General features: G+C 44.1%; 5 protein-coding genes and 1 pseudogene across 5 annotated transcripts; 3 read left to right on the top strand and 3 right to left on the bottom strand.

The window, feature by feature from the left end:
* Positions 1-1,610: 1,610 nt before the first annotated feature.
* On the bottom strand, positions 1,611-56,729 carry PANX1 (pannexin 1). Its single transcript, XM_070425850.1, has 5 exons — positions 56,422-56,729; positions 26,849-26,988; positions 9,154-9,377; positions 7,449-8,107; positions 1,611-6,272 (listed from the first exon to the last, which is right to left on the bottom strand). The coding sequence occupies exons 1-5, from the start codon at positions 56,600-56,602 to the stop codon at positions 6,193-6,195; spliced, it is 1,284 nt and encodes a 427-aa protein (XP_070281951.1). The 5' UTR covers positions 56,603-56,729; the 3' UTR covers positions 1,611-6,192.
* Positions 34,564-37,810, top strand: LOC139017631 (small ribosomal subunit protein uS5 pseudogene; annotated as a pseudogene).
* A 9,703-nt stretch (positions 56,730-66,432) lies between the features above and the next one.
* On the bottom strand, positions 66,433-129,147 carry HEPHL1 (hephaestin like 1). Its single transcript, XM_070426892.1, has 20 exons — positions 128,978-129,147; positions 116,860-117,104; positions 107,128-107,340; positions 106,261-106,440; positions 105,017-105,271; positions 100,571-100,739; positions 98,110-98,249; positions 97,833-97,964; positions 95,642-95,853; positions 92,640-92,790; positions 89,489-89,701; positions 85,757-85,970; positions 80,895-81,034; positions 78,410-78,550; positions 73,715-73,821; positions 71,687-71,909; positions 70,286-70,425; positions 67,268-67,430; positions 66,729-66,803; positions 66,433-66,635 (listed from the first exon to the last, which is right to left on the bottom strand). The coding sequence occupies exons 1-20, from the start codon at positions 129,145-129,147 to the stop codon at positions 66,433-66,435; spliced, it is 3,486 nt and encodes a 1,161-aa protein (XP_070282993.1).
* A 45,414-nt stretch (positions 129,148-174,561) lies between these two features.
* Positions 174,562-188,524, top strand: LOC139017442 (transmembrane 4 L6 family member 1-like). Its single transcript, XM_070425870.1, has 5 exons — positions 174,562-174,732; positions 183,924-183,989; positions 185,142-185,287; positions 188,008-188,194; positions 188,363-188,524. The coding sequence occupies exons 1-5, from the start codon at positions 174,562-174,564 to the stop codon at positions 188,381-188,383; spliced, it is 591 nt and encodes a 196-aa protein (XP_070281971.1). The 3' UTR covers positions 188,384-188,524.
* A 38,981-nt stretch (positions 188,525-227,505) lies between these two features.
* VSTM5 (V-set and transmembrane domain containing 5) lies at positions 227,506-251,216 on the top strand. The gene is made up of 4 exons (XM_070425853.1): positions 227,506-227,923; positions 247,732-248,058; positions 248,157-248,297; positions 248,427-251,216. The coding sequence occupies exons 1-4, from the start codon at positions 227,833-227,835 to the stop codon at positions 248,468-248,470; spliced, it is 603 nt and encodes a 200-aa protein (XP_070281954.1). The 5' UTR covers positions 227,506-227,832; the 3' UTR covers positions 248,471-251,216.
* Positions 251,217-253,108: 1,892 nt separating this feature from the next.
* Positions 253,109-270,802, bottom strand: MED17 (mediator complex subunit 17). Its single transcript, XM_070425852.1, has 12 exons — positions 270,381-270,802; positions 266,224-266,390; positions 264,089-264,308; positions 262,083-262,219; positions 261,906-261,990; positions 261,395-261,547; positions 260,380-260,510; positions 259,328-259,512; positions 258,120-258,257; positions 256,711-256,828; positions 254,873-255,032; positions 253,109-253,691 (listed from the first exon to the last, which is right to left on the bottom strand). The coding sequence occupies exons 1-12, from the start codon at positions 270,628-270,630 to the stop codon at positions 253,480-253,482; spliced, it is 1,956 nt and encodes a 651-aa protein (XP_070281953.1). The 5' UTR covers positions 270,631-270,802; the 3' UTR covers positions 253,109-253,479.
* Positions 270,803-283,562: the final 12,760 nt, after the last annotated feature.

Consider the following 283,562-nt stretch of genomic DNA (forward strand, 5'->3'; position numbering starts at 1 on the left):
TATTTGAATGATGATTCCATTGACTCAACAGATGATGCCGAAAGGAAAATTTTCCCATCGAATTTCTTAGTAGTATTACTCCTTTGGGAATGCCATGTCATAAATTAAAATTGAAAGTGGGTGCAATCATCATGCTATTGAGAAATCTTAATAGTAAATGGGGTCTTTGTAATGGTACCAGATTTATTATCAAAAGATTATGACCTAATATTATCGAAGCTGAAGTATTAACAGTATCTGCAGAGGGAGAGGTTGTTCTGATTCCAAGAATTGATTTGTCCCCATCTGACACTGGCCTCCCATTTAAATTAATTTGACAACAGTTTCCCGTGATGCCAGCATTTGTGATGTCTATTAATAAATCACAAGGACAAACTCTAGACAGAGTAGGAATATTCCTATCTGAACCCGTTTTCACACATGGTCAGTTATATGTTGCTTTCTCTCGAGTTCGAAGAGCATGTGATGTTAAAGTTCTACATACTTCATCACAAGGGAAATTAGTCAAGCACTCTGAAAGTGTTTTCACTCTTAATGTGGTGTACAGGGAGATATTAGAATAAGCTTAATCATTTTATCAGTCATTGTTTGCATCACTTGTTTTTATATCATGTTTTTGTTGTTCTTATATCATGTTTTTATTTTCATAACATGTTTTTATATCATGCCTCTGTTGTTATAGCCTTTTGTTACTGTTTATTAATAAATTTATATATTATTTTCATATACATTTTACTAATTTCCTTTCATCTCTCACACTTCTATTATAGAGAAAGGGCAAATAGCAACATTAAAATATTTCCTCTAATTCCCTTTTAATGTGCACAAATTTCGTGCACTGGGCCACTAGTTCAGTAAAAAGAAGTCATACCATCAGAAGGAAATGAATTCTGCCAACAACCTGTGGGAGCTTGGGAGCTACTCCTTCTCCAGTCAGGCCTCTGAGGAGAATGTAATCCATCCACACCACACTGTAGCCTTGTCAGATCCTGAGCGGAGGGCTCAGCTCAGCCATGCCCAGGCTCTTGACCCAGGGAAACTTGAGACAATAAATGTGTTGCTCTAAGCTGCTAGGGTAGCGGTAATTTGTTTCGGAATGATAGAAAACGAATACAGCTTCCAAGGTTCCTGGGATGCCATCCGAGGAAACAGCCAAGAGCAGGAGGAATATCACCTCAGCTACCATGTATGGAGCACTCACTCGATGGCAGGCACTGTGCTAAGATTTTGAATGGCTCTGATTTATTACCCACAACCGTCAATTGTGTTAATTGACCATTGTACAAAGGAGTCGCCCTCTTGGGAGAAGTGGGCAGGCCAATCAGTTTAGCAGCACAGAATCTGTACTCCTTCCTCTCCAAGCCCAGGCAAACAATCCCCAATCAGAAAGCCTGTGATTTCTGCTTTAGAAATTCCAGAATCCGTGGGCCCTTAATCAAGCCTTTCTTCCTACCATTATCACCAGCTGGATTTTAGTAAGTACCATGGAGCCCACTGAAATTTATGCATCCAGTGGAGAAGAATGAGCCTCAGGACATTTCAGGACTCATCTTCTGTTACATCTTCCCTGAAGAGGAGGCAAGGAATATTCAGACATTTTTTCTTACTCACAGAAGTTTTATTTAGGTGGACACAATAGTGCAGAACCAAAACAGCATTTCACCTTTGTCTATGGATACTACAGCCTTGATTTTAGCTTGTCATCCCTCCTTAAAAGAAGTCAGCATGACCAGAAGGAAGACCTTGGACAATTGACATATGTGGGAATGAATACAAAATCAAGAGTGATAACCACCCAAACACAGAGCTTTCAAGGTGCTCGTACTGGTTTTAAGGATCATTTTCTAAACCATGGTATGTTCTCATCCTTTGTGGAGTAGAAGCCACCATTCTTTCCAAATGACACAGCAAAAAGAACACATTTTCCTTTAAAAGTTGTGAAGAAATTTAGTCATTAAAAAGAATTTAAATTACACCTAGAAGCACCACTTACAGAATACCATTACATGTACTTAGGATGCTTTTAAAAAGCCAACTTGTTACAGAGAAGCTGATGGCTTCAGTTCTGTAGGGACATTTGTGGCGCTGTAGAACTCTACAGGATTTCCTCTTCTGGTGGGCAGCGGGGAAGCACTCAAGTCAACGGAAGCTTTTATAACTTTCAGGAACTTGAAGAACAATTACTGATCAAGTCACATGCTTTAAGTGACAACACATTTTCACTGCTCAAAAGAGAACCCAGAACACAAAACATTTCATTTCAAGCAGGCAAAACCAATCACAGATGAACATTGATGATATTCCACAAATAACACAGTATCATCTTTCTTTAAAGGTTTCACTTTACTTGTGAAAAAACAGAGCCCAAAGGCCAGTGATTGCCCAGAAGCTAGTTCATTCTATGCCCTGAGATGAAACCTCAATTACCGACAACTTCACATTTCAATCAACAACCCTTTTCATGAGGTTCTGCTGGGAAATTACGGAGACCAGGACCTCTAAAACGTTAGTTGCCCTAATCATTGCAGGGCAGCATTGACCTTGTACTGAACTTGGAAAGTGGTCATAACTAACTCCACAATAAAAGGCTAAGAATGGTCACTACTTATCTGTAGAAACCTATTCATCTGCAGAAATAGTTCCCCCCCTACCAAGAAGCTAAGTGAGCTCCCTTCCCCTCTCCTGCCGAGAACCATCTTCGGTTTAAAATCAAATCACAGTTGCCAACAAACAAGGAGTTATCACGCTGGTGTGTTTATGGATTCAACAAACATTTAAGAATGCCTATTACACGACAATCATTGTTTTAGGAGCTTCGGGTACAGCAGTGGATAAAAACTCCCACCCTTATGGATTTTCAAATTACCCTGGACCGACAATAGCAAAATAAACCAAACATGCATGCATTTAAAAAAAAGTGTGTGCCTGCCTCTAAGAGCTGAGCTAATTCTCCCAGGAGCGAGGCCCAGTGCCCTGCGGTCCTACCCTGGCTCGTTCTTGGATAGGAGAGGATACCCAGTCAACAGGCTGCTTCCACAAATGAAGCATGAACACGCCACAGGACCCACCACACACCTGGAAGTTCCCAGCTTCCTCACAGGACCACTATGAAGCAGGACAAATCGTTTTACAAGTGTTGGTCCACCCTCCTCACATTCCAGTGAGGCTGCATGGGGACAATGATGGATCTGGAATAAGTAACACCTGGTGGCCAGAGAGAGAACAGCAGTCAATGCCAACGGCCTGACCAATCCAGGCTACCCACGCCAACTCTTGTAACTTTCCCATCTGACTTTAGAAAATGAAGTCGGCTACTCAATAGGGACACTTCGCTCAAAAGCGAGCCTTCCGCTGAGGCTCACTGTGGAAACACAAGGGCAGTGGGGGCCTCCACGCTGCTGTGCGGTGGCCTCTGGCCATTAAAGCACAGCTTAACCCTGGGAGCGTGGGCTGTGACCCCGGAAGGTTTGCTTAGTGTTTGTGTAGATCTGAAAAGGAGGTATATAGCTTTTAAAAAATATTTCCAAGGGAGTTTGTAACCTCCCAGAAGTTTAAGGACCTCTGTATTGGAGGGTCTCTGCGGTCCCTTGGTAAAACTATACATGCAACTGGTCACTGCATTCAGAATGAAGGGCCCAGGCCCAGCTGCAACATGGGAGCTATGAGCCTGGTTCAGAGGCTGCCTGGTGGTTTACTAGGCAGACCTGGGTCAGAGGGTCAGAGACAAGGTCAAGTGCTACTTGGCAGGGGAATGGGGGGGACACACAAGGAGTTCATTTAGGAAGTTTGTCTCCTTTTATAGAGCAATGAATGTCTCCTCACCCTCAGAAATCTGGCTGTTCAAATTACTGCTAAGCCAGTAACTCACAGTGGATGGGATGGGTTAACTTTCCTAGTATCACTTTTTTCCAAGCAAAAATGTATGCCATCCACCTCAGCTTCCTGACATCATGACTGTTGTTCTCAGGCAACCAGCCCATGGGCTTGTCCTCCCCACCCCATGCCAGGTCAGGGATGAAAGGTGATTGGAGTGATTGGAGCTCTTGAAAATCACAGTCTATGTCACGGTTTGGTCCAGGCTTCAACCTGAGAGGGGGAGGGGCGGGGGGGGGGCGGGGCACGTGGCTATAGAGCCTCTGGGGAAAACTGTAACTAGACTCTCAAAACCATCAGCCACAGACACTATGAAAAAGAGAAAAATGACAGGGTGTTTCCCAGGAGCTTAGAGCACCCGCTGTGTGTTTTCTGGAAGGGCCTTTATTGTGGCTCCTCTTCTTCTTGCACCTGCCTCTGTTTTCCCTGCCTTCAACTAGACTCTGCACTCCTCAAAGATGGGGACCTGTCTTTTTCATGCCCACGTAGTCGGTGACTTGACTAGTGTCACAGACCCTCTCAGAGCTCAGAGAGTGGGAACGGGGACATGAACAGAAGCCAATTATGACTCTGATGGAAGGATGACACATGGCGGGACTTAGAGAGTTCCTGTCTCCTAAATAATGTATCCACTTTACTGCTTCAAAACACTGCAAATCAGGGACAGTCTACAGAAAAGATGAGGCTTTTTGAAAGAAAAGCATAGCGTAGAAAAGCATATATTTTCAAATTATAAAAAGCAATGAATGTAGAATATAGTGATTGAACATCTCAGATACAATGACATGAACATGTAGCAAAATTGGTTACTTAGACAGATCACTGCCATTTCCACTATAATTTAATGGTAATAAATATCACATAATAAGAATAATTTAAAGCATTAATTGCATCCTTAATTATTATTAGCTCTTCCTTGCAGAAACCATCACAGAAGCACAAATGAAACCTGCCTTTGTGAATATTCTGAAAGACATTATGTAACTTTTGTTCTTCACAAAACCGTCATTACATCAGGTCAACACTGTCCCTAAGAGCCACATGTAAACTTTGAGGTTCCTGAGGATTGCTCGTGTTAGCAATGTGTTCGCTTTCTAAGAATGAAGATGGAGAGGTCCACAGATGTCATTTTTCAAAAGTTTGTATAAAATGTAAACATACTTAGGATGTCTTTACATGGTCAGAATTGGTTAGAGTTTTTACATATTCTTGGCTTGAAAATGTTTACAAAATAATGCTTGGATTTATAATATGTACCCTTTTGTCACATTTATTCTGTAATTCTCCATCAGTGTTAGAATGTTCTTCCCCAATGACCTCAATTCTGACACCATATGACACTAAATTAAAATAAATGTATAAAAGATGTACTTAAATATAAATAAAATACACTGCTAAGCTGTGCTGGCTCCAGGCACATGGTATGGCAGCTGTCATGCGTTCTGATCACAGTAGGCAAAATGTCCCTCACTTTAGGCATTCGGCATTCAGTTAATTTGTTTAAGTAACACTGTTTCAAATGCTTCTGCTAACAGGGGCTACGCTGTGAACGCCCCTTGGACAGTGCCTGGAATAAACCTGGGCTGGAAGTTCAGATTTCCCTACGGGCTCTTTCCGAAGCATTCTTTCCGGGACAGAAGTCACAATTCAATACCCTTTAGACTCTGTCTTATAAACTAACTTGTCGGGCAGAGCAGTGCATGGGCGGGTGCCCTCCATACAGGCTGCAACAAATAGCGGTTAGTGTGGTTAGCCAAGGCTCTCAGGTGGCAGTGCAGAGAGAGCCAGGGTGTGCATTTCTCCCAGTTCAGGACAAGGCTAAGAGCAGGTCCACCTCTGGGCCCACAGCCAGTGGACATGTTTCCTGTCCAGCAGTCATTAGGGCATGTAGGAGATTCATACTGAAGTGTATCCTGACATGCTTATTATTATTTCACAAAACAAAACCAACAGTTTCCCGAGGTCCTTGCTTTCCCGTAGCTCTGAGTCTCGTCGCACCATCTATACAGAAAGATGTTGCTTTGAGGCACCAGAAGGGCTACCACTCTTACTCTGATTAGTCTTTCCGCTTTTCACCTGATGAGAGCTCACATACTTCCTGTGGCTTACTCATCTCTGCATTGCTTCTCAAAGGAAGTGTACGAACGGCTCTCTCACAGCATGCGGAGGGCCATCATTTTCATTAGGGACTCCGTAAGTCGTGTCTGCCATTATCAAGAGCCATTTACTGCAAACCAGCTGAAACCTCACAGAGGCGCTGCAGCCAAAATGAATCCCACGCCACAGGAGTCACGGCTCTGACCTTCCTGAAAACGATCATCAGCAAGAAGAATCCAGGAGTCTCTGTCGAGCATTCCTCTCCCCATTATTTGCTTTAGTTTCACTGTGTGCATTCACATCTGTCAAAATGGAAAGCAAATATCTATGACAGAAGTCACATAGCACAGATTAACTTCTCTGCCGCTATACATCTATCTCATGTTCTTTGCCGTAGCCAATTTCACTGCACAGTGAAGTTAGGTCGGGGCAACAATTAAACCAATACACTGTCATCTCTCCAACGCACCGCCCCCATTTAAAAAACATTTCTATTGATTTCAGAGAGGAAGGGAGAGAGAGAGAGACAGAGAACAATCATTGATCAGCTGCCTCCTGCACTCCCCCTATTGGGGATCGAGCCCACAGTCAGGGCATGTGCCCCAATCTCTGACTTCCAGGTTCATAGGTTGACACTCAACCACTGAGCCACACTGACCGGGACTTTCATTCCTTTTGAAAGAGACAGAGCATGAAAGACAAAAGGATCAGAAGTACAGGGAGAAAAGCCAATAAAACAAGACCAAAATATAAGCAAGAATGACAGCAAGGGGGAGCAAGAGGCAGAGTATGAAACGAAGAGGCGGAGGAGTAGGAAGAGAGAACAGTCTAAAACAGTGGTTCTCAACCTTCCTAATGCTGCGACCCTTTAATACAGTTCCTCATGTTGTGGTGACCCCCAATTTCATTATTACAAACTGATCATAATTAAAGCATAGTGATTAATCACAAAAACAATATGTAATTATATATGTGTTTTCCAATGGTCTTAGACGACCCCTGTGACAGGGTCGTTCGACCCCCAAAGGGGTCGCGACCCACAGGTTGAGAACCACTGGTCTAGAAAAAGCACAGCTTTATTTATATTTTTTAAATATATTTTATTGATTTTTTTACAGAGAGGAAGGGAGAGGGATAGAGAGTCAGAAACATCGATGAAAGAGAAACATCTATCAGCTGCCTCCCGCACACTCCCCACTGGGGATGTGCCCACAACCCAGGTACATGCCCTTGACCGGAATCAAACCTGGGACCCTTGAGTCCGCAGGCCGATGCTCTATCCACTGAGCCAAACCGGTTAGGGCAGCACAGCTTTCTTTAGTTGGAAATGTGGGCAGCCCCAATTCCTTGCCTCTCTCTCCTAGTACTGAAGGGTTTCACTTAAGAGCACACTAGGAAAATGGTTTAATGCAGAAGGGTGGGGTGGCAAAGACTGTCAGTCACTCACATGAGTTCTCTCAGATGAAAGCTAACCTTACCTTTGAGCTCTGCCATCTGGTTCCCCTGCTGCTCTCCCATCATCTCAGACTGCTTGCGAGTTTTGCCGTCAACACTGTCCACCTTGATCATGCCAAGATTAGTCAGGAGAACCATTGGGTCGATGCCCTGACAGTTGCTTTCAATATTCTCCAGTATCTTAAGACACTTGTATGACTTGAGTTCACTTATATTCTCCTCCAAGAAAAGGTTGTAGAGGCTCAAGTCATTGTACCCTTCAGGCTTGAACTGCAGAACACCAAAAGTGGGCAGGATTTCATACACTTTGAGAACATCTGTCTTCTGCCGGGAAGGAACGAACAGCGTGTAGAGAACCACGGGAACCAGCAGAACATAAACCACGAGGTTAATGAGACTGAGCAACTGGAAGATGCCAACTGCGATGAGTTTGCACTGAAACCGATCGGGGACGGTGCTGTCATTTCTCAGGATCCCTGATTTGATGCTGCAGACAAACTCATCTGAGAGGGAGGAGAGGCTAAAGTAATAGCCCAGGTAGATGCATGCTAACAGTATAATGCTGAGTGTTAGCACCCGGCAGCTGATGTACTTGACAATTAAATTATTAGAGTTTTTCTTTGTCTTCAAGTACTGTTCCACAATTGGGTATTTGAAGTGGCCTTCAGATATCTCCCACAAACTAATAAGAAAATAAAAAGCATTTAAACCCTTACCAAGACCATCAAATAGTAAAGACATCAACACATTCAACAATATCACACTAAACACCTCAAACGCCTTCCTTCCCAAACTCCTCTATTTATAACTTCACTCACGTACAAGAGAATCAAATTAGGTTTGAAAAAGCAAAGAATGAAAAGCAATAATAAAACACCATTCCCCTTAATATTTTAAAAAAGGTCTACTTAGTTAAATGAGTTACATTTGTAAATTCTTTGAACACCTGTTACCTAGTGAATGTACATGTTTGTTAAATAAATTTGATAGTTCTTATTCTGCTGCTTTTTTTAAACGATAATGTTCTGCTCAAATGTGCAGAATAAAGTAAAGAATTTTCTGGCCTGGCTAGAACACACGTGCTTCCTGTTGGCAAGGGAGGGAGGCAGACCGCTGAGTGGGTGTGGGTCCAGGCTGTGGGCCAACAGACCTGGCTCAGGCCCCATCTTGCCCACTGATTGCTACAGGACAGTGTTTTTATCTGCAAAGGGGGAAAGGGAGATAAATAAATGCTCTTGATGCTCTGAGGATTAAGCGAGATCATGTACTTAGAGAACTTAACATGATGTCTGGAATAGATTAAGTATTTTTTAAATGAGAGCTATTAATACTATCACTATTGTTAATAACAAGAATCAGGGGAAGAATGTAAAAAGGTAAGGCACCGCCTACTCATTTCCTTCTCTCACACCTGCTTTCTAAGCTCAAAGGCCTCAGAATCCTCCGTGCTCCCCCATTAAGGTATAGGTGAAAGCAAGTGAGCCACACCTCGTGCCCTAACCTGTTACCTCTTCCAGTGAAACAGTGATGGTTCACTCAACAAGGAGAGGACTCCTCATGTGAGGACAGATGCTGGGTCATACAGGTGGGGGTGAGATTTAAGGAGATCAAGACTTCCTGGCCCTTCTGCTCCCATCTACTGGAATCCGAAGCCCAGACGGACAGGAAAAGGGCAGACAATGTGTGTACAACAAAACCCGACTTGGTACCTGCAGGAGACTAAGTTACCTTTGTCCTACATTCTCATTAGAACCAGGAACTGAGCAGGCACTATCTCTCAGGTCGAGGTCACGCACGCTCTTCGCGGCTTTAATGGCACGGTTGTAAACTTTGTCAAGTTCTTCTATGATGAACTTCAAATCTGAGCAAATATGCGGAGCAGCTGCAAAACGCCAGAACAGGGAGGGCAGGTACAGGAGGATGGCCACCAGCAACAGGATGTAGGGGAAAAACTGAAACACAAGAGCACACCATGGGATCACAGGTCCTCGGAGGCCACCTCACCGAGCGCGTGGCTTCCTCATTCCAAGACAGATGTGAGCGCCCATGGTACTTGTGGGAATCCGGCTCATTACCGAATAACTGCTTCTAATGGCTACATTCACTTGTCCAGATAAGCTTTGATATTGGTAATTACCTTTCTCCTTCCTTTCAATAGACTTTAATTGGAAATAATTGGCCACTACAGGGTGACACATGGTGTCTCCTCTCTCTAATCACAGAAAGAAACTAACTAACTAAATAAATAAATGTATGTACTCCCATATCCTTTTGAGTAATCCCTCAACAAAATCCCAATCAAAGAAGAGATCAATGTCACAGTGGCCTCTGCTATGTTCTTTTTTAAAAATTGCTGTAGTTTTAAAAGGTCACGGAGAGTTAGAGCTCTGCTTTTTTTTTCTCTCTCTCTCTCCTTCTCTGGAATCTGGGAGAATGACATAGAAATGCCTAACTTCGCTCACAACAAATGAGAAAAATTTTGGCTTCAGTGATTTAGGAATCATCCCGCCAAACTGCTGAAACAAGCAGCTAAACACCACGAAATGAGAACAAACCTTCCACACTGGGACAGACCTGAGCTCGGCCCAACACCTGCACTTTCCAGCTGGACAACCTCAAGTCGGGAGAGACCGACCACTTGGGCAGCAGTGTCAGGAGGAGGAAGGCAATGGGGTGGGGATGGTGTGCCAAACAAACAAGAGGGGGTTCAGAAGTCGGAGACAGCAAAGAGCACCCTGCAATCAGGTCTGTCAGGTGATCAGGGAAGGCTTAGCCTCAAGAGAAGACACAGAACATCCATGAACTACAGTCAGCACTGATCTGAATTTCAGCTCAGCTAGTGGCCTTGGGCAGTGAGGTCATTGAGCCTCTGACCCTCAGTTTCCACAGCTATAAAATGGTCATGTAATACAGGTATTAGGAGAATTAAATCAGATAATGTATGAAAAATGCTTAGCATGGCATGTAATAGGCACCAAAGGGCTCCCTGCTGGGCACGTTATCTTTAGTCCTCATGATGACCCTGCCGAGGCCTTGGTGATGGCTGCGTGCTGCAAGGGGGAAGAGGAAGTCCACAGCCATTTCCTGGCTGCAGAGCACAAGGCTGGGGACAGAGACAGAACACGAAGCCTGGTCTCTGACCCCAAAGGCATGCCTGTCCCACCATAATACACTGCAAGTTAGTTTGCTTCCCTGGAAAACCTCTCCCTACTTTTGGATTGCTCCCTTCCCACAGTTCCTCGGAGTTGGATCAGGAAGAGGCTCGAGCTGACACAAAACCTCCACTCTACACCTCTCTGGGAGCGGCAGCAGCGAGGGTACAGAGAGTTCTAGAATAGCCTCTGTTACCATCTACGTTTCCATGGTACACCTGTCAAGACTAAGAAACCGTCATTGGCACATTACTAGGAACTAAATTACAGATGTTACTTAAATTACTCCAGTGTTCTCATGACTGTTTTCTTTTTGTTCCCAGAGCCAGTATGGGGCATCCATTACACAGAGTTGTCATGTCTCCCTAGTTGTCTTGGTTCTATGACAACTCCTGAATCTTTCCTTGTTTTCCATGGAGAATAATATATTTAAGTGCATAAAATACTTCAAACAATTTTGCATGTGATTCTTTTTTATTTTATTGATTTCAGAGAGGGAGAGGGAGAGAGAGATAGAAACATCAATGACGAGAGAGAAACCTCAATCGGCTGCCTCCCGCATGCCCCCTCCTGGGAATCAAGCCTGCAACCAAGGCATGTGCCCTGACTAGGAATGGAACAGAGACCTCCTGGTTTATGGGTTGACACTCAACCACTGAACCACACTGGCCAGGCTTGCATGTGATTCTTTATGAACACATTTCATAGACTCTAACAAGTGGCCTACCAGCAATAATTCTAAGTCATGAGGGGGAGACAGTATTCCTAGTAATCTGTGGTTTCTGTGGGTGAAAAGTCCTAAGTACCACTCATACCACTATGGATTGTGGCACGCACATACGCACACTTTCGTGTTAGGTTAGTTAGAAGTGCATAAAAAATAACGCTGGCGTGTGTTTCCTATCCCCGTTACAAACTCCCTGATGCCATCACAGACCCCAGGTTAGGGATCCCTGACAGAGAGGAAAGAGGGAAATCACACAAATGGCTCTGAGCTTCGCCAAGCCCTCTCACCAACACAGCCCCCTCGCCTAGGGATTCTGGCCTGGGACGGGCCTTCTCAAAATTATTACCCCAATTTGCATAGGGCTGCTGCACACTGACACCACAGCCAGTGGTTAGCTGAACTGGGGCTGCATAATTGGGGGTTGGCTGCTTTGAGAAAGAAGCAGTATTCCTTCCACCCTTGCCCACTCCGAAGGGTGCCCATTAGCATAAACATGTAACTGTGCAACAGAGTTTGTTTCCACGACCAGGCATTCTCCTTGAGAGTCACAGAGGGAACTATTTCTAACTCAGGGATGTGAAATCTTTTTATAGAACACTTTTCCTGTCAAAGCTATTTGAATAATAGCATTTTACCTCAAACTGTTCTGAATTAAAAAGTGACTGTTTACACGCTGTGGTAATTTTTCTAACATGTCCACTTGGTGTAATAATTAGTACCAATGAGCTGTTCGGCCTGGCTTATTATAATTAGGAAAATGAATGTTTAAAGGTATTATGTACTGGGTGTTTGATTTCTTCCCAAAATATTCTTGTACCTTGACCACCCCTTAGAAATGTGGTTGAATGCCACTATTTCTTGGTGTTCTCCATGGAATTAAGTCTTATTTCCCACCATCAAAAATAAAAAGGCAACTTTCAGTGAATCTGTAACAAGGTGGTATTAAACTCAATTCAACTATACTACAAATAGAAAAAAGCATTCAATTATGGCCAAACCTTGGTTCTCGAACATCTCCCATCGTGAACAATTTGGCTCTCACCTCGACAAGCCTTTCGTATTGACACCTGTATCATCAGTTGTGACTCTCAGGTGACAAAGGAGCAAATGTGCGAGTATGAGTCAGTTTACCGCTAAACCTCATGTTGTTAACATCTCAGGAAATTGTTCTGTGAATATTTTTGTGATTTTTTTTTTTGCTTTTGTGGCTGCTTATTATTAAACTAGAGGCCCGGTGCATGAAATTTGTGTGTGTGTGTGTGGGGGGGGTTGGTCCCTCAGCCCAGCCTGCACCCTCTCCAATCTGGGACCCCTCTCACAATCCGAAACTGCTGGCTCCCAACCGCTCGCCTGCCTGCCTGCCTGATTGCCCCTAACTGCTTCAGCCTGCCAGCCTGATTGCTCCCTAACTGCTCCCCTGCCAGCCTGATCTATGCCTAACTGCTCTCCTGCTGGTCCGATCGCCTCCAACTGCCCTGGTCGCCCCCAACTGCCCTCCCCTGCCAGCCTGGTCGCCCTTAACTGCCCTCTCCTGCAGGCCTGGTCACCCCCAACTGCCCTGCCGGCCATCTTGTGGTGGCCATCTTTTGACCACATGGGGGTGGCCATCTTGTGCGAGGGTGTGACAGTCAATTTGCATATCACCACTTTATTATATAGGGTTTTCAATTTTTACTGTACATTTCATTTTTTTTGTTAAATTTTCATTTACAATTCATGTCCTTTTTGTTTTTAAAATGTTTATATATTTTTAAAAATAATTATTTATTGTTGAAAGTATTACATATGTCTCCTTTTTCCCCCATTAACCATCTCCAGACTGCCCCAGCCCTGCCCGAGGAACACACTGCCCCATTATCTGTGTCCATGGGCCATGCATAAATGCATACACAGTCCTTGGTTGATTACCTCCCACCCACTCACCTTCCCCCACCTTCCATCCAAAGATTCCACATTCTGTTCCATGCTTCAAGTCTCTGGATCCACTCCGTTTATCAGTTTATTTTGTTATTTAGATTCCACATATGAGTGAGATCATGTGATACTTGGCTTTCTCTGACTTATTTCACTTAGCATGATACTCTCCGGATCCCTCCATGCTGTCTCTAAGGGTAAGAGATTCTTCTTTTAACTGCTGCATAGTATTCCATGGTTTAAATGTACCACAGCTTTTTGATCCACTCATCTACTGATGGGCACTTAGGCTATTTCCAGATCTTAGCTATTGTAAATTGTGCTGCTATGAACATAGGGTTGCATACATTCTTTCTGATTTGTATTTTGGGTTTCTTAGCATATATTCCTAGAAGTGGGATCACTGGGTCAAATGGCAGTTCCATATTTAATTTTTTTGGGAAATTCCATTCTGTTTTCCATAATGGCTGCACCAGTCTGCATTCCCACCAGCAGTGCACTAGGGTTCCCTTTTTTCCATATCCTTGCCAGCACTTGTCATTTGTTGATTTGTTGATGGTAGCCATTCTGACAGGTGTGAGGTGATATCTCATTGTCGTTTCAATTTGTATCTCTCTGATTTTAGTGACTTTGAGCATTTTTTCATATGTCTTGTGGTCATCTGTTAAAGTGTTTATTTATAAAAGTATATTAGACATGTACTGTATATAAGAAAGGTTAAAACGGAATCATTTGGGGGTCTAGAACAGATTTATTAAATTTACATTATTTCTAACAGGAGAAAATGACTCAGTTTTCGAACAGCCTTCTGGAACGAATTAAGTTCGAGAACCAAGGTTCCACTACTAGTATATAGTCTTTACAATCCTTCCATCCAAATAAGGAGCATGGGAAACCTGCTGAGTTTTATGACTGCATCTGCTGGACAGGAACAGCTCTGTCCACAGCTCCATCTCTGCCCAATTAGGTCTGAGATGCTCAGCACCTCTCACAGCTGTGACTGTAGCATTTCTGTACGATGTCTGAGGGGCACTGAGTTCTTCCAGTGATGATGAAACTTCTGAAAGCAGCGCGGGGACAAGCAGTCTACCTGCCTTAAAAACTGTGTTTTGCCCAGTCAGCGTGGCTCAGTGGTTGAGTGTCGACCTATGAACCAGGAGGTCAGGGTCCAATTCTTAGTCAGGGGTCACAGGCTTGATCCCCAGTGTGGGGCATGTAGAAGGCAGCCGATCAATGATTCTTTCTCATCACTGATGTTTCCATCTCTCTCCATCTCCCTTCCTCTCTAAAATCAATAAAAACATTAAAAAATTGTGCTTTTTCCTATAAGGGGCTACCATGAGACCAACAGAACCTCCAGACAGAAGGAGGCATGGAGGGGATCCAGTATAACCTCCCTCCAGGTTCAAATCCCCTCCACCTCATAAGGTGAAGAACTGTCCAGTTAGACTGAACTACTCCTCCCTGAAATGTATGTGATCATGTCTATGAGATTAAATGCAGATGGGAAATTCATTCAAAAACATCTCCTGGACACCTGCCAGGTGCTAGGCAGTGGACTGAAAGTGTACAACAAGCATGTCAAACTCATGGCCGGCATGCCTCGTCTACTGGTATTTAACCAATCCTATATAATAAAGAGGTGATATGCAAATCGACTGTCACACCCTCACACAAGATGGCCACCACAAGATGGCCGGCAGGGGAGGGAAGTTATGGGTGATCAGGCCAGCAAGGGAGGGCAGTTGGGGCCGATTGGACTGGCAGGGGAGCAGTTAGGTGTCAATTAGGCTGGCAGGGGAGTGGTTAGGGGGTGATCAGGCTGGCAGGCAGGTGAGCGGTTGGGAGCCAGCAGTCCCGGATTGTGAGAGGAATGTCCACAGGGATCGGGCCTAAACCAGCAGTCAGACATCCCCTGAGGGGTCCCAGATTGGAGAGGGTGCAGGCTGGGCGGAGGGATTCCCCCCGCCCAAGTGCATGAATTTCGTGCAACAGGCCTCTAATCAAAACATAAAAGTGATGGCCACAAGGAAGGCTCTGTAAAGGAGGTAACATCTGAGCTATGCTTTAAAGCAGTGGTCGCCAACCTTTCGGACCTCATGGACCACCAGTGGTCTGCGGACCACCGGTTGGTGACCACTGCGTTAAAGTAGAATGAGGCCAAAACAAACAAACAAAACACCCCCCGCCCGCCCCCCCCCCCACACACACATAAAAGTGATGGCCACAAGGAAGGCTCTGTAAAGGAGGTAACATCTGAGCTATGCTTTAAAGCAGTGGTCGCCAACCTTTCGGACCTCATGGACCACCAGTGGTCTGCGGACCACCGGTTGGCGACCACTGCGTTAAAGTAGAATGAGGCCAAAACAAACAAACAAAACACCCCCCGCCCCCCCCCCCCACACACACACACACAAAAGATAAAGTCTTACTATATTATATTAAGACTCAGCTCAAATTTTACCTTGTCTGTGGCCCTTCAGACATCCTCTTTCCTCTGTTGGAATCCTTTCTCCTTGCCTGCTTGGTGAATTCTCTCCCATCCCAGGCACCAAATGTAATGAGTGAGCCCACAGTGAGGAGCTGTCAGAGCTGAAGCTGGACGTGTATCAATGGTCGGCAAACTCATTAACCAACTGAGCCAAATATCAACAGTACAACGACTGAAATTTCTTTTGAGAGCCAAAATTTTTAAACTTAAACTATATAGGCAGGTACATTGTTATTAACTTAATTAGGGTACTCCTAAGGCTTAGGAAGAGCCATATTCAGGGGGCCAAAAAGCCGCATGTGGCTTGCGAGTCGCAGTTTGCCGACCACGGTACTAGGTTGAATGGCATTCTCCAAAACTCACGTCCACCAGGAACCTCAGAATGTGACACTGTTTGGAAACACAGTCTTTGCAGATGTAATTAGTTAAGCTGGGGGCATAATTAATTAGGGTGGGCCCTAACCTGGTGACTGGTGGCCCTCTAAGAAGGCCATATGAAGACAGACATACCAGGAGAAGCTATGTGAGGACGGAGGCAGAGATTGGAGTAATGGTGCAACTCTGAGCCACGGCAGATTGCTGGCAACCACTAGAAACTAGAAGAGAGGCACAGATTTTTCCCTCTGAGCCCTCAGGAAGGAACCAACCCTGCTGACACCGACAGCGGCAGAAGTAGAATGTTAGGGAACCAGCTGGAACTGTTAAGAAATATTCATCATGCCCTGTTAACCGTGATTGTTTTATTCTGATTAAAGAAGGCGCATTCTAACCTGGCTGCAGCCGCATTCCGGACTTGGGAGCTCACCTGGAAATGCAGCCCTTCCTCCCTTTTTGGTGCTGCCTATTATCATGGAAAGATGAACAACTTTGGAGCAGAAACCAAAATCGCCAGCCCTTTGAAGACCCTAGGCTTTGCAGATCACTAAGCCCTGTGAAGACCCCAGCCCTTTACATATCTGTAAACTGCCCATTTGCACACTTCCTTTTGTACTTCTACCAATATAAGCAGCCGCTTATGGTGGGGTGCAGAGCAGATTTTTTGTGGAGGACCTGCTGCTCTCCCGCGTTGCTGGCAGTATTGGAATAGATGCCCATATAGGATTCAACCCTGTCTCTGCTTAATTGGCACAAGTAGTGACAGGCAGCACAGACCCATTGTTTGTCTTGTTATTACACCTTGATTTCTAACTTCTGGCCTCCAGAGCTATGAGAGAGGCAATTTCTGAAGCTACCAAGTTTGTGGTAATCTTTTATGGCAGTCTTTGGGAACTCACAAAAGAGTAAGCAGGGACCGAATTATGAAGCCCTCGGCTTCCTACCATACACACAATGGGAAGTCACTGGTGGGTGGCGTGATAAAAATTGATTGTAGAAAGACTATTCCAGCAGTGGAGAAGGGAGAGCACTGGAGAAGAGCGAGACACGGCAGGAGGTTCCTGCAGCGGAGGCGGAGAGTGATAAGCGCTGAGAGTGATAAGCACTGAACTGAGGCTGAGGCGGCAGCAGCGGGGAGAAGGGAAGGTGGGCCGGAGAGCTACAGACAGAGGGAAACAGTGCCCACTTGGAGGTGAGGGATGAAAAGGGGAAGAAGTGAGGCTAATTCTGGGTTTCTAGCTTATCCAAGGGCATGGTGGTGGTACCATTAGTTAAAATGGAGAAACAAGAAGGAACAGATTCAGAGTAGAAAAGGGTGAGATGGGAGGCAGCCCCTACGATGAGAAGTTTTGAACGTGAGATACGTGTAGTCAGGAACATCCTGGTTGACACAGGTCGTAGATAACTAAAAATAAAGGGAGAAGGTCTGGCTGGCCTTCTGACTCGGGACTTTGTAGCATGTAAATGGTTGAAGCCAAGAGCCTGGCTGAGATCATCCAAGGAGAATGTGTAGGAGGAGGAGATATGAGGACCAGGGAGAGATGCGAGGGCCTGCCATTTAAGCGTCGAGAAACAAAAGAACTGAAGAGATGTGAAGGAATTGTCAGAAAGCAGGAAGCAGATAAACCAAGAACAAATTGTACTGAGGAGGTGAAATAAAAAGATGTGCAAAAGACGTTTGTTCTTGGTTCTATGATCTTCAGACAGTACCCCACTTAAAAAAAATCACAAATATGGATGTCAAGGGTGAGGGGCTACCCGAAAAGGCTAATGCATTCCATGGGCAGCTGACAGAGGACAGAGAAAAAGGTGGTAGGTCATTCCATTCTGCAATCAAGGGAAGACACCCAAGGCTCTGTCCTGGGTGATATTCTGGGAGGAGAAACATGGAAGAGAGATGGTAAGCACAGCATTTGTGTGTGGAAGAAGGAAAAGACTCCTGTCAATAGGATTAGAACCCAGTTAATGGAAGCAAGGGAAAACCTTCCTTAAGCTCTGTGTGAAAACGGAATGACCCTGGCTGGGTGGCTCAGCTGGTTGGAGTATGGTCCTGTACACCAAAAGGTTGCAGGTTTGATTCCCAGTCAGAGCACATACCTAGGTTGTGGGTTCGGGCTCTATTTGAGGTGCCTACAGGAGGCAACAGATCAATGTTTCTCCCATGGGTGTTTCTGTCTCTTTCTCTCTCCCTAAAGTTAATGAAAACATATCCTCACATGTGGATTAAAAAAAAGAAAATGAAATGAATTGTCCTGTGAGGCAGGGAGTTCCCTTTCCACGGATCCCCTGGAAGGGCTTTAAGCTCTAGATCGGGGTGGACAAACTCTTTCCTGCAAAGGGTCAGACAGTAAATGTTTGTGAGCCATACGGCCTCTGTGGCAACGATTCGACTCTGTCGCAGTGTGAAAGCTGACACAGGCAATGAGCAAATGAATGAGCCTGACGGTGTCCCCATAAAACTATGTGTAGAAACAGGTGATGGGCTGCATGTGGCTGGAGCATGGACGTGATCATTTGCCAAGTCCTGCTCTGTCTGCATCCTTGCTTCTCGAGAGTGATCCCCAGACCAGGAATTTCAGTATTGCCTGGGAACCCGTCAGAAATGCAGAATGCAGGCCCCATCAGACCTACGGAATCTGAGTCTGTATTTCAGCAAAGACTTCCATTTATAGGCCTATGCACAGAGAGGTGATTCACATGCACACAGAGTTTGGAAAACATGGGTGTAGATGAGTGGTATTTACATTGGAATCCAAGCTGGGCCAACAGCATCAGAAATCCCCCCAAAATAGATAAAAACCATACTCTTGGCCTTGACTTCCTGCCCCCCCCCCCCCCCCCCCCCAGGTTCCAATCCAGTGGTCTGGATGGGGCTCAGGAGCCTATATTTTCACACAGATAAGGCTAAGGTTTGAAATCTCTGGTCTGGCAGCCTCAGAGGACCCCTCTAACTAAGTTTCTGTAAAGCCATTTAAGAGAACTAAACAAAGATTTGACAAATCTGTTAATTTTACTTTCCTGTTCTTGTTGTTTTTCCCTTCTGCTTTTCAGTTTAAAAAAACAACAACCCTACTTTCCTGTTTCAGAAAGAAATCTTGCCTAACAGTTGCCTATGTTATGAACTTGACCAAGAATAGAACACCCCAAAAAAGCCAGTTATCAAAAAGTCCTAAGGCGCCACCTGCTGGTGTCCTTGAATGCGCCCACATTTGCACAAAAGACTTCCCTCAGGGGGTATCAGAGGCCACCAGCAATAGATGGGAGAGAAAGGGAGAAGGGAAAGGAAAGGAGACATGGAAGTAGGTGGGGGAGAAATTACAGTATTAATTATACCACTGCCATAAACTCTATGCTGATGATAAGCACACTGAAATATTACATGGAGTAACTTCTCTGGGGGGAGTTTGGGTCTCCTGGTTTTAACCCTGGCATCAGAACTGAACTGTGCCTCTCACCCAGAACCAGATGCTCCTAGAGAGCTACGCCTGCTTCTGAACAGGACGTACGAGCTCCCCATTCCTCTCCTTCCTCCGTGTCCTTCCCTCCATGAATGTGTTCTGCACACCCACCATGAGTTACACACTGTCCTAGCTGTACACCGACGAACAAGACGAAGCATGGTAACTGGTTGTATGGAACTCAGTCCTAGAAATAAACAACCACTTAAGTAGAATTAAGGCAAGTAAGTGCCATATCCCAGGGTGACCCCAGGGAATGTACAACCAGGCAACACAAACCACAACGGGGTACAGCTGGTGTTCAGCTTAGCCGACACCCCATTCTTAGGCTCTGTGTTTTAGGCAGGGCATGTGGTATTTCCTGGAGGCTTCACATCGACCCCGCTGGCTCTGGAAGCAGTTTTAATTGGCAACAACCCTCAGTCTAGGGGTTCAGAGGAAGCTTCTAGGTGGAAATAACAATGAGGCCGTGACCAGAACAATACATTAGGAGTTGTCCAGATCTGGGGGCAGGGGAGGGTTGCCAGGGGAGAAGTCTTCGAGGAGAGTGTGTTTGAACAGAAACCAGGGACCTGAGGGAAGTCAGGTTCCCTGGAGCACATGGGGTGGTGAGGCTGCATCGGGGAGTGAGGCTGGGGTGGTTCACAGGGGCCAGAGGGAGAGTGAACACAGACAAAATGGTTTGCTTTTTCAAAGCAATAGAGACATTTCGTAGGGACTTGAAGGGCTGTTATTGTTGTTGTTTTTAGGGAAATGACAGTCAGGCAGGCAAAAAAGAGCACCCATGATTACGTGGAAATAGCGGGAATGAATGCAGCAAGGTGAGGGGTGACGGCTAGCCACCCTAGAGAGGTGGACGGAGGGATGGAGGATTTAAGAACTATAGAAAGCAGAACTGATGGGACTAGGGGACTGACAGGATGTGGGGGGAAGGAAAAGGAGTCAAAATGGTTCTCAGATTTCCGGCTGAGGTCACAGGGTGGATGGTGTGACCCTAATTGAACTACAGGTCCAGGGGGGACAGGAGGGAAGGTGAGTTCAGCCTTGAACTAGTGTTGGAGGCATCTGCCAGACCTTCAAGTGTTCAAGTTCAGGACACACTGGGAGTATGGACTGGAGCTGAGGAGAGCAGGCTGGTCAGAGATAAAAACCTGGAGTTGGTGGCACATGGAAGCTGAAACAAGGGAGATGATGTGATCCAGGGACAGGGCGAAGCAGGAGAAAAGAAAGTAGCCTAGGACAGAGCCCAGAGGAACCCCAACTTCTCAGGGATGGGCAAAAGAGAAAGTCTGCCAGGGAGACTCTGCCCCAAGGGTCAAGAGGGCATCTGCAGGTGGGCACGGTCCACAGAATTGGGATGCCCGAGCGAAGCCAAGTAGGATGAACCCTTATGAGTGAGAACTGATTTAGCAACAGGGAGGTGGTTGGGGATCTGGGCAAGATCAGTTTGGTGGAAAGAAATGTGCTGAAGTGTTAATGGGAAGAGAACATGCAGGGGGAAAAAAAGAGGAAAATGGGGGCTGAGTTCCTTCAAACAGCGATTGGGGGGATCTAGAACACAAGTGGGGCACAAAGAGGTCCGGCCTTTGGTCAGGAGAAGGGGCCTCTTCCATTTATCAAAAGGGAAGGAAAAGGCTGGTGCTGCCACCGGGACCCCTGGTAGGTCTGATGGCAGAAGCTGAGCATGTTTTCATGTCTGAGCTTCCATTTCCTTTGAAAGTGGTGGGGGAGGGGGTGGGGATGATGTAGCTGGGTGTCAAGTACATCCTGGGAGCCAGGATTCTACATGAAAGAAGTGCGGCAAGGGTAAGGAAAAATACGGGAAGAGGACACACAGCTTCATGCCCAGCCGGAACTAAGGATCTCCCGGTCAGCAGTGGGCTCTGCTGCTGGACAGAATTCTGCTAGGAAGACCCTCCTTGTGTCCAGCTGGGAACTTCCACCCACAGGTTAGAGTGCAGACGTCTGAAGCCACATACATGGGAGAAACATCTGAATCTGAAGGAGACCCTGGGACCTTGCTCTCCCACTATCTGGCCATGGGACCTTGGCCAAGGCATCAACTGCGTGGTCCTCAGCGTCCCCTCTGTGAAGTGAGAGCCTGGTTGAGGAGACTCAAGTCATCCTCACAGACACAAGTTCACTGACTGTGGACAGGGCTAAAGAAAACCAACGGGAAGAGTTTTCTGAACTTGAAAAAGAAGCCAGCAATCCCACGTCTAGGCATCTACTCAAAAGAACTGAAAGTAGGGACAACAGATACCTATAGCCGGTTGTTATACCAACAAAGGCCTTCTTACAGGACATCGGTCTTTCATTTGCACAGCACACCCTTATTTTCCCCATGATCCCCAGCTCTCTCCCCCCTGCCAAGGCCTCCTACTCCACCACCTCCAAAGCTGGAGCACCCCTCGGACCTCGTCCCTGTTACACTCACTCCCCAGCCAACCCCATCCAGTCCCACAGCTTTAAATCCCATCTATCCTCTGACAACCGCTATACAGGGTGGGGCAAAGGTAGGCTCACAGCTGTGAGTACACGAAACAGAGTTCATTCTTGTATTATTATGTTTTAATCTTTGTAGTACTTTCCATACAAACAACTGTAATCCTACTACCTTTGCCCCACCCTATATTTATGCCTCCACCCACCCTCGGATCTCCAGAACCACAGCCCACTGCCTACCTGGCCATCCAGTATCTCTGATCTCACGTGTTCAAGCAAAATTATTTGGTTTTCCTCCTAAACCTTCTCCTTCCTCAGACTTCTTCAGTGTAGCAAATGGTCTCACCTTTACCTAGCACCTAAAATCTTGGTCATGTCATGTCCTTGATTCTAATCTTTCCTTCTTCTTCCCAGGCCAATCAGGACATCTTGTTGGCTCCACCTTCTGTGATGCCCCAGCTCTGTCTCCTTCCCACCAGCCCTGCTGCTATCAATCGCCTGAGCCCAGGGGACAAGCTCCGCTGCCCGCGAGCCAGATCCAGCCACAACCAATCGTGCACATGTCATCTACCTCGGCAGAGCCGAGTAATGGCAACAATGACCGCAACTGGCAACGATGAAAAAATGTGCCCTCTGACCCTTCAGAGCTAAGTTTGCTGACCCCTAGTCTAAGCATCTGATCACTTTGGACAATCCTTTAGTGTAATCCTCTAACTCGCAATAAAACACCAAGTGTTGCTCTTTGAGTGTTTGTTCTTTGCCTTCTCAGAAATAATAACGTCCCTTCCTCTCTATTTTCTGATCAAAACCCTGTGCCTCCCAAGTGTTGCTCTTCCTGTCTCTGTTCTCTCCAGCAAACTCTCACTGAGGATTAACTCCTGGAAACACCATGCTCACCCTGCTCAAGACCTGCAATGGCTCCCAATGTCCCCCACCGTGTAGTCTGTACACCTAGGTAGTTTTCAAAGATTCTCTATAACCTGGCCTGACCCTCCAAAGTTGATCAAGGCCCCACTGCTCCCCAATAGAATAAACCAATGCCTTCCCCTCTCCCAGAAGGTGCCATGCTCCTTTCCCAGGCAGTGCCTGTCATCCTTTTCTTTGTCTACCTTCTTATTTCTATCATCATTTCAATATGTTCAAAACTCCCTAACACTAAAACAAAACAAAACTTCCTAGACCACAAGCCCTCTATTTACCGTTGAGTTTGTTGCTTTCCTTCCTAGGACAGAGATTTTTCTAAAAATGAAAAAACATCTGAAGAAATTGTCTATTACTGTCATCTTTATTTCCTCATCTCCTGCTCACCCACTGTCATCCGGTGCCCACTTCTCCATTAAAATCACTCCTGTCAGGATGACTAATAATTTCACCAAATCCAGTAAGTTCTGTTCCACCTTTATTGCACTGTTCTCTCAGCAGCATTCAACCACACTCTCCTTTTTTCATCAAGCTTTCTGTTTATTTCTTCTCAGTATCTTCTTCACATGTTTGTTTTCTTCACTAAACAGTGAGTTCCTAGAGGAATGGACCACATCCTGTGTGGTTCTCTGATAGCAAATATACTAGAATGTATATGAAAGGCCCTCAACCAATGTTAGCAAAAACCAGCTCCCTGCCACTTACTGTTTTCAGTTTGAGAACTTCCATTTCCCTGGGAAATTCTCCATATTATCTTGATTCTTTGAACATTATATTAATGATTATTTTTTTAAAAATATATTTTATTGATTTTTTACAGAGAGGAAGAGAGAGGGATAGAGAGTTAGAAACATCGATGAGAGAGAAACATCGACCAGCTGCCTCCTGCACATCTCCTACTGGGGGTGTGCGCGCAACCAACGTACATGCCCTTGACCGGAATCGAACCCGGGACCTTTCAGTCCGCAGGCCGACGCTCTATCCACTGAGCCAAACCGGTTTTGGCTATTAATGATTATTTTCAAGTGTGTGTCTCATAACTACTATTCTATTATCTGGAACTCCTGTGGGTCTGTTTCTAGTTCTGGTTTTTCTCTTGACTTTCTTACACCCTGCTTTTTTAAAAAATATATATATTTTTATTGATTTTTTACAGAGAGGAAGGGAGAGGGATAGAGAGTTAGAAACATCAATGAGAAACATTGATCAGCTGCCTCCGACCTGGGATGTGCCCGCAACCAAGGTACATGCCCTTGACCGGAATCGAACCTGGGACCTTTCAGTCCCCAGGCCAATGCTCTATCCACTGAGCCAAACCGGACAGGGCCCTGCTTATTTTTAATTGAGTGCTGAACATTACATGTGAAAAACTGGTGCTAGAATCTGAGGCTCTGGATGAAGGAACCCCTCCTCCAGAGAGACTTGTTTATTTTGCTTCTGGGTGGCAGGTAGGCTGGAGAGACGCTGATAATCCTGTATCTCACTCTTTCCATTGGTACTGAAATGATTCACACCAGGGCTCTAGTCCCTCTGAGGGCTGGTTTAATTTTGGATTACCACTTCTCTTCAGCAAAGGCCTTTCAAGCCTTGGATGTTGAACAGTGTCCTTCCAACTAAGGCAGGTCCCAACTCCAATTTTTGTCTCCAGCTCTATGAACCTGGCAAGATCTCTGCTCAGATCCCAAGCCAAACTTCCATCCAAACAATCAAGACTGCCACCACCAGAAGAGAGCTCCTTAATCCTCACTAATACGCACAACCTAAGGCTTGCTCACCACGCTGCTCTGTAAGATCTCCCCTCCCACCCTGCAGGAGCAATGGGAGCCCAGAGACCTGATTCTAATCTCAGCCAGCATCTCGTCCTATGACTACTAGGCTTGACCTTTCCAGGGGCCCCTATCCTTCTGTGTAAAATGCAGCTGGATCAAAATCTCTGGCTTTCTTCCTGCTCTGAAAATTTTGCAACCTCTAACCTTTCTGACGTAAGGACAATCCCAGGCTATACATTCCTCTTCTCTGGATCCATCATTTCCCAGCCCTGATTACAACTTTCTATTCTCATAAAAACATTTTAACAAATGGATTTAAAACGACAACAGCAGCCCTGACCGGTTTGGCTCAGTGAGTGGAGCGTCGGCCTGCGGACTGAAGGGTCTCAGGTTCGATTCTGGTCAAGGGCATGTACCTTGGTTGCGGGCACATACCCAGTGGGGAGTGTGCAGGAGGCAGCTGATCGATGTTTCTCTCTCATTGATGTTTCTAACTCTCTATCCCTCTCCCTTCCCTTCCTCTCTGTAAAAAATCAATAAAATATATAAAAAAATAAAACGACAACAGTATGATGGATGGAACTGGAGAGCATTATGCTAAGTGAAATAAGCCAGTCAGTGAAAGGAAAATACCACATGATCTCATTTATGGAATATACTAGTAAAGAACATTATAAACTGATGAACAAAAATAGATACAGAGGCAAAGAAACATCAAACAGACTGTCAAACTACAGTGGGAAGGCTGGGAGTGGGGGGAGATAAGAGATCAACCGAAGGACTCGTATGCAAGCATATAAGCATAACCAATAGACGCAAAACACTGGTGGGGGGAGGTGAGGGTATGTGCCGGGGTGGGGGGAGATAGGGGAGGCCGGGGGAAGGTCAATGGGGAAAAAACGGAGACATATGTACTACTATGTGTAATACTTTAAACAATAAAATAAAATTAAAAAAAAAACTACAACAGTATGGATTTAGATTTGCAAGCAAAGCTGTTCAATTTCTGGAACTGTGCCCTTTCATACTGAAGAGCCTTATTATTTCTTGCCCTGGCTATAAAGTCATGCAAAATGGATGAGAACCCAACTAACGCTAAGGCTGAAAGTCAAAGAGAAAAGCCCAAGCCCAAAGAAGAGAGTCACTGTAGGGCATCACTATGCCTAACGGCACGCAATAAACAAACATGAGGGGAACAGGCCTGAGTCTTAGCCAAGGACTTAAATTATCCTTTTTAAAAAAGAAGGACGCTCGCTGTGTTTGGCCAAGGCGGGAGAGAGTCAAACAAACTTCATCCTTTGCCTTTTCAGAAGCTAAAATACCACACTTTCCTCAGTGGAGGAATAGCAGAAGATACACACACGCTCTATCTGTGTTCACCCTGGAAAAAAGAACCAGTGGTTGAAGATAATGACAGGCTGAAACAAAGCTCTATTTTCATAAATGCAGAGAAGAGAAGACCTCCTGGGACCTCTTCACTCTGCAGAGAACGTCCTGCACAAACGTGCCAATGCTGGCCCAGGTTCTGCCCTGCCCAGACTCTTTGTCCCCTTCCCCCCCACCCCCTGCCTCCACCACTCCCCCGACCACAGAGCTCCTGGCCTGTACCTCTTCCCTATAGGACACAGGCATCTTCTATGCAGTGTCTCCCCTTCCTTGCATTGTCTGCGTCCATCAGAAAGCAAAGGAATCTATTCCAAAAGCTGTGCTGCAGCCTAGACCCCCAGAGGGAGTCATCCCTGGGCGTCTCGGTGCTCAGTCACACGCTGGCTGGAAGCAGATGAACTCTCTGTTGGTCCCAAAGCAATGCCTGGGTCCTCTCTGCCACTATCTAACAATGCTCATTCAGGCATTCAAAATGTACTGAGAGCCCACTGCGGGCCAGACACTCAGGCGGGCCTTAAGGATAGAAAGGTGACCAGGATACATGAGGTGCCTGCCGTGATGGAGCTCAAATGCAAAAAGTGCCTCAGTTTCCCCATCTGCTAAATGAAGGTGCTGGACCAAGTTCCTCTGAGGCTCCTTCTGATTTTAAAGTGCTACGGTTGTACAATCGGAGTTAAGCCCTGGTTGGCCGGATGTGTCTGTGTGGCAAGGGCTGGCACAGCCTCTGGGCCTCGGTACCCACATCTCTAAAGCAAACAGGTGACATGGGGAAAAGTCCCCATTACCTTGTGCAGGCACAGGGGGAGGTTTCCAGCGTCGCCCTGCAAGGAGTCCATCTGCTGAACGGCAGCCCAACAGTAAGAATCCACGAAGGCAGCCTGACGCCAGGAGAAAGAACTTGGGGAGAAACAGCTTATCTGTGTACCTAAGAAACAAAAACAGATTGTTCCAGGTGAATGGAAGTGCAGGGTCTGGACCCCTCCCCCACCCCACCCGCCTCTCCCTCCTGCCTCCGGTTTCCAGTGTGAGCTAAGTTGGGGAGCACCACACAGGTGTAAGGGCAGAGCTGAACCAAATGCCCACGTGCGTGGTAAAGCTGAGTATTTGAAGGTTTTTGGGGCCAACACTGGTCATGACAGCAGCTTGCACGCAGGTGGGGGAAAACTCTTAAAAGAAGTAAAACCACCATAAAAAGAAAAAGCGAGCAGGAAAAGAACCAGAACCAAAAATGTACGGAGGAAACCTGCATAGAGTTGGTTCCCTTTGGGGTGAGGGATGAGAGAAAGGAGGGGGACGATAGGGTGGGGGCGGGGCAGGGAGGAGGAGAGTCAGTGCAGACAAGTAGACTAGAAAGGAAGGCCTCTTGGAACAAAGAAACAAAGAACTTTTAGCCCGAGGAAGAGAAGGCTGATGGGACATTTGGCAATACTTTGCCTGATGACAAATCAGCAGCTTTCCATCTCCTCTAACAAAAAAGGCGCAGGCTGAAACTGCAGCCCAAGTGTTCACATTTGGAAGGCAGATGCTCCGGAAGGCAAGCCTCCAGGCAGGGAGATGGGTGCTGGATGGGGAGTCAGGAGAGCTGGGTCCTGCTTGCTGTTACCTTGCTCTTCTGGGAGCTCAGAACTTAGTCCTCTCCTCTGCAAACTGGGACTACATCACTCTGCAAATGCTACCACTCCCAACTACCTGAAGACTCTTCACGCTCCCCGAGGGCCTGTGTGCCCCTGACTCACACAGGCCACGTGGGAAATTGGCAGAGACTTTTGGGGTGCAGGGCTGAGGCCGTGTCCCCCCTCCTTGACAGCAGGCACAGCACCTGGCACTGAGCCTCTCCTGGCAGCGCCTAGCCCAGCCGTGCTTCCCTGTCCCATCAGCACACTTAGGAGCCTGGGTGTGTCACAGGCACAGGGACCAGCTGCTGAGGCCAAGAGCAGGCACACGCTTGTCCACATCCTGTGCGGCGGGAGAGGAAGTGCTGATGTTAGCTGCACTGAAACCTAACTCTGCCACTCACAGCTGCATGACCTAGGGTCACCTAGCCTCCCAAAGCCAACGATCTCCAAAAGGGCGATGGCATTAATGTCTACCTTCTTAGTGTAGTGCCTGGTTCCCAGTAATAAGCATTATACTCTTCTACCCGAAGTAACTAGTGCATTCTGTTACAGCTTTACAGGTGGGGGCATGCCCACCTTTCTCTCTTCCCTCCCTACAGAGAGGGGACAGGGATGGTGAGAAGACACTGAACTGAATTTCCCTACTCCCCAGGGCATAAAAAGCCTAGAAGGGTCACTTTTCCCTGGGGAGGGGGTGGCCTTTATAGCTGTGACAGGAGAGGGCAGTGATGGGGATGTTGTCCAGAGAATAGATTCTTGTGGTGGCGGAAGGGGCAATGGGCAAGGCCCTGAGCATCCCTTCTTCTTCTTCGGTGCCTTTATGTCCACAGGCGTTGATAAAGGAACTCTCAGGAAGAGCCCGTGGAGATCACTGTGGAAAGTCAGGTGCCACTGGAACATGCCTGTAATACCTGCTAGGAATGGCTTACGTATGAGTTGGGGGTAGGTAAGGTATTTCAGGTCCCTTCCAACTCTCTCATCCCAATAAACTTGAGTTCTCACATTTTACAAGAACAGAGCAGTCAGGACAGCACAGAACCATGGGGCTAATGTCACACTGCTCTCCCATCAGCAGGACTTTGTCAAAAGCTTCCCGTGTGGCCCCACCCACCAAGACAACCTGAGGATTATGACCGAGGCACAGAGGGACGGGCAGGCTCAGGTTACACATGGGTGGGTCCTGGCAAGTCACTTGCTTGGCAACATCTGTTCAAATATTTTTTCATGAAAATGGACAATGCTGTTAGGATTTCATGAGAACCTGTCTGGCCCATGTGTTCCTTAGGTATTGTTCTGTTAGTACACGTAGCCAACATATAGTAACGTTCTTTCTATTGGAAAATGTGCTTCAAGTTCTGTCTTGGGACCTCAGGGGCCTACACCAAGGCGGTGGTAGAAACTGCTGGAGCATAAATAACTAAACTTTTTATTTCAAAGCGTTTGCAAAAGAGCAAGAAAGGAAATATAACTGAGGCACAAGAGACAGAGATGAGGATGCACTGAGCTCACAAGTCAATGTCCTTCATCTGGAATAGAAGGCCAGAGGAAAAGATAGCGGGCAACCAATATTCATAGGACACCAAGCAGCTCTTAAATCATCACCTCATTTAAACCTCACAACCAAGTTGAAAAAGAGAGAAAGAGGGAGAGGGAGATGGATAAAGAGATCCATGTTATTTTCATTTTATCCTGGAGGAAACCAAAACTCAAAGTAGTTCAGTAATCCCCCCCCGAAACCTAGAAAATGGTAGCCCCAGAATTTGAAACTGTGTCCAATTCTCATTCTCTTAGAACCCTCCTCCAATAAGGCCATGCTGAAGGAGGTCCTAGGAGCCAGGCCCAGCTAGAGTTGGGACGGTTTGAACAAATAGTTCCTCCAAGTGACAAGAACAGGCAGAGCTTCCTGGGAAGGGTCGAGGACCAATCTGGGGAACTAGACCAAGCTCCAGGTATTGGGTATTCCCAGGCCAGAAATGGGAAACAAAGGAAGTCAAGAGCCAGGCAGGTGCAGAAGCCAAACTGGGAGTGAAGAACTGGAGTAAAGGAAGGGGCAAAACAAGAGGGTGTAAGGGGACGAGCATGCGCTGAGTGCTGCAGCCCCACACCTTCACCCAGGGCATGACAGCTCAGCCTGGCTTAAAGGCACCCGTGTCGGGGTGCTCAGCTGTTGCCATGGGGCTAGGATGCTTGGGTCCTGGACCATCCCGCTCCATCTCCAAATATACTCCCATATCCTTTTATCCCACTTTTCAAAATAATATCGAAAGGTGCACTGGTGTTTTACATTTTGCCTAGTAACCTTCCCATAAGGAAAGTTTCCAGATTCCCCCTGGATTACTCATCCTAAAGCTCAGTTCTAATCCTGACATTCCCTTGGCTCAGCTTTTTTCACGGGTTCTCCTTTGCGCAGCATATAAATCCAAACTGATGCTCCAATCCAACCCAATTATTGCTGCAGCTTGCACAGGCCTGATTCGTTCCTAACGCTGAGCCTCTCCTCACAGTGTTCCCTCTGCCCGGGGCCCTCTCTCCAATACTTGTTCGTTAAGTCAATGCCCCTCCACGTCCACCTCCATGGCTCATCTTTCAAAACCCACCTCAGATGGTCACCTTCACCATGAAGCTTCTTCCCCAATGAGTTCCCAGAGCCCTTTAAAGCCATCAGAGACACGCAGATAATCACCTTCAACCATGCTGAATAAACATGCAGGTGTGTCTCATCTCCTCTAGTAAGATCTCAACTCTTGGCCGGTAGAGTTGACAGAGAATCAATCAATCTCTCTCTCCGCCCCCCCCCCGCCCCCATCATATAAATAACACCTGTCTGGTATTTTAAACATTTCAAAGTAGTACTAATATAAAGACTGTCTCAATGTTCAAGTATCCCTGTTTGATAGCCAAGAAAACAGCCCCCTGACCCACAGTGATCTGAGGGCCTGAGGGCCAGAGTCCCACACTCTGCCTCCACCCTGCTGTGTGTTGGCTGAATGAGCACTGATTCCTAGGGGCAGCTCTAGTGAGATATGCACTGCCCTTACAACTGTAGAGAAAGAACGAAGAGTCTCAGGTTTATACAGGGAACAGAGAACACCACTTTCCCCTGGCTGAGAGTGCAGAGGGAGCTGTGGGCTTTACCCTCATGTGTCTGGCCAGATATTATGAAAGACCACAAGGAGGAAACATGTGTTCATGGGCACTGTGGAAGCAGCGACAACATCTGCTAAGTAAGTAACCCAACCACAGACACCCTCCCTGCCCCCTCTTCTTGGACTTGGCTTGGAGCCCAGGGCGCCCAGGTGAGGGTCACACCTTCTCCCTGAGTGGCAGCCCAGGCAGCCTACACCGGTAGCAGCTGGTGGAGAACTCGAGGCTGCACAGGGCCAGAGCCAGAAAGGGCAAGCCTGCACAGTGGTTTCTCAATGGCACCCACACAGCTTGTGCAAGGCCCTCTCGGTTCCCAGTCCAACCTTGAAGAGGGACTTTGGCCTAGTTACCTATGGTCCCGCTCCCTTGAACAGGCTTTCATTTCACTCTTATGCATCACTAACCCCCATCTGAGGGGCTGTAAGTTCTGAGCAAGCCCCCTGTTCCCCTGACAAACACCCACTCCCAGGTGTTGTGTGAGAATGTTCCCGGTATTTGCTTCTGCATTTATATGCTACCTACAACTGTGAGGTGGCACAGGGCTCAGGCCTCTTGAGGAGTTAAGAAAACCACAAGTTTAACAAAAATAAAAACACAAATAGAAGGATCTAGGTAACTGTCTGGGAGAACTTTAGAGGACCTTTCAAAAAGAAGAGATTTAAAGCTGAAATAACAGATACACTGGAAAAAGTGAAGAGGCAGTAGAAGGCAAGCACAGAGAACTATCCCCTTGTGCAGGGGTGGGCAAACTTTTTGACTCGAGGGCCACAATGGGTTCTTAAACTGGACCGGAGGGCCGGAACAAAAGCATGGATGGAGTGTTTGTGTGAACTAATATAAATTCAAAGTAAACATCATTACATAAAAGGGTATGGTCTTTTTTTTTTTAGTTTTATTCATTTCAAACAGGTCGGATCCGGCCCGCAGGCCGTAGTTTGCCCACGGCTGCCCTTGTGTGTACTTTTAGCCCCATTTTAAAGATGAGGCACTGAAATCACGTGGCTAGCAGTTGTAGAACTGGTTATCATCCTGGGTGTCTGTCTTCACCTTCCAACACAAGAGAGAGGAGACATAGAGCACAGGTTGTTGACAAAGGTTGAGTCATAGGTGGTGGAAAGAGAAAGGAGGAGACAGGAGAGTTTCTTTGAGGGGAACAGTAGACCCTGGGGTTGCTGTTCTTAGGTAAAAAGTAAAACTAGAGTAAAATAATGATGATATCAATTATAATCATTACTATCTATATAGCTTCTTAAAATTTACAAAATATTTTTATTTTGCAAAACAAAAACTCGGTTTAAATTCAAAGTAATATAAATTATATTCACACACATTTATTTATTTGTTAGTTTAATTATTTATTATTTATTTATATCATACTACAACCTAGAAAGTACTGAACTTAAAAATTCTGGCTCATTTTAAGGTTGCCCAAAAAACGGAAAACGATTATAAACTCTCAAGTTCAATGAGAATAATCACATAAAGAAGACCATGAATGTGCAGAAGAGAGAAAGAGAGGGTGGTGGTCAGATCTTAAACACAGAACAGTGCACCCACGGGACAAAACAGGCCTCGGTCTTTTTAAAGTACCTTTGACCCCAACATGATAAAACCGGATGGCCCACAGGGTCTGCCCCAAAGGACTCTACCTTGCCGAATACTCCGAGCTCCCAGCTATCATAAACTGCAGCAACATTCTAAGAATCTCAGAACATCTTCTCTTTCTTAAGAAGGTGCCAAGGAACACCTTTCCATTTACTAGGTGGGATGCTGTCTGATTCATGAATTGTTCAATAAAGCCAATTAGAGCTTTACACTGAAAAGAAAAAAGAGCCACATTTCTCCCCTTTCCCCTCCCCATCAGAATTCCACCCAGACCAGCTTTTAAACCCAAGCAACTAAATATATCCCGGAAGTCCCAAACTGTCCATTACTACCTTCGTTTTTGCAGGAACTGACCCCAAGGCACACATGAGTTTTAAACCGGCACAAAAAGATAAGTACTCTCTGTAGCCCAAACAAAAGGAAACTTAACTGAAATGATAGTCTTCTTTTCCTTCAAACCAAAATGACTCACCAGAGCTCTTGTGTCCACAGCCAAGCCTGACTGTTAAAGAGAAGCCAACCAGGGCTAACATCTGCTCCTTTGCTAAGATGGACATCATCAAATGTAAACTTCTAAACAAGTTCCAAGAAGTCCCCAGACACTTCACTACCCACCCACATTGTACAGGGCAATAGACAACTGCTCAGGATTTCAGAACTGTTTTCCCCTCTGGGTCTAACACGCTAGATAAAGGCCCCCTCAGTGCACACTGCTCTCACTCATGAGGAGGGAATATAAGCCTGTACTGACCGACCACATGGTCCAGGATGTGTGACCACAGGGAACATGCAACCAAGCTGGTGAGCCTCAGATGGAACCTACAAGGCTCCTTTAATTAAATCAAGAATGATGATGCCCTAGCTGGTTTGGCTCAGTGGATAGAGCATTGGCCTGAGGATTGAAAGGTCCCAGGTTCGATTCCGGTCAAGGGCATATGCCTGGGTTATGGGCTCAACCCCCAGTAGGGGGCGTGTGGGAGGCAGCCGATCAATGGTTCTCACCATAGATGTTTCTATCTCTCTTTCCCTCTCCCCTTCCTCTCTGAAATCAATAAAATATAAAAAGTTACATTTTTTTAAAAAAATGATGGCATAAACAATCTAATATTATATAGCTTGCTAAGTGTAAGAGGGGAAAGCGAAAAGAAAGTTGGACTGAGACGACAGCCCCAAGGAATCACGAAGCTGGATTATACCCAGAAGGAGAGGCGAGAGAACTCAGGAGCGGTGTGAGGGGTTTCTTTCCTCTGGTGGAGAGCCCAGTCCCTTAGCTCAGCCAGGAGTCTAAACCACACAAAAGAAGAACTTGTATAAACCCAATGTAAAACCTAACAGTTGCTGAAACCGGTTTGGCTCAGTGGATAGAGCGTCGGCCTGCGGACTGAAAGGTCCCAGGTTCGATTCCGGTCAAGGGCATGTACCTGGGTTGCGGGCACATCCCCAGTGGGAGATATGCAGGAGGCAGCTGATCGATGTTTCTCTCCCATCGATGTTTCTAACTATCTATGTCTCTCCCTTCCTCTCTGTGAAAAATCAATAAAATATATTTAAAAAAAAAACTTAACAGTTGCCCAGTGAATAAAATTTTCATAACTTGGGTACCAGAGGAAGAAAGACATATACAACCTCAATGTTCTACTAAACATGCAAAAAATTACTCGGTGGCCAGAACCGGTTTGGCTCAGTGGATAGAGCGTCAGCCTGCAGACTCAAGGGTCCCGGGTTCGATTCCGGTCAAGGGCATGTGCCTTGGTTGCGGGCACATCCCCAGTGGGGGGCGTGCAGGAGGCAGCTGATCAATGTTTCTCTCTCATTGATGTTTCTGGCTCTCTATCCCTCTCTCTTCCTCTCTGTAAAAAATCAATAAAATACATTTTAAAAAAAATTACTCGGTGTATCTAAATATTATTTCATTTTAAAAAATTTTTGTCCTCTGAGATTAACTCAAACATACAGAAAATAATGTAACAGATATCTAGGAGTTTAGAACAATATGGACATTTTGCTGTAGTTACCTCATCTCTTTTTAAAACATGTTATTTTTTATTTTTTTCAGACCTACAAAAATGTTACAAGAATATTACAATGCCATGCAACCATAAAAAAGAGGAAATCTTCCATTTGCATAAACACAGATGGACGAGGAGGGCATTATGGGTAACTGAAATAAGACAGAGGAAAACAAACAGTGCATGATCTCACTTATATGTTTTAGCTAATAAAACAGACCTCTTAGAAACAGGGAACAGATTGGTGGCTGCCAGAGATGGGAGGTAGAGGGTGAAGGAATGAGCGAAAGTGGTCAAAAGTCACAAACTTCCAGTTCCAAGAAAAGTAAGTCATGGGATGTAAGGTGCAACATGGTGTACAATAGGTTGTATATTTGAAAGCTGCTAAGAGAGTAGATCTTAAAAGTTCTCATCACACACACAAAAATTATAATCATATGAGGTGAGGGGTGTTAGCTAAAGTTATAGTGGCAATCATTTCACAAGTAATACATATGTCAAATCTTTATGCTGTACACCTTAAACTTACACAACGTTATATGTCAATTATATCTCAACAAAACGTAAAGAAAAAATAAGTAAAAGTTGCAAACCTGCATAAAACACAGTATCTTTAAAAAAGACTATTTCAATGAAATGCCATACACTCTGGAATTTAGATTCAACCACTATCAACATTCTGCCACATGTCCTCTCTCTATGCATAGGCATAGGTAATATACACATTCTTTTCTTTTTCTGAACCACTTGAGAGTAAGTTGCAAAGATCATAACCCTTTACTCTCAGAGTGTGTATTTCTAAGAACAAGACATTCTCTTCTATAACCCAATGCAATCACAAAATTAGAAAAATCTGATACAATATTGTAATCTATGTTCAGATTTCCCCCACTATCTTTTGAAGCCATTATTTTTCACTGTGGTTGCAAAATGAAGATTTTCCAACTTTATCCTTCCCTCTATATTTATTAGTTGGCATCCTATACAATAAAAGCCTAATATGCAAATCAGCCGAACGGCAGAATGACCTGTCACTATGATGCGCACTGACCACCAGGGGGCAGACACTCAATGTAAGAGCTGCCCCCAACCCGCAGGCCCCAGGCTAGCCAAGGCGGGTGCCAGCAGGGGCCCCCGCAATTGCCCCACTGGTTGCCCCACAGAGGGAGGCGACCAGCAGCAGTGGCAGGGGGAGGGGGTGCAGCGAGCAGGCCATGCCAGGCCCACCAAGGTGGGTGATAGCAGGGGGGGCCCCCTGATCACCCCATAGATCAGCCCTGATCACCTGCCAGGCCTAGGGACCCTAACCGTGCATGCACCGGGCCTCTAGTTTTACTATAAGGAGGAATTTCCCCTCCCCTGCAATTGTTTTTTAGTATCAATATGGACTCTCAGTCTCTTGTTTCTCAATACATTATAATCCATTACTGTTGTGCATCTGGATTCTCACGCTGTGTCAAAGTATATCCTGTGTCCTTCCGATAGGCCCCCCTCATCCACACTTCCTGGCACAAGATGTTCTGGGCTTCTCTTATAGTCTCTCTGCCCCAGCCCTGCCATTCGCCATTTCTCCAAGGAGCCCTCAGTTCCCTTTAGTGGGTAATAAAAGTTTAAAACCAAGATGCTAGATGCACTCATGACTACTGCTCCCAGGCCCTTTCAGAAGACACAGCTAGGAAATCAGTGTGTGTGTGTGTGTGTGTGTGTGTGTGTGTGTTTGTGTTTATACTGAAATTTTTATTCCAATCCAACACCACTGGGTTCTTCCTTGTTATTCCTATTCCATGATTGTATCGTCCTTCTTTTACAGTGAGAACTCCAGCATCATAGTAAAGTTACTCATTTGCTCAATCCTAAAATCCACACAAAATAATTTTAAAAGCAAAGACATCTTCTGATTTTCACTTTAAAAGGTTTACACTGGCGTCTTCTCTGAGGAAACAGCAAATGGCAGATAGCACAGTGCTGTGGAAGGGCGCCTGGCCCCCGGTCCCGGAATGGGAGGCCGCAGCAGCTTCCATGGAGGATCTAGCAGCCACACAGGGCTGAAGTCCAGGCTGGTCGGGGCCAGGGACAAGTCTGTAGAGCTCACAGAGGCAAGGTTGAGCACAAGGAGTGGACCCCTGTCACCAAGCTAGGCCGCCTGGTCAAGGCATAAAGATCGAGTCCCTAGAGGAGATCTACTGCCGGAAGCCGGTCCATCCTTGCTGCTTGACACAGTCGCTGCAGGAAAGAAACATCTGCACAGCATATGTTTCAAGGGACCTGGCATATATAGCATATTGTTCTTAATATGTTTGCTCCCTTTAGTGCCATGTGTTTTAACCAAGGTCACCTCTCTGAGAAAGGTTGTTTCCCCAGGTGGGGATTTTTCCCTGAGGTTAGGGAGGGGATACAACCCCTTAATTAAGTGCCAGGCGGGTAGTTAAGCTACATAATCTTTACTCCCTGGAATGGAGATAAGAAACGCCCTAACTTTTGTAATAGAAATTGACAGGATTAATATCAGCTGGTATAAATACAGATGTAACAAGACAATAAACATCAGATCCTCATCAGCTCCTAACCAGAACTCCGACCAGAACTTTCGCTGGAGATCCTGGCTAGAGGTCCTGACTAGGCTGCTGATCAACTGAAGGCTGTCTTCGTGTCATTCCTTCTTCACCGACTCCGTCCACACCTTTGGGGACCCCTGGAACCGCTGGGATTGGACCCCAGCAACGGACCCGCTGGGATTGGACCCCAGCAATCTACCCCTTCTCCCTGCCCATCAAGGAATGTGAGGTCACTGACCTTTTACCTGGGGGCACCCCTCAAGGACAAGGTTTTGAAGATCTTGCTGGTGCAAAAGCAGACATATGGACCCAGTTCAAGGCATCTGTTGGCATTAGGAACTATAATGGACATGCTGTCTGGGTGTTAAGTGCTCAAAGGGAGCAGCCACTGCCATCTGTGGGGCCACCATCCTGGCCAAGCTCTCTACTGTCTTGTGCAGCGAGGCTACTGGGGGAACAAGATCAACAAGCCCCATACCAGCCCTTGCAAGGTGACCAGCCGCTGTGGCTCTGTGCTGGTGCACCTCATCCCCACCACAGAGGACTGGCATCGTCTCAGCCCCTGTGCCCAAGGTGCTGCTGCTGATGGCGGGTATCCATGACTGCTACACCTCGGCCAGGGGCAGCACTGCCACCCGGGGCAACTTCGCCAAGGCCACCTTTGATGACTCCAAGGCCTACAGCCTTCTCACCTGTGACCTCTGGAAAGAGACCATGTTCACCAAGTCTCCCTCTCAGACATTCACTGACCATCTCGTAAAGACCCCACCAGAGGTTCTGCACAGAGGACCCAGGCTCCGGCTGTGGCCACCACATAATTTTATGCAAGAGAAATAAATAAAGTGTATTTAGCCTGTTAAAAAAATAAAATAAACAAAAAGTTCACACTGGATGTTATGTCAATAACTGGCCCTTTGGGTTAAGAATAAGAAGCAGAGACCAGTTAGGAACCTATTGTAATTGTCCAGGTGAGGGATCATATGAAGAAACAGTCACAGCACACGTCTGTCTGAAGTTTCTTCCATCACCTCTAGGTCCTAGCCTGGTCCAGGCCAAAGACTCTGGTTCCATGAAATGAAGATGAATGCAAAAGGTCAGATGGAAAGTAGAAGGGAAATCAACACAAATAACTCTACTATAATACTATTTATGTGGGTGTGTGTGTTTTTTTTTTTAATGTCGTGCTCTGGAGAAGCACTAAAATTAACAAAATTTATGGATATTATAGGATTAGGGCATATCATGCAAAATCTCTGCAGATTTTATTAATTAAAAAATTTTAATGTGGACATTATTACAGGTGTCCCCTCCCCCTTCTGCAGACTTTGAACCTAGAACACTAACCAAACAGCAACAATCCTGATGAAAACATACTAGTGGGATAAAGGGGTGTGATAAGGAAGGGGTTGAAGCTGCTGTGTAAGGCACACAAAAAATAAAATAAAATAAGAAATGCACGAAGACCAGAGAGCACTTCCGAAACAGGGCACGTGAACAAACGGAGCCAAGAGGAAGAGCCTGGGGTGAGCGGGCACTGTGTGCCTGCCACACTCCTCTGCAGCTTGCTTCATCCAGATCCTCTTACTTGGTGGCACAAACCGTTCACACGCTGGGGGAAAAAGGCTTATGAGCATCTGTGACTCCCACATTATCCTGGTATTCCCCTATGGCAGGGGTGGGGAACCTCTTTTCTGCCAAGGGCCATTCAGATATTTATAACATCATTCGTGGGCCATACAACATTATAAACTTAACAATTAGCCTGCTCTATTTGGTTAAACATTTAATGAACTCACCCCTAATGCCTTGGCAGGGCCTGACCAAATGATTTCACCGACCTTATATGGCCTGAGGGCCAGATGTTCCTCATCCCTGCCCTATGTGCTGATAACAGAAGCTACTTCCCATCACAGAATCACCTGCTGAAGGAGAACACTTGTCATTTACTAACGACTACGACTGGATAGGCATTAGTTAGATGCTTTCACTCAGTCCACTAAAAGAACCCGTCAGGGTACCAGTCATCATATTTAGTCCCATTTGTCAGATGAGGAAATAGAGGTTCAGAGAGATTAACTCCCAAAGTCGGACAGGTAACATTTGGTATAGGTACGATACAATCTCACGCGTGTGGCCCTACTCTTTCCCCAATGTGATGATGCCCTGGGAATGAGTGACAGGGCATGGAGGCAGGGTCGGAGTGGAGAAGGATAGGCACTGTGGGATGCAAGGCCTGTCAGTAACACACGAAGCAGAAGGAGAGGACCAGCCTCAATCTCCTCAGAAGCCTGGTCCTGAGCTCTAGGCCCAAAGTTCACTTTCATAAAAGTGTCATCAAAAACCACAGAGCCAACAAGGGCAGCCCCATGTGGTCACTGGCTGGTGTGTGAAGACCTAGCCCAGAGCACCTAGTGCTGTTCTGTGTGGAGGCAGACAGACTGTTGGCAGGGTGGCCGGGACTGCAAGCATGGAGTTAGTTCACCCAGTAGGGGTGGAGGCTGGGCCCATGAAAGAAAGGACCAGAAAGAATAAACTACATAATCAAAAATGTCACAGCAGGAATCTGACATGTGCGAGCTGGGAAACAGGTCCTTGCGGCAACTGGTCATACTTCCACCATTGGTCTTAGTTTCTGCATTGTAAGAGGGGAAGCGGGAAGCTGGGCACCATCCCAAAACGAACATGAGATATTGGATGTTGCACCCCCGCAAAGGGGGAGGGGGGCAGCTTAAGAAAAAAATTAAATCATCTAATGCCAAGGGGCAACTAATAGACATGTTTGAGTATAAAAATTACTGTCCAGGTGATCTTCACTGACATAGAAGCCTAATCTGTGTTAAAAAAAATATATAAAAGTCCAGTTAGATATGGGGAAGGAATTTCAGCCTAAAGGAAAATAATTAGGTCATCTATAAAAAGAGGCTCTGGAATTTTTATTCCTGAATATTGTTTTTAAAAGATCCCATTATAGCCAATAGGCATTGGGTTTTCCCTTTCACTTGCTAGCAAGTTACTTAGCCTCTTTGAACCTAATTTGCTCATTTGTAAAACTCCATAGAATTCCTATAAGAATTAAAAGAAATGTTGGCCACCGTGTCAGCACACAGTAAGAACTCAATCCATGGTAGCTATTATTTTTTTAATTATTTAAAAATATTTTTTTATTGATTTCAGAGAAGAAGGGAGAGGGAAAGAGGGATAGAAACATCAATGAAGAGAGAGAATCATCGGTCGCTGCCTCCTACGTGGTAGGGGAACAAGCCTGCAACCTGGGCATGTGCCCTTGACAGGAAATGAACCTGGGACCCTTCAGTCTGCCCGCCAATGCTCTATCCACTGAGCCAAACCAGCTAGGGCAAGGGTAGCTATTACTTTTATTTCTATGTGACAGATACCATGATGAACATTGGAGATACAAAGATATAGGGTTCCTCTGTCACATCCTGTATTATTTTCTTTCTTTTTTAAAATCCTCACCTGATGATATGTTTCCATTGATTTTTAGATAGAGAGGAAGGGAGGGAAAGCGAAACATCAATGCAAAAAAAAAAAAAAAATCTACTGGTTGCCTCCCCCACACACCCCAATTGGGGAATCAAACCTGCAACTTGGGTATGTACCCTGACTGGGAATTGAACCTATGACCTTTCGGTGTAAGGACGACAATCCAACCAACTGAACCACATGAGACAGGGCTCCCGTATTATTTTCTTAGTGCACTATAATTATTCCAATTTCACCTGCACTTACTGGTTTACTAGTCTTATCTTCTACAACTCTTGAACATACAGCTGGCCTTGGATAGCTAGGATCTTAGATTTAATGGGGTCACAGCCTGAAATTAGACCCAACTTTGTTAAGTCCTTTTGTATCATCTCTCCCTCAAAGATGCCTTTTGTGACAAAAAAAAAGGGGCCACATGCTAAAGCCGACAAACTCAAGAGAGGCCTGAACGGTGGGTGTTACAAACACAGAGACTGAAAGTAACCTCACAGGATGGTCTCAACATAAAAATTCCCCAACTAAATGCCAGTAATGGCAGGTAGTCACGGCATAGGCCAGTATCTTCCTTGACAAAGGTCAATCTTTATCTTAATTGAGCATGTCTACCTGCTGCATTTAAGATAATATACCTTTGAAATGTCAGCATAATCTCCTTCTCCACATCCCAAAGGCACAGTCTCCTGCCAGAACGGGAAACCACAAACTCCTTCGTTGTTATCTTATTGCCCAAATACCATTCTGTGCTGTAAATATTAATCATTAACTATCCTGTACTCACCAGTATCAAAGAAGTATGTTTTTCCTCTTTATTTTTTATCTAGTCTCAGAGAGTTCCCTTCTTTGCTTTCTCTTGTTTCCCTAATATACCACCAATGGGTTTCATGTATTCCCCCCCGCCCCCCGCCACCTTACTTCTCCTCCTTTGATTAAAATGTATAAAATAAACTGTAAAATTGCCATTCTTTGGAGCATTTTCTCATTCAATTGAGATTTTGCTTCTCAGCAACTGTCATCATTTTGGCTCAAATAAACTCTTATAAGACTTTTTCTTAGGCTGAACGTTCTTTCTCTGACACTTTTAACAGCTAGCTTTTGTAGTTCCTGCAACAAAGAAACCCTATTTGTAGGAGGAGGCCTTGAGCATCTAAATTCAGTACTGAGTCAATGACTAGTGACTCCAATAAAGTGAAAAGAACTTCAAATGACTATTCCCATTATTTAGACTGTTCATGCAAACACAAAGACATTCTAAAGTGACCATCAGGGTTTCACATGATCATCAGAGCTGGTATTTAAGGCCATAGGACCTCTGTGCCAGCAGCTTACCAGAGGGACCCAAGGACCCGGCCCTCCCCAAGGGCTCTGTTTTTTTCTGCACTATTATGGTACCAAAAAAGCACAGATGTCCTACCTGACGCACTCAGAACTCAGTGGTGTTGAACTCAACCCCAACGACATTCACTGGGTACCGCCTATGTACATGGTACCTCATGGGAAATGGGGGATTCAAGAGAGAGAAGGCAGGGCCCCTGTCTTCCGAAAGCTTACAGTCCAGTGGAAGCCAAGAAATAAACCACTAATGTTATGGACAAAAAAAATTACCTGGGGGTAATGGCTGAGCCAGGGTGGATGTTCATATTCGAAGGGAGGAAAGCACCCAGGATAGGCAAATAGCACAAATAAAGACTTGGAACTTTAGAGTGACAGCACGTTATGAAGGGAGCAGACTTTGCGTCTGGAACAGAGTCCAGCTGGGATTGGATAAAGGACGCCCTGGGACAACACGCTGGGAAGTCCAGACTGGATTCTGTAATAATGGCAAGGACAGCCTGGCGGGGCGGGGCAGAGCAGGGGAAGCGGGGGTTGGGGAGGCAGGGGGGCTGTGGTTTAATGTCCCCAGGTCTGCAATCCTTGCAGCCCTGGTCCTGATGACCTGCAGAGACTGCAGTGCTGAACTGGGGGTCGGGCTGGCCGTGACTCTAACAGACCAGGCACCCCCTCCAGGGTCAGGTGAATAGGCAGAGCACAGAGGACCTTCAGGGCAGTGAAAATACTCTGACACCAAATGATGGATACATGTCATTATGCTTTTTTCCAAACCCACAGACTGTATGACTGGTGGAGGATGTTGATCATGGAGAAGGCTATGCATGTGTGGGGGCAGGAATTACATGGCAAATCTATGTAGCTTCCCCTCAATTTTGCTGTGAACCTAAAACTGCTCTAAAAAAGTCTTACACACACACACACACACACACACACACACTCACTCCCTCACAGAGTAGCTGTTAATGTTGGTCCTAAGGAAGGAGGGAGGAAGGCATTAGAAACGACTGCCTAAGTGCAAGGTGAGTAGCAACATCTCCCTCAGGACCAACCCCTCCAACTGTTCACCTCCAGGGCCCAGGTCAGGCCCCCCGGAGCTGCAGCTTTGCCCAGCCCCTCAACAGACAGGGCTTCCTGCTCTGCCAGGTGATGAGAGCCAATTGTGAGACCCACCTAGGACCTGGCTCCCACACTGGACCTGGCTCATTCCCACCAGACACAGCCTTCTTCCTCAGCGTCCACTGTGCCAGGCCAGGCTTCAGCAGTGTCCATAGAGCCCCAGAGCAGAGCTGCTGGATGTGACCAGCTCGGGTCCTTCCCAAGTCAGTTCGAGCATCCTGGGACAAACGGGAGGCATCAGGCATCCCCACAACAGCTCCTGATAAACTTTGATGAAATACTTGCCCCATATGGAGTACCATGGTGGAGACCAAAATATATATGACAGTCCTGTCCCAAAGTGCACAGAGTTAATAAGCCTGAAATTAACTGCAGTAACCCCTCCCTAATCTCCCCACATCTCCAATCCATTGTCAAAGTATCTGGGGTGAGATTTTATTTATTTTTTAAAAATATATTTTATTGATTTTTTATAGAGAGGAAAGGAGAGAGATAGAGAGAGTTAGAAACATCGATGAGAGAAACATCGATCAGCTGCCTCCTGCACATCTCCCACTGGGGATGTGCCCGCAGCCCAGGCACATGCCCTTGACCGGAATCGAACCCGGGACCCTTCAGTCCGCAGGCTGACGCTCTATCCACTGAGCCAAACCGGTTTTGGCACTGGGGTGAGATTTTAAAATGCATATCTGATTATGCCACTTATAGCCAAAGCCCTCTGACTGCTCTGGATAAATCCTAAAATCCAAATCCCACAGGGCCCTCCATGATCGGGCCCCTGCCCATCTCTCCAATCTCTTTATACCAAACATGTCAAACTCAAAGGCTAACACAGGCTAAATACACAAGGCATGCGGCCCACAGGCCACAGGTTTGGCATGCTTGCTTTATCGCTCTTCCCCTTGCCCAACAGGTCCCCGTAACACCAATCCTGTTCTGTTTTTCCAAGAAACCACATCTGAGGCTTCTTGGATGCTGATGGATAACTCGGCCCAAATGCTGTTTCCTCAGAAAGCCACCCCAGCGCCTCTGACTGGACAAGCCTCCTGCCACGGTGCTTGTTCCAAAGCACTTACAGCCAGAACTCTACAATATTGGGAAGCCACCTCTCCTGCCAGGGTACAAGCTCCCAGGACCATGTCCACCTTCCTCACTGATGGGGTCTGGTGCACAGCACAGCGCTCACGGAGCGAGTGCCAAATGAATGAGGACAGGAGTGAATGGAGACCAAAGGTGAACAAGAGTCATCACAGTAAGACGGGGCATGAAGCAGTCTACCAGAATGCAGGCTACTGGAGAGCATCTAATAACTTAATTTTAGTCCCGTGTCCGCATGTTACAAGGGATGAAGCTGAATCTAAGGTGAGATGCCTTCTGCTCACACATGCTCCACACAGCTGTTCCACACTATTAATAGTGTCCTTAGCGTGTTCCTATAATTCTTCCAAGTGCGTATTTTCCTGTTCTGGTTTTCATCTCAATGTGTGCAACAAAGGAAACACACTAATAACATGGAGGCTTAGGGTGTTTAGACACTTAAAAGGAGTAAAACCTTAAGAAGAAGAGTGTCAAGACCATCAGCCCCTGGACGCTCCTCCCTCTAAGGGACCCTGGAGAGAGGAAGGGAGGCAAGTCACAGTTGCCATCACCCGGACTCAACCTGGCCGAGCCTCCAAGTGCCCGTGGGAAGAACTCCTGAACCTGAGTGAGAACTGGAGGGAAGCCTGAGGTCTCTGTCACAGCTTGGGTGGCTGCTCACCATATTCCTTCAGGCTGTAGAAGCTCAGTGCACACCAGTTTCAGCGTCACCAGCATGTATGGGCTATGAACCATGTGTCGGGTCCACTTCCATATATTATCCCATTTCACAGGTATCATTACCTCTTTGCAGAAGAGAACCTAGTGCTGTCAGAGAGGAAAGGTGAAACTCAGCAAGCCCGGGTAGAGCTGAGCAAGAACTCTCTGAAAAGTAAACTGTCCACCGGAGCGACCAGGCTTTTTGAAAACTTTGACAACCCTTACATTCCATCAGGAGATGCGAAGCAGATGTTCACATTTATTTATTTATTTCTCTGTTTGTTTAATATATATTTTTATTGATTTCAGAGAGGGAGGGAGAAGAAGAAAGAGAAACATAAATGATGAGAGAATCATTGATGGGCTGCCTCCTAAACACCCAACACGGGATCGAGCCCACAAGTTGGGCATATGCCCTGACCGGGAATCGAACCATGACCTCCTGGTTCACCGGTCGATGCTCAACCACTGAGCCACTCTGGTCGGGCCACATGGTAACGTTTTAAAAAAAGATTTTTTAAAAGGTATCTTTACATTTCTGAATAAAAATGGTATTTGCTGGTTTTGCTAGTTGACTCAATTTAAACAGGAAACAGAGGGCTCCGAATGAAACAACTTCTTTTAACCTTTAGTTTTAAAAAAAGGTGAAAAGAGGTAATTAAGATATACTTGGGCAGGGGTATATTTCATAAATTAATGGCAACCAGCTAAGACCTGACAGTCTCTCTGGGATCAAACCGCCCAGACCAAGGCACTAGTAAGCAGCCTGGAGAGAAAGAGCAGCCCGCAGAACACTGCTGTGTTACCGCAGGAGCCCAGGACTATAAACTGAAACAGTGAGATGCCATTTCCATCATAAAAATGATACTGACTGCTGACAGCGGTGTGAACTGATATTCCGGAGGGCAATGAGAAGCACCTTTTAAACCAGGGGTCCTCAAACTACAGCCCGAGGGCCACATGCAAATACAAATATTATATTTGTTCCCGTTTTGTTTTTTTACTTCAAAATAAGATATGTGCAGTGTGCATAGGAATTTGTTCATAGTTTGTTTTTTTAAACTATAGTCCAGCCCTCCAACGGTCTGAGGGACAGTGAACTGGCCCCCTGTTTAAAAAGTTTGAGGACCCCTGTAAACTGAAATGTGCACACCTGTTGACCCTCTAACTGTAAACTCCACCCTCAAGTTTGACCGCAGAGTAATGGCTCTCAAAGTGTGCTCTGGAACCGCAGAGTCTTTTAGGAGGTTCATAACCTTAAACCTATTTCCACGATAATACGGGGTTGTTATTTGCCTTCTTATCCTTATTCTCTCGTTAGTGCATACAGGGGAATTTTCAGAGGCTGCTGACATGGGTTATCGCCACAAAATGAATGAGAAGCAAATAGGAGAAGGCAGTGGTCTTCTGTTAAGTTAAAAATTAAGGAGATCCCTTAGACCAAGATGGCGGCGTAGGTAAACACCGGAGACCGCTGCCGCAAACAACCATTTCAAAAATACAACTAAAAGACGGAACGGACATCACCCAGAACCACAGGAAGGCTGGCTGAAGAGAGACTCTACAACTAGAAGGAAAGAGAACAGCAAATCGAGGCTCAGAGGCGGCGCAGTGTGGAAAATACAAAGGTACCGAGGTGCGCGCGCAAAGCGGGCTGGTGGCTGAGGGCGCGGTTGTCGTTTTCTGTCGGGAGTGAGTCTCAGACTCTGGGCTCCAGGTCCGGGCGAGTCTCTAGGGACCCAGACTCAAACGGGAGAAGCGGGATTATCCGGCATCAGTTGGAACCTGAGGGCAGCTTTCTCTCCGAGGTTTGCAGCGGCTGCCGGGGTTCTGAGAAGCAGAGCCTCTGGGAACGGGACTGAGCGCAGTCATAACTGCTCCCTCCGCCCTGTTGATCCCGCCCCGCCCAAACCCTGCGCACAGCCATTTGCCGATCGCCTCAGGCAAAGGCTGGATTAGCGCCTCCCCAGAAGGCAGACGTTTTCCAGACAGCTGATTCCTATAGCCAGTCGGCCTGGTGGTCAAATCCCTCTAGTGTTAACTACAGCAATTAAGGCTTGGCTAGAACAAGACTGTGCACAGAGACCACAAGGGGGTGCACCAAGAAAGCATAAAAGATGCGGAGACAAAAAAACATGACAGAAATGGAGGATATGGAGCTAAGAATCGCAATTTTGAGGGCTTGCCATAAATTTGTGCAGAGCCTCACGAAAACTAATGAGACCCTCGATGCTACGATAAAGAAATTAGAAAGTAAGCATACATGGACTGAAATAAAGAATATTATACCCAATAGCAGACCAGAGGAGCACAATAATCAAACCAAAGATTCGACAAAAAACACCCAATTGGAAAAGCAAAATGAAAAAAGAATCCGAAAGTGTGAAGATAGTGTAAGGAGCCTCTGGGACAGCTTTAAGTGGACTAATATCAGAATTATTGGAGTGCCAGAAGATGAGAGACAGCAAGATATTGAAAACCTATTTCAAGAAATAATGGCAGAAAACTTCCCCCACCTGGAGAAAGAAATGGACTTACAGGTCCAAGAAGCGCAGAGAACCCCAAACAAAAGGAATCCAAAGAGGACCACACCAAGACACATCATCATTAAAATGCCAAGAGCAAAAGACAAAGAGAAAATCTTAAAAGCAGCAAGAGAAAGAGGCTCAATTACCTACAAGGGAATACCCATACGACTGTCAGCTGATTTCTCAACAGAAACTTTGCAGGCCAGAAGGGAATGGCAAGAAATATTCAAAGTGCTGAATACCAAGAACCTACAACCAAGATTACTTTATCCAGCAAAGCTATCATTCAGAATTGAAGGTCAGATAAAGAGCTTCACAGATAAGGAAAAACTAAAGGAGTTCATCACCGCCAAACCAGTATTATATGAAATGCTGAAAGGTATCCTTTAAGAAGAGGAAGAAGAAGAAAAAGGTAAAGATACAAATTAGGAACAACAAATATGCATCTATCAACAAATGAATCTAAGAATCAAGTGAATAAATAACCTGATGTACAGAATGAACTGGTGATTATAATGAATCAGGGACATAGAAAGGGAATGGACTGACTATTCTTAGGGGAAAAGGGGTGTGGGAGATGCGGGAAGTGACTGGACAAAAATCATGCACCTATGGATGAACTCAGCGGGTGGGGAGTGAGGGTGGAGGGTGGGGTGGGAGCTGGAAGGAGGGGAGTTATGGGGGGAAAAAAGAGGAACAAATGTAATAATCTGAACAATAAAGATTTAATTAAAAAAAATTTATAAAAAAAAAAAATTAAGGAGATCTGTGAAATTGGAAAGCAATGTCACTCTTCTTACTAAGTCTTAGTTTCTAAGTTATTTTTTCATAAAAATATACTATATATGTTAACATGTAAGAAGGCTTATTTCAAATGAATGAAAAATTAAATATTTCTCAGTTTTAATTTCTAATATGATGGATACCTGCAGATAAAGCACACAAATAAAAGCTCTTTGGAATCTCCAAAAAAATTTAAGAGTGTCCCATGGTCCTGAGAACAAAAAGTTTGAGACCCACTACACTCTCAATGAGGAAGCACATCCGGGGATGCTCGCTGACCCATGTTTGCAGTGAGAAAAAGTGGCATGAACCTGCATGTCCTTTAGCGGAATGGTTAAATTCTCCATAGCCATACTATGGAAGATTATGCCACATCTCAACAAAATGAGGCAGATTTATATACACTGACATGAAAATATCTCCAGGACATATTACAGCAAATGAACAAATTGCAAATTTTTAATACATGGCAGAATACTTGTTAAAAATTTAATAATGGTAAGCGCTAATAAAATCAAACTTTTCCTTAGGAACATAGAGCAGTGTAGTTAATTACCTCACCCCAGATGGGACACGAACATAGAGCAGTGTAAAAGGAAACACACACACACACACACACACACACACACAAAAACCAACAAAACAAAAACAGTGGTTACCTCTGAGGAAGAGACCAAAATTGGGGTGTGTCAAAAAAAAAAGCAGGGCTTTAATTTAATTTCTTCTTACTGTCTGATCTTGACCACAAAGACACAGACATTTGTCAAATTAAAAGTCTCTGGGAAATCCCCTCTGCTGCCCTCAGTAACCCCAGGCAGACAGCTGTGCCCACCTCGCTTCAACAGGCCCAGTGCTTCCAAACTGCCTCCCCTTCTCCACTCAGCCCAAACTCTTACTGCCGCAGTCAGGGGTTTGAGAAGAAAGTGGTCCAAGGATGCAATTTGCAGGGAAGGATGGGGTTGGCATAGTTTTTTGAAAGGATGTCACTAATCTAAACCTAGCTTCTGCAAAGGTTCTGAGACGTATGTTTGGTTTTTGCTGCAGATGGGAATTCCAACTATTTTGAAATAACAGAATATTTTCCATGGCCTCATTTTCTTTTCTTCCTTTTTTCTTGAGATGGTGGGGTGGGGTGACAGAAAAAGGGAGAAGCAAATCATTAAATACAAGAGGCCCGGTGCACGAATTCATGCACGGTGGGGTCCCTCGGCCTAGCTGGTGATCGAGGCTTATTGGGGGGGCTGGTTGGCAGGGGGTTGGGGCCGTAGGAGGTTGGCTGTGGGAGCACAGTGACCACCAGGGGGCAGCTCCTGCATTGAGCATCTGCTCCCTGGTGGTCAGTGCGCATCATAGCAACTGGTCGTTCAGTCAGAAGAGTCCCTTAGGCTTTTATATATATAGATGAATCTTGTAATTCACTGGGTATTTTAAGGTATTTTTATGTGTTGTTTTTTTTTAAATTTCAGAGAGAGGAAGAAAGAGAGAGATAGAAGAAACATGAATGATGATGAGAGAATCATTGATCGGCTGCCTCCTGCATGCCCTACTGGGAATCGAACTGTGACCTCCTGTGACCTCATGCTCAATTACTAAACCACATCAGCCAGGCTCACTGGTTCTTTTAAAGTCAGGTAACAGTATGTACTGAAACAAAACAAATGCTATTGGGTAAGTTCTAATATATTTTTAAATTGATCTCACCATTACTAAATGTTTGCTATTATCTGTCAATTCATATTCCTTGCTCTATTAATCACACCTTATAGAAAATCCCAAAATGCTACTGACACTCCTGATAATTCTTTTCATTTACACCCTCTATGGAATGTCTACAATGTATCAGTTTTCCGCTAAAAGCTATGGACAGAGCAGTGAGCCCAATAGAGGACAGGTGTCCCTAATGAAAGTACAGTCTGGTGGGGAAACACTATTCAACAAATAATACAAATAATTGCCTAACTGCAACTTCAGTGTCAGGAAGGAAATTGACAGTGTGCTCTGGGAACACATCAGGAATCCACCGAAAGTTGCAATTTTACTTTCCTAAAACCAGAAGCACATCAAAACGCCGCCTCCAATCTTCTGATAGAGTCGCCTTTAGCAGGAGTGAGAGGTGGAGGGTATACAAGGCAGCATTTTTTCCTACTTACTTGAAATAGGAACTAGGGAATGCAAACTATCCTGGAGGATGATTTTTATCCTTCAGGGAAATGATACTGCTCTCTCCCTTTCCCTTTAAATGTTGGGAGGAGGGAACTTTTACAAAGATTTACACACACACACACACACACACACAAGCTTCATTTGTAAGAGTAGACATTTTGAAAGAACCTACATGTACCTCACTAGGGGAGTTCTTAGAAGAATTATGATAAGACTATAGTAGGCTATAGAATATGCTGCCTGACTATTAAAAAATAGTGAGGTGACACATATGCGCTGACACAGAATGCTATCCAAAATATTAAGTGAGAAAATTCAAGCCACTAATATTAAGTGAGAAAATGCAAATATAACTCAATTTGCTTTAAAAAAAAAAAAAAAACGTGTACAGGTTTTATTAATGCAGACAAAGGGGACATTAAGGCTGCCCAGGTCTCTACACAGTGGTCACCTCTAGCATGTGAAGAAGGAAGTTTATGACTACTTTGGCATGAGACTATTTTTACGCAATATGTAGGTACTATTTATACAATAAAAATACAACAGAAAGTTAACAAAGAGATCCACACGCACATCAGGAGCCTCTCTGGACAGCAGGTATCCTTCTAGAAGGGGCCAGGCGGCTCTCTGGGCTCTTTGGCTTTAAGTATGAATTGAGAGTGTGCTGTTACGGGGGCTATGCTCTGAAGCCCTAAATATTAGCCTATTCTTACAGGTACGCTGGAAAGAATCAACCAGCTTTACCATCCAGTACATGCTGAAAAGAAGCCTAAACATGTTCCCAAAGATGTGCCTAAATTCGGGCACAACAGAGCAGATGACTTAAGCCACCTGGTTGCTGACTCAGATGGAGAAAGCACAAGGGAAACTGTAACCAAACCCGTAGGATCTGAAGCAGCTGCAGTTATATCTGTCCTTTGGCTCTCTGAGGCTGGCCCAGTGCCTGCCTATAATGACAGCAGCAGAGCATAGCTAACCCAAAGGGACCAAATCCTGCTGTCCAAAATTGTGGCCACCCACTGGGAGGGCAGCAGGAAGAGACAGCTCCCTGGGCAGACCGGACTCCCTTTCCCAGGGGTGCACTGGCTGCCTCCACTGCTCAGCAACAAGCATCCCTTTCCTAGGGTCTCCGAACACACCAGGTTAGGACCCCAGAGAATCAAAGCAGCCCTGAGGAGGCCTGCACTACAAACCTTCTCAGAAGTCCCCAAGAACATGAACCCCGTTCAGAGTCCAGTCTACTGAAAGGTAGCCGCACACTCAGGGAATTCGTTTCTCCAATAGTTTGGATAAATACTGCTAGAATTTCAGAGCTTGAAGGCCACACAGTCCAGTTATGCTTGTGCTAGAGGCCCAGTGCATGGATTCGTGCACCAGTGTACGACTGGGGCTGGGGAGGGACCCCAGGAGGGCTCCAGGGTGTGTCCAGCCTGTCTCGCCCAGTCCGAATCAGCCGGACCCCAGCAGCAAGCTAACCTACTGGTTGGAGCATCTGCCACCTGATGGTCAGTGCACATCATAGCACTGCTCAAACAGTTGGTCAAAAGAACAGTCGGACATTAGCATATTAGGCTTTTATTATATAGAACTAGGTGCCCAGTGCATGAAATCCGTACACTGGGCCGGGGCGGGGGGCCTCAGCCCAGCCTGCCCCCTCTCACATACTGGGAGCCCTCAGGGGATGTCCTACTGACAGCTTAGGCCCGCTCCCCTTAGAGAGCGGGCCTAAGCCACAGTTGGCCTCCCTTTGTGGGAGGCGACCAGGCTGATCAGGGGAAGGCACCAGCCCCATCACCCCGCTGCTGCAGCCATTGCCAATCACCGCAGCCACCAATGTGTTTTCATCAACACGGACTCCAGTCCCTTCACCATGAAAAAATGACAACTTTCTTTAGGCATTTTCAAGATGTGTCTTTCATAGGATATGACATTTATTTATTTATTTATTTTACCCTCACCTGAGGATATGTTTCCATTGATTTTTAGAGAATGTGGAAGAAAAAGGGAAAGACAAAGAGAAACATCAAAGTGAGAGGAACACTTTGATTGGTTGCCTCCTGCATGAGCCCTGACCTGGGCCCTGACCAGGGAGGAGCCTGCAACCTAGGTACATGCCCTTGGTCAGAACTAAACCCAGACCCTGCGGTCGGCAGGCCGAGGCATTATCCACTGAGCAAAACCAGCTAGGGCAGGATATGACATTTCTTAGCCCTCCAGCAGTGGACCTTCATTTTTTTTCTCCAGGAGTGAGGTGGAAAAACCCTAGATCACCTTTTTGGATTCTTATTACCCAAATTACTAAGAATATTACCAGTGGCATACATGGAGCTTAGCCAATGAGCAGTCAGAAAAGGTGTTTCCTCTGTAGTTCACACCGATCACTGGCTCAGCCCCTGCCCAGGCCTGACACCTCTGGCCGGGGCGTTAGGCCTGGGCAGGGGCCCCCCATCTCCCTCCGATCGCCAGTTCCACCCCTGCCCAGACCTAAAGCCTTGGGGCCTGGTCAGGGCCCCCCCCCATCTCCCTCCGATCACTGGCTCCGCCCCTGTCCAGGCCTAAAGCCTCTGGCCCAGGCTTTAGGCCTGGGCAGGGGACCCCCAGCTCCCTCTAATCATCAGCTCCACCCCTGACCAGGAGCCCCCTGGCTCAGTCCCTTCCTAGGCTGCTCAGGGCCCACACGGGGCCTACCTCAGAGTGACCTGGGTGCCAATGATGTTTCCAGGATCCAGTCCGCTGGGCGCCTATGAATGCAAAATAACCGCCATCTTTGTTGGGTTAATTTGCATACTCACCCAATTGGCTGGTGGGCATAGCGGAGTGACACCAATTTGCATGTTTCTCTTTTATTAGTGTAGATTCTACACAGAGTTGTCACCCAGCTATTTCCTAAATCTCCCCCACCCCAGGGTGAAGCGTGCTGCCGCTCTAGAGACATCTGGGGACAGCTGTGTTAGAAATGAGGGTCCTTCTGTGTCACAGAACTGTCTCCCTGCAGCCTCCACACTAGGCCTGTGTGAGCTGCTGTGGGAGGCAGAGGGGCCAGAATCTCCATTGAGTGAACTCACCTGCAGCCACCATGCAGGCACCCAGCAGAGCCTAAAGTTCCGCTTGCTGCTCTGCCCATCGGTCTCTAAGGCCTGGGCAGGTTCTGTCCCTCTTTTCTGAAAGGAACCCAGTGAACTGAACTAGTGAGAAAATGGGCCATAGGCTGAGAAGCAGCCTTTAATGTGACACCAGTATGTTTTATCATATGAGGCCATTCTCTCTCTAACCTTTAACAGCCCCCTCTCCCCACTGGCCAGCTTCAAGGACCAACAGAAGACAAATGAAGTACCTTATAGGTGAGGCAGCCACAGGGACAGGTTATAATGCAATGCATAGGGTACCACAATGAAAGGCTACCCCAGGCACCAGAGAGGCAGGGTGCACCTCTCATGAGAGGGAGGATGAAGCCGGGTTTAAAGTTTGCAGGCCTATTTCACACTCTGGGCCAGTGCTCATTCCCCAAAGGGGTGCGCAGGGGCGACTGCCTCATTTAAACTACCCCTCTCTCTTGTGGTTGTTGTTGTTCTCCTTTATTGCTTTGTTTGTTTTTGTACAAAAGCTTAGTGTGCATAAAACAACATGGTGCGGGATATGACCCCACTGTACCAAATCCAGGTACTAATGTATGTCCCTCTCCTCTTCTCTCCTGAGCCTTTCTTCTGGCTTTATCTGATGTGCTCTGAGCTTGACAGGTCTTCCCTGGTCCTGAAGGCTTCATCCCATATGCCTGTCCTGCCCTTGAGGGTCCTGAAGCATTTGAGAAGACATGGGAGTCTGTCTGCTCAACAGCTCTTTAGCCAAGTCCCAGCCAACCTTCACCTGCCTGGTGCTTGGAGGTCCACACTCTCTTGTCACTGAATCACACACAACTGGATGATGTTACCTGTCAGCATGTCTGTTCTAGTGGATGGTAAACTCCAGCAGGGTGAGGAGAGGACCATGCATCAGACTCCTTTCGTGTCCCCTCAACCACCAGCATTGCTATGCATACAGCCTAAGGCCACGCCCTGGCTGCATAAACCCACTCCCAATGCCAATTAAATGCCTCTCACACAACCCATCAATGTGGATGAGTCTACAGCATTACTGGTGCAGGTACCCTAGGTGCCCCTCTAATATGTGGCCAGGATGGTAACCAACTCCTCCCTCCTGGCATCAGGTGCCCACGACTGTTTGTTGCTCCTCCATGACAGCGACCATGACTCCTTTACACCTGGGTCCTCGGTGCCCAGCTCTGGGTCCAGCCCACAGCTGGTGTACTCATACTCAAGGAGCATTTGCTGCAGGGAGAGACTATCTCCAGGACCCATGCTAGTCGGTGGTTTTCCTTCCTGCTGGAAGCCTCAGCAGCCAGCCATCTGGAAGGTGGAAGGGAAGGAACCCCATGGCTTTGCCTACCCAGAGACAGGGAAATCGGCACACTTATTTTTCCACAGCGAATTTGGCAACTTCCTGAGAAGCTGAACAACTTCGTGCCCAAATCAAACGCAACATAACCCTTTTCTAACCAACTCTTCCCTCAATTCACTATTTCCTTCAACAAAAACACTACTCTCCCCTCACCCATGCCTGCAGCCTTTCCAAAACTTTGACCTGTCTCTGCCCTTCGTGTCCTATTAAAAATGAGGTACTCAAGAGCTGCATGATGCTCCTCCATCTCTCAGAAATCACTCCTTCCATCCTCTTCCACTCTTGGCCCCCATGCATGCACAAGACCTCAATTGATGCCTCATCTTGCGGCACCCAGCCTCCCTAACCCCACTCTCCCCTCCTCCACAGACCCTATATGCCACCATCAGGCTATTATTGTTATTTTATATATATATATATATATAAAATTGGTTTTTTTACAGAGAGGAAGGGAGAGGGATAGAGAGCTAGAAACATCAATGAGAGAGAAACATCGATCAGCTGCCTCCTACATACCTCCTACTGGGGATGTGCACGCAACCAAGGTACATGCCCTTGACCGGAATCGAACCTGGGACCCTTCAGTCTGCAGGCCGACGCTCCATCCACTGAGCCAAACCGGTCAGGGCGGGCTATTATTTATTAAGTGCTGTTTTCAACGGGTCCCTCCTTTGCTCAAATAAGAACTTCGTACTTTTTAAATCATCAAGTCTGTACACCTCTGTTCTAAGTAACTCAGGCCCCCATCACTCTCCTATTCCAGGAACCCTGACTAATTCTCCTGCCTCGGATAGAACCGCCACGGTCTCCCCCTTTCAGGAACATGTAACATTTTTTGCCATCTCAGCATCTTGGCAAAGCTCTCACCTCTGCTTATCCAAATCCCACCCACGCTCCAAGGCTCAGGGCGGGCCACACCTCTCACATAGGTCCAGATCCACCAACCTCTGCGTCCCCACCCCCAACTGTCTCCAGCTGTCCGTCATACACGCTTTCCTGTTGACTCAAACACTCTCTCCTGTGCTGAAAGCCAGAAGAGCTGAGGTGGAAGATCATGCACTGTTTAGCCACGTGATCCTGTCCAAACCACCAGACTTTCGAATCTCACAGAACTGTTATTATGATCAAGTGAGAATTTACATGAAGGGGATTCGTTCATCTCATTCATAATAAGAACATCTACCTAGAGGATGTTGGTATCTGTCTATTACCTGCCAGCCACAAGTATGTCCTATCATTCACAATCCTGCAGCCCCAAAGTTTCGGTAAATATCAATTAAAATAAGATAACCAAGGGATAAAATAACTTTTCATGGAGCACTTGTCTCCACAGCCAACGTTCAGCCACGCAGGGACTTCTCTGGCACAAAATCTTAGATGACAACACGAATGTGTGTAGGGACAAGGTGGGGGGAGACAGCTGTTCTGGTGGCAAAGGCGCCGGTCATAAGAGTGGAACTGAACACGAGGCCACAGTCGGGATCAGCAGGGCGCAGCAGACACAACTGAGGAGTAAGGATGCGAGGATGCGAGCAGAGTCCACATGGGCACAAATGAAGTCCCCGTGGACAAAGAATGCTTCAGACCAGAAAACCGGGGCTACCTTTCTTCCCCACGTTCACGCAGCTCAGCAGTGAGCACTGCCAGGGGCACAGGGTAGAATCACGTCTCAGGCCCCGGCACCTCCCAGAATGCCCGCTCCGCCCGACCCACCGCCCGCTCCGCCAGCCACGCCCTCCCGCCCCGGGCCCTACCGATGGAGATCTCCTGCGCGTAGGCCAGCGAGATGAGCAGCAGGGGCAGCCCCACGGCGATGTACGTGACCATCTTGTCCACGGCCAGCTCCAGCCGCAGCCCCTTGAACTTGGACTCCGAGGGCTCCTTCAGCAAGAAGTCCGAGAACACGTACTCGGTGGCCAGGTGGGCGATGGCCATGGCCGCGGCGCGCCGGACTCGGCCCGTCAGGCCCCCCCGGGAACTGCCGGGGTTGGGAGCGCCGCGCGGCGCCTTCTCTCCGGCCCCGGCCCCGCCGAGGCTTTCGCTTTCCTTTTTCCGCCTCGCCAGTGGCTTCCACACCAGCCTTTGTGCCTCGGAGCGCGCGGTGGCCGGCGCCTCTGCTGGGCGCACCAGCTCTGCGCGCTCCGCCGCCGCCGCCGCGCAGACCCGCCCCCGCGCGCTCGGCCCGCGCAGGTCCCCGCAACGCGCGCGCCACCCGGGCTCCGCGCCTCTCCGCTGCCCGGAGGCGCGGGAATCAGCCAGGGAACCAAGCGCTTCGCTCTTGCCCGGCCCCTCCGCTCCGCCCGGCGGCTGAAGCTGCTTCCAGGCCGGCCAGCGCGCTCAGCCCGCTCGGCTGCGCTTTTCCGGAACCAGGAGGGAGACAGAGGACCGGGGGGCGTGGAGTTTCCGGAAACCGCGGTGACGCGGGGCGGAGGGGCACGGCAGCCTCCCGCATCTACATCCCCAAAGAGATCTTCCCATCCAGAGAAGGGCATCTACATCCCCAAAGAGATCTTCCCATCCAGAGAAGGACCTCAGTCTGATCATTCTCGCGCTCCTCCCATCCTCCTCCTCCCACTTCTGGGCACCCGGAAGTTTTGAAAACATTCTGAAAAGCAACCCCTTACGCGGTGGACAGAATGGCCCACTTTCACGTCCCATCCCCAACTTTTCCACCTGGTGATTTGGGTTAAAAGGAGCTGCGAATGCTTCCGTGAGCAGCTAGGCGATCGCGCGGTGTAGACTGAGCGTGTGGGGGAAGAGGGGAGCCCTGGGCCCTTCCAGGAGCTCCGAGTGGCAGGGGGCACAGGTGGTGAGTCTTGATGTGACTGCTGCGCAGTGCAGCTTCTCCTGCGTTCCTTGTCGGAGCCTTGGGCTGGGAGCCCGCAGAGGGGTGACCAAGGATGAGTGGATGTTCGGGTAAAGCAGATTCGGAACCACTTACAGAAAGTGGATGCTGAGAAAATAGACAGGAGATGCTTTAATCAGCAGCATTGGGAGCAGACAGGACCTTTAAACATGATCCCTCCTTGGAGCCGGGCTGGACTGCCTTTTCTGCTTTGTATGGGGGGGGGGGGGGGGTAGTGCACACAAGCCTCTTCCATATGTTCTCAACTCCCACATGTACTTCTCCACCCTGGCCTGCCCTCTGAGCACTCCCCCAAGGGCCCACACAACTCTCCACTTGGATCCTCACTGGACTTCAAACTCATAATGGCCAGGGCCGAAAACCTCATCTTCCCCTCAGCCTGAACTCCAGTCTTCTGCATCTCGCTAAATGCATCACCACCCACCCATCTGCCCAACACTTCCTTCTCTCCCAGCTGCCATAACCAACTTCCAAATTGTCTTGCTTCTCTCTCCTAAATATAGAAAATTTGGCAATTCTTCTCTCCCTGCACTTCCAACACCCCAATTCAGGCCACCAGCCTCTCTCCTAACCACATAGGAATGTATCCCCTAGGACTGCAAGCCATTCTCTCCCAGCTGCCAGAGGGAGCTTTTAAAAGCTCCAATCTGATCATGTCACCTCCCCCTTCTTAAAGTGCTTTTAGAATAAAATCCAAATTTCTTAGCGCAGTCACTGCCTGCCTCACCAGCTTCACTCCTTCCCATACAGCTCTTCAAGTGTATCAGGCTCCTTGCCTCCTCCAGGCCTTTCCTTGCAAAACATTCCCACAGTGGCTCTTTTGCCTGTCCAGCTCTTTTTCACCCTCTTTATCTCAGGTAGATGCCACTTGTCCAGGAAAGTCTTCTCTGAGGTCGCTTTGTTATATATTCTTGCAATACGGGCACTACTGGTTATTACCTGTGGGCCTTGGGAAAGGTACTTGACCCTCCTGTGCCTGTTTTCTCATCTATAAAGTGGTTATACCTCTTACGATTGTGATAAGGATCAAATGACTTAACCTATATAAAGTGCCGAGGACAGCTGATGAGTGCTCTATAAGTGTTACCTGTTATTGTTGCCCTCTATTTTTTCTTCTTAATCTTACTCACAACTATAATTCAACAGGTATTTGTCTAACTTTTCATTAATGTTTGTCTCCCCCTTTATGTGGTAAGCTTCATGAGGGTAGTTCCATGCCCAGGTATACCACTCTTCTCTCTAATACTTAGCACAAATGCCTTGTACATATTTTATTAAATATTTAAGTGTCTTGTATAAAATATTTTAATAAATATTTGTTAAGTGTCTAAAGGAATCTGAAAGGTTTTCACCATGAAAATTGTTTAAAAACAAGTAGCCCAACTTACACTCATTTATCCACACTCTCAAGGCATATATTAGAGGCCAGAGATGGGCCAGTTCTGGGCTTGATGGATAGGGAAGCAAAGATGAAGTGGACACATTCCATTGCCTCAGAGACCTCATGATTTAGTAAGAGAAATAAGGCATGTGCACAGTTAACTATAATACAAGTTGGAAAGGGTAAGTGATTTTGTGAAGGGTGGGGTGTGCCAAGGTGGGTGCGTAAAAGACTGAGGCCTAGGCTGGATAAGTCTGGCAGGCAGAGCTGGAGCAGGAGCTTTCCAGGAGTGAATGAAAGCGTGGATGCTGTGACCTTTCTCTCCTTGTCAAAACGGACACATCTAACAGGCTCAAATGTCCCCTCTTCTGGAAGCTTTCCTGAGCCCCCAGTTGTGATGAATCACTCCCTCCCTAGCACTTTCTCCTGGTCCAGCTTTTAGCTCATTTTACCTTGTGCGATGGGTTGCATCTCTGCTATCTCATTACAAATCAAGTTCCTCTAAGGATCTGAACAGAACCTGCAGTTTTGTAAATTGCCTTCAGCCCTGGCAGAGTTTTTTACATTTAGCAGAAAGTCAATCCACGTTTGTTGAATTTACAATAGAGGCAAGAAAGCGAACTTGCTAGGAAATGGGAGGTAGAGGCATCTAACGCTGATACAGGAAAGACGAAGGTGGGGGAGTCAGGGATGAAAAGGGTGGGGCCAGAGAAGGTAGTCTGGCCTTTTTTTCCAGCCAGTATTGGGGGAGTGTTTGGAGAGAAGTAATGTAAGTAGAGTTGTGCTTTAAAAAGGTGAATCTGCCAGCCACATGTAGAGTGAATTGGAACACATATTGGAGGTGGGGAGGCCAGGTAAGAGGCTGTCGAAATTTTGCACATGAGGAGTAGTGAGATCCCAAACTGGCGCCCTGCCTTTGAGGACAGAGGTGAATGGCACAAAAGAAAGTGATAGTTAAGGGAGCCATTTTTCCTACTGTAAAAATCAGATCAAATCATCTGATGTGTGCCAAGGTTTTTGGGAGGAAAAAGAAAGCAGCTTCAACTCCTAGATTTGCCACGTACTTGCTGTCGGATCAAGGATGTGTCACTGGAAATCTGAGCCTCAGTTTCTTCACTTACCAATTAAGGCTAACACTGCCTGCCTCACCAGGTTTTGAGCATTACATGTGATAATATATGTAACGGTGCCTGCCACTTCATGAGTGCTTAGCATGATGACTGTCATTATCAACCTCACAAGTTTAAGGTGTCACACCAGAGTGTATGTAATGTTGTTGTTGTTTTTTTAAATAGACTTTAATTTTTAGAGCCATCTCATAGTTACAGAAAAATTGAGCAGTTGGTACAGACTTCCTATATACCTCCACTCCTGCACCCATTCCCCCCTATTATTAACATCTTATATTGGTGATACATTTGTTACAATTAATGAACCTATATTGATACATTAATATTCATTAAAATTTCCTTAATTTTTACCTCCTATCTTTTTTCTGTTCTAGGATTCCATCCAGGATACCACATTATATTTAACTGTGTGGACGAAAAAGGGGTCACATACTAAACCTGACAAGCTCAGGGGAGGCCTGCATGGTGGGCCTTACAAACTAACAGACTAAAAGTAACCACATAGGATGATCTGAACATAAAAATTTGCAACTAATAGCAAGTCATGGCAGATAGTCCTCGGCAAAGGTCGATCTTTATCTTAAGTGAGCATGTTTATTGTCTTTTTGCATCTAAGATAACATACCTTTGGAATGTCAGAGTAATCCCTTTTTTCCAGGCCCCACAGGTCACAGTCTCCTAGAGCAAGAGACCACAGAAACCCTCACTGTTATCTTATCGCCCAAATATCATTTCGGTGCTATAACTGTTAATTGTTAACTACCCTTTACTCACCAATGTAAAACAAGGACATGTGTCTTTGGTTTACTTTTTGTCCAGTCTCAGAGATTTTCCTGCTTTGCTTTCTCCCGCCTTCCTAATCTACCTCCAGTGGATTTCATGTAACCTGGCTTATGTCTTCTCCTTTGATTCTAGTGTATAAAATAAGCTGTAAATTACACAAATGTCTAATCACTATGTTGTACACCTGAAACTAACATAATATTGTATGTCAACTGTAAGTGAAAAATTTTTAAGTTATTAAAAAGATGAAAATTTTTAAAAAAACAATTAAAATAATAAGTTGTAAAACTGCCATTCTCAGTAGCTTTTTCTCAATGCATTGAGATGTTGCTTCCCAGAAATTGTCATCAGGTTGGCTCAAATAAACTGTTATAAGACTTTTTCTTAGGCTGGACATTCTTGTGTGGACAGTTGTCATGTCTCCTTAGCAACTCTTGGCTGTGACAGTTTCTTAGACTTCCCTTGTTTTGATATTGCTTTTTTACAATCATCGTAAGGTACATTTGGGGATAAAATAGTCCTCCCTGCCCCCACCCCTTACCCTAGTGTCATTTGTTAGAAGGAGGCCAAAGCAGTAGTGGGCCTCAAAGCTACTGCCCCAGAACTGTTTTGTTTGTTTTAGACCTTTGACTTTTGACCCTGGAATATGTGACCTTTTGCAACCAAAATAGTCTAAGTCAAAATAATTGAGCTCACTACACTGTCTGTTCTGTATATATAGTCATTCACTCATTTTTTTAAAAATATATTTTATTGATTTTTTACAGAGAGGAAGGGAGAGAGATAGAGAGTTAGAAACATCGATGAGAGAGAAACATAGATCAGCTGCCTCCTGCACATCTCCCACTGGGGATGTGCCCGCAGCCCAGGCACATGCCCTTGACCGGAATCGAACCTGGGACCTTTCAGTCCGCAAGCTGACGCTCTATCCACTGAGCCAAACCGGTTTCAGCATTCATTCATTTATTCAAGTAATATTTGCTGAGCAACTATTATGTATCTGTACTATGGTCCACGCTGGGGATGCAGCAGTGAACAAAACAGGTCAGGCATCTTGCTGTGACTGGAGCCAAATTCCAGTCAAAGAGGCAGATATTATTAAAATTGACAGAGCAATTAAATGTTTATGTAGTGTGATAAGTGCTACACAGGAGAACAATAGAGATAGGCAATAACAAGAAGAGGGACCCACTTTAGAGAAGGCATTCTAGGAAGCTCACAGCTGAAATACAAAAGGTAGGAAATGGTATGAGGGTGCTGGAGAGGAAGAGCATCCCTGGCATAGAAACACGCAAAGGCCCTGAGGTGAGAAAGAACTAGTAGGGCACAAGAACTGATACAAGCTGGAGCAGAGTCGAAGCTGGAGAGGTGGGCCTGGACCAAATCAGAATGGGCCTATGGACCAGGCTAAGGAGTTTAAATATTATTAAAAGTGAAATGAAAACATTGATAAGAATAAAGCCAGAGTCCAAAACAAGGTTATTAACTCTGAAGCCCGTGATCTTTCTGCAGTGTTATAGTGTCCACCCAAAATCCATGATTCTAAAATTAAAATGGGTTAGATGGGTGGGGGCTGCCCAGAAAGGGTAGGTAGGTGGATTAGAAACAGACTGTCTAGATAGAAGAAAAGGGATGGTCAGTGAGGGGACTATTGACTTAGTGAATGAGAGAAATAAGCTAAAAATAAGTTGACTAATGTTTGTGCATTTCCTGTTTATATTTCTGGTGTCGGCAACTGGGGAATTTGGGTTTTTTTCAGAAAGGAAAAGGAAAATGAAATGGAAAAACATTGCAGGGTATTTGCCAGGAAGTGATGTGTCAGATGTGGAAGAACACTGCTGCAGCTGTGTGGGCTGGGTGGAAGGAGCAAGAGTGACAGGGAGAGACTGGTTAGGGGGCTGCAGCAGTGATCCATCCTGCTTGAGCAGGATTTATGGTCTGCAGCCTCACGAGAAGCAACTTTGAATTTATTGTATAAAGATGTTTTTCAGATCCGTGAAGATGGACGACATCATCTATGGAGAGGGGTCTAACAAATTACCACACATTTGGTGCCACACATTTATTCTCTTTGAACTCGGGAAGTTTGAAATCAGTTTCACTGGAGTCCAATCAAGATGTCAGTGGGCCATGCTCCCTCCTGTGGTGAAGAATTTGTTCCCTTGCCTTTTCCAGCATTTAAGGCAGCATTCCTTGGCTTGTAGCCCCTTCCTCCATCCCAAAAGCCAGCAGCGAAGAATTTTGCATCACAATGCCTTCCTCTGTAATCAGATCTCCCTCTGTGATTACACTTATAGCCAATGTGGGTAATCCAGTATCCACTTCTCATACTAACACATTGCAGACCAGTAGTTTTATTGCTAGCTTTACCCAGTGGCCAGATAAGTTTCTATTGAATGAGTACAAAAAAGTTTTACATAAATGTTAAAGGCACACTTTAAAATCAAATACCCATTGTATTTTGGAGTTATTTATTACATGTTCTTAAAAGCTAATATCTTTTTAAAGAAATCATGTGATTGGCCACAAGCCTTAGGACAGAAAACACGATAGTTCTTGTGATCCGTTCGCAATGTGTTAAGATCTTTAACTTGCTCATAACTGCAAAGTCCTTTTTTTTCCATATAAAGTAACATTCACAGGTTTGGGAATTAGGACAAAAATCTTTGGGGACATTATTTAGTCTACCCCAGAGAGCATAAGAGAGAAAAGGTGCTAGTGGCAGACCCTGAGGCATGCTGACATTGAAGTCCGAGAAAGGACAGGTAACTAGCAAAAGAGACTGAGATAGAATAGCAGTTGAGGAAGATGGAAGGCTGGCAGTGAGTCATGTTGCAGAACCAAGAAACTAGAGGATGTTTAGAAGGAAGGAGCTCTCAATTGTTGCTGAGAGGTTGAGTAAAATAAAGATGGACAAGAAAGCAGTAGAAATGGCATGATGGTTATTAATTTTGACAACAGCAGATTGGGATGTGGGGGAAGAGAGGATTGGGCACCCTGGATTGGAAGCCATTGGAGTGGGTTGAGGAATGCATGGGGTGAGGTGGTACAGGCAGCCAGCATGGGCAGTGCTTTAAGTTCTACTACCAAGGGAACAGAGAAACTGGGCTGGAGGGGTTTATGGAGTTAAGGATAAGGGCTCTTGCTTTGCTTTCTTTTGTTGTTGTTAATCCTCACCCCTGGATATTTTTCCATTGATTTTTAGAGAGAGTGGAAGGGATGGGGAGAGACAGAGAGAGAGAAACATTGATGGGAGAAAGACACATCGGATTGGTTGCCTCCCACATGCATGCCCGGGGCTGGGGATGGAGCCTGCAGCTGAGTTATTTACCCTTGATTGAAATCAAACCTGGGACCCTTCGGTTCAAGGGCCAAGGCTCTATCCACTGAACCAAACTGGCTCAGGAAATTTTGCTTTCTATTGTTAATGGTGGGTATTGATGATGGCTGCATGCAGGAGGAAAAACTGGTAACTGAGGGAATGAAGTCCTTGAGAAAGCAAAAAGGGATGAGGTCCAGAGCCGAGTGAGACTTAGCCCTGCCAGGAGCAGGAACATTTCTTCTATTGTAACTGGAGGAAAAGATATGTGTGATGTGGTTGATTTTTCTCAAAGGAGTGAGGCTGAGGATGAAGAAGTGTGGTAACGTTTGAGGAAACAATGGTTGAAGAGTGTCATATTACTTGTGGAGATAAATTGGTGTTTCATTTCCTTTAGCAAGTATAACTGGGATAGCTGCTGAATATCTAAAATATATTCTCCTTTAACTCCTCCCCATCCCAGGTTTAATGATAGGTAACTTTTAGTTAAAAGACAAACAAACATGCAAATAGCCATCTTATGTGAAACTTTATTAAAAAGAGAAATGGTATAATCAAACTACTGTGTGGTTTCATGTTCATTAAAAAAAATAAACTAAGAGAAAAAGGAAAAAACAACTATATAATTTGTCGTCTGAGTGAGTTATAAATAAGACATTTCTCATAATCATTATGATGAAATGGTGCAGTCTACACATTTATGAAAACTGTAGAGCACCTATTACAAAATCACATTATCTGTGGTTAGCAGGGTGGAGTTCAAACTCCTGCTTGATAGGGCATTCAACCAAACAAGGAACAGAACTATTAGCATTCACATCCTGTCTTAGGTAAAGCTAGCTTCTACCAAATCCCGTTTCCCCTCACTAAGATGAAGACAGAAAGTATGAAAGTTCCCTCCACCAGTATTTATTAGATCCTACTCATTCATCTGGACATCCAAGTGATCCATGGCTAGGGCAGATGTTCTACTGTCACTAGTCTGGCATCGGCATTGGCATCACAGGGCAGCTTGCCCTGAACTAAGGGCAATTTCTCAGTCCAGTTGTGATAAACAATATTGCTTTTATTAATCTTACACCTAACCTTTTTGCATACAAAGAGTATAGATTGCCTCATAGTGGATTGAGTTTAGTTGTTCAAGATGTTATTTTTGCATTTGAGCCTTTGAAAGCTGATTTAATGGTGTAAATAATTGCCACTGGGACTCTCTTTTTCCAGCCTTTCCTTTTTTTCCCCCCTCTCTCACAGTGGCTATGTCTTTAAGAGGCATAGAATCAAAGATTTTATGATTCCCTTCTCCTCTCAACCAGTCAGCTGCATTACTGAGTTCTTCCTGGTGTTCCTGACATGATGAGACTGTTTTTATTTCCTAGAAGATGGAGACTTGGAAAGAACCCCGAAGTGAATAAAAAATCAGATTCAAGACTCAAGCCCAGACTCGCCTCCTGCAGTTTCCTTCCATCTTAGAAGCTCTCTCAAAACTCTCGGAGAGCCCTGACTCACCATGCGAGAGCCTAACGCCCTGCTTCAGATTCCAGCCCTCCACTTTCTGAAACATAGATTCAAGTTCTCTAGTTGATTCTTAAAAATACAAACATTGGCATAGAAACATACGGTAAAAACTAATAACATAAAGTGAGTCATACACATTCAAGTATCTCTATGAGTTTGCATAAAAATAGCACCAATATTTTAAAAATGCGTATAACTTTGCCTTCTGTAACAAATAGTGTGCCAGCTGTTTATATTCAAGTGGAAAAGGCCAGGAGAGCTGGCTAACGCTCTAAAATATTCACTTGGTCGGATTCTATCAGCAGATACTGACATATACATTTCCATGAGAAAGGTCTTTTCCCTGGAACAGCAAAAGGAAGCATCTTGTTTAACAGGGTTGAAAAACCAGTGCTGTTCCAGTTAGATGTCGGAGGCAGTATAACTTTCCAGAAGCTGTCCATCTGAGAACTTTGACGGTTAGCTAAGGAAGCACTCACTGTCTAATCTAAGAAGTGTGAGAGCTGGAAACGAAAGACATCTTTCAAAGGGAATCCACACTTCAGCAAATGCATTCTGAGAACAGGCCGAGACTGTTCTGTCAGTCACGCCCAATCTCCTCTCTCTGTATTTTATACCTGAGGATTATGCACAGCCCATTTAAAAACAAATAACTAAAAGCAAATTGCTTTGACTGTGTTCCCGAGGATCAGCGCCCATCCAGGGTACAGTGTGGACCTTCCTTGGTGAACCATGCCTTGTCCAGTTCCCCTGCGGAGCAAGAGCAGCCGCTCATAGGGCGTCGGTGGGGAGCGCGCAGGACTGCACTGCCTGGTAGGCCACCTGCTTCCGTGCAGAGCGCAGTCTGAGGGACAGGGTCATGGTGACGATCAGGAGGAGGAGTCCGATGATGAACAGGATGACCAAGGCTGCTTTAGCTCCTCTGGGACTCAGATTCTTGCCAAAGAAATAGAGTTGCTCCTTGACAGGCTCTTCTGTGAAAAAGAAAAGTGAGGTGTTAGGCCTCTGCCTTTCCCTGTAGCGTGAGACTGACCATTCCCACTCAGGGGTCAGGGAGGGGTCCTTACCGTGGGAGGGCGCCGTGGTGGCCAGATGGGAGGCTCCTCCAGAAGGAGACTTGGTGGAGTAAGGAATCCTGTTGTCTGGACAAAGAAGGCAAGTAGATTGTTTTATAAACAATAGAAGTAGATTCTTTTCATGACATGAGTTGTTTCAAGAGTTATTTCCTTTCACCAAACAGAACTTTTCCCATCAGTTATCTGTAAGTCTTTCTTGGATTCTCAGTGTTACTCTTCCTTCCACTATACATGTTGTTCCAACCCCAGTCACCTTTCAAGCTTCTACCCATCCATTTAGACCCGTCGGAAACACGATGGACTCTGTGGAACCTTGGCTCATATCCCCACTGTTGACCCTTGCTTCCTACTGCTGTCACTGAGCCCTGTACTCTGCACTCTGTTTTGGCATGTTGCAGATTCTATTATGGTTACTATTTACATGTCTGTCTCTCTTGCTTAACTCTGAGCTCCTTGGTGGTCTTATGCCTCCTGTTTTTAGGGTCTACAGGAAGCCTATCCCCTGGCATCACTGACAGACAACAGTATACCTATGTTCCGAAGGACTGTGTAGGTTGTTTCCATGCCAGCATGGATGTGATCGGATACATGACAGTGTATCAGCCATGTCCCTGGGTGATCTGCAAACAGTTCAATGGTTTGGAATGTCCCAGGAAAGAGGTCATACACATCTTCTCGGTAAGATTTATCTATCTGCAGAAAGAAGGAAATGATAAAGGTAAGAGCAGAAATCAATAAAATCAAGAATAGAAATATAATAGAGATAAAGGAACCAAAAGCTGGTTCCCTGAACAGTTCAATAAAATTGATAAACTTATGGTGGCCAGCCTCCACAATGGCCTCCAATAATCCCCACCTCCTGGTAGTCATAACTTTTGTAGTCCCCTCCTACATTGCATGAGAGTTGATCTTTGAAACCAATAGCCTATGGCAGAGGTGATGGCATTCTACTTCCAAGAATCCTATCTAATAAAAGAGAAACATGGTAATTAGCATACGACCACTACCCTTCCCATTGGCTAATCAGGGCAATATGCAAATTAACTGCCAGCCAAGATGGCGGCCGGCAGCCAGGCAGCTGGAAGCGAACATGAGGCTTGCTTGCTTCAGTGAAGTAGGACTCCAATGTTCCCTCCTGCCTTGCCGGCCTCTGAGCTGGCAGTTTGAAACATTGTAACAAATATAGAAGCTAAACAAAACCCCAGAAACCAGCTTTCAGCCGGCCGGCCGGGATCTCAGAGCTGGAGATGATACAGTGTTTCGATTATAGAACCGAAACAAACCAGATACCTGCTTTCAGCAGCAGAGGCCTTGGCCCAGAATAAAAAAGAAAGAGAAAGAAAAGGAGCGGTTGGGAGCTTCAGTCACCCACCAGCCTGAAAACAGCCCTCAGCTCCTTACCCAGACTGGCCAGGCACCCCAGTGGAGACCCCCACATTGAAGGGTGTGGGACCAGCTGCAAACAGCCATCATCCCCTCATCCAGGCTGGCCAGGCACCCCAGTGGGGACCCCCACCCGGATCCAGGACACCCTTCAGGGCAAACCAGCCAGCCCCTACCCATGCACCAGGCCTCTATCCTATTTAGTAAAAGGGTAATATGCCTCCCAGCACCGGGATCAGCGTGACAGGGGGCAGCGACCAAATCCCCTGATCGCCCTGCAGCTCTGTGTGTGACAGGGGGCGGGGCCACAACCGCCCTATTCGCCCTGCTCTGTTCATGACAGGAGAAGGCACCCCAACCCCCTGATCAGCCCTGCACTGTGCCTGATAGGGGGGAGCTTCCCAAACCTCTGATCGCCCTGAGGTTCTGTGTGTGACAGGGTGCGGCGCCCCAGGCCCCCCACCCCCACGGGCCCTGCTCTGTGTGTGACAGGGTAGAACCATAACCTCCTCATTGGCCCTGCCCTGAGTGTGAGAGTGGCGGCGCCCCAACCCCCTGATCGGCCCTGCTCTGTGGGTGATAGAGGGTGGCACTCCAACCCCCTGATCCGCCCTGCTCTGTGTGTGACAGGGGGCAGTGCCCCAACTCCCCTATCGGCCCTACTCTGTGCGTGACAGGGGAGAGCTTCCCAACCCCCTGATGGGCCCTGCTCTGTGCATGACAGGGGGTGGTGCCGCAACCTCCCCATCGACCCTGCCTTGAGTGTGACAGGGGGCGGTGCCCCAACTCCCCAATCGGCCCTACCCTGAGCGTGACTGAGGGTGGCATTGCAACCTCCCAATCTGCCCTGCTCTGTACATGACAGGGGGTAGCGCCCCAACTTCCCAATCGGCCCTGCTCTGAGCTTGACCAGGGGCTGCACCTAGGGATTGGGCCTGCCCCCTGCCAGCCGGGAGCAGGCCTAAGCCAGCAGGTCATTATCTCCCAAGGGGTCCCAGACTGCGAGAGGGCACAGGCCGGGCTGAGGGACCCCCCCCCTTCCTCCGAGTGCACAAATTTTTGTGCACTGGGCCTCTAGTAGGTTATAAAAGACAGTGGCTTCTGCCTTATACCCTCTCTCTTGCTTTCTCCTCTAAGATCGCTCATTCTTAGGGAAGCCAGCTCCCATGCCATACCCACATGGTGAGGGACTGAAGCCTGCAGTTAACAGCTCTGTGAGTGAGCTTGGATGTGGATCCTCCAGCCCCAGTCAAGCCAGATGATTGCAGTTCCAGCTGATGTCTGGTTGCAGTCTCATGAAAGGTGCTAAATCAGAACCAACTAGCTAAGCTGTTCCCAGATTCCTGACCCCGAGAAGTTGAGATGAGTGATTATTGTTTTAGGTCACTAAGTTCGGGAGTCATTTGTTATGTAGCAATAGATAACTAATACAAACTTCTAGACAAACTGACCAAGGAGAAAAAAGCAGAAGAAGGAAGACACAAATTGCAAATATCAGGAAGGAAAGAGGGGACATTACTGAGTTTTATAGACATTAAAAAGGATAATAAAGGAATATTGTGAACAACTGTTCATTAATTCTACAACTTAGATGGTATGGACAAAGCCCTTACAGTAAAAGCTGATAATTATCACTATTCAGATTACCTATTAAAGAAATGGAAATTGTATTAAGACCTTCCATCAAATAAACTCCACATCCATAGGTCTTCATTGGCAAATTTTACCAAATTTTAGAGAAGAAATGATACCAATTCTAAACATAGCTTCCAGAAAATAGAAGAGGAGGGAACACTTTAAACTCATTTTATGAGGCCAGCATTACCCTGATACCAAAACCAAGACAAATAGTTTACATGAAAATAAAGCTACTACCAATATTCTTCATGAACATAGATGCAAAAACTCTCATCTGAAGCTTGGAGAGGTTTTTTGTTTGTTTTTGTGGACTTTTTAAGCACAATAAAATATATGTACATATTAAGAAATGTCTACCAGGGGCAGGCTATAACCACATTATTCTGTACTGTTCTCTAATATTGACACCACTCCCCCCCCCCCGCCAAAGCTTTATTGCCAAATAAACCTCTTACTTTATAGTGGAAATGCATTGAATTTATTAGTTCAAAATGTCTCCTCCCCCAAAGCATTTTCCTTATACTTACTTTGAAAAGAAAGCTCTCAGCATGATAATGGATGGTATGTATATCCACTTCACTTCCCATTCCTAACAAATACCAGTTTGTCATTGTATCTTCATTCATGATGAGGCCATGGAGATTCCCAAAAATCTTTCCATTAATAGCTACGATGGTGGAGAGAAAATAGCTTCTGATTAGTGAGGAGACCCTCATTCCTTAATCTGGTTCAAGCCAATCTTTAAGTCACCAATGATCTCATCTGCCTGATCAAATGGAACAATCTCATTTGCACTTGCCAATGTCCCCACCGTTCTAGACTCAAAATTCACATTCCTAAGAAATCCTTATACAAAGATTGCTAGGAAAGAGAATAGCAGTTTGTTTTTGAAAGCTACATCTTGGGTAGCAGGGTGTGCTGTTGGTTTGTTTATTCAGTATAGTCTCTTTGTGGAGTAGATTATAGCCCCATTTGCCAGGTAGCCAGATTTATATCATTCTACAGTTGAGTGGACTAAAGCACAGAGAATCAAGTTCATATAAATCATAATTGAACCAATTAGAGGCTGTTTCCTTGATATGTACTTTCTGAGAACTACCTTGGGACAAGTTTCTAAGCCTGGCTGACTCTCTAAACAGCTTCACATTAGCAGAGCCCATGAACTCATAGGGACCAAAGCAAGCTCAAGGTGGGTTGACGTGATGTGGGACTCTCCCTCACTTTCTGCTATGTTTTTATTCTGTGCATCCAATGAATTAATCCATTAAAAATAGAGAGCATACCAAGAAACTTTGGGGAGAAGGAAGGAAAATGGGTAGGGGAAAGGGTAGCTGAGTCAGAGATCAGGCTAATTCTGATCTATGTTAGCAATTAACCAGCTTTGTGACCTTTGTGGTCTCCTTTGGTATACCTTTGGTCAAAAGTCGATCTTGGTGAGAGGGTACAGATGTGTCAATGAAACCCATCACTCGTGCTTAAAAATAAAACTACCCTAAATTACGTAGAATTAAATAATATAGACACGTTAAAACAGAAATTTGGTGATGGTATTTTATGTCTCAGAAACAGTTCAACCAGGCCCTTAAATTTGATCAATTAAAAGTTATGATGTATTCCTATAGAAATATACGAATAAGTGCTGATTCACTTTTAAATAATTATTTCATAGTCTTAAAATTTAGGGATCCCAGCATTCAGAGGTAGAGCTCCCTAAAACAGTTGGTCCACAGCCTGGCTGGACCTTGCTGGCAGCCATCCAATGACTTGACTGGTTCCCTGTGAAGGAAAGCTTTAGAGGACTTGCTTCTGTCCAGGAGCACCTGGGGGTGGGGAAGGGCTCAGAGAAGGAGGCTGGGGACCTCCTACAGTTACAGGAATTTCTATGAGCTTATCTCACCAAAGGTCTTCTTTTTTAATCTCTGATATACCATGCATTCTGTTGCTCTCCTCAAAATCATCAGTGCGCTTAAAATCTCGTGGATCTTTATTGAGATACTTCTTAATATTGTCGTCCAGATACCAAGATTCATTCTCATCAAATATCAAAAACAAGAGAGCAAATTCATAATCAACATCGCTTCTTCTTCCTTTTTCATTCAACACTCCTTCTCTGCATATAATCAGAGGGCCCATCAAACCACTATATGTATCCTGAAAGAAAATAAAACTGAGTAGAAGAGCCTTTAAATAATTTAATAATACCGATTAAGTGCTTGTAACAAAGTCATTTTCTTACAAGAAAGTTATTTCTCTATTTCTGTTAACAGTGCTATGATATTACCTGTCATTTAGATCAGATAACTTTATTTCAGTGTTTAATTCCTCTTTCTTCCTCAGATGGTCCCGTTTCATTTACCGTCAAACCTTACATTTCTTTTCCCTCACCATGCCTCTCCATTCTTCGACTTCCTTTCCATTCCATCAGCCATCCTTCTAGTGTAGGACCTTAATACCTCACCCTGGACTAGAAATCGGCCCCTCTCTGGTCTCTGGCTCACTCACCTCCAGCCCACCCTGCGGACTGCCATCAGATTAATCTCATCATTCCCATATCTAGAAGTCCTCAGTGAATTTCCATGACCTACTGAATAAAATGTTAATCCTCGACAGGTCCTTGAGCCCCTCAGGAGCTCCCCCAATGGATTTCTCTAGCTTAAGCTCCTCCACTGCTTTCTCTTCCTATTACCCATTTGGCCAAATGGGACTCTCAGCATTTCCCAAACACATTGACTTTCCTGTTTTCAGCTTTCCTCACAATGCTCTCTCTTCCTAGACACTCGTTCCCCTACACTCCTATAGAACGCACCAGATTCAGAATTTTGTTGTAATTATGGGAGTGCATATGTATTATGTTCCTCAAAGAGTTTAAGTCCTTCAAGACAAGAATGTTGGCATAGCTCATAGTACAAGTGCTCAATAAATATTTTGGGGATGTACAAAAAAATAAATGAATAAGTGTACATTTCCCATAATTCCAAAATATAAGTTTAATTTTTGAATTGTCTTGAATGTCACCCTGTAACTCCTGCACTGTCCAGTACAACTGAAGGACAATAATGCAACCATCTAATATTTAAGAGGAAGGTTAAGAGAATCTTTTACTTTTTAAACAATGGGCACTACTTAAATTTTATATCATAGTAGAGGCCCAGCACACGAAGCTCCTACATGTGTAGGGTCCCTAGGCCTGGCAGATTGGGGCCTTCTGGCTGCTGGCGGGGGCCTCCCTTTATTCCGTGCCGCCCCTTGGTGGTCAGCACATGTCATAGCAAGTGAGCGAACTCCCGGTCTCCCGGTCGAACTCCCGTGGGGACACTTTGCATATTAGCCTTTTATGTATAGAGATGTGATTTTAGTTTGGACTTTTATTTATGACATATTATTAAAGACTAGTTGTTTTACCATATACATCTCTGACTCAATCAATAGTGAATCTTGCCTTTCATTTCTATATAAAGTTAGCCTATTTATTATTCGAATAGTTTGTAATTTCAGTTATTATGTTTGGCATGTGTTTTCTTTTCCTGAACCCCGATAGCAGTGGTGATGCCTTTAAAAATGGTAGATTCCACACATTGAAAACCATGGTATAAATTATATTTAAAATATTTTTATTTTATGGCTACCTATTTACATAAATTACCTTGTAAAATCTAAATGTGATAACTGAAACATTGGGATTTGATTTGATCTTTTCCCCCATACTTCAGATTAAGAGTCAACTAATTTATATTCTGCAAAGCACCAGGTAATAAATATTTTTTACTTTGTTGGCCATACTGTTTCTTTCACAACTACTCAATTCAATCATAGAGAATGTAAACAAATAGCCATAGTTTGAGACCCCTGCTCTAAACCATGATACCCTTCACATATACCCACCAGAATTGTGATAACTTAATAGTCAACTTAAAGCCATACTACTGTGAGCATTTTGGTTGCTCTCTCCATCTTACCTTCACAAAGTTTACTGTTGAATAGTAAACCCATGGAATACAATTTGGGTCGGATGGCCCTGGACCTGACCTTTTAGGGACATTCCATATGTAAGTTTTTACTTCTCCTGAAACGAATGAGAAGAAATAGAAAGGATTTACTAGTGTTACCTCTTATTCCAGGCGATTTAGCTCGAGAAATAATACAAACAGATCTTGATACAGTGGAGCCTTGACTTACGAGTGTCCTGACTAACGAGTTTTTTGAGATACCAGCTGTCTCTCAGCTGATTTTTTGCATTGAGTTGATAGAGTAATTTGAGTTAACAAGCTCCTTAATGAACTCCTTAACGAGCTCGGTCTCGGAACGAATTAAACTCATAAGTCAAGGCCCCACTGTATATTTTGGTTGATGTTCCTTGCTAGGGAGAAGTACCCATTCATTAGAAATGTTTCCATTAAACTCACATCTTGATTTTCTGCAGTTTCAAAGTGGCCGATATTTCATTTCAGACTAGAGCTTCCCCTCTAGTTTGCTCTTTTTATTATCAATTAATGTTTATTTAGGAAATGAAGACTTATTTTATACTTCACTGCTTTCCCCCCTCAAATGTCATGTCTCTCTCCCAAGAGCTACGCTCAAACTCACTTGAATTACCATGGATTTCAGCCTTGGCTTCCTATGGAATAACCAGGAAGCGTTGTGAACCCTCACTGCTCAGGCCTCATCCCAAACCAATGAAATTAGAATGTGGGGGGTCTGGGACTAGGGTATTTTTTTTTTAAGCTTCTCAGGTGATTTTAATGTGCAAACAGGTGAGATCTAGTTAGAACCAGAGAGATCTAGTTCTAACTCTCAACCCCTGACTTCCTACTTACCCAACCTTTGACACACTACTTAACCTCCTTGAACTTTAGTTTCCTTACTGTAGGGAGCGCTATAGGGTTAAGCCTCTGACTGACCTGTTGGCAAAGCCACAAACAAGTCCCAGCTTAGAGAGCACAGCCCTCTTAGCATAATTAAGCTTGACCTTATGACCTCCCTAGATCATATCTGGGTAGCTAATGGGCTGTGGGAGGTGCAGCAAGTGCTGCCAAAACAAATGAAACTCACAAGAACATTGTAACTATGGTGACCACTACCTTGTTTACCTCTGGCTATAAAAAAAGGGCTCAGCTTGCCCTCTAGATCTCTCTCTGTGTGTCCTTAGCCAGGCACAGGAGATCCACCTAGAGCCAGGGGTGAGCAAACTTTTTGACTCGAGGGCCACAATGGGTTCTTAAACTGGACCAGAGGGCCAGAACAAAAGCATGGATGGAGTGTTTGTGTGAACTAATATAAATTCAAAGTAAACATCATTACATAAAAGGGTCCGGTCTTTTTTTTTTTTTTAGTTTTATTCATTTCAAACGGGCCGGATCCGGCCCGCGGGCCGTAGTTTGCCCACGGCTGACCTAGACCCAGCTTATTCTCTTTGTCTGCCTTTCTACATCCTTTGCCACCCCACTCAGGCTCACCGAACCCTTGGCTGTGCTGGCACGGCACACCTGACTTATTAAGTGGGATAGTTATCCAGTCTTCAGACAGTTTTGAGGATTACATGAAGTAAAATACCTAGGATAGTGCCTCACATTGAAGGCAGTCAATACATGTTAATTTCTATCTATACTAATAACAAATGTGTGCAGTGCCTGTTGCTAGGCACCATACCTGTGCAACTCCCCGTGGCCAATCCAGAGCCTTGCAGAGGAGTCATAAATATACTCATGAATTAGCAAGATAATCCCATTGTAAAATTCTCAAATAAAAGCCACATTTAAATCACTATTTCCTTTTGAACTGTGTCCCATCCCCACCACATCAGGACAAATAACCTATAGCTGAATGTGAGCCACAAAACAAAAGTACTGCTTACATGTAACTTTGCTCCATAAGTGCTCATACACCAGTGGGTTAGCAATATGACTTTAGGTCTAATTTCCATTAAGTTTATTATAGCCTCCATGCCTTGTTAATCACAAGATAAAAACGCTGATATTTAGCTTCCTAAATGCAAGTGGCTACTGGTGTGGTATGATTAAAGTTGGAACAATCCAGCAGAGAGCACAGCCTTAAATAAAAAGAAGCTGCTCCGTAAATGTTTCCTGAGTCATTTAATTTTGAAAGAGAAGCCGAAACCGGTTTGGCTCAGTGGATGGAGCGTCGGCCTGCGGACTGAAGGGTCCCGGGTTCGATTCCGGTCAAGGGCATGTACCTGGGTTGCGGGCACATCCCAAGTGGGAGATGTGCAGGAGGCAGCTGATCGATGTTTCTCTCTCATTGATGTTTCTAACTCTCTATCTCTCTCCCTTCCTCTCTGTAAAAAATCAATAAAATGTATTTAAAAAAAATAAAAAAATAAAGAGAAGATAGGGGCTGCTTAGTTTTCTTACGCTGCTAGTCTCCTCATCTCAGGCATGCCCCGATTACTCTTCTCCAGTTTGCCTGGACTTCCTGCCCACAGCTAGTTTCTTGCTCCTACCCTCATCTCTGGGCTCTCCCATACCTTTCCGCCTGTCAGACCCTTGTGGGGATTCTCTCTCTCTGATTTCCAGTAGGAAAAATGCCCCTTTGTCACTTCTAATCATTCTTCTCCCCACTCCCATAACCTCACATCAAGGACTCTTGGAAGGCCAGCCAGCATAGAGGAGCTGTGTTCCTTGCACGTCCTCACCATTAGGGCACAACAGCCTGCAAAAGGTCACCCCAACTTGTCCACAGCCCTACCAGAGTCCCATCAATGCCTGATTGGCACCTTTCTTTCTCCCCCTCTCCCCCTGAGATGCTTTCAACCATCAAAAATGAATAACTAAATGGCTTTTTGACCCATTTGAAAACATGTCCCTCTTCACGTAAGTAAGACACATTCGTTATAGAAAATCTAAAAAGTACAATAAAATGTGAAGAAGTAGAAAAAAGCATCACTCTGCTACTCAAGTACCATCACAAAGACATAACCTTTATTAACATTTTGGCTTATTTCCCTCGGGCCTTCCCATTATGCTTGTATTTTGCTTAATATGATACCACCAGTGTTTCCCATGTCATTCAAACTGTCTTAAATTTCATTTGATGGCTACATAATAGTCCATCGTAAGGATATTCCAAAATTTACTTAACTGTTTTCCTATAGATAGACATTTAGGATGTTCATGAGAAGCTTTTTGAAGCAGCAAAATACAGGCTTCTGTTACTGGGGATGGGGTGGAGTGGGGTGTGGCAGAAGAATATCAGCCAATGACGATTTTCCTTCCCCCAGCTGCATACTTGTATAGTTACCTTGCTGATGTTTCTAGCGATGCATGAGATTGTTTTGTTTTCTCCTTTTTATGCGTTTTTACTTTTTTTAAAGTTCATATGACTTTTATTATAATTACTATAGTGTTAAGTATTATAATATTACTACACAGAAGAGGTAAAAAGAAACATAACACCCCTGTAATTATACAATTATACTGATGGTTGCTGTCAATTTCATAACTGAAGGTCACAGTAGCTCTTCGCATTTATTACAACCACACTTCAACTGTGTAAATGTTATGGGAAGCTGCTTAAATTATGAGATTTTTCTCTCCCTTCAGGGATCTATCTATCTATCTATCTATCTATCTATCTATCTTTTTATTTTAGAGAGGAAGGGAGAGGGAGAGAGAGAAATATACATGATGAGAATCATTGAATCATTGATCAACTGCCTCTTGCATGCTCTCTACTGGGGTTGAGCCAACAATGCAGGTATGTAGCCTGATGGGGAACCAAACTATGACCTCCTGATTCATAGGTTGATGCTCAACCATTGAGCAATGCCAGCTGGGTTCGGTTTATCTTTTAAAACCCAACTGGAATTCTACCTCCTATATAAAACTTTACCTAATTACTCCTTTTCCTAATTGTTTCTAAGTAATCAATCAGCCTTCATGAATTTTCCTTCTCTGGAACTTTTATAAACACACCCAGCCATATTCTTAAAATTCTTCACTACTTAGAATTTCATCATGTATAACCCACACTACTACTGAAATGATTGATCTTATTTGCTTTTTTCTCCCAAACTCATTTGAAGCATCTTTAGAGAGCTATGTGGTTAAGAGGTCAGGTTCTAATATCAAACAAACTGGGGTTCCCCTCATTACTAATGTATGACTTAGTCAAGTTCTTCACTCCTTTGTGCTTTTGTCATTTGTTAAATGGACATAATACCATATTTCATCAATTATAGGATAAACATTTTTCACAATTTAATATAACTGAAGTCAGGATGTGTTTTCAAAATCAGTGGCATGTCAAAGTTCATTGGCAGCATGTCTTTTTCTTTTTAAGAAACAGAATAAATAATGATGGACATTCTAATCAGTGGTATCAGATTTAATGAACTATTGTTAGTGTCTACCTCACTGGGTTATTATAAGAGTAAATTAGTGTGTGTGTGTGTTAATATATAAAGCATGGCACAAGGTTAACATTCAATATGTGTTAGCTATTATCATGTCTTACTACATTTTTAGGTCCTTAGGACCCCCATAAACATTTGGTCATTGGATGAATGACAATCTCATATTGGGAGTGACTAGGTGATGGCTGGAATGCATTAACATTAAGATGAGATCAGAAATGATCAGAAAAGAGTTGAGTCTGGTGTCCTCATCAGGATGGAGCAGACCTCTGGGGTAACTTACCTGGCTTTGTCATGGACACTTGGAGTCGCTTCCCACTCTCTGTGTTCTCCACACCATGGGCTGAGATGGAGTAGGGCCGATCGGCTTTGTTCTTAAATATGATCAGGATAGAGTCACCCACCTCGGCATGTATCATTGGGCCTAAAGGCAAAACACAGGTCTGTGTGCATTATCGTTGCTCTTTCAACACTGAAGTAATTTAAATATAGGTAGTATTTGGCAAAATAAAATAAATATTAGCTTCTTCATTAGTGGCCTTCATTTCCTTTAGAGGGCCATATATATAGTATTAAATAGCATGTAGTTTTGGCAATTGGACCAATTTGGGCCCAAATCCTGCCTCTTTCACTTATTAGAGAGGCCTTATGGTCAAGGCCTGCCTGAATCTCAACTTCTTCTTCTATAAGATGGGTTTAATGATGCTTTTATTATAGGATTAAATAAGTTAATGTATGTAAAGTGCTTATTTCAGCGCATTGAAACACAATAATAAATGCTTAAATTTCTACTACTGCTTAGACATAATCTCCAGGAAAAGCCATATCCACAAAATGAAGACTTTCAGTTGTAATCTCCCTGTGTGTAACTTTTGTTAAGTCTGAAATTGCTCACTATCTGGTAAATGGATGTAATAATAATAATAATTATAAATAATGATACAGTGAAGTAATGTGTATAAAAGGGATTTGAAAGATAAGGACAAAATGTAAACATTTATATATTGATTTATGATCAATACAGTGATTTCACTAATGCATGTCCAACGCTGTTTCTCAATATTTAGATAGCTGAGATGCGCTTGCTTCGGTCCTCATTTATGCAAATTTCTGTTAGAAGCAACCAGCCTGTGTGCCAATGGAAAACAGGCGAAGCCTGTGCCAGCATGACTATGGGATGCCAACGCCCATGCCAGGTGCCTTTTACCTCTTAGTGCCCAGAAGGTGGCCCAGGCATTTGCCCGGCCCCCAACCACACTGACAGAGCACGGCACACACCGTGGCATTCTTGAGGCACCGCTTTGATGGGGATGGAAACAGACTCCCATTTTGGAAGCACCTGAGACCAGTTCCCTATTTATTCATATTCTTGGGCATTTATTGAATTCCACATTCATGGGGAGAAATGTTCATGAAAGGAAGGTCTGACCACACCTATCCATTCATTACAGATTCAGACCATGGTTTTAATTGATTTTCTGAGAAAGACCTAAAAAAAAAAAAATCTAACATTTGTTGGACTATTATTATCTTTGGAAGGAAATAGTGTGAATTAGGAAGTGTCTGAAAAAATGATAAAGCTAGAAAAAACATTTCTAGGCATGTTGTTTTTAAACAGTAAGTTTGGTATAATTACAAGTAGGGCATGTGTATGCCTAAATTAAAATCACTATTTGTATATTCATTACCACTTAAATTGCACCGGCTTGCTGCACTGGTAACAGTGAATGTTTTTGGATGTGTGGCCTGGTAGGTCACAGGGAGCAGTAATGAGCGGTACTGTGCCTGCCTTGTGCCTTTTGTAACTTCAGGAGGCAGGCCTCTCTCTGAGCTGCAGAAAAGGAGTAGATGGGCTTCCTCTTCCTCTGGCTGAAGTGCTGCAAGGACTTGCCTTTGAGGGAGTCATTGTTTGTGTCATTTTACTGAGCAGAACCAAACTGGGGCTCTCTGAGGGGCAACCCAGCTCCCTTGGCAGGACCAGCACCTTTTCTTCTTGAGACACACACAAGTCTCAAAAGAAGAAACGCTGCCACCGGGGCTGACTTCATTTAGTGCGACAAAGAAGCTTGTGTGCCAATATTAATAGGTGGTGAAGGTGTGGTGTGGCTGGGTGGGGCATTTGATCATTTATTGAGCTAGCAGTCGTGGGCCCTTATTTTAATATTAAAAAGCACTACGTAAAGTCATGTTATGCACATAAGTTACCATGTGCATTTAAAAATGGGAACGGATTTCAGAAAGTCATCTAGATTAGTCCTCCACCTTGAGATCACATCTTCACTATGGGATCGCGTTTGGGGATTCTCAGGTGGAAAAAGGAAGGAAGGGAGGGAGGTTTAACTTGATCACAGGGTCAGGCAGCCCCAGGCATTAGACAGGCAGAGTGGACCTAAGGCCATGACCCAAATGGAAACCAGGCCTTTCACCCTGAGCACCCCTCTCACACAAGGGCTTCCTCTTTGGTCAGAATTATTTTTATGTGTGTTGTTATGGCCTTGTGCACGGGTAATCGAGGACCTTGAAGAAGTTATGCCAGCGCTCTGTCCATCTGACTATGCGTTGGATGGGCTGAGCACACAGCATGCTCCCTGAAAGTGGGAGGGCAGAAAGAGGTTGCACTTGGCTGAATGCAGGCAGGCTACTCTGTTCCTTCCCTCCATTCTCAGGTGTAAATCTAAGGGACGTGTGTGTGTGTGTGTGTGTGTGTGTGTGCGCGTGCATGTGTGTGTGTGTGCGTGCGCACGCACACGCACGCCCATGCGCCATACCCAGCAGTTCTAAGTGCTCCTCTCGAGGTGGCCGGGCTTTGATCTCGACAAATTCTCCATCGGTGTATTCTCTGTAAACCACCTTCTTGTACTGAGAGCCAATCCAGTTTTCAGTGTGGTTCATAAATATATCTCCATGTCTGCAAACCAGAAGCAGCAGAAATTAAAGCTGTTAGACGGTAGAAAAACCTGAGTGCTTCTGAGTGATGCGGGGTTCTCTGGGGCAGTGCTGCTTCAACCTCACTGCGATTAGGATCTCCCTGGGGAGCTGGCCTTTACGCCAAGCTGTTGGGGAGTGGGACAAGGAGTCCACATTTGAAAGCCCTCAGTGGGTACTGCTGCAAGCAGCCCAGCACTGGCTCATGGCTCTCTCTTGGGAGTCATTGCTCTACAGACCGGCTGGGTGCTGAGTAAGGCCTGGTCTCAGTTAGAGACTCCCAAGGGTCCCTTGGGTTGGAATTTCCTTCTGGGTAGTAACTACCTCACACACATGCCCAGGCGTGCAAACACCCACGCGCCCACATTGCTCCAGATTTCATGTTATCATTCTGTTCCTTGGTATGCTTTCCCACTTTGAAAGATCTCAAGAAAGCCTGTGGTTTGGGCATATGCCAATGTACAAATATAGATACAGTTGATTCTCGTTAATCACAGTAGTTACATTCTAGAAAGTCACCACAAACACTGAGTTAACACTGAACTACGTTCCCCGGGGAAATACAGGGCTGGGTTCCACTTCACCTTTGGCCACAATATTTCCATTAACAGATCAATATAGAACCTTGCTTTACATGTGTTTCTGTTTAAACACATCTTAGTTAATATATGCTTCTGATTCATCAACACTGAATTCACAGCTAACAGCCCTGTAACGCAGGCCTGAATGAAGCTTGTCTAACACAAATATTTCCTCTACAAGGCCTCTGGGGCATTCAGATACTATTGGGGGAAATTTTAAACAGCTAAATCACCAATAAAAAGCATAAAACTGAAAAAAAGTGTTGCTAAATAAACGACAAATAGAACATTGGTTTACAGCATGAGATTGGAGACAAGAAGGCAGAGCAAGGCCTTGCTTGACATGAATATCAGGTGACACAAAATTATTGCTGCCTTATGCATATCTGCAAATGTTCACAAAAGCACCACAAGAATTTATTTGGGGGTCACAAATAAATTTTAGTGAACAGGCGAAGTCGTGAATGTGGAACCCACCAATAATGAAGACTGACTGTATACTTAATCTATCACCAAGATAGACCATCACAGAAGATTTTTAAAAATCTTTCAATTTTATCTCTAAACTATGGAGATACGTGAAACTGCCCACACTTCAATCTAAGCCACCTGCATTAACGGAAATTATTCCTAATCATCCTCCTGCCGACTACACTCCTTCCATTCCTCTATGCTCTACACTGCAGACAGTGATCCTAAACAAATAAATTCAACCAAGTCGGTCCTTGTGGAAAGCCTTATTATGGCTTCCCACTGCCAAACTCTTTGAATTGACTTTCATGCCACCACTTCATCATCTGCCTCTGCCAGGCTCCCAAGCCTTAATTCCCATCACTGGCCCCCACATACTCTATGCTCAGGTCATTCTAAACACTCACTCTTAAAAAAAAAAAAAAGAAAAGTTTTTATTGAGAGAGAGAGAAAGGGAGAGGGAGAGGGAGAGAAACATTGATTGGCTGCCTCATGAATGCCCCCTATGGGGCTCAAGCTCAAAACCTGACCCAACCGGGAATCGAATCGGCTACCTCTTGGTGTATGGGACCATGCTCAACCAACTTAGCCACACCCATCAGGGCTAAACATTCACTCTCTTGAACACCACATGCCCTCTCCACCTCCAGGCCTCCCATGTGCTGTTCCCTGTGCCAAGAGTGCAGCTCCTACCTCTTCAATTTGTTTATTCCTCGTTCCTGGTCAAAGATTTCTTCCTCCCAGAAGCTTTTTCCAACCACTTAACCTATTTCTGTCTTTCCCCCAAAGGGGGCTGTGTGCTCCTGTTATGAGTTCTGGCTGCACTCTGCACTTCCCTTCATAGTGATTGCCTCACTCAATGTGCTTGTCCTAATGTCTTCCCCATGGACCAGGAAGTCTGTGTGAGAAGGGCCTTGTCTGCCCTTCTCAGCACTGTTTCACCAGCACTTTGCACAATGCCCAGCACACAGTAGGTATTTAACAAATACACATATACCTTCTACCCTACACTGAATGCTTTCCAAGGGAAGGAACTTTTCTTCTGCTTTTATTTTCCAGGTGTCACAGTAACGCTTGTGGTAGTGACAAGCACAGACTCTGGAGCCACACTCTGCTGTTTTCAGCTTTCCATTTCCTGCTAATGGGGTGATAATCATGTGTCTAGCTCCCAGGATTGCTGTGAGGATTATATGAGATAAGATCTGTAATGCACTGAGCCTGACACTTATTAAGCACCATGTAAGCACTTGCTCTATCATTATCTCTTTAGGATGTCCTGTGCGGTGCTGAGTCAAAGCTAATCAAGCGTGTTGTGAGGGTCATACCAGGTAGTTTGTAAAAGCCCTAGCAAAATGCCTGGATCGCGGTGGGTGCTCAATAGATGGAGGTTATTATCTTGAATCCCAGGTTAGTTACATTATCTGCATGTCAATCAGGAATACTAGGAATTCAACTTTATTTCTCTATAGCAACTGAACTTCTGTTTTCAAATTCTCTCCCACCGCACAAACCCTGGCTGATGGCTCCATTTTTGCCTTTTGGGACCCAAGGCTCCCCCAGTATGATCTTTGCAAGCCTCAGGGAAAGACTTCCTGTACCCAGTGGTGGTTTGAAAAAACAGATGTGTCCCATGCGATGGCCTTGGGTCAAAGGACAGAGGAATAGCAACTGGGGTATAGAAGGGGTCTTTGTTCCTGGGCTCCTATAGACAGGATACCACAGATGTCCCACTAGGGGAACTTGTTTCATTTCTGTACTGTTATTTTACCTACAAATTGTTTATACTTTGAACATGTGAACATGCTCTCATTTTACTTTGCTTTTATCTATTTATTTGTTCACGGACAATAATCCAGAGTGGCAGGGGCAGAGTGCAAGTACACTCAGCACCTGCTATCCTTCTGTAGAACTGGGGAGACAATCCCAGAGGACTGAAGCTAGAATTTCCTGCCAGCCCAGAGGGATGAGAGGTGAGGGTGGGGGCTTAATACTGAAATTACACTGAGTTTCCAGAAACTAAGGAAGGCTATGTATCTTACACACTCATGAGCTAAAATTGTACATGCAACAAAATTATTTCTTTAGTTATGGCAGCCTTGTAAAGGAATAATTCTTTTAGAAAAGGCCAAATTAGTATTCATTCCTTTTCCATTGCACCGACATCAGTTCTTAGCTTGTATTGGCAGCACTGGTTTTGTAGGAGAGGGGAGTCTGGTTTAACAAATGGGTTGGTGAATAATTGAATGAATTTTAAGTCGTCTTGTCCCCGAGGCAAATCTTTTTAAAATGTGGATTCATTTTGTTTCTTCAGTTATCCATAAGGTGGCACTGTTATACTCTCTTTCCCAGGAGTCTGAACCCTCAAAACAGAGGTCAACAAAGCAGAAGAGAAACAAACCTATTGGGTCAGGAACAGCTGTGTGTAGAGGAGTTTGTGTGTGGCATAGCCATAAAGGATAAGTATGAGGAGTGTGGAGGGGAGGGGAGAAGGAAGGATGATAATAAAGGACCAAGAGGACAGGGGCACTGAAGTTAACATGTCCTGGTATTTGTCCTTCAAAAGGTCTGTGTTCAATTCCAGCTCTGCCGATGCCCAGTTGGGCCATTTTAGCTCTCTGCGTGGAAATCTCCGAGTCAGCCTATGGGGGGCAGTGATATCCAAACAGAGGGAAGTTGAGAAGTGGGGGGAGATGAACTTTTGGGGGAGAAAGTCTGCCGGTCTGAGCCTGACAGATGCCTCTATACCTTGATGACTCTACTGCAGTGCATCCCGGGGGCTTAGTTGGACCAGGGCTCACTAGCCAGCAGGGGCTTGAGCCTCGCTGATTCTTTGCTGCTTAGCATGGCTGACAGCGCTTTCAGGCGGAGATCAGTCTTTCGGACTTCCTGGGTACAGGGCCCTGTAGAGGAGACCTGCTCCTCCTATCTCAAATGGCATTTCTGCCTGCTGCTGGGTTGTCTCCCACCCAGATCAGCACTTGGTCAGTGGCCCACCCTCCGGCCCCCTTCCTCTTGGTCCTCAATCTACCGCAGTCCATCCTCTCACCGGGGTCTACACCCTCTCTGCTGCCTGCTTCACCTTTTGTCTTCTCAGTCCCACAATCACTGGGATCTGCCTCCTCCCCTAAACCCTTTCCCTCTAGACCAGTGGTTCTCAACCTTCCTAATGCCGCGACCCTTTAATACAGTTCCTCATGTTGTGGTGACCTCTAGTTTCATTGTTACAAATGAACATAATTAAAGCACAGTGATTGATCACAAAAACAATATGTAATTATATATGTGTTTTCCGATGGTCTTAGGTGACCTCTGTGAAAGGGTCGTTCGACCCCCAAAGGGGTCGCGACCCACAGGTTGAGAACCGCTGCTCTAGATGCTCACTCAAAGTCACTTTCATTCATCACAGCCACATGTGGACCAGCCATTGATGGTGGAGGTGTACTGAGCCTGTCCGCAGGGGTCCTCAAAATGACCTCAGGTCCCCTTGTCGGGATGGAGACGGGCAGCTTCCTTCCCCTTTTGTGCTCACAGTAAAAGTCTCTGCCAGAACTGTGCAGGCAAAACCGGGGCATTCTTAGGTTTCCACATTTGAAAACTGTCTACGGCGCATGTGCAATCCCACCCAAGAGACTTGGCGGCTTTGCCCGTGGTACCTTTCCCCTCCTGCGTCCAAGTGCTGCTTTTCGAACTCCCAGTTTTTGTTAGGGGCATAATCCCATTCTACCTCTTCAGCAGCGATGTAAAAGGTTCTTATCATCCCATATGGCTGCTCTGAAGGGTCCTTGTTGCCGCAGCTGCTGACCTCATATATCTGATTCATGCCTCTGGTGAAGTGGTGCATGGTGGAACAAAACACCCTGAAAATACCTGGAAGAGAAACGGCTCGGCATTCGGTATGGTGGTCAATTGTGGTTTTTGTTGTTGTTCTTGGTGTGGGTTTGCTAGCAAACTTATTATTTTATCCCAAAATAAATAACCGGGAAGGTACATTTTTTTTAAAAAACGTCACCTTCATGTAGTATTTCAAAATCAGACCCCAAGGGGGAAAACATTACTTGTAATGTATTTAATTATGGGAAGAAAATCCCATCTGAAATTCACGTGCAATCCTATCTAATAAAGAGGGAATATGCAAATTGACTGTCTCGCCATCACAAAGATGTCAGTGCCCATAGCCACAAGATGGAGTTGCCCAGTCCCCTCAGGCCCGTCGGAGTCCCCAGGCCTTTCAGCCCTGCTGGGGGGAGGGGGAGGGGAAGGCAGGTACATGGTGCAGCCAGACCCGCCCTCAGCCCCCCAGCTGCCTACAGCTGGCCCAAGGCGCAGGCAAGCCTCAGCTATCGGCTGCCCAGCCACTTAGAATGGGCCCAAGGCGCAGGCAAACCTCAATGGTGGCTTCCCAGCCACCCAGGGCCACTTGAGGCTCAGGCTTGCACTGCCAGCAGTGGCAGCAGCAGAGGTGTGATGGGGATGTCGCCTTCCCCTGATTGCTGGGTCGCCTCCCACCCCTGAGGGCTTCCAGACTGAGAGAGGGGGCAGGCCGGGCTGAGGGACCCCCTCCTCCAGTGCATGAATTTTCATGCACCAGGCCTCTAGAGAAAAAAAAAACAACTTGTAAAGTTGCTGCCAAGAAGTGATTTCTCTGGGTCTTCCCTGTTGTGCACACCTATTAGAAGATAGGCACCCTTGGAAGATCGCAGCTGGGGATGATTATCTTAGCCCAGCCCAGTTGAAACAGAACTAACTACCTGTAAGATTAATATCCTAGACAAAGTTCAAATGAGGACACATTTTTGAAGCCATGTATTTGCCCTAAAGGATTTCATAAACTATAAAGCACCATACACATATAAGGTATTATTAAAGCCAAACATACTACTTCATTAAGCCTTTGAGCCAAGGAGATTCTCATTACCAATGATACGTCTACATTATGCCAGATGAAAAATAAAAAATAAAAAGTCAATTAGATTTCCCCACCTAGGGCCAACAATCATGTATGATTGAGATTATGTCATTTTTAAACTGAATTTTCTAGATGTATTAGCATCAGGTAGATATATTTTAATTAAACTCAACATAAAATCATATAAAATAAAATTGTTGGAAGATATTTACTGTTAGTAAAATGATTAGATCAATAAATCTTCTCTTCCTCTAGTAGAATCTGTTCTTAGAGGTGAGTAATTACTGTAGCTTTCATTATCTATGGTGCACAGAGAGAATTTTTATCATGCTACACATATCTAAATACTGACAAATTATCCCTTCAGGATGAGAAAAAATTGTTGGTTCAGTGGCCACCTTAGAACCTCCAAGCCTCTGGTGAGTACGTTCATGAGGAAGAGTGCGGGAAGCCACTGCTTTCCCAATACTGTCATAAGAGTGCACCAAGGAATGAGGAAGGCCCATGGACATTGGGCATTAGAAGGCTGACGCTAAGCACCAATTGTTTGGTGTTGAGATAGTGGTGGCTCGAAGCAATTTCCTGACCTATTAGCCCAAAGTAAATGTTTACTGAACCTTACTGTTCTTTACTGATCTTTATTGACCTTAGAGATGATATGTCTGCTACCTGTTTGCCAGTGCTTTACTGAGGGCAAGATGTGTATCTAAAATTGAATAAAAAGCAGATTAAGTCAGGTTTCGGTGTGCCTCTCCAAGCGAGAGGTCTCCACCTGGCCCCCCATGCCTTCTAAATTCATGTTTCTTGTCTAGTATTTTCATTTGTGGGTCAGCCCCTCCTTCAGATCCTGACCCCCTGCCGCAAAAGGTTGCGGCAGAAGAGACTGTGAAACCACAAGGAAAAGCACCTCTGAGGACAGACTTGGAAAGAGCTTCTGTATATGTTGTGTTCATCATGTTTTTCAATAGTCAAGGAATTATTTTCTCCCAGAATAAAGAGGAGTTTAAGGCCTTGTTTGTGGTGATGGTATCAGAGGTGTATACTTACCTCCAAACTAGTTCATTTGTAGATATTAAATGCGTACAGCTTTTTGCATATCAATCATACCTCAACAGAGTGATTTTAAAACAAAGAAAAAGAAAATGTTTGAGTTGCAGACTATAGTCTACTTTGCCCATGTTTGGGGCACTCTTTCTGGCTGATAGACGAGGGATAGGAATTGGTGAAATGACCAAGCTTTTAAGCAGTTACAGATTTATACTTAGCACCAAACATAAACCGGAAACCATTGTCATGAAGCTCTTTAGAAGCCTGTAGAGCACATGAGTAATACTCATGGCATGTAATAAGTAGCCAGGTCTCTAAAATTATCCCAGCCAGCTCTAGCTTTGAATGCCTGTTCCAATGGATTAAAACTATTTGGCAATTCTCTCCCCTCCTCTTTTTGGTTTTGGAGTATTTTTTTTAAATCATTGTGCCCAAGGCATCCCTTGGTTTGGGTGACTTATAATTGAATAATTATATTAATATAGAAAGGCTGAATACTAGATGTTTACAAGGCACAGATTGTGGAGCTCCTACTCTGAGGCAATTATTGGGCAAAAGTTTTGAAGCCCAAACCTCAATTTCTTAATCAATGGCACCAGGAGGCACCTACACTGCAATTTCAGTGTTAATTAAAGAAGTAAACATCCATTCATGAAGGGGGCAGAGTTGGCAAGTACTTGAGTAGCATATTGGTTTCTTTTCAAAGCTAATGAAATGTTAGGTGTAGAAACATGTTGAAAGCCCATAGCACTTGCTATCCTTACTTTTCATGCAACAGCAAGCATATGCTGCCATGTATTGCTCTATAGCTCTTATAAAAGTGCCTTGAGTATTTAATTGGCTTAGGAGTCTCTAAAAGAAGAGATGCCATGCAGGCACCTCAATGGGCCTTCCATGGACTTCAGGCCCAGTGCAGCTTATCCTCTGGGTAACCAAGGGTACCCAACAGAATGAAAACAGAGAAGCCCCCAAATAAGTCATCAAAAGGGAAATTATCAATCTCTAGAGAAGGCAGACCAGGTCATGTCCATAACCTACAAGCACCCACTGGGCTGTCCATACCTGGTAAGATGCTTCAGAGCAGCAACTAAAATGATGTCTGTGGTTAAAGAGAAAAAATGTATTATTTCTCGGGGCTAAATTGTTCATGGATATGAATCAAGAGCGTGCTTCTAGAATTTGTGCAGAGAGGTCATTTAGAGGACTCCACTTCTGCTTTGTGGATGTGGGTGTTATTTGAGATGCTTCTCCTTTGTCCTTTACACTGTATGTTTGGAATAAAATGGGATTCTCTGATTCTAATCAAGACTGTACCTCTTTCTACACACCCTGAAATGCCCAAATTTGACGAATGTCTTCTGAGGAACGCCCCTAAGAGTATATGCCTAAAGATAGAAACTTGGTCACCTGAGATGGCTCTGCCAAGTTTTACCTGCATAATCCGGCTGCATGAATGCCGTCGTAGAGATGTGGGGAAACAGGGCCAAGGTGTCACGGTGAGTGCCTCGAAGGTGGATGGTGTTGCCTTGAAAATAAACTCCGTGCATGTCGGTGTCAGTGCCCATTCCAATCATATGCCAGGAAACTCTGTCCTTTTTGCACATGTTAAGGCCTGGCTGGTTGCCATACATATATCCATTAATAGCTAAATGGAAGGACAGACGTAGTCAGAGCCCACTATAATTTTGTAGAAATACTGAAAACACATCATCTTAGTGAAAGCTTCTCAGTAGGCATGGGGGTGGGGTGTTCAAGTGTTCAACCTCTTTACAGAAGATCCTAATTATCAGAGAATAATAGTACTGGGGAAAAGTCGTGGTGAATCAATTTCAGATGGAAACTGAAATGAACAATGAATAATAAAAATATACGAAAACTGTGAAAATGTTATATGTAACAACATATACACAAGGGCATGTATGAATTATAAGAATCAGTAAAGAATAAATCAGGTTGTGTTCTGGTATCCTTTTTTCTGATAAGATTGTTTGATGGTTAACATGATATCTTTCATTTTCAATTTTAGTTTTGGACTTTACCAATTTCCCCAAAGTCTTCTCTAAAACTTTCAAAAATATATATTTTTATTGATTTTTTACAGAGAGGAAGAGAGAGGGATAGAGAGTTAGAAACATTGATGAGAGAGAAACATTGATCAGCTGCCTTCTGCACACCCCCTACTGGGAATCGAGCCCGCAACCACAGTACATACCCTTGACTGGAATTGAAACTGGGACACTTCAGTCCACAGGCCAACGCTCTATTCACTGAGACAAACCAGTTAGGGCTTCTCTAAAACTCTTGATATGAAAATCATTTTCTTTTGAGATTCTTATCCTGTCATCTCCCTTGTAAAATGTCTCTTTCTCAGTTATTAATTCATATAATTTTGTCAGATCCTTATTTGTCAATGCTTTGCATTTGATTCTAGAAGATATTAGATATTCCTTTACTGACTTCATGGATCCTGCATCATTTGAAAGATTTGCAATTAATTGACATTATATTGGCTGTTGTGTCAGTGGAGAGGAATTTTTTGGGGGGTGGGGGGTGGGGAAGAGGAACACTAAGTTTATAAGAAGGTAGTCTTTGGGTAAATAAGTTTGCCTTATGGTAACTTTTCCTACCTCAGTAAAATAATTGAAAGAACTTAGAGTACTTCTTACTTAGATATGAATACCACCTGTATCTTCAAAAATGCAAACTGTTTTTTATCTTTTACATCAACCCCAATGTATTGATAGTGGCTACCTGGAGCAGTGCATAGAGAATTTACAAAGCACATTCTCACTCTGTGTGTGTGTGGCGGAGGCGGGGGGGGGGGGGGGGGGGGGGGCGGGGATGAACGCCATGACTGAACAGCACTGTCTGAGGGGCAACTGCACATAATTATGTCTCATGCTTGATGTCCATTAGAGAGATAAAAATTCCATCCCTGGCCCCACTCCTTACTAATGCCCATCGTAGGAAGAAACAACTGCTATACCCTGCACGATCTTCTGTTATAATCCCATTCTCAAACAAAATTACTTCTTATTTCTGTGTCTCAGAACCAGTGGTGGTTGGTAATTTTCCTCAGATATCTAAGATTATTAGTGGAAATTCCAAGAAGCCCTGGGGCTTCTGAGAGGGAACATCTCATTTCTGAAAAAAGAATCTTTGATCATGCTCTGAAAATAAATTATCTAAATCTTGTCCACTGAATATCAAAGAGATATCATTGTAATAACTTAGTCCTTGGCTGGCTGGTGAAGAATCTTCTCTTGCCCAGGAACTCTACTTTAATGCCTCTCTTTCTGGAACATTCATTCATTCATTTGTTCATTCATTCAGCAAACATCTTTGAATATAGACTATAGAATAGGTGCAATGCAAAGCATTGTATACCATGTGAGGTACCTTCTCTTTGGTATTGTTGCCACCTTTCTTCCTCCCACTCCATACAAGCAAGACTGGAGAGGTAATTTAATTCATAATTGATGTAAAATTTAAATTAAAATACACGATTTTCCTTGACTTTGCTTTTAAAATGACACAGCCTGCATGTCCAAAATATGCAAACATGTTCACATGGTCAAACCAGGATGGGGCTGGATTTGACATGAAGTTGTTGAATGTTTTCTATACACAGGCCTCTCTTATGATAAATTTCATTTGCAGCTTACCTTCTCCACTAAGGAATTGCTATGTTTCCTCATTTCTAGTTTTAGTTTTTTTATTGGCTACTAGGCAGACTGCAAACAAACTTTGTATTGAGTTATAACAAAGCTTTTAGTAGAAGATGATAATGAAAATGCGTTTCTCCATGCTTTCTATTGGCCCAAGAGGGAACTCTGTTGGAATGGAGCACCCGGTACCTTAGGAGTCTGTGAGCTGGTTGTGGTGAGTCACTTGGAACCTTGGACTTCCTTGTGGGGGAGGGAGATTAAGGGCTGCTTTGTTATTTTCTCATAATGTTTTAAAGGCAATAAATAGATGTTATCCTGGGTCCTAAGACAAGCAGTTTAGCACCTTTATCTATTTTACCATGTTTGTTTTAGGCACTTTTTTTTTTTTTTTTTTTTTTTTTGGCTACATACTCTTGCAGGCACTTGAGTTTGGACTCTAGCAGGGAAGGTGAATTAAGTAATTCCTCCTGCATGAAGATCTGGAATAGGAATGGCTAGAATTTTACAAATTAACCCTTTAGACAGACACACATACAACGTGATAAGAGCTCCTTTGCTGTATAGTGATTACCTCCAGTTATCACTGGGGTTATCAGACTTAATGCTGTTATCAGGAAGCCAAGGGAGGGCATTTTGTCAGTGATTTTATACAATTAAGATGCACTGTGACCTTTGCAAGTTCTAATTTTGTGTTGCTCCATCTAAGGCTGACAAAGTGTTTTAGAAGTGTTACTTAAGGTCACAACCTCTCTGGGAGATAGTGAGGGTTCACTATACCTTGTGAGGCTGAAGCCGTGAATTAATTTACTTGTCCAAGAACAATACCCAAGACACCAAAAACTATGATAGTTAAAATGTTTTCACTCCAAATGCAACGACGCCTTTTCTTTACAGGGGAAAAGTCATTTTTCATACCATGCATCCGATTGGACTTCACAAACTCTTTGTCCTCTTTGTCAACACTGAAGGGACGCAGGGTAAACTTCTGAATGTTTTCATCAAGATACCTACTCAGATTCTCATCAAAGACTGTGAACAGTAGGTAAAATTCCTTGTCTATTCCTTTCTACAGAGAAGAAAGAAATGAATACGTGAAAAGTACAGCTTGGAGAAATTCTTAGCTCAGTCTCACGTTCAAAGTTAACATGAAGTAAACAAGAATCAGCATCAGCCATAGATGTACGGGGTAATTTTGTAAATCAGGATTCTGAGGATGATTCTGATAAATTTATTACACTCCCCCAAAATTCATCTTTCTCATTATATCCTTCTCCTTCCCCAGTTGGGAAATAAGGCTTTCTACCTGTAGTACTGCTGTTGTCAGCTGGTCATCACTGTCTTACTCTCCTGACCATGGCCTCAGCCTCTCTCTCTCTCTCTCTCTCTCTCTCTCTCCCTGGTTTCATGCCCTCATACTCACCCCCTGCTTACTGCAGCCACGCTACACCAACCTCTCTCATTCCCACCTCAGGGCCTTTTCATGTGCTGTTCTCACTGCCTAGAAAGTTCTCCCAGGTTTTGCTTGGGTCACTCCCTTACTCCACCCAGTTCTCTGCACAAATGTCACCTCCTCAGGGTGCCCTTCCCTGGTACCTGTTTAAAACAGTCACTCACCTTCTACCCTGCCTTCAAACTTACTCTCTTTCCCTTACTTTGCTCTTCATAGCACATATCTCTAACCTTAAATTATATTTTGTTTATAACCTTATTTTTTTCTCACTGCAATGTAGGCCTTGTAGGAACATTCTAGGTTCCTCTCTGTATCCCCAGCTCAAAAAAAAGAAAAAAAAAAGTCTGGAAAAGCAGGCACCCAATACATGTTTGTGAGTGAAATAATGAATTGAATTAACCCATGAGACTTCGATATATTATGTTAACTTGATTTCGAAGGGACTATGGATTACTTCCCACTGTGTATATTCCTAATCCTTTTATTTGAGCATATCTGACCACACAGCATCTTGAATTGATGGAATATGCTTTTCTTTAAAGCTGAAACAGAGAGGGGGACTGTATTTTTCTGTCCCTCAATGTCTCCTTTACCTAACATGCTCCTGTCTAGTCCACCCTTCATCCTACTGCCTGCTCCAGAGAGCTCCTCAGCAATGTCATCTGGTCACATCTCTTTCCCTCTTAAACTGGACGATACAACCTAAACTCACGGTGACCTGGTCCCTGCCTGCCTGTACTGCCTCATCTCTTGGCCCTTCCCTCCTGGCACTTTGACCAAAGAGAGCCCTAGCTTCTTGCATGATTCTGAACTTGCTGTGTTCTGGAGGTCTCTGTCCTTCATACATGTACCCCTTAACTTTGATGGTCTGCCACCCTAATGCAGCCTCAAGGGCCAGCTTAGCTGTCCCATCTCTGTGATGCTATCCTAACACCCTATGGAAGATGTGGCTACTGCTTGCTTTACGCTCGTACTGTACCTGTTCACTTAACTGCTTTCATCGCCTGGTGTTTCAGCAGGCAGGAGTTTAAGATAATGGGCTATAGAAATAAACAATGTAGGCCTGAAATTTTTCAAAATAAAATATAAAAATTTGAGGGGAGCAAAAGGGTGACAAGTATATTTTTAAAGATTATGGGTATGGAAGCAGGCAGGCCTAGGTTCTAATGCCATTATTTTTTTTCATGATTTTATGTAACTGGACTGACCATCAATGGTATTTGGCTTAGGTAACAACTCCCAGAGAATATAAGACGCTTCTAGCAAATCTCAAAGTTACCACTGAATGGATACAATGGGGACAAAATCAGAAGTACCTAACAAAAGGTTTCTGACACTATGCTTTTGGTTCAGGTGTTTAGCTAATAGAAAGCAGGGTAGTGTATTGATAAACGATCAAAGTTGGATGCTCAAAGTTCCATATTCTGCTGACTATCACTACTTTACTAGGTGTGTTTCCTGGGATATCATGCAACATCTTGAGCCTCAGTTCCTTCAGCTTTAAAATAAGGACAGTCATTCTGCTTCGCCTTATCTGATTGTTGGGGTTCGCTATAAATATTCAGTCTTATTGCACAGCATTATTGAGGGTCACTTAGAGGGCCAGGGACACACTGAATTCCAATAGACATTTCCAGGATTGGTCCTTTGCACAGGGAAGTGAGAATGTGAGGCGGACCAACACACTTTATGTCCTCTACCTAGCAGTTCCTTTGAGCCCAGAAGTGGGTCCATACAATGCAAGCACTATAAAATATACCATTCAAATAAATAATCTTGCTATTTCTGATTGGTGAAGTCATTTCAAATGGTTAAATGACTGGACTTTCCTCTTTTCATCAGTGTATTTAATAGCATGCAGACACGGCTTGGGATGCTATGTTTTGCCGCACTAACCAGTGCAACCATCCAAGCCTCTAAGGTGGGACTTGCCAGAAGTTATGTACATGTTTCTTGTCCTTTCAGCCACAGTGATTAACTTCCAGTTCGTAGTGAGGAGTTAACAGTGGTTCTCCCTCAGCCCTGGCTGCTCATTGGAATCACCTGGAGATTCCGATGGATTGGTCTGGAACACGTGAAAAAAAGATGTTTCAAAGCTCCCAGGTGATTCCAATGGGTGGCCAGGTTTGAGTAACCTTGTCCAAGAAGAAAGGATCCCAATTTGCACTCCATGTCGATCTCAGAAGATTCTAGGATCAAAGCAATGCATAGGGAGAGACCCACCAAACCCCAGCCAACAAGCAGAAATCCTGGGTTTCTGGGTGGGCATCTGTAACTCAGGAAAGTCAGATGTAAATTTACCAAAAAAATAATATAAAATTCCCATTGTGTAGAAGTCAATTTCAAGAGGAAGAGGGGGAAATTGCTTTTTGTAACCGACTCTTTATTATGATCTGATCTCTAACTGTATTACTGCTTTTTCTTACATACAACCCTGAGAAGAACTGGGTAACATTTGTTGACTTACCTGTGTCCCATCAGCATTGAGAGCACCTTTTTTACAGACTAGCAACGGCCCTACAAGGCCAGCACTGGTGTCCTTGATTGGCTCGACTGCTGAGAAGTAAAGGTAGGTCAGACAGGGGGGGTCAGCAGCTGTGGGGCTTACGCTTTCAGGCACTGTCCATCTGTACGTGAAGGTTTCACCCGGCTTAACATGTGCCCCTGGTTTCACAAATCCTGAGGAGACAAATGGAACAATTACTCGAAGCAACAACCAGGAACATTATTAAACTTGTCAGATTGGGTCTCCCAGCCCAGGGTGTCTCTCTCTGATATGTTTTGCAGAAGGACAGTTGATTTTGCTTACATATCTACCAAGGGAAGCTGCTGCCACAGTCTTCTGTTTCATGAGACAGAAGCTTCTATCAATGGATTATCTTCTAGATTACATTTATTATTTTCATAGATGCTATTCTTACTCAAATACCAGGTTTAGCATATATTTAAAATGTGGTAGTTGCCCATTTAGCAATTAAATGTAGCCATAAAGTATTACTGAGTGCCTTCTATGTGGAATACAGTGGGGCCTTGACTTACGAGTGTCCTGACTAAGGAGTTTTTTGAGATACCAGCTGTCTGTCTCCGATTTTTTGCATTGAGTTGATAGAGTAATTTGAGTTAACGAGCTCCTTAATGAGCTCCTTAACGAATTAAACTCGTAAGTCAAGGCCTCACTGTATATTACCTTTGGCCCAGCAAAGTATATCCCAAAAAGTTAAGCCAAAGGCCTATCTTTAAAGAGTTTAAAACCTTGAAGGTTGAACTAGGAAATAACCCAAGTAACTACAAGAAAAGTTCAAGGCTGCAAGGCTGATCCGGGATCCAAACCCAGGGTCATTCAATTCTAAAGACAGTGCACTTAATCCTCATGTTACATGGCAATGAAGACATTGAATCTCTCCTGCTAGACGGAGCCACTCTGCATCTTGTCCAGGACTTTGCAAAAAGGTGCCCTATAAGTTTGCTGAGTTAAACAATAGAAAACATAGACATTTGGATTGTCACATTTTTTTTCTGGACACATAAAAAAAAATCATTGTGAGCATTTAACCAAGGAAGAAAGTGGAGGTACAGGAGCTACTGCAGCAGGGAGGGCGAGGATAGGCCTAGGGAAGAGGAATTCTTTCTCCATTCCTTCATCCTCTATCCTCCTCATCATCACCACAAAGCCAGCTCTGGATAGGCCTGGCCTCACACTGGGACATGAAGAGGTAGCCCAGGCAGCCATGATGTCAGCTGCAGTGATGGAGGAGGCTTGGGAGGAGACCTGGAGTTTCCCAGGAGCAGTGTCATGAAGGGAAGGACACTTCCTGCAGCTGCTGGGCACAAGCTGCCTTCCTTACATACAGCGAGTCTGTGTTGCCTACTCTGTGATGGGGAGAAGCCGTCGATGATGATAAGCACATAATACGGTTTTAAATAAATATTTCGGCCCTAGCTGGTTTGGCTCCATGGATAGAGCGTTGGCCCACTGACTGAAGGGTCCCAGGTTCAATTCCAATCAAGGGCAGGTACATTGGTTACAGGCTTGATCCCAGGCCCTGGTTGGGGCATGCAGAAGGCAACCAATCGATGTGTCTCTCTCACGTCTGTCTCTCTCTCTCTCTCTACCTCTCCCCCTTCCTTCCACTCTCTAAAAAATCAATGGAAAAATATCCTCGGGTGAGGATTAACAAAAAAGTAAAATAAAATAAACAAACAAACAAATAAATATTTTGTTGGTAGATTTGGAGCAAAAACCATGTGTAAGATTCTGATGCAAACAAAACATCTCCCCCTCATCCTTCACCCACAGAATTCCATGTAACCTGCAGCAGAAAAGTTATTCACCTTGAAGAAGTGGGGGTGAGTGTGAAAGTGGCTTGCTTTGAGATTTATTACATTACTAAGGAAAAAAAAGGAATTAACATTTCCTAAGAACCTACTGTGGGCCAGACTCCATCCTGAATTCTCTGCATTGCTTCCCAAAGCCCTGTGAGTTGAGTGCCATTATCTGCATTTGATAGGTGAGAAGAATAAGGTTTAGAAAGTAGAAATAATTGCCCAAGCTCACTGAGCTGGTAAGTGAAGGGACCAGGATTTGAACCTGTTCTTTCCAGTTCTAAGTCCTTTGCATACTCATCCTGTTTCCTCCCTAAGATTAGACTGAGACTTACCATCTATGTTTGGGGCTGCATCAGAGGCCTTGTCATAGACCACGCCATGGGGCAAAATACTGTAGACTTTGTCAGCTTTGTTGGCAAAGGTCACTAACAGGGTATCGCCCACCTCTGCCCTGATGACTGGGCCTGAAAAATATCAAGAAAAGAAGAGGATGAAAATAGAGAGACGTGAATATAGGTAAGAGAAGAAGAGTCATTCCAAGTAGATGTACATGCCTGCTAAAACATCTCCCCTCCCCCATTCAAAACAGGCCGGATGGTTTTACTCTACCAAGAATTCCAAGATGGGCTTCTGCCTCAGAGAGTCTCTTTCTTCGAGTGAAAGTTGCATCGACATACTCTATATATTGAGCCTTCCAATATTTTCCTCCTATTCTGTTGTCCCCTTGTGTGAAGTAGAGCTCAGAGTCACTGTGGAAAGAGTAGGAACCTGACTGAGAACACATCTCTGATATCCACCAACTGCCTTCATTATGGAGCTTGGTTTTATGATCGTTAGCCCATTCACCCACCCATCTCTCAAGAAACAACAAAACAGGCTTCGACAGAGTTCCCAGGAATAGTCAACCAGCCTTAAAAGTCAACAGAAGCTGGATGATACGCAAGCTCATTTCTCTCTTAGCCACTGCACTTTCTTCCCAAAGGTCCAGCAACTGAAGAAGGCACAGGTAACTCCTTACTTACCAGTACTGGAGTCCCAGAATGGTGTCCTACAAAGTAACAAAGAGCTAACTGGTTTCTTTGCAGAATAAGCAACCCTCTCTCTCTTGCTGATGTCAATATGAATATCTCTGCATATCGTAAGCTCTTTGGTATCTGGCCTGATTAAGGAATGGAGTGTCTAGTTAATCAAGTTGTTTAATTAATGGAGAGTTAAGCTACATACATGAAATACTGCTTCAAAGTTGTGAAATATAATGCTATACATTCTGACTAGTACTAACTCTATATTATCTTTTTTCTGTCTGTGGTACCATTACTCTTGCACTCACACAGGCTGTTTATTACCCCCTTTATTTTGTTTATTTGTAACCTTTTAGTGCACCCTTCCTTTTCAGCACCTTTTTTTGCATCTTTTTCTTTCCTTTCTTCCTATTGCCGTGACCCAGTTCATGCCCTCGTCACCTTGTGTTTGGACCATTACATGAACCTCTAACTTTCCATCCTCTGTTTCACACGGGCTCACTCAGTTTTTTCTCAGCATACACACTGCTGCAACACTAATCTCCAAAATGGCCATTTGCATTGTCAAATACCAGTTTCAAAATTGTCATTTGCTTTCAATTGCCAATCATATGAGGGTTCAAGGACCTCTGCAATTGATATCCAGCTTATTTTGCCCCAATTCTCTCTGTGTAAATGCCTACTCACCTATGCATATTCCCCTCTGCAGTCATTCTGATCTAATCACTCTCTCCTGCATGGAAGGTGCTGCATGAACCCCTATAGCTAAAATTTCACTGTTGTGTCACAAATTCTATCCTTCTTCATGGCCCTGCTTAGGTCCCGCCTCTTCTGTGTAGGGTTCCTGTCTCTTAGTTCTCTCTGAATGCCCAGAGAACTGACTGAACAACTCACTCCTGTTTGTAACTGGCGGTTACCTCTCTTCTGCGCATACAGATTCTTCCTCCACCTTAGGGTGGGGACATGGTCTGAGATCTTCTTGCATTCCTCATGTCACTCAGTGTATGTTGTGCTTTCATTTATTACATTAAATATCGATTGAATGCAGCTTAATCTAACTTCAGATTTTAAAAGGCGCTTCATATTCTGTAAGGCTTCTAAGACATAATTTTCAACACTAATTCTCATTATTCTGTTTATGGAGAAATACTGGTCAGTAGAGAATGTTGATATCACAATTTTTCATATATGGTTCACACATTCTTTAAACAAGGATCAAGTGTAGCAGCAGTTTGGTGGAACAATGAATGAATGAATGAAATCTATAGTGAAAAAAACAAAGGGTATCTTATTGATCACAAAGAGCATTTTAAAAAAACATTTCCCCAAACATAAAAAGGATTATAGGGTAATAGCAGTACTTTTTGGTATTGCAATGTACATTTTTAAATGCTTTCACAAACATCATTGCATGTGATTCTACAATAAGAAGTAATAGGAATCCATAACCACTTAGTAAACCATTAGATTCCATTTTGGAAATACTATGATCTATGGGAGCCAAGAGAGAAAAATTATAATTATGACTCAGGAGTCAGTGCAGGCCTCACTACAGAGGTGATATTAGTACTAGATTTGGAAGGAAAATGGCATTTTACTCTATAGGGAGGCTTACATCAGGCTGTCCTCGAACCAAAAAGGGTAACCTTCCTTGCCAGTTCATCTCCATTGAAAGAGTCCTATCTTATTCCCTTTTCAAAACGGGCTACTCCATATGTACAAAGAGGCTTTGTTCCGTTCTCTGTCAGCTTAGTATTGCTCATGGCACTTAGCACTGCAATTTGCACATAGTAGGTGCTCAAGAAATGTCTGATGACTGAATGAATGAATCTGGTGTTTTGATTTAGCCAGAAAATTGTGAAGCAATAAATAGTCTGCCAATTCTCAGCAGTATATCCAGGGCTCAGACCTCCTTAAGTGGTATCATTATGTCATCTCATAAGATGTGCTCATAAGAGCAGTGCTGGGAATATGAATGAGATCTCAGGGAAAAGGCCAACAGAAGCCGCTTTAAAGAGAGGCTCAGAAACACCATCAAAAAAGCTTACCTGCCAGAGGCATTTAGGGGAAGACCACTGAATTTGTTATAACCTTGAGGACCATAATCCCAAAGAATTTTTTCAGCTGCTATAAAGTAGCGCCTCTGTCCACCCTTCATCTTGGGATGAGAAATACTGTTTTTGCAGTTACCAACATTGTATTGCCCCAGCATACCAGCTGCAGAACAGAGGAAAACCGTCAGCCAAGGTATAACTGCTCACAAAAGAAATCATACAGGAAAAAACTAATCAATTTGACTTCATGAACGAACATTTAAAACTTTTGTACAGAAAACAGGACCATAAACAAAGTTAAAAATAAAGGATAAATACAAGACATTGTTCTTTTTTATCGCTGTGTGATATTCCATTATAAATGAAACCATATGCTATTTTCTTGGTATTTCCATGGACCTAAAGGATATTATGCTAAATGAAATGACAGACAGAGAAAGAAAATACCATATAGTTTTGCTTACATGTGGAATCTAAAAAAACAAAATAAAACAAACAAGCAAAATAAAAACAGACTCATAGAAACTGAGACCAAGGGATGGTTACCAGAGGGGAGAGGGTTGGGGGATGGATGAAAAGATTAAGGAGAATAATACAGTCAATAATATTGTGATAAATTTGCACAATGACAGACCAAATACTAGAATTAGTGGAGTGATCACATTGTAAGGTATAAAAATGTTGAATCACTACATTGTACACCTGAAACTAATATAACTAAAATAATATTATATACCAATTACACTTAAAATTTTTAAAAAGTAACAGATAAAAGGTCAGCAGGGCTATATTTTTACACATATGACAAACAATTAATATGTAAATAATATTGATCAATAAGAAAAAAATAGTAAATCTCCCAATGGAAAATGTTCTAGGAACATAACTAGGTTATTTACAAAAGAAATACTATTGGCTCACAAACAAATGGAATAAAAAGTTTAATCTTAATAGTAATCAATGACACTGTTGTTCTTTTATCAGATTGGTAAAAACTATAAAAAATAATTTCCATTGTTGACATTTGAATATGGAAAAGGGAATACTCACACACTATGAGTAAATAGTAACAATTTTTAAAAGGGAATATAGTGATCTATGTCCCTAGCTTAAAAAAAAAAATCAAACTCTTTGACCCAGGAATTCCAAATCCAAGAGTTTTGCTAAGGAAATGTCAGACAAAAGTATAAACTTCTCTGTAAATTGATGTTTACCAGTATGGTTTATAAAAGCAGGAAATGGGGGGAAATATAAATGTTAAGCAATAGAGTATTGGTTAAATAAATTGTAATCTCTGTATAAAGAGCATTGGAAGGGAAGTGACTCTATATTCACTGACATGTAAATATATTTCTGATATACTAATAAGTGGAAAAAGTAAGCTATCGGGCAGTAGGCAGTATTTTATCTTATTTTATAAATAATATATGCATTTAGTAGAAAGGCCTAGAAAATAGTGATGGAGGATATGCATCAAAATGTGATGCCATTATCTTTAGATGGGATTACTGATTTTAAAAATGGAATTGTATGTATTTTCCAATTTTTCACAATAATTTTTTCTGAAGGTATGGGCAATTTACAACATATAGTATTTTAGTAATGTATAAACACCAGTTTATGTCCACAACTGCTAGCCAAGCTTAGCAATCTTACTAAGATTGGCTGCTAATGCTAGTTTCTTGAAAACTAGTTTCTTCTTAGATTTAATAGCATGAGACCCTTTAAGAGTAGGGATCTTGTGTTGAGAACACTTAAGATCTACCCTCTTAGGAAATTTCAAGCACACTACAGTATTATTGACCTTAGAGGCTATGCTGTTATTAGAACTCAATTCATCTTGCATCATAGAAACTTTGTACTCAGCGGTTCTCAACCTGTGGGTTGCAACCCCTTTGGAGGTCGAACGACCCTTTCACAGGGGTCACCTAAGACCATCGGAAAACACATATATAATTACATATTCTTTTTGTGATTAATCACTATGCTTTCATTATGTTCAATTTGTAACAATGAAATTGGGGGTCACCACAACATGAGGAACTGTATTAAAGGGTCTCGGCATTAGGAAGGTTGAGAACCACTGCCTTGGTATCTTAACTGTTCTCAGCACACACACAAAAGGTAACTATGTGAGGTGATGGCTATGTTAATTAGCTTGAGTGTGGCGATCAGTTCACAATGTGTACATGTATCAAAATATCCAGTTGTATATCTTAAACATATACAATTCCTATTTGTTGATCATCCAATATAATAAAAGGGTAATATGCAAATAGACCAAATGGCAGAACAACCAATCAAAGCATAATATGCTAATGATGTGCTAAGGCTGCTCAACTACTTGCTATGACATGCACTGACCACTAGGGGGCAGATAGTCAACTGGTCGACCAGTTGCTATGACATGCACTGACCACCAGGGGCAGATGCTCTGACCCATAGGTTAGCTTGCTGCTGGGGTCCGGCCAATTGGGACTGAGAGAGATGTCCCGGGCATGCCCTGGAGCCCTCCTATGGTCCCTTCCTGGCCTGATTGTGCATCTGTGGGGTCCCTCAGCCTGACCTGCACCTTCTTGCAATCTGGGACCCCTCAGGAGATGTCGGAGAGCCCGTTTCAGCCCAATCCTGCAGGCCACTCCCCTTGGGAGGTCACTAAACGCAGGGCTCATGGCTGGCGAGCCCAGCAGCGTGAGCCTTTCCCTATCTGGACTGATTGAGCGTGAGCCCACAGCAGGCACAGTGGGGCCGGGATGAGTGGGAGCAGCAGATAGAAGCTGCAGGTGGCGTTGGACTGCGGGTTTCAGCCCAATCCCTGCAGGCCACCCAGAGAGAACCCACCCATGCACAAATGAGTGCACTGGGCCCCTCTAGTACATCAATAAAGCTGGACGGGGGGGGGGGGGGGGGGGGCCGGGGGAGGAGGTGCAGTTAGTGTGGCTCAGTTGGTTGAGCATCGTCCTGTGTACCAGGAGGTTGCCAGTTTGATTCTAAGTTGGGGCACATGCCTGGGTTGTGGACTCCATCCCCAGTGGGGAGGTGTGCAGGAGGCAACTGATTGATGTTTCTCTCTCTCTCCCTCTCCTTTCTTCTCTCTAAAATCAATAAAAACATATTTTAAAAAAATAAAAAATAAAGCTGGGGAGAGGGGAGCAGAATCAGAAACTTATCTTGTTCATCTTTGTCTTCCCTGAACAGTGTCTGATATCTATTAACTGATCAACCCAACATTTGTAGAATTTAATTTAATTGGAATAACCCAGCTGACCTAGTGCTCAGATTAGCTGCTTAAAGTTGATGGGAACAAGAATGTCTTATCAAAGCAGCTCTGAAGGTTGCATCCCTGTACTGTCAGTGACTGTGTGTGGTTAGTCAGTATCCAAATTAACCACACATTATTTTTTCTGTGTCTATCTCTTTTTCTAACCTTGTTTTCACCATGTGAGGCCAGGCCTTTTATATGTGTAACCCTAATGTTGCCAACGCTTCTTAACTAGCATCTAGTGGCCAGAATCCCCATCATTGAAACTGTTCTGCACGCAGGTATCATAGTTTTCTTCCTAAATCACTGATTATGTCACTAGTGTGCCTACAGATCTAGGACTCACTATTGCCTTCCAGACACAGTCCCACCTCCTTACCCCTGCCATTCAAAACTGCTCCCACTGGGACCAAACCGCCTCTCTAGGCTTCTCTCTCATCACTCCTCAAGCATGGGTCCAGCTAAGTAAAGACCTATTCTATGTGGTCCCAAAGAACCAGGACCAAGTCATTCAGCAGGCATTTAAGCCAACAAATGTTTACTGCACACCTTTCATCGGATTTTGCATATAAGAAAGAACGTTCTAACAGAGCAGCCCAGAAATGAAATGGGCTGCTACAATTACTTAAAAAGAGATGCTCCAAAGGAAATTGAAGACTAGGATGGGGGATTGATCCAGATTATCTACAAATTCCTTGACAGTGCTAAAAATGTGCTATTCTAATTACAGCTGCTCATAGAGAACATGTTTTTCCCAGTCCATGCTGATTCCTCTACCTGGAAAGTCTTTCTTTCCTTCTTCATCTATTCAGTCCTACCCATATTTCCACGCTCAGAGGAGGAGCCAACTCCTTAGGAAGCCTCTCTGATCACTGTAGAGAAGTGACTATGGCACCCAAATAGCATTTATCATTCTGCCTCAAATATTAGTCATTTTGCAAGTGACTATAGACTATAGATTGAGGGCCTTATATCTTTCAATCACCTCTCACGTGGTTTATAGGAAGCGGATCGGTAAATATCTGTTGACTGGCTGTCACATAAGCATTGTACATTTTCCTATGTATTTAATATTCAATTAAATATAACACATAACAGCAGGCACTGAATGAGCGCTATTGACCATGTGATTTCTTTGTTCTATTCTAAGCTTCTTACACTGGCCTTTGTCTTTTTACCTTGTAGGTGATCACTGACTTGGCAGGTTATCATCCACTTCCCAGGATTCTCAGCTATCATTTCTGTTGTCAGGAAGGTGGCTGGGAACAGGTTGACCACGTCAGTCCGATGCCCTCGGCTGATGAAGGTGTTACCATAGAAATAGATGGAATGGATGTCTATCTCATTCCCCATCCCAAATAGGTGCCAGGACACTGATTCACCAATGCACATCTCAGGCTCGGGGAAGTTCCCAAAGAGGTATCCATTGAGGGCTGAAACACAGAAGCATAGGAGAGGAATAGACTCCCCAGCAGAGGCGAGCAGAACCACGGACCCTGGTAATTCATTCTCTAGCGCAGCTGGAAAGTCAGCGCAGATCACTGACTGTAATGACTTTGTGCCCCAGAAGGGAATGAAAGGTATTGGTCTTTTTGAGAGAAAAGCATTCAATAAAAATGGTAGTCGGCACAGGAGAAAACCGCCTTGGAGCTGCTGTGTGGGCCCAATGAGATCAGGAGTAAACAGAGCCTCTCAAACTTCCAGGACCGGTCAGTCAGCCACCTCTTTCCCAATCCTTCATTTGCATATCTGCCTTCCCCACTGACTCTGTCCCTGCAACCAGAACCCTGTCTCACTTATCTTACAGCTATCAGGACCGAACAGAAAACCTGGCCCACAGTAACTACCTAACGTAAGTGACAAAAGCAAGCAGCAAGATGGAAAGAAAAGGTACTGATTAGATGGGGCTTATGGCACACAGTGAATGCTCAATCGATGTCGCTGAGTTAAAGAATGTCTGGGAAAACATGATTTCACAAGTGAGTATTTAACTCTGGGCACAGCATCATTCTTGACGTTTAGCGGCTGCTTAGAAAATGGTTCCTGGATAAAGCAAGAGGTTGCAAATCCCAGGATTCTTATAGGATGATGACTTGTTCTCCTTTCTTCTGCGGTCTAAAGCCACCCATCTTCTGGGGTCACCTCCTGATGCTTCCCTGCTTATAACATCAATCCTTCTCCTTGTGGTCCCATAGCTTTGTCGTACGCAATGTCGCTTATATCTATTGCCTTGTTCCTTCTCAGATTGCTGCGGGTTCTGGTATGTCATGTGTTAATATGTTTCATATCACTTTCTAACACTCTCATCACTAAGTTACAAATCTTGGAAAACTAGGTTGGGCATTTCTGTGCTTTGGCATCCCTCATAGCACCGGATACACAGAGGCGGCCGGCATGTGTTTGGTAACATGGGAGACACTACCATGCATTTTGTTACTCCTCTGGAAAACAGCATCTTCTTTGTCAACTGAATCAGGCTCAGTGCAGAAATGCTTGATATTTTCATCGAGGTACCAGCTCTGATTCTCATCCACCAGGGTAAACATTATGATGAACTCTTGGTCCACATCCGTCCTTGTCCCTGAATGTTTGTTCAGGACACCTGTCAAACACATTGAAAAGAGAAGAGGAAAAGGTTCAGAATGAACTAAATCAAGATGAGTTTTGCTTCCTGCCAATGGTGTCACATAAGTGTGAGGTCTGTCAAAGACCTATATGTACAAGAGTAACCTGCAACTTACAAGCAGCGAAGGGCTTTAATGAAAATGACAGAACTGCCGAAAACAAAAGGCACAGGACAGAAATCTTCACAACTGCTGACTTGGAAATCTGCCCCCTCCCGGAAGGAAGTCAACTTTATTGACAGAACACAGACACACCAAACCAATAGGGAAGAAATAACAGCGTGAATATGTGGGTGAAATAAAGAAGCAAAAGCATTCCTGGTCATTTGACGACATTTTTTTTTCATTTTCCGTGCATGGTGTCAGTGAGGTGTTAACAGCTATTAATAGAGAATGTCCTTATTTTTTCTTTAAAAAAATAATAAAGCATATATGTTTCAGAAGGCCATGGTGGTCCTCAGAAGTCTGAATTGTTGCCCCTGCTATGGTGTCAGACTGATCTTCTATGTTAGAAGAATTTCTCCCATCTTATAGGAAGTTTGGGAGAAGAGGCACATTCCACATGAAGCAAAGGAGGTAGGCAAGACAAGACCTGAAATGTATGCACACTTTTCATCACACCTGGGAACAGCCTACTTGGTTGGGGGTGGGGGGCACCCTCTTACCTTCCTTGCACACCAGCAGTGGGCCAATGAGCCCAGAGCAGATGTCCTTAGGGGCGTCGATGTGCGAATGGTACACCCAGGTCAGGCAGTTGGCGTCGGCTGGAGCAGGGGCATATTCTTCTCTCACGGGCCAGACATAGGTGTAGTTTTTGCCAGGAGGAACCATGTCATCATTTTTGTTCTTTCCAGACGTCCCATCTGGGTACAAGGCTCCTTTCCAAGAAAAGAGAAAACACAGTTAAACACAGAGACCACAGGGCCAGAGCTTTGGAATCAAACACATACCGATTAAAATTTATTTCCTGTGAGCTGGAAGGAAATTACTTACATTCTCAATGCCTCAACTTTCTATAGTACAGCTGGAATATTACTGTGTGCCCCAGAGGGATGTGAGAACTAGATGACCATGTATATGACTGTCCTGCACAAGACCCGGATGCTTACAAGATGTTCCTAAGGACCCTCCTGATAGGCCTCCTGTACCAATCAGGAAGCTCGCAATCCACTCAACTTAACATCAACTCAAGAAGAAAAGGAGAAGCAGCAAAAGAAAGAACAAACACCTCTTGGGCACTTAGAACAGATTCAGCACCTATATGAGGTCTCACAAAATATAGGAAGAGAGTTAAGACATTCTTCCTGCCTCCAGAGACCTTACAGTTCCTCGGAGGTGACAAGAACATGAACTATGAACACATAGGTCAACTGAAGGATAAAGCAGGGTGATGTGTTCTATGTAACTTGAAGTCTATGCAAGGTGGAGGTTCTACCTCAGAGAAGGGTGGGGCACACGGGTGTGGCATTCCCTTTCTCTGTTTTATAAATTAAGATTGCACAAGGTTTTTCCATTAAGGAAGGTCTGTCGCTAAAAATAGTTTGAAAATCACCTGGGTGGAAGGCAGAAGATCAACCTGTGCAAATTATAATTATCAGAAGCTTCATAACAGAGGTGAGATTTGAGGGGCCTTGAACGACTGGGAGGACTTGGATGGTACTAAGAAGAAGGCTGGAGGGTGAGGGCTGAGAGGAAGATGGATGTGAAAACATTCCAAGTTCATTCTCATTCTCGCATTTATTCACTCAACAAACCTGTATTGGCTATTGACCAGAGGCCAGCAAATGTGTTGGTGTTAGGAATACAAATTCAATTAAGGCAGCAAGAGCCAGTGTATCCAAGGCAAGCCGCAGAAAAGATATAATTTAAAAAATCTAATGTTATCTTTTAAATAAATTATACCATGAATCATAGTTTGGTTTTTGGAGAAGAATACCAGCTAAGAGCCTACTATGTGCCAAGCATAGTGGGTACTTTGTCAACCCTCAAAGCAACCCCATATGTTGTGTATTAATACCTGCTTTTAGGTCGAGTCAAGGTAACACATTAGCATGTGGCTAGGCCAGATTTCAATCTAGTTATGTCTGACTTCCCACTACACTATGATACCTCCCCCCAAATTATTGGGAATATAGTGTATGGACTGTTCTAACATATTTATTCACTTTATTTTTAAAAGAATATTTTTATTGATTTCGGAGAGGAAGAGAGAGAGATAGAAACATCAATGATGAGAGAGAATCACAAATTGGCTGCCTCCTGCATGCCCCCCACTGGGGATCGAGCCCACAACCTGGGCATGTGCCCTGACCTGGAATTGAACCTTGACCTCCTGGTTCATAGGTGGACATTCAACCACTGAGCCACGCCAGCTGGGCTAAATACTCTTTCTTTTTAAAAATATATTACAGAGATGAAAGGAAGGGATAGAGAGTCAGAAACATCCATGAGAGAGAAACATCGATCAGCTACCTCCTGCACGCACCCTACTGGAGATTGAGCCCGCAACCAAGGTACATGCCCTTGACCAGAATCGAACTCAGGACTCTTCAGTCCGCAGGCAGACACTCTATCCGCTGAGCCAAACCGGTTAGGGCTACATACTTTCTTTTTATGTATTATGTTTATGTAAAACTTTCTTTTATATACTTTCTTTTAATCTGAAAATATGAATTACTTTTCAACTTATACCCATATACAATATAATACTAAAAAGATAAAGTCTGAGAACAAAACCTATATAAAAGTACTGTATTGGGAGATGGATTTAATTAGTCAGATCTCTTCATTATTAAGTGTAGCTCTAAATTTCCTGGTTATATCTAGGTTATATTAAAATATCTCTGTTTAATATATATTAGGTGATATAATTAGGTTATATTCTTTCTTTGTCTAATAAAAAGAAACTTACCAGTTCCTTAAGGGAGAGGAACTTTTTGTTGGTATAAATTCTAAAAGAATATTTTCAAAAAAATAATTATATGCAAATTATTGAGTAATATAACAAATTATGTCTTTAATGTTTTCAAAGGTACAAAAATGTTATTTTTAAAAATAATTTCTTACATTATCTCTTAATATAACATGAGAATATAACACTAAAAAATATTTGGCAAAACCATTTTTACTTCAAGTTAAACTAATGTAGTTTACTGCTGTCTAACTTGATAATTGATCTAACCTGATAAAGGAATAGGAAAAATCCAGAGTGCTACCCACCATGAATTAAATCCAAAGGACATTTTAAAAAATTCCTGTTACCTAACCTCTCAGTGGTATTTGATATTATTGTCATTTTCCTCCCTTGTAAAAAATTCTCCCTTAGCTCCTGTGACATCACGCTATCCTCTTTGGCAACTTTTTTTCAGGCTAGTTTTTCCAGCACATTCTCCTCTATCTGTCATTCAATCTCAGAAACCCTCAAGTTATAAAGCTGTCTCCATGCCCAGAGCTCTCTCTTTGCTTGATAGCACCCATCCCAACAGTACTCCAATAAGCTACTTGCCAACCACTCCCACTTTTATCTCCAGCCTGGACCTGGCCTCTGAACCTTACATGGATATCTGCCTGTCTACTGGGCATCTCCACTTGTAAATCTCAGAGAGATCTCAAAAGCAACCTTCCCTCAAAACATTAGCTCTCCCAAACCTGGTCCTCAGCCACTGCCTCCTCTCTGCATGAAAGACACCACCAGTATTCAACGCCACAAGCTAAAAACAAAGAAGCATTCTATTCATCTTCCTCTTCCTCCCTTGCCATTTCCAAAGCACCACAAGGTCCTGTCCTTGCTTCTTCAAAATGTATCCATTCGTGTCCATTTCCACTATCGCAGCCCTAGTCCAAACAACATTATCTCTCACCTGGACTTCTGCAGTGACCTAGCTGATTTCACAGCATCTCTTGCTTCTCTAATCCATTTTCCAAGCCATAGAAAGAGTGTCTTTTTAAATCTCAAATCTGATTATATTGTTCTTTACTTAAAATCATTCCATGGCTTCCCGTCACTGTTGGGATGAAGATCAAATGTGTTGAAATAGATTGCAAGGCCCAGCGTAGTCTGGGTCAAGCAATCCTGAACTCCCTGGACTAGGTCGGTTTTCTAAAATGCATCACACCGAGAGAAGGGCAGTAGAGATAGCAGTGAGCTCACAGCTACTGACGTTAGACTTGCTTGGAATCAAATCCTTTCTCCATCACTTGTGAGCTTGTGATCTGAGCAATTCCCTTCTCCTCTATGAGTCTTGGTTTCCTATCTGTAAGAGGATCATTATAATCCTTACCTCATAGAGTAGTTGAGGTTTACATGACACAATGTCTATAAAACATTTATCATAGTGCCTATTATATAGGAAGCATTCAATAAACATGGGTTATTATTTATTAGCACTTATCTAAGTTTTTAATTACGTATGTATATATATATAATGTGTGTAATTGCTTGACTAATGCCTGTCTCTCATGTTAGACTGTAAGTTTCATAAAAAATTAGGTTTGTCTTTGCTCAAAATTGTATATGCAAGATCTATCCCAGTGCTTGGTAAGTGGGTGCTCAATACATATCTGTTGAATACAATAATGGATGGGTGACGTGACTGTACAGCATCTTTATCCAAAGTCCTGTGAATAAAAAATATGGCTTGGAAGCTTCTGAATTTATATATGAAAAGGCTTCAGGTCAGGGGCTAGGGGAGGGTGGGTGGGTAGTAGACTTGTCTTGACGCTTCAACTGAGATCACTTGGTTTGCTTTAATTATGATACAATTGACACAAATAGCAAAATATTTACAATATATTTAATGTGCTTTCTTTTTGCTTATTATTATTGGGGTCATTGATAGCTTTTATTGAAAAGTGGGGCTAGAGTCCCCAAATAATCGTTGGTGATACCACTCAAGATGAGGAATATTATTTGGGATCTAAAATAAACAATAAATATAAAATAAAAAGTGATTTGGGGATGGGTAGCTTATTAATTTATTACAAAGTCACTCCCAAGAAAGAGTTTGACCAAGATTTTGAACAATGGTAACATTAACAATATCAGAGTATTTTAAAAAACATTCATGTGGTTGTATGTAGTCTAGGATGTGTGAACTTTTAGAAATTATATAAATTTTTACCCATCAGATTTGAGAATGTTGAGGATGGTGGGGTTGTGAGAGAAACAGGCTAGCTCATAAGAAAATGGTAGAAGAGTAAAGCATACAATTGTTTAGAGTACAACTTTTTAGAAATGTATGAATATAACAGCAATTTCACTTTTAAAAATTTACCCTAGAAGCATAGCTGAAAATGTTTTTAAAAACATATGAACTGGAATATTCATCGTAGAATTGTTGGTATCAAACCAAAACTGAAAGCAACCTAAATAATCATCAACACCAAAGTGGTATATTCATACAATGGAATATTGTATAACTGTTAAAAGGAGGTCTCTTTATATGTAATAATATGAGAAAATCTCCAAGATGAAGTAAAAAATGAAAAAAGTGCATTATAATATCTTCTCTTTTTTATAAATGAATAAGCGTTTATATGCACACACAATAACATATATTTAAATTTTTTCTAGAAGAAATTTACAAAAAAATTATTAAAGTTAATTGTCTTTCAGGTGAGAGACAAGTAAGAGGGGCTTTTACTTTTTATACCTCTCTGTACTCTTTTCTATATTTTAAAAAACCAATAAGTGTTCTTTTAAAAATAGTCCTAATAATTATATTTCACATGGAGATCAAGAAAGAACTGGTTAATTCTAGTATTAATTGAGATGATTGTAAGAGCCTTAGTATAGGCATTGGCTTACAATAACTGCTAAATGAATGTTATTCCCACCCACCTAACTCTAAGTTTCATTACCTCTCCTCAGATGAGTATCTTGGAGGTAACAACTATGTAGATACTGGTTTTTGCAGCCCTGGTATCCAGTATTGTGTCTAGTTCACAGTAAATGCTAAATTGAATTGAGGAGAGATTCTAAGACTGGCAAGCTTGCAACTATAGCCAAGACAAAAACTGATTAAAAGAGAGTGAGGAGGTCTTCAAATTCTCTCCCCTGAAAGGAACTACAAAGTTGGATGAAATTGATAAACATAACCATGTTTGTGCTCTGGAAATTAAATAAAGGCATACAACAATGTTTATGCTTGGAACATTGGTTATTTACATACTCATGGCTGGCTCTAATGCTGTGTGCATTCAAAGAGAAGAGGCAATAGGCCCAGCAAAAAGTAAAAGCCAAGGCAGATAAAAACCCACCTAAACTTTGAATGTGTTTTCTATCTACCTACAGATCTAATGGCAGAGAGCAGAAGATTTACTGATGCTTAAACACAACCTCTGTCCAACACTTTGCTGTCCTCTAAGTTAGGCAGATATAGAGGAGACTCTCAGTAGCCAGACTTAAAAACAAGAAAAAGAAAAGAGCAGAAACCTTAGTAATCACACACTATAGAAAAGACAGATTTAACAGTTTTATCCCAGACAGGTTATTAAACAAAAAAGCAAACAAACAATAAAAACAACCTTGTCTGAGGAAGGGATCAAAATCCAGAGTTGCTACAATACATTCTCAAAATTCTCCAGTTTTCAACAATAGCAACAAAGTGAGACAAGCAAAGAAACAAGAAAGTGTGACCATATTCAGGAGAAAACAAGCAGCCAATAAAAACTCTCTCTAAGTTTCTCTGGATATAGAATCTAGCAGATAAAGACTTTCAGCAGCTATTATAAATATTTTCAAACAACTAAAAATATGCTATATTCAAATAATTAAAGGAATCAGAGAAAATGATTCAACAAATATACAATCTAATAAGGAGCTAGATTATAAAAAATAATCAAGTTAGAATTTGGCATTCAAAAAATACATAAAGGAAATAAAATATTTACTAGTTGGGGCTTGGCAACAATTCAAGATGGCAAAAAAAAAAAGAACAAGTGAACTTGAAGATAGATTAATAGAATTTTCCTATCTGAAAAGAGGGGGAGAAAAAGATCGAAGAAAATAAACAGAACATCAAGAACATTAACATATGTGTAATAGTAGTCTGCCAAAGGATATGAGAAAGAAAAAGGGACAGAAAAAAATGTTGGAAGAAATAATGGCTGAAAATGTTACAAATTTGGTGAAAAACATTAATCTGCACATCAAAAAAAAGCCTAATGAATCAAAAATAGAATAAATACAAAGAATCCATATATAGAAACATTTTTGTCAAACTTTTTTGAAAGGCAAAGAGATAATATGAAAACAGAAAGAAAAATGAGTCATCACATACAGGGGAGCATCAACATGATTAACAGTTGACTTCCCTTCTGAATATTGAAGATGAGAAGACAAAAACTGGGATTATATACTCAAAGTGCTAAGGGGTGGCATTGAAAAATATTATATCCAGCAAAACTTGCCCCCTAAAACAAGGCAAAATAGAGATGCTCTAGATAAATAAAGGTTGAGTGAGTTTGTTGCTAGCTGGCCTGTCTTACAAGGAATACTAAAGGAAGTCCTTTAGACTAAAAGGAAATACCACTAGGGAGTAGCTTGAATCTACAGGAAGAAATGAAAAGCACCAAAAGTGGAAAATATGTGAATCAATATAAAAAGTTCTATAAATATATTTTCCTTTCTTCTGTTAACTCTTTCCCACTCATAAGATAATATAAAGTACTGATTGTAGCATCACATTGTTGTATTTATAGAGAGACTAGAGGCCCAATGCATGAAATTCGTGCAAGCATAGGCCTTCCTTCCCCCTGGCTGCCGGCACCAGCTTCCCTCTGGCACCCAGGACAGGGGCTTCCCTCCAGCACCCGGGACTCGGGCTTCCCTCGCAGCCCTGGATTTGTCCGGAGGTCGTCCAGAAGGATGTCCTGAAGAATATCTGGTCTAATTAACATATTATGCTTTTATTATTATAGATATAATGACAACAGGACAATAGTAGCACAAAAGAGGGGAAGAGAAGGAAGCACTGTTGGAGCAAAGCTTCTATATCTTGACAGAACTAGGTCAGTAAAAATACAGAGTATATTGTGATCAGTTAAAGGTTGCATATTATAATCTTTAGGCCAACCAATAAGAAAATAACTCAATTATGTAGTTAAAAAATCAATAGATAAATATAAAGAATACACTTAAAATATTTAGCACCAGAAAGGGCAATCAAGGAGGACCAGAGGAACCAAGAGATAGAAGGCATATAAAAAATAATTAGCAAAATGACAAATGTAAATGAAACCAATCAATAATTACATTAAATATGAATATTCTAAGCATCCATATTAGTATGAAGAGATTTTCAAGCTGGACCCAAAAAAATGATATCCAGCTATATGCAGTCTGTTCCCTAGATTCAATGACAGAAATAGGTTGAAAGTAAAAGAATGCAGATAGTAACAATAGGAGAGCTGAAGTGCTGTCAATATAGACAAGCTATATTTTAAGACAAGAAATATTGCTAGAACAAAGATAGGTATTTCATAATGGTAAGAGTTAATGTATCAGGAAGATATAACAATTATAAATGTATCCACACCTAACAAAAGAGTCTAAGAACACATAAATCAAAACTGATATAATTGAAGGAGAAATACACAGCTCAACAAAAATTGTTAGAGATTTCAATACCCTCCTGTTAATAACTGACAGAACCAGGTAGAAGATCAGCAAGAATGTAGAAGACTTCAACAATACCATCAACCAACTAGACCTGGCATCTATATAACATTCTATCCAATGACTGCAGAATGCACCTTGTTTACAAGAGCATATGGAACATTCTTCAGGATGGTCAATAGGCTACATACACATAAAATACTAGTAAATCTTGATAATTTTAAAAGAACTCATAAGATGCAAAGTATGCTCTTCAATCACAATGAAATTAAATTTGATATCATTAACAGAAATAAATCTTTCAAATTCCACAAGTATTTGGAAATAAAACAATGCACTTCTAAGTAGCCTATAGTTCTCAGAAGAAATCACAAGATAAATTATAAAATTTTTTGAACTAAATAAAAAACAGAGATAAGACATACCAAAATGTGTGGCATGGAGCTAAAGTAGTACTTAAAAGGAAATTTAAAGCTTTAAACACTTATGTCAAAAGAGAATAACAGTCTCAAATCAATAACATGAACTTCCACCTTACAAAACTAGAGAACAAAAGTGACACTATCCCTAAAACAACAGAAAAAAAATGATAAAGACTTGAGCAGAAAGCAATGAAGGAGAAAGTGAAAACAGATGTTGGTTCTTTGAAAAGATCAACAAAATTGAGGAAACTTTACTGAGACTAACCAAGAAAGAAGAAGGGCACAAACGACCAAAACCAAGTGAAAGATGGGACATTACTCTGATCAGACAGAAATTAAAAGGATCACAAGGGAATATTATAAATAATTTATGTCAAAATATTACACAGCTTCTGAAATTAATGGATTCTTAGACAGATACAAGATATCAAAAATATCTCAAGAATAATAAAAATTAGAAAAAGACCTATGGCATGTAAATAAATGCAATTAGCAATTAAAATCTTCCCCCAAAGAACCCAGGCTCTGATAGTTTCACTTATAAATTCTAGTACTTAAAGAAGATATGATGTCAATACTTTACAAAATCTTTCAGAAAAATAAAGGATGGAATAATCCCAAATTCATTTTGTGAGACAAACGTTACCTTCATACCAAACCAGATAAAGATATCACAAGCAAAGAAAAGACTGACCAATATTCCTCATGAATGTATAAACAAATATTAACAAAATATTAGCACATTGACTTCAGCAACATATAAAGAAAATTATATAACATGACCAAATTTATTCTATGAGTGCAAGGTTGGCTTAACATTAAAAAATAAAGTGATGACCCTGCCAGCTTGTCTCAGTGGTTGAGCATCAACTTGTGAAACAGGAGGTCACAGTTCGATTCTTGGTCGGGGCACATGACCAGGTTGCAGGCTTGGTCTGGGGCGTGCTGTGCAGGAGGCACGCTGCCCACAGCCAAGGCTGTTACTGCTGACAGGCCCCTGGAAGCTGTTGGAGCATGCCCTCCTTATCCATTGTGCTACCCAGTCACGAGTGATTGACAAGGATGAAAGTTAGTGTGCTGCTGGGGGTGTGGGGGCGCTTGTGCCAAGGGAGCCCAGCACCCAGCTTGGAATCAACACAAACAAGAGTGAGAAAGAAGGGAGAGTGGAAATAAAGGAGAGGAAAAGAAGAAGAGAAAGAGAAGGGGAAAGAGATGGAGATGGGAGAGAAGGTGACAGGGAGAAGACAAATGAACCAGTGCAATCATTGGACTCTTAGAATCCCTTTCCCTGTAATGGGCAGTTGCCTGTAATTTATGAAGTAGAGACAGGATGCCAATACTACAGGTTTGACATTTACCTTCCGAGTCTTTGTTGTAGAAAACACCATGTGGATGCAAAGAGTAAGGTCGGGAAGCAAAGTTCTTTAAATGGATGACAATCACGTCCCCCACTTCAGCCCTCAGGATGGGGCCCAGGAATCCAAGCCAGGGCGGTTTGGGGATCTCCGTGGAGTACGTCTCATCTGTGTAGTGTCTGTAAACAGCCTTTTTGTAAAGACCACCTATCCTGTTGGGCCCACTTTCGAGAAATAAGGTTGCAAGTCTAAAACATAAGAAGAAAAATATTTAAATGTGGAAACTGAAAGAAAAATCTTAATAACATGCCTTCACAGGTCATGAAGTACATACACTTATAAATTCTCCTTTGGTGTTCACCATAACCCTGTCACCACTGGAGAGCTGGCAAGATTATCCCTGATTTATTGAGGATGAAACGGGGGCTGAGAGTTAAGTGACAAGCCAAAAGGCACAAATTAAAACAAAACACAAACACTCTAAAGTCATGCTGCCCCTTTGCTCCCTTTCATTCAACACCCCCCCCCCCCCTTTGCTTTGTTGTTTGACAAACACTTAATATGCACTTGCTGCATTCCCAGCACTTCGCTGGGTGCTGTGGGGGGATACAAAAGAGCTTATGGCCTAATAATGGAAAAATTAAGGAACTGCACAGAGCAGCATTGATCAAGTGCCAACCGAGTGGTTGAAGCATCAGATATAGCTCACATTTTCTAGGAATAATTAGTTCAGAGAAGGAAAAGGTTGAAGAGGTCCGTAAACACCTCATGATAAATGCAGGAATTGAGGAGGAGGAGGATTAGATAACAAAAGGGAAAAGTGAGGACACTGGGCAGGGACAGAGCAAAAAACCATGAGAAAGAAGCAGTCCCCATCGTTTTGGGGGAGAGGGGATTCTAGGCTGGAGGTTATGAGTCCGGAAGGGGAGGAGTTGTGAGAAATACGGGTGCATGTAACATCTGGAAGAAGACCGACCAGGTTGAAAAATGTAGGATTTGTCTTGGAAGCACTGAGGGCTCACGGAAGTTTTTCCTAAAGTGGTGACGTGATCATCAGTCTTTCAGGACCATCCTTACGACAGGGGTGTGCAAGTTTTAGAAGAGTTGGGCAAAGGCGGGGAGCATGAATGAGGGGGCAGGGAAGCGGTCAGGAGACCAGTGGAGATGGGGTGGGGTGTAGTTGCAATTGAAAGAAAGGAGCAGATGTGTAAAAATAGGATTGTAAGATGTGATGTGAGCAAATGCCCTCCTGGGGCCCCAGGGGGAAGGGGACACTCAGTCCCAGGGTCTGGGAGCTGGAGACAATAGCAGCACTGCCGACACCATCTCGGAGGTGGCCACACCAGCTCCTGGGAAGGTGGCCCTCCCCTCCCCACTCTCAGTCTGTGTGCTTAGCACAGGGCTCCACCCCAGACACACGGCTTCTGCTTGAGGTAAGCTCCACCCCTCGGGTGCAGCCATCCGAGTGTAGCTGTGCCCTCGGAGGGTGAGAGGCAGGCCCCCCTCTCACACACACCCCTGCCTGTGCACATGCATTCCCTCTCGGTCACTCAGCAAACTTTATGTCAGACCTGGGCTATAGAACAAAAAGGCGAAGCCTGGAAGGAGCTCTCATTCTAGAAGGGAGAGCCATGAGACCACAGATGGGGCATCTAATCTGGAGTGGAAGCCAGATCGGGGAAGGTTTTCTAGAGGAAGTAATGCCTAAATATGGCCTCGAAGATCAAAGAGGAGTTGCCCAAGCAATGATATGGAAAGGGCTGATGTAGTAGACACTGTGGCGCTCTGCCAAGTCAGTGCCCACACTCCACTCTTTGATCTGATAGCACACCTTCCCCATTCTCATGCTAAATACTTTGGAGAGGGCTCCACCCCCAGCTCCAGTGATGGAGCAAGTGACTCAGCCTAACCGATCAGACACCAAGTCCCCTCAGATATTGGTGGAGGGAGGCCTTGTGATCCGGGCCGGGTCAACTGAATTGATGGAACTGGGCAGGGCTGACACATGTAGATGACAGGGCAGGCTACTAATCTGATGCTCTGGGCAGATAATGAATATGTGGCTCCACCTGATATTTGCAAAAAAATCCTTTTACCTGGAGGAAAGACTGAGTGCTGTGGAGAGGAGAAGGGGGCCTGGTGGTGGCAGTGCTCACCTGCGCCTTGGTCGCCAGAAGAGAAGGAGCCTACCCTACAGTTCACTAATGTGAAAGCCGTCGGAAGGGACTTTAGTGACCACCTGTTATTACTTGAACACATATCCTGGGTCTCCTACTTCCAAATCCCAAACCCAACTCAAGCCGGTGATTCTTTCCAAACACATATAATACTCATCCTAGAGAAGTTCTGGAAGTTGTCATTTTCTCTAACTTCAATGTTATTTCCAGTGAATTTTGTCCCCCCAGCAAGGCCTGCAGTGCCCTAGGGATGTTTGAATGCCCTTCAGAGCTGAGGCTCTTCTACCTCTTAATCTGGCTCAGCTGAGGACCCCTGGAAGTTCTCCCATCTCGGAGACCAAGGCCTTTCTCGTTAAAGGGGCCTTTTTGCTGACAGGTTTGACCTTGTTCTATGATCATATTAGGTGGTCTGGGGCAGGCTGCATGCCTCAGCTGGTTAGAGTGAGGAAATGATATGGTTGTGAAAAATCAATTTTTAACTTTAAAACCATGCCATAGTCTATTTAAATGTTTTCCTTTTTAACTTTGTTGTGAAATAAGCATCAGTTTATAAAACCCTCCTTGTTAGCAAGTCCCTGGGAGAAAGAAAACAGTCTTTGAAAGGCAAGCCCAGCAAACCAAAGCTCTTAAGGTTACTTGGTGGATTTCCGGAAAGATGTTCACTGGATATTTTCTTGTAGCCACAAACTCTACCCTGGACCCAGGCATCAGCGGATATACAGCTGATCTTTGAGCAACATAGGTTTGAACTGTGTGGATCCATTTATACGCAGGTTGTTTTCAAGAAATAAAGTTGATCCTTTGTATCCTTGGGTTTCACATCTGAGGATTCATTTCAGGCATGGATAGAAAACAGTATTTTTGCATTCCCAAATGGGGATTCCCAAATGGGAATCAAAAATACCATTGAACATCTGATCCCCTCGCTTCTCTATTCTGGGCTCCCAACACACACACACACACACACACACACACGCGCGCGCGCGCGCACTCACACCAGTAAACACACATGCAGATGCATGCTGAGCAGAAGTTTCTTATCATGAATTGTCTGGCAGAGCCAGCCAAACGAGAGGGAGGGGAATTGTTGGTTGCCTTCTGATAGCACTTATTGCATATGCTGCATATTTTAGCACTGAGTTATTTATTGACTTGTTTTGCATCTTCCTGGACATGTGTCAATCTTATTACCTAAACAGTCATCCCGAGAAGGGATTAGGTTTACTCAAACAGTGGCTCCCAAATGACCACCTCCTAGGTACTAACTGTATCCGAATTATTTGGGACATTTGCCAAAAATTAGGTCCCCAGGCCCCATTTCAGGGCACTTTCTGTGTCAGGGCCGTGGCCTCTATGCTTCCTGAGCTCACTAACCGATTCTCACGGCAGAGCCTTCCAGTGCTTGCCCATTCGGAGTCTTCTTTCTTCCCAGCAGAAGGGGAGAACAGAGAACTTTTGCAGTTCGGTGGGGCCATGAGATTTTGGCAAGTGAGCTCTGAGAGGAAGTGACATGTGCCACTTCTGGGCCAGGCCTTTAATTACAAGACCCCTCACTTCCTCTGCTGCAGGGGAAGCCTTCAGCGGCGACAGTGAAGCCTCCAGATCGAAGCAGCCTGGCTCGCTAGTTCACCCGGGTGTCCTGCAGTCGTATGGCCCTCGGTGAACCCCAGTATGTGAGAAATACACCTCTGTGGTGTGAGCCCGAGACTTGGAGATTATGTGTAGCTACAGCACCAGCTGACTTATTCTGACCAATACAATTCAGATGTGAATGCAAGTTTGGAAATCACATTTCTATAGTACTTAGCACAAAACCCATAGAAACTACCTGAACCATAGTAACTGCTTGAACCCACAGGAACTATTAGAAGTGGAAAAGGCAGGGAAGGAATGGAAGTCAGAGAATGTCTATGCAGCTGACCACCCCTAGAACACAGCATACCCTTGTAACAGTTGGACAGAGATGCCAGCTCATATGAGTTCTAAAAATGCAAGTCTTGCCCCCAGACAAAGCAAGGGGTCACTGTCCTGCTGTGAAGGAATCCAGTTGGGCTGGGAAGTCTCATTTTGCTTTAAGGACAGAACAAGAAGCAAAATGCTCACATTGCTAAGGCCAGGGGCAATCCTGCCAAAGCCGGTGAGACTAACCACTGCGGGAATGAGCCTGCCTCTGGGAATCATCGAACCAGTGCAGAGGCGAACTCCAGGTTAGATTCCCAGGATTTCATAGCTCACAGCGGGCATGCACCTTGCCAGAACCACTGTCCCCCACAGCCTGGATCTTTTAGCAGGATTCTTCCGCATCCATTCAACCACTGAGCAATTGCAGAACCTCTCCTGTATATGGGACATTAATCTAGAAACTAGGGCCAAGATGTGTGAATCTCAGTCCCTACACTCAAGAGACATACCATCTGGTTGGGAAGACAAAACATATGCATCCTATCTAATAATAGACAAACATGGTAATTGACCATACCTTCGCTACACCTCCCATTGGCTAATCAGTGTGATATGCAAATTAACCGCCAACAAAGATGGTGGCTAATTTGCATACTGCAGGTGGGGCGGGCGGGGTGGGCAGCAGTGCCATCCCAAGCTGCTGCCCGCCCCAGCGCTGGATCCGAGCCTGCCTTGTTCAGGCGGGGTGGGTGGGGCGGGCAGCATCACGATCTGAGCAGCCGCAGACCCAGCGCCAGATCCGGGCCTGCCATCTGTGACAGGGGGAGATGGGGCAGACACCACAGGATTGGGTGTGCCATCTGCCACCAGGGGAGCTGGCCTAAGCCAGCAGGTGGTTATCTCCTGATGGGTCCCAGACTGTGAGAGGGCACAGGTTGGGCTGAGGGACTCCCCCCCTGCATCCAGTGCACAAATTTTTCTGCACCAGGCTTCTAGTTGGAGAATAAATAGCAACACCCAGTTTTCCATACTAAGTGGCAAAGATATCATATAGAGTTGAATGTCTGAGTGTGTGTGTGAGAGTATGAGGACAGGGTAAAGATGAGCTTTGAAATAACATCATCAGAGGCATGGTCAGGGAAAACATAGTAAATTATTATAGTCACAATATGGATAAGCAATTGTTGTCTGAGCTTGAGAAGGAACATTGTTCACCGAGGAGAAACAGGACTACATGGATACAAAAGACACTTGGCAAAGACAAGGGTGGAGATGGTGATTATACACTGCAACTCAGGTGCAGCCACATGCTCCCTAATTGGGTTAATGATTTCAAAGCCATCCCACCTAAGAGATGTGCTCCCATTCACGTTCTCTCACCCTGGTTCCCCGGCACCACCTGAGTCTTGACTTCCTCCTTCTCCCACTTCATTTCCACAGAAGCCCCTCAGAACACACATAAGGCAAGTTGAAAAAAACTCACACAGTCAAGGGAAAAGGGAATGAGCTTGAATCCCAACTTCCCCACTTGATGTTGGGAGATCTTGGGGAGATCTGAACCCCAGTTTCCTTGGCTGTCAACCGGTGGCCATCGTAGAGCCATCAAGGGGAGTAAAAGAGACAAGACATGGAGTCCCACGCACAGTGTCTGAATGTTGAAGCAATGATAATTATGGGAGTAATGATTATTTCTGGCAGAGCTCCAATCAGAAAAGAACAAAATGTGACCATTTGAAGTGTCTTTCCCACAGAGCTCCGGCTCGCAGGAGAAGTCCTAGAGATAGGAGAGAGAGCATGATGGCTAACATTTCTTGTGTGCTAACCCTGTGTCAGGCTTTACCTCTGATACCTGTCTTATGGGTTGATAATGGCTTCCAAAGTAAGTTAATATCCTAATCTCCTTATTTGGAAAGGGGGCCTTTGTAAATGTTAAGAATTTTAAGATGAGGAGCTGATCCTGGATTATCCAGGTGGGTCCTAAATGCCATTAAAAGTGTTCTTATAACAGGGGGATTTGACACACACCGGAGACATGAAAATGGAGGCAGAGATTGGAGTGATGCCCCCTCCTCAAGCCAAGGATTGGCAGCAGCCAACAGAAGCTGGAAAAGGCAATGAATGGATCCTCCTTTAGAGCCTTCAGAGGCAGTGTGGCTCTGTCAACGCCTTCACTTTATTTTTTTTAATATATTTTATTGATTTTTTACAGAGAGGAAGGGAGAGAGATAGAGAGCTAGAAACATCGATGAGAGAGAAACATCAATCAGCTGCCTCCTGCACACTCCCTACTGGGTATATGCCCGCAACCAAGGTACATGCCCTTGACCAGAATTGACCCTGGGTTGCCGAAACCGGTTTGGCTCAGTGGATAGAGCGTCGGCCTGCGGACTGAAGGGTCCCAGGTTCGATTCCGGTCAAGGGCATGTACCTGGGTTGCGGGCACGTCCCCAGTGGGAGATGTGCAGGAGGCAGCTGGTCGATGTTTCTCTCTCATCGACGTTTCTAACTCTTTATCTCTCTCTCCCTTCCTCTCTGTAAAAAATCAATAAAAATATATTTTTAAAAAATAAAAAAATAAAAAAAAATAAAAAAAAGAATTGACCCTGGGATCCTTCAGTCCGCAGGCCGGCGCTCTATCCACTGAGCCAAACCAGTTAAGACAGTGGTCGGCAAACTCATTAGTCAACAGAGCCAAATATCAACAGTACAACGATTGAAATTTCTTTTGAGAGCCAAATTTTTAAAACTTAAAATATATAGGTAGGTACATTGTTATTAACTTAATTAGGGTACTCTTAAGCTGGCCTTTGCTAAAAACGTCCTCAATCTGATTGAGGTACGTTTGCTGAGGTCGACCCCTTCCAACTCTCCCATCCACACTCATTTTGTACACTTGTTTTGTCTATCTCCTTTCCGAAAACCGACTTCTGCACATGGGCCACGAAGTTTCAATCGCACTGTACATGTGCGCCTGCACGTGGTATTTTGTGGAATAACCACACTGAAGGGGCCAAAGAGCCGCATGTGGCTCGCGAGCTGCGGTTTGCCCACCACTGAGTTAGGGCAATGCCTTCACTTTAGATTTCTGGCCCCTACAACTGGGAGAGAATACATCTTTTATTGTTTTAAGCCACCCAGTTTGTGGTAATTTGTTACAGCAGCCACAGAAAACTCATACACCCCCACCACAAACACCACCAAGAAAGGACTATCGTTATCCCCACTTCACTGATGAGAAAATTGAGGCAGAGATTCAATAACTTGTTTAGTACGTGGAACAAGAATTCTAAGTTTCTAAGTTGATGCTAGAGCCCCACATCCACCAGCAAGCCAGGCTGCCTTGGCATCTCTGTCCGACCACTGCTGGGCCACACTTGGCTGGGGAAACCCACCCTGGGCCTCCTGGTCTCCCTGACTGGGCAGAAGATCTGTCACGTCTCTGCATGCATGGCATGAAAAGCTTTTATGACAATGCCCGCAACATAGTAAGGACTTGATGACACTTAGCTATTAATGTTGTTGGTGACTTGTCTAGAACCCCATTAACCAGGCGTTGGGGTGGGAAAGAGAAGAGGGGGATCAAGAGGGTTTTGTGAAGGATGGGAAACAGGGAGAACTGAGGAAGAGGAAGGTGGCAGGGGCTGCCAGCTGCCTTGCAAAATTCAGGCCCCACTTATTAGTAAAAGAATTAAATCCTACTGTTTTCAGGCCAAAAAACACATAAATGAAAGATTATATCTTCAAGCTCCTTTTGAGGCTTGGAGTATCCAATGAGATATAAGTAGAATTCATTGGGTGGCATATCCATGGGAGCGCTTTATAGGGCTGATGCAGCAGAAATTTGCTCCTTCTACCTTTTTCCTTCCTCTCTTCCTTCCTGGAACATAGACATGAAGGCTGGAGTTCCAGCAGCCGCCTTGTGACCATGAACTTCCTTGAGGAGTAAAATCACATGCTAAGGATGTTGAGTCAGAAATTGCTAAGGCCCCTGAAATCCTATCATACCAGCTGTCCCAGCAACCTTGCACTGCCCACATCTGGATATCTTTGAGAAGAGTGTACAAAACCCTAATTTGTTTAAACCACTCTATTCTTGTCACTACTGACAGCCAGAAGCAATCACTAACCGATAGAGGGAAATAACAGCAACCCCAAGAGAGTCACATGACATCAGGCCCCACAAGATGTTTTTCTGCTGATAAAATAAAAGTTGAGATTTGAAAGTCACTCTCTGTCCAAAACTAAGCCCCAAAAAGATGAAATCCTACCCTTTATTTTAAAGCTTCTTTTCTCCCACCTGCTTCCTCCAGCTGACTCTTTCAGTAGACATGCAGGTCTCTCCTTCACACCCATCCTGGAGCCTGCTCAAAACCCTTTGCCATCAACTGGGCTTACAGTGTTGTGATTAGGTGAACTCCCTAAGCTTGGGGTTTGAGCAGTTGTCAGCCACACTCATTCAAGTGTGGCTCTGCCTGTGAGTTAGTGCCCACAAAAACCTCTGAGTTTCACTGGGAAGCAGAAGCCTGCACGTGTGGGTTGCCTAATGAGGGCTTTGGTGAGAATTGTGGCTTTAAATAAAGTGAGCCCACTCTGGCTCCATGAAAGACCAGGCTTTGCCACCGAAGCACAGTCACGCCTCAAAGTGCTTTACGAGCTCAGCTCGAGCAGGACTGGCACGATGGATCAAATGCTGACACCGTCCCCAGGCAGATCAAAGGAGCCCTGTGTCCCCATTAAGCACGAGAGGGAAGAGGGGGAATATATTCATCGTGGAAAAATATTTCTAGGTAGAATATAACTCCTATATCCTATACTTCCTAGAAAAAAAATGTTAGTGGATATAATCTCAATTATGTTTTTGAACCCTGTGATCCAGCAAAGGCACCACGTTGGAAGGTTAAATTGCATCATCTGACTGCTCTAGTGTCTCAGTAGAATGGTTTCAGTGCATTTTCTATCTCATTCTTATGAATCAGGATTCATTAGACTCTTATTGCTGCCTAATTTTGGCTTCTAAGCCTTTTTACATCACTGAAACTTTAGCACTCACTTTCCTCTTCTCCTAACTTTTGCCAATTGACTTTAGGGATTATATTTCAACTCCCTCATTTTACAAATTAAAGAAATGGATGTTCAGAGAGACTATGTAGCTTGCTCAAGGTTACACAGCAAGTTGGGGGCAGAGCAAGGACTAGAAGTCAGGTCTCCTGATTCCTATTTCAGGTTCTCTCCACCCATAGTGGAATGCTGGGAACCTCTAAATACCACGCATTTGTCTGGTTCTGAATATCCAAAGAGCAGACAGTACCAGAAACGCCACCTACTCATCCTGTGAGACTCTGAGCGACAGCATGGCAGCATCATCCAAGATGATTCCTTGCTCCTGGGGAAATGGCACCATGCAGAGCACTCATACATGATCCATGATCGTGGCATCTTCACATGTGACAGCTGTGACAACTGTGAACTGTAGTATCTGAGACATGTGTTCTGTGGTCTTCAAACAAGGATCAGCAGCCTTCCTGGGGACTTGCCCTGAGCCACCTGCCTCACCGGTACCACCTCCTGAGATAACTGTTGATAAAAACCAATATACATGGCACACTCAACCAGGCTCCCCATTCAAGAATCAGGAGCCACCCTACATTAATCTGTCTCTTTACACACCAGGAGGAAGCATGTGGGGACCTTGGATCCAATATGACATATATATGCTAGCTGTCCCTAAAGGCAGGAGTCCTCTCAGGTGAAACCACATTTGTTAAACCATCTCACTCTACTCGGATACCAAACTGTGTTTTAGTCATGGCTCTTTTTTCCATTTCTTTTTCACCAAAACTATTTTCATACATTTTTTAAATCCTCACCGAGAGAGAGAGAGAGAGAGAGAGAGAGAGAGAGAGAGAGAGATGCAAGAGAGAAACATCGATCACTTGCCTTCCACATATGCCCTGAGTGCATATAGATCACCCAACCTTTTGGTGTACAGGATGACACTCCAACCAACTGAGCCACCCAGCCAGGGCTACACATTTTTTGTGCTTTCTTCAAAGCACCATCTTATGGCTGAAAAGAGAGCCCCTAACTCCTTCCTGCACCCAGCTTTGTGGAGACAGCTTTCCAATATTTGGGATTTTAAGTATTTTGGGCTTCTCAATGAATAGGTAACCAGTTTGGTCACTGACACGAGTGATCACTTTCAGTGTCTCTCCGAGAAGAGTGACAAGTGGACTGAACCTGTCTTTGGTAAGAATTAGGTCTTTCTAGAACTTCTAATTACTGGAATCCCTGGCTTCCGCGAAGCTGAGTTTAATTCAGCAGGAAAGGATCACCTTTGCCAAGAAACAAGTTTCATGGTTTAAAGCAGGGTGGGGAGGGCTCTGGAACTAAACAACGTTGTTTGGTGCTACCTTTACTCTATAAACTCTGCCAAGTACTTCGTGGAACCTCAGTTCCTGGCTTGTAAAATTGGAATAATAATATGTACAAGCAGCAATGAAATGAAAGTCTCCAATGGAATTCCTATGTAGGAACAAAGAACAAAGAATACTGACATGGACATTTTAGGAGAAAGATAGCATTCTTTTTTACTCAACCATATGGAAAGGTTGTCCAGTATCACACTGAGCTCAGGAATAAACTCACTACACTCAACACACACATCTTGAGTAGTCTTGTGTCCAATGGTTGCTCACAACGACTATTTTCTATTAAGCGTTTTTTGAGGATGGCAGAATCCTATTTTTTGGGAAGGGCACCATCAGGGAGGGTAGCCTTTCAATCCATATCCAGGGAAGACTACCACCACCAAAGACCAGCACAAGTAGGATTCAAAGAAGTCAAGAGCTTTCTTTGGAAATAGCCCCTGGACATTAAATTTCCTGGCACAAAGCTTAAGGAAAAGACTTTCTTGGCAGCCTGGCTGGCACAAGCATCAGCCTTCTTTAATTTTAAAACGAACAAACAAAACACCTATGGCTATGGCTGTGTCACCGCTGTGGCATAACCTGGAAGCCGTGTGTTCAAGCCAACTGGATCTTTGTTCTTTGCCCAGGGCAGCGGGACCTGGCTCAAAAGACTTGCTGGTAGACCCTGTGCTCTTACTGAATCTTAGCAACTAATTTCATCTTTAGAAAATGGAACTTAAATATTGACTGCAATGGGCTCTGCCTATCAGAAAAGAAACAAGCATCCAAATATTCAACAGTGGTTACGAGAACATCTCAAAAGTTGTTCTAAGAAGCACAAAGTTGAAAATATGCATAACAACTTTTGAAGCCAGGGGTGACTTCAGAGGGATCTCCAGGGAACAAGTAAGAGATATAAGACATTAGACCCCACAAGGAAAACAGGAAACGAGGGCTATATTCTGCAAAAATAAAAAATCATGGATATAGAATATTCTAGAACCATCTCACCCAGCTACACCATGGGCTCTGGAGATAGGCTATTGCCTTCAGATTGAATGAGTCAGGTCTGGAACAAGCCTCTCACCAGTGAAAAAGCCATTTCTAATGGACTCAAGGAAACTCTTTAACCGCCAGCCAAATCTATTGTAACTGACCCTCTCTTAAACATTACAAAGCAAAAACAAAAATGATGATGTTTCATTCCAAAAATAAAAACTAAGAAAACACTGTGTGTTTTAACAGTGAAGAATTCTTGAAAATTCTCAAATTTCCATCCCAAAGATTGCCATTCTTTGGTTTTTTTAACAGAGTCTAGAACTTCCTTCAGTTACTAGAGATGTCTCATGAAAACTGTCCATTTATAGAATGAGCCATTATTTAAGCACCTGGTTGTGTCTGTGGCTCTTCACAGACAAGGCTTTGAATAGAAGGTTCAGCAAATAGATGGAGTGAAGAATGTCTCTTCCAAACTGCACACCCACCCCGACTGGGCTTTCCAAGCAAACGCAAAACCCCTCCTGTTGATTGACATCAACTTACCCCCATTACCACCACCCAAGAAGTACAACCTTCCACGTGTCCGTGAAAAGGAAGCCAAACCTGGGAGTCTCTGGGGACCCCATGCTCACTCACTTGTCTTCTGCGAAACTTTTCCCAGTAATAATGTTCTTCCCCTGGGGTACATAGTCCCAGTATTCTTCCACAATCCCAATGTGGTATGTTCTGGTAACTGCGCCAACCAGCCCAGACACACCCAGGAATGTGATGAGAAGGATGCAGGCAGCCTGCTGCTTCCAAGGCATTTGTGAATGTAACTCAGGCAAGCAGCATGTGCAGGAGGCAACCCTGCCTGTCCCTCCCCCTCATTCGGAGTTAGTTATAAATGAGAAAGAGACAAGGCCCAGCTCCTCCTCCTCAGGAGCTTGGGGTTGGGACAGAGGCTGACAACTTGTATAAGCAGAGCAAGCTGGATGGGGGAGTTGCTATGATGACAAAACCTTTGCCAGCCATCCAAGAAATGTGTAACTGGCTTATTTATTTGGTACCCAAGCCAAACAGGCCTGTTCCTGTAGGTTTTGGGGCTCTGCTCTGATATTAATCATTCATCATTACCAGGAATGGCAGTACAACTAGTTGGGCTAATTGATTTCCCCGCCTTCTTCCTCTTCCCCCCCCCCCCCCCTCCACACCCATTATAGGAACATATTAAAATCTGAATACTGGGCTGGCCTGAATGGAGCATCAGGAAATATCTCAAGCACTAAAGAAGGCTTCATCTCCATCAGCAGCGCAGAGGGCATGATGCAATCACTCTCTGCCATCTGCGACTTGTTTTATAGGGCTACATGAAACAATCAACTCACATCATAAAGTTCATAACAACATTGTAAAACCACACTAATTCTTCATTTGCTCGTGAATCATCTCCATCAAATTCAAATCCCACCGGCAAAAATTAGGAGTTCAATCTCCCAGTTCAGCCACAATTCTACAGGTTATCACCCCTAGGACTGAGCTGCCTTTCTGGACATGAGTGGCAATGATACATGAGGGATACCCTTCAGGCACATGAAGACCTAATTCAGTAGCAGGTCTTTGGGTCAAAAAGGTGAAAGGAGCGCCCATTCTTCTGTGCGCTCTTATCTGTGTCCTGTAATCTCAATGGTTAAAGAGAACTCATCTGCCCCAGCCAGTTTGGCTCAGGAGATAAAGCATCGTCTTGTGAACTCAAGGATCCCAGGTTTGATTCCGGTCAAGGGCACGTACCTCAGTTGCAGGCTCGATCCCTAGCCCTGGTTGGGGCTTGTGTGGGAGGCAACCAATCAATGTGTCTTTCTCACATCGATGTTTTTCTCTCTCTGTCTTTCCTCTTCTCTTCCACTCTCTCTAAAAATCAATGGAAAATATCCTCAGGTGAGGATTAACAAAAACAAAACAAAACAAAACAAGGAGAATTCATCCGACCCTGCAAGTGAACCAATCTAGTGGTCCCCAGATTTGCTCTCAAGGCCACAGATGTGGAATGAAGGAGATGGTCTCCAGGCTGGACTCTCAGGTCGAACAGACCTGTGCTTGAAATCCAGGCTCAGCACTTATTTAGTGGCATTGAAGAATCACTGGACCTCTCTAAACCTGGGTCTGCAAAACAGGGGTGAAGGGATTGATAAGAAAATTTAAAGAATGACATAACAGCAAATCTAGATGACCTTGGTTTGGTTTTGTTTTTTAAATATCAGGACATTTGTGGAGTAATTGCCACAGCACACCTTCCTTTAACTCACATCTACTCTTCAATATGAGTTTGGGCACTTTGTGTGAGTTCATCATTTAATAGCCATATAGGGAAAGGACTCCCAGGGCAAAGCTGCACACGGCCTTGAAGGAAGTAGGGCTTTAGGAGTTCCTGGACCAAGGAGTTTTTGTTCACGCTCTAGAGAAGCAGACTATTTGGGGCCATTGGAGGGGATCCCAAAATGCCCCTTCAGCCCAGCCCAGGTAAAGCCCTAATTATTACAGAACTTTAAAAACACACAAACATGCCATCATTTTGCTCCAATCCTCCATTTTATGTCCCAACTTCCACCCACCCCATCCCTCACCTGCACTAAATTCCTTCTCATCCTCCCAAATCCTTCTAGACTCTTCCTCTCTGAAACCTTCCTTGGTTCCTGCCTCGACCTCCACACCTTTCCTCCGGACTTTGTATGCATGAGCAACTCTATCTATATTATTGTTTGCTTACATGTTGGCCTCCCATACTACTCTCTAAAGTCCTGGAGAACAGCGTCTAGCTGACAAGCCTTCAACATCTCCCTCCTGTTACATCTGAGGTCCAAGGGCTTTATTAAAAGAACCTACAGAATGCCACACTCCATAGGTATTACTGGAACTGTATTAAACTGAAAGCCAAGGCCAGGTCAGAAGACCCTTTCAAAGAAGGGACCATTAACAATACACAAGAATTTTCTTCAAGCATAAACATGACCTAAGAATTTAAACGAAACACAGTATAGAATGCACATGGGCAAACACTCCACCAAACAAAGTCCAGTGATGAAATCAGTCATTACACCATTTGGAGATATGTGCTGAGTATCTACCTTATTAACTGTTCTAATCAACTAAGAATATGACACCCATGGCCCCTGCCCTTAACCTGTTTATATTTTAATGAAGGAAATGGATTATAAACAATAAACAAGTTTTAAAATATTGACTAAAATATTAGCTAAATATCATGATGAGCTCAGCAAAATTCAAGCTAAATCCAATGTGAATGGGGAGAATGTTAGTATGTGTCTGAGATGTTTGGGGAGGTGGCCAGGCAGCTTGTTCTGAAGTATGCTTATATTTTACAGGGAGGAATAGAGCATAGTGAAGTCCCATTCTACAGAAGCCCCACCCACCGCCATCATCAAAGAAAAAACAAATAACAACAAAAAATACAAGCTTAGCTTGATAAACAACTTAGGTGGAGTTTTGTGAAGAAAGTTAACGGGCCACATCCCTGCCCAGTGGGGACTCCACTGGGGAAGTGCCTCATGATGCCTCACCTCCCACATGCCTGAGGCAAACTCACCTGCCAGGGATTCAAGAGAACCAGCCTTCAATCACCGATTTAGTAAAAAAAAAAAAAGAAAAAAAAAAAACAGAGGAAATGGCTCCCCTTCACTCTCTTCTCAAACTCCTCCATCTTCCCCTTCTTCCACACAGATCAAGACATCTAGGGTGGGTCATCCCTGAGCCACCCTAGATTGGTTCTGTCACTTTTATCCTCCACCATCTATCCACTTTTGTTTTGTAATGACCTTGGTCATGATAGCACTGATTTTTACTAGTGGAGAAAGCTCCATTGCCCTCCATTACTGTGACGAGAAACAGAGAGGATTCTCTTGTCAGAGGCCATGGTGTCTCAGAGAGGTGTCTGTATGAAGTCAGTTGGTAAATCAGGATGCTTTATAATATTGACAGGTTGCTGTTCAATCCACACTCTATCTACCATTCCTTGGGAGATGCAAGGGCCCGTCTCCCTTCTCCCACCCTTCTGTGGTTCTTTCAATAACGGCTCAGTAGAGATGTCCTCAGTACAGCCGCCCCCCCCCCCCACACACACACCGCCCCCGTGACCTGGGCCTATTGAATGCAGAGCAGCAGGGCGGGGCACTCAGGAAGGGGTTTACCTGCTTCCCAATCTGTTTTCTAAGAAGGTACCAGGCTGCTCATCTCAGCATTTATTAAAAATCCCACTGGAGGAGTACAGCACTTCAGGAAACCCTGTGATATGGCACCAGAGACTGCTTAACTGTAGCAGATTTTGGGGTGTGAGTGGCTGAAAGTGAATTCCTATTAGAAAGGAAAGCCCTGGCTCCAGGTGAGGCTTGCCTTAGCTGAGACCTCCCTGGGACATAGATTCCCAGGAGACATGTTTCTGATGATCAAAGCACCTGTGATTCTGTAGAGAAGGTCTTTATAGGTAGTGCTTCAGCTCCCAGGTTGGGGCACGTAGGCACATGTGGCATGGATTCTGGAGCATGGCCAAGGCTCCTTGCTCTGGCCTGATCACTGATGCCTGAATTCCACAATCGGAGCTCCCTGATTTTGGCTTAGGACTAAACGCTATAAAAATGAAAATGTCTCTTGATATTGGCCTTACTGGCTGAGGTTGTCTTCAATGAGTTTATTAGGTCCTTTCCCACGAATAGTTTTAGATTGAGGGGAGGAAGAGGGGAACACTGGTCTTCTAGGAAGAGGTCTAGGGAGGCTCTGCTTCAAGTTAGAAAAAACCCAAGTGAGCATCTTGTTCAGGAGTCCTAACTCATCTGCCCATGTTTTTAGTCTAGAATAGTGTCTAATACAACATCTCAAATTTATTTCCTTTAAGTAGGATATGAGCCCTCCATTTCATCATAGACCCCACCACTCCTCACTGTCTCAAATCTGTCTGTTTCATCTGTTTAAGACGTGGTCCAAAGGTATGTGTGTTTGTGACTACTGAATTCTAGCCCAAAATTTTCCACTCAATGCAAAAGTCCCTTCAACAACATATGCATTCTTTATTCATTTATTCATATATTCATTTTAAAAAATGTACTGAGCACCTACTATATGCAGACTTATAAGCACATTATTTTAGCAGGGGAAGCGGGTGGGGGGGGGGAGGGTAGGGGGGGAGGGTAGGGGGGAATCCTTGGAGATGTTCTCATCTTACCACTTCATTTCACAGCTGAGGCCCAGGAGCTGTGTGACTTATACACCAGCACAAAGCTGCTCTGGGCACAGCTGCAGTTAGTGAGAAGCAGGGTGGCCAGATGTGATTGTCTCACTTGAGACTGCCAAGCACCTCATTGAAATCCAATTACACCATGACCATGGCACTCCCCAATGTGCCTACTCCAGTGATTCTCAAAGTTGAGGGGCCTCTGATTCCCCAAGATACTTTCGGGATCTGTGAGGTCATTTTCCTAAAGATACAAAACTATTATTTGCTTTCATCACTATCATTCTTTCCTAAATGAATACTGAAGTTTTCCAGAGGTACATGATATATGAAATCACAACAGATTGGAGGCAGAAGCAGACATGAGAATAATATAGTTATCATTGAACGGTTGACATAACTAGAACTATTGCAATGTTCTTACTAAATATATTTTTGGAAGATATGTTTTTATTTAAAATATATCATTTACATTAACATTTAATGGGTTTTATATTAATATTTATTACTATTTTTTAAAATAAATTTATAAATAGTTTCTAAATTTCTCATTTTTTATTTTGAATGTGGTAAATATTAGTAGATAAAATATATAAACTATAGATTTGTGGGGTCTTCAATGACCTTTAAGAGTATAAAGTCCTGAGTTCAGAAGTTTGAGAACTTCTGATCTATTCTGATAAACCTAGCAAAGGTAAATTACATAACTTAAATTTTTTTAATATATATTTTATTGATTTTTTACAGAGAGGAAGGGAGAGGGGATAGAGAGTTAGAAATATCGATGAGAGAGAAACATCGACCAGCTGCCTCCTGCACATCTCCTACTGGGGTTGTGCCTGCAACCCAGGTACATGCCCTTGACCGGAATCAAACCTGGGACCTTTCAGTCCGCAGGCCGACGCTCTATCCACTGAGCCAAACCGGTTAGGGCCATAACTTAAATTTTTGAAACAAGCATATTGTCATACATAAGTTGTAAAATTTTTTTAAGGAAATACATGAATAGGCCCACATTTTTGGTTCTTAGAAATGCAAAGAGGAGCCTTGCAATGTGGAAGGCCCTGTGACTCCTTCAAGGATGCCAACGCTCAGTCTGACTTGAGCTATTCCACCACCCAAGACTGGGAGGAGCAACCCTGGCCTTCTGCTGATTAAAGTATGATCTTAGGGCTGATGTCACCTGTATTTCCATCTCAACCCCCAAACCTGCTCCTCCTGCTTCCACCTCACCGACAGCTAATACCATCACCAGGGGCCTAGCCCAGAAACCGGGGTTCCTCTTTTACCCTCTCCTCCTGCTCTCTGCCACACTCGCCATTGCTGTCTTCCCGAACAGCTCTTGTGCCTTTCCTCTTCCCAACAGTCATTGTGGAGACAGTCATTATCTCATGCTTAGAGATGGCCCCCAGGTCTTCACTGGTCTCAGGACCTTTCTTGTACCCAATATGGTGGCTCTACTTTGTCTCCAAGTGATCTTTCTATTACATAAATCTGATCATGATACCTTGATCAACCTTCTTTGTGGCATCAACTCCTGACAATCAACCAGCCTCACTGCTTATGAATTTCATCCTCCACCATGTATCCATTTCATATGTCTCTGAACCCACCATGCCCAGTGGGGCCCCAGGGCCTTTCAATGCACAGTTTGGAGTTTCCCCACCTGGAATGTTTTTTTTCCCCCCCTGCTTGTCTCCCTGACAAACCCCGTACCTCAGTGTCTGCTCAAGAACTCTCTTCTTCTGGAGGAAACCCCAGTTCCTGAAAAGGAAAGGTACAGAGTTAAGCAAATACTTATTATATTTGCTAAAAATAAGTGAATGAATTCTTTATTTGAAAAAAAATCATTCTATGGTGTCTGTTAAATTCCCCTGACTTACAAGTATAGCATAATGAACTGAATTGATAATTCACTGTACACTCTGTAGGGTAGAGGCAGTGAGCTAGAATGATTGTTCACTGAACCTCAGAACTTGTCCTATAAGTTGTTTTACTCTTAATATATCTTTAATGTCAACTGTTTTCTTGTATTTTTCTTATTTCCTCTTAAAATAGAATCACAGGGTGAGATATAAATAATGTAGTTTTAACAAATTGGTTTCTAGTTCATTGGTTCTGTTACTTTAAGGTTAATAATAAACTCACAATGCTGTGTCTAGTATAAGTAAAGCATGGTATTTATTTATTTATTTATTTTGACATCCCTTTCTAATTAAAAACAGTAATTTTGTGTAACATTAATTCTGGTAGCATCTTTCTTATAATGTCAACACAAAATGGGATATGTTGTCATGAAGCTTTTTACCTGATTAAAGTAACTTGTGATCCCCTATTCCTTATTAATAGAGGAAACTTTATAAAAAGAAGGTAATATGTTAAAATAACTCACATTATAGTGAACAATAAATGCTAGCTCTTTTCTCTTCTACCATCAGTGTGAAATTCAACAAAATTAAGGCCAGAGTTTTCAGCCTGGCATGTAAAGCCCTGCTGAGCTGAGCCCTGCTCACCCCTGAAATCTGCTACTCTCTTGGGAAGCTTTCTGCTCCAGCAGTATGCCCTGCCAGGGATCCCTGCGTACCCCATGCCACGCTGCCCCTCAGCTCTGCTTTTCTCATTCAGTTCCTCTTCTGGGAATGCCTTTGCCCCATTTTAACTCCTTCCTGTCCTTCTGGACTCAAAGCAGATACCACCTTCTCTGGCAACACTTCTGGTCCTTCCCAGCTTCGGTCAGCTGCTCTACCTTGAAGCTCCTGCAGATCCTCAGGTTGACCTCTATCAAGGCCACATGACCCTGAGCACAGGACCTGATCTCTCTTATCTCATTTTCCTCATATGTAAAATGTAATAATAGCTTCAACCTCACAGGGTTATCAGGATAATTACTTGAGATTTATGTAAAGTGCCTAGAATAGTGCCTTGAACATGCGAGTCACCCCCTACATGCTAGCTATTATATTTATTTTGATAACACATTGAAAATATCTGTGCACTTATCTGTGTATCTATGACTTGGTCTTTTTTCTCTGTCTCCAAGAAACTAGCAGACCTCCTGGTTGTTAGCAAGTATTCTATAAAGTGAACTAACTCTTGCCCTGTTTGCTCAGTGGTTGGAGCATCAGCCTGAGGACTGAAGGGTCACAGATTTGATTCCCAGTCAAGGGCATATACCTTGATTGCAGGTTCCATCCCCAGCCCTGGTCAGGGACAAAATATCTTCTGGTGAGGATTTACATATATATATATATATATATATATATATATATATATATATATACACACACACACACACATTTGTGTGTGTGTGTGTGTGTGTGTAAATCTATGTCTTGGCATATTGTATTGAAACCACAAAATATCAAAGACATAAAAAAAGATTCTAAAAGTATCCAAAGAGAACACACAGATCAAAGGAATGATAATTAGACTGACAGCATACTTTCCAATTGCGCAACAGAGGCTAGGTCCTAGCCTAGCCGCTAGGAGGATAATGACTTAAAAATACTGAGAGAAAATCATTGCCAACCTAGAATACTAGCTTCAGCTAAACTATCATGCAAGGATAAAATTAAGACATTTTCAGACCAATAAGAGCTACTAAAGTATGTCCTGCAACAATAAATAAATTTAATTCAGGTGGAAGAAATGAGATGTAAGAAGCAAAATTAAGGGGGAAAAGGATAAATACATTGATTGAATGAAATAATAATAGTAGGAATAATTTTGGTATATATATTTTTAAATATGTCACTTAAACACAGATAAACAATGACATAAAATGGGAGGGATTTGTTAAAACTACTTAGTATATTTGTATTGTTCAAGAGGAAAAAAAGAGGTTTTTAGATAGCTGTAGAATTTATGTATAGTATGCATATTAGAATTTCAAGGGTAACTACTAAAAGAATAGAAATATTAGGAGCAACAGAGGAGGAAAAGAAAATAAAGAAAGCTTGATTTAATAGGAGGCAGGAAAGGAACAAAAAAGAAACTTAAAATAAGCATAGCAAATAGAAAGAACAAATGATAATAGAAATTCACATATACTAATAATAAAATAAACATAAAATGGTTAACCTCAAGATGAAAGAAACTCTGCATATTTGTAAGTATAATTAACTATTGTTAAATATTATACAGCAGTTAAAATTAATGAACTAAATGTGTTAACAAGGGTAAATCCAAAAACATAATGTTGAATGAGAAAAAAGAAAGAAGTAAAAGAATATAGCAAGATTGTACCATTTATGCATATTTAAAATACCCCGAATTATAATGTATATTGTTTTTTAGGTATACGTATAGAGTGTATACACAAACACATACACACAGAGATAACATATATAGTAAAATTATAAAAATAAGCATGAGAATAATATACAAAAACTTAGATTGTGGTTAGAAAAGAAAAAGGAATGAATGAGGGATGGGGCTTTAGCTATTTTTTAATGTTTTAATTTTTTAAATGATCTAAAAAAATGGAAAACTATTAATATCTATTTTATCTTCATGGGGGATTTATAGTACCAATCATTTTCTCTACTTTTATTTATGTTTGATTTAAAATAAAAATGTTTCACTAAATTTTGTTAGTTTCCACTCCTACATATACCAAAGGAATTGAAAGTATATCCAAAGGAATTGAAAGCAGGAACTCAGACTGATACTTGTATGCCTATGTCCATTGCAGTTTATTCACAATAGCCAAGAGGTATGAACAACCCATTTCTACAGAGGTGTGAATAAACAAAAGATGATATATATGTATAATATAATATTATTTAGCCTTAATAAGAAATGAAATTTTGATACATATTGCAACTTGGATAAACCTTAAAAATATTTTGCAAAATGAAATAAGCCAGAAACAAAAGCACAAATACTGTATAATCTATTTATATGAAATACTGAGAATAGAAAAATTCATAGAGACAAAATTAGATTAGAGGTTATCAAAGCTTGAGGGAGGAGGAATGGGAGTTATTGCTTAATGGTTATAGAATTTCTGTTTGGGGAAATGAACGTGTTTTGAAAATAGAAAATGTTTATGTTTGCACAATTTGTAAATGTAATCAATGCCACTGAGTGGTACAGTTAAAATGGTTTAAATGGAAAATTTTGTTATATATTCACCACAATTTCTAAAAATTAATTATTTAATATCTCAAAAACCATTGAATAGTACTCTTTAAATGACTGAATGTATAGTTTGCAAATTATATCTCAATAGAGCTGTTTTCTTAAAAATCTTGGTAGTCAGTAATAGCCTTCACATACACCAGTGGGCAATAAAACTAGAGACAGATATCCCAAGACCCAGTGCTCGTTCACTAACCTTCACTTCTGTTTTCATATTTATAAGATGGACTAGATGACCCCTAAGGTTATTTTTAACATTAAGAATACAGTAAAGCCTCAGTTTATGTCATCATAGGTTCTTGGAGACTGCAACTTTAAGTGAAACAACATATAATGAAATGAATTTTACCATAGGCTATGAAATAAACAAGAGTTAAGTTCCTACAGCATATTGCTGGTCACAAAAACATCACCAAACTTCTAAATAAACACTCAAAACACTCCTAATATTAAACATTGAAATAAATGTGAACTATGCATACATTTAAGAAAGAATAAAAACTAGTAAGATACTTCTTTCCCAGCCTGCTGATTCCAATTCAGGGTTGAGGGTGGCCTGAGCCCAACCCAGCAGTACAGGACACAAGGTGGGAACCCACCCTGGACAGGGCACCTTCCATTGCGGAGCCATTCACATACCCACACTCTCTCAGACTGGGACAAGTCAGACATGATTCAGCTCACAGGCACATCTTTGATGTGGGAGGAAACCAGAGTCCCCAGAGAAACCCATGCAGACATGGGGAGAACGTGCAAACTTCATACAGACAGTGGCTCTGGCCAGGAATCAATTTTGTTTTTCTCATCAGCATTATAACTAAACGACATTGAACAAAGCGACATTATTGGAGAAACTGCTGTATGAGATTCTATAAAACTAGAGGTGAAAAACATCAAGACAAGTTTCTCCAGGCTGCTTGAAGTTAGAGCCCCCAGTTATGAAAGATCAAGGGTTAGTTGCATCCTGCTTGTGGCAGGGGCTGGGGAAGTCTCCGTGACAGATCCCTGTCAAGTGCTTTGTTAGATCTAAATCAAGTGGAGGAGGATGAGAGGGAAACGACTGCGAGGCCAGTAATTTAATCCTGGCTGTGATGTGCAGCCTTGCTCTGATCCCAGGCAGTCCTCAGGGGACTGGGCTAATTTCCAAATCATCCACGATGCACTGTAACCTACGCTACTGTCACCCACCCATCCCAATTTCTCTAACACCAGATTTAAATTTCATAAAGAATGCCTATCTTTATCTACACACTAGAGGCCCAGGGCACGAAATCATGCACGGGTGGGGTCTGGCTGGCCCAACCCCAATCATCGGATTGGGGCAGGCCTGTCGAGAGGAGGAGATAGCGTGAGGTTGGCCGGCTGGCCTGCCCTGATCGGGGGCCAATCAGGGCCGGACAGGGTGAGGGAAGGAGCTACAGGTGATTGGCCAGCAGTCCCTGCCCCCAATTGGGGTATGGGAGCCGATTGGGGGCGGGGCTGGCTGTGGAGAGGGGCTGTGGGAAGTGGGCCAGCCATCCCCGCCCCCAATTGGTTTTGGGGGGGCTGGTCCGGGGCCAGTAGCCTGGGGGAGGGGCCATGGGTGGTTGGCCAGCCAGCCCTGCCCCCGATCAGAGTGGGGAGGCTGATTGGAGGTGGAGTTGACTGGGAGGAGGGGCTGCAGGAGGTTGGCCAGCCGGCCCCACCTCTGATCAGTGTGGTGTGGGCCCACCTGGGGCGGGCTGGCCAGGGGGAGGGGCTGCAGGAGGTTGGTTGGCCCCACCCCACCCCCTATTGGGAGGGGGGGCAATCACGGGTGGGACTGGCTGGGGGGAGACCCGTGGTGGGGTTGGCTGGTCACCGCCGCCCCCCCCCGCCCCCCCCCCCCCCCCCCACCACCACCACCATTGGACTTATTCACTTGCCGAAGTGAGTGTCATAGTGACCGAACTGGTCGTTCCAGTCATTGTGGCATTCCAGTCACTGGCTTTTATATATATAGATAGAAAATTCTGGTATATTGATCCCTATTCCATCTAGCTCCAGAATATAGAGGTAGGTCAACATGTAGGAATGGCAACAGATTATAGCTCAAAATAAGAAGAATCTTTCTTTCTAACAATTAAAATGATGTGAATGAACCAGTAGATCATGGTTTGATCCCTGGCCAGGGAATATAACCAAGTTTCAGGCTTGATCCCCAAAGTTTGCTGTGCAGAAGGCAGCCAGCGGATCAATGATTCTCTCTCATCATTGATATTTTTGTCTCTCTCTCCCTATCACTTTCTCTCTTAAATCAATAAAAATAAAAAACTTAAAATAAAACAAGAAAAAACACATCTGTGAAGGACAATGAAACAGGGCATGGTGAAACCCATCAGTGGCCATGTCCAAGAAAGAGCAAAACTAGACATCAGGACTGCAATAAGGCAGTTCTCAAGCTGTCTCTGAATCAAAAACATCTAGAAAGCCTGTTAAACCACAGATTGCCCAGCTCCACCCCAGAGCTTCTGATTCAGTAGTTCCAGGGTGGGGCCAGATAATTTCCTTTTCTAACAAACTTCCAGGTGCTGTTGATGTTGCTAATCCAGGAACCACAAGTTGATAACCACTGCTAAAGCAGAAATCCTGCCACCAGGCTGCGTGCTGTACTGCATAACCTCCAAGGTGTAGTCCATCTCTGAGATTCTGTGAATCCATGGGAGCCCCATACAAGACAAACATTCAGCTTCCAAAGTAATGTATTTGCTCCAAAAATGATACTTAGTTTAAAAAAAACAACAAGTAATTATAGAACACTCATGATATTCTTAGCAGTATGCTAGGTACTCAAGGTACTATTAAAAATATATAGCAAATGATTCTAGCTCTCATAGACCCTACAAGTGAACTGGGAAGGTAAACCCTCGCTTCTCCACTTGGTTGCTATGTTAATTTTCACTTATCTGACAAATATTTATTATGTTTATGCTATTCTTTAGTTTATGAGCTACTAGTAAGCTTGGGAGATACACAGGTTAAAAGACACACACACACAATCCAATCTAAGAAGCACTTAAAGTTTATAACCTTTCTAAAACTTAATATATTCATGCATAAAAGGAATGATACTTACTTTCCAAGATTAAATTAATGTTTGTCAAAGTGCCTAGGACAGACCTGGTGTACAGAGCAGGTGCTCAATAAATATGTCTTTTGTCTGGGAGGCTTCATATCAGAAATAGGACTTGATCTGGTCTCTGGGAGTCGAGGAAGTTAGTTCAGGGCTATCATAGCTCCGTGGTACAGGTCAATAGAGTGTTTTTCTAAATACCCCTCACTGTGATCTGCTTCCTTTCATGCCGTAGATTCCCCTTCTGCACCGACAGTGGCAGAACTAGCCTCAGAGGACCCCAGAGAAGCTCTGAGAGCAGTGTCATCACTGGAGCTGACGCTCCCAAACATCCTGGAGGGTGATGAGTTGAGAAGCAGCAGTGTGTGAAATGTCTCAACCCCGGCATCGTTGTGGTCTGGGTTGGGCAGGTTTTTTTTTGTTACCAGGGGCTGTCTTGTTCACTGTACGATGTTTACTAGCATCCCAGGTCCCTTTCCACTAGATGTTAGTAGCGCTCCTCCCTAGTTGTGACATCCAAAAACATTTCCAGACATTTCCAAATATCTCATTGTGGTTTTGATTTGTACTTCCCTGATGATTTTAATGATGCTGAGTATCTTTTCTTATACCTGTCGGTCATTTGTATAATATGCCTAGTCAAATCCTTTGCCCATTTTCAAATTGGGGGGCAAAATCACGATGGTTTTGAGAACCACTGATATAGGGGGACTCTTACACACATATAGTTGCCAGATTTAACAAGTAAAACTACAGGGTCCTTTCAAAGACAAACTATGGAGTGGGGGAAGATATTTGCAAATTATATATCTGATAATATGGTATCAGGAATTAATTTCCATAATATGTAAAGAACTTCTACAACTCAACAACAGAAAAACAACCCAATCTGAAAATGGGCAAAGGACTAGAGTAGACATTTCGCCAAACAAGACAAATATAAATGGCCAATACATACATTCAAAAGCTACTCAGCATTACTACTCATTAGGAAAATACAAATCAAAACCACAATGAGTCATAAAAAGGCAACCTGTGGAATGGAAGAAAAGATTTGCAAGCCACATGTCTGATAAGGGTTAATATCCAACAGATATAAGGAAACCAATCCTATATAATAAAAGCCTAGGTGGCGTCACGCCGATGCCCCGCATGACATTGTCACAAGATGGCCGCCCTCACATCATCACAAGATGGCCACCACAAGATGGCCAGCAGGGGAGTGTTTGGGTCCAACCGCAGCAGGTCCAGGGGTCCCCAAAGGTGTGGACGGAATCGGCAAAGAAGGAATGACACGGAGACAGCCTTCAGTTGATCAGCAGCCTCGTCAGGACCTCTAGCCAGGACCTCCAGCCAAAGTTCTGGTTAGGATCTGATGTTTATTGTCTTGTTACATCTGTATTTATACCAGTCAATTTTAATCCTGTCAATTTCTATTGCAAAGGTTAGGGCGTTTCTTATCTCCATTCCAGGGAGTAAAGATTATGTAGCTTAAGCGTGATTGTTTGTAGTTAAAGTGATTAATTACCCGCCTGGCACTTAGTTAAGGGGTTGTATCCCCTCCCTAACCTCAGGGAAAAATCCCCACCTGGGGAAACAACCTTTCTAGGAGAGGTGACCTTGGTTAAAACACATAGCGCTAAGGGGAGCAAACATATTAAGAACAGTATGCCATATACGCCAGGTCCCTTGAAACATATGCTGTGCAGATGTTTCTTTCCTGCAGTGACTGTGTCAAGCAGCAAGGATGGACCGGTTCCCGGCAGGGGAGGGCAGTTGGGGGAAACCAGGCTGGCAGGGGAGGGCAGTAGGGGGCAACTGGGCCTGAAAGGAGGGCAGTTGGGGGAGACCAGGCTGGCAGGGGAGGGCAGTTGGGGGCAAGATCAGGCCAGCAGGGGAGGGAAGTTGGGGGTGAGATAAGGCCAGCAGGGGAGGATAGTTGGGGGCGATCGGGCTGGCAGGGGAGAGCAAATGGGGGTGATCAGGCTGGCAGGGCAGTGGTTAGGGGGCAATCAGACTGGTAGGCAGAAGCTGTTAGGGGCAATCATGCAGGCAGGCTGGTGCGCGGTTAGGAGCCAGCAGTCCTGGATTGTGAGAGGGATGTCTGACTGCCAGTTTAGGCCTGATCCCACAGGCAGTCAGACATCCTCCAAGGGGTCCCAGATTGGGGAGGGTGCGGGCTGGGCTGAGGGACACCACTGGGCCTCTAGTTTAATAGAGAAAATAACCCCAATTTAAAAATGGGCAAAGGATTTGACTAGACATATCTCCAAAGAACATATACAAATGACTGACAGGTATAAGAAAAGATATTTGACATTATTAATCATCTGGAAAGTACAAATCAAAACAATGAGATATCATCTCACACCTTTTAGGACAACCTTTATTTTTAAAAAAGGTAAGAGTTGTCAAAGACATGAAGAAATTAAAACCCTTGTACACTGTGGTGGGAATGTAAAGTGGTACAACTGCTATGGAACACAATAAAGAAACCTCAAAAAACAAATAGAACTACCATTTGATCCAGCAACCCCACTCTGGATACTTATCCAAAAGAACTGAAATAGGATCTCGAAGCAATGTTAGCACTCCCATGTTCATTGCAGCCCTGTTCTCAATTGCCAAAATGTAGAAACAGCCTAAAAAGCCATGGTGGATGAATAACAAAATTTGACAGTTCCTTAAAGAGTTAAATATAGACCTACCCTATGATCCAGTAATTCTATTTCTAGATATAGACACAAAAGGACCCAAACCAGGGACTTAACAGCTACTTATACAGCAAGGTTCAGAGCAGCAATATTCACATGAACCAAAAGGTGAAACAAGCCAACTATTCATTGGCAGGTGAATGGGTAAACAAAGGTGGTATATACAAACAATGGAATATTTTCGGCCTTAAAAAGCAATGAAATTCTGGTACATGCTCCAATATGTATGAACCTTGAAAACATTATGCTAAGTGAAATAAGCCAAACAAAAGAGGACACGTGTTGTATGACCCCACTTCTATAAGGCACTTAGAATAAGCAAATTTGTAGAGATAGAAAGTATAACAGATGTTACGAGGGGACACAGGGAGGTGGGAGTAAGGAGTTTCTTCACAATGGGTAGCTTTTACTTGGGAAGATGAAAAAGTTCTGGAAATGCATAGTGATGTGGTTGCACAACATTGTGGATGTATTTAATACCACTGAATTGAGTGGCTAGAAAGGTAAATTTTGTGTGCTTTATTACAATAAAAATCTTAATACATCATCTGTATATTGCATTACACTTGAAACTTGTATAATTTTATTGACCAATGTCACCCCAATAAATTTAATTTAAAAAAATGTTTAAATATAGGACCATTCAATTATATTTGGAATTCATATAAATAATGGATTATTTTTAGCAAGAGTATGTCCCAAACAATATTTGGAACTCGCTTATACTAAAAAAAATACAGTGTCCCCCTTACATGTATACATACTTTAGCAGCTGATAGCTCAGTTTTGAAAATGAAATGTATTTTAATAAATACTGCCTTTATAATTATTCAAAGTGTCTGTATACGTTTGGGGGGGGCATCCTATATATTTCTTGTTTTTCTGACATTCAAATGTAACTGGGCATCCTATATTTTATCTGGCAAGAGATGCTCAGAGTCTTACCTCTGGTAGGGACAAAGAAATGAAGAGGTTTGCGAAGATGTTTTAGGATAAAAAACGGGTAACAGTTCATGACTAAATAGAATGAGCACGTGCTGAAGAGGGAAGAAGTGAACAGTGCTGAGGCTTCTGTTTTGTAACACAGAGATGCCATTTATGGGATCTCCATCACCATTCACTTCATTCATTCATTCAACTGACCTGAGGACTTTGCCAACATTGTGGTAGGGATTGTCCAGACGTCAGTGAGTAAATAAGAAGTCCAGTGGGGGCTATGGACATGTCAGAAGACAGCGACAATAGGTTCTGATGAGTTCCCTGACGGGGGGAGCACCTGCTGCCAGGGGGGCAGGTGGCAGAGGCACCCAGACGGATCAGAAGGCAGCTCCCTGGAGTCTGGAATGGGGAGGGGCCTCAGCAAGAGAGCTTGGAAGAGAGCTGGGACAGTCCTGGCCTCCTGAACTGTCGCCTGGGGTGGCTCTGCAGACCACGAGGAATTGTACCTTATTTCTGCCTCCCGAAGATCAGTATCTGTTGCCAGCAGATTCAGATACAATCTTGCAAACTGGAATGTCTACCGTCTGCCCTGCTGCTTTCCCGGAACAAGGATTTTAAAGATAACATGTAAAATGTATTGTTAGGGTCCTTCCCAATCACAGGGTTCCCAGGGCCCAACGAGAGGCAGCCCAGTAGAGCCTGGGAAATGGGCAGCTTCTAAATCAGGCTGAGACCTTGGCTTCGCTTCCGAGCTCACGAAACTGGGCCCCCTCCTGCCTCGTATACCCTGGGCATCCATAAATTATTACTTCATTAGACACATTGCGGCACCACTAAAATTATGTCCGCAAAACGCTCCATTAAAGGACGGGGACTGGCTCGGGAGGAATGAGTCATCAAGATTAAAGAAACGCCATTTCTGAAATCCTGGCATTTCTTGGGAAAACCCCCGAGGCTGCTCAGCAGGAAATTAAATTGCCCTGTTCAGCCTGCTGGGTTCTTGGTAACTTTCTGAGCCCAGGGACACAGCCTCTCCTTATCTCCTTTTGGAACTTTCCAAGTTCTCAGGGTGAACTTCCCATCAAGTTCGGTGGAGATTTAGAGATGTCTAGGTGCTAAGTCAGCCAAGTTCCTGGGTGGGGCCGGTAACCTGAGTACATGCGGCACCTTGTCAGTCCAAGTGGGTGTGGCATGGGCCCGGGAAGCAAGGCGGCAGATCCTGAGGACAGCGGATGGAGGAGCCGAAGGGGCTACAGATGGGTTTTGGGGGGCAGTGAAACTGTGCTATGTGATACCGTAATGGTGGGTCCGTGTGTGTACGGTGGGTATATGTCTTCATACATTTGTCCAAAACTATAGAATGTACACCAAGAATGAATCCTAATATAAACTGTGGACTGTATTTTAATAACACTATCAATATTGGCTCATCACTTGTGACAAATGTATCTCACTAATGCAAGATGTTAATAATAGGAGAAACTGGGGGAGGAGTGGAGGGTATATGGGAATTCTCTATACTTTTCTTTTTTAATCCTCACCCGAAGATATTTTTCCACTGATTTTTAGAGAGAGGGGGAGACAGAGAGAACTATCGGTGTGAGAGAAACACACCGATTGATTGCCTCCTGCACAAGCCCCGACCAGGGCCCAGTACAGGGAGGAGCCTGCAACCGAGCTCTTGACCAGAAATGAAGCTGGGACTCTGGCCTGCAGGCCAACACTCTATCCACTGAGCCAAACTGGCCAGGGCTTCTCTATACTCTCTGCTCAATTTTTCTGTAAACCTAAAACTGCTCCAAAAAAAAAAAAAAGTCTACTTATTTCTTTTTTAAAAAGTGGGGATAGGGGTGGGGGTTTGGGGGGAGAGGGCTGTAGAGTCTTCCCAGGAAGGTCCATCTAGAATGGTATTGAAGGCCTGGGGTAAGTTTTGGATTCAGGGAATTATGGAAGAGTTAGCATTTAAGCTCCGTTTGAAGAATACATAGGAATTGTCATGCAGGCAGAGAAGGCAAGAAGGAATTAAAATCAGAGTTTGACTGTTTAGGAAATGGCTAAGAGTTGGCCCATTGCCCACAGCCCAAATATGGCCACCAGAGCAGCGGTAAGTTATTTATACCTAGTCACTACACGTGCTGAGCAGCTACCCAGTGAGTTTTATCCCTGGACAGCTTGGGCATTTCTGGCCCAGAGAACCCTCCAGCTAGGTACACTCTCCTTCCTTCCTTTCTCCCTCCTTTCCTTTCCTTTCCTTTCCTTTCCTTTTTTTCCCTTCCCTTCCCTTCCCTTCCCTCTCCTCTCCTCTCCTCTCCTCTCCTCTCCTCTCCTCTCCTCTCCTCTCCTCTCCTCTCCTCTCCTCTCCTCTCCTCTCCTCTCCTCTCCTCTCCTCTCCTCTCCTCTCCTCTCCTCTCCTCTCCTTTCCTTTCCTTTCCTTTCCTTTCCTTTCCTTTCCTTTCCTTTCCTTTCCTTTTTTTCCCTTCCCTTCCCTTCCCTCTCCTCTCCTCTCCTCTCCTCTCCTCTCCTCTCCTCTCCTCTCCTCTCCTCTCCTCTCCTCTCCTCTCCTCTCCTCTCCTTTCCTTTCCTTTCCTTTCCTTTCCTTTCCCTCTTTCCTTCCTTCCTTCTTTCCTCCCTTTTTCTTTCTTTTCATTTCTTTGGGTTTTTTTTCATTCTTTCAGAATGTAGAGCAGAATGAGTTCACTCCATGGATGCTCAGCAAGATTTCCCTAAGCCAGGAAAACAGCATAGTGTGTCCCACATAGAAGCCTGTGGTACCAGCTGAGCAAAGCATTAACTTTATGAATTACACTAGTTGCTTCCCAAACTTTAATGTGCACACAAATCACCTGGGAATCCTCGTAAATTGCAGGTTCTGATTTAGCACAGCTGGGCTGAAGCCTGAACATCTGCATTTCCAAGAAGCTCCCAGATGTTGCCGATGCTGCTGATTGGTGGGATGCACTCTTTGAGAAGCAAAGGTTACACCACATCAATGTATCGGGGAGCAAATCCCTACCTTCATTCGTGGAGTATATGAAAGAATATGCAGCTATCACAAGTCTTCCCATGGCTACTTTCAGGTACCAACTTCTGGGACCTGAAGGGGCATGCTGTGGTCTGACTAGATGGTTAAGAACATATTTATATACACTTCATCTCTACCCCAGAGAGTAGGCATTACCTTATACTAGGTTTCAATAGGGCCTTTCAACTGAATGGTGTATGAATAAGGTGAGAAGAGAAGAGTGAATTGGGGATGACAAGGAGTGGAGAGCAACCTGTGCATACACACCCAACTCAACCAGATTCTTGTATCCCAGTGTAGTAAGACTGGCTAGCTGATTACTCAACCTATCTCCTTCTCCTCCTGGACCCACAACAAGAATACACTTATCAGTCTCCCTCGAAGTTCTGGCCAATAGATTGTGGACAGTGGTGTTATATGCCACTTCCAAGACTGGCCCATAAAACCCTCTCAGGTGTGATGCTTGACTCTCTCTCTGCCATCACAGCATCCAAGAGAGGGCTTTGAGGCCCCAGGGAAAGGCAGAGTCACAAAGGAGGGACCATGGGCCTGAGTCATGTGGACAGCTGCCCAGTGAACACCTGACTGGACTGTAAGCATGTGAAATAACAAATCTGTATTGTTTTAAGGCCTTGAAACTCAGGGACTTAACTGTGTATCAGATACATCCACCCAGTCAGGGAACAGAAAAAATTCTAAGTCTTCCAACAGAGGGAATCTACACTAATAAAAGACAAACATGCAAATTGACAGTTCCTTCCCTATGCCTTAAGCCATGCCCACCAGCCAATCAGAGCGAATATGTGCAAATTAACCCAACCAAGATGGCGGCCGGCAACCACAGAGCTGGAGTGAGCAGGAGGCTTGGTTGCCCCAGTGATGGAGGAAGCCAAGCTTCCTGCCTGCTGTGGCCAGCTCTGAGCTCCACTCAAGGCTACAAAGTTTCAATTATAGAAGGTAAATAAATCCCAGAATTAAAAAAAAAAAAAAAAGAATCAAAGGAGAGGCTGGGAGCTTCCATTGCCAGGGGGCTTGGCCAGCCTGAAAACGGCCCTCAGCCCCTCACCCAGGCTGGCCAAACCTCCATGGGGTGAGGGTCCCCACGGGGGGGGGGGGGGGTTTGACCAGCCTGCAAACAGCCATCAGCCCCTCACCAAGGCTGGCCAGGCACCCCAGCGGGGACCCCCATCCTGAAGGGGCTGTGCCAGTCTGAAAACAGCCATCAGCCCCTCACCTAGGCTGGCCAGGCACCCAATCGGGGACCCTCACCTTGAAGGGGCTGTGGCCAGCCTGCAAACAGGCATCAGCCACTCACCCAGACTGGCCAGGCACTCCAGCAGGGACCACCACCCTGAAGGGGGTGTGACCAGCCTGAAAATGGCCCTCAGCCCCTCACCCAGGCTAGCCAGGCAGCCCAGCAGGACCCCCACCCTGATCCGGGGCATCCTTCAGGGCAAACAGCCTGCCCCCACCTGTGCACCAGGCCTCTATCCTATATAATAAAAGGGTAATATGCAAATTGACCCTAATAGCAGAACTGGTCACTATGACACACACTACCAACAGGGGGCAGACACTCAATGCAGGAGTTGCCCCCTGGTGATCAGTGTGCTCCCACAGGGGGAGCTCTGCTCAGCCACAAGTCAGGCTGACGGCTGCCAGCACAGCGGTGGTGGCGGGAGCCTCTCCCGCCTCCTCAGCAGCACTACTGATGTCCAACTGCAGCTTAGGCCTGCTCCCCGCTGGCAAGTGGATATCCCCTGAGGGCTCCCAGGCTGCCAGAGGGTTGTCTGACTGTCAGCTTAGGCCCGCTCCCCTAAGCCAGCAGGTGGTCATCCCCCGAGGGGTCCAAACTGCGAGAGGGCACAGGCCAGGCTGAGGGACCCCCCCAAGTGCACAAATTTTTATGCACTGGGCCTCTAGGATCTTTTATATTGTCACATGAAAAAAAGCAATTTTAGATTGTCTAACAAGTACTCTTCAGCAGTGAAATATATCATTTCTACTGAGAGGCACAAGGTAGATAAAATAAAGTCAAATAAAGCATAACAACCAACATTTATATTGTCCAACATTAGATGTAAATTAATCCGGGAGTTTCCCGTCACTGGAGATAGACCACATTCATGTAAATGGCACTTGTCAAGACAGCAGTCACAAGGGTTTTCCATCAGATAAGAGGATTGCATCAGATGGCCTCAAAAAACCCTCCTGTATTTATGATAATTATAAACTACAAGCTAGACTTAAAGCTCTTTCAGATCTGTCTGGCCCACCATAATATTCCCAACACCTAGCATGGTAGCTGGCATTTAACAGGTATCTAGTAAATATTTGCTAAATAAATGATTGGTGGTTCTTTGATTCTTGGGCCTATGATTTCTATTTGTGATGCCTGAGGCTAATTATAGTACTCACCACACTGTGTTGATATTATTATGATTTTCTAAATATATATTTTTATTGTTGACCATATTATAGATGTCCCTCATTCCCACCTTCTTTTTTCCCCCTCCACACAGTCCCTACCCCACCCCAGGCCTTCACCACACTATTGTCTGTATCCATGGGCTATGCATATAAGTATATAAGTTCTCGCTTCAGAGATATCTCAGTCTGTTCCATGCCTCCATGCCTCTGGAGTGGTATATTTAGTGTGGTATATTTAGTGCTGGTGTTATTTTATCTGTCTGTCATCCGACCTTTCCAAAGAACTGAGGTGCTTTTTAAACCTCTGCTAACTAGGACTGTGCACAACAAAAAGCAAATAGTAAGTGAATGTTTGTTGGAAGGAGGGAGGGACAATATATGAACAAATGAATGAATTCTTGTATCCCCAGTTTTATGATTTATGAACATTCAACTGCACATTTCGAAACAAAAATGATAAAGACCCATCAGCAAAATAGCAGAAGGGATTCTAGGGCCCAGGGGGGAAGATGACTAACATTTCAGAGAGGACATTTTGTACCTGAAATCAGTCACGTTAGGATAGAAACCTACTAGGTTCATTTTCCCTCACCATGTGCTGTGAGATGACAGTTCAAACTTTCCAGAACTTAATCATCTAGACTAAGGTCAACAACCTTTTCCTGTGGAGGGCCCAGTAGTGGATGTGTTCAGCTTAGCAGACCAGATGTCCTTGGTGCCACTATTAAACTTCATTGTAGAGCAAAAGCAGCCATAGACAATAGGTAAGCAAACGAATGTGACTCTGTCTCAATAAAACTTTATTTATGGAATTGCAATTGGAATTCACATAATTTTCACATCATGAAATAATATGGTTCTTTTGATTTCTTAACTACATGAGGCACATGGGACTTTAAGGAAAGTGAAATGATTCTGTATGATGCTGTCATGGTGGCTACATGTCATTGTGGATTTGTCACAACCCGTAAAGTGTACAACACAAAAAGTGAACCCTAATGTAAACTATGGACTTTAGTGAATAACCATGCATTTATATTGGCTTATCAATTTTAGCAAATATACCACACTAATGCAAGATATAAATAGGGGAAATTGTGTTGGGGTGATGGGGTTCTGGAGCAGGGTACATGGAGCTCTATGTACTATCTGTTCAATTACTCTGCAAATCCAAATCTGTACTAAAAAGGGGAGTGCCTGACTGGTGTGGCTAAATTGGTAGGGCGTAGTCCCATGCACTAAAAGGTTACTGGTTGGATTCCCTCCAGGAAATTCTGGCTGAATCCCTGGTAGGGGGCATGCAGGAGACAGCCAATGTTTTGCTCTCACATCAGTGTTTCTCTCTCTCTCCCTCTTTTTTCTCTCTCTCAAAAAATTAATAAAAAATAAACATATATATTCACATGATGGCTTCTTTGTGAGGTCCCAAATAGCACAGTGATTTAATAAGCCCCAGCTGAATGAAATGACCTGGCAAGTAGTGACAGGGCCACCCACTCACTCTTGTCTGGGTCAAGATGAAAGTCAGGGGCACCTTCTGCAGAGTCAGTCTGATCCTTGCCCTTTCATAGAGCAGTGACCACAGCTCTCTTCATAGGTCAAGATGCGAAGTTCCCAGATTTTTATAATGCTGTGGAGTAATTTTCTGTGTTTGATTCAGATATTATACCTATTACAAGGAAAGAAGAAACAGGAGTAGGAAGGAAAGAAGGGCTAGAAAATAATAAATAGAAGAGAGGATAAATGATGAAGAAAGGAAACTTGACTTGGGGTGGAGAACACACATTATAATATACAGACGATGTATTATAAAATTGTACACCTGAAACCTATACAATTTTAACAACCAATGTCACCACAATTAATCGAATGAAAATATTATAAAAAGCAAGAAAAAAGGAGAAAATACCCAGATCAAGCTCTGTTTAGCCTGTTTTTCTGACTCTCCGCTCAATGTTCTCTAATACAGGGTCCCTGCAATCAAACGTTGATAATGGCTAGACGGCAAAGGTGGATTTGTAATTCAAACAAATATAAACAACCAAAAATATATATATATATAAACAACCCATGGTGTTCTAAGAAGCCTGTTAATAGTCACGCACCACATATCAAGCATTGCATTTGGGGGAGGATCAAAAGGAACGTGAGCGCAGTTGTGTGCCCCTGTCGTCAGGGAACTTACAATGGAACTTTTTTAGACACAGGCGACCATCTTTATTCTCTTTCAGGACAAAATTACTTTGCTCTTTGGGCCATCAAGAAGCACAATTCCATGGAAACTCCCTCCACTCGAGCTCCTGCTCTTACCTATCCCCCCAGGACAAGCCTCTGCACTGAGCTGTCCCTATAGTCAACGTGAGCCACATGAAGCCAGTGCGCACTTCACATATGGCTAGTACAGTGGAGAAACTGAATGTTTTCACTTTAGTTTTAATTAATTTTAATTTAAAAGCTAGGACTCAATTCAGTTATTGGGAAACATTCAAGTATGTTGGGAACAACTTGAGTACATGAATCAACATTTTTTAACTGTAAATTTTATAAAATCTAAACACAGATAAAATATTTCCAATAAAACTTCAACATCCAAATTGGGAAGTGCCATAAGTGTAAGTGCACAAATCCAAAGACTCAATATTAAAAAACTGTTAAATAGTTTATTAATAACTGTATATCGCTTACATGTGCACATGTCATGTGTTTACGTATCAGGATAAATCAGTCATGTTATTTAAATTAATTTTTATTTTTCAATATGACTATAAGAAAATGTATAATCCCATATGTGGCTTGCATTATATTTCTATTGGGTGATTACAATTTCCTAGATGATCTCCAACCTCCAGTGACTCCAAGCTTTGTTCCTTCGGGCCAGAAAGCCCTTCTCAAACTCTTTATTTCACATGGCAGTTTTTCATTTAGTGCTTCCCATGTAGTTTTCATATCAAATCATAACCTCTCAGTTTGTCTTCTGTCCATGGAGCCCCCACCTCCCTAAGCCTATGCCTCTGAAATCCCATCTACTTCCCACATGCTGCCTGTGTTCTAGCTAAACAAATGTTTTACCCAGTCAATTTTAGTGTTTTTATACTTTATTCCTTTCCTCAACACTTTTCCTCAAATCCCATAATTCTCTAATTCACAGCTTCCACCTCCTTCAAGGTAGTGTATCAAAATCCAGCTCTTCCGGGAATATTAGCCCTGTCCCCTTTTCCTCACATCCCGAATTACCTGGGCTTTTACATCCCGCTGTAGCACCCTTGTCAACGTGTCTGACTGCTGTGTCATAGTTCTTGTGCAAGCTTCCTGTGCTCACAACTTGTATCCCCAGCTATCCAACAAGTTCCCACAAAACAGATCCCACGCTTGCTCAGTTTCATATCCCCCAACAACACCATCTACGGTGCTTAATAAATGCATATAAATGAACAACCGATGCTATAGTAAATCCTAATGAAAGAGGCATATAGACAGAGAATAGCATTTTCATGTATTGATACTTCTTCCTACAGGTGTGTTTAATGTGGTATGAGAGCGTATCTTATATGTCCCCTTCATCAAAGGTTTCATTTGCCCAAAGCATTTTACAATAAAGGCCCCTTGGTTTCAAAGCAGACACCTGTAGAGGCAGAGCTGTTAGTGTTTTACCTGAAAGATTACTTAGCATGTCTCCATGTCAAAAGCAACCCTTTATGAGAGTGAAAAAGATGCTAGTGTAACTATAGACTGTGAGTTTGTACTGGAATAAGTGAAACTGTGTATGTGATGATTTTCCACAGTGACTGAAAAAGAAAGTGACCTTCTTTTAGTATCTGAAAAGTTGATTTAATGAAGGGACAATGCATCCGTCTCTAGTGCCAGTGCACTATCTGTGATGGAACTTCTCAAGTACAAAGCCATGTAATACTCTTGTTCCTTGTTTAAACAAAGCCCAGTGGTCTTACCTTTCAATAAATTGATTAATCTAGTCTTGGAAGAGCAAAAAGCCCACAGAGATATGACTTAAACTTTTACTCCTCAGGACAAAAATAAATAAGTCAGATGGTTCCAAAAAGCTTCTAAAACCAACTCAAAAGTTAAAAAAACAAAAAATTAAAAGAAAAACACACACTTAAAAACAAACACACAATATGATACTTAAAGAGAATATAGAGGAGTTAATGACAAAATTCCCATATCAAATGATACTGTTGGTATCAGAGGACATCAACTGCACACACTATGGGACAGCAACAAGGAGCCCATACTAGTAAGAATTTTCCAAGATTGGATGAAATGCCAATGTGAAGAGTCTGACTCAGTTCTTGAAATGGAAAGTACCAATACCAGAAAGTCATACTTGCAACTTTTCTCTTTGTCACTAAAAATCAATGTTAGAGGAATAGAACATTTTGTTAATTAGCAATTAATGTGTGAGCTCTGATGCTGGCTCAGAAGGTATTTGGAAATCATTGCTGATAAAGAGGTACTGTTCAGTATGAACTTAAGTCACTCAATCTCTTTATGTTAACTTTCTCACCTATGATCCGAGTGTTAGGAGTTATGACCCCTAAAGTTCTTCCTAAATCCTCCAAGTAGTCTTAGTCTTCTGACCACTGAAGTTGGGTAGCCTTGGGCTAGAAGCTGCTGTTCTTCCATAAACCCTTTGACTTCTTGCTGTTCAGGAAGATAGCTGTGTATAACAGTTAAGAATAATGGCTCTGGAGAGTTAGAAACATCGATGAGAGAGAAACATCGACCAGCTGCCTCCTGCACACCTCCTACTGGGGATGTGCCCGCAACCAAGGTACATGCCCTTGACCGGGATCGAACCTGGGACCTTTCAGTCCGCAGGCCAACGCTCTATCCATTGAGCCAAACCGGTTTGGCAATTTGTTGATTCTTGTATGTGCCCCTACCGGGGATCAAACCTGCAACCTTGGTGCTTCAAGACAATGCTCCAACCAACTAAGCTACTCAGCCAGGGTGGGATATTCTTCCTGTTCTGGTAATACTCTGAGCCCCAGCCTATCCTTTTTCAGATAAGAAGCTTGGCATGGATCCAGCATAGTCAACTCAAACACAAGCATGGTTACTAATATCACACCCACACCAGCTCAGTCAATCCTGAGGGAAAGGTTGCCCTGTTCCATGAGAGCATCCCACTCTGAGACCGTGGATCAGAGAAAGAGAGGGCAAGTAATTGCTGCAGGTTCTTTCGTTGCCAGTAGACTCCTTTTCTGACGTTAGGGGCTTGGCAATAAGATTAATTTGATGGGACTTTTTTAGGAGGTTGTGGTTAGAAAGTGGTGGTAAATATATTAATTTTTCCTAGCTAACTTGGAAATCTTTCTGCCACTTACTGGTTTCTGATGCTACCTTAGTCAATCCTGACACCTTCCTTTTTATCACTTTCTTTCTCACTTCCAATTAATCGCCAGTTCTTGTCTGTCTTATTCTAAAAATATCTTAAAGTACAACTAAGCTCGCTTGTCTCAAAGGTTAGTTGAAGCTGACTTTTGTTTGTTTTTTCATAGCAAGACTTTCTCAATGGAAGGCAGTGGTGATTTCACGCGGTAGCACAACTCCTTGTCTCCCCGAACATAGAATGGCTACTTTGAGTAGCTCTGGTCTAGATTACTATCATTTCCCATGGTCATTAAGGAAACTTTCTGAATCACATGATATCCAGAGGGAAATTTTTTTTTTTTGGTAATTGTAGGAATGTTATAATTATAGATGCAGATTACAAAAAAGAGAAGGAATCTTGTACAATAGGAGAACAAACCATCCTCAGCCAAGTATTCCTGGTTATATTAAAGAATGTCTGTAACTTTTAAAACTAAAGAGGGGTGCGGGGAAGGGAGGGTGGAGAAGGAAGTATAGAAGTTTGTGTAGATGGGTTCACCCTTGTGCCACAGGGAAGCTTGGCAGTGCCTCAGTATGAGGTTGCCACAGGACATTTCCAGGGAGTGATCCAGATTGGATTTCAAGCCTTAGAGCAGTGATTCCCAAAGTGGGCGCTGCAGCGATCCAGGGGGGTGGTGATGGCCACAGGTGCATTTGGGGGCGATGAGTAACTGCTATTAAAATTTTAAAAAAATTAATTTCCAGGGGCTGAGTAATATTTTTTCTGGAAAGGGGGCAGTAGGCCAAATAAGTTTGGGAACCACTGCCTTAGAGGAAGGTCAGAAAGCCTAGGGTGGGAGTGGAGGGAACTTTCTGCTGCAATTCTGGCTTGGTGGGTGTTCCCTTTCTGGCTAGTGTCCCCTCCCCTCTCTAGTTGAGGCCACTGATCTGTGGGAAGGTGCTGGGAGAAGCCCCACTTCCTGGGACCAAGCCCAGACCCCAGCGCAGTAAGAGTCAGCCACTCAGCCTTGCTCTGACCATGACACAGTGGGGTGCTTCTTTCTCTAAGATCCAGAGGAATTTGTTTTATTAAATCTTCACCCAAGGATATTTTTCCCATTGATTTTTTTAGAGAGAGTGCAAAGGAGGGAAGGAGGGAGAGGGGGAGGGAAGGTAGATAGGTAGGAAGGGAAAGACAGAGAGAAACATCATTGTGGAAGAGATACCTTGATCAGTTGCCTCCTGCACTCGCTCTGGAGATCAAACCTGCAACCCAGGTATGTGACCTGTAATCGAACCTGTGACCCTTCAGTGCTCAGGCCAATGTGCAGTCCTCAGGCCAAGGTTAAATCCTCTGGCCAGGGTAGAAGGAATTTTTAAAATGTAGATATGTTTCTGTCCTGTTGGAAGAAAAGAGTTGGATAGCTTGGTCTAATTCAGGGCAAAAGCCAGAGTCCTAGCCTGGGTCTACCTCAGCCCAGAGAGGCAGAATTTCCCAGACCTGTGATCCTAGATGGTGTAGAGACAATACAAAATAATGCTGAATCACATAAAATCACTGTGTAAATTAGCATTTGTCTTTCTGATTATGTCAGAGAAAAAAAAAAAAAAAAAAAAAAAAAAAAAAGAATAATGGCTCCAGAGTGAGGCAAATACTATGCAGCAGTAAAAAAAAAAAGGATCTCTTACCCTTTGAGACAGCATGGAGGGACCTGGAGAGTATTATGCTAAGCAAAACGAGCCAGTCAGAGAAAGACAAGATCACATGATCTCACTCATATGTGGAATTTAATGAACAAAATAAACTGATGAACAAAATAGATCCAGAGACATAGGAGCATGGAACAGACTGCAGAATTTCAGAGGGAAGTTGTGGGAGTGTGGGTAGGTGAGAAGAGATCAACCAAAGAACTTATATGCATATATGTATAACCTATGGACACAGACAACAGGGTGGTGAAGGCCTAGGTAGGTGGGGGGCTAGAAGAGGTCAATGGGTGGGGGGAGGGACTTACGTAATATTTTCAACAATAAATATTAAAAATAAATAAATAAAATGTGTTTGTAAAAGTAAAAAAAAAAAAGCTAAAAATTTGAAGGGAAAAAAAGCAAATCCATATTAGCCCCTCTATGCCTCAGTTTCCTCATATGTTAAAATGGAATTATGCAATGAGGCCACTTACCACAAAGCATTATTAAAAATAATCAGAGTTCTTGATATATGGAAAGCACTTAATAAATTTAAGCTATTATTACTGTAGTAGTTATTAGATGATGATGAGAATGAGAATGAGAATGAATACCACTTCCCTTCTAACTGAGATCAGTTGGCACTGAGGGCAGCTTGTGGGAGGAAATAAATTTAAGAGAGGAAGAAAATAAAACTCAAAGGAGGCAAGATCACACAATGGGGTAAAGATAGTCTATTCAATAAATGGTGTTGAGAAAATTGGACAGCGATGTGCAAAACAATGATACTAGACCACCTTCTTATACCATACAAAAGAATCTTTAATGGGTTAAAGACTTAAATGTAAGACTCAAAGCAAAAATACTAGAAGAAAACATAGGCACTAATATCTTGGACATTTCTTGCAGCAATATTTTTTCTGATATATCTCCTCAAGCAAGGAAAACAAAAGAAAAAATAAACAAGTGGGACTACATCAAAGTAAAAGAAAACCATCAACAAGATGAAAAGACAATCCATTGAATGAGAGAACATATTCACCAGTGACATATCTGATAAGGGCTTAATATCCAAAATTTATAAAGAACTTATACAATTCAACACACACACACACACACACACACACACACACACAAAATAACCCAAAACAAATTATCCAATTTAAAAAATAGGCAAAGAACTTAAATAGATACTTCTCTCAAGAGGACATACAGATGGCCAATAGGTATATGAAAAGATTCTCAATGTTACTAATCATCAGAGAAATTCAAATTAAAACCACAACGAGATTATCACCTCACATGATGGCTACCATCAGTAAATCAGCTAACAATTGCCGGTGAAGATGTGGAGAAAGGGTAACCTTCCTGCACTATTGGTGAGAATGCAGACAGTGCAGTCACTGTGGAAAGCAGTATAGAGTTTCCTCAAAATATTAATAATAGAACTACCTTACCACCCAACAATTCTACTTCTGACAATATATCTGAAGAAACCCGAAACACTAAATTGAAAAAATATATGCACCCCTATGTTCAATGCAGCATTATTTACAATAGCCAAGTAATGGAAGCAAGTTCCATCAGTAGATGAGTGGATAAAAAAGCTGTGATACATTTACACAATGAAATGCTACTCGGCAGTAATAAAAGAAGGAAATATTACCTTTTGCAACAGCATGGATGGACCTGGGATTGTTATGCTAAGTGAAATAAGCCAGTCAGAGAAAGACAAATGTCATATGATTTCATTTATACTAGTATGTGGAATCTAATGAACAAAATAAACTAACAAACAAAATAGAAACAGACTCATAAGAGAACAGACTAACAGCTGGTAGAGGGGAGGGGATTAGGGGCTGGGTGAAAAAGATGAAGGGACTAAACAAAAAATAAATCATAGACATTGGCAATAGTATGGTGATTACCAGAGTGAAAGGGAAATGGAGGGAAGTAAAAGAGGATATGAGGGAGTAAATGGTGATAAAAGGAGACTTGACTTTGGGTAGTAAACACACAATACAATATACAGATGATGTATTATTTAGAACTAGAGGCCCATTGCAAGAAGAGATTCGTGCAATAAGCCTTCCTTCCCCTGGCTGCTGGCACCGGTTTTTCTCCTACACCCGGGAACCAGGCCTTCGCTCTGACCACAGCAGAGAAGGCAAGCTTCTTCAGTCTTCAGTCGTCTTCAGTCTTCTTCAATCTTCTATCTGTGCCTGCGTATGCAAATTAACCACCATCTTTGTTGGGTTAACTTGCATACTCATCCTGATTGGCTGGTTGGCATAGCGGAGTAACACCAATTTGCATGTTTCTCTTTTATTAATGTAAATTGTATACCCGAAACCTATTTTATTAACCAATGTTACCCCCAATAAATTCAATAAAAATTTAAAAAGAAAAGTAAAACTCTAATTACATATCACAACATCTTACAGAAAGAAATGGGTCTGGTTGCAGCTTGTTCTCAAATGGGGAAACTGAGGCAATCAGCTATGAATTGCAGATCAGAGGCCATCCAGTGAGTCAGTAATGGAACCTGGAACCAATCCCAGAAATGGGTTTGCTGAGGATAGTTACAAAGCATAGTCAAATCTCATTTAGTCTTAGGAGATTTTCTTAAAAAATGTGCCCACTTTCTCTACATTAACATCAGTTTGAAAGCCATCTATCAAAGAAAGGCCCATGGACTCATTCACTGGTGACAGAGGTTATTGAAATAAACACCATAAGACCAGTGATGATAATCCCTCTGAAATAAGTTTCTCTTCCCAGAGCTCTTTCATGGAGCCTCAAGTGTTGATGAATAAGATGAGCCATAACTCCCCATCCCACTACAAAGACAGATGTCATGGAAAAGTGCTAAAGGATGACCCATCTGCACACAGATGGAAACGCCACAACCATCACTGACCACACACACACTCACTAAAGATAAAAAGGTTCTTTGTCTTCACCTTCACTTACCTCCAAGGTACAGAGTACATACTCGCCAAATACTGATTAGATCAGACCCTTACTCCCTCTCGCTCACCATTCTTCCACTATTTTTTTAAAATAATTCTTTATTGTTCAGATTATTACAGTTGTTCCTCTTTTTTCCCCCCATAGCTCCCCTCCACCCAGTTCCCACCCCACCCTCTGCCCTTACCCGCCCCGCACTGTCCTCATCTATAGGTGTACAATTTTTGTCCAGTCTCTTCCCACACCCCCCACACCCCCCCACACCCCTTTCCCCCCTGAGAATTGTCAGTCCACTCCCTTTCTATGCCCCTGATTATATTATATTTACCAGTTTACTCTGGTCATCAGATTTTTATTCACTTGATTCTTAGATTCACTTGTTGATAGATATGTATTTATTGTTCATAATTTTTATCTTTACCTTTTTCTTCTTCTTTCTCTTCTTAAAGAATACCTTTCAGCATTTCATATAATACTGGTTTGGTGGTGATGAACTCCTTTAGCTTTTTCTTATCAGTGAAGCTCTTCATCTGACCTTCAATTCTGAATGATAGCTTTGCTGGATAAAGTAGTCTTGGTTGTAGGTTCTTGGTATTCATCACTTTGAATATTTCTTGCCACTCCTTTCTGGCCTGCATACTTTCTGTTGAGAAATCAGCTGACAGTCCATCCGTGTGCAGATGGGTCATCCTTTAGCACTTGTAGGTAACTGACTCTTTTTCTCTTGCTGCTTTTAGGATTCTCTCTTTGTCTTTTGCTCTCGGCATTTTAATTATGATGTGTGTTAGTGTGGTCCTCTTTGGATTCCTTTTGTTTGGGGTTCTCTGTGCTTCCTGGACTTGGAAGTCTATTTCTTTCACCAGGTAGGGGAAGTTTTCAGTCATTATTTCTTCAAATAGGTTTTCAATATCTTGCTCTCTCTCTTCTTCTGGCACCCCCATAATTCAGATGTTGGTATACTTGAAGTTGTCCCAGAGGCTCCTTACACTATCTTCATATTTTTGGATTCTTTTTTCTTTTTGCTTTTCCGGTTGGACATTTTTTGCTTCTTCATATTTCAAATCTTTGACTTGATTCTTGGGATCCTCTTGTCTGCTGTTGGATCTCTGTATATTATTCTTTATTTCAGTCAGTGTATGCTTAATTTCTAGTTGGTCCTTTTTCATAACATCAAGGGTCTCACTAAATTTCTTGAGTGTCTCACTACATTTATTGGCGGTCTCACCGGACTTTTTGAGGGTCTTACTAAATTTATCGGCGGTTTCTAGAAAGTTCTTGAAAAACCTTATAAGTGTGGTTTTGAACTCTATATCCAGTAGTTTGCTTTCCTCCATTTCTGTCATTTGTGTCCTGTTTCTTTGTCTCTGCATTTTTTATGCTTCCCTGTTTTGGTAGAATGGCTTTGTGTGCTAGGTGTCCTATAGGGCCCAGTGGCTCAGCCTCCCCAATTACCTGAGGTGGACACTCTTGGTACACCCCTTTGTGGGCTGTGTGCACAGTCTTGTTGTAGTTAAGCCTTGATTGTTGTTGGTATCACTGGGAGAAATTGACCTCCAGGCCAATTGGCTGTGAGAATCAGCTGTGTCTACAGTGGGAGAACTTCTGTGCTGGAGACACCCTTTTGGGGCAAGACTTGCTTCAGTGGGGCTTTGGTGCTCACTGAGTCTGCCCCCTGAGTGTGTCCCTTATGGATCTGAGGAGTTGTAATCTGGATGGTCCCACTCTGACCACTGGGTACACAGGCTCTTGGATCTCTAAGGAGGTGCTAATTTAGCCTCTGCCTGAGGCTACCCAGCAGGAGCTATGGAGAGATCTGCAGATTCCTCTTCCTTGTTTGGGGTTTGGAGGTGCCCAGATGAGGCCCAGCTGTGAAGCAATACAAGCTGCTGTGGGGCCTTGGGCCTTCTTTTGGATGTTCTGGGTCTCTCTGACCCAGCTGCAGTTTGTTAGGTAATTTTAGATCTCAAAGGGCCAGCCCATTCATATGCAAAAGCCTCTGCTTACAGCTTGGGTGGGACAGGGTCTCAGGGAATCAACAGGGTGGAGCAAACAGCTATGGCTGATCCTCAGTCCTGCGCTAAGAGGCCCTGGCGGGTCTCAGTGTCCCCACGGTAATCTCTGCAAGCACCTCTGAGAGGAAGCCGCCCTCGAGTTCCGCCCGCTGCCAGACAGTCCAGTTTCTCCCTGTATGAGTCTGGGTCCCCAGAGACTTGCCCGGAACTGGAGTTCAGAGCAGTCAGGAGCTTGTGTCTCCCTCCCGATTGAAAAAGACACCGCTGTCCTCCATGGCCAGCCCTTTCCACGCGCACGCCTCCGTACCTCTGCACTTTACTTCCACACCTCCTCTGAGTCTCAGTGTGCTTTTCTCTTTCCTTCTAGTTGTAGAATTTCCACTCAGCCAGCCTTCCTGTGGTTCTGGATGATGTCTGTTTTGTCTTTTAGTTGTAGTTTTGAAGTGGTTGTGCGAGGCAGCAATTTCAGGTGTTTACCTATGCCACCATCTTGGTTTCTCCCAATTTGTCTTGTTCTCTTCCACTATTAAATATCTCAAATTTATATAAATGAACGCAGCTATGCTCCTCTCACCAGACTCCTTTAAATCAAAATTCTAAATGTAACCTAACAATATAAACCTTTGCTATTATTTAGCACCAACATTTATTTCTTCTGATAAGATAACCATCCCTCTTCCATTCACACTCATTCAGTTTAGATGGGGATGTGCAGATGACTCCACACCCCCAGCTTGAAGGGGAGTATGTAATACTGTACTAGCTAATCAGAACACTACATATTCCTGGTCTCAAAATTTGGGTAGGAACATGTGATTCAAAAAGACAAATGAAGAAAAAGGAGATGTTTTTCTAGAACTTCAGGAAAAGAGATAGAGATTCTTTCCCATTGCACTTAAACCTTGGACCATGTGACCCTAACCCCACCCAGAGTCTGTGAATAATGGCAGAATAGAAGAGTATAGAGCTGAGAGATGAAAGAAGTCATATCCTGGTGATGTTGCTTGGCCCCCCGAATTCAGCAGTGGTCAAGGCCATTTCCAACCTTTGACTATTTAGTTATGTGACCAATCAATTTTCTTTATTAAAAGAAACCAATTAAAGTTTGTTTCTTTCTATATGTTTCGCTTGAACTTGATCAGTGTAGTAATTTGCTAAGACTGACAAAACACAGTACCACAGGCTAGGTAGCTTAAACAACAGAAATGTATTGTCCTTCAGTTTTGAAGATCAGAAATCCAAGGTCAAAGTGCTGGCAGGTATGGTTTCTTCTGAGACCTCTCTCCTTGGCTTGCAGATGGCTACCTTTTCATTGTGTCTTCACATGGTCTTTCCTTTGTGCATGCATACCTGGTGTCTCCCTGTGTGTCCAAATTTCCTCTTCTTAAAAGGACATCAGTTGTTGGGTTAGGGCCCACCCTAATAACCTCATTTTAACTTAATCACATTTTTAAAGGCCCTATCTCAAAAAAACAGTCACATTTGCAAGTTCTAGTGATTAGGGCTTCAACATGTGGGTTTTGGTGCACACAACTCAGCCCATGACAACCAGCAAGAGTGAAAAGAAAAATTCAGAAAAACAAAGAGGAAAAAAAATTATCAAAGAAACTATATGAAAAACTTATCAGAGATAAAAGATAAATATTCCTACATTGCAAGGGCCCACCAAGTCTCCACAGACCCGCATCTAGACACATCATTGTGAAAGTTCAAAATGATAAGGAAACAGAAAGACTCTATGAGATTTTATGGTGAAGAAAACAGGTTACTGACAAAGGAACAAGAATTAGCCCTAGCTGATTTGGCTCAATGGATAGAACCTCAGCCTGTGGACTGAAGAATCCCAGGTTTGATTCCTGCCAAGGGTACATGCCTGGGTTGCGGGCTCCATCCCTAGTAGGGGGCATGCAAGAGGCAGCCAATCAGTGATTCTCTCTCATCATTGATGTTTCTATCTCCCTCTCCCTTCCTCTCTAAAATCAATAAAATATATATTTTTTTAAAAAGAATCATACTGGCGCTAGACTTCCCCTCAGCAACACTGGGAACTAGAAGACAATGGAATAAGTTCTTCAAAACTCTCAGAAAAAAAACTATTTCTAACCTTGAATTCTCTACCCAGACAAACTACCACTTATGTTGAGGGCAGATTGAAAACATTTCTAGGCATTCAAAACTAAATATTTATTTGTTAATATGCCTTTTTGGGGAGCTATTGAGAATATACCTCAGCAAAACAAAAGATTAACCAAAAATAAGGAAAATGTGGGCTCTAAAAACCTGAGACAGTGAGGAAGTCCCAGAGTAGTGACTGTGCAGCATTTAGAGACGAGTCAGTCAGAGGATGGAGAGCCCCAGGAGGGGTATCTCAGGGAAATGGATGAAGGGTGTGTAATAGAATGCCTATTTGGATCAAGAAGCCTAGCTGAAAATAAATTAAGGATAACTATAATAAACATAATATAAATAAACAGTGCCAGAAAAGGAAAGGAGATAGAGGCTTTAAAAAAAACACCCAAAGCTCTACAAGAGAAGAAGTATAATCATAGTACAAAATAGGGTTCTACACTAAGCAATTTAAATGAACTTTAGCTCTGAAGCTAAACCCATAGGAAAAGCACAGAATACAGTTATGGTTTTGGGACAGAGTGTAAATATTATAGATCTTGGCGGTGTAGAAATTCAAATGATAGAAGTGGGAAGGTAGAAAGCAGAAAGGGGATTTGTAAGGAAGGGTAAAGATGCAAATGTTCCCATTTTTTAAGGTAGGAAGTAAAAAATGTCTATAGCTGAACAAGAAATAGAGTGGTAACTTATGGCAAAGCTTCAAAGAACAGTGATAAAAGGAATAAAATAGTGATATAGCTAAATTAAAAGGATGAGGGAAAGGGGATGGTAAAATCATAATAAATTAGTAGCATAAATTCAATAACTAACTTCTAAAATTGATCAATAAGAAAACAGGAGACAAATATTTTATTTAGATACAGCAGATAATATCAAAAGATACAGTAAGAAGATTACAAGTGGCTACACTGGGAAAAGGACAGGAATTAGAAAAGGATGAAATAAGGAACTTATATTACAAAAGTGTTTTGTACTTTGATTTATTAACCATAGTCAGTTATTTTATACATTTATTTAAAAAATTTTAAAGCATTCTTGGATCACTGCCAAATTGCTTTTAGGCCCTTGCTTCATGAACAGATTCTTATTCTCATGGGCAGCTGCCAGGTCCCAGCGCCAAAAAGTCCTTTTCATTCATCTTGCTGTGAACGCCATAAGCAATAAAGCCTCCGTGATCTTCCACAGGTCAAGGGTTTTTAATAGCATTTTGTATTTATGGGGTACCTTTCATCTGAGGACAGCAGTGCATGTTATGACATTATCTCACCATGTTCTTGTGTAGAAGGTAGAAGGCAGGTGTTATTAACCCCATTATACATATGGGGAAAATGAGGCAAAGGGCTCTCATTACCAACTTGCTAGATTGGGTCTATCACTCAGAATTAAAGGGGTAAATGCTGAGCCTCGGGACCCTTGGAAGGGATTCTGGGATATTTGATCTGGCTTTGTAAAGTCCTGAAGAGTATTTTTTGTGAAGACACTTGTGAGTAGGCTTAATTATGGGCTCCATCTCTTCCCTCTTTCGGCTGAGTGATCTGGGGCCAAGAAAGGGTGGAGCCATGAGGAGAAAGGAGTAAATCACAAACAGCGATGGGAGATGGGGAGAAATGAGAAAGACCTAGTTAATTTTGAGTAGAGTCTTATCCACTCACGAAATAGACCAGAAAGTATTTATAATGTCCCCCTCCCCCATTAGGTTTTCAGTTCTTTGCTTGATGGCCGGGAGAATTCAGGGAAGAATCAAATTGGTGCCCAGTCCCCGGTAGTTTATAATGTACTTGAGTTCATAAGAAATACATGCACTGAAAAATATGGAAACAATACTGCCCTGGGAAGTAGAAACAGGACAGTCAGTGAAATAAGATTGTAGGGGAAAGTAAGGTGAGCAAGGGCTTGAGCAGTCTTTTATTTTTCAACCAGTAGTCCTCTAGTGAGCACCCACCAAAGACCAGGCACTGTGTTAGTGCCTTCATGTATGATACCCATCCCTGATCTCATGGGCTTATAGGCTAGTTTATCGGGGGAGAAGTAGTGGGTAGGGAGCATGTGACAGGAAAGCCTCCCAATGGAAGTAAACTATATTAGCTGAGACCTAAATAAGGAATGAACATTGTGCCTACAAGGTGGAGAGAGAGTTTCTGGCCTGAGGGAGGGAACCATCCAGAGAGGGGAGGGCAGGGAAAGAAAGAAGCTTCAAGGAGAAAGAAGGGCTTGGGCTCAATCTGACAATTCTTCCCTGAGGTCATCTAGCTTTCTTCTCCTAGGCCAGGACTCTTCCCTTCAATGATACTATTTTTGCCTAATTGAGTTTAAGAAAAGTATCCCCCTCCATTTCCAAATCTCTTTCTCTTGTCTACACTAACTTTAACAGTGGCATCAAGCCATGTGTGTTACAAAAAAAAAAAAATCTTCTATAAATTTTAACTTTACAGTAAGAATCTGGGTGTGTGTTTTTTAATATACCTTATTAAGAATATTTTCATATTTGTACAAGTTCATTGCCCAAAACTGCCTCTAGCAACACAAAGTTGTATCTTGAACCTGACAAAGAACACCAATGTCTGGTCAAGGACCCACATGCAATGAACATGTGGGCTCCCGATGAAATCCCAGCCACACCAGCCAGGGGAGCTGTCAAATCACCGTGGGTGACTCAGAAGGAGCGAAAGTCCACGTGTGCAGCATTTTGCCAAGGAAGGAGTGCACTGCATCCTCAGCCCCGCGTGGGGCCCTGAAGGAGGCCAGGAGTCAGGGTGGGGACAGCCGCTCGGTTTCCCAGCTTACTGAGCAAGGAGGATCACTCCCTGACTTGCCGATGACAAGGACTCTGGGCCAGGCGGAGAAATCACCTGGATTAATGCACATCATCAGCTACAACCCACCTTCTCCACACGTCAAAAGAAATGGGCCCCTAGTCTTTCTGGCAAGAACAGTAGGTGGCGCACAATAGAGCATAACTCTGTGGTGTCTGTGCGCTGGGACAGACCGAAAGGCTCTTTTCTTCCCAGCTCTTCAGTGTCTTCCCTCTGCTGCCCTGTCTGCCCACTCCTTGCCCATTCATTTAGTGTAAAGAGCTAAACTCAGGAACACTCTCTGTTCATCACACAAGACAATGATGACAAGCAAACATGAGCAGATCCCCAGTCCATGCAGAGCCTTTGCTGAGTGCTGGAGCCTCGCCACCACCTCCCTCGGATCCAAGGATCTTGGAGAAGGAGGCTCAGCTCCTCAGGTTCACCTCTTCACTCCACCAGAAACGCATCACAATTCTCCTGATGTCCCCAAACAGAGCCATTACACACACGTGTATCTCTGCTCTCCAAGAAACACATGATTGATATTACTGTGAATAATTAAGTTACTATAAGTAAATATTTTATTAGTTTTAACTAATGTTATCAAAGTCAACATAAATACTTATAATGATTACTAATAGTGGTCAATTTAACTATCTATAATAATGAAAGCATAATATGCTAATTAGACCAGATAGCTGAATGACCTTCCAGATGTCATTCCAGACATCCTTCCGGACGAAGCCACAGCCACAGGGGCTCCGGCAGAGGTGGCTAGGGGCGATCAGGCAGGCAGGCAGAGGGGTTAGGGGTGATGAGGCAGGCAGGCAGAGTGGTTAGGAACAATCAGGCAGGCAGGCAGGCAAACAGACCAGCCAACGATTAGGAGCCAGCAGTCTTGGATTGTGAGAGGGATGCCAACTGCGGGCTAAACTGGCAGTCCGACATTCCCGAGGGGTCCCAGATTGCGAGAGGGTGCAGGCCTGGCTGAAACACCCCCCCAACCCCCGTGCATGAATTTTGTGTGCCGGGCCTCTAGTTTATTGACTTGTCCATGAACCCTCAGGAATTAGGCATCTTGTTTCCCAGGCATATTTTCTTAATTAATAAATTAATAAAAACTGAATAAGAGAATCTATGCCCTGCTGCTTTTTTCAGGCAATTCTTCCCTCACAGGGGTTTCATGTTCTCACAAGGTCTAGGCTCCCTCTAATGGCCATATTTTGTTACCGAGGAGCTCCTCGAGTTCACCCAGAAGTCTGGTCTGCTCTCACCCTTTGAGGGACGCGATGGGTACGACATGGCCTACCAGACTCTGTGGTGCCTTCTGATATTCTAAAGCCCAGAAAGGGTGACGTTCGGTACAAATTTCTCTCATCTGATCTTCGGGAAAGGACTTAAAATACATGTTTAAAACATATGTGAAAGCTGTTCAGTAACTTCAGTAGAGAGGCTGAGGTGATTAGCCTTTCATGTTTGAATCAGAAGAGCAAAAAAATTACAAATGGGCATTCGACAGAGTCATGGGACCTCAGAGGTGGGAGAGAACCCAGCATTCACCTAGTTCAGCCGCCCACCTGATCTTAGTTCCCTCTGCCACATCCACCAAGGAGCTATGCCAGCCTCAACCTGCCTCAGGCATGCATCCAAGTCAGCATGAAAGTAAACAAGCTCAGGCAACAAAACTGCACAGGAAGCTCCCGTCAGCCCTTCTTATTATTTTTTTAAAATTTTAATTTATTGATTGATTTTTAGAGAGAGACAGAAGGTGGGGGGGGGGGGGGACAGAGAGAGAGACATTGATATGGTGTTCCACTTACTTATGCCTTCATTGATTGCTTCTTGTATGTGCCCTGACTGGGGATCAAACCCACAACCTTGGCATTCTGGGGACGACGCTCTAACCAACTGAATTACCCAGCCAGGGCCCACCATCCCTTTTTATTTAAAAAAAAATAATAATTAAAAATAAAAGCAAAAAAAAAAAAGGCAAAACAAAACCCACACATTATATGTAATTTCAATGTCCTATTTAATTATTATCCAGTTTATTAAAGGTAAATGAATTACACAGGTGTAGTTTGTGCTTACAAATCCCAAACAACAACTAATAAATGCAAAATCACTGTTTCTGACATTATTTTAACATTTGCCGCTCCAGTGTCATTTCTAAAGGTGGTCAAACAGGACTGCTGTTTAATCATGAAGGATCGTACCTGTGTTTGTCTCTGCCCCTCCTGGAAATGCCCTCCAAAAACACAGTAAAATAATTGAAAAGACCAAGAGAATAGGAGATGAGAAGTCCTTCAACCTAGGAAGGCTCGGGGACAGGAGTTTTCTGGTTTGGAACTTGGGAATGGAGGATAGAGCTGAAAAGGTCTTGTGGTGTGAGCATAGGATTTCTATGTATCCAGCCAGCAGACAAGGGATGGAGAATCACACATGAGAAATTATTATGGGCAGCATGTCCGGGGACTTCCTGCAGGCGGCAGGCTGTGTGTGGGACAGCCCAAGATCAGAAAGCCAGCTCAACCATGAGTCTGTTCCCCCATCTAAATACTGAGGGGAAAACATCTGTCCAGACAGCCCTCGGGGTTGCAGAAAGGACAGTCTAGACACAGCATAGGAAAGCACTTTGCTAAGATGTGGGTTATAATTTACAACATGGTTAGACCGCAGGAGCCTGGTATCTGGTCACGGAATCACTTGATTCCACTTTCTCAGAGGCTTAGTAACACACTGCTGGTCACTGTGGAGGAAAAATAACACTTGGCAGATTCCTAAAGGGAAATGTGTTCTCATGGGCAGGAAGGGATGACAGCCAGACCAAAGACAAAGAGTCCATTCTCCTGCCACCACCGCTGGCCACTGACTGCGAAAGTCGAGATAGAGGTCCCTGGGGGATCAGATAACCAGATTCCTGGCACAGTGCCCCAGCTACACTTCATCCATCTCTCACCACATCAATATCACAGCCTTGAGGGCCAGAGGAATGGGTGAGAAGCGAGGGAAGGCCTCCTGGACCGTCTGTTTCCTCTCCTTGGCTGGCTCAGACACCAAGCCCAGCCAGAAAACCAAACACAACCAGGAGGCCCCGTTGGCCATCAAGATGGCGTGTGATTGGTCAACAGCTCCGGGTCCTTGAGCAGGGCCTCGGCAGGATGACAAGGTGATGCTCCAACCCTCCAGTCAATAACCTGGGCCTTGCCCTAACCGGTTTGGCTCAGTGGATAGAGCGTCGGCCTGCGGACTCAAGGGTCCCGGGTTTGATTCTGGTCAAGGGCATGTACCTTGGTTGCGGGCACATCCCCAGTGGGGAGTGTGCAGGAGGCAGCTGATCGATGTTTCTCTCTCATGAATGTTTCTAACTCTCTATCCCTCTCCCTTCCTCTCTGTAAAAATCAATAAAATATATTAAAAAAAATAAATAACCTGGGCCTTTCCCACAGGTGTTCACACAGGGCTGATGCCCGTCCTGCCCGCCAACATCCAGAGCAATCACAACCCTGCACCCTCCTCCATCTCAGCTCGGTGGAAACACATCCGCCAGGGAAACTGTTCAGAGGTTATCAGGCATGACCCAGCGCAGGGAGCCTTCGGGACTGGGTGGCTGGGCTCCTCCCCTGGGGCCGCCTGGCAGGGGAGGCAGTGCCAGCTCTTACTGAGGGAATATGAGCCACTTTGCCCAGCCTGGGGGTAGCAGGAGAGAGGTGGGGACAGACAGGACGAGGGGAGCCCCAGTGTCGCAGAACCCAGCCTGCCATAGTGCTGAGCGGCCTCAGAGGGGCCTAGAAAGGTTTTGGGCCTCGGCCTCAGAGACAAAGGTCTTGCTCATTCAAGAAAGAAGGCTTCGGGGAAGAGTTGACGCTGTTGGATGTCTAAATGGTCCTGTGAGGTGGGAGCCTGGGACTTGTTGCTCTCCGACATCTTCTAAGCGTTCACCTGTGTCTCCTGAAAGGTGGAAGGATCCAGTGCCCACCCAGGAACTTCCAGAAGCTGAGCTAGAAGATTTTCTGGATCTGCAACACGGCCTGCAGGGCCCCTTCACCGCTGCTGGCCTGGTGGGGCCAGGGTGGCTTGGCCAGAAGCAGCTTCCCAGCTAGCCTGAGCCCCAAATCCCCACTGACCAGGTACTGGGTTGACGGGTGTGTCTGTGTGTTTCTGCTCAGGGATGGGCAGGATTGGTGTTGAAAGCAAGTGCCACGGCTTGGCACTACCCAGCCGGACTAAACGCCTCAGTGCGACGACCAGGCTGTCCAAACCCAAACTTGGGGTACAATTGTCCGACAAGTATGACTATGACTATTTGGGAAGCATGAGGCAGGTGATTTGAAACGAAGTCTGTGTTGAAGGAACCCAAGGGCTTGTGCTTGTCCCACCTGTTGAGGCCAAAAGCTATGGGAGCTGGATAGACTCAGATCTGCCCCATGACAAGCTGGGTGGCCTCAGACAAGTTTCTCAGCTTCTCTGAGCTTCAGACTGTGTCCAGCAACAAATGCGTGAAATGGATGTTATAATGATGTCTCTGTAATGGGATTATTGAAGAGTCAAATGAAGTCAAGTCTGTGAACATGCTTGTGACTATTTTTGTCATTTTATTCCAACTGCCTAGCTGTATAACCTTGTAAATAATTTTAACTCCCTGGGGTTATGCTTGCCAGGAAATGAAGGGATTAGATTTCTAAGAGTTCTTAGTATCTAACAGTCTCTGCCATGGCCCAAGGGAATGATCAGCTTCTTATCGTTTAATTAAGTGCCGTCCTTGAGTGCCACATGGTCCCCCTTTCCAAACGTGGCCCCCGTCTCCACCCACCCTCCCTTCCTCTTAAGAAGATCTGCAACTTTCCCGGAGGGTGAGCACAACTGTATTCACTGCAGCAAGAGCTGTGACATCCATCATGCGCTAAGGAGAAACAGGAGGCTGTTGGGTTTGCACCCTTTTACAGGATGTAAGAAGGCTCAATGGCCCTGGCTTCTCAGCTCTCCCAGTCCCTACTCATCCGCCCTAACTGGGAATAACTAGAGGTGGAAATGGGCAGACCAACATTTGAGTATCAGGTCTGACATTTGCTTCTGGGAGACCCTGGATTCTATGATACTGTTTCCTCGTGGAGCTGTGAGCTATTACCTCACGGGAATTAAATGAAATAATGTCTATACTGCGCCTAGAGCAAATAGCAAGTAGTTGTGTGTTGTTGTTGCACCTCATCCAGTATAATGCCCCACTAAGTGTTACATTTTCATGATCAGAGCTGTGAGTGGTCACAATGGGGAGTGAGGTCGACAGTTTCAATCTCCTCCATCCAAGCAAAGGAGCCAGAGGCAGCACCCCATTCAGGCGTCAGCTTTCTGCAGCCTGGACATAGATAACAGTTAGAAATAAGACCCCGAGCATTATCTTCCTGCGTAAGCCATTGTTCATTAATAACTATTTGAACCTCCTAAGGAGCAGAGAGCTAATGCCAGACATTTCTCAGCTGCGGTCTCTGGCCATGCAAATCACTGCAGGTTTCCCCCTGTGGGACTGGCCAGTCTGGACACCCGGCCTCCATGTCTGGGGAGCGGGGTAGTGAATGAGCCGCTACTCAAGAGCCGGTCAACAATCTCAGCTGGAATCTGAGTGGAGAATGCCACAAAGAGGTGTGAGGAGAGCGCCCCCTAACACGAAACTGGAACACCTCCCAGGTCACAGTCACATTCCACAGGCTTCTCCCGCAGCCCTCACCCAGCGAATGAATTCCTGACTTTAATCTCCTGTATGCTTGGTAGCAGTGAGTGTAGGGAAAATAAAATGTAGAACTTTTCCCTCTCTCTATGTGCCTCCATCCTGGCTTCTCTGTAACCTCCAGGCTCAATAAACTTGACTGACAAAGAACGTGAAAAAGACGTTTTCTACATAAATAAAATGAGATGATTCCAAGTCCCCTGGTGTTTTACGCTCCAGCTACCATGCACTGAGAGCCTTGTATGAGAATATTTGAATATGTTACCTTATTTTCATCCCCTCACCAATCCCACAAGGGGAGGACTAATGTCAACCCCATTTGACAGATGAGGAAATTGAGGCGAGAGAGGTTAAATACCTTGCCCAAGGTCACACAGCTGCTGTGTAGTGGAGCCAGGGTTCAGACCCAGGATCTAGTTCATAATCACTATGGGAATTACTCCTGGAGTGGATGAAAGAACCAGAGCAGGATACCAGTAATTTCCTAAATACGACCTCAGTCCCCCCAGTCCTTTAAGGAAACCTATAGGATATCTAGTATGAGCCAGCAGTCTTCACATTGACTTTACTTCCTTTGGTCCATATACCACCATCTAGGACAGTGGTTCTCAACCTGTGGGTCGCGACCCCTTTGGCGGTCGAACAACCCTTTCACAGGGGTCGCCTAAGACCATCCTGCATATCAGATATTTACATTACGATTCATAACAGTAGCAACATTACAGTTATGAAGTAGCAACGAAAATAATTTTATGGTTGGATCACAACATGAGGGACTGTATTTAAAGGGCCAGAAGGTTGAGAACCACTGATCGAGGAGGTCGATATTTTTCTCTGCTTTACAGAGGAAACTGAGACTCAAAGAGATGACATGCCTTCCCAGGTCACACCACCTACCAGTGGAGAAGGTGGGGAGGTGGGCGTGGCACCTGCTCTTGGGGTTCTGCGGTGGTGCACTCTCTCTCTGCCGGTTCCTGGTTGCTTTCTCTCTCTCTTCCAGGAAGGAGTCACCATGTGCTCTGAGACGGGCTCCAGGTACACCGGCATGCTGCTGTTGCCCTTGGCCATCGCTGCCATCATTGCCAACCTCCTGCTGTACTTTCCCAATGGGCAGGTGCTGGAGCCTGCCAAGATCACAGACTTGGTCTGGTTTTTCCACGGCTTTCTTGGAGCTGGTCTCTTGGTAAGAATGAGGTTTAGCCCTAGCCAGTTTGCTCAGTGGATAGAGTGCCGGCCCAGGTTTGATTCTGGTCAAGGGCACATACTTCAGTTGCAGGTTTGATCCCCAGCCCTGGTCGGGACACATGTGGGAGGCAACCAATCGATATGTCTCTCTCACATCCATGTTTCTCTCTCTCTCTGTCTCTCCCCCTCACTTCTACTCTTTCTAAAAATCAATGAGGAAATATCCCCGGGTGAGGATTAACAACAACAAAAAGAAATGAGGCTTAGCAAATTTACCTCTTCCAGGTGAAGGGTTCCTCTTAACACCCGGCAAGTCACAGAGCAATTGTCTTATCTTCAAGCCACCTTCCCTAGGCCCCGGAGCATGGCTGGCTGCTTCTCCTCTGGACCCACAACACATGATACACAAACAGTTTCCACATTGTGCCCAACATATCATGCTGCAAGCATCTTTTTATGTCTCTGCTTCCCCCATTGGGCTGTGAGCTTCTCCAGAACAGAGTCCAAATCTTGTTAACCTTTGCCCACTAAGAGCCTACCTAGCAAAGTGCTGGCTGAGACTAGAGCTTAATATGTGGCTGCTCATTGCATGAAAGATACACTTTATAAAAAGCACAATAACTGAGTACTTGTCAAGTTCATCTGGTTTCAAGATGACCACCTTGAAATATAAATTATGTCACTCCCATCCTGGCTTCCCTAGGTAAAATTATGGGATTAGCAAACTTCTTTCATAAAAGGCCAGGTGGTAAATATTTCCAGCTTTGCAAGCAATGTGGTCTCTTGTTTCAGCCACTCAGCTCTGTCATCACAGGGCAAACGCAGCCATAGGCAATATGTAAGCAAATGGGTGTGGCTATATTACAATAAAACTTTATTTATTAAGCAGGCAACATGCTGGATTAGCCTACAGATTGTAGTTTGTTACCCCCTGAAGTAGCCATTGTGTGTTTTCCTTCCTTCCCACCTTTGTTTTCATTTGGCTCCTCCTCTCCCAGTAGTCCCTTTTGTTTTTTTTTTTTTATTTTTTTTTATTTTTTTTTATTTTCCTCTTAAAGTATTACAAAGGGTATTACATAAGTATCCTTTCCCCCCCCCCCCCCCCCCGCCCTTGACAAACCACTACCCTCCCTTACCCCCCAGTGTCTTATGTCCATTAGTTATGCTTATATGCATGCATACAAGTCCTTCGGTTGATCTCTTACTCCCCTCCCTCCTGCCCCCCAACTCTCTCTGGCCTTCCCACTGCAGTTTGACAATCAGTTTGAGGCAGCTCTGCCTCTGTATCTATTATTGTTCAAAAGTTTGTAATGGTCTTTATTATCCATGAATGAGTGAGATCATGTGGTATTTTTCCTTCATTGACTGGCTTGTTTCACTTAGCATAATGCTCTCCAGTTCCATCCATGATGTTGCAAATGGTAGGAGTTCCTTCTTTTTAACAGCAGCATAGTATTCCATCGTGTAGATGTACCACAGTTTTCTAATCCATTCATCTACTGATGGGCACTTAGGCTGTTTCCAGATCTTAGCTATGGTGAATTGTGCTGCTATGAACATCTGGGTGCATATATCCTTTCTGATAGGTGTTTCTGGTTTCTTGGGATATATTCCTAGTAGTGGGATCACAGGGTCAAATGGGAGTTCCATTTCCAATTTTTTGAGGAACCTCCATACTGCCTTCCATAGTGGCTGCACCAGTCTGCATTCCCACCAGCAGTGCACAAGTGTTCCTTTTTCTCCACATCCTCTCCAGCACTTGTCGTTTGTTGATTTGTTGATGATGGCCATTCTGACAGGTGTGAGATGGTACCTCATTGTTGTTTTGATTTGCATCTCTCGGATGATTAGTGACTTTGAGCATGTTTTCATATGTCTCTTGGCTTTCTGAATGTCCTCTTTTGAAAGGTGTCTATTTAGATCCTTTGCCCATTTTTTGATTGGATTGTTTATCTTCTTTTTGTTAAGTTGTATGAGTTCCCTATAAATTTTGGAGATTAAGCCCTTATCCGATATGACGTTGGCAAATATGTTTTCCCACGAGGTGGGTTTTCTTGTTGTTTTGTTGATGGTTTCTTTTGCTGTGCAGAAGCTTTTTATTTTGATGTAGTCCCATTTGTTCAGTTTCTCTTTAGTTTCAACTGCCCTAGGAGCTGTATCAGTGAAGAAATTGTTTTGGCATATGTCTGAGATTTTGTTGCCTTTGTATTCTTCTAGAATTTTTATGGTTTCCTGTCGTACATTTAAGTCCTTTATCCATTTTGAGTTTATTCTTGTGTATGGTGTAAGTTGGTGGTCTAGTTTCATTTTCTTGCATATGTCTGTCCAATTTTCCCAACACCATTTATTGAAGAGACTATCTTGGCTCCATTGTATGTTCATGCCTCCTTTGTCAAAAATTAATTGAGCATATTGGTTCGGGCTAATTTCTGGACTCTCTATTCTATTCCACTGATCTATATGTCTGTTCTTGTGCCAGTACCAGGCAGTTTTGAGAACAGTGGCTTTGTAATACAGCTTGATATCTGGCATTGAGATCCCACCTACTTTGTTCTTTCTCAGGATCGTTGCAGCTATTTGGGGTCTTTTTTTATTCCAGATGAATTTTTGGAGAGTTCGTTCTAGATCTTTGAAGAAGGCCATTGGTATTTTAATGGGAAGTGCGTTGAAAGTATAGATTGCTTTGGGTAGTATGGACATTTTAATGATGTTGATTCTACCAATCCAAGAACATGGTATGTTCTTCCATCTGTTTATGTCTTCCTCTATCTCTTTTTTCAACGTCCTGTAGTTTTCTGAGTAGAGGTCTTTAACCTCTTTAGTTAAGTTTATTCCTAGGTATCTTAATTTTTTTGGTGCGATGGTAAATGGGATTGTTTTTCTGATCTCCCTTTCTGAAAGTTCACTGTTGGTGTATAGAAATGCCTCAGATTTCTTGGGGTTAATTTTGTATCCTGCTACATTGCCAAATTCATGTATTAAGTCTAGTAGCTTTTTGATGGAGTCTCTAGGGTTTTGTATGTATAATATCATGTCATCTGCAAATAAGGACAGTTTTACTTCCTCTTTTCCAATTTGGATGCCTTTTATTCCTTCTTCTTGCCTAATTGCAATGGCTAATACTTCCAGTACTATGTTGAACAGGAGTGGTGAGAGTGGGCATCCCTGTCTTGTTCCTGTTCTTAGGGGAAATGGTGTTAGTTTTTGTTCATTGAGTATGATGTTGGCAGTGGGCCTGTCATATATGGCTTTTATTATGTTGAGGTATGATCCTTCTATTCCCACCTTTCTGAGAGTTTTTATCAAAAATGGGTGTTGGATTTTGTCGAATGCTTTTTCTGCATCAATTGATATGACCATGTGGTTTTTTTCTTTCAATTTGTTTATGTGATGTATCACATTTATTGATTTACGGATGTTGTACCATCCTTGCATCTCTGGGATGAATCCTACTTGGTCATGGTGTATGATCCTTCTGATGTACTGCTGGATCCGATTTGCTAAGATTTTGTTGAGGATTTTGGCATCTATGTTCATGAGGGATATTGGCCTGTAATTCTCTTTCATTGTGATGTCTTTACCTGGTTTTGGTATTAGGGTGATGCTGGCTTCATAGAATGAGCTTGGAAGCGTTCCTTCCTCTTGAATTTTTTGTAGTAGTCTGAGGAGGGTAGGTTTTAGTTCTTCCTTGAATGTTTGGTAGAACTCCCCTGTGAAGCCGTCTGGCCCTGGGCTTTTGTTTGCTGGAAGCTTTCTGATGACTGCTTCAATTTCTTCCATAGTTATTGGCCTATTGAGGTTTTTAGATTCTTCCTGATTGAGTTTTGGAATGTTGTATTTTTCTAGGAATTTGTCCATTTCCTCCAGGTTGTCCAGTTTGTTGGAGTAGAGTTGCTCGTAGTATTGTTTAACAATCATTTGTATTTCTGTGGGGTCTGTTGTTATTTCGCCTCTATCATTTCTGATTTGGTTTATTTGGGACCTCTCTCTTTGCTTCTTGGTGAGCCTGGCTAGGGGTTTGTCAATCTTGTTTATCCTTTCAAAGAACCAGCTCTTGGTTTCATTGATTTTCTGTATTGTTTTTTTGGTCTCTATTTCATTGATTTCTGCTCTAATCTTTATTATCTCCTTCCTTCTGCTCACTCTGGGGTTTTCTTGTTGCTCTCTTTCTAATTCTTTGAGTTGTAGAGTTAGATGATTGACTACCATTTTTTCTTGTTTTTTGAGATAGGCCTGTAGAGCTATAAACTTCCCTCTCAGGACTGCTTTCATTGTGTCCCAGAGGTTTTGGATTGTTGTGTTTTCATTGTCATTAGTGTCCAGGATGTTTTTAATTTCTTCTTTGATGTCATCGGTAACCCAATCAATATTTAATAACATGCTATTCAGCTTCCAAGTGTTTGAGTATTTTGGGTTGTTTTTATTGTAGTTTATTTCTAACATTATGCCATCGTGGTCTGTGAAGAAGCTTTTTATGATTTCAATCTTCTTGAATTTGTGGAGACTTTGCTTGTGACCCAATATGTGGTCTATTTTTGAATATGTCCCATGAGCACCTGAGAGGAATGTATATTCCGCAGCTGTGGGGTGAAGTGTTCTGAAGATGTCAATTAAGTCCATCTGATCTAGTGAGTCATTTAGGATTGCTGTTTCTTTGCTGAGTTTTTGTCTAGCGGATTTATCCAGTGATGTCAGTGGTGTATTAAAGTCCCCTACTATGATTGTATTGTTGTCGATCTCTCCCCTGATATCTTCCAGAAGTTTTCTTATGTATGTGGGTGCTCCTGCATTGGGTGCATATATGTTTACCAGGGTTATATCTTCTTGTTGTATTGATCCCTTTAGTATTATGAAGTGGCCTTCCTTATCTCTGGTTATGGCCTTCACTTTGAGATGTACTTTGTCAGATATAAGTATTGCTACCCCAGCTTTCTTTTCCTTTCCATTTGCGTGAAAGATATTTTTCCATCCCTTCACTTTCAGTCTGTGTGAGTCCCTTCTAATGAGGTGGGTCTCTTGTAGACAGCAGATGTATGGGTCATGTTTTTTTATCCATTCAGCCACTCGATGTCTTTTGGTTGGAGCATTTAGTCCATTTACATTTAAAGTTATTATTGAAAGGTATTTGTTTGTAGCCATTTCTTTTTGTGTGTGTGTGTGTGGCTGTTTTCTTTCTGAGCTTGATATTTCTTCTTTTTACACCAGTCCCTTTAGCATTTCTTGCATGGCTGGCTTGGTGGTGATAAACTCCCTTAGCCCTTTTTTGTCTGTGAAGCTTCTTATTTCCCCTTCAATTTTGAATGATAGCCTTGCTGGATAGAGTATTCTTGGATTCAGTCCTTTGCTTTGCATCACTTTGTAGATTTCCGTCCATTCTTTTCTGGCCTGATGTGTTTCTGTTGAGAAATCATTTGATAATCTAATGGGAGATCCCTTGTATGTTACTTTCCGTCTCTCTCTTGCAGCCTGTAAGATTCTCTCTTTATCCTGAACATTTGCCATGGTAATTATGATGTGTCTTGGTGTGGGTCTTTTCGGGTTCACCTTGTTTGGGACTCTCTGGGCTTGTGTGACTTTTTTCTTCCCCACCTCAGGGAAGTTTTCTGATATTATTTCTTCGAATAGGTTTTCTAATCCATGTTCATCTTTCTGTTGTTCTGGCACCCCTATTATTCGTATGTTGTTTCGTTTCATGTTGTCCCAAAGCTCCCTTAGGCTCTCCTCCTGTCTTTTAATTTTTTTCTCCATTTGCCGTACAGTTTGAGTGTGTTTTGCTTCCTTGTCTTCTAATTCACTAATTCGGTCCTCCGCTTCTCCCAGTCTACTGTTGATACTTTCAATGGAGTTTTTTATTGAAGCTATGTCACTCTTCATTTCTTCTTGGGACTTACTTAAGTTGTTGATTTTTTCATCTGTTTCTTCTAGCTTCTTGCATAAGTAGTTGAGTTTTTCATCTGTTTCTTCTTGCTTCTTGAACATGTGGTGCATGTACTCTAGGAACCTTATTCTGAATTCTTTTTCCGTCATGTTGCATATCTCTGTCTCACTTAGCTGCTTTTCTGGCGAGTCCTCCTTTTCTTTCCTTTGGGGGTTTCTTTGCCTACCCATGTTTGATCTCGCTGACATATGTAGATGTTGAGGTGTTCAGTGGCTGCTCCCTGGGTGGCAGGGGCTCCTTGGGTTGTGGTTGCTGCTCAGACGGTTGCGGTAGCAGCTGCTTTCCAGTTGGCAGCAGCTCCTCTGGTGGGTGTTGTTCACAGCTGTGTTGGCTCTTCTGGCTGGTGGGGGGAGGCTTCACGTACAGTTGCTGTTCCACAGACAGAGGGTGTGGTGATCAGGAGGCTGTGGTGATCAGGAGGCTGCGGTGATCAGGGGGCTGCTGTTGCTTGGATCTGCTGCGTTGATTTAAAGGCACAAAATACAACAGAGCAAGGCACAACGTACCAGGCACTGAACACAAGTATATTCACAATATTAATAACTCCAAATAAAGGTGACCACCCGAATTAAGAGAATTAGGGGATAAGGGAGAAAGAAGAGAAGAAGATAAAAGAGAGAACAGAAAAGAAAAATAAGAAAAAAACAAACAAAAAAGGAGTGCAAAAATAGAATTGGGAAAAAAGAGGGGGGAAAAAAGAGAGCGAAAAAAGAGAATGAAGTAGAAGTGGGGAAGAGACTCCCCGTATGAGGAGCAAACTCCAATAGAACTGCCACTAATCTCAACAAATTCCAGCAACAGATCCCTGGAGATGAATGCAAACTACAAACCACCAATAATATCCAGAGGGGTAAGGGAAAACAGAAGCACAAAAATAGCTGGGGTGGGGTGGGGGAGGGAAGGGAAAAACCAGCAGAAAAAAAAAAGAAAAAGAAAAAGAAAAAGAAAAACAACCTCACAACCAGTCCTAAAAAAGAAGAAAAAACACAAAACAAAACAAACAAACAAATTAAAAAAAAAAAAAAAAAAAAAAAGCCCAATATATTCAACAATCAAGAAAACAATAGAAAGATAAGAGAGAAAAAAAAATGGTTGGAAAGTGAAGAAGGATAAAGAATAGGTGTATAAGGATTTAGAGCAGTAGATTGGAAATAGGATATATAAGTAGGGTGGAATTAGACAGGGGGTAAAAAGAGGGAATTGGGAAAGTCTGGAGCAGGAATAGGGTAAGAGAAACAGGACACCAAAAGGGGAAAAGTAAGGAAGAGGGTTTTAGCAAAGAGGTGGAATTGAGATAGGGAAAATTAATGCTAAAGGAACGATGAAAATAGAATGGAGAACACTAATCCCAAAAGAAAATAAAGAGAAAATAAAATGGCACTTTAAAAAATGGTAAAATGGTAGGAGTAATAATACTGGTTAAAAATAAAAATGTGGTAATTGAAAGGGTAAAATCAGGTGATGGAAAAAGAAGAAAAAGAGAAAAAAAAAATTGGTTTCTTAGTAAAAAGGTGAAAAAATTAAAAAGAAAAAGAAAAAGAAAAAATTTGCAGTAGTGATGGTCTTTCGGTTCTTCTACTCTTCAGCCTGGTTCGCCTTGGTCCTGCCAGGTATTTAGGAGAGTGTTGCCTGCATTACACTGTTCCTCCGTGTTGTAAATCACAGTCCTGATTTTAAAGCAGGCCGTATTTGTGATCCAGTCTGCCTTAATTTGTATTCCCCTAAGAGTCAGTTTGTGGCTCAACCTCTGGGTGGCAGTGTTTTTGGGTTGGCCTCTGAGGCTATACAGCTTCTCTATCCTTTTTTAATCCTTACCCTGCTCTGTGTTGTTGGTGGGACTGAAAATCCCTCTATAGGCCAGACCCTGGTAACTCCCAGGGACTAATCAGCTTGTTTTAGTCCTTTATCTCATACAGGGTGGAATCTGGGTGTGGCTGTGCTCCTTGCCTGGGGGGCTGGGGGGAGGAATTCCACCCTCTGGAGGAATGGCTGCCCCAGTCCTGGGCCCAGGGGGGTCTCAGCACTCAATTCGCTGCCACCTCCTCCGGCTCCCCCTCTTTCCTCAGCTTCTCCCCAGATTCCCCTCGTCTGCACCTTCACCCTCTCTTCAGCACAGGTGAGTGTCTGTATCCGAACTGTCCTATGAGCAGGGTTCAGTGAAAACAAAGAAACAGACAAACACCGGCCGGCCGCGGAAACGCTCCTCTTACCGGTCTGGGAAACGCTCCTCTTACCAGCACTGCATGGTCTGGGAAACGCTCCTCTCTTATGGGCACTGCACGGTCTGATCAGTTCCTCAGGATGCCCCCTTTAGTCTCAGTTCTCCGCAATCACAAAATCCAAATCTCAAATCTCCTGGCGCCAGCAAACCCGCGGAACTCCTTACCCTGGTCAGGGTCTGTGTCTGTCCCAAGAGACGCGGCTGTCTGCCATGCGGTCTCCCTCCGACCCTCTGGGCTCAGGTCTGGCAAACTTTCCTGCCCAGATCCCTGGTTTTTAACCTTTCCAGGGGAGGTCTGCCCTTCCAGGCTGCAAGCCGTCTCACCAGCTGAGTAAATTTGCCAATTCGGGGTGGGTGTTATTAGTTTCAGCTGCTTACTCCGTTTGCTCCGGGACAAGACCTGGGACGCGTCTGCCTATATCGCCGCCATCTTGCTTCCCTCCAGTAGTCCCTTTTGAAAAGATCATTTGATTATGGGAGACCCCAGCGCTAGGCACTGAGTAAGTGTTCAATAAATGGATGAATGCATGGGGCATAAGGAAGCCTCAGAAAAAGTTGACCGTCTCCCTTCCTGCTTCTTCTCCCCCCACAGTATTAGATGCAGTGAGGTCACAAGTTGGATCCATTGACCACCCGCCCCTCCCTGCACAAGAGAACATCTAAACCAGCAATTCCTGGGCCAAGGTTGTCTGTTTCTCAGCGCAGAGCCCTTCTTTATGGGCAGCGCAGACCCAGGAGTCTAACAGACCCTGCTCAGATGATGGGTCTGCCCTGCACCTGCTGTGCGGCCTCCCTGAGCGGCAGTGAAAGGAAAATCGCACCATCTCACAAGGTGGAGACACTAAATGAGACGATGTATGCAGAGTGCTCCCAACCCCGGCAGCCAGTGAAATGCGAGCTGCCCCCTTTCCTGGCTCAGATTCCCAGCTCCTCCACCTTCTCTGTGGGTCCACCCAGAGCCTGTCTCCTGCCTCTGACCTTCCCCACTTCTTTCTGCAGGACAGAGTTTTTATTTTTATTTTCGCCACAGGTTATGGTGCCAGCATTAATGCTGTTGAGAGGAGGTGGGGGAGACTGCTGTGTCCACAGATGTGGGGTAAGTTCTGTGGATTCTACAGAATGTTTAACCTCCTACCTACCTCCCCCTCCCCCAAAGGGCTTATTCCCTAGGCCATGTGCTTTTAGACCAATGCTCCTTTGGAACATAGTGATATTATGCAGGGCTCTAGCTGAAAATGATCCCGGGAAAAACGAACCTGGAGAAGATGTGAGGAGAGTCACTTGCATTGGACACAAAGCTCTTGTAGACCAGCCTGCTAGCATTTGGCTGTTTGCACTTCTATCTGTCTGCCTGTCTGTCTGTGGGGAGGTCTAGGACCCTCACATCCTTTGACTTTCCTATTCCCTGGTAGCCAATGGGGTAACACGTCACAGAACTGGGATCCAAGCAAGAGGGGACGTTGAAGATTGTACTCTTAAAAACACTTTCACAGGAATTCTCTCAAAATATTTTGTGAAGAACAGAAGCTGCCACTCTGTAAGTTCTTCCATTATGGATTTATTTCTTGTTCCTGATCTTGTCCCTGATCACAGCAAGCTGTCCATTGCTTTTAGGTTCCTAGTTCACACACCATCTCATTTCTCTTTTCTGCTTCAAAAGTCCCTGCCCCAACGCTTGCAGCTTCCAATCAGACCGTCCGCAGATGTCTTAGCCCCATGTGGCCTGAGGACCATCTCCCAGGAGCTCCCTGAGTCATTCCTTTCCGCTCCAGCTGTCCCCCTGCCTTACTCCCTGCGGTCAGAGGGACACCACATGGATGTGTCAGGAATAAAAGCTATGCTTTGAAGCAAACAAGTTCACCAGCTTCGCCCCAGTTCATTAATGTGCTAATATGCCACCTTTCCTCGACACTTGCCTCACTGTGACAAGTAATTCATTTACTCACCCAACCATACAGCACACACGTACTGAACACCGAGCACCAGGATGGCAAATAGTGTGGATCATTTCATTCTTTAGAATTGTAACTGGGCTAGATCGATGGACAGAGGGCGTCTTGCCTCCAGCACTCATTTTGTACATGTGGGAAGCAAAACAAGGACACCTACCGGGACTGACATCTGCAAGAAAAGACTTGGATCCTTTTCAATTTGCCAGGAAACTCAGGGGCTGCACCTGTAAAAAGCTGGCTCCCCACCACCGTCCTTCCCATTGCTGCACTGAATTTCTGACTCTGTTCCATTGCAGATGCTGTTCCCTGTGCTTCTGGCCATACAGGGCACAATAGGGGCTATGTACTGTGTGGTTATTTCTTCACTGGGTCTGCTCAGTGGCCCCTTCTGTGACACAGGCAGTGGAAACTACACCTATCCTTTCAGGAATGACAGCCTGGAGTGAGTAGCATTCATGGTCTTGGGTCAGTGTCTAACATCTAATGACGATACAGCTGATGACCACAAAGAGTATGTGCTCTCAGTATTGACCAAGGGACCAGGTACTTTCATTCATACCTAGTGTCTTGTTCCTCTCTCCACACCTGCTTCCAAATCTAGAATCTCTAGGAGGTGATTGGCCAAGGGGAGAAGTGCCCATGAATTAAGCAGTCCACCCAAGGTATTCAATATAATTAATACCTGATTTCATTAGCCCCAGTTATTAAACTCAACTAGTTGCTGAGGGTCTGCTTAGTACTTGCTAGGCACTGTGATAAGAGAAAGGAGTGCAAAGGAAGGATGAGACAACTTGCCTGTTTGCAAGTAGTTTACAGTCAACCTGGGAAGACAATTACCAAGTTTGGAATTACACAAATTACCTAAAGTGTCTGGACCCTGTGATTATGATGCACATTTATTTTCCTGAAGGGACACAGAAAGAAACCCAACACCAGCTGATTGAGAAAGACCCTGTTTCTCTTTTCATTTCATATTATCTCCCTGGCAGGTCTCATGGCTTTCACAACCATCCATCTATCCATGTAAATAATCCCAAAGTGTCTATCTCAAGCTTAAATCTTCTGAGTTCTTGACCCAAATATCTAATTACCTCCTTGAAATTTTCTCTTGAACACATAGTATTTCAATATTAATATGTCCTAAACTCTATGTCCACAAATCTCCTATTGGTCATCTTCACCCTAGTAAATGTCACCTAAAAGCTGTGAGTTATCTTTGATTCTTCTTCCTCTTACTTCCCATGTTCAATCCATTACCAGATCTTGTCAATTCTCTCCTGACAATATCTTGAATATACATTGCTTTTCACCTAGTCTGTATCACCCTGTCCCCAATCTCCAACAAGTACCTGTTGGGGGAGCTCATCAAGAAGATGTGATCGCTGCCCTGGCTGGTTTGGCTCAGTGGATAGAACGTTGGCCAGTGGACTGAAGGGTCCCGGTTCAACTGTGGTCAAGGGCACATGCCAGGGTTGCGGGCTCAGTCCCCAGTTGGGAGTATGTAGGAGGCAGCCGATCAATGATTCTCTCTCATCATTGATATTTCTGCCTCTCTCTATCCCTCTCCCTTCCTCTCTGAAATCAATAAAAATATATTTTTTTTAAAAAGAAGAAGAAGAAGAGACGGTCAAGCTGGACCTGGGCAATTGGAGGCTCCTCAGCCCCTCCCCTGTCCTTGAAATGTGCATTCACTTGCCTTCCCCACTCCCAGAAGCTGTTCCAAGGATACAGCCTGCAGAGAGCAATGTGATAGTGAGACTATACGTGACTGAATCCAGTGAGGGCCTCTCTCTAAAAACTTAAGATGCTGGCAGGTGGGTGGGTATGGAAAACTACTCATCTTGTAGCCATGTGAGTATTGTAAGTAAATCCCCTTGCTTATTAAACGTGCCGCCTCCCAGTCTGGTGTGGTTTGCCTTTTTCTTCAGCTTCTCCCTGCACACCCTCTGTGGGGGCTGGATTCAGGTCACACCTGGGAAGCTCCTGACCAGGTTTAGGAAGCAACAGTATCCCAGTTCCATTTTGCCCTTCAATCCTTTTGCCATCGATTAGCCAAAAGGGTTTTTGTAAAATGTAAAGATGCTGATAAGGCCAAGAAATGTTTACATTTAAAGAAACTTAAATGTAAGTTTAAGTTTGGAAACCCAATAGATACGTATATGAATATGGGTAAAGGTAGAAATAAAGACAGAAATGTCAAGTAATATACAGCTCTATGAAATATGGCCTGAAAACCTATTCCATTTTCCCTTTATCCAACTAGTACACTTTGAGTCCAAATTTCCCTTACAGTTTTTGCTCATGTGCTATTTTTTTTTTTATAGTTCATTGCTCTCCTCTCTGCTGCTGTCTCCTTCAAGGCCAGGTGACTCCAGCTTTCCCTATGAAGCCTTCTCCAGCTACTCTATCCTTCTAGTCTTCCCCTTTCTAGAACATAACTAAACTATAATGCCTACTGCATGGCAGGCAATGTGCTAACACCGTATCTAATCCTCCCAATCGTTCTATGGTGTTGATGCCATTTTTTAAATTTGATTATTTTAAAGCGAGGAAGGGAGGGTGTACATCAATTTATTGTTACAATTATTTATGCATTCACTGGTTAATTCCTGAATGTGCCTTGACCAGGGATTGAACCCACAACCTTGGCAAATTGGGACAATGCTCTAACCAACTGAGCTATTCGGCCAGGGCCTTGTCATCATTTTTAATGCCACATTACACATAAGGAATCTGATGTACAGAAACATATAGGAAACTTATGTAGACCTTTTTAATGAGGAAGCTGGAGTTAGGACCTGGTTCTGTAGGACTTTCACACCCAAGCTCTTAACCACTTCCACTGCCTCTGAGACCTCATAGCAGCCGTTAAAATCTTGTACCCCAGGGTTTCCCGCTTCTTCATATGCTGTCTTGTGCAGCTATGTCTACACCCACAATGCCTTGCTGAGAAACTGTGCTGTCGGAGGGAAAGGGTCTGCTCAGCCTTTCCACCAAGGAGCAATAATAAAGCTTCTATCTTCGTGAAGATGAGAACAATGAAGACCCTAAAGTTTTGTAATCTCCTGTGTTAGACTAGTGCCTCTCCCGTGCTAGTCAATAACACCTCCCTCCCTTTACTGTCTCTGAAAGCCAGGCTCATTTTCTCATCTCTCCTGGCAGAGACAACTACTTGTTCAACCAGCCCACCTGGGCCACGTGCCAAGAGCCTGAGCACATCGTCCTGTGGAACGTGGTCTTGTTCTCCATCCTCCTAGGGATCGGCGTGGTCGAAGCGGTGCTCTGCCTTGGCCAAGTCATCAGTGGACTCTGTGACGTCTACTGTGGCACCTGCATCCGAAAAGGGCAGGTGAGTGCTCCTAGAACCCGGGAATTTTTCAGTCACTTCCGCCTGATCTGTGCCACGCTGTCTCTCTCCTGCCCTAGCCCCACATGCCCAGAGATAAGCCAGTAACTAGGAAATGCCCTTTGAAATGTAGAACTTCATTTGCCACCTTGGGTTTAATTTTTCTTTCAGGTGAACATAACTGGTTTATGAGCAGCCTAAGAAATCACAACTGATGGACAGGTGAAGGAGGATCCCCAGGTTTCAGGAGGACTGGATTTGGCGAATGTCAGTCTCCAGAGTTCTGAGAAGCTGAGAAAAAAGCCCCTGACTTTCTTACCAGAGTAGGTTTGTATAAAGGACAACAGTGTTGCGAACTTCATCTGCTTTGCTGGAATAAAGATTGACATTTCTTCCAAACGATGTCTAGAAATGACATAAGAAGTCATAGGGATGTACACTGATAGAAATAAAAAATAATATAATGATAGATGCTTAATGTATTCGGTGGTTATTGTATCCAGGCCCTGCGCTAAGCACTTTACCTACATAATTTCAGTTAATCCTATAAAGCAAATGGCATTATAATGCCATATTGCAGATGAGGAAACTCAGGATCAGAGAGGGTCAGTTGCTTGTCTGAAGTCAATGAGTCTAAGTTTTGAATTTGAGCCTGATTCCAACATTTATAGTCTAGACCACTTTTCTGTGGATCTCAGAGATTATTGCTTAGACACTAACTAGTTGGTATTCATTTACAAAAAAAAGGAATAGTGGGGGCTCTGTGGTCAAATTAATTTGAGATACACTGGATTAAACAAAGTGTAATAGGCTTCTCTGCTGTAGGACTTGTCAGAACCTTTACAAAGCCAGTGTGCATTGCTTATCTCCAGGAAGAGACTAGCAAATGCACAATTTCCTGATCTTATCTGACCACAAAACCCTTTTCTCCTGAAATAATTTTTATGGGGCTAATATGCCATGGAACACACTTTGAGAAACACTGTATGACTCAGTGACAAGGTAGAACCTACTTCACTTAACCCATAAGAGTCACAGAGGGTTTTCCAAACCACCAGAGAAGCAGAAAAATATGGAATGAAATAGGTTAAGAACTACTCACTTGTTTTCTGTTTTTGCTTTTGTTTTTTAAGTTTGGTGTAATAACAGGAATCAGAAGTTTTATTTTAAAGCTCCTTTACTGTCATTGCAATATACATTTTTGAAAATTCAATATCTACCATACAAGCTCTGACAGTTCCCAAAAAGGCATCAGACAGGGTCTCTGGTTGAGGAAGCTTTGCAAAGTAATGGATCCTGCATAGCTTACTGCTTCCATGATATCTGGGCCCCTGCTAACCCATATTGTGCCTTTGTACAAATGAGAGAAGAAGCAGAGGATACAGCATGGCAAGCAGACAGGACCAATGGCAAATTTTGAAAAGGTGTCTTATCCTCCAGGTTGGTGCAGCCTGTACTGGGTTGACTAATATCCTTTCAACTCTTATATTTAACAGGAACCTCAGAATGTGACCTAATTTGGAAATAGGCTCTTTGAAGATGTAGTTAGTTAAAATGAGGTCCTACTGGATTAGGATGGACCCTAAGTCCAATGTGACCAGTGTCTTTATAAAAAGAAAAGAAACACGCATAGAGAGGAGACCATGTGAGGATCAAGGCAGAGATTGAAGCTGCCACAAGCCAAGGATTCCAGGCAACCACAGGGAGCTGGGAGAGAGTCATGAGCCAGATTCTCTCTGAGCCTCCAGAACCTGGCCGACATCTTGAATTTGGACTGCTAGCCTCCAGAACTCTGAGAGAATAGGTTCCTATTGTTTTAAGTCACCCAGTTGGTAGTAGCTTGTTACAGCAGCCTTAGGAAATTCATATAATATACAGTCCCAGCCCAGGGTTCGAGGAAGCAGACCCCCACACCTTCCTCCCCTCCCCCACACATACACAAAGTCATCTGCCTTGTGCAGAAACAAGCTACTCATGAACAGGGTGGCCCTGCCGGTGTCACCAATGCCTGAGTGCCCTGCTAACCAGGCTGTTTCTTCAGCTTCCCTGTAGCTCTCCCACTGACATGAAGCCAGACATACAGCCCAGACGAGAGATGTACTAAGCCCCAAGCACTGAGCCCAGCACTGCACCAGTCCAGCCCCGACAATGCTGTGAGGGGGTCACCCCAAGAGGAAACTGGGCTTAGGGAGGGGAAGTCTTTAGGACCAGTCGGTCCACCAGACAGAATGGCTGTATATGGCCCAATTACTGTTCCCCTGGGAAGAAAAATAAATCTAAAGCAAAAAGTTTTATTAGCTATTCCCCATTAAAACACCCTTTGTGTAAAGTGGTGGATTTGAAGCAAGGGAGAGAAAGGTTTTCTGCCTCTGGCAAAAAGTCCCTCTTGTGGTTCTTCCTTTAAAAGGAATTTGCTGTTAAAGACACCAAAGTACATTCTGTGGCCAATAAAGTGGGTGGAGGAGGCACCGAGCTGCCCTCGGGTGGGGCACCAGCTCATGGATGCTTGCAGGACACACAGGGCTCAGCTAACTCACCCCATCAAGGGCATTGGAGGTGGGAAGAGCACCATCAACATGTGAAATGTGGGCAAACCATAAAATGACTCATGATTAACACACTGAAAAAAGTGTTTATTGCCAAATAAAAAATAGCTCTCTGAAATTAAAGAGAAACGAATTCTTTTCAAGGCTGGCTTAGGTCTGCTTTCCAACTGCATGACCAGTATGTCTTGAGTTCCTACAGCGTGCAAAGCGAAAGTGCCTGGAGAAAGGGGGCCGAGTGTTCTGGGAGAAAAGGTTTAAGCGAAGGGGAAATCGCAGCGCACAACCACCCAGATGTAAGGCAGACACAGGAAGGTGATGATTTTCACTTCAATCTCTTTCTTCAAGCACATCTCATCTTTTTCAATCCCTTACTCTCTCAAGGGAAACTACGTGTTTTGCAGACCACAGTTGACTGACATCTTCCCCCCACCCCCACCCCAGACTCATTCCAGGGGTTAAGAACTGTTTTTAACTGCAGGATACAGGTTACATAATGTGATACACGTTATTGGAAATGTGGAGGAAGTAGCTCTCCTTAGTGAGTTTAGAAAGTCTTCCCATTTTGCTCCTTACACTTTGCTATAGTAACGATTTCCACATTTTCCAGAAAAAGCAAGGATGACTTGTATACTTGTAAATATATGTGAAAATTTGATTTTTCAATTTTATGAAAACCATCTAGAGAGCTCATTTATTTGGCAAAATGCTCTTGCAGGTCTGCACTGACTTGAGACAAACTTCATGGCCCAAAGGCTCATTGACAAACCAACATCCAGCATTTTTCCTAAGCCAGATGGCCAGAAAATAATTTTAAAAGGGGAATACATTAAAAGGAGTAGAGGGAAGAGAAAGAAGATAAACTAAGTAACTGGAAAAAAAACTGGAAAAAGTTGTTTTGACTAGAAACTGTAAGGCTAAAGAAAAAGAGAATTGCCCTGGCCCGTGTAGCTCAGTTGGTTGGGCACTGCCCCATGCACCGAGAGGTTGCTGGTTTGATTCCCAGTCAGGGTACATGCCCAAGTTGCTGGCTCCCAAGTTTGGGGGGGTGGGGGGGGTACAGGAGGCAGCTGATGGATGTTAGGGCTCTCATATCAGTGTTTCTCTCTTCTCCCTTCCTCTCTCTAAAAATCAATAAACTAGCCTTTAAAAAAGAAAAATGGAATTGGATGTACATAAATACTGTACTCTAAAGTTGATTCTCACAGTGATATGAGTTAAGAACTATGAACCGGCCCTAGCCAGTTTGGCTCAGTGAATAGAGCGTCAGCCTGCAGATTGAAGGGTCCCAGGGTTCGATTCCGATCAAGGGCACATGCCCGGGTTGCGGGCTTGATCCCCAGTGTGGGGCATGCAGGAGGCAGCCAATCAATGATTCTCTCTCATCCTTGATGTTTCTATCTCTCTCTCCCTCTCTCTTCCTCTCTGAAATCAATAAAAATATATTTAAAATAAAAACAAAAAACTCAGCTTCCTTCTTTTTCTCTTCCTCTCTTTCACCGCCCTGGCCCAGAAGTGGAAGTTCCCAAAAGGAAACAAAGCCAAGTCAGAGTCATTTCATTTTGTTACTGAAGTTAAAATGTACTCTGTCGCCGGCCACCACCCATCAGCTGGGGGTTACATGAAGTTCTTAGTATGGGCCAGGCTGCTCTAGATGCAGCATGGTGACACTGCAATTTATAATAAGAAATGGATATATCTGGCCTTCCTTCCTTTCTGGCACAGGCTCTGAATATCTTGAAATTTCCTAAGTGAAAAGGGTGATGAGATGCCCTTCATTACAAGCCCCTTAGACCACACCTGAGGGGCTGGTTGTCAGGGGAGCCAACTGGGACTGGAGGATTGGGATTTTCATCACCCCCACTCGTACCCTCACTCAACAGCCAGAGTTCAGAGAGCTTCCAGGTGGGTGAACACGTGGAGGGTCCTCTTCCTGGGTTATACCATTTATAATAAACTGGTAATCTAGTAAGTAAACTGTTTCCTGAGTTCTGTAAGCCGACCTACAAAATTCATTGAACCTGCGAAGGGGGTCCTGGGAACCTCTGATTCATAGCCAGTAGTCAGAAGCTCAGGTAAGGAGGGGAGTGCAGTCTGGTGGGACTGAGTCCTTAACCTGTGGGATCTGATGCTATCTCCAGGTATTGCCAGAATTGAGTTGAATCGCAGGACACCCAGCTGGTGTCTCAGAATTTCCTGGTGTGGGAAAAACTTCACACACTTGCTGACCAGAGTACAGAAACGGGCAGGGTGTTGTATGTAGTAAAGAAAAACAGAGTGTTTTTTCCTTCACCAGCACAGCACACAAAAGGCCTATAATGATCATGTCTGGGACCCTTGCACAGGCTGGATCATTTCCAAAGCTCTTTCCCTACATGATTGTATCTGACTCTCAAATTGTCACATCTCATTGTCCTGGGACAAGTAATTATCCCTATTTAACCAAGGAGGAAACTGAGGCTCAGAGGCGGCTGCCCAAGATGAAGCAGACAGGAGGCTCACAGATGCTAAGTCCAAGGGTTTCTTCCATGGAATCTCACTGCTCGTAGCCTGGTCTAAGAGATATGGCCAAGAACCCTTTAAAGCAGTGGTTCTCAACCTTCTGGCCCTTTAAATACCGTTCCTCATGTTGTGACCCAACCATAAAATTATTTTTGTTGCTACTTCATAACTGTAATGTTGCTACTGTTGTGAATCGTAACATAAATATCTGATATGCAGGATGGTCTTAGGCGATCCCTGTGAAAGGGTCTTCGACCTCCAAAGTGGTCGCGACCCACAGGTTGAGAACCGCTGCTTTAGAGGCAAGAACCAGAAGGCTGTGGACTGGGGCAGTAAAGGAGGCTTCAGGAGGACAGGGGATTGAGCTGGACGAGTGAAAAGGAGAGACCGTTCCAAGCAGAGGGAGCAGCGGGAGGAAGCAGAACTTCTCAGGGCCTCCAGGGGACACTCTACAGAGCCCGGTGATGGGGGCAGTAGCATAACACTATGCCTGGGAATAGAGAAGCTCTTCTATTGGTGAAATTGAGATGCATGAGCCTTCACACAAAAACAAAGCTGAACTCTGGAGCCAAAATGTCCTTGATCAGCACTTGGTGTTAGCAGTCATAGGCCATCTGGTATATTGTTGGGGCACATGACAACGCTCTAATAGTTTTAGGAATTTACTGAGATTATTAAGAGGGGCAATGGAAACAAAAGTATACTATGCGGCTGTAAAAAAAAAGAAGGATCTCTTACTCTTTAAAACAGCATGGATGGACCTAGAGATTATTATGCTAAGCGAAATAAGCCAGTCAGAGAAAGACAAATATCACATGAGCTCACTTATATGTGGAATCTAATGAACAAAATAAACTAACGAACAAAATAGGTCCAGAGGCATAGAAGCAGGGAACAGACTGACAGATCTCAGGCAGGGGTGAGGGGATGTTGGGGGCAGTGACAGGAAGAGACTAACCAAAGAATTTATATGCTTATATGCACAGCCCATGGACACAGGCAATAGTGTGGTGAAGGCCTGGGGTGGCAGGGGCTGGGTGGAGGGGTACACAGGGGGGATGGGGGACATCTGTAACATTGTCAACAATAATAAATAAATAAATAAATAAATAAATAAATAAATAAATGTTAAAAATGATAAAAAGCAGATTGCACATCCTGGTGGCTGAGGTCTTTGACAACAGGAATGATTCTCAAAAGCAAAGACAATTCTGCCACATGTGAGGAGTGCTATAACTGCAAAAGGATAGCCACCATCAGGAAATGCAGAGCCCTAGCTGACTTGGCTCAGTGGATAGAGCGTAGGCCTGAGGACCAAAGTGTCCCAGGTTCCACTCTGGTCAAGGGCACGTACCTTGCTTGCAGGCTTCTCCCTGGGCCGGGCCCTGGTTGGGGCTCGTGCAGGAGACAACCAATCGATGTGTTTCTCTCACATCGATATTTTTCTCTGTCTTTCCCTCTCTCTTCCACAGTCCCTAAACATCAATGGGAAAATATCCTCCGATGAGGATTCATTAAACAAAAAAAGAAATGCAGAAAAGGGATGAATGAAATAGAAGGTTTTTGAGTATGTAGCTTGAAGATCAGCATGAACTTCGAATACACATTATACTAATGTAATTACAAGTAGGTAGGAGTTTTTAAATTAGTATTCCATGAGTATTTGTCAAGCACCTACTATGTGCCAAGAACTGTTCTAAGTACTGGGGATAGAGCAGTGAGCAAAATACAGTCCCTGCCCTCATGAAATTTTGATTCGTAGGAAGAAATGGAGGACAAACAATATATTTATTGGGCGTTACTAAGTGTTATGGGGAAAAATAAATCAGGACAACGGGGTGAGGGGGTAACAGTGGGCAGGACAAAGGATCGTTGGTATTTATAGTCAGGGGTCTAGAAGGCCTCTCAGATAGGATGGTCTTGAACAGAGCGCTAAAGGAAGTGAAGTGATTCTTTGAGATCCACAGGTTTAAACACGATAAAAATGCTGCCAATAAAACATTTATACTTCAACTACTTAATTTTTCTTTACATTTTTTTAAGGCTTTGTTTATTTCATGTGCATTGTAGAAGATTGTGGCAGGATACAGAAGTCCGGTAGGCTCAAGACCACTGTGAAGGTTGTCACATCAGAGTGACCTGCAGGCCAGTTGTGTGGACACCAGAGCTGTTGGGGTTTCTCAGGCACTTACAGAGGTTCTCAAGGAGCAAGGGGTCCTGCTTGCTTGGCTTCTGCTTTATCCAACTGCCAGTGGAGCTCAAACAAGTCTATTTTGGCAAAAGAAGCATGATAATACAGCCATCACGAATAGATCACTAACAGCGTGTTTGATTAATTTTTAATTGAATTTACTGGGATGACATTGGTTCACAAAACCATATGGGTTTCAAGTGTACAACTCAACAAAACATCACCCGCACACTGAATCGTGTGCCCATCACCCAAAGTAAAGTCTCTTTCCATTCCCATTTATCCCCCCTTTGCCCACCCCCTTTTTCCCTCTGACTATCACCACACTTTTACCTATATCTTTGTTTTATGTGTGTGAGTGTGTGTGAGTGTGTGTGTGTGTGTGTGTGTGTGTTTGCTTGCTTAATCCGTTCACCCCCAAACCCCTCCCCTCTGAGATCTGCCAGTTTGTTCCATGTATTTATGCCTCTGGTTCTATTTTGTTCATCAGTTCATTTTGTTTATTAGATTCCACATATAAATGAGATCATATGGTACTTGTCTTTCTCTGACTGGCTTATTTCACTTAGCACATAATCCCAGGCCCATCCATGCTGTCACAAAAGGTTAGATTTCAGGGAGGTTTTCATAGCCAAGTAGTATTTCTTTGTGTAAATGTGAAAGGGGAAGAAAGTATTGTAAGAAATATTAATTCTGCTCTATTAACCATGATTGTTTATTCTGATTAAAGAAGGTACATTCTACCCTGGCTGGAGCTGACCTGGTCATGCAGCCCTTCCTCCCCATTTGGAGCTGCCTATTATCATGGAAAGATGAACAACTTTGCTGCAGAAACCAGAATGCCAGCCCTTTGAAGTCCCCAGCCCTTTTTGCATACCTGCAGGCCTTTGCAAACCTCCAGCCTGTTACCTGTTAATTGCCCATCTGGCACTCCCTTTGGCCATTTCACTAAGCCCTTTGAAAGGACCCCTAGTTCCTTTTGCATATCTGTAAACTGCCCTTTTGCCTACTCTTCCTTTGTAGTTCTACCTATATAAACAGTTGGCTTATGGGGAGCAGCAGAGCAGATTTCTGTGGCTGACCTGCTGCTCTCCCATCCTGCGGGGAGTATTGGAATAAATGCTCATATATGATTGAACGCTGTCTCTGCTTCATTGGCTCAAGTAGTGACAGGCAGCACAGACCCATTGCTTGTCCGGTTACTAATGTACCACAGCTTTTTTAAAGCCTAAAATAAATTCGCATTCCTATTAGGTAGAAATGATCTAGGAAATACAAACAAACACTTTTTTATCACTTTGGTCTTCAAAATCCACATTGTTGGTGAGTGGTAAATGCTGGGAAGTCATTTTCTTCTTATTAGTCCCCCCCAGAAAACAGAGCCATCTGCTTTGCCTTACGGAGAGGCTGCTGCTAAATCTCTGCACACTGGCATTTTCTGGGCCTCCTGATGAGCTGTATGTGCCCTAAACTTAACCCATAGGGAACATTCCTTCCAATTTGGAGATTGTCACGCACCACGCTGGCACCCACCTACCACAGTAATTCTCATAATTCTAATCCAGTGGCATTGTGTGACGAGGCAGAAACAAAGCAAGCAAAGTTCAGAGGAAACACAAACCGGCCCAGCTGCCAGCCCAGAAGGCCTGACTCATGTCCTCCATGCCCAGGGGAGATTGGCTTCTGATGACTCTCCCACAAGCCAAGTCAAGCACTCTGAGTTCAACTGTTCTGGGAGGAAAATGGGAACTTGTCCCTTAATTACTTAATATTCTAGAAGACTGGAGTCCAACCCCTGTGTACAACATGAGCTCTGGAGCCACCCCGACAGTTCCCTTTTTCTTTTCTTTTTCTTAAAATATGTTTTTATTGATGTCAGAGAGGAATGGAGAGGGAGAGAGAGATAGAAACATCAATGATGAGAGAGACTCATTGATCAGTTGCCTCCTGCACACCCCTTACTGGGGATCGAGCCCACAACCCGGGCATGTGCCCTGACCAGGAATCAAACCATGACCTCCTGGTTCATAGGTCGACGCTCAACCACTGAGCCACCCAGCCTGGCACCACTGGGGCTTCTACATCAGCTTTGCCACTAGCTGTATGACCCTGGGCAAACTGCCTCAGTTTCCTGATCTCATAGAAAAGATGTTAGAATAAAATGGGAACCTACTATGTGCCTGGAACACAGTAAGCTCTGAATGGATGTTAGCGAGTGGCGGTATTTCTGCCCCTCCTTATCTCTTGCCTGGACTATTGCAGTGGCTCTTAACTGGTTTCTGGCCTCCAGTTCCCCACTAAATCCATCTCATACCTTGTTGGCAAAGTCGTCTTTCAACACACAAATCTGATTCTAACACCCTCCAGTACATATGCAGAATCATGTGCATGACATATCACACCCTTTGTCATCTGACACGTCTGCACCTGTGTCACCGTGTATGCGCAGCCCAGAATTCCTGTTCTCACCTTGACCCTGAAAAACTCCTACTCATCCCTTAAGATGCAACTTTAGCATCGCTTCCTCCAACCGCCTCCTGCCACCCCCAAGCACCTTTCTCTTTGCTTCCTACAGAACATTCAGTGCTGGCTTCTGTGATGGCACTTGCTGCATTATGCTGTCATTGTTTGCCCTTCTTCCCTTCTGGACATTGTTTAGCCAGAGCCCAGAAGTGAGGTCAGGTTCAGGGACCACAGAGAATGGCAAGTAGCTCTTTTACTCTGGTTTTCTAGCAATTCAGCCAGCTAGCAATGCAGAGAATACACACAGCATGATGCTATCTTCTGCTTGGTGAGAATAAGGCTTCAGGCTTTATTCAGAAGAGAGAATAGCTGTCAGAAAGAGGAAGGAAGTGATCAGTTTTGCACACACTAGCTGGACTGTAGATAATTTATTGTAAGGAGCAAGACCAGAGCCAAGAGATGAGTTAAATGACTCAAGAGGATTTCTTTCTCTGTGTGCCCCCTCCTCCTCTTCATTACTCTGCTTTGCAAATTTTAGCTGCCTCAGCAACCCCATCCCCAAACTCCAATCTCTCCTCAGCTCAGCAAGGCCGCCATGTTCTGCTTAGCTTCTCCCTCCTTGCACGACAGTCTGGAGAGCACTTCCAGATGGCAAGCCTGGAGTGACCATTGGGCTCACCATGTTTGTTTCCCAGTTCGCTGACCTGCAGTGGTAAAAGTCCCATCTGGCTGCAATGTGGAGAACAGATTGAAAGACAGCAAGAGTGGAAACAGGACACCGGTTAGGAGAGAACTGCATTAGTCTGGTTAAAGCAGGGTAGAGCAGTGGAGGAAGTGAGAAGTTAGATTCTGGGTATATTTTGAAGGTAGAACCCATGGGGCTTGCAGATTAATTATATGTGGAGATGAAGGAAAGAAAAATCAAGGATGATTCTTAGGCTTTTTGACCCGAACAGCAAGGTGAATTGTGGTACCACTTACAGAGATGGAGAACACTGCGGGAGAAGCGGGCTTAGGGACTGTGGCAAGGTAAAGTCTGGTTTCGGGCATGTCAAGTCTGAGTTTCCTACTCGTGTCCCTGGGGAGATGATACATAGGCAGTTGGTTGTATGGTCTGAAAAATAGGGCAAAATTGAAAATATGAATCTGGAAAACAGAATGAACTGAAAGTCAAACTAGATAAGGTCACCTAGAGAGTGAGTGTAACTATGGAAAAGGTTCAAAGCCTAAGGCTTGGGGGACTTGGACATTTAGAAGGCAAGAAGCCAGCAAAGCAAACATGTATACCTTCCCCACAGTCAAAATGTCATTTCTCAGTGGCATCTATGATGTGAAGTTCCCAGAAAAAAATACAACACACATGTCACAACGCAGCCCTGAAGAGCCATATCCTGTGCCTAATAACTCCAGAAAGTGCAACCACCCCCCATGCCCACATGGGTCGGAGACCATCTGATCAGGAATCAGCCCATTCAAGGCCAAGGTGAGCTGATAACTAAGTCCAGCGTGATGTGACAAATGCACAGGAATGAGCATCCAGAGACATGCGGTCCAGCCCAGGCGATAGCTTTAATTAACTGGATTCAAGCAGCTATCAACCTCTCTGGACCTGTTTCTTCACCGATAAAATTAAGAGCTTAAACTAAGTGGTCCTTGAAGTCTCTTCCAGCCTTTTATTTTGAAAAGCCAGGAGAAAAAGTTCTAAACAATGAGACAGAGATATTTGTAAGATATCCACTGAAAGATCTGCCCCTAACTCCCAATAATGTGACCTCTCCAGATGTTCTGGAACAGACAGTGCCTCTTCGTAGATCACCCTGTGCCTTCTGGCTAGAAAGGTGGTCCCTCAGGACCCACTAACCCCCAAGAAGGGAGCGACTTCTCTTTAGAGCTCTCAGGGTTTCCAAGACTCAGAGTATGGGTCAGAGTGGAGTCCACCATACCAGCTGCCACACCTGTGATTTGAACAGGGATTATTTAATATAAAGAAGGGTTGGCTCGATCTGGAAGAACTGCAAAGGCAGAAAGAGGACTCTAAGGTATCACAGAGGGAACAGGGGCAGGACACAGCTCCCAGCTGGAGGGCTGGGAAACAAAGGGAAGAGGGTGGAATGATTAAAACCTAGAAGCTTGGAGGAGGAGTCCAATGGGACTGGGACCCAGACCTCTGAGGAGGAGACAGTGGCCAATTGGAGCTGATGGCCCAGGTCAGGCAGGGAGGAGTATTGTCACAAGGCTGTTTCTGGGAACATGAAAAAATAGTGAATTGGATTCACCTGCTGCTGTTGGAACAAACTGGCTGTGTCAACGTGAAGAGGAACGTTGCTGGGATGATGCTGAGAGGCACCTAAGTCTCACAGATAGGCCTAGTCCATGCCCTTTTCCTCCTCCAGCCTTCCTCCAGCGCCCCCTCCTGGCGCTACTGGGGAGCAACTGGCAAAGGAGAAAGGTGATTTGCTGAGTCCCTGCCCTGGAGCCCAGTATGGAAGAGTAGATTGGAAGCTGCGAGACATACTCAGTTATTTTGAAATTACTAGAAACAATTCTGGGTTTGTAATCTGTAATACATAATGCAGTATTTTGTTGATTCTTTACTGAGAACTCTAGAGCTTCCTTCATTTTTTATGATATCTGAGTTCCTATATTTAAAGCTATGCTTTTAAGCCCAGTAAACAAATGCTCCCCACAATACTCAGAAGGTGTCTACACAAGCACATTCCATGGTGTGCCCAGTTATTCTGTCACCCAGTGAACAATGTTTGGGTGCCTATCAAATGTCACCTGGTATTCTGGGCATTGGATTCTTAGCTATGTGACTTGAGAGTCACCTGAAACCAAGTACCTCAGAGTTTGACAATGAAGGAAAGAGTATTTTCTCTAGAAAATATAATTAAAATGGGCACGTGCCCTGGCATGTTGGTTAGTTCTCTACCCTCTCTGAACACCATTCACAAATCTGTTCCTCCATATAGCCCCTTACCTTTCACATCATCATCCCATTGATCCCAAAATAGCGGTAACAGAGAGAGAGAGATGAATATACTCATGTCACTGAATGAAGAAAGCAAGGCTCAGAGAGCTGGTCAGTTCACACACAACTTTATAGGTAGTTGAGCTATTATTTATACCCAAGTCTTCTGATTTAAAATGCAGGGCTCTGCCTACCACACCAGATGTCCCTGCATGAATTAGTTTATCAGATTGGCCGGTGGTGTAGACCTTCTGGGGGAAAATTTAGAAACTGCCCCATACTCATCCCAAGCAGGGACAGCTCACCTGTAGCCCCACGCCATTACACCCAACCAGCCCATTCCCCTCCCTTGCCTGAACACAGGTAGCATCTCATTTGAAATCCTGCAAGGAGGAAATGCTAGGTGTCTTGACAAACCCAAACGGCAAACTAAGGGTAATGGAGAGCCTCACGAATGTTTGTGATAAAGAAAATCTGAGAACTTCCAGAAATTAAGGCATAGGACATCCAGAGTTCTATCAATAATGGCATTGCTTAGCCAGTGGAAACAGTAAAAAATTAATTCATTCATTAGTTAATTAATTAAAAATCATAATTACTCTAATCTGAGGTCTATCTTGGGGGAATAAATGTCATGGCTTCTGAAAGGTGTTGCCTGAGAGGTGTTCCCAAGCCTGGTTTCCAGAGAATACAACTTTGGCCCAAATGCATAGCTCAGTTTCACAGGCCCTTCAGGAGGGCTTTCCCTATAGCAACAAGTTCTGATTTCTTTAGAGTTGAGAATTGTATTTTTGCTCTGCATTTGGTTTTCATTATACACTCCAACACCAACACACACACACATTCCCCTAGTGCAGTGGTTCGCAACCTTCCTAATGCCTCGACCCTTTAATACAGTTCCTCATGTTGTGGTGACCCCCAATTTCATTGTTACAAATTGAACATAATTAAAGCATAGTGATTAATCACAAAAACAATATGTAATTATATATGTGCTTTCCGATAGTCTTAGGCGACCCCTGTGAAAGGGTAGTTCGACCCCCAAAGGGGTCTCGACCCCACAGGTTGAGAACCGCTGCCCTAGTGCCAGGAACTCCCGTGTGTTGACCATTATATGCTCTAATTGACATGCAAAAGAGGGAAAAGAAGAATGCTCCATTTCTCTCTCTCCCTTTTACCACCTCTATTCCTCCAGCAATCCCCATTAACATGCATGGCACCTCATACACATTTAACAGAAGAGGGGATCGGCTGAATGAAGACAACCAGAGCCATAAGAAAAGCCAGGTGGCCCACATCTTTTCTCATGAAAGTAGATGTTTATAGAGCTCCCATTATACACAGGGGACACTCAGTTAAGCAGTGAGGATACAAAGTGATGTAATACATCTTTGATGTTCACAGATTATTTAATTGCCCTCCATCCCCAATAACAGACAAATAGATCAATGAGAGCTAGGAAAGCTCCTTAAAAAATGGGGCACAGCCTTTCATCTCAGAAATTTCAAAGACCCTTTGCAAACATTCATTAGGCTCAACTCCATTCCATAGGCAGTGGGTGGAAAACCCAGCATTAGCCATAAACTTTAACTCTATCTCTTCCAGCCCAACCTCACACAATCACCTCTCTCCAGTAGAGTCTGACTCATTAACCATCTCGCTTTACTCATTCTTTCACTCATCCCTCCAGGAGTGAGCCAGGTGCCATCTTTATGAGGAAGCAGCTGTGTTGATGCAGAGTGGTCTTCTCCCTATCCCAGGAGTACAGGGGGATCCCTAGAACAGCAGATACAGCAAGAGAGAGTACAGGGATTGAGGTGGGCCTCTGACTTCTGTCTTCAGGGCATTTGGTCATCCTCAAAAGCTAAAGAAGTATCAGTCTCACCACACTTCACATATTCTATTTATCAGAGCAAGTAGCTTGCTTTGAGCACCGATTGTGTTATCAGTGCTTTAGACATGTCTTATTACCTGACTAAGAGGTTACCTCTGAAGTCAGAAAAATATGGGCCTTGATCCAACTTTGTCATATAATAACTATGTGACCTTGAACAAGATTGATTATTCTTGGAGCTTCAGTTTCCTCATCTATTCATTGGAAAACTTAATAATATTATCCATTTCATAGTTGTGAGAATTAGATGAGGAACCTTGTGCAAAGTATTTAACATAATGCTTAGCACTGACTTACTAAGATTAAATGCTTAGTAAATATTAACCAATAATATTGAAGTTCACCACAACTCTCTGAAGCAAGTGTTAGATATCATTAGTCCCTTTTTATATATGAGGAAACAAAGAGTCACAGATGAAGTCATGTATCAAGGTCACCAACTGTAACTGACAGAGCCCATACTGTATGACTGACCAAGATCCCATGCTGGTAGCCACCATAGCATAAAGAATGGGTCACTGTGCCACAGCCAAGGGACTTGTGGTCAGCATCCCAATCTGGCCATGCCGTAGTCATCCAAGCAGAGAGGTGCAAGGAGTACCCTGGGGAGAGCAGAGATGGGAAAAGCAAAAGATTGGAAGAGTTGGTTGGTCCAAGCATGAAGCTCAAACTCTCATATGTAAGTATTGAAACAGTAGCTAGCAAAGAAATGCCTCAGTCTCAGATACTATCATCACCTCTTTTATTAAAATGAGGGTATTGAGGCTCAGAGGGTTTAGGTGACCTGGATTAAGCCATATGACTAGTAAATAACAGAGCCAGCACTAACCCCAGGCCCTCTCACTCTTAACATCTTCTTGACATGGCCATGCCTGCCTTCATGGCTACAACCCCATAGCCACCGTGTGCTATTGACTCTTTTCTGGGTCTTTAGCTGCAGAACATGTTCTTGCCTCAACTGAAGGAGAAAATGAATCAACATTTACTGGGCACCGCCCGTGTGCCCAGCGTCTTGCTAAATCCCTTGTATACATTCATTTAATCGTCATGACAACTCAGAGAGGCAAGTTCAATTTCCTGGAGAAAAAGACAGAAGTTCTGTCTCTAATTAAGATACAGGTCCTAAGCTTACTACCTAGCAAGAGGCAGGAAACCTGAAACTCCAACTTTGCCCACGTCTCACATCGCACTACCCCTGGGCATGGCAAGTCCTGGACCTCCTGTAGCCATTTGGATTTTTTCTTCAAGAACTGGGGCAGGATCAGCTCAGACTATTGAGTGAAGAAATGTATTCAAAATACCATGTGAGGCCTGGATGTGAAGCCCACCTTCAAAGTTCATCGGGGAGATAGATAAAACCTGCCGCTGGAACCAGCCTCGTGGACGCTCCAAGAGGCATGAAGAGGTGCCAGGGCTGGCATGACAGCCTTAAGGCCCATAAATTCCACGGAGGACTCAGGATTTATATCCTCCTGCCTTGATCTATAACAATAATACATAATAATGGTGCTTAGTGCAGAGAGCCATAAAATCCGAGGGCTCAATTTGATTTAATTCTAAACCTAAAGCTATTTTTCTCCTGTGATTACATCTATAAGTTTGCTTCAACATGATTTACTGACTATTTTTCCTTTACTGCGGGTACATTTTGGGCCATGTGCTATAATTAGGGTGCTTAATATGCCGCCAGCTATTGGCTATAATAAATGTTCATCCCTCTGGTTTTAGTGTCTTTTTTCTTGCATTTTTTTGTAGTGTTTAAAATGCAAACAAAACTAAAAATTGGGACCAAGTGAGAAAATTGAGAGTCTGAGGAGGAGGAACATCTGCTTTGAGCCAAACCTCTCCCCGAGTTGTAGCCATAGGTGATGGTCCACATTCCAGATGGTGCTGTCATTTGGGCTTGAGATCTGGATGGCTTGGCTCTAATGACAAGAGAAGCCATGTTTTCTAGGCTGAAAGTTTGGACATGTGGTCTGATGCCCGACAGAAAAAATATTTGAAAATAGGATGGTGGTGGGACACCTGGTACATCAACTCACTGAGCTCACAGGCAATTCACCAACTATCTCTCCACACACCAGAAGAAAATAGCAGCAGCATCCCAGAGCTTCCTCCAAGCTGTCCTTGTGACTGGTCTCACCAAGTCCCAAGGGTCCCTTGAGGAAGCAGCTATTTTTCTCCTATGACTACATCGATAAGTTTGCTTCAAGATGATGTACTGAATGGTGTTTGGCTTACAGATTAGCATTTACCATTCAGCAGTGTTTAAGGTCAGAGGTGAGATCTAGACCTTTGCTTTGAGGAAGAGAAGGGGCCTGTGAGGTGTAACTGTAGCTGATGAAAGAGCACTAGCCGACTCCAGAAACATGGAAAAGCACAATACACCATCACCAAGAAGGACTTGTCCCAGGAGTGCAAGGCTGGGCTCACTTCTAAAAATCAATCTATGTAATAGACCATCTACACTAATAAAAGACAAAGATGCTAATTGACCATGCCATCGCTACACCCACCAGCCAATCAGAAGAGTATGCAAATTAACCCAACAAAGATGGTGGTTAATTTGCATACACAGGCGCCCAGAGAAGACTGAAGACAGTGTAGAAGGAAGCCAAGCACTGCAGAAGGGAGCCAAGCGGCGGAGAAGGGAACGAATCGGAGGTAGCAGAGACGGGAGCGGAGCTGAGGCAGCGAACACAGGAGGGAGTGAAGTGGCGGAGAATGGAGGGAGCGAGGCAGCGGAGACGGGAGGGAGCGAAGCGGTGGACACGGGAGGAAGCTAAGCAGTGGAAAAGTAAGGGAGCGAGGCAGCAGAGAAGGGAGCGGAAAAGGGAGGGAGCCGAGGCAGCAGAGAAGGGAGGAAGCGGAGAAGGGAGAGAGCCGAGGCGGCGGAGATGGGAGGGAGCCGTGGGCAAAGCGGCGAAGGGAGGGAGCGAGGCAGCAGAGAAGGGAGCTTCCCTCTGGTTTCAGGAAGCTCTATTCTTGCAGGAATTTTCCTGCAGCGGGCCTCTAGTAATAAAATAAATGGGAGCCCTAGCTCAGTGGATAGAGTGTCAGCCCAAGAACTGGAGGGTCCTGGGTTCAATCCTGATCAAGGTCATGTACCTCAGTTGAAGGCTTGATCCCCAGCCCTGGTCGGGTGCAAGTGAAAGGCAACCAATCAATGTGTCTCTGTCACATCAATGTTTCTCTCTGTCTCTCCTCCTTTTTTCCACTCTCTCTAAAAATCAATAGAAAAAATATCCTCAGGTGAGGATTAACAAAAATGTAATAAAAGGAAACACCCTTGTTTAAAAATTTTTTTTAATAAAATGAAATAAAGGGCGAAAGCCACATGGTATCTCAATAGATAGATTTTTATCATCATTTAGCAAAATCTAACAGTCTTTCATTATAAAAACACGGAGAAGTTCTGGAGAGAGATGGTTATGACAGTTGCGCAACAATGTGAATGTACTTAATGTCACTGAATCGTACACTTAAAATGGTTAAAATGGTAAATTTTCGTTACGTATATTTTACCACAATAAAAAACATGCATTAATTTAAATATATCATCTACACTAATAAAAGAGAAACATGGTAATTGGCGTACGACCGCTACCCTTCCCATTGGCTAATCAGCGTATCCTTATGCAAATTAACTGTCAGCCAAGATGGCGGCCGGCAGCCATGCACTGAAGCGAGCAGGGAGGCTTGCTTCCTCCAGGAACTGCAGACTCCAACGTTCCCCACCTCACTTGCGGCCTCTCAACTGCAACTCTAAGCAACTATTACTATGTTGCAAATAAGAAGCTAAACAAAACCGGCTGTCAGTCAGCCCTGGACCGCAACATTGTATTCATGTTTTCAGCAGCGAGGCCTCAGAGCTAAAGCTGGCCCAGAAAAAAAAAAAAAAAAGAAAACCAGGAGCGGTTGGGAGCTTTTAGTCAACTGCCAGCGGGAAAACAGCCCTCAGCCCCTCAGCCAGCCTGGCCAGGCACCCCAGTGGGGACCCCCACCCTGATCCAGGACACCCTTCAGGGCAAACCAGCCAGCCCCCAGGCCTCTATCCTATATAGTAAAAGGGTAATATGCCTCCCGGCACTGGGATCAGCGTGACAGGGGGCAGCCCCCAAGCCCCCTGATCAGCCCTGCTCTGTGCCTGATAGGGGGGGAGCTCCCAATCCCCCGATTACCCTGCGGCTCTGTGTGTGACAGGGTGCAGCGCACCAACCCCCTGATCGGCCCTGCTCTGTGTGTGACAGGGTGAGGCGCCCCAACCCCCCGCCCCCACGGGCCCTGCTCTGTGTGTGACAGGGTAGAACCATAACCTCTCCATCGGCACTGCCCTGAGTGTGACAGGGGGCAGTGCCCCAGCTCCCCTATCGGCCCTACTCTGTGAGTGACAGGGGGCAGCGCCCCAACCCCCCTGATCAACCCTGCTCTGTGTGTGACAGGGTACGGAGCCCCAACACCCCTGAAGGGCCCTGCTCTGTTAGTGACAGGGGGCAGCGCCCCAACCCCCTGATTGGCCCTGCTCTGTGAGTGACAGGGGGCAGCGCCCCAACCCCCTGATCAGCCCTGCTCTGTGGGTGACAGGGGGTGGTGCCGCAACCTCCCCATTGACCCTGCCTTGAGTGTGACATGGGGCAGCGCCCCAACTCCCCAATCGGCCCTACCCTGAGCGTGACTGAGGGTGGCATTGCAACCTCCTGATCCGCCCTGCTCTGTGCATGACAGGGGGCGGCACCCCAACTCCCGAATCAGCCCTACCCTGAGCGTGACTGAGGGTGGCATTGCAACCTCCCGATCCGCCCTGCTCTGTGCATGACGGGGCGGCGCCCCAACTCCCCAATCGGCCCTGCTCTGAGCCTGACCAGGGGCTGCACTCAGGGATTGGGCCTGCCCTCTGCCACCCGGGAGCAGGCCTAAGCCAGCAGGTCATTATCTCCCGAGGGGTCCCAGACTGTGAGAGGGTACAGGCCGGGCTGAGGGACCTCCCCCCCCAGTGCACAAATTTTTGTGCACCGGGCCTCTAGTTAATTATAACACATCACTAATTTAAAAATAATTGTTTTCAACTCAGCCCTACCTTGTAAGATAATATGGTTGAGCCAGTAGCAGGTAGACCTTTTCTCCACCACCTGGGTCTTAGAAAGGAATAATGTAATGAGAGAGAAGCTTCTGGATTCTAAGCTGACGGAGGGACAAGTGCAGCCCAGATCTGCTCTAATGGACAGAAATTGAGGAGAAGCACTGTAGAAAGAGTCAAGCCCTTGTCACAGATTGCTGCTAAAGTGGACATCATCTCATCCTGCTGGTATGACATCTTTTTTTTATGTTTTTTTATTGACTTTTAGAGAGAGAGGAAGGGAGAGAGAGAGAGAAATAGAAACATCAATGATGAGAGAATCATTGATTGGCTGCCTCCTGCACGCCCCCTACTGGAGATCGAGCCTGAAATTTGGAAGTGTGCCCTGACAAGGAATTGAACTATGGCCTCCTGGTTCATAGGTCGATGCTCAACCACTGAGCCATGCTGGCTGGGCTGGCATGACATCTTGAATCCCAATACTATTTCTCCAGCTTTGCTGAGAGATAGAATATGGTAACTCATCCAAACAGAACACCAACCAGAAGAAGCCACTAGCACCATAAACCACGTCCACAGGTCCTGGCGTACCATACTACTTCCCACATTACACCTTATAGATGTCTCTGGGGTTGCCCTCTTTCTTGGGGCACCAAAATATTCTTTGCAATATCTTACAGAGCTAGAATAAGCTGCCTTATTTATTTTCAAAGCATTTCTGCAGGAAGTTCCCAAAGCATTCTACTATTCTTTGTTTTCTCCCACAAGTATTTACTAAGTACCTACTGGGTGTCAGGTCTGTGCTAAACACGGGGGCTGCAGTAGTGAGCAAACCAGCCCGGGGTCCTTGCCCTCATGTTGTTTACAATCAGTGGAGCTCAGAATCTCTGATGCTCAGACTCACTGGCCTCCAAACTCTTGTTTTCCAGTGGCTCCTCAGGGTTCATACAAGGCCTTAGGATGTGGTGGTGCAGGTGTGGGATGTGGAGAAAATGAGACTGAGTTTAAACTCTTTCATTCCCATTACCCAACTGAGCTACCTTGAACAGATATCTTAACCTTCCTAAATCTTAATTTCTCATCTGTGAAGTATGGATGGTAATCTCATCAGTTACATGCAGTTATGGGGAACTGAATGAGGTGATGTATGTATGCAGAGTATTTTATACAGCACTTGCCACATGGTAGCTGTCAATACATGGTAGCTATTATTATTAACTAGAGGCCTGTTGCACAACATGCGTGCACTGTGAGGGGTCCTGCAGCCTGGCCTGCGCCCTCTCGCAGTCCGGGACCCTTCGGGCGATGTCTGGCTGGGGATTGGGCCTAAGCCAGCAGTCAGACATCCTTCTCGCAGTCCGGGGCTCTCACAATCCAGGACCCCTTACTCCTTACTGCCCACCTGCTCGCTCCTTACCATTCAGCTCGCTGCTCCTTAGCGCTGCCGTGGAGGCAGAAGAGGCTCCCACCACTGCCGCTGCTCACCAGCCATGAGACCAGCTTCTGGCTGAGCAGCATTCCCCGCTGTGGGAGCGCACTGACCACCAGGGGGAAGCTCCTGCATTGAGCATCTGCCTCCTGGTGGTCAGTGCGTGTCATAGCGACTGGTCATTCTGCCATTTGGTCAATTTGTATATTAGGGTTTTATTATATAGGATGAAAGTATTTTTGATCCTCCAATTATGAATCGCTTTAGAAGGAAGCAAGGCCTGGTAGAAAACACAGACCTGGGTGCCAAGAAGTCCCAAGTTCGGTCTCTATTCACATCTTCAGATGTGTCACATTCTTACTACCTCAGTCTTAACAGACATAAAATGGAAATAACACCCTCTGCTTCCCAGGGCTGTTGTAAGGATATTAATTACTTTTTGCAGACACCTTTGAAGCTGAAAGTGCTGAGTCTCCCAAAATGGAAAATAAAGAGGTACATCATTTGTTAGAAGAAAAACACCAAATTAGTGCCTACCCTTTTGTCATCAGGGATGTGCCCGCCCCCCACAGGACCAACTTTCTTCCTCTGACTCATGCTCAGTGAGCTCAGTCCAAATAACACCACAACAGAGGACACACTGCCACCCACCACCCACCTCCAGCCCAGGGTGGGAATGAACATTTCGAACTGTGTTGACAAAATGTGCCTTCAAATTTTTGACAATAATAAGGATTATGTGTGTATTCTTAAGATGCCAGTGGGCACATCCCCATGTGTGCTGCATTAAGTCAGGTTCTCAGAGAAACAGAACCCACAGGGTATACAGAGAGAGAATTGGCTCACACGATAATGGAGGCTTGGTCAAGTCCAAACTCTGCAGAGTAGGCTGGCAGACTGGAGACCCAGAGAAGAGTTACAGGTCGAGGCCAAAGGCCTTCAACTGATTGGATGAGGCTCACCCACAGTATGGACATTAATCTTCTCTACTGATTTCAGTGTTATCTCTTTTGTTTTGTTTTTTCCATTGCCATTTATCCCCCCATGGCCTGCCCCCCCCCACCCATTCCTCTCCCACCCCCTGCAATCACCACACTATTGTCCACGTCCATGAGTTCTCTCTCTTTTGTTTTCATTTTTGCTCAATCCCTCCACACCCCACTCCCTCCAGAACCCATCTCTAAAAGACCTTCACAGAACATCTAGAATAATCTTTGACCGAATATCTGGGTACCATTGCCTGGCCAAGTTGACACATAAATGTAACATTCACAGGAGTGTTTCTCAGATTTGTTACCAGGACTTGCCTCAGATGGTCACCATTTTCCCTTCTACATCCACCCGTGGGCCTCTGGGGTGCTTGCTCTAACCTCAGCCACCATTTTATGACTTTGGGAGTTTCTCCTTCTCTTATCACCCATCCACTCATAGACCGGTGTGTGGAGAAGAGCCTGCCCGGACCCGGCCTCCTGGGCTCCTCCCTCCCAGGAAGATGAGGTGACCTGAAGACCAGATCAGCTTCCTTCACCCATTCCCCCACAGTAGTGATTCTCAAAGTGTGCTCCCAGGCCAGCAGCACCACGTCACCTGTCATTTGTTAGAAAAGCAAATTCAGGGACCCCACCCTAGCCCTACTGAATCAGACGCCTGGGTGTGGGGCCCAGCGATCTAGTTTTAGTAAGTTCTTCAGTGATTCTGACAAGCATTCAAGTTTGGGGACCACTGACTCCTGGATCCCCGTTTTCTTTTCTTCTTCCTCATATACCCTGAAAACATCTAGTCTAGTGAATGCCTACCGTCTGTGAGATTTCAGGAGTGGCTTCCCAGAAAACCAGAGTTTTTCAAAGTATGAATTCCACTTGTTATACGTCAGGCACTCTTCTAAAGTGCTTTAATGGCATTCATTTGAGTTCATTTAAAATGATGAATGATGTTTTTTTCTGCCTGGCCGGTGTGGCTCAGTTGATTGGGCGTCGTCCCATGAACCAGGAGGTTGCCACTTCAATTCCTGTGTTCAGGGCACATGCCTGGGTTGCAGGCTCGATCCCCAGTAGGGAGCTTACAGGAGGCAGGCAGCCAATCCATGTTTTTCTCTCTTTTACCTTCCTCTCTCTGAAATCAATAAAAACATATTTTCTACAGAGGGAAGGCTGGGGAGGGTTGGGGGGCAGGAGCGGGGGTAAGAGATCAACCGAAGAACCTGTATGCGTGCATATAAGCATAACCAATGGACATAAGACACTGGGGGATAGGGGAAGCTGGGGGAATGTCAAGAAGGGGGGGGAAAGAGACATATATAATACTCTTTGTAATACCTTAAGCAATAAAACAAAATTTTTTTTAAAAAACATATTTTAAATAAAATTATGGGTTTTTTTTTCTAAGTTTGGATCATTTATCCTTCTAAAGACAATAAGATTTAAAACCGAACTAAGACATTTGGAACATCCCCATCAGCTCCTTTCATCCTAACAATCCCGTAAGCCAAGTGCTGTGATTATCGCCTCCATTCCACACATCAGGAAACAGACTCAAGGAAGTGAAGTCCTTTGCTGGCTCCAGAGTCACATCCCCAGTTAGCCTATTGCCTGAGTGGGACCGTCTCTTACCTTCCGAGCTGTTTGCACCTTAGTCTTAAAGCAGGACTGGACCCTACGGTGGACCAAGGTATCGTCCAGTGTCCACCTCTAAGTCTGGGCTCTGCTGGCTTGCAGCTTGCTGAGTGCACTTCCAGGGCATTTCCCCCAAGGGCCTGGGAGCCATCAGAGATGTTGCCAGCATCACTAAGCCAAGTAATTGGTCAAACTATTTCAGCATCTCCCACCTACACTGACCAAAGGGGTCAAAGGGACCGTGGATGCTAAAAGGTGTTTGCATTGTGGCTCCACTTCCCAACTTTGGAGGGCCTGGCAGAGTAGCTTCATACTAAAGCTTATGCTCATGTTTTTAGTAGTATTTAGTACATAGCAAAGGCTATGTTCCCAGAACTTAAAAAATTACAGCAAACCTTATATTACAAAGCATTGCCGAGGACAGACACTCTCACTAAGCAACTATTCTGGTAAATAGAAAGCTGCAGTATGTTCTATACATGGATTGTTAATTTAGACAAATTTTAGAATCATAAGGCATACATTTTGGACATTTGAAAGAGACCTGATTTAAGTCAGTGCACCTCCCCAGCGCCTAAATCCTCTGATCAAGGCCTGTCCATTATCTATTGAGACATAAATTGATGAGAACCCACCCCCAAGGCGGTCTGGTCCATGTTGGGCAGTCAGACAGTTAGGAAGATCTCCCTTCTAATGAGCCGAGAGCTCTCCCTCTGCAGCCTTTAGCTCCTGGGTTTCTCCTGTCTTTCATTTCACCTTCAGACACTTGAAGACAGTGATTATGTCTTCCCTGAGCCTTCCTTCCCTCCAGCTCTCAGCTCTGTGATTCCTTTTACCAGTTGAGCATCACCTCCAAACTCACTCCAATTTTGTCTATGTCCCTCTTCAAGTGTGGTGTTCAGAACTGAGCCCCCTACTCCAGGGCATGTTCTGATCAAGAAAAAGAGGAGCAATGGGTTGGGATACAAATATAACTAAAGCCACCTTTCCATGTCCTCATAAGCCCACACATAGGGAGTCCATGTCCGAATACATGCATGTGAATAAATGTTAGACGTTTACAAGTCTGTTAGATAATAAGAGGCATTTTTAAATACTCAAACAAATTTTTAAATAATGTAAAAACACATGGCTAATCCTCACCCCTCCCCAGCTCTATGGTGTTTCACATACGGTAACTTCTCTCTCTCCATTCCCTGATCACCTTATGAAGGACACGTGTTGTCCTCAGGGAACACAGAATGTTTGTGTAACCTGCCCAAGGTCACCCAGCTAATTACAAGCAGGTAGGAATGAGAATCCTGGCCTGGCTGCCCAGGCTGGCGTGCCCCTCAGACAGGCCACCAGAGAAGCCATCACTTTCTACTCACAACCTACACGTAACATGTGCTCCACAGGGTGGGTCTGGGGGGTCTGGGTGGGAATCATAAAGCAGTTCCCTTTTCAGGAGCAGGGATCCCAACTCCCAAGAACCCAAACACCCAACGGGGTCTTAGCATTGCCCCCTAATGAGTCACTTGGGTTCCTACCTTGGGAAATCGGTCCCTCGCTGGCTCACTAATGCCTGGGTTACCTCTGTGATCTGGGAGAAGGCTGGGCTGGTGCCAAGTTAATCCATGCATATTAATTAACAATGACGAGTATATTTTTTTCTCCCTTCACACTTGCTGAAATGCTTTGAATTAAATAGATTATTCATGATCACATCATTTGGGAGGAATCTCAAAAGAGAGTGAGTAAAAGACTTAAATCACTTTGGGGAATGTCTATAGATTTCCAAAGTATTAAAGGTTTCTTGTGTGGTCAGCCTGGAGGCTGTACTGCCTCTTGTCTGAACTGGGAGCTGAGATGCAGTTAAATGACTGAAATTAAGAGGGCTGTCTCCCAGTGTGTTCGAGGAAGAAAAATATCATTAATCATAATAAGGATGTGAACTTATATAGAGCCTTTCATCTATGCCTCTCAAAATATTTTAACCACCATTAATTATACCTCCCAATGCACCTCTGAGGTAGGTAAAAACTATTATAGCCATTTTATAGGCGAATAAAGGACTACCAGGAGGGAGGAGTAAGTAATCTGAGGCCACACGTAAGTCAGCAGCAGACCAACCAATCCCAGCCCCTCAGGTCAGGGCTGAGGCTGCCCTGAGCTTGTCAGCTCTTCTTCCCAAAGGACTGGACTCTGGGGCAGCATCAAAGAGGCCACGGGGATGCCACCTCTAAGGACCAATGGAACTGAGCTCTCTTAGCTCAGGCTCTTACAAAGAGAAACGTGGCCTGTCTATGGAAGGCATGATTAAAGTGCAAGCTTTGTGCATCGTCCCTTAGATTGGTGTGGCCAGAATCGAAGGGATGTTCAGGACACACCCTAGGCTATGACTCGGCTGCCCTGGGTCCTGAACAAGATTCTCCTTTCAATAGAGTCACAGAGTTGGGTTTTAAAGTGACAGAGAAGAGACAGAGAAGCATCGATCAGACCGTCAAACCTCAGAGGGAAGGTAGGGGAGGGTGTGGGTAAGGGGGAGAGATCAACCAAAGAACTTGTATGCATGCATATAAGCCTAACCAATGGACACAGACACCAGCGGGGTGAGGGCATGGGGGAGGAGATAGGGGGATAAGGACACATATGTAATACCTTAATCAATCAATCAATAAATAAAGTGTATCTGAACAATGCTCTGCATAGCAGCTCATTCGGATGACCAAGGCTCCATCTTCTCAAAGTGTGTCTTTGCCTCTTGCCTTCCGTTCCCCATTGCCCACACCACAGGAGCACATAGCAAGGATATCTAACCTAGTCTTGGGGACTCAGGGAGAGCCCAAAAGAGAAGCATGAGAACCCCAACAGAGAGATGGGGACAGGAAGTGACAGAGGTATGGGGTCCAGAGGTGAGAGACAGCATGAGTGTGAGGAATGCAAGGAGCTCTATATGGATGATACACAGTGCATATGTGAAGGAGGAGTGAATAGTAAGCGCCAAAATAAGAAATTTTACCAAAGGATGTCATTAGGGGCTGGTGAGTTGTGGCAAAGCACAGTCAAGTTTGTCTTTTTGAAATAGTTTTTATTTTGGAAGCCTGGGTAGAGGTCCAGGTATGGATGGAGAGATGCTGAGTTCAGTGGGGACATGTTAACTTTGAGGTGCATGCACAGCACCCAAGTACGAATGCCCAGTGGGCACTGGGTACAGGGGTCTAGAAGTCAGAGTCTGGGCTAGAGACAGAGAGAGACTGACTCAGATCCCCGTTCCAGCTAGTTTAAGCCTACAATGATTTGGTACAGTATGACTTACAGAATTCATTGGAGACATGGAATTAAGTTTGGCTGCTACAAATTTAGGGCAACTGCACCATGAGACAATTCTAGTAGAACCCCACTCCTGCTGTTACCTGCCACTCGGCATCTCTGGAGCCAGAATAGACGCTCCACTACAGCATCCAGAAAGACCCAGTGTCTCTACATCACCACCACCTTATAGTTACCCTGCATTGTGAGGAATGTCACCCTGACATCCAAGTCTCAGAAGGCACACCTACGTCACAGGCAGAACCCTAACCACAAGGAAGTGTGAGAATTATTATGAGGAGGATTATTACTACAGCACTGAGAGCCCGAGTGTGTCTGAAGAGGTATACGATGATGAGAAACTTCAACGGGCTCATTCTGCAATGACGCCAGGTGTCTGAGGTTTTGCTATACTCCAGATAGAGCACCTTAGAGACCTAAAGTCAAGAGGCACATGAATGAAACATGGAAGGTAATAGAAAATATTGTGAAACTTGGAAAAGGCAATAGTTTGAAACAGAAAGAAAACTGAGGACTCCTCACACCGTTAAATAGTCTCAGGGTGACCCATTTATAGAGAAAAGGCTATAAAACCAGAATTTTCTTAATTCTTCCCAATTTCAAATATTCTCTCCCATAGTCAAAACAAGTACACGTACTCTTACCAGGCATGGTGTCCGTCTTGTTTTCATACCACTTTTTTAAAATTATTGATTTTTTAAATATATTTTTTATTGATTTCTGAGCAGAAGGGGAAGGGAGAAAGAGAGAGTGAAACATCAACGATGAGAGAGAATCATCAATGGGCTGCCTCCTGCATGCCCCATATGGGGACCGAGCCCACAACCCAGGCATGTGCCCTGACAGGGAATCGAACTGTGACTTCCTGGTTCATAGGTTGACGCTCACTCACTGAGCCACAACAGCCAGGCTTAATTATTGATTTCAGAGAGAGAGAGGAAAAGAGAGAAAAAGAGAGAAACATTGATTTGTTGTTCCACAAGCATTCATTGGTTGTTGCTTGTATGTGCCCTGAATGCAGATTGAACCCACAACCTTAGTGTATTGGGATGATACTCTAACCAACTGTGCTACCCAGCCAAGGCCTCATATAACTTTATCCCCCCATTTTCCATATGGTAGCCCTGCCTCAACTGTGTCTCTAGACGCTCTTCTTTGGCCTCTTCAGATAATTAACCTTGGACATGAACTTGGCCTGAACATCCACTGGACCTGCTTCCACTTGTTCCCAGAATCCTTCTCTTTGAGTCTAGCCATAGGTGCCACACATCTATGCTGCCCCCACTCAGGTCTTCCCTGTGTCCCCCACCAGGCAATGGGAGAGCTGAACCACAGACACCAGGGCAGCATAATATGAGAAATCAGCGTCACTGGCGTATTGGTGGCCTTCCTGCCACCGTGCCCAGCAGAAGCCTTCTTTGGGGGTCAAGCAGGGCCCTCCCCCAGGAGGTGCAGGTGACTCTATTAGAGGGAATGGCCTGCCCAGGTATGTTTATTCTGATTCTTTAGTCTACACTTGAGGCACCATAACTGGTTGTGAGGAAGACATATCAGTTATAGGAAACAGCCATATTTTCTTAGCATATCTCAGTGTAGAATGAACATGTTGACCCCACTTCATCGAGAGCAGCGGTTCTCAACCAGTGGGTTGCGACCCCTTTGGGGGTCGAACAACCCTTTCACAGGGGTCGCCTAAGACCATCGGAAAACACATATATAATTACATATTATTTTTGTGATTAATCACTATGCTTTAATTATGTTCAATTTGTAACAATGAAATTGGGGGTCACCACAACATAAGGAACTGTATAAAAGGGTCGCGGCATAAGGAAGGTTGAGAACCAGTGATCTAGAGGTTTGGTTACTCAATGAATAACCAGCTGTCTCTCCTAAAAGATCTTATCAGTTTTACTCACCATTGTATTCCCAGAATCTAGCACACAGTAATAATTAATACATGTTTGAAGAATGAGTAAATAAATGAACAAATGAAAGAATAAAAACAGTGTAGGTAGATAGAATTTACCTTGATCAAAATAAAAGATGCCTCTTCTAGCATCATGGAAGGCGAGCTGAAGAGGATAGATGGGAATAGGAGGAAGTTCAAAGGTGCAGAGTTAGGAAGCTGAGAGAGTCTCCACAGATGTTTTACTTTATCTATGAGTTGGCGGGGGCGAGTGGTAAGGGGCATCTCCTGAAAGGGAGGGGAGGGAGGAATGAGGAGAGAACTGAAGATTTGACGCAGTTACTGTATAAAATGGGACTGGATGCCCACCAGAGACTCATGGAGAGATTGCTGGGCAGCAGGGTGGCTCTGAGGATTCAACCATGATGCCAGGACAGCCAATGCCATCAACCAAGAAGTGATCAGTAGGGGAAGAAGCCTAATTCAGGGAAATGTTGTAGAGGTCAACTTCCAGATAGAGCTAGCCATCTCAGATCAACAAGTATGCATCAGGTTCTTATTATACACTGGACCTTGTATTGAGTACAAGGGAAAATAGGAGAGCCCCTGACCTAGAGCAGCTAGAAAATGCTAGAAAAAGAGGGAGTCATAAATGCCTAAGTAAAACCACACGAGGTCTCATGCTACGGCTCAACTGTTGATGCAAAGAATGCCAAGACCAAAGGTGTTTTCTCTTCTGTCTCCCTTTTCTTTCTTTTTTTTAAACCAAAAATAGCATTTCAGTGCCTTGTCCCTGCGCCCAGAATTCTTTTTCAGCCAGTATTATCTAAATGAGGCAGTCTTGGAACGCCATCTGGTGGATCTTTAAGGTATTAAATATTTAACTTCAGAGGAAAGGGTTCTAGCTTGTTAATAAAAGAAAATGCATTCACTCAGCAATGTTTATCACCCAAAACATTGTAACAGGCACCAAATATACAAATATGTGCTATCAAGTTTTTTCAATCTAATAAGGACTTATACTAATTTCTGAGTTGAAAGCTCATATAAAAGCAAATTAAGCCGAAACCGGTTTGGCTCAGTGGATAGAGCGTCGGCCTGCGGACTGAAAGGTCCCGGGTTCGATTCCGGTCAAGGGCATGTACCTGGGTTGCGGGCACATCCCCAGTGGGAGATGTGCAGGAGGCAGCTGATCGATGTTTCTCTCTCATCGATGTTTCTAACTCTCTATCTCTCTCCCTTCCTCTCTGTAAAAAATCAATAAAATATATTTAAAAAAAAATAAAAAAATAAAAGCAAATTAAGTGAGAACTGAGATCTGCTGACTGAATTATGGTTCCTCAGAGAAGAGAACATGTTAAATAAAAAATAGAAAATCCAGTCCATGGAAATTGCTTTTCTTCTGGCCCACTCTCATCTTCTCTAGCTCCCCAAATTTTAACCTGACCAGACACTACAGAACACTACACCAAACCCTACACAAACCCACTTCTTCAAAGTGCCAACAGGGAGGGCAGCTATGGGCAGGGAGAGAGCACCAGGCTGAAGTCAACAGTCCTGAACTTGAGCGAAATAAAGCCATGTGGACTTGAGGGGGTCTTTCTGTGTCTGTTTCCTGAGCAGTAAAACAGAAATCAAAATGCCCATCTTTCAAGCTGGTTATAAGGATTAAATAAGATAATAAAGTGGAAAACACTTTCAAGGTGCTGATCAAATTTTGGTTAATACTGTTATTAGTCCAGATAAGGGTCAACATCTCTTCCTCCTTCTGGAGCCATCACTGACACTGGTAGGTAGAGGAACCCCTCTACAATACTTTGGAATAATACAAACAGAACTGAGAGATGAAGAGTAAAAGACTGGCCAGGGTCATCCTAGCCCATATAGCACCATTGTGTGAATTAGGAAAAAGCACTTCTCCTCAACTTGAAAGGACTCTTTGTCCACATAGCACTGTACAACCTGAAAAACCTTAAGTCATCGGGCTTGAAAACAGGAACAGAGGTGGCTGTGCGCTCTGCCATGTTCAGGGACCCTTCTCGTCTTTACTCAAGTTTAAAGTGGCTCCGTCACTGGCCACGGGCAGAGCCCTGACAAATAATACGAACTGGTCAACAGAATAAAGGCTAACAGAGATCAGGGCCTGGATCAGGCTCTGTAGGCTTCCATGAGTATTAGAATGGCAGTGGGAAGGAGGCTGCAAGAAAGCTGTTTAAGATGTCAGAGGCAGAGTTGTTCTTGGTAACAGCGGGGTCATGAAATAGGCCACGGGAATGGAGGCTGAAGCCCAAGGAGTAAAAGGGAGAAGGTTGACATGACAGGCTGGGCCATCCCAATTTACACGGCAATTACCCCCGCTGGTTGCAGGTATGAGGTAGAAATCCACTTCAGAGAACTGTGGGAAAATTGCATTCTTCTTTAAAATGTTTTATTTATTGATTTGAGAGAGAGAGAGAGATTTGTTGTTCCACTTATTTATGCGCTCATTGGTTGATTCTTGTATGTGCCCTGAGTGGGGATCAGACTAATAACCACAACCTTGGTGTACCAGGACGATGTGCTAACCAACTGGGCTACCCGACCAGGGCCGGAAAATTGCTTTCTTTTTCCTCAGAACCTCCCCTATTCTACCCCACTTACGCTTGATTAGTTGGTTTGCCCCTAAATTCACCTGGAAGCCCAGCTACCCCAATTAATGAAGACTTTTCACTTTTTCCCTCTCTAGGAAGAATGCCAGATAAACTCCAGATTTCACTCCACAAGGAAGAAATCCTGGGACCTGGAGATACACAGTGTCCACCCTTCCACTCGCGCCCTGCCCCAGAGCAATTGTGCCTTGCTGGAAGGATCTAAGAAACTTCCAGGCCATCACTTTGCTCTTTTCTCTCCAAAATTACCTCCCGTAACATGATGCAATGGGGAAAAAATGTGAGATTCGAAGTGCAACCAATCTGGTTTGAATCCCAGCTCTGACCATGGATAAATTCCATGATTTTTCTAAGCCTATAGTTCCTTAATTCAAAATGGGAATACTAACTCCCATCGCATAAGGTCGTGTGACAGTTAAATGAAGTAATTTATATAAAGCCACATTCATGCCAGCACGTGGTTTCCACCATTTATCCTTCCCCCTACAACCCCAGTCCTCAGAGGCCCCTCCATGAGCCTTACTGGGCATGAGGATGGCCACGGGAAGTGTGCAATGAGAGCTGGATTGGCGGCAGGAGCCTTGCTTCCCGATGAGCTTGGCTTTAGTACTTCAATCGGGCAAAGCACCCAGCCTGGCTGGCCCCTGTGTCTTTATCTGTAAATGCAGAGGATGGTACGAGCCCTGCCCACCTCACAGGATGGATACGAGTTTTAAGGGAGTTCATGTGATTTGTAAATATCAGCAAAAACGGACAACATGAATAAGTTCATATTAAAGTACCAGTGAGTGACAGCAGCTAAGAGGTCTACTTCCCTAGAGAGTATTGCATCTTTCTCTGCAGGGAAATGTAACCAGCCCAATTTAATTAAAACTGAATTGGGCGAAGATGATGTATCCAATCCTGTGCAAAGGATTGTCCATAAATAACCTTTCTTCCTCTGTGCTACTAGATACACGGGTTGAACACTTATTTGTTCATTCATTCATTCAATAAAGCTTTATTGAGCCCCTGACATTTGAAAGGAGCTATAGGATTCATCCCTTGTAGGACATATTTCAGTCTGATCAGTAATTCACCTCCTACTGACTGGACTGAGCTTTTTGAGGACAGATGGGATCCAGGCAAGGCTCAGTGTCTGTTGACTGGACAAATGAACCCAAACTGACCACTTGTCAAATAACACAGCTGCCAGAAGCTGCTTCTCTCTGACCGTCAACTATACTCACAGGGGCTGCTTGTCACCCAGGCTTGGTGAAGGAACTGGACTGATCATGTTTTCATCATCCCCCCAAAATACTCCTTATCCTCCAGATGTCTCAGCAGTCTCTAGGCCCTGGCCTGGCATCTGACCCCAAATTGGCCCAAGGAAGCGCCATCTCTGTAAGCACAGCCTAGCACGGTGATGGCGAACCTATGACACGCGTGTCAGAGGTGACACGCGAACTCATTTTTTTGGTTGATTTTTCTTTGTTAAATGGCATTTAAATATATAAAATAAATATCAAAAATATAAGTCTTTGTTTTACTATGGTTGCAAATATCAAAAAATTTCTATATGTGACACGGCACCTGAGTTAAGTTAGGGTTTTTCAAAATGCTGACACGCCGAGCTCAAAAGGTTCGCCATCACTGGCCTAGCACCTGCCCAACCAACATGTTCCCTTGCCAGTCCCTTTGCAGTGTACAAGGCTCAATGGCCATTAGGGCTCCTGGAGCCTGTGATATTAATGAGGAAGGCTCTCAGCACAACTCAGCTTTACTTCCTGGACATCAGCCTACCAAGAGCAGGCACGGATCTCATGGCAAATGCATTTCCCTCCAGTCCTGGGCCATTCCTAGGCTGCCTGCTGGCTGGGTGGTTCCTCTCCTCATGCCCTTCTTCTCCCATCTCCATCCTATCTTCCCTTCCTTGTCCCCACTTCACTTTCTTTTTTCTCCCCTCCCCCTACACATACCTCTTCTACTCTCACTTTACCACTTAGAATCAATGCATTCTATTGTATGTAACTTATACTTATTTTTTTATTACCCATAATTACATAATCCACAAAAAAAATACTACTATATTTCAACTGAAGGTGGTGAACAATTTTGCAGAACCAAACACCAGCATATCTGGTCTCACAGATTCGTATGTACTCACAAGAACAATGGACTAGCATATTTAAAGTTAGGACTGTCCTCAAAAATGAGAACTGTATGAAGATGTACGGCAGCCATAAAGTCAGGACTCTATAAACACATCATTTGCTTATCTTGGGAGTGAAGAGTAGCTCCTGAGGTCTTGAGAAAATAAATACTGGTGGGTGGTCGGTTATTTTTGTTAATCCTCACCCTAGCATATTTTTCCATTGATCTTTTAGAGAGAGGGAAAGACAGAGAGAAACATCAATGTGAGCGAAACACATCTATTGGTTGCCTCCTGCACACACCCCAACCAGGGCCCAGGCCAGGAAGGAGCCTGCAACCAAGGTATGTGCCCTTGACCGGAATTGAACCCGGGACCCTTCATTCCACAGGCCGATGCTCTATCCCAGGGGTCCTCAAACTACGGCCCGCGGGCCACATGCAAATACAAATATTGTATTTGTTCCCGTTTTGTTTTTTTACTTCAAAATAAGGTATGTGCAGTGTGCATAGGAATTTGTTCATAGCTGTTTTTTTTAAACTATAGTCCGGCCCTCCAACGGTCTGAGGGACAGTGAACTGGCCCCGTTTAAAAAGTTTGAGGATCCCTGCTCTATCCATTGAGCCAAACCGGCCAGGGAGGGCTTGCTCCCTTCCTTCCTTCCTTCCTTCCTTCCTTCCTTCCTTCCTTCCTTCCTTCCTTTCTTTCTTCCTTTTTCCCAGAATGGTTGATTAGTGAGAAGAGTTATAGTCAAACCTCATTTCTTGCCCTGACAGGTTTGGCTCAGTGGATAGAGCGTCGGCTTGTGGACTGAAGGGTCCCGGGTTCGATTCCAGTCAAGGGCATGTACCTTGGTTGCGGGCACATCCCCAGTGGGGGGTGTGCAAGAGGCAGCTGATCGATGTTTCTCTCTCATTGATGTTTCTAACTCTCTATCCCTCTCCCTTCCTCTCTGTAAAAAATCAATAAAATATATTTTTAAAAAAAACAAAAAAAAAACACCTCATTTCTTGAATGTCTGCCATCAAACAATTCGGTTCTTGACCAAGTTATTCCAGAAAAAATGTCTCAGTTGTCCAACCAAACTTTGATTTTTGATCTGATAACCCTTTCAGGCTGATACCTCAGCATGACAAAAAGCATCTCTCAGGCAACAAACAAGAGAGAGAATGCTTTTGTTGCTGGCGAAATCCACATTAGCACAATTTTAAAACAGAAAGAGGCTATCAAGAGTGCTCATCAAGAGTGCTAATGTTGCTAAACGTGAGAAACAAACAATGATCGCAGACAATTGAAGAGGTAGAAAACTGTTGTTGATTTGGATAAACAAAAAGCAGTTAGCCAGTGACAGCATTTCATAAGTGAAAAAGCAAAGATGCTACATACTGATCTGGAAGATACCCCTGGAACCAGTGCTGAAGTGATTCCTTTAAGGCTAGTAAGAAATGTTTCTTTATAGATTAAACAGTCCATTAGACATGTCCTGTATACAAGAAAGGTTAAAACAGGGAATCATTTGGGGTTCTAGAATGGATTAATTCTATTTACATTATTTCTAATGGGAAAAAATTATTCGGTTTTCAAACTAATCACTTCTCAAACAACCTTCTGGAATGAATTAAGTTTGAGAACTGAGGTTCCACTGTACCGAAGAACAGAGGGCTATAATATATGCCAAAGATTGCAGAGGAGAAGCCAACATTTCAAATCAAGTGTGAATCTTGAATTACATCCTTTTAGCAAACACGAGCGTCCTCAGTACTTCGTACATAGATCCCTCAAATCTTAGCCCCAGTCTACTTTTCTGGTCTTCCTTCCTACTCCTTCCTCTCTGCTTCAATCAGACTAGTGCCATGCCTGGGATCTTGCAGGTAATTAATATCTGTTGAAAGAGAAAGAAAGGAAGGGAAGGAGGGAGGGAGGGAGGAAGGAAAATAAGGAAGAGAGGAGGGGGAAGAAGGAAGAAAGAAAGCGAGATAGAGGAAGGGAAGAAGGACAACTAAAACTGTAAACTCTCCCTGAGACGTTAAAGTTGGTGGCTCGCAGGCAGGCTAAATAGCCATCTCAGATGGTGATTAAAGAAAATTGAATTGATTTAAGAAAAAGGGGATGAGAGGTGGGGCTCTCCAAAGGAAGGACTACACACAGAAAGGGGGGCCTTGGAGATAGGTTCAGGGGGTAAGCCCGTGAGGAGCTGACACTGCCCCTGGCTGCAAGTCTCATGGGGTCCCTTAGAGGTTGTGGGATACATGACTGGGAGAATGACACGGGTGTGCTCCTTGGCGAAAGAGGTCCAACTAGTGCTTTGTCCTGAGCGTATTTACCTCCCTCTTCCAGGTGGAAATTTTCAGGGAGGTCTCAGGGGAGGGTCTTAACAGAATATTCATTAGCTTTCCAGGTGTGCTCTTTCAGGGTCATGGTCTCCATTGGTCGGTGCCAGGGCAGGGGTTCATTAGTCAATGTAGCTCCTGGCACTACTTGTCTGGTTTTGCTGCTTTTGGGGCCCAGAGCTGAAATACAACTGAGGCCTCGATGTGATCTTTAGAGAGGAAAAGGTCAGGGAAGCTAAATCACCTGACCGGCAATATCAAAGATCAGGGGTCCAAACTGCATGGCCAGTGATATGCTAGGGGAGGATAGGTTACCCTGGGGGCAAGGTTCTTGTTTTCCCAGTTTTGCCCCTTGCTAGGCATCTGGGGTTTTCTTCCTGGTAAGTTTCTGTACCTGGCCCATCGTCCTTGATTCTTCTACCTCTATGGAATCCTACTCTAAAGAAAGGATCTGATAAAGTCAGATCTAAATGTCAGCGGCATGACCACAAGAAGCTTCTAACTCATCTAGAGTGGTGGTTTTCCGTCATGGTTGCCCATGAGATCATTTAGAGAGATTTTGAAAAACTCTAATGCCACTCCCTACCCCCGATAATCTGATTCAATTGAACTGGGAGTGAGGCCCAAGGCATGGTGCTTTTTTTCTAATGTGCAGACAGGGTTAACCATTTCTGGCACAGTCCAACCACCTCAGAGGTCCAGAGAGTTGGTAGGTGACAGAAGTAGGATAAGAACTCATAGCATCACTGAGTCCGTCTAGCTGGCCTTCAGTAGCTCTTTATCTCATGAAGTTCTTTCTTCTCTCTTAAATCTCTCAGGCTGTTTATCTCATTCATATATATCTTTAACAAATAGTTACTAAGCACCTACCAGGTGCCAGGTGCCAGGTATATGACAGTGAGCAATACAGCCCATTTCCTGTTCCTTGGCCTCAGCGGGAAGAGCCGTATACCTGAAGGCCTTTCTCAATTTGGATCATTCTGTCTCCATTCATTTGTGAGCTTCTTGGGACTAGGAGCCATGAGTGATTCATCTTTGGAGCTGCAGGCCTGGTACAGGGGCAGATTTAATAAAAATCTGATGAATAAACAAACGGATACAAGTGATTCCTGAATCCCCTTACATGGAATAAAGAAAACAGAAAAATGTCGCCCAGCCAGGGTAGCTCAGTTGGTTGCACTGAAAGGTTGCTGGTTCAATTCTCAGTCAGGGCACATACCTGGGTTGTGGGTTCGATCCTATAGAAGGCAACTGATTGATGGTTCTCTCTCTCTCTCTTTCTTTCATTGAGCATTGACCTATGAACCAGGAGATCACAATTTGATTCCCGGTCAGGGCACATGCCCAGGTTTCGGCCTCAATCCCCAGTGTTGGGCATGCAGGAGGCAGCCAATCAATGATTCTCTCTCATCATTGATGTTTCTCTCTCTCCCTCTCTCTTCCTCTCTGAAATCAATAAAAAATTTATTTTTTAAAAAACAACAGAAAAATGTCAGGAAGATCACCTGTATTAATCAGGACTTTCTCAATTTTATGTCATAGAAATACAACGTAAATTTTCTGAGACAAAAAGGGGTACTTATTTGATCACAACTGGAAAAGGCAAGTGTAGAATCCCAGACACACAATGTCATTGGGGCTCCATCTCTCTTCTCACTTCCCAGCTGTTTGTGTCATCTCGGCTTCGTTCTTAGTTTAGGGCCTCTGCACATGACAGTCAAGATGGTTCCTCCTATCCTCTGATTTTAGAAGTCCCAACAATGGCCTCATGTAATCCCCAGGGAAGACCAGCCCATCCTTGAACCAAACACTTTGGCTGGTGAAGAGTGTACTCTGATTGGTCAACCTGCCTCACAATCCATCCTGCGGCTGTCAGCAGGGTACCGCCACTGTCAGCCTCACTGCAAATTCACAGAATTGGCAAAGAGTCCCCGGTAGGAACCAGAAGAAGGAGCTAGGAAAGCATGCTGGACTTCCATGCTCTTCTATCTTTCCATCTTTCTGCTCCACCGCTTTACTTGGCATGATGGCTTTTATCTTCATCCATGCAAAATCATGGATGCAAGATAGGAACCACAGATCTAAACATTATCATTGTCTTCAAGGCAGAAAGAAAGGGGAGGAGCAGCCCTAGCCTTATCCGTCTCTATTTTCAGGAAAACAAAAACCTACCTAGAAACACCCCAAGGAGGCTTCCCTTAAACATCACTGGGCAGCATTAGATCACACTGCTGCCCCCTGCTGCAAGGGAGGCTAGGAAATCCAGTTTTATCAAACTGGAATAGACTTTCATGACAGAGAGAGAGAGAGAGAGAAAGAGAGAATTTCATGACTAGCTGGGACCAATACTAATTCCTCTCCCACCCTGTGCTCCTTCCCCCTCCCCTAGGGTTAGGTACTCTTGCTCTGAGTCCCTATAGCATTCTGGTCTCCCTTATCAAAGTGATATATGCACTGTACAGCAGCTGCTCATTTTTCCAGCCCCACCCTTTGTTAGGATTTCTAAAGAGGTGTCCATACCTATCTCATGGTTTGATTTTGCTTTCATCCTCACCCAAGGATATTTTTCCATTGATTTTTTAGAAGGAGTGGGAGAGGGAAAGACAGAGAGAAATATCAATGTGAGAGAAACACATCCATTGGTTGCCTCCTGCTCAAGCCCCGACAAGGGCCCGGCCAGGGAGGAGCCTGCAACGGAGATACGTGTCCTTGACCTGAATCGAACCCGGGACCCTTCAGTCAGCAGGCCAACGCTCTATCCACTGAGCCAAACCAGCTACAGGCCATTCCTATCTTGTTCATATTTGTATCCCCAACACTGAGCCAGCATAGTGCTTCATCCCACCCGTGTTCTCTATCTACCAAGTGTCAGGCCCTGTGCAAATAAGGAGGAGACTCTCAGTGAACTCTTCTTAGATGGATGGATGGATGGATGGATGAATGAATGAATGAATGACGGTGGTAGATAAATGGATGGTGGGTGGGTAGTGGAAGTTTGAGTGGCAGATGGTGGGTGAATGATGGATGGATAAATGGGTGGATGGTTAGGTGGATAGATGGGTTCGGATGAGTATATCATCACTGTCCAAAGGCTCCACCCAGAGCAGCCAGCCAGCCTGTGGGCTCCCTGGCTCCCCTCTTCTCCCTCCTCTCCCCTCAGGTTGTCATTTCAGTTTCCTAAAAGCCTCCTCCTTTCCCGTGGAGCCATTAGATGGTCCCTCTTGGTCCCGAGGCAACAGCTAGTACTTTCCCTCCTTCCCGCCAGCCAGCATCCAGCGAATCTTGAATCGATACCAGTCAACTGGGTGTGAACGGAAGGAGACTGCTCCATGTTTGCCAGTATTTACTTCTAAGCGTGTGCATTCTCTCTCTCTCTCTCTCTCTCTCCCCTCTCCTCCCCTCCCTTCCCCTCCCCTCCCATTCTCTCTCCCTCTCCTCTCTCTTTCCAAATCCTTGGGAACTGGTTCAACCAGAGCACAACCAGCTAGCTCACCCGCATCGGGCCCGAAGGACTCGCAGGAGCAGAGGAGGAGGAGGAGACGGGAGGCGGCCGGGCAGGCAGGAGCGGCGGCGGCGCACAGCCGGCCGCGCGGGGCAGCCCATGCCCGGCGCGCCTCCCGGGCTTGCTCATGAGGCCTCTACCGAGCCGGAGGAGGGAGCACCGCGGCATCTCCCTGGGGCTGCTCGCCCTCCGCCTGGCCGCAGCCTGCTGTCTGCAGAGTAAGCTCGGGGCTGGGCGGGGCGGGGGAGGGTTGGGGTGTCTGGGCTGCCCAGCCGCCGGCCCTGGCCACCTCGGCTGGCCCTCCCGGGGGCTGGGCGCGGCCTGGAGCTGGCGCCGACCGGGGCCAGAAGGACCCGGGCAGAGCGGAGCCCCCGGGCCAGCCCCTGGGACAATTCTGGGGGGCGCCGCGCCGGCCGGGCGTTATCGGAGCCGGAAGCCGTCCGGCTTCATTTCTTTTTCCTGGAATAACCAGCCTGCGCCTGAGCTGCCGGAGACCATAGGGCGCACGGGCCCCGCCCCTACTGCTGGGACCCCTCCCCCCTCCCTTTTCCCACTCCCTCCTCCGCCCCCTCCCCCCATCCTCCTGGCTCACTCAGACAGACTCTCTTGCAAGGGTTGGGTGCTGGGCCTGAATGCAGGGTGGTCTAGCCTCTGCACTGAGCGGAGCGTGGGCACTGGAAACCCCCTGACTGGAGGCAACGCACAGCCCCACAAACTCGCCCAGAGACACAAACAACAGACTGTAAAGCAGTCTTGCTTTCCGGTTTAATCATTAGCGTTATTATCATTTCCATTTTATGGATTAGTCAGCTGAGGTTTAAAGAGTGACCAGTGCAGGGCCACTGGAGGGGGGAGGACCAGTAGGAGGAGCCAGCACTTGTTAAGCCCCGAGGGGTTCACCATCCCTCAGACTTGACAAGACTGACTTCTGTCAGATAGTCCCCTGGCACCCTAGGAAATAAGTGCTGCTCTTCTCCCTGCTTCACCAGGGAGGACACTGAGGCTCAGAGAGGTGGTGGTTACTTGCACAAAGTCCCCAGCTAGCCAGTGGTGCAGCTAGGATGCAAACCTGGGCAATCCAGCACTTCTGACGGTAATGCCTCTCTGGCTAGTGATCAGCTTTGGAAGCTGCAGACCTCAGAAGCCCAGGAAAACTGGCGTAAGGCTTGTGCATCTAGCTGTCTGTGGGGCAAGAAATCGCTGCTGGGAGCCCATCAGGTGGGTAGGTGTGTTTGGAGTTGCAGTGACCTCTTCCATTATCTTTCAACCCTCCACCACATATTTCCAACCACCATTCTCAGGCCACATCTGCACAGCTCTCCCTGACTTCCAAGGGCCTGCCGTTCACCACAGTGTCTAATTCATTTATTCACTCACTCACTCAGAGCACTGCCTGCAGGACACAGTGGGTACTGGAGTTAGCACTGATCACAGTCTTGTCCACAGACAAGGAATCAGGAGAGCCAGCTTGGGGTGGCGAGCCCTGGGAGACTGAAAATCAGACTAGGGGAGCCGCAAAAAGCCCCCCAAAGGGAGCTACATCTGCTGAGACATGACAGGTGAACGGGAGCACCAGAGTAGACAGGGTGTCCTAGACAAAGAGGAAGCACGTGCGAAACCTGGAGGACAGGTACAAGTTTTGCAATTCTCCACTCAGCATCTGGCTCCTGCACAGCTGTACGCTCCAGGCGGCAGGCACTCTATCCAGCTCTGGTCCCTAGCACGAACCCAGTGTCAGCCAGGCTCTCGACCTGAAAAGTCATTGAATGGAAGTACACCTGCCTAAAAGAGGCCCGTGCTTCAGGGCCAGCCTTGATGATGTAGTGGGCTCCCTCTCACCAGCTCCTTCCATTTTCTGCCTTTTCAGCCTCTGTCAAAAGCTGCCACCCAGAAAGTCTGATGTTCATCCTTTACACTGAAGTTCTATTAAAGCTCACCCCACAAACACGAACTCACAGACAGCCTGCATCTGAAGCGTTTTCTCTATACATAGACTGCTATGGACTGAGTGTTTGTGCGCCCCCTGAAATTCATATGTTGATGTCCTAACCCCCAGGATGTGCTGTTTTTGGAGGTGGGGCCTTTGGGAAATAATGAGGTTTAGATGAGATTATGGGGGTGGAACTTCCATGATAGGATTTAGTGTCCTTGTAAAAAGAGGGAGATGCCAGAGTTTGCGCCCCCCCCACCCCCCCGCCCCATCATGTGATACATTAGGAACGTGGCTGTCTGCAAGCTAGGAAGAGAGCCCTCACTAAGAACTGAGTCTGTGGGTACATTAATCTTGGACTTCCCGGCCTCCACAACTGTGAGAAATAGATGTCTGTTGTTTAAGCTCCCCCTTCTTTGGTATTTTGTTATAGCAGCCTGAGCTGACTAAGGCTGATTTAAAAGCTTGTCCACTCAGAAAGCTGGCAGGCCTCCTGCAGCAGGCCAAGCTGAGTGCCTTTCTAGGAACCTTGTTCATTTCCTTTCTCACCTCTCAACATGGTAAGTTAGCCATCAGGGCTGTGAGAATCTGGTGCTCCCTCTCATTTAGAAGCAAATGATCAGAGACTAACGCAGGGAAGTTTAGTTAATGGCCTGGGTCCTTGTCAGCTTGCTTCTTGTGTTCCAACCCCAGCTTCTGAGAAGCAGCCTGCTACCCCAACATACACACATACTCATACACATACATGAATACACACATGAGTGTCCTTTAGCACCCCCACTTTACCAGGGGGAGCTGGCCCCACTGAGTTGCTCCCAGCCCAGTGCCCAAGCCAGCAGAGGAACAGCGTGGGGGCTCAGTCTGGGTCTCGGGAGGAAGGGAACAGGCTGGGAGCTGCCGGTTCTGAATGGAGCTATGGGTTCTGGATTTAGCTGGGAGAAGGATGGCTGGGAAGGGGAGGGAGACTCAGTGTAGGAGGAATTCCCTTGAGGCCCCTGGGGAGATGCCTAGATTCATAGATCCAGAAAACGGCCCCAGTGGTCACCAGTGTTGCCACTCAATGTGGCACACGTTTACTGCACACCTACTGTGCACCAGGCTCTCCACTGGACCTGGATGACACACAGACAGATAAAGTGTGGTCTCGCTCTGCGCTGAACTTGCAGATTAACTTGTAAATGTACCCACCAAACAAAGTGGTTTTGGGGGATGCTTTCCAATAATGCCATCATGCCGTACTGGTTATTCAGCAACTTAGTTTTTACACCAATTGTTTTTAGCTCTATCTGCGTTGATAGGCAGAGATCTCACTGATTCCTCTCAACCTCTATACCTATGTCATCACATAAATGTGCTAATTTTTTAAAATATGTTTTATTGATTTTTTACAGAGAGGAAGGGAGAGGGATAGAGAGTTAGAAACATTGATGAGAAACATCGATCAGCTGCCTCCTGCATGCTCCCTACTGAGGATGTGTCCACAACCAAGGTACATGCCCTTGACCGGAATCGAACCTGGGACCCTTCAGTCCACAGGCCAACGCTCTATCCACTGAGCCAAACCGGTTAGGGCAAATGTGCTAATTTTTACTTAGCCAGCCTCCTCCTAATAGATGTTTAAGCTTTAAGTGTTTAGCCCTCACTTGAGGGAGAGCAGACCCCTCTTACGGGGTGACAAGTATAGTGCTACTGATTCATATGGAGGATGTGGAAGGCCAGCACCACTTCCAGACTGATGGGCGCCTGCTGCACCCCCCCCCCCCCGTCCCCTGTGCCCCCCACCCCCAAACACACACACACAAATGCCTGGAGGATTAAATTGAAGCTATTGAGGGAGAGGTAGCTTCAACCAAAGAGTCACCCAGATGTCTTCGTTCCTGATCTCAAAGGAGTCCTGATATGCTCCCTGCTCATCTGGGAAGGGGCTGTAGGGAGGAGGCCCTCCTTTCTCCATTATCCCAGGACCTAAGGACACCCATACATCTCATTCGCTGTAAGACTTATACATTTTTTTATGTCTACAGTCAGGATGCATGTTACAAATCAACAGCTTTGCTGTAATCTCTGTTGGCTGGGACTGAAGTTGAGTTCCTCCCGAGAGAATGTGTGTAGCTTCTGTCTGTCACCAGGAGGCAGCCAACCTGGGGAGTAGGAAAGGCTTCATGAAGAAGGTGAGGCTGAGTCTTGAAGGATGAGTAAGTGTATTCAGCAGGACTGGGTGGAGAAGCGCATTCTAGGCATACTGCAAGGTGCACTATTTATCTTGCGGCCTGGCTGGGTCTGGACATGCTAAAGAAAATAAGGGGAAGTGGCGAGCTGCCTTAGCAGGCATTACCTGGGATTTAACTGGTACCCCACTGACACTGCACCTTTTATAGTCCAGTGCTCTCAGGCCCTGGTCTGGCCATATATGGCTTTTTCCTGGAAAATGGGCTTGGACCAGGAAATTATTTACTTACCCAGCAGAATTGGGAGTAGGAGAGAGGCAGGATTGGCAGGTTTAAAGTTGGAGAATGATTTTCTCCCATAACTGGTTTGCTGGGCTGGGAAGGAACCCGTCAGCCCCGTGGGCAAAGGGGAATTGACACACTGGGCTGTAGAGAGAGCACAGGACATTCCTTGCTCACGTGGGGTCCAGGAAGCACATTGGTCTTCCCCCTCCTGGGGTGTATCCCAGGGGTGGGGGCAGCTCGGCTGCTCTGGGGCTTCCTAGGGAACCTCAGCCGGCAGAAGTGGAAGGGCCTGGGGTAAGCCCTGTATATGAGGACACCTCCCTTCCCCTAGCACACAGGACAAGGAGGGTGGGCTGGCTCAGTGCTTCTCAGCCAAGGCTGCATGTTAGATCCACCTGGGGGCGGGGGGGGTGGGGGTGGGGGGTGGTCGGTGCTTGTAAGACCTACAGATGCCCATGTTCTACCAAGACAGTTAAATTGCTATCTCTGAGGGCAGGACCCAGCACTCTTGTTTCTCATTTAAGTTCTCAGGTGTTTCTAATGTGTGGCCACAGGCAGACTGGGCCATTTCCATGTCCCTCTTTTAGGGTCATCATATGGAAACAGCTTGTTTCTCCCCCTTCGGTTCTCAGACCGCCACCACTGTGTGTAGTAGAGTCTCACCTGTGTCTTATTTGTGGTTTCACCCTGACAAACCTATAGATCAGGAGTGGGGGACCCTTTTTCTACCAAGGGCCATTTGGAGATTTATAACATCATTCGCGGGCCAGGCAAAATTATCTACTTAAAAATTAGCCCTGTGGTATTTGCTCAAATATTTAATGAACTCACCCCTAACACCTTGGCAGGGCCAAACCAAATGATTTGGTGGGCCTTATACAGCCTGTGGGCCAGGTGTTTCCTACCCCTGCTATAGATACTTTCCCGCCAGGATCAGGACAGGAGACAAGGTTGCTTTGCTTTGAAGTTTGGTTTGGTTCAATAATTAGTTCCTGAGCACCTGCTGTGTAAGACACACCAAGCCAGGAGCCAGCGATGCTCAGCATGGTCCCCGCAATGGGTGTCATGTGGCACAGAGGGAGGTCAGATGCCCTGGGAGCACTGAGAAAGGCATTTAGCTTAGTTTGGAGTTGGGAAGAAGCTTCTTGAAGAAGAAGTCTTGAAGGCAAAGTAGGAGGTGGCCATGTGAGCAGGGAAAGAAAGAGTTCTGACAGCAGGAAATAATGAGCACTTAGTGTGGCCATCTTCTCTCCCTTTGCGCCAGTAGCAGGGTGACAATTCTCTAGTAATACCAGGTTTTTCAGCTCATGCCAATTTCTTCATATTCAATCTAGTAAGTCATCTAACAGTTAAAGGAATGCGGCTTGGGAAGGTCTTGGATCATAGGTGGAAGGTGTGGAATAGTTACACTCGTGCCAAAGAATCAGGAGGGAGAAGTGGGTCCCTAGGCACCAGGCCTGGGCCAGGGGACCCAACGTGAGGCTCTGTGTACTGTTTGCCCTGGTTTACGAATGTATCATCCCTGCCCCAGGCTCACTGCGGGGCAGGGTCACATCTCTTAGGAGTCACGCCCAGAAGCAGAACACCAGACCTGCTCTTCCTCCCACCATGAACCAAACCTTCCGCATACTTGGGATGGGATTCCAGTGATCTTGAAGCACAATTATTTCTGTATGTCAGGTAGACTGACAGTTCAATCTGACAGCTCAGTTTGAGTGAGCTATCTGTCATGTCACACACTGCTGGGGGCTGGTGAGTCAGACCTAGGGGCATGATGCCTGCTTGCCTGCTCCTTCCAACAGGGGCCTGATCTCAGACCCACTGAATTAGAAACTGAAGCTGAGGCCCAGCGACAGTGTTTGAACAAGGGCTCCAGGTGATTCTGATGCAGCTAAATGTTGAGAAATGCTGTGTGCTAGCATTAGAGAGGACGAAGGGGGCAAATGGATTACTTAGCCCCCTGTTCCTTGGTTCCGAAGGCCCACTCTGCAGGGGCTCTGAGAAAAGATTGGGCTGAGCTGGTTGGGCACCAAATTAACTAATAATGGACTTCCACGTGGAGCAGGTGACGCTGAGTTGGTGCCCCGCAGATGCTAGTCCCCTTCGCTTCCATTCCCAAATGCTCATTGAATGGAATGAGGCTGGATTCAAATCTCATGGCCTGGACTCAGGACTTCTTCTGGGTGAGAAGTCTGGGGAGGGAGGTCCTCTGCACCATGGAATTGCTCCTGTCATGCTCTCTCACCCACATGTTTTTTTGGTTTGTGTTTTTATTATCATTGACAGCAAACCATGATGATCCCTAATTGCAAATGAGAAAATGGTGGGCCAGAGAGGTCAAGGGATTTGCCCAGTCACACCACTAGGGTGTGTGCAGCCAAAATAGAACCTGGGTCTTTTGGTTCCACAGAGCGTGCACGGATGGCCCTCCCAGGGCTTCCCCGGACAGCATCTTGCCCTCCTCTGCCACCCTTTGCTCCCACAGGCAGGTAGGCCTGCCTTCCTGGCATCTGGGGAGAAGGGTGGAGCAGACTTCTCACGATGCCTGCTAAGTGTCCACTCTACCGTCAGAGAGGAGCTGGGAAGAACACCGGGTGAGTGTGGTGACCCAGAAGCCACAGGGTGTTTCAAGCAGGCGAGATTGGTCAGCAGTGTCCCAAGAGGTGAAGGTCATCTACTGAGAATGAGGAGGAATTTGTAGGTCCAAAGAAACGGAAGGGACCTTGTCTTAGTAATTGTGGAAAAAATATGAGTAAATTTATGTGAACAAACATAGTGAGACTGGCAGTATGGAGGGCCCTCTTGAATTTTGGTGACCTGAAGGTGCACTGGAAACAGTGGGCTTTGTTGTTCTGGAGAGTGTCTGCCATGGGACATGCTTCTGCAGCGTTGACTGCTCAGGTTTGGGCAGAGAGGAAGAAGAGAGTGGTCGATCCAGGGCTGGGAATTTACCTGGCAAATCTGATGAAAAGACAGAGGTCAATGGAGATTAAAGAATTGGAAGGACTGCTTAAGACGATGGAAACGAGGCTGGATAGGGAGGGGGAAGGGTTGGGAAAAGCAGAGGGAATCATCAGGTAGATACAGCCGTGGGCAAACTACGGCCCGCGGGCCGGATCTGGCCTGTTTGAAATGAATAAAACTAAAAAAAAAAAAAGACCGTACCCTTTTATGTAATGATGTTTACTTTGAATTTATATTAGTTCACACAAAAACTCCATCCATGCTTTTGTTCCGGCCCTCCAGTCCAGTTTAAGAACCCATTGTGGCCCAAAAAGTTTGCCCACCCCTGGAAGGATGGAGGAGGCCAGTGGAGAGGTTGAACAGTTAACAGGAAAGAGAGAAGGCTGTGGTCAGAGCAGGCTGCTTTACTGGAGGCCAAGGTAGATGGAGCGAGAATGTTCTTGTAGAAGAAGGTGCTAGATGGATTGTCCATGGGGATGCTGGAACTGGAGGGCAGAGCGCGCACATTGTTGAGAAGGGGAGAAAGTGGAATACCCTCAAGGGAACAGGATATATATATATATATATTGTGTATATATATATATATATATATATATATATATATATATTTTTTTTTTTTTTTCCAAAAGGGTGGAGTGAAAGTCTAAACCGGTGTTATCCAATAGCAATATAGTGTGAGCCACACCTGCAAGCCACATATGTAATTTTAAATTTTCTAGTGGCCACATTAACTTCACCTGTTTCTTTTTACGTTCTCATTTTAATCATGTATTTTGTTTAACCCAATATATCCAAAAATTACCATTTCAATGTATAATCGATGTAAAGATTCTTAATGAGCTATTTTACATCCTAACATACTAAGTACTAAGCCTTCAAAATCTGACGTGTATTTAACACGTAGAGCACATCTCAGTTTGGACTAGGCAATTTCACATGCTCATCAGCTCTGCGTGCCTAGCAGCTACTGTATTGGAAAGCCCAGGTCGAGACTCAGTCTAGCTTCTTATCCCATCTGTCTCCCAAGTCTTTACCAACATGGAGCAATGTGCGGACTGGGGAAACAAAATAAGTAAAAAACTTCACCTCTATAATCCAAGTACCTTACCTTATTGGAGGCAACTGCGGAGCAGCAAAGAGTTGAGTTCCAGTCTCAGTTCTGATTTTCTATTGGGCAAGGACTTAGGCTCTTGCATTGTGCCTCTGAGTCTCGGTCTCCTCACTTGCTCTATGCATCTCTTCCATGGGCTGCTTCTGAGTTGTTTTCTTTATAATAAACTGGTAATAGTTTTCTCAGTGATCAAATAAGCAAGTACCTGTGAAGCAGAAAGCATAATTCCTTAACCCACGTCTCCTGCCTGCTTCACAGGTCTGGGTAATGTTTGGTAGGTGCTTTATGGTGTAAATGTGAATCACTAACATTTTCAAATAAGAAGAATCCGGGGCTCAGACCCAATGTTGGCATGCATTTATTTTTAGGACTGCACTGTTTTTGTTTTTTAAGTTTTTCACAAACTTCCTAAAATATTCCAACGGTTTAAAAGGGTCTAGAGAAAATACAAGGCTTTCCTCCACCCCAGGCACCCAGTCTCCTCCCCAAAGACAACCACAGCTCCTGGTTTTGAGTGTCTCCTCGCAGAGGCGTTCTGTGTGTTTCCACGGGTAAGTGTGCGTGTATACATTCACTACTTTACTCAAATGGAAACATTCTGCCCTGTGCCTTTTTGTTATTTTTGAGACTATCTAATACCAATGCATATAGGCCTGCCTCATTTTTTAATGTCTCTGTAGTATGAACTAAAGTGTGAACGTCGATAATTCGAAGTATGAACATGGATAATTTATTTAACTGGTTATGACCAGTTAAAAGAAGTAGATGGTCCCTGCCTCTGGTTCTTGAGACAGAGCACCCGGAACCCTAGAATTTCCTGAGTGACAGGAACATCTTTGGTTATATTTGGTGTGAGTGCCCAGTTCCCTTCACAAAGCTTTAAAAACCCTTGGAATCACCAGCAGTGATAAGAGTGTGTTTTTGTTTGTTAATGAGGAGACATCGGAAGATGAGGTCTGGTTGGCAGAGGAACTGACCATGTGATTAGAGGGTTGGAACTTTCAGCCTCACCCCCCTGACCTGCAGGGCCCCCCGAAGGGAGAAGGGTTGGGAATTGAGTTAGTCACCAATGGCCAGTGATGTTATTCAACCATGCCTATGTAATGGAATCCCCCACAACCTCTCACTCTACCTCCCTGCCTCCACCTCCCCCCCAAAAAATTGAAGGGGTTTAGAGAGCTTCTGGGTTGGTGAACACATCAAGGTCCTGGGAGGGAGGTGCACCCAAAGAAGGCATGGAGGCTCCACCCTCCTCCTATGCATCTCTTCCATGTGCCTATTCCTGAGTTGTATCCTTTATAGGAAATTGATGATAGTAAGTAAAGTGCTGTCCTGAGTTCTGTGAGCTGTTCTAGCAAATTATCAAACCTGAGGAGGGGGTCGTGGGAATCCCTGATGTGTAGCCGGTTGGTCAGAAGTAGGAGAGACCAGGACTTGTGATTGGCAGAGCCCTTACCCTGTGGAGTCTGTGCTGACTCCAGGTAGCTAGTGTCCAAGTTTTCCTTCAGTGAACACATGGATTGTCCCAGCCTTTTACTATAATCGACTACCATGCTTTAGTGACAATACTCACTTCTATCTCTGCATCTATATGCCCTTATTACTAGTAGGATAAGTTCCTCTGGGTCAAGAAGTAAGTGCTGTTTAAATAATTCTCTAGATTTCATCATATTGCCCTCTAATTAGGTCACACCCATTTACAATCCCCACAGTCATGTTTGAAGTATAACTTCTGCACACTCCTGACCACACAATGTTATCCAACTGCTTCATCTTTACCAGTCTGATAGCAAGTCATTCAACTTCCCCAGCCGGGTTTCACTGGGCTGTGATAATAGTGTGTGACATCTGGTACCCAGCAGGTGCTACCCATGGGAATGGTGGCTGTTGCTACTGTGGAGTGATTTTTCTGGTTGGGCTACAAATATAGGAACCTGATGAGGGGAGCAGCCTGCCAGCCTCTGTCTAAAACTGCCTCTGTCCATGTTGTTTGGGTTTGGCTGACATCTGTGTGACTTTCCAAGGCCATTAAACAGCAAGATCGTGGGGGAGCTCCCTTGAAGATGAGCGGAGCTCTGGTCTCTGGGTAATCAGGCACTGGTGGGGGTGGGGAATTAAATACCTGAGCTAATTGGAGGGATAGGTACCCTGTAAAATATGTACAAGTGTCAGCCATCAGCTCTATTCATGGCATTTAAACCCAAGGGCCATTATTTGGGGTTGCTGTGCAGGCCTCCTACACACAGCTGTGTTTCCAGAATTCCAAGCTCATTTAAGAAAGCCAGGAATGAGGCAGGGACATGGATATTTTTGTTTTGTAAACCTGTGCCAATTCCACTTCTAGCTATTTAACTCTCAGCAGACTTGAGGCTGGGAGAGGGGTCTTGCCAGCACCTCCTTCAGCCAGAACCATTACTCACTCCTTCAGCTCAAAATAGATCCTCCCTGATCTCTCCAAATTGGCAGCAGTTTGACAGGCAGAGCATACATAATATTCATTCATTCATACAATTATCCAGCATTTGGTCCTGTCAAAAATGTCCACATTTAGAAAATGTCCCTGGGTTCAAAGGACCCATCATGTTTATTTCTACGTTTAGTTTATAAGATGTATAATGAAAAATACTATTATGTTTTATTGCTCCAATAATTCTGTTGTGGCTGTGTTGCCAATCATAACCCTTCTTACCTCGGTAGCCTCGCTGGTCATGGTACCTGGGGTTAGATATATGGGTCAGGGTTCCAATCTTGCAGAAGAGCAGGATTTATGTTAATATTAACTACAGACCAAATGTCCCCATGGACCTTTTGGTACAGGATCAAATATCAAGCAGCTTTTGGTGGGACCAAGTGTCTCTGTGGACATTTTGCACGAGGCCAGATGTCCCACAAGGATTCATACGAGTATATTGTGAGCACCTCAAAGTGCCAGGCCCTGTGCCAGGAGCTGGGTTTCTGAGCTGGATGGGAAACGAGTTCTCCAAGCAAAATCTCACGGCCTACTGTGCACAGGTGCGCTTCCTGCTGCTCCCTATCTGCTCCCCAGGGCAGGCCCAGGAAGGGCCACGCCCGGCTGTTCCCAACGGTTTGGGCTCCAGCCAGGGCTTCTCCTGAAGGTGCACAGGACAAGCACATTGGTGCAATGAGGGTGATGTGTGTACATGATAACGAACTCTGCTGCCAGCTTGCCCTTCTGGGAGCCAAGTTCAGATCCTACGTTCCTCTATTCAAACATCGCCGTGTCCTCCCTGCCCCAGGGAGAACTCCTGCCGGTGATCCCAAGCCTGTCTGTTCCTCACTACAGCCAACCTGCACTTCTTCGTCACCAGGCCCCAAACCTGAGGCTCTGCCATGGCTCCCTGGGGTGGGTACACTGTTCTCCCCGCTGGAATTGTGCTTCCACCCTTTCCCATGCTTTTCACATCTTATTCTTCCACCCTCCGCTTAAATGAGGGTCTCGCCTCTTCCCAAACTCCTGCGGACTGGAGTTGTCCTCAGTAAAACGGGGGTAATAATACTCAGCAGGCGGCGGAGGAGGTGTGGCGAGTGCAGGTGAGGTTCTGTAACGATTGGGAGGTCCCCACCAAGATGGGCTGGCAGTGGGAGTGCTGACCCCTGGGAGGTGTGTTCAGAGCCAGCGTTAAGGGAGGAATGGCTTTGTCCACCCTCAGCTTACCCAGTGGGCTGTCCTACACCCACCCATGCTGAGAGCCTGGGGCGCCTTAGAAATCAGCTCTTGTACACCTTGGAGTTTACTCTTTGCTCTTTGACATTCCTTTGAGTCTCAGGTAGGGTGGCCAGTTGTTCTGGTTGGCCTGTGACTCTCCTGTTTTTAGCACTGACACTCGTCACCTTCTAGGAAACCCCTCAGTCCCAGGCAAACCAGAAAGGTTGGTCACACTGGCCAGCGACACAGAACTACTGTGAGAAGGGCAGCTGGTGGGGCTGCAGATCCTGGGTCAGCCCTCAGTGCTCATCCTTGCTGGGCCTTCCACGTGTCCCTCATCCTCACAGCCTTCCTCCCGGAGGTTTTCCCGGCCTCGTTCTAAGTGGAAGACGCCGAGGATCTGGGAAGTGAAGGCACTTTCAGCAGGTCTCACAGCAAGGAGACAGCATGGCTGAACCTCTGTGGGTCCCGCCCGCCTCAGGTGTCTCCACCACACCTCGATACCAATGGAAATAACGCTTTTGTAGGGTGATTCATCACTCCACCACCCACCCCTGAGCCCTGGCTTTCTGACGCCTGGTTTAGCTGCTTCCAGGCTCGATAAGGATGAAGACAACAATGATGCGATACTTATTTCCTGGTTCCCAGCTGCCTCTGATAATCGCAAGGCTGGGTCGATGGCTTTCCGGATGAGGGTGAAAATGTCCTGATTAAGGGGTCTCGTCCACGACTCCTTAACCTCAGAGGCCACGCGGGCAATGTACCTCTCACCGTTAGCTGATACCTGGTCCACCGGAACTGTGTTCTGAACAGTATCGACCTTTGTTGTGATTTCAGGAAATAGATCCTTTTTAAAGAATACATTTTTATTTACTGATTTGTAATATTTATTTATTAAACGGCTTGGGGTGACACTGGTCAACATGAACAAATAGGTTTCAGATGAGGGTTTCTGTGTTACAAGATCTGTATCTTGCACCAAAGTGTGCCCACCACCCAAAGTCAGATCTCCTCCTGTCACCTTACTCTAGGACCCCTTCTTCCCCCAACGCCTTCCCTCTGGCAGTCACCACACTGCTGTTTGTGTTCACCAATTTCAGTTTTATATCCCACATATGAGTGAAATCATATAGTTCTTAGGTTTTCCCTGACTGACATAGTTCACTCAGCACAATGTTCTCAAGGTCTATCCATGCTGTTGCAAATGGTGCTATTTCATCCCTTCTTTTGGCTGAGTAGTACTCCATTGTGTACATGTAGCACATCTTGACCCAGTCCTCTCTTGTGGGACACTTAGGTTGTTTCCATGTCTTGGCTGTGAATAATGCAGCAGTGAACATAGGGGTGCATATATCTTTGCGGATACATGATTTCAAGTTTTTCAGGTAAATACCCAGGAGAGGGATTGCTGGTTCAAATAATATGTTTTTAAAAGCAGCAAAGCTCTACCTCTGTAATTTATTTGTAAGAAAAGAAATAAGGAACAATTCTGAGTATAAGTTCTCACTTACCATGTCTATAGATTCTTGGAAACTGAGACTTTAAAACAAAACAATGTTATGATGAAACCAAATTAACCCTAGGCTAATTGATACAAATAAGAGTTTAGGTTCCTTCAGTACATTTCTGACAAAAACATCCCAAAACTTCTAAATAATGAGAAGCAAGGTAAACTTTTACACTGAACTTTTCTTTAAACTTTGCCAATGAGATTGTTTGTTCTAACCAGGAGAACTTAAAAAATATTTTTAAAAATATTTTTTAAATCTTTATTGTTGGAAGTATTACTTATGTCCCTTCCATGCCCCCTCTCCCCGCATTGAACTCTTCTAGCTCGACCCTCCACCTGGGGATCTAGTTCACAACCTGGCTATGTGCCCAGGCCTTCACCACCCTATTGTCTGTGTCCATGGGTTATATATATTTGCATACAAGGTCTTTGGTTGATCTCCACCCTTCCCTCTGAGGTTGGACAGTCTGTTCTATGCTTCTATGTCTCTGGATCTATTTTGTTCATCAGTTTATTTTGTTCATTAGATTCCACATATGAGTGAGATCATGTGATACTTACCTTTCTCTGACTGGCTTATTTCACTTAGCATAATACACTAATTTTTTTATTTATTCAATGAGTAACTGTGAAAAGTTAAAAATTATATAAATGTATAACAAAATAAAATCTTGTCATCCAGTCTCTAAGGAGAAATTCCTGTTAACAGTTTAGCATATATTACTACAACATTTTTCTACATATTAGCACATACTTACACAAATAAAAGTAAGATCATATTATGCTGTTTTATAAATTTATGTTTTAATATGCTTTTATTGATTTTTGGGGGGGAGAGAGAGAGGAAGGGAGAAGGAGAGAAACATTGTTTGGCTGCCTCCTGCAAACCCCCACCTGGGGATCTAGTTCACAACCTGGCTATGTGCCCTGACCGGGAATTAAACTGGCGACCTCTTGGTGCATGGGACGACACTCAACCAACAGAGTCACACTGCCTGGGCTATAAATTTGTTTTGTAACTTAGTAACGTGTCATAGACATCGTTCCTTGTTCTTACAAAGCTCCTCCTGTCTGTGGCTGCCTGGCATCCATTCTATAAGTAGAGCCTGATTTATCGAACTCACCTCCTTGAGTAGAACTTTTAAGCCAGCTCTGAATGTTGGTCTAGTCACTAAGTTTCTCTGGACTTGTTCTGGAACAGTTTTAGCATGAGGTGCAGAGGTGGTAACTCATTAATTCAACTTTCAAACAGTTGACAAGCAGTCTGCCTTTAAACTCTTGGAACTGTTAGTTTTCCATCTTTGCTATGGATCATTTATTTCTAATTATGTGGTAGATTGACAGGAGGAGAAACTCGTTGTTCCTAAAACCTGTTTAAATACCTGGTTAGTTTGTCTGATTAGGAGGAGGTTTTTCTGATCAAGAGAAAAGACAGAAATCAACGTGAACTAGTTGGTCAGTTTACACCTGTATCAGTGTTAACCTAAACATAAAAGGCCAAAGTGAAAAGCAACAAGCGCTTATTTGAGATCAAGAAAGAGTAGCTATTCAGGACTCACGGATTCAGGCAGAAATCCAAATAGTGTTCTGATTAGGAGACAAAAGTAAGGGGTACGAGAAAGGGGAGGGGCCAATTATATCAATAGAAGGAAGGCATTTCTATTGGTGTAGGAAGGCTAACATAGTGATGTTAATTCTAAAGAATGTTTTTCATTTTCAGTCTGTAGTCTTCTGTCCAGTCTGGTAGTCACAATATCTGCTTTCTTGTTATCTTTGCAAACAGTTCTTTAGGCACAATGTCGCTTTAGGCCCCGGCCAAATGTTATTTTGCTCTGTTTTAACACCCCAAAGGCTTGAGGCTTAAGTTACTCAGTCATGGCCTCTCCGCTCCATTCTAAAGTGAATGCTTTTGTATTCTTTTTTTTTTTTTTTTTATATCAACGTCTGAGAAACTTGGGCTTGTTTTATTTTTGTTTGTTTTTCAGTGTTGCTGTTTCTTGAGCCAAAGTAATTGAAAGGCTCAAATAATGGTCAACATGGTTAACCTAGGACAGTGACACGCGAACTCATTTTTTTGGCTGATTTTTCTTTGTTAAATGGCATTTAAATATATAAAATAAATATCAAAAATATAAATCTTTGTTTTACTATGGTTGCAAATATCAAAAAATTTCTATATATGACACGGCACCAGAGTTAAGTTAGGGCTTTTCAAAATGCTGACACGCCGAGCTCAAAAGGTTCGCCATCACTGACCTAGGACATATATGGAATACATATATGTGATGATGCAGATTGTCACTACTTCTAAATATGGTTCTTCAGATCTTACAGTAATCACTGTTCCAAATGCTCCTATTTGTGGTCAGAGAAATCAGAAAATATAGATAAATGATAGTCAGTCACCAAGTAGAGTGGGAAAAAGATGGGTTTTGGATCCTACAGAAACTGCATTCAAATCTCACCTTTGCCATTTCCTAGCTATGTGGACATGTTGCTGACTTGCATTTAAAAAATAAAAGAGATAGTAAAGCACATAATCTATATATGTAAAAGGCTAATATGCTAAGTGTCTGACCATCTGACTGGTTGCTATGACACACACTGACCAGCAGGGGGCAGGTGCTCAACACAGGAGCTGTTGTTACACACACTGGCTGGCACCACGGACCTGGCACCGACAAACCAACACTCGGCTTCCCCCAAGTGGGACACAGGCCCTGCCACCACTCTGGAGTTACACCCCACCAAAACTCTGCCAAGACCCCATGGCGCAAAATTCGGCCCACAGCCCAGCCCAGCCCTGAAATGGTGGCTGTGGGTGCTGGGTAATGATGTCACGTAGCAACGCCTGGCTTCCTCTCCCTAGCGACTAGCCTCCTTGCAGTTTCTTCAGCCCAGGAACACCACTTGCTTTATAGCCAGGTGCAAACATTTCACACTTTAACCAAATGTCTGTGAAGTGTTTTCCCATGCCTCATCTCATTTGATCCTCACAGAAGTCCTGGAGTAGGTAGATAGGAGACTTGGTGGAATCCTATTTTCTTTTCATTAGCCAGAAAATGGAGATTTAGAAAGCTTAGAAACTTGACCCAACTGAAAAGAAGAAATGGTGGACCTTGAAAATGACTTCAGGTTTTCTCACTGTGCAGAATATAGTCAAACACTACGGCAGTTAAATATATTGCCCTTTGTTCTCCCTGTGTGATCTACAATAATAATTTGCTTCGTGTTGATATTTACTGCTGTGTTGCTGACAATTACCTGAAAGAGATGTTGGGGTGCTTCACTAGGCTTGAAAAAGTTTAACTACATCAGAAATCAGGTCTAATTAAGCAAATTTGTTCTATATAAAAGGCTAAGTCAATTTGCGCATGTGTGATACATATAAAGCTCTCACTGGTGCCAATCACACGTGTGTGTTTCAATCTGTCATTGTCAATTGTGAATGTGGTTGGCACTTCTATTATAGAGAAAGGGCAAATAGCAATATTAAAATATTTCTTCTAATTAATTTCCTTTCAATGTGCATGAATTCGTGCACTGGGCCACTAGTAAATAAATAATATAGTAACTGGCATAGAAAACCCTTGACTGTAGTTCTTTCTTATGTTTGTTAGCTTTTAGATGTACCTAATTTTTTATTGATTGATTGATTGACTTTAGAGAGAGAGAGATGGAGAGAGAGAGGAGAAAGAGAGGAGAGAGATAGACAGGCAGACATCAATTTGTTAATCCACTTATTTGTGCATTCATTGGTTGATTCTTGTATGTGCCCCGACCTGAGATCAAACCAGCAATCTTGGCATATCAGGACAACACTCTAACCAACTGAGTTACCTGGCCAGGGCCAGATGTGCCTAATTTTTAAACTACTGAAGCAGCAACAGTCCTATCAGCAATGGCTCATCCTTCTTCTTGCTTCTATAAATATTTGGTCATTCACTTACTCATTTCCTCAGCAAACATTTATTGATCAATAACTATGTTAGATGTTATGCTGGGTTCAGGGGGCCAACAGAGATGACGAAAACACATAATTCCTGCCCTCCACGGGCTGTCCTGGAATTTGGCCTCTGTTTTCTTCCCAAGAAAAAAGAGAGAGAAAGCAAATGTAGCAAAATGTTAATAATTGGTGAGTCTAGGAGAAGGTATATAGATATGGATTTCGTTTGTTTTTCAACCTTTCTGTGAGCTTAACATTTTAAAAAATAGAGTTGGAGAGAAAATACATTTCTGTAACTTGACAGCTGTAACGCTTGAAAGCCATTATTCCCAGTTTTTCAGCATGGAATTTATCAGATTATCAGTCACCTAGCCAGGTCTTAGGAGAGCAGCACAAATGTGATATGTTGGGAATGGGAGACGACAATGAGAAAGACCTGGAAAAGTAACAGGTGTGGTTACCTAGAGCCACAGCAGGGGCCCCAGGGCAACTGGGCACCCAAAGAGTGAGAGGGCTAAACAGGAAGTGGAGGTGGAAACCAGGGGATGGCCTCCAAGCTTGAATCCTGCCCTATTCATTCTGTGGTCTCCAGCCAGCCCTGACCTCTCCTCTCAGCGTGGGGGCATTTGTCACATCTGGGCCATCTCCCTCCAACCACTGACCTTTGATATGAGCATACAAGATAAATATGTCAATTTTGGAGTTGGCAGCCCTTGTGTGAATCTCAGCCTTGCAGAGTGAACTTGGACAAGCTAGTCCTGTGGAGCCTGAGGTTTCTTACATGCAAATCCTTGATAGAATCACAATAGGTTGCATGAGGCTGAGAGAATGTGTGTAAAGCAGTTAGCATAGGGCCTGTGCCGGGTGCCTACTTAATACAGTATAACAACATATACGTAACCTTAGCCAATGGCCCTACTATCAATATACCCATTTCATGCAGAAATCTTGGCTTGATGTTTCTTTGCCGCACCCACCCCCACTTCTAGTTCACCAGCATGTCCCCCCATCTCCCAAATTCCCTAAATCAGACCACTCTTCACTCTCTCCAAGGCTACATCTCCATCTCTTAACCAGTCCTGTGCACAGCCACCTGACTGCTCTTCCTGCTTCTATTCTGGTCCCTTCACTCCCATATCGTTTTCCACAGCAAACATTCTTAAGATTAATGGAGAATGTCACCCTCCCAATTAATTCTTCTATGGCCTCCCATCGCCCTTGAGTAAACACTTCACCCCTGACCTTGACCTCAGGGGTCCTGCCCGTCTCTCCAACCTTGTCTCGTAAGCTCTGCCCAAGGCTTTCTGTGTTCTAGCCTACTGGCCTATGCCTGTCCCTCAAACACAGCAATGCCCACTCTCACCTCATAGCCTTTGTAGTTGTTCCCTCTGCCTGAAATGTGCTTCCCCCGTGCCTTTATCTGGCTGCCTCCTTTCCCTCCATTAGGTCTTAATCAAAAGGTCTTTGCTCAGCGAGAACCTCCATGACCACTCTATGTAAGGGTGTGTACCACGCCATCCCCACTGGCCACCATGCCCTGTTTCACCATCCTTAAAGCACTTGTCATTCTCTAAGATGATCTCATTGGTTCATTCAGCCCTTGTACATCCCCCTTACAGAATGAAAGCTGCAGGGAGCAGTAGACAGTAACCTTGCATCTTGTTCACTGTCTGTCAGTTCAGGCTGCCAGAACAAAATACACAAACTGGAGGGTTTAAACAACAGAAATTTATTTTCTCACAATTCTGGAAGCTGGAAAGATCAAGGTGCTGGCAGGGTTTGGTTCCTGGTAAGACCTCTCTTCCTGGCATATAGACAGCTGCCTGCCTGCCGTGTTTTCACATGGTCTTTCCTCCATGTGTGCCCCTGCACGGAGAGGGTATGAACTCTCTAGTGCAGCGGTTCTCAACCTGTGGGTCGTGACCCCTTTGGAGGTCGAACGACCCTTTCATAGGGGTCGCCTAAGACCATCGGAAAACACATATATAATTACATATTGTTTTTGTGATTAACACTATGCTTTAATGATGTTCAATTTGTAACAATGAAATTGGGGGTCACCACAACATGAGGAACTGTATTAAAGGGTCGCGGCATTAGGAAGGTTGAGAACCACTGCTCTAGTGTCTCCTTTTATAAAGACCTTAATCCTAGTGCGTCAGAGCCATACCCTTATGACCTCATTTAACCTTAATTACTTCCTCTGAGGCCCCAACTCCAAATACAACCATATTGGGGATGAGTGTTTCAATATAGATATTTGGGGGCATATAAACATTCAGTCTATAACATTCACCATTGTAGCATTAACACCAGAACGTAAGAGAGAGCTTGGCATGTAATAGGCACTCAATAGATATTTGATAAATAAATCAATGAATTATAGAAGTTCACGCCACTGTAAGTCCATATAAGTTGCCCCACATCTAGCACTCCATCCTGCAGGTCAGGGCGTGTCACTGTACATCCCCCAGTCTGCCATCAATGCCACGGTGGAGGAAGACATCCTGCTCTCCGTGGAATACTCCTGCCATGGCATCCCCACCATCGAATGGAAGTATACATCCACCTGGGGGGTGCAGAGGATCGTGGAGTGGAAGCCAGGCACTCAGGCCAACATCTCCCAGAGCCACAAGGATAGAGTCTGCACCTTTGACAATGGTTCCATCCAGCTGTTCAGTGTGGGCGTGAGGGATTCCGGCTACTATGTCATCACGGTGACCGAGCGCCTGGGGAGCAGCCAGTTTGGCACCATCGTGCTGCATGTGTCGGGTAAGACAGCTCCAGAGGCCCTGTGCGTGGGAGGCCGACTTCATGACATTAAAAATGACTCATCTTCCCCCCTCCTCTTCCCCGCCCCCACCCCACAGAGATCCTCTATGAAGACCTCCACTTCGTCGCTGTCTTCCTTGCTTTTCTCACTGCTGTGGCCGCAGTGTTAATTAGCCTCATGTGGGTTTGCAATAAGTGTGCATATAAATTCCAGAGGAAGAGAAGACACAAGCTCAAAGGTAATTCTCGGGGCCTTGTGATAATCAGCTCATGCTTTCATGGCCGGAGGTAGCCCACGTTAGCTGGTTCTCACCAAAAACCACCTTATGGCTGATTTGCAACTGATGGACTTGTCTTTTGCTTTGCAGAGAGCACAACTGAGGAGATTGAGCTACAGGATGTTGAGTGTTAGCCAAGGCTGAGCCCAATGACATTCCTACCTCAAGAGGAAAACTATTTTCCAGTGGAAGGAGCAAACATACCGATCCATGCTAAGAGCCTCCTGTTGTCCTGCCACAGCCGCCCATTCCTGATGGGCCTGCCGGCCGTGGACAGAGTGGACTGCATGGAGTTGAGGACTCTGGATTGGACCAAGTCAGTTCTTGCACGTGCATGAAAGTCAAGGAGAAGAGTGCTTTGCGTGGCTGCAGCCCAGAGCTGTGCTAATCCTCGGGCAATGGCGTAGGGCAGGCACTGGCTGCTTGCTCACTGTGCTCTGCTCGGCCCAGAATATAGCCATTGGAGGTGTCCCCATGCTGGAGGCCAGAGCACTCGAGGTCATGTGTGCAGCCAGCAGGCTGTCTGTGCTCCTGCTTGCTCTGTTCTGCCCTCCAACCCTCTGCTGTGGGGCTGTTGTGAGAAAACGTGAGGCGTTTAGACCATCTGCTGCCCAAGACAGAGGTCAGACGAGACCAAGGGGTGCTGCTGTGCTTTAGGGAGTTGCTCAGAGAAGGGCGAGCACCCCCATGGCCTGGAACTTCAGGGAAGAGAGCTTAATTTGTTCTTGAGGGACCAGCATTGGGAACAAGGAAACAAAATTATCTTTCTTTTCCTGTCTTGGTCCAACATTCATGAATTTTCCCTCCTGTGGCCCCAGCTTCAGCCGGTATGAGGAGCACAGTTTTCACCATGAGCAGCATCTGGCCTGCAGGCGCCTCCTTGCCCGGCTGTGTGAAAGCTGGGCCTGCGTAACGGGTGGTACAACAGGAAGTCAGTATGAGGATTCTTCAGTGATCTGAAAGCAACCAGCACTATACTGAGTACTGGAAATTGATGAAATGCTCTGGGGTGTTGGGCTCCCTGTGAAATTGGGGGCTGGATCTCAGCTGGCTTTGGCCTTATTCTCTCAAGTGTTGGTGAGCATGTTTACCTGAAAGTTTCTCCATCCCTGCTTCCATTTGGCAAGCTCTAAATCATGACTGCATTTATTTTCCATTATCTTTTCTCTCTCCAGTATTCTTAGCTACAGACCAAAGGTGCCATCTCAATTATTGGTGGAGGCTGAAGCTATTAGCTGAGTCCCCAGTCTTTAGCTGCAAATTCGCCCATGCAAAGCAGAGTAAGAATATTCCCTTCTGCCTGGCTGGTGTGGCCCAGTTGGTTGAGCATTGTCCCATGCACCAAGGGATCACTAGTTCAATTTCCAGTTGGGGCACATGTCCAGGTTGCAGGCTTGATCCCCATCAGGGGGCATGCAGGAGGCAGCCAATCAATGTTGGTGCTCTCTCATCGATGTTCCTATCTCTGTCTCTCTCCCTCTCCCTTCCTCTTAAGCTAAAAAAAAAAAAAAAGAGAGAGAGAGACAAAGAATATTCCCTTCTCTCATCCCCCACTTCATGTCCTTAACATCCACATCTTTTCTACTTCCTATGTGGCAGAATAAGGAGTTGTCAGCAGAAGTTAGTATGTCATCTTTCCTTGAGTAATAAATCCAGGCTTGCAGGAAGAAATCTTTAGCAATATTCAGACAGGAGCTACCAGAGATCTAGAGAAGGGCTCCGAAGGCACTACCTGACTCAAAAGGCAAGGGAGTAATTAGTCTGCACGTGATTTGTAGCACTAGCTCTTGACAGAAGTTCCCACCTCAGGCCACCTCCTGCACACACACGTGTGAACGTGCACCCCTGTGCCCTTTCCAGTCTCCAGTGCCCTGGAAAGGCATGGGGAGGAGAACGGGGTGTCTAGGACCTGCTTATGTCTTTCTCCTTTCACACACTGCGCCCATCTGCGGGAAACCGGTTTGGATCCAGTAGCTGCTGGAGTCTGAGTCCTCTTTTACCACCTGCTTTTCAGAACTCTGCCTCTCAGCTTGTCAGACGTCAGGGGTGGAAATCTTCATAAAAGGAGAAATGGGAAAGAATGCCCAATGAGAGGCCTCAGGGGCAAACCCAGGTGTCCATTAAATTGCCCCCCAAATATGTCATGAAAGGTTTTGCCTCTTCTTTCCATTTCTTTATTTTGCACTTTTAAAGCTCCCTCCATCCTGAACATTCCTGTGGAAAGTTTTGATTCTAGAGCCTGAGGTTTTTGTCTGTTTTTCGAGACAGGAAAATATTAACATCAGAGAAGTTAGCCACTGTAAATGTTAAGCTAAAAGTTACTATGTTTCAAACTGTGAAGGTGTTTCAAAGAATGAAATAAAACCTGAAAATAAAGTTCTGCTCCTTTGTGTGTGACTACTGTCTTGGAGAGAGGCCCCAGGGCCAGGGTCCCACAGCTGCGGGCATAAGCAAACCCCTCAGTCAAGGTCATGGGTCTGGCACATTTCCATTTATTTGTTTTCGTTTAATTGTTTCTGAGAGACTTAAAAACCTTTTATTATAAAAATTTCAAACATGCACAAAAATGAAAAATTATAATGACTTCCCATGTACCAATTACCCAGCTTCAATAAAATTGTCAACTCATGGCCAATCTTGTTTCAGCTTTGCCTTCTCCCCAACTATATACTGCATGATTTGAAGCAGGCAGCCTGTCATTCATTTTTTAAAAAGATAGTGTCACCACATTATTGTCTGGGTTATGCATGTAAGCATTTATGTTCTTTGGTTAATCTCTTACAGCCCCTTCCATCCCCTCCCCTCTGAGATCTGTCAGTCTGTTCCATGCTTCTATGTCTCTGGACCTATTTTGTTTGTCAGTTTATTTTGTTCATCAGATTCCACATATAAATGATATCTGATATTTGTCTTTCTCTGACTGGCTTATTTCGTGCAACCTAAGATGACAATAGAATGGATCACATGGTTTCTAACAGTAAACATTCTTTAGCAGTTCAGAAAAACACTTTATTATTACCATCATTCTTCCTTCTATTTGAAGTTTTTGCTTCCAGATTATAAATCTAAACTCAATGGAGTCCTTTCTGCTCCTGAAAAGGGCTAAAATGGATGTGACCACTGTACCACCTCGTTCAGCGGTGCCTAGGACACTCGACAGAACATACATGCTTTGTCAACAGAATGTCCCCTCAGAGATTGTGATCTAAGAAACCAAAAAGGTGTCCTTAAAGAACAGTATGGAGCATGCAGGAGGCAGCTGATCAGTGATTCTGTCTCATCATTGATGTTTCTGTCTCTCATTCTCCCTTCCTCTCTGAAACCTAAGATAATTTATAACATAACTTTAATAATTTATAACATAACTTTTAAAACAATAAAAATAAATAAATAAATAATGCCTTAAAATATCGGGGAAAGGGAGACATATGAGGATCACATTGGTTTTCAGTTATTCCTCAGACAAAGCTTAAAAGAACAGGTGGTAATATCTGTGCATGTGTTCTCATGAGGACTCAAGTGTGGTCCTGTTACCGGTTCATGATAAGATAATCATGGGAACAGAAAATAAAGCACCTAGAAATTTTTATACCTGATAGCCATTTTGTTTTTTATAATAAAAGGGAAGCTTTATGCTGTATCTTTTTTAAATTTAAATTTTCTAGTGATTCATTTTTATTATATTTTTCAAAGTATCAATTTGCAATGGATGGAAGTTTTTGGTAGTTTATTAAAAGCTAGTTCTTTGATGAAAATTTGAGGTTCACTGCACTACAGTGTGAGCTTTTCAAAATCACGTAAGACTCATGTGAGACGAACTGTACAGGAGAACTTGGTAAAATTAGTTAAGGCAACTTTTGTGGGCCACCATAATTATGAAGCACCAAAGAGTTTTAAAATAATTAACTGCAGATTCTTACCAACTATTTCAATTTCCATGGATAGCTGTACCTTGATCAGAAAGGAGGGAAAAAAAAGCAAAACATGGAGGTGTTATGGTATTTTATGGCTGACAAACTCCATTTTTCTTTTAAAAGGAAAAAATGGAGAAATACAAAGAACTTTTAAAAGTAACTTTTAAAAGTTATGTTATAAATTATTAAGAGTATCCTTTAAAAATTGAAAGCTGTACTCATAAAGAAACCACTATCTGTATATTATTTATAGTGGTACCAAAAGGCCCATTAGCCTAAATCTCTTAAGGGAAGTTTCTCAGGCACGTGAGGTTTGCGGCACTATTTCCAAGAATGCACACATGTTACTTGTAAAATGTAATCCATTAATCCATTAGTATTTGCCCTATGAAAAAAGCAGAGAACTGACAGCAGAAGACAGGGCCAGACTTTAACTGAAAGAAGCGATCCAGGGCCACTGGGTGAAGGCTGGAGTCCCAGAGGCAGGGCGAGGCAGGAGCATGCCCTCTCGCAGGGAGTGAGGACCAAAAAGCGATACAAGGAAGAAAGTCCCAAAGCTGAGAAAGTCCTCATGGCGCCCATTCCTTAGACCCGCGCATGAAGACCTTACAGAAGACCTCTGGAGGAAGGGGCCCGTTAGAAGACCAGTGCTCGGTTTAATAGCTTTGGTAGGGGAGGGGGGGCAGGCTCCTTTGGTTGGCATGTACTTTGTTACACTTCAGGCAGAGGGTCTGTCTAGTGAATTCCAGTATGAAAGCTGTGCCATAGTGTTTAAATATTCTTAAGCAATCTTTCTTTTAACAAATTGTGGACTGAGACCATTCGATTAAAGACACAACTCCTTTAGGCTGTTAAAATTCAGAAAGTATCTGGAATTTTTAACCATATGTTTTATTTGGTGTCAACATCAAAGGAATGTTTTAAAAAGCAAATTCAAACCCATAAGTTAGTAACATTTCAAGTTAACTGCATAAAAATAGTATTATTTTACATTTCCCCATACTGTATACCCTATAACTAACTGTACATAAATTTCCACAAAGCATTTGTCACTTATAAAGTGAAGGTTCCAAAATGCTAAGTAAATGTTTTCCAATTACCATTTTTTAAAAACAATACTTCTTTGGAAGATTTCTCTTCCTTTTGCTTGTATTTGATCTGCAAATACCTCATGTCAAAGTTTCTGGGAACTTCCCTGGAAAAAAATTCTGGAAACTTCTGGAAGAAAATCATAGTAGACAAGGGCTCAGAGCAGACATAAGCAGCTCCATTTTATACACAAAGTTTCGACCTTCCATTTTATTCCACTGAACTTCTTTGAATGGGCCACGCAGATGATTCCATTTGCTATCTTGTAGAACATCACTTTTGGGGAGGTCTTTACACTGGTTACGTGGAAACTGAACCATAATCTTGCTGCCACTTTCAGGGCCATTGCGCACTGTGGAGCATAACCAAAATATCAATACACTATTTTTCCAAAATAGAAAACGTAGATTGTACATTCTACCATGATTACAAAAAGCTTGTCTGTTACCAACTTGAAAATTCTGTTTAAAAGTGCTTTTCAGTTTCAATATGCTTAAAACTAATTTACTAATTTGTGGATAGTAGGCTGGTATAAATACTCATGAATTGCTATATGTGCTATAAAGATGTGGCAAGGTGAATTTTGGCTTAGGAAAGTCAAATGTCCTATACTAGAGGCCCGATGCACGAAATTTGTACAAGGGGCTCGGCCCTGGCAGCCCTGGCTGCCTCACGGCCCCGCCCACTGGTCGTTCTAGAAGGTCATTCCGCTGTCCAGTCTAATTAGCATATTAGCTCGTTATTAAGTAGGATATTTTCAGAATTGATTCTTTCTAAAACTTTAATAATCCAATCATTCAATGAGTTTATTAGTATGCACCAAATATATAATGAAACTCAAATGTTCAAATCAGGACAAGGAAGGATGAAAGAAAGACTATTTTGAATTAAGAACTCTAGGTTAATGAGGCTTTAACTATTACTTAGGGAAGAAGAATAGCGTATTTTGAAATTTTTATTAATAAAGATCTAGCAATACCAAGCTTGCAGATACACAAGCTGTGATCCTGTGGGGAAAAACTTGTAACTTACCCACTCTTTCAAATATTTAGAGCAGGTATTAAAAAAGATCGCTTTAAGTCTGGAAAACCATAAGCACTCCAAATATAATTGTCAACTAGATAATAAGTGTAAGTGCTTGTTAAAGTGCCTGACTCACAGCAAGTGCTTAAAAAAACACCTATTCCTCTCTTAGCCGTCCCTTTACCATCTTTAGGATCAGATACCATTCTTCCCAAATCTATAGCAGTACATTTTTAAAAAGCACTTTTCCATTAAAGATTTCGAGCTGCAGGAGTAACAATGTTGATGGCAGTCTTCAGATGTTCTCTCAGGAAAACGTGTTTGTTGCAAGCAAACAATTTTGATAACTACTGAAAGAGAAGTTATAATCTGTTGCTCTGAAAAACAGCTATGATCAAAAACTGTTCAGTACCACTACTACATGAACTCACTCACTGCAGAGATAAATTACTCTTAGTACATTAACTATTAAAGCTAATTAAGGCCGAACTGCCAAAGAAGTAAAAGTACCTGAAATAGCATAGTCACCACTCGGGGAGGCCACTGTTATAGCGGAGGCATTGCCAATGCTCTCTATGGGCCCAAGCCCCACGTGATTACTGAAACTCAGAACTTGCCAGCCCATGACCTTGGCTAGCTGCTGAACTGCATGCACCTGATGCTGCGACATCTGTGAATGAAAAAGGATGCTTTATTGACATCGGCATGGACATTTACTTTGCAGTGACCTGACGTTATGATTGAAACTTTTGGTGGGGTTTTCACTGCCTAGCACAGGAACCCTATGTCATGAATAAGGAATCCTCCTGTGTGTGACTACTGGGGGGAGGGAGAGGACCCCCTCCCCACCCCACCCCCGCTTCCACTGCAGAAGCTAAAATAGCCTGATGCTCTCTTTCCCTGTCTACTGGCAGCTTGAGGCCAGGCACATGACCAGCTGGATGCTCCCTTCTGGATCACTACATGTGGAGCAACATTCAAGATAGCAGGGCATGCTGAGTATCTTCCATTCACCCTTCAAGTCTACTCCAGCCTACTCTGCCCCGGAGCCTGACCTGTATGGTTATGTTAACAGCTTTCCAGGTCCTCTGGTTCTAGGTTGGGCTCAGATAGTGGGAGCCACCCAGGTAATGAGAACCGGCAGGATGGCAGGGAAGAAAGTGGGGTCAGGGTATTTATTCTCCTGGTACCTTTCCTGTGAGGTTGTCTAGGCTTGTTGTATCCAGTGATAAAAGGCTGCTGGTCTTCTCAAGGTGCTCTGTTCTATGTGACTATCCCCATAGGGTTCCTATTACTTGTCTCTCCTCTATCCCTTTGGCCCACTGGCCTGGTTACATGATCACTACTAGCAGCAGGCTACCACTTTCCCTGGTGGCTCTCCTGTACCCCCACTTTTGTAAATCGATCCTTATAAATAAATCCTCCCGGAGTGTGCCACGTGTTGCCTGTTAGGACTCTGACTGAGACGCAAGGGCAGTTTGAGTACATTCTGCCACCAGCCGGGAGTAGTGTCAGGATGGCAGCAATGGCACTGCCCTGGCTGTGGGTCTCACCATCTAGCTTCCTCTGCTATCCATTTGCAAGCCTTGTCTCTAGACTCCACACTGATCCTGGGATCTACCCAGTAGCCCTCCAATACATCTCTGTGCATGTGCCTAAGTTGGCCAAAGCCATTTTAGATGTAATCCACCAAGACCTGCCATTCCTCACAAATGCATTTCATTTACTTGGCACCAAAGACGCAAGTCAGTGTCTAATGTTACTGCTTCGAGGATGGAGAGCATCAGTATTTTTTGGAATTTTATATGAAAATATAGTATCTGGATCATCACAATTCCAGGAAGGTAAGGAAGATACTGTTGTTACTTTACGCTTGTCAAAAGTCTGGAAGTTTGTCCAGTGTCACAGAGCAAGTGTGTGGTGGAGCTGGGCCTAGACCCCAGCACTTTCATACTGCCCCTTAATATGGGGAACTCTTTTATACGGCTTACAGTTAAATACTCCATTTAATATTATGGCTAATGGTCACTATGGTTTTGACCTAATCTCGCTTTCTCTGGTTTTCTTGGGTTAATAGCTCTCCACCACCATGTGGCCCTGGAGGGCAAACATGAGAAAGTTTGACAGATTCAGGCCTGATCCTTTCTCTTCAACACAGACTAAGTGGAAACAAATCTAGGGTATTTATCAACACTTTCAACTAAATAATAGATTGTAAGATATGCACTAGAAGAAGGCAGAAAAAATGGTTTTCTTTTTATAATTTACTATTTCCCCTTCTTACTCACTCTGGTCTTTAAATGGTTATGGGAGGAAGAAGCTCAGGACTTGTAGTCTGCACCTCTCACCTGAGACAGAAGGAAGTCCTGCAGCTCCTGCTCCTGGTGCGACAGCGTGATTACTCTTCCATCTCTGTGTACCACGCGGATCTGCTCAACTCCAATGTTCAACTGCAGCTGAATGGACCTTGATAGACACATATACTAAAAATCAGAAATGTTCCAAATTACCTTGTCAGTGCCACAAACATTAACCCTTATCATAGAAAAAGAAAATAGCAGACACTTTTGATAACCTACACCAGCACCCATGGGGTGGGGAGCTTTCTTAGGTTCAACTGAACCATCAGAGTCAGGCAGACCACCACAGACCACACTGAGCACCAGTCTACGAAGGGCACAGAAGCGGAGCCGTGCTTGCCAGCTGGCCAACGTCGGCTGCTCCTCCTGTGGCAGTCCTTGCAGCTGTCAGCGCAGCAGCGGCACACCTGGCTGAACGAGGTGAGGTCCACGCAGGGTATGTGCGGTACCTGCCTTGACTTACAAACCCCAGATGCAACAGGAGCCATGCTCACTTGTACAACTCCACAGGCATGTTTCCAGGGTTCTCACAACAGACACTGACTGCCCAGTTTCACAAGCCACCCCATCCATGGAAATCCACAGGCATTCCTGTCGGGTATTGATAATTCCTCCCAGTCCCAATCCATTTCTTAATGTGAAATCAATCATTTTGCCATAAGCAATGTTGCCTAGTAACACAGGTGGCATTTTCCTTATCAGGTTACTAGGGGACTAGAGCTAGAGAATTAACCAAAGGTCAAATTCTCACATAGAAAGGGAAAAGGTTTTGTTAACTCTTCACCCTCTCCTGAAATAATCAGCAAACAAGTCAGATTATGGACACTATTAACTTGGTTTAGATCAAACAAAAAAACCCTCATAAAATAGACAAAAACTAACACTCTGATCACAATACTTTTCCAAACCAATGTACAAATTGCTAGCACATGACATATACAAGAAACCCAAACTACCCCAAGTCAAATAATCTAGATGAACAAATGCAGAAAAAGTAGCACTATACCAGTGATGGCAAACCTATGACACACGTGTCAGAGGTGACACGCGAACTCATTTTTTTGGTTGAGTTTTCTTTGTTAAACGGCATTTAAATATATAAAATAAATATCAAAAATATAAATCTTTGTTATACTATGGTTGCAGATATCAAAAAATTTCTATATGTGACACAGCACCAGAATTAAGTTAGGGTTTTTCAAAATGCTGACATGCCGAGCTCAAAAGGTTCGCCATCACTGACCTATACATTCCCACATTTGATGGTACCACATTTTATTTTACAGTAAATATTTAGGAATAAAACATTTTGGCAATCGTCTACATAAAATTATAATTTTTATTAATTAAAGTTTGCTGTATTTCTTCCAAATGAAGAACTTATTTTTGACACTTACTTGCATATTTGTTCATAACCTTGTGACGTGATTAAGACTTTCACACTAGATTCATAAACATCATTAATATTTGACCAGTGAGCCTGTATCTGAGGGTCCTCAATGCGACTTGCTAAGCTGTCAATGGTTGCAGCAGTCCTTTAAAAAAAAAACAAGTAAAAATTTTGTAAAAGCCACCATATAAAACAATAAGATTACAAACCACTTATCAATTTATGGAGATTTGAAAACCAGATGACATTTTAAAAATACCACCGTCTGAAAGCACAGACTTTAAAGCAAGGCCGGCTGTCATGGAGCCCTCCTTCACATCACTCTGAAGTGCTGGTTCTCAGCCTCATGTTGCAGGTCACTCTCATGCTCGGGCTCATTCCTTTTAACTCCACTTGCTTCCTCCCACCCAGGAAATCTTATCAGAACACAGCGAGAAGGAGACTTGTTGGGTACTAATCTCAGCTCTAAAAATAATATAATCATTCATAAATATTAATACTTGATCTCTGCTAACAAATGACTTGGGACATACCCCATGCTGTAATGGAATTGTAATTATTTGCATGAGAAGCTAGAAAAACATTTTGCACAATTAAAATCTCATACTCCAGGAAAGATACAATAGGAATGAATGAGAACCAAGATTCTTCAAGAGCTAATTATGTAGCAAATATTATAAGTATTTTCATGAATTATGTAACTTAATCTTACTAACAACCTTGTGAAGTAGGTACTATTATTAGCTCCATTTTTCAGAAGAAAAAAGAGCAGTGTAGCGATGTTAGGTAATGTGCTACAAGGTTACAGAGCTGTGAGCCACGGTACAAAGCCTGGAGTTCAACTCCAGAGCCAGTAATCTTCCCTTTATACTTTTTTAAAAAATACGTTTTTATTGATTTTAGAGAGGGGAAGGGAAGGAAAGAAACATCAATCAGCTGCCCCCTGCACGCCCTCTACTGGGGATCAAGGGGATAGGGCCCACAACCCCAGCATGTTAGAAAAAATATACTAAGTTACATGGGCCATGGATCTGAGTCTTCCCCAAACCTGACAGGACCATTTATGATCATAAACTCTCACACTGCAGCCACCTTCCTTTCCCTGAGAAGAAAGGTTAAAGCATTTCCAAAATAACACATGTGAGATAAATAATAAAGGAAAAAAGGCTGTGGTTTCAAAACACATACACACGCAGTAAGTTCACTCATCCTTACCTACTCCTCAGAAAAATATGCTTTGCTTGTTTAATTATTTTTTCCAGAAGCCCTTCACTGGACTGTAGTGAATTGATTTCATTTTTATCAAAAGCTTGAGGACCGGAAAGTCTCATTCTCTTGTGGCCGAAAGGTGCACTTGCTGGATGAGGCATCATGACGGAACTCAAGGTCTGTTTATGAAACTGTAACAATAACAGTTGTTATAGACGGTCAATACCCACATATTAATGAATACACAGTGCTCAGTCAAAGAAGAGCTCACATTTGGAAACTTGAAAGCAATGGATCTGAACCACATAGGCAGTCTTGGCACACAGATAAATGCTAACACCGAGGCCATGTGTAACGAGCCTGTAAAGAGAAGGGTCCCTCTCAAGCTGTTTTTTATTTTATTTTAGAAGTTTTAAAGTACAAGACCAAGTATTCTTCAGTAGATCTCACAATAGAACACATGCTATCAGTACTAGTTAGTCCACTATACCCTCAATGAGAGGCTCCCAAACCTGGCTCCTACAGAGCCACCTGCAGACATTGGAAAGAAGACTGATTCTCATACCATCACAAACTACTGAACCAGGCGCAGGGATGAAGCAGGGGAGGCTGCATGTATATTTTTATTAAAAGTTTCTCAGGGGTTCTTTTGAAATTGGCCTAAACTGTGAACCAGCATTCTGGAAACACAGTTTTAGATGGTCTGTAAGTGGTATATATCCCGAGACAGCAGGACTATCCTGTTCAGGCTCTGGCAAGTCATTTCTCCTGATCACCCAATCAGAATCATTCTTCCCTCTGCGTCCTTTAACATGCGTTTCTTATACCTCCCTATAAAACATGTGGTATCTTTCTACCACTAGCAGCTATGCTAGGGAACAGAGACTGTATTCTGGTCATCTCTCTATTCCCCAAGCATATAGCAAAAATCTTTCTCATCACAGACAGTGAATGTCACTGTTATGTGATTAATGAGGACGTGGCAGGGGGGAGCTTGTGTGTATTAACTTCCCTGGACATGCTCACCGCAATGCAAACAAAAGTATTTATTTCATTACCTCTCTAATCAGTAGATGCAAATTATGCTCTAGGACATAAAGGTGGTCCTCCGGACTTTGCTTCTCTGTAGCAAATTTTTGGGATTTCTTGTCATTTGAGGAATGGCACAAAGAAATTGATAACTGCAAGCCTATTTATAAAAAGAAGTAGAACAGATATAAATAATCTAAACCATGAAAAGGCACAACCTGTCTTTATAAAGTATAACCACAGTCCATTCTCAAAAGATACATTCTAAACTTAAAGAGGAGGCTTCAAAATGACTATTCATGAATGCAATAAACTACCATGTATTTTAACAATTCAAATTCTGTTGACCTTGAGCTGTGGCTAAAGACAGGTGAACAGAAGCTATATATTAATTAATTTGTTTCTTCTTCCCTTTAAATTAAAAAAATGATAATTAAAACAAAAAAAAGAAACCCAACAGAGTTGGTATCTGGTCTTACTAACGAGGCGAGAAATACTCTCCCCTGCTTCCAGGATGAAGGGAACCAGGATGAAGATTTTTATTCCTAAAACCCATTCCCTTGACAGATTTAGGAAGATACTCCTCAGAATTCATGTAAAAAACAAGTGCCCAGCTAACTACAAACTGATCACCAGGGGAAATCTAACTGCCTTTTAAACATATAATTAAAATCTAATTTCCACAAATTTAGAAATACGGGTACTTAATAAATTAAGCATTTTCTAAGTGACATCTCAGATAGACAATAAGGCAGGATCCCTGAAAAGTCTTTCACACATGGCATTAGCACAGACACCTCAAAGCAACTGTGGTTGAATAATGGCCTTGCTGGTGCAAAGTTTGAACATGCGCTGTTTAAAATCTGGAGTTCCACTATTTAGGCCATAGAATCAGTAGTGTGGCTTGTGTTGCATGCTTTCCCAGCTGCCGTTATGGACAGCACACCACCTCTCTGCTCTTACTGTTCCTTTGACAACTCTTTACCCTGTTCCCCAAACCACAAAGTCCTATTTATAAATCTCGAAAGGGTTGGCTGCTCATACTTGGAAAGGGCTGAGAGATGATCTGGTTTTTCACCACAATGTGAGGGATCTGTGATTTAATTTGAACAGCTTCCCGAGAGAGCTGTGCAAAAATTTCTTTACACAAGAGAACATTTTGTGCTGCTTCTAATTTCGTCTGCCAATGTGGGGAACCTGAAAGACAGAAGACATATACATATGTAAATTATCTAAGTATACTATGCATTAACCAGTTTAAATGGTGATCTGAATATATACAACCGAAGTTCAGAAACATTATATTACAGCATATACTTTCCAAAATACAGAAATTATTACTTCTTTTACGTAAAGAAAACTGGTAAATAAGTTTAATCTTTAAAAAGAGAGAACACAGCTCTTTACTAATGGTTAATTAACAAATTATAAATAGTACATTTCTACTTGTTCTTACTCCAAAATACTTATTTTTCCTATCTATATTTATCTTTAGTTTATTTGTATGTTTAAGCTCAGTTAAGACTAAAAGTTAGAGGATAGAACATAACTATACCTGGTTTGGATTTGGGCAAAGGCCGTTTGAAGAGGTTAACTGTGCCCAGATCACCTATGTCTGGAGCCTGTTTTTGAATGGAAACCTATATGACAATAAAAACACATACACAAATGTTAGCAAATTAGTCTCTGGGCTATTAATAAGAAATTACTTGAAAAATACTCTGACAAATACCTTGATATATGCAGATCCCTCTAAATCACTAGGAATTTGAACATCCAGGGGACAGTAATCTTCAGGTATCTTCTTATCTAGATCAATATCTGTATTCTTTATTACCTCAAATGTACCATGATGGGGAAAGAGAGATCCTAGTAGGGTATTAAAAATAGGAGAGTAAAAAGCAATGAACACATTTAACATACATTATTAAGTATAAAGTAATATTTCACATCCACATGGTTGAATCATAAATTAAGTTCCCATCAAAACATGTGTTCAGGGGGAAAGAGGTAGGGGTAGTGAGCAAAGGGAAGAAAGAAAGCAGGAGAAAAGTTTTATTTACCTTAAAAAAAATAATACTCTGTAGTTACTAATGCTATCATTATAATACAAACTTCATCCAAATTGTTTTATTCCAATGGAATTTTGATAAAATGAAAATACTTCTTTAAAAAAAAAATATATATATCAATCAATATATATATATATATATATATATATATATTGATTGATTGATTTCAGAGAGGAAGGGAGAGGGAGAGAGAGACTGAAACATCAATGATAAGAGAGAATCATTGATCAGCTGCCTCCTGCATGCTCCCTATTGGGAATCAAGCCAGCAATCTGGGCATGTGCCCTAACAGGGAATCAAATGGTGACCTCCTGGTTCATAGACCAATGCTTAACCACTGAGGCACGCCGGCTGGGCAAAATGAATGTACTCCTTGGAGATTAAATACTTTTGGAGCTCGACCTCTAGAATCAGATTGCAACTGAAGTGTTCTAAATCCAGCAAAAGAAGGACAAAAGGACGGTGCGTATACTAGGTTTTTTCATGTTTTCTTATTCAGTGCAAAAGTTTCAGTAAGTTGTTTTGACTGCTGTATTATGTCAAGAGTGGGTGATTACAAGTAATTGCTGTTTTATAACAAGGGAGGATGGTCAAGATCTTCTTGCAATTAGAAGCGAATGTAATCAAATCCTTTTATAATCATGTGTGACTGTCCCACAGAGAGAAACTGGGTGAATTACTTGCACATAATTTGTTGGAAAGAACTTACAACGCCCACAGCTAGAAAGTACAGCTTCTACAGACTGCCTAATAAAATGTAAAAATGTCTTATCATCTTGAATTCATCTTTGTAATGGGATTTTGCCTTCAGAATTCAAAATTTCCCAATTCACAGCAATGCTGAGGCATACAGGTCCTCCAATATTTGACTTAACCACCTCAATCTACCTTCCTTTAATTTTAGAATAATGCTGACTTGCTCTGGCAAATTAATCCTTTTAAAATACTGATCTACTCGCCCTGGCTGAGTAGCTCAGTTGGTTAGAGTATCAAGGTTGAGGGTTCAATCACCTGTCAGGACACATACAAGAATCAACCAATGAAGGCGTAAATAAGTGAAAACAACAAATTGTCGTCTCTCTCTCTCTGTCTCTCTCCCTTCCTATCTCTCTCAAATAAACAAATTAAAAAACATATATTCATCTCTACTATTATTAGCTCAACAATCACAGTGCTATAGATGTCCGACTGTCTGCTTAGGCCTGTTCCCCGTTAGTTGGACATCCCCCGAGGGCTCCCGTACTATGAGAGGGTGCCGGCCAGGCTGAGGGACCCCCCCCCCCCCCCCCCCCCCGCTTCCGAGTGCACAAATCTTGTGCAACGGGCCTCTAGTTTATATATATTTATCTAAGACTATAAAAGTAATTTAGCTTCTTCAGGCTAAATTTACAGAAATTAAAACTTTAATATGTAACATGTAACTGAGACACAACATATTATAGAACGAGAGGTCCGATGCACGAAATTCATGCAAGGGGCTTGGCCCTTGCAGCCCTGGCCGCCCTGGCCCTTGCAGCCCTGGCTTCATCCAGAAGGTCCTTCTGCTGTTTGGTCTAATTAGCATATTAGCTCTTTATTATATTGGATATGTAACAATACAATCAATTCTGTATCTTATTTTTACAAACTTTAGTTTAAAAGCACAGTTTTTAACAGTAATCTATACCTGCACTTCTGTAGCTGAGATCTCCAAGAATTTTATCTCCAACTTTTCTCAGTTTCCAGTGTTGTCTTAATCTTAGAAGCTCAGAGTTGAAGTCTCTTTGTAGCTTATTTTCTTGATTTTCGGTAACTGATTTAGTCAGTCTTTCTGCACCCTTCAATAGGATTTGTGCTGCTCCAGCAAGTGACTTCTTTTTAGATATCAATTGTAACGTCTGAGGATTCTACCAGAAACAATCCAAAAGTGTAATTCTGTATTATTTTTAAATGATTTGAAAATTACACATTTTCTCAGTAACAACATACCTACTAAAGAGATTCCTAAATTAAAGCAAAGAGGGGGAAAATACACATAATAATATAACCTTAACCCATTTCTTTGGTCAACTCAAATAAAGACTTACGTTAAACCAATAACAGCACAGTGGGCTACTCATCTGAACTGACCCCTGCATCACTCCGCCCAGCCTCGGGTAGGCTCCCTCCCTCTTGTGTATGCCGTTCCTTTCCTGTGTCTTGACACTCCTCACTCATGTGTATACTCTTTTGTGGCACTTATTAAACTTCTGATTAAGGTCTATAATCCCTACTTGAATTGTAACCTATATGATGGCAGAAACCATTATATCCACAGGCCCTAGAACAATGCCTGGCTCATTACATTTTATTTAATGAATAAATGAATGACTCCACTGACTACAGCTGTAAAATTATCTTATATTACAGTGAGCTACCTAAGTGCCTTTCAAATGAATATTGAAACCAAGCAGCATTAATATTAAACGTATTTCACTGAATGCTAATTTTTGGAAAACTGATGAGAAATCAAAATCTATGTGCTGTATACACATACATACATATCAATAGTCACCACCAATTTGTGTAGTACATTAACCACACATACTTCCAAACAGAAAGTTTTCTGGCTATGTAAGAGTCAAAATCATAAAGTTTCACAGCAATGCCACAATAATGATCAATTAGGTCAGAGGACCTAATTCTAAGTTCCTGAAGAGCTCAAGAAACTCCCTGCGACTCCTTTCTGGGAGAAGCACAGAGGTGGAAAAGGCAGTGGGCTATGAATGAGGTGCTGGAGATCTCAGCTTGGCTCTCTAACCACTGGCCTTACTGCAATCTGAACACATCACTGAACTCCCTGGGCTTAGTTTTCTCTCTGAAAGATGAAGGAAGCAAGATTTAATGATTTCTAAGAAGTCTTCCAAAGCAATGTTTCTAGATTCTGAAACTATTTCCACATGAGTAATTAAGTAATTCACTTATTTCCTCTCCACGCCACAGCTGACCTCCCCGATTTCAGACTCTTCATTCACCAATTCACCCTTTTTCCGCATCCCTTTCATCTTCTAATGCTCAAACCGTGAATATACTCATCAGATCTCAACACTTGGAGTGCGGGAAACGAGTTAAGTCGGCTCGCGTGAATTGCGCGTACTCCGCGGGAGCCGTCTTTAACTCGGTTCATATAGATTTGCGGTGGAGTGCGGGAAACGTGTAAACTCGGGCCGATTGTAACTGCGTATTACCAAATATTTGTAATCCACCCTTTTGGTGGATGGAACAAAACCAAAAGACAGAGCCATCTTATATTTTGGCGGGAAATTCACCTGCACTCCAAGTGTCAATATCCTTGCTTTCAATATCCTCCATTAATTCGGCTTTTCTAATTTTTCTAACCAGGCCCTACAAAGGAGGAGGGGAGGATTAGAAGGAAAAACTGAGAAAATAACGTACTCAAGGTCACAGGGCTATTGAGGGCAGAGGCAGGATTTGAACCCAGGTCCATCTGACCCCAAAGCCATTCTGTCATAACATTTTTGTTTAATACATTGTAGACTAACGATGCAGGCTGTAAGACTTTGTTAAGATTTGGGAAACTTTAAAGTATTATATTGTTAATGAGACTTAACTCTTCCAAGGGTCACAGGAATATTAATAAAATAATATACCAGTATAAAGGATATACAGTTTTATGACTTTGTTTTGAGCCAGTTAGTCTTTAAATCTCCACATTGACTTAATTTTGCATGAAAGGAAAAGGGAACAGTAGGCACACAGCCTAAAAAGTGATCCTGGGATTTAACAAAATGGTACCATTATCCAGCTAAAGCCCACAAATACCTGTTTTGGAGGAAGTCCATCCTGAGAAACGGGATCAAGAGTCATAAATTTTTTATCCCTAACAATACTGAGAACATCATAGAGAACGCACATCTCCGTCAGGGCACTTCTCAAATTGTTCCTCACGGAGTCCCAAGGCCAAAGGGAAGGCTGAAATTTTACCAACCCTGAAAAGAAAAAGAAAAAAAGGAACACACGAATATTAGTTATAATGAATAGAAGCCAGGAAGCCCATTCAGAGGTTTTAAAGTACTAAAAGAAGAAATAATAAATTTTATTTCAAAATTGTATCCTCTTTTATCCTATGCCCTCTACTTTTTCGTGAATCTTTAACATTTGCAATGGCAAAACAAATGATACCTAATATCCATAGGTTAAATCTAACATTACAACATGATAGATAGGCATTCAAGTATCTTTATAAATTTATGCAGGCCTTTTAAATAACCCTTTCTTCCAGTTTTAAAAGGTGAATAAGGAATTATAGAGAATTTCCAAAATACAGGAAAGTACAAAAATAAAAATGGCCTACAATTGTAGCATTCAGATATTATGCATTATTACCATATCTTCCAACTTCTTAATCATTTTTAAAATTAAACTTCATGAACACACGCTTATTGTATGCAGTTCAAACAATAGACAGTTACAGTGTAAAAAGTGAAAGTTTTCCTTTATTCCCCATCCTAATTTTCTCCCTCCCTGAAAGGTAATCATTATTAGCAGTTGGGATGTACTGATCCACATGTTTTTCTGTGTGTTTATATACATACTAGTGACCTGGTGCATGGATTCCTGCACATTGAAAGGAAATTAATTAGAAGGTGGCTGGCGGGGTGGGAATGGGAGAGGTGGATCCAATACGCCCTGCAGCCAACTTCCTGTGGTCCCTCCCCAGCATCTGAGGAGTGAGTGGGGTCCCTCCAGCAGGTGGGGATTGGGCCGAAACCGGCTTTCAACATCCCCCAAGGAGTCCTGGAGTGCAAGAGGGCACTCTGCAAAGTTACTGTCGCACAGGGTATGGAAAGCAAGTGTGCAGTAAACCAGATTTGGGCCGACAGTGCCCCAGCAACAATATAACCCAAGGCCGAAGGTAGAGTCATGCGGCGCTGCAAGGAATCTCCAGCTCCTTCCTCTCCGGTTTTGGGGTGCATCACCCAAGAACTGCTGCTGCCAAGTCACTGCAGCTTGGCAGCTCCTGCGTTGAGCATCTGCCTCCTGGTGGTCAGTTCAGGTCATAGTGACCAGTTGGATGGTAGGAGGTACACTTAGCATATTAGCCTTTTCTATATATAGATACTCCTATATTTCTATTACTTGCTTCCCCTGCCCCACCCCTACTTATTTGTTTTAGAGACACTTCCATATCAGCATATATAGATTTACTTCATTCTTTTATCACAGTATGATATTCTAAAGTATGGCTATACAATAAGTTTAACCATTCCTATTTAATGGACAGGTAGATTAGGTCCAACAATGCTAGCTAGCAGCAGTAAACATCTTGAATACACATTTGTGTACATGTACTATGTTTTGTGTAGGTTAAATTTTAGTTGAAATATTAGTGGGTCAAAAGAGATGCACATTTAAAAATTCTGACACATACAATCTTCAGAGAAATGCAAATTAAAACCACAATGAGAGCCCTGGACGGTTTGGCTCAGTGGATAGAACATCGGCCTGTGGACTGAAGGGTCCTGGATTCAATTCCAGATCAAAGTTTGTAGGTTTGATCCCTGGCCCTGGTAGGGGCATGAGCGGAAAGCAACCAATTGATGTGTCTCTCTTACATTGATGTTTCTCTCTGTCTCTTCCCCTCCCTTCTACTCGCTCTAAAAATCAATGGGAAAAATATCCTCAGGTGAGGATTAACAAAACAAACAAACAAAAACCCACAATGAACTATCACCTCATACCTATCAGAATGGCTATCATCAAAAAAAATCAACAAACAAGTGCTGGTGAGGATGTGGAGAAAAGGGAACACTAGTTTAATACTGATGGGAATGCAGACTGGTGCAGCCATTACAGAAAACAGTATGGAGTTTCCTCAAAAAATTAAAAATGGAACTTCCGTTTGACCCAGCGATCCCACTTCTGGGAATACATCCTAAAAACCCCAAAACACCAATCAGAAAGAATATATGCGCCCCTATGTTCATAGCAGCATTATTAACAATAGCCAAGAGTTGGAAACAGCCCAAGTGCCCATCAGTAGATGAAAGGATAAAAAAGTTGTGGGACATTTACACTATGGTATTATGCAGCTGTAAAACAGAGGGATGTCTTACCCTTTGGGGCAGCATGGATGGGCCTGGAAAATATTATGCTAATAAGCCAAACTGAGAAAGAGAAATATCACATGAACTCACTTATTTGTGGAATCTAATGAACGAAATGAATTGAGTAGGAACCCGAAGCAGGGAGGCATGGGACATACTGACATACCTGGATGTGGGATTGGGGGGATGGGAAGAGATAAACCAAAGAACTTATATACATACATGCACAGTCCATGGATATGGCCAACAGGGTGGTGAAGATGGGGGGGCGGGGGAGATGAGTGAGGGTTGGGAGGGGGGAATAGAGGAGTAAGTGGGAGATATCTATAATACTATCAACAATAAAAATACATTAAAAAATAAAATAAAAAAGAATTATTTAAAAAAATTCTGATACATATAGAACTGCCTAATTGTTTCCCCAAAAGGCTCTATCAATTCACATTCCAAACCCTGGATATTAACAATCTTTTAAATTTCTGCTCATCTTATGCATGAAAATAGTATCTTAATGATGTTTTAACTTGCCTCTCCCTACTAGAGACATTTGAGGTCTTTCCTCAGCTGACTGTTCATATTTTTGGCTTATTTTTCCCGTGACTTGTATTTTCTTCTTTTAAAATTTTTTTTATATTGATTTCAGAGAGAGGAAGGGAGAGAGAGAGAGATTGAAACATCAATGATGAGAGGGAATCATTGATTGGCTGCCTCCTGCACACCCCCTACTGGGGATTGAGCCCACAACCTGGGCATGTGCCCTTGACCGGACTCGAACCCGGGACCCTTCAGTCCGCAAGCCAATGCTCTATCCATTGAGCCAAACCAGATAGGGCGTGACTTGTCTTTTCCTGTGCAGGTTGAAGGGACTCTGAATATGAGAGATTAACCACTGGGTGCCAATATTTTTCCCAGTTCATCACCTATCTTTTTACATTGTATATGACTACTCCTGTTGTCTACAACTATAACAAGAATTGTGGATATTTTTTATCCTTGACAAGAATGAGAACCCCCAAACCACTCATGTTTTTCCTACAATTCTCTAGCTGGCCTCCCTCCTTCCAGTTTTGTTTTCCATTTACTACATAGCATCCTGAGTAATCTTTTTAAACAAAATCATCTGTCTACTTAAAATCCTTCCAAAGCTTCCATTTTGTCCTTCTGATAAAAGCCAAATGCTTATCCTGGCCGACTAGACTTGGCCGCTGTCTACTACTTACACCTTTATCTCATGCTCCAATCAATACTGGTGTTACTATCAACATTCACACTGCACAGAGAAACATCTTAACCAGAGTGTGCCAAGTGACAACAGCTCGATTAAAAACATAAACACTGCACCAGTAACATGTCTCAAACGCTCCAACTCAAGGAAACTTGCAGAAAGATACGGAGTACTGATAGTAAAACAAAACCCTAAATTGTCCGGCTATTAAAAAAAAAAAAAAAAAAAGAGCCCTGGCTGATTACTCAGTGGTTAGAGCATCCGCCTGTGGACTGAAGGGTCGCGGGTTCGATTCCGGTCAAGGGCAGGCGCCTCGGTTTCAGGCTCAATCCTGGGGCGCCTACGGGAGGCAACCAACTGACTGTCTCTCTCTCACATCGATGTTTCTCTCTGTGTGTCTCTCCCTCTCCTTTCCAGTCTCTAAAAATCCATGGATAAAACATCCTCGGGTGAGGATTAACAACAACAAAACAAAAAAGAGCACAGTGACTGTTCTACCGGGCGTTACTTTCATACAAACCTCTGACTTTCACAAAGACACCCAGCATCTCACGAAGCACAGAAGAGGAGGCAGGGTGGCATTCCCCGGGCGGGGAGCAGGACGCCCGGACAGACCGGCGGCCGCGAGCGGCAGACCCGGGCCTTACCTTCCTCGTCGTCCTGGTCCGCGCTGGCCCCGGCGCCCGCCCAGTCCTGCGCATCGCCCTCGGCGCCCCCGGCCTCCTCCTCCTCGGAGCCCGAGCCCTGGCTGAAGTCGATCCGCTGCGCCAGACGCGCCAGGTTCTGGGACATGGACAGCGGCTGCAGGTAGGTCTCCGTGCCATCCAGGCCCACCTCCTGGACCTGCTTCTCGCAGGCCGACTCGATGCTGATCCGCACAGCGCGCACCCCAGACATGCTGGCGGCTGGGCACGCGGCGGGAGGACCCCCGCGCCAGGCAGAAGCCGAGCGAGGCAGCCGGAGTGCCTCCGCGGGGAGCCGGCCACCTGGGGAATGCGGCGCCCCTGCGGGCTGTCGGGAAACCGGCCGCCGCTCCTCCGCGGGAAACAAAGCTGAAAGCCGGGCCACCTTCCCAGAATGCACTGCAGGACCCTCTTGCTGCGAGTCTCGGGGAACGAAATCGACGGGGCGCGGGCTAGAGGGGCTTCCGGGTAAGAACTTCCGGTGGGTTCCCGCGCAGCGGCGGGAAGGTTTGAGTGCTGGGGGCGTGGAGCGCAGCGGGAACTGGGGACCCCAAAGAGCGTAGAGAGGCTGGGGCCTGGTGTTGGTCTGCGTGTTAAGTGTTACTTGTTTGAAAGTCGTGGAGGAAGAAGAGCTGGAGAAGGCCGGAAAGAGGTAGGGAAGAAAATGAATGGGTCCCGGGTCTTCCCATGAGAATTCCCCTGGGGATGCTGAGATTTGACGGCTTACCTTAGAGTAGAAACGTGTCTGGAGAGTTACAAAATAGGGCGCAGTTTGAGGGGGGGGAAATAATTGCGCTTATTACGTTAAAATTATCCTTCATAATTTATTCGCTGCTTTTCCGTTAGCTGTAGATTTCATGAGGGCGACTGTCTTCCACAAGCCTGATAGACACAGGCATGTATGCGCTTAATAAATATTTATTTTATGTCTGAGTGACTGGGGATAAGTAATGTTTATAAGATTAAGAAGTAGTGCCCTTACTGTTTGGCTCAGTGGATAGAGCGTCGGCCTGCGGACTCAAGGGTCCCGGGTTCGATTTCGGTCAAGGGCATGTACCTTGGTTGCGGGCACATCCCCAGTGGGGGGTGTGCAGGAGGCAGCTGGTCGATGTTTCTCATCTGTGTTTCTAACTCTCCCTCTCCCTTCCTCTCTGTAAAAAATCAATAAAAAAAAAAAAAAAAAAAAAAAGAAATAGTGGTAGCCCGGCCGGCGTGGCTCAGTGGTTGAGCTTCAACCTATGAACCAGGAGGTCACTTGGATTCGGGTCAGGGCGCATGCCCGGGTTGTGGGCTTGATCCCCAGTAAGGGGCGTGCAGGAGGCAGCCAAGCCATGATTTTTTCGCGTCATTGATGTTCCTCTCTCACCCTCTCCCTTCCTCTCAAAAAAAATAAAAAAATGTATATATATATATTTTAAAGAAGCAATGGTATAACTTCAGTCTGAGTACCCCCCCCCCCCCCAAAAAAAGTATTGCATTAGTAATAATTCCACCGGGAAAAGATGGATTATTTCCTATTGCAAAACTTTACTTAATTTAAGGAATTATATATACAACTTAGGAATCTTTCCCAGTTTTATTCTGACCAAATATCCAAGTTTTTTTTAACAACTGTATAAAGTTATTCAGGAAAAATAAGGATACCTGGTGTTAATCTCTACCAGAACAGAATATACGTGACAGGGTGTGTTGGGGGGTGGGTTGAATTTTCAAGAGTAGCCTATTTTTGGCAAGCACAGTAATGTTAAGATCTAGTGTACTTGACTATTTATGCCAAAATTTGTAAAAAGTTTGAATACTTTATTTTCAATTTAATATTTTTCATGGGCTCTAGTTGTATTAGTTACTGCGCCTTTAAACATATTTCTCATTTCATCTTTATAAGGTGCTCATACTTCTACAGTTTGGCTGGGGCATTGCAATCCCAGCTGGACTTATTCACACACTTGAGGGCCAGATGACCTATCGTGGGCTCAGCTGCTTGATTCTATTTTGAGTTATAGGTTTATAGTCACTCAGATGACTCTGTACCATGCATCTCTCTTCTTTTTATATTAGCAGGCTGGTCAGAGTATATTCTTTTTATGGCAATGGCAGAGGTACAAGAGATAAGCCTTCCCTGGCTGGTGTGGCTCAGTTGTTTCTGTGTCGTCCCCTGCTGGTTTGATACCCAGTCAAGGCACATGCCTGGGTTGTGGGCTCCCCCCCCCCAATAGGGGGCATGCAGGAGGCAGCTGATGGATGTTTCTGTCTCATCAATGTTACTCTCTCTCTCTCCCTCTCTTATCCTCTCTCTGAAATCAATAAAAACATTTTAAATAGAGGCAAGTCTTGCCTGCATTACATGCCTAACATCCACAAGTTCCATGGCCAAGCCCAAAAGTCAAGGGTGGGAGATGGGGATACATTGAGCTTTCTTACTTGGAGAAACTGTAGAGTAGCATGGAAAGGGGTGTGGATGAAGGGAGGACCAGAGCCAACCATCTGTCATACATGCAAAATAATCTAGTTACATTCCCCTATCTCATACCATAAATAAAAATAAACTCTAAATGTTTTCAAGATCTAAGTAGAAAAAAGAGTGAAGTCTTCTGTAGACTCAGATACATGTGAGAATGCTACAAGCAGATCATTTTCCCAAAGAAAGAGCAGTTATACACTGCAAGGGACACCAAAAAGGTCACGACGAAATAACTCAAGGAAACAAATATACTGATAAAGCTGCAAAAGCAGCCACCACGCCTATGGATATATAATTAGGAGCATTAATTTCACCCTTACCTCCAGAATTGCCAATCCCTAAATATACCCAAAAAGAAATAGAATGGGCATCGCAACACAGGCATATCAAAGGACCAATGGGAAGGCTCAAATCAGAGGGAGTCCATGTCCTCTCGCCCTCCATGACTCTTGTCACCCAGGGGGAGAGAATATGGTCCTGATATGCAAAAAACTTTTTGCCAGTAAGGGCTTACACAAAACGAATTGACAGGTCTGCCAGGCTTGTGCATTATGTGCCTAAAATAACCCCCAATGATCTAAATCTCCACTTGTACTAGTCCAACTTATACAGAGAAGGAGCACCTATCCAGGGCAAGATTGGCAAATAGATTTTACTCAACTATCTCCAAGACTATAAATGCCTACTAATCTTCATAAATATTTTCACTGGGTGGATTGAGATCTATCCCACCAAGACTGAGAGCACAAGAGGTAGCAGAAATACTCTTAAAAGAAGAAAATACAATTCCTCAATTTGGACTCCCTCAATCTCTACAAAGTGATAATGAACTTGGGTTTACTTTGCAGGTCACATGATTAGTTAGCAAAGCCCTAGGAATAAAATAGCATCTTCACTCTGCTTGGAGGCCACAGTCCTCCAGAAAGGTAGAAAGGCAAATCAAACAATAAAGGAAACTCTTGGCAAGAAACTGTCCTTAAATGTTTAGATTTACTACCTATAGCCCTCCTCCAAATTGAAACTGTCCCCACAACTCAATTACAGTTAAGCACCTTTGGATCATTACATGGACGGCCATTTCTATACTCTATCTTATAACAGATCCTCAATCTACCAAACTCCTACTATATGTCACCTCCATAGCTAAGTTTCAACAAGCAATACAATATTTTGGATAAAGAAGAACTCCGGGGGCTGAACAGAACTCCAGGGGCTCCCAATCTTTATATCTGCCAGGATCACAGATATACTTAAAACCTGGAAAGAAGGAACTCCAGGATCGCAATTAACACCCCTATGGAAAGGGCCTTTTACTGTCCTGTTCTCCACTTCCACAGCAGTCAACGTTGCTGTCATCTCTAGTTGGATACATCACACACGAGTAAAGCTTATTACAACTCTACTAACCACGAGTAAAGCCTTATTGCAACTCTACTAACCCATCTGAGCCTGAGAAATCAAGCAAGACGTGGGAATGCGAACCAATTGAAAACTTTGTTTCTCTTCGAGAAAAAGACAACCCCCAGATAAGTTTACTTCTCAATTTTTGTTACTATTTATAAATTTCTTAATATTCTTTTGGTTTGGCCTTCTACTCCTCTGCTCTTACAATTCCTCCCTCCTCCCTGTGAAAACCCTTCTCAGAATTACTCTTTATTAGATCAATAGTCCTTTCTAAAACTCTTCTCGGCTGCTTGCTTATTTGTGCACTACCCGACACTCCATTCAAGGCTTGCTTAGACCTTTTCTACAATTTTACACAATGAATAATTTCCTTCTATTCCTATTCCTGGCTTCACAAGTCCCTTTAGGGCTAGGCACAATAAACACCGTTCTAAAACCAGAACCACAACCATGGGGCCAAAACTCACTAATTAGGATTACCAAGGCTATAGCGTCAGGGAACATCAATAATTGCTGGGTCTGTCACAAGCACCCACAAGCTATAGGCCCCACACAATATTTAGCTAAGCCAGAGAACAAATTCGGTAATGAAACCTGGCGCTCAGAGCTAGCGTATATTTCCAAACCAAGTACATATGCCACCCTTTTCACTCTGGTTAACATAACTACCTCTCCAACTGTCTGCCTATATACTGCAACATCGAAACATAAGCCTGCTCGTCCGGGAAAAGAGTTTCCTGTCTGCAACAAAACTAAGACTGCTCTGTGCAAACTTAGAGCCTTATATTATTCCATGTTGTGGCCGGCGAATATTTCCTCATGTAGCACCATTGTTCCTATGGTTTTAACTAGCACCTCCAACACAGTCTGTGCTCCTGAGGGAATGGTTTACATATGTGCATATTCCATGAATAGGACGGCAGGCATTGGTTCAGTACACACCACCCCCACGGGATACATGGCCACTTCATGCCTAAATCCCTATCTCATTTATGGAATGTGCACCTTAGGATATTTAACTCCTAGCCTGGCCGTCTACAATGAAACATCAACACCTTCTCAGCATAAGCAAGGACTCCTAGACAACCCCTTAACTTGGAAAAGAAAGTCCTTTACTTCCCTTGTCTCCTGGGCAGGATACATGGAACATGAATTCATCCTTCCTAATCTCACAACTGAATTAGAAAAGCTCTCAAGTGAAACAGGGGGAGTCCTCCATGAACTACAACAGTCCCTCAACTCATTAACCAATATAGGCTTAGACAGTCGTATTGCCCTGGACTATCTTTCAGCTGCAGAAGGAGGAGTCTGCGCTATTCGAAATACTACATGTTGCACCTACATCAATAACTCTGCTAAAGTAGAAACAAGAATACGTGAGATTCTAAACCACGCAACCTGGTTAAAGAACCTAAGAGAATCCTAACTGGCAACCTCACTTGCTTAGAATTGGAAAAATTGGTATGGTCTCTCCTTGGACCCCTTATAATCCCTCTCCTTATCATACTAGGGATACTACTATTTGGTCCCTGTTCATTTAACCTACTTGTAAAATTTGTCTCTTCCAGATTACAGCAATTCCACCTCAGATAACGGTTCATCGGTGTTTTCAACCTTTCCAAACACCCCCTCAGAAATAGCTCAACATCCTGATCAAGCTGGCCAACGGTTCCAAGAACCTTACGCTTTGCCCTGACAGATAGCAAGAGAATGAGACCCAATCCCAACTTCGCCCGTTTGTCAGCAGGAAGTAGCCAGATGATTGTCTACGTCCATAATCCCCCAATGAATTGGGTGTCAAACTCTTGAGCGAGGGAATGTTAGAGTAGGCAGTTAGATAGATAAAAGCAGGGCAAACTAATCAAAGACCATGCTTAAGTAAATGGGGAAGGAGGGACAGAAAGCTAAAAACAGCCATCAGATTTAGACAAAAACAGGAAAGAGGGCACCAAGAGGGCAAATCTTGCAAAAACATCTGCAAACAAATTCCAGCCCCTCAGCTAAGGAGTGAATGGTACAATAAGATTAAGGCAGAAAAAGGGAGGGGCAAGCATAAGATAAAAAGCCTGGAACTAGGCCCATTCGGGGCACTGGAACCTAGCTGGAGTTGCCCATCCAAGAGTCCCTTAGGTGTACTTTCACTTCGAATAAAACTTTGCCTTTTTGCCCTAGCCAGTTTGGCTCAGTGGATAGAGCATCGGCCTGCAAACTGAAAGATCCCAGGTTACATTCCAGTCAAGGGCACATGCCCACGTTATGGGCTTGATCCCCAGTGGTGGACTTGCAGGAGGCAGCCGGTCCATGATTCTCTCTCATCATGGATATTTCTTCCTTCCTCTCTGAAATCAATAAAAATATATTTTAAAAAAAACAAAGAACTTTGCCTTTTCTATCTTGTGTTGAATTCTTTCCTCTGAGAGGTAAATCCTGATCTCCAGTGCTGCTGACAAGACTAAATCCTGCTTAAGGGGAAGTGTTCCATGAAAAAGACTTGAGGTTTCATGGAACTCAAATCTTCTGAGGGAAGGAACTGAACTCCCATGTTTCAGGGCTGAGGAGACAGATCTGCCAGGCTCTCAATTAAAACCTCAGAAGAGGCACGTGGAATAATAGACTGTAAGCAGAGGTGGCCTGAGCCTTATTTAAAATGCAACCCAGCCGAAACCGGTTTGGCTCAGTGGATAGAGCGTCGGCCTGCAGACTGAAAGGTCCCAGGTTCGATTCCGGTCAGGGGCATGTACCTTGGTTGCAGGCATATCCCCAGTAGGAGATGTGCAGGAGGCAGCTGATCGATGTTTCTGTCTCATCGGTGTTTCTAACTATCTCTCCCTTCCTCTCTGTAAAAAATCAATAAAATATATTTAAAAAAAAAAAAATGCAACCCAACCCCAACCCAGCTCAATCTCTAATTGAGTTGAGGTAATCAGTCTCTCCATCTGCCTAACAAAAGAGTGAAAGATACCATCTAGAACACATAATATATAGTATATAATAATAGTAGTAGTAGATATGTAAAGAGGCAGGAAAGAGTGACTGGTAATCAGAAGCAAAAACAAATAATAGGAACACATTCATGGGTGATCAAACCATTGGAGATGGGAGGCAAGGACTATAAAATAATGTGTTAAAGGAAAGAGGAAAATGGATGAAATGATGGGAGTTTGAACAGAAAATTCCAATCTACAAAAAAAAATGTGCATTCTAGCCTGGCCAGTGTGGTTCAGTGGTTGAGCGTCAACTCTTGAATCAGGTCAGGGTTCCATTCCTGGTTGGGGGATGGGGGCCGTGGGAGGCAGCCGATGGATGATTCTCATTATTGATGTTTCTATCTCTCCCTCTCTGAACTCAATAAGAGGGAGAGAGAGATAGAAACATCAAGCCCTGGCTGGTTTGGCTCAGTGGATAGAACATCGGCCTGAGGACCAAAGGGACTCAGTTTCAATTCTGGTCAAGGGCATGTACCTTGGTTGCAGGCTCCTCCCTGGCCCAGGCCCTGGTCGGGGCATGTGCAGGGGTGGGGGTGGGGGGGGCAATCAATATGTTTCTCTCTGTTTTCCCTCTCTCTTCCACTCTCTCTAAAAGTCAATGGAAAAATATCCCCGGATAAGGATTAAAAGAATAATAATAAACATCAATGATGAGAGCGAGTCATGGGTCGGCTGCCTCCTGCACGCCCCCTACTGGAGATTAAGCCTGCAACCCCTGGCGTGTGCTCTGACTAGGAATCAAACCGTGACCTTTTGCTGCATGGGATGTCATTCAACCAACTGAACCAAACCAGCCAGTGTTTAACTTTATATTTGAGTTAAAAAGATAACAACAAACATCTGTGTATTCACACCCACCTTAGGAAATAAATCATTACTGGTATAGTTAAAGCTCCTTTGTACTCTTCCTAGTTCACATCTCCCACCCTCCTCCTAGAAATAAGCAGGACTTACCATTTCCATGTATTTTTTTTTTTTAACATCGTTTCCTTACACTTATTTATGCATTCACTGACTGATTCTTGTATGTGCTCTGACCGGGGATCAAGCCTGCAACCCTGGCGTATCAGGATGACCCTCTAACCAACTGAGCTACCTGCCAGGACACCATGTGTTCCTCTTTAAATCAGTAACCTATTGTTGTGAAATAGAGCACCCTAAAAGTCACAGTTTTAAAACTGCAATCATGCATAGGAAGCACGAAGCATCAATGGGGGTTGGCTGACCGAAGCTGAGCTTCCATTCTCTCTCAGACACTGATTGCCCAGTAGTCCTCCCCTATCGTAACTCATTAGTACCTTCAAGGAGGCACCTTTTTATTTTTCCAGCTTTTAAAATTGCCTCCAGTGAGATGATTTGTCTGAATTATCTAATCTGCCATTACTAGAAATAGAATCTTAACATGTAACACTGGCCATTGGTTTTTTCTTTCCTCCCAAATGCCAGTTCATAACTTCTGCCTATTTTACTATTGGGTGTTTGTTTTTTCTTTGTTGATTTGGAAATTTTTTTTTTTTATTGTAAATCCTCACCCGAAAATATTTTTCCATTGATTTTTAGAGTGGGAGGGAGGGAGAGAAACACACACAGAGAGAAACATTGATTGGTTGCCTCACACACAAGCCCGACAAGGGCCGGGATCCAGCCTGCAACCGAGGTACGTTCCCTTGACCAGAATTGAAGCTGGGGCCCTTCAGTCCACAGGTCAACCCTCTATCCACGGAGCCAAACTGGCTAGGGCTGGAGATGTTCTTATTGCATTCTGAATACAAGCTGAATTTCATCAGCTATGTTTTGAAACATCAGTTATTCTCTCAGATTGTGGTCTGCTTTCTTCCTTTTTGAGCCATAGTTTGACAAACAAAAGTTTTACATTTTAATATTGTCAGATCAGATTTATCTCTCTCTTCTCTAATAGTTTGTGCCTAACATTCTTTAGGAAATACTTCCATATATCTAAATTATAAAGATATTCTCTTATACTTCCTGCTAAAACTTTAAAAATAATTAATATTTATATTTAAAATGTTAATTCACCTGGTATTGAGTCCAATCTAGTTTTATTTTTCCATATTAATAACTGGTTGTGGCAGCACTACTATATTTGAATACATTTTCCTTTCCTCATTGATCTACAATGCCACCTGTCAAAAAAAATCATGTGAGTATCTTTTCTGGCCTTGGTTTTATGTTTTGTTGGTTTGATTGTCCTTCACTGTGCCAAAATTGCACTGTCTTACTTTTCATAAGTTTACTTGTATACATTTTGATATCTATATATCAAATAACCCTAATCTAGTTGTCTTGAAAATTGTCTTTACTTATATCGGTCCTTTGCTATCTCATATATTTTAGAATCAACTGGTTTCTATGAAAAGCCTGACTGGGATTAGACTGGCATGAGTTGAATTTATAGTTTTTTAAATATATATATATATATATTAAACATCAGTGATAAGAGTGAATCATGGATCGGCTGCCTCCTGCATGCCCCCTACTGGAGCTTATATATATACTAGAGGCCCGGTGCAGAAAAATTTGTGCACTCGGCGGGGTCCCTCAGCCTGGCCTGTGCCCTCTCACAGTCTGGAACCCCTTGGGGGATGACCACCAGCTGGTTTAGGCCTGCTCCCTGGGGAATTGGGCTTAAGCTGGCAGTCAGACATCACTCTGGCAGCCCGGGAGCCCTCAGGGGATGTCCAATTGCCAGCGGGGAGCAGGCCTCAGCTGCAGCCGGACATCCTTACCTCTGCTTAGGAGGTGGGAGAGGCTCCTACCACCACTGCTGTACTGGCAGCCGTCAGCCTGACTTGTGGCTGAGCAGAGCTCCCACTGTGGGAGCACACTGACCACCAGGGGGCAGCTCCTGCATTGAGCGTCTGCCCCCCTAGTGGTCAGTGTGTGTCATAGTGACCAGTCATTCCCAGTCTTTCTGCTATTAGAGTCAGTTTGCATATTACCCTTTTATTAAAGAGGATAGAGGCCTGATGCATGGGTGGGGGCTGGCTGGTTTGCCCTGAAGGGTGTCCTGGATCAGGGTGGGGGTCCCGCCGGGGTGCCTGGCCAGCCTGGGTGAGGGGCTGATGGGTGTTTGCAGGCTGGTCACACCCCCTTCAGGGTGGGGGTCCCCACTGGGGTGCCTGGCCAGCCTGGGTGAGGGGCTTATGGCTGTTTGCAGGCTGGTCAAGCACCCCCCACAGTGGGGACCCTCACCCCATGGAGGTTTGGCCAGTCTGGGTGAGGGGCTGAGGGCCGTTTTCAGGCTGGCCAAGCCCCCCAGTGACGGAAGTTCCCAGCCTCTCCTTTTTTTTTTTTTTTTTATTCTGGGATTTATTTACCTTCTATAATTGAAACTTTGTTGCCTTCAGTGGAGCTCAGAGCTGGCCGGGAAGCTTTGCTTCCTCCATCACTGGAGCAACCAAGCCTCCTGCTTGCTTCAGCTCCATGGCTGCCGGCCACCATCTTGGTTGGGTTAATTTGCATATAGTCTCTCTGATTGGCTGGTAGGTGTGGCTTAAGGCATAGCAAAGGTATGGTCAATTTGCATATTTGTCTTTTATTAGATTAAAATTGATTTCATAGAGGAAGTGAGAGGGAGAGATAGAAACATCAACGATGAGAGAGAATCATTGATTGGCTGCCTCCTGCATGATCCCAAGTTGTAGATGGAGCCCTCAACCCTAGCATATTCCCTAATGGGGAATTGAACTGTGACCTCCTGGTTCATGTGTTGATGCGCAATCACTGAGCCACACCAGCTGGGCTGAATTTATAGTTTTGAAAAGAATTGATACTTTTATGAGATTGCATCTTCCTAGTTATAACTATTTTTTGGAACTTCTTTAAGTTTTCAACAGTTTCACTATTTTATCCATAAAAGTTATAAATGATTTTGTTAAATAAAAATATTGCTATGCACTCTTGATAACATTGTAATTGATATCTTTTTCACATTTACATTTTTAATTGTTTCTTGTTAGTTATATACTAGTAGAAATACAAACCTTTGTATACTGATTTTATATTTAGGAACCTTTTAGAACTCAGTCTAATAATTTCACTATAGATTGTCTTTTGTTTTCTAAGAGGTCAGTCATGTTTTCTGCTAAAAAGCTTATTTTTTTCTACTTTTCATTAATTACACCTACTCTTTCATTCCTGTCCTTTTTCCTGGTTGAAATGCCAATGGTTACTGTATGAGAATCTGATTGTGTTCACAGTGGCCTCCTTACTGTTTCTTGAACATACTGAGTGCTCTTCTGCCTCGGGGCTTTTATCTGCCAAGAAAAATGTTTTTCCAAATAATTTCATGGTTCACTCATTTCTTTCAATCAAGTCTTTGCACAAATGTCTCTTTACCAGAGGCTTTCCCTGATCTCCCTATATAAAATGTTAACATAGAGTCCGATTCCATTTTTGATGTTTGACTGCTTACAGCTATTAAGCCCTACCCCTTCTGCTCCACATTTGGGCAGCTGATAAGAAAGTGTGGGTACTCTTTCCTTCGACACCTGTGGGAAATTCAAACTGCATAAAGAACCATCATTCTGGCTCCTTCCCCTAACCACCACCCCCCTCCCCCCCAGCCAGTCTCCTTCCCCTGTTCTCTCAAGCCATTTTTGAACTTGCTTGGGAGCTGCCCTGCTTTCCCCATAAAGCCTCATTATGCAACCAGTAAACCCTTTCATATCGTGTGTGTGTGTGTGTGTGTGTGTGAGAGAGAGAGAGAGAGAGAGAGAGAGAGAGAGAGAGAGAGAGATTTCACCTGAACCAAATTTTGGGTGGGAATTCATTCTCTCAGTGTAGGATGGCCACAACAAAATAGCATCCACTTTTATAATGCATCCAATGCTTTATTTATTTTTCTTCATAGCACTTACCATCATCTGACATATTATATACTTGCTTATTATTTGTCATGATTGAATGATAGATCCCAGTATTTAGGGAAGTATCTGGCATAATCATCCACCCACCCATTCATTCATTCAACCAGTATTTATGGAGTGCCTACTTTCTCCAGGCACTAGTGCCTTAGTGCTATAATAGTGACCAAAGCCCTTGCCCTCATAGAGCTTACATTCCAGAGGGCAGGGTAGGTATTCATACATATTTGTTGAATGAATGAATGAATAATATTTTTTTCCTTAGGTAGAATGTTAAAAAGAAACACAAGTCATATTATGAATATACATTTTTAATCACTCTTTAAAGATATATTTTTATTGATTTCAGAGAGGAAGGGAGAAGAAGAGAGAGAGAGAAACATCAATGATGAGAGAGAAACATTGATTGGCTGCCTCTTGCACATCCCATACTAGGGATTGAGCCCACAAACTGGACATGTGCCCTACCGGGAATTGAACGGTGATCTCCTGGTTCATACGTTGATGCTCAACCACTGAGTCATGCTGGCCGGGCTTTAATCATTTTTTGCTACAAACTAGTACTTATTTAAAAATAATATTTAGTAATTTATACTCAAAGGACATGTTACAAGTAACATCCTGAGAAGACAATCAAAAATATTTTTTGAAGATTTACTCTGTGCTTAATATTGAAGAGCTCCTAAATCTGCACACTGTTTGCATTAGTAAGATGAGATAGTTAATTTTTGGCTAATGATTACTGAAGAACACTGAGGAAAATTTCGACCATTAGAATCAGTAAGAGTATAATTTTATGTATCTCGAAGGACAGTGGCCATGTTTAGCAATAGCCTCACATAAGTTAAAATATATACTCTCCTCAATGTTGTATTTTTGATGCTGCTTGTTCTTTCTTCTCTTTTTGCAAGTAACCAACAAGGCACAAACTGCTTCCAGTTGGCAGTCCAAACAGAGGAGAAATCATGGCTAACCATCTAGTTGCTAATGTTTGTGAAAGGGAAATTGCAAACTCTGAGTATGGTTGAACTTCACCAAAAGGAGTGAAGCTCCTCCTTCTGACCACCGTATTCCATGAGAAAAGTGTTTAAATTATTAAACACTCTGACTTCTAAAATGGATTTTTAAAATTCAATGCAAAGATTCAATAACTATCAAAATTTCCAACAGTGATTTTTCTAATATCCTATTAGGAGTTTTGAGACTAAGTTGAAAATTTTAATAATTTAAACAAATATAAGTGATTACTATTTGTAATTTACATAACTTACAACTGTAAGTTATGTAAAAATAACCAATCACATGACTCCACATCGTGTTTATATTTAAGGTATAAATATAAGACTGATTTTTATTCGATCAGCTGCCTCCTGCACATCTCTCACTGGGGATGTGCCCGCAACCCAGG

Source organism: Myotis yumanensis, unplaced genomic scaffold (assembly GCF_028538775.1).
Source record: "Myotis yumanensis isolate MYYU_CA2020_CCGP unplaced genomic scaffold, mMyoYum1.0.hap1 SCAF_10, whole genome shotgun sequence".
NCBI classification, from domain to species: Eukaryota; Metazoa; Chordata; class Mammalia; order Chiroptera; family Vespertilionidae; genus Myotis; species Myotis yumanensis.

Coding starts and splice junctions, on each gene's coding strand:
- MED17 (XM_070425852.1), bottom strand. CDS start 270,630: ATGTCTGGGGTGCGCGCTGTGCGGATCAGCATCGAGTCGGCCTGCGAG. Junction 262,220..264,088: donor TCTCAGCTACAGAAGTGCAG/GTATAGATTACT, acceptor ATACCCTACTAG/GATCTCTCTTTCCCCATCAT. Junction 261,548..261,905: donor TTTGCCCAAATCCAAACCAG/GTATAGTTATGT, acceptor TCTGTCTTTCAG/GTTCCCCACATTGGCAGACG.
- PANX1 (XM_070425850.1), bottom strand. CDS start 56,602: ATGGCCATCGCCCACCTGGCCACCGAGTACGTGTTCTCGGACTTCTTG. Junction 9,378..26,848: donor TCCCCCTGTGCCTGCACAAG/GTAATGGGGACT, acceptor CTTGTGTTTCAG/TTTTTCCCCTACATCCTGTT. Junction 6,273..7,448: donor CCAGATGGCAGAGCTCAAAG/GTAAGGTTAGCT, acceptor CCATTTTGACAG/ATGTGAATGCACACAGTGAA.
- HEPHL1 (XM_070426892.1), bottom strand. CDS start 129,147: ATGCCTTGGAAGCAGCAGGCTGCCTGCATCCTTCTCATCACATTCCTG. Junction 105,272..106,260: donor GAGGAGTAACAAAATGCATG/GTAGTGTCTCCC, acceptor TCTGTGTTTCAG/CCCTCAATGGATACCTCTTT. Junction 92,791..95,641: donor TCAATGCTGATGGGACACAG/GTAAGTCAACAA, acceptor TCTTCTCTGTAG/AAAGGAATAGACAAGGAATT.
- VSTM5 (XM_070425853.1), top strand. CDS start 227,833: ATGAGGCCTCTACCGAGCCGGAGGAGGGAGCACCGCGGCATCTCCCTG. Junction 248,059..248,156: donor CATCGTGCTGCATGTGTCGG/GTAAGACAGCTC, acceptor CCCACCCCACAG/AGATCCTCTATGAAGACCTC. Junction 248,298..248,426: donor GAGAAGACACAAGCTCAAAG/GTAATTCTCGGG, acceptor TTTGCTTTGCAG/AGAGCACAACTGAGGAGATT.
- LOC139017442 (XM_070425870.1), top strand. CDS start 174,562: ATGTGCTCTGAGACGGGCTCCAGGTACACCGGCATGCTGCTGTTGCCC. Junction 174,733..183,923: donor TTCTTGGAGCTGGTCTCTTG/GTAAGAATGAGG, acceptor TTTTCGCCACAG/GTTATGGTGCCAGCATTAAT. Junction 188,195..188,362: donor CCTGCATCCGAAAAGGGCAG/GTGAGTGCTCCT, acceptor TTTTTCTTTCAG/GTGAACATAACTGGTTTATG.